Source organism: Macaca nemestrina, chromosome 14 (assembly GCF_043159975.1).
Source record: "Macaca nemestrina isolate mMacNem1 chromosome 14, mMacNem.hap1, whole genome shotgun sequence".
Taxonomy (NCBI): Eukaryota; Metazoa; Chordata; class Mammalia; order Primates; family Cercopithecidae; genus Macaca; species Macaca nemestrina.
Window position 1 is genome coordinate 12,294,357 of NC_092138.1, and position 288,358 is coordinate 12,582,714.

Below are 288,358 nucleotides of genomic sequence, written 5' to 3' on the forward strand. Positions count from 1 at the left end.
TAGGTGACCCACCCACCTCGGCCTCCCAAAGTGCTGGGTTTACAGGCGTGAGCCACCGCGCCTGGTCAAAGTGAGATAATGTCTTGTTGGTAGATTCCTTGAAGCAAGGGATCTTGTCTGTTGTGACTCATCAGTATATGTTTCACACCTGTTCTGCCTAGTACAGGGGTTGGAAATTTTTTCTGTAAAGGTCCAGGTGGTAAATATCTAGGATTTGTTAGCTATATGGTCTCTGCTGCAACAATTCAATTCTGCTGTTACAGTGCAAAAGCAAAGACAATAGGTAAATGAATGGGCATGGTAAATTTCCAATTAAACTTTACAGACACTGACATTTGAATCTCATATATAATTTTCATGTGCCATGAAATATCATCCTTCCTTTGATTTTTTTTCTCCCAATCATTTCAAAATGTAAAGCCATTGATAGGCAGGATCTGAAGCTCACTCCAGACCCCATGCCTAATACATATCATAGTTGGTCAGTCAGGGCCAGTCACGGTGGCTTAGGCCTGTAATCCCAGCACTTTTGGTGGGCCGATCACTTGACCTCAAGAGTTCCAGACCAGCCTGACCAGCATGTTGAAACCTCATCTCTACTAAAAATATTTTTAAAAGGCTGGGCACGGTGACTCACACATGTAATCTCAGCACTTTGGGAGGCCAAGGTGAATGAATCATCTGAGGTCAGGTGTTCAAGACCAGCCTGGTCAGCACGGTGAAAGCCCGTCTCTACTAAAAGTACAAAAATTAGCCGGGCGTGGTGGCGGTGGCACATGCCTGTAATCCCAGCTACTTGGGAGGCTAAGGCAGGAGAATCGCTTGAACCCAGGAGGCGGAGGTTGCAGTGAGCCGCGATCGGGCCACTGCACTCCAGCCTGGGTGACAGAGACTCCATCTAAAAAATATATAAATATTAAAATAAAATCAACCAGGCGTGGTGGTGTGCACCTGTAATCCCAGCTACTCAGGAGGCTGAGGCAGGAGAATCACTTGAACCTGGGAGGCAGAGGTTGCTGTGAGCTGAGATCGCACCACTACACTCCAGGCTGGGCAACAGAGGGAGACTCAGTCTTAAAAAAAAAAAAAAAAAAGTTAGCTAGCCAGAAAGTTAAGCTCTTTAAATTGCCAGAAAAAGAAAAATAAATTAGCTGACTATGAAGAGACTGAATAGTAATGAGGACATTACTTTTTGAAGATCCTAAATCCAGACAGTAGGCTGGATTTAGCCTGCAGGTCATAGTTTGCTAACGCCCTGTCTTGTACAAGGTAAGTATTCACTAAACTCAAAAAGTATTTTGTGGTATGGAAATAGCATTAGTAGTATCACTATGTTTGTAGCAGCTCGAAGGTAAACGTTTTCAAGGTCATGTAATTTTGCTTCATAAATTTTAACTGTATATTTACAATGAGCTCCTTTAAAAACACCGAACCAACATCTTCCTATTCATAAACCATGTGTTACAATGACAGATCTTTGCAACCTTCACTTGCTAAAGAGTTAACAACATTGAAAAAACAGTGAAATCATTTTGTCTTTTCTAAAGTTTCTTTCCTAATTATGCTACTTTAGAAGTAAATTGTGATATAAAAAATTATTTAGTGAATTTGTATATTTTTAAGCGATCATTCATGAAACTGTTCCAACCATCTTTGTTCTATAGGGGGTTCTCTGGAGAGTCTAGTTAAAAACCTCAAAGAGAAAACAGTTGTTGCTATGTGGAAATATAACATACGTCTTTCTGACAGTATGTTTAGCTTCTTCTCCTCTAGGTTCTGTTCATAGTAGGAACATTCTGTATTGGAGGGACTGCCTGTACATTACCTTATTGCTCTTACCCTGCATAATAATGCTGAAGCTCTTTCTAGAACCAGGGCTACAATCCTAAAGTCAGAAGACAGTTTTTCCACAATTAATCTGAAGACAAAAAAGCAGCAGCATCTTAATTTGTTCTCAAACCCTGGTTCAAAGTCTTCCATTAGATGAAGCTCTGCAGAAAATAAATTCTATGCAAAGTAGGGCTGTTTTCAATGAACACAAATGTTTGGATTGTTGAAATGTCTTTTTAAAAATCCACTTGATTCTGAGCTTCTAGAGTCAAGCATTGGGCTTTGCCTTTTGTCATATCTCCTACAACACTAAGCAATCATTTTCCAAATTGTATGGACTACATCGTGGAAGTGAATTTAAAATTCCTATAAATTTAATTTAGCTATTGGAGAGGAACCAAGAAAGAACAGACGGACCTGAGTCAAATAACAGTTGGAAAGAAGCATTGATTATCCTACCTCTGGCACTACCTTCATTTCTCAGTGGGCTCGCCTCAATACATTTGCATGCACACCCCTATGCGATGACTTGGAGGCAAAAAAGCACAACTTTCCTAAGTCTTCATAATTTTCAGAAGAGGAGAATGTGCATCTTTTAGCATCACATCTCACTTGGGAATAGGTCCATACAGAGACTCAGTGGCACATTTTCCTCTGGAAGCTTTTTATACAATGCAATTGTCAATTGAAGAGGACTTCTGCAGACTGTGAAATTCTAGGTAAACGTAAGGATTAATATTCTTATTACCAAACAAAATGATTTATTTTGTTTTAAATTGCTTGGTGAAATGGTTTTAAATTAACAATAAAATGGAAGGACAAACTACTAAAATTTAAAAAATAGTTACCTATAGGGAGGAAGAGAAGAGCAGAGACAGAGAAAAGCTAATTTCTTCAAACACATTTTGTTTATATATTTGATTTTGGAAGCATATAAATTTTTAAAAAATAATCATAATATGGCTGGGCACGGTGGCTCACACCTGTAATTCCAGCACTTTGGGAGACCGAGGCAGGTGGATCACCTGAGGTCGGGAGTTTGAGACCAACTTGGGAGGCCCGCCTCTGCCTCCTCAGTTCAGCCTGACCAACATGGTGAAACCCCGTCTCTACTGAAAATACAAAATTAGCTGGGCATGGTGGCTCATGCCTATAATCCCAGCTATTCAGAAGGCTGAGGCAGAAGTATAGATTGAACCTGGGAGGCGGAGGTTGCAGTGAGCTGAGATCTTGCCATTGTACTCCAGCCTGGGCAAGAAGAGCAATACTCCATCTCAAAAAAAAAAAAAAAAAAAATCTTAATATAAAATTAAATGTAAAATTAAAATGCAAACAAATGAACTTAAAATAAGAGATCCAATTGATGGCATAACTACAGAGAGAGAGATTGTTATGAATGTCTTTAAATTACAGATGCTCCTTGGCCGGGAGCGGTGGCTCATGCCTGTAATCCCAGCACTTTGGGAGGCTGAGGTGGGTGGATCAACTGAGATTGGGAGTTCAAGACCAGCCTCACCAACATGGAGAAACCCCGTCTCTAAGTACAAAATTAGCCAGGGTGGTGGTGCATGCCTGTAGTCCCAGCTACTTGGGAGGCTGAGGCAGGAGAATCGCTTGAATCCGGGAGGTGGAGGTTTCGGTGAGCTGAGATCATGCCATTGCACTCCAGCCTGGGCAACAAGAGATAAACTACGTCTCAAAAAAAAAAAAAAAAAAAAAAAAACCAAACCAACCAAACAAACAAACAAAAAGCAGATGCTCCTCAACTTATGATGGGGTTTGATATAGTTTGGATTTTGTCCTCTCTAAATCTCATGCTGAGCTGTAATCTCCAGTGTTGAAGGTGGGGCCTGATGGGAGGTGCTTCAGTCATGGGGGTGCCTCCCCTATAGCGTGGTGCTGTCATCACTATTGTAAGTGAATTCTTACAAGATCAAATTGTTTAAAAGTGTGTGGCATCTCCCCCACTGTCTCTCTTGCACCTGCTTTTGCCACGTGACGTGGCTGCTCTCACTTTTCCTTCTGTCATTAGTAAAAAGCTCCCTGAGGCCTCCCCGGAAGCTGAGGAAATACTGGTGCCATGCTTGTATAGCCTGCAGCACTGTGAGCCAATTAAACTTATTTTCTGGTTTTTTTTTTATTTTGTTTTGTTTTGTTTTTTGTTTTTGTTTTTGAGACGGAGCCTCGCTCTGTCGCCCAGGCTGGAGTGCAATGGGCGCGATCTGGACTCACTGCAAGCTCCACCTCCCAGGTTCACGCCATTCTCCTGCCTCAGCCTCCCGAGTAGCTGGGACTACAGGCGCCCGCCGCCACGCCGGGTTAATTTTTTGTATTTTTAATAGAGATGGGGTTTCACCGTGTTAGCCAGGATGGTCTCGATCTCCTGACCTCGTGATCCGCCCGCCTCGGCCTCCCAAAATGCTGGGATTCAGGCGTGAGCCACCGCGCCCGGCCCACTTATTTTCTGTATAAATTACCCAGTCTCTGGTATTCCTTTATAGAATTGCCAGAACGGCCTAACACAAGGTTACATCTTGATCAACTTATCATAAGTTGAAAACATTGTAAGTTGAAATGCATTTACTACACCTAACCTACTGAGCATCATAGCTTAGCCTCATCTACCTTAAACGTGCTCAGCCGGGCGCGGTGGCTCACGCCTGTAATCCCAGCACTTTGGGAGGCGGAGGTGGGCGGATCACCAGGTCAGGAGATAGAGACCATCCTGACTAACATGGTGAAACCCTGTCTCTACTAAAAATACATAAATTAGCCGGGCGAGGTGGCGGGCGCCTGTAATCCCAGCTACTCGGGAGGCTGAGGCAGGAGAAGGGCGTGAACCCGGGAGGCGGAGCTTGCAGTGAGCAGAGATGGCGCCACTGCACTCCAGCCTGGGGGACAGAGTGAGACTCCGTCTCAAAAAAAAAAAAAAAGAAAGTGCTCAGAACACTTACATTATATATAATTGTGTAAAATTATCTAACATAAAGTATGCTTTACAATATTTAATATCTCATGTAATTTATTGAATACAGTACACTGCAGAGTGCAGAATTTGTTTACCCTCGTGATGGCATGGCTGACTGGAAGCTATGGCTCATGGCCACTGCCTAACATCTCCAGGGAATATTGTACTGCATATTGCTGGTTGGGAAAAGATCAAAATTCAAAATTTGGGGTGTAGTTTCTACTGAATGTGTATAGCTTTTGTACCATAGTAAAGTTGAAAATTGGTATGTTGAACCATCGAGTTGAGGATCATCTGTTCAATAGTTTGATTGCATGTACCTAGAGGCATTATGTACCATAAGGACAAAAAGATGTATAAAAATAATCCTGTTCTCGGGAACTGTATTTTGGAGACTGTGGTGGACATGGAAAAGTGCTGCTCAGATCCTCCTGCGGGGAAGAGCTTCTTGCTGCTGGGAGTGGACAGCCTCAGACTATTAGCTCCTCCAGGGTTGATATCATATGCAGAGTTGCCATGCGTGAAGTCATGAGCTTCCTGGTACAGCCCACATCTGGTGATCAAGTATGACAAGAATATAAAGTCTGAGCAGTTTGGCCCAACATGAGACATCTATGATGGGTATTCATCATTCCAGAATTCCCTGCTAGGTTGGCCAAAGATTTGAATGGCCTGATCACACGGTATCATGTTGATTTGTCTTCTGCTCAATTCTTCCTCATCCCCCCTTCTTTCTCATGTTGTACCCCAAATTCCATCTCAGTGTCTACTCCAGAAAATGCAACCTGTGACAGAGGTTGTATTAGTATTATCATTCTGAGACCTCTGTGTATGTAGATTGAGATAAAACAAATGAGTTATTCTGTTTATTTTGTTTACAATTGGAATTTTTAGAGTAGGAGAAAGAAGTTTCAGTGAAAGATCAATAAAGGGCTTAAAATAAACACCCTATAGATTTGGGTTTTAGTTTAAAGTGTTAATGTCAACACATATTTTATCTTTAAAATACATATTTTTTAGGAACGCTTTTACACTGTTGGTGGGAATGTAAATTAGTTCAATCATTGTGGAAGACAGTGTGGTGATTCCTCAAAGATTTAGAACAGGAAATACCATTTGACCCAGCAATCCAGAATATAAATCATTCTATGATAAAGATACATGCACGTGTATGTTCACTGCAGCACTATTCACAATAGCAAAGACATGGAATCAACTCAAATGCCCATCAATGACAGACTAGATAAAGAAAATGTGGTGCATACACACCATGGAATACTATGCAGCCATAAAAAAGAATGAGATCATGTCCTTTGCAGAGACATGAATGAAGCTAGAAGCCATTATCCTCAGCAAACTAATGCAGGAACAGGAAACCAAAGACAGTACCTTCTCACTTACAAGTGGGAGCTGAACAATGAGAACACATGGGCAGAGGGAGCAGAACAACATACACTGGAGTCTGCCAGGGGAGGGCAGGGAGTGGGGGTGAAGAGCATTAGGGAAAAGGGTTAATGCATGCTGGGCTTTACACATAGGTGATAGGTTGTTAGGTGCGTAAACCACCATGGCATAGGTTTACCTATGTAACAAACCTGCACGTCCTGTACATGTACCCCAGAACTTAAAAACAACAACAATAAAATAATTTAAATAAAGAAAAAATATTTTTATATCAGTCAGCTTTTGCTTTTTTGGGGTTTTACAAACCACCTCAAGGCTTAATGGCTTAAAACAAGAAACATTTTTATTTCTCATTATTCTGTGGGTCAGCTGGCTAGTTTATAGTTTTGGCTGGCTAGTTTGTGGACAGACTGTGTAGGATGGCATAATTCACATCTGTGCTACAGCTGGGACAATTAGGATGGCAGGTGCCTCTCTCCATGTGGTGTTTTAGTCTCTAGGAGCATAATCAAGGCTTGTTTCCAGCAGTGTGTTGAGCCAGCCCCATTGCACCTGTGTTTTTCTTTTTTTTTTTCTTTTTTTTGAGATGGAGTCTCGCTCTGCTGCCCAGGCTGGAGTGCAGTAGCCAGATCTCAGCTCACTGCAAGCTCCACCTCCCGGGTTCACGCCATTCTCCTGCCTCAGCCTCCCGAGTAGCTGGGACTACAGGCGCCCGCCACCTCACCCGGCTAGTTTTTTTTTTTTGGTTTTTTTTTTTTGTATTTTTTAGTAGAGACGGGGTTTCACCGGGTTAGCCAGGATGGTCTCGATCTCCTGACCTTGTGATCCGCCTGTCTCGGCCTTCCAAAGTGCTGGGATTACAGGCTTGAGCCACCGCGCCCAGCCACGTGTGTTTTTCAAGTCTCTGCTTTTGTTACCTTTGCTGTTTTCCATCAGCCAAATCAAATCACATGGCCAAGTGCAGATTCAAGGGGTAAAGAGACTCGACCTCTCAATGGTAGAAGTGTCAAAACCGCATTACGAAGAGACATGGGGTACGCAGGAGGGAGAGGAATTTGTGTCAATTTCTGCAACTTACCATCATTTTCTAGCACATTTTACAATGCCTAGAAGCAATGATTTACTGAAAAAATGCTATTTTAAGACCCCAATCTGGCCACTTCAGGTGTTCGTTGCTCTTCAGCTGGTCACTGTCTCTGGGTTTTTTCCTACTGACTAGGAAAGCGCACCACGACATCTTGGCAAAATGGTTGATTCCATGTTTGGGGCAGCGAAAGTAAAAGAGGAGGCTGGAATATCTTACAATACCAGACAACAATAAAGCTATCAAAGACTATTAGGGTTTCATTAAAGGAACCTGAAACCAACTTTAACAGACTTCCACTGGCCAAAGCAGGAGAAATTTTAACATGTATAATAATAGCTTCAAAGGATTGAAATACCTCAAATATTTCAATATTATTTAAAATATTCAAATATGTTTAAAATCCGTGAGTTCATAATGACGCTAAAGAAAAAAATACCATTGGTCATTTTTGGAGGATGTTAGGAAACTAACTCATTATGCTGAAAACTGGTAAAGGGAAAAGAATGAAGCATTTATTTTGTCTTTCTTATATTGCTGGTACCACAGGGTAACCAAGTAGTTGATGATGAGAAGTTTCTCTTTATAGTTATATTCCCTCTAATAAATAAAGAAGAATGGTAAAATTAGAGCATCACCATTTTTCAGTTCCCAATAAATTAATCAACATAGGCAGCTGTCATCATCAACTGCTAACACACACACACACACACACACACACACACACGCAACTAGACACAGTGCCTCCTGTGGGAAGAAGGTAGAGGTAGCACCACCTGTGAAACAGTCTTACCCCCCCTCAAAAAAAAAAAAAAAAAAAAAAAGGGAATCTGATCAAGACTTCAAATTAAACTCCAGTGAAAAGGTTAGAGGAATGTGTTAAATGACACCCTATGACTGGTGTGCGGTGGCTCACACCTGTAATCCCATCACTTTGGCAAGCTGAGGTAGAAGGGTTGCTTGAGGCCAGGAGTTTGAGACTAGTGTGGTCAACACAGTGAGACTCTGTCTCTACAAAAACTTTTAAAAAATTAGTCAGGTATGGTGGCATGTGCCTCTAATCCCAGGTACTCAGGAGGCTGCGGTAGGAGGATCCTTTGAGCCCAGGAGTTCAAGGCTGCAGTGAGCTATAATTGTGCCACTGTGCTCCAGCCTAGGTGACAGAGGAAAAACCCATCTCAAAACAACATCAGCAACAACAAAAAACCCTAGGGATGCAACCAGAAAATCTAGCCTGCGGAAGACAATCTTATTTTGTTTTTTGTTTTGTTTTGTTTTTGACCAAAAAAAGTTGAGTTGCAAGGCATATTAAAAAACAAGAAAAGAAAAAGGAAAAAAAAATAGAAGGGGGACATAAAGATTAAAAGATGTATCAACCAGTTAAAATATATGGACCTTGGCCAGGGACAGTGGTTCACACCTGTAATCCCAGCACTTTGGGAGGCCGAGGTAGGCGGATCACCTGAGGTCAGGAGTTTGAGACCAGCCTGGCCAACATGGTGAAACCCCATCTCTACTAAAAATACAAAAAAATTAGCTGGGCATGGTGGTGGGAGACTGTAATCCTAGCTACTTGGGAGGCTGAGGCAGGAGAATCGTTTGAACCCAGGAGGCAGAGGTTGCAGTAAGCCGAGATCATGCCACTGCACTCTAGCCTGGGCAACAAATATATATATAACTATATATATATACCTCATTGAGACTCTGATTCACAAAATAAAGTGTAAAAACAAATTCTGTAAGGAAATCAGGAACCTGTAAAAGCTGACTGCATATTTGATGATATTCAGCTGCTAAATATGGTTCACTTTTTTAAGGTTTGATAAAGATCTTATACCTGTGTTTTAAAGAGTTGTCATCTTTATTATATGTATGAAATATGTATGTATAAAGTCTGGAATTTGCTTTAAAATAATCTGAGTAGTGGGAAAGAGTCAAATTATAGAGAAGATTGGCCAAATGTTTTTAATTGTTGAAACTGGGTGGTGTAACGGGAGTTTATTATATGACTCTACTTTGATATGTGTTTGAAATCATCTATGACAGTTAAAACATTCATACTTAAAGAAAACGTTTAGAAATGAGGACAATAATAAGGCTCCAGGGGAAAAATAATGAATATACCTACTACAAGAAGAAAGACTAAGAGAGTGAAGGGTAACAGAATACTCTCTTTGAAGATTCCTGTCATACTTGACTTTTTCCTTCTTTTCTGTGGTCTATTTTCTTTATTCTTTCAAGGGAACACTCTTTTGTATCTCTGCTAGTTGTTTTCCATTTGACCATCCAAGATTCATTCTCTGCCATTCTTTGCCTTTCTCAACGTTCCTAGAAGCCAAGGATTGTGTTACCTATGTTCCCTTATCAGCTGACTGCTGGCCGGGTTTAGCCAGGGGAGTGTAGAGGAGACAGCGGTCAGAGTATTAATTCCACCATTGCCTCACTACTTGGGCTCTGTGTGTTTTTTTTTTTCTTATCTATAATTTCAACTTTTACTTTAGATTCCAGGTGTACATGTGCAGGTTTTTTACATGGGTATATTGTGTGATGCTGAGGTTTTGGGCACAAAATGATTCCGTCACCCGGGTAGTAAGAATAATATCCAATAAACACTTTTCAACACTTGCACCCCTTTCTGTCTCCTTTTTCTAGTAGTCCCCAGTGTTTACTGTTCCCCATCTTTATGTCCATGAGTACCACATATTTACCTCCCACTTATGAGAACATGCAGTTTTTGGTTTCCTGTTCGTGTGTGTGCTTTTTTTTTTTTTTTTTTAAATTTAGGATACTGGCCTCCAGCAGCATCCATGTTGCTGCAAAGGACATGAGCTCCTTTTTTTTTTTTTTCCTGAGACGGTGTCTTGCTCTGTCGCTCAGGCTGGAGTTCAGTGGCAAGATCTTGGCTCACTGCAACCTCTGTCTCCTGGGTTCAAGCTATTATCATGCCTCAGCCTCCTGAGTAGCTGGGATTACAGGTGTGAGTCACCACACTCAGCTAAATTTTTTAGTAGAGACAGGTTTCCACCATCTTGGCCAGGCTGGTCCCAAACTCCTGACCTCAGGTGATCCGCCTGCCTCAGCCTTCCAAAGTGCTAGGATTATAGGCGTGAGCCACTGTGCCTGGCCCAGCTCTTTTTTTTTTTTTTTGAAATGGGGTCTTTCCCTGTTGCCAAACTTGATGCAATGGCAAGATCTTGGCTCACTGCAACCTCCACCTTCCAGGTTCAAGCGATTCTCCAACCTCAGCCTCATGAGTAGCTGGGATTACAGGCACCCGCCATCATGCCCAGCTAATTTTTGTATTTTTTTGTAGAGACAGGGTTTCACCCTGTTGGCCAGGCTGGTCTTGAAGAGCTCATTCTTTTTTATGGCTGTGTAGTATTACACGGTGTATATGTACTACATTTTCTTTATCCAATCCACCATTGATGGACACCTAGGTTGATTCCAGGTCTTTGCTATTGTGAATGGTGCTGTGATGAACATACAAGTGCATGTGCCTTTTTGGTAGAATTATTCATTTTTCTGCAGGTATATACCCAGTAATGGGATTGCTGGGCCTAATGGTAGTTCTGTTCTAAGTTCTTTCACAAATCTCCAAACTGCTTTCCACCATGACTGAACTAATTTACACTCCCACTAACAGTGTAGAAGCATTCCCTGTTCTCCACAGAATATCACCAACATCTGTTATTTTCCAACTTTTTAATCATAACCATTTTGACTGGTTTGAGATGGTATCTCATTGTGGTTCTGATTTGCATTTTTCTGATTATTAGTGATGTTGCGCATTTTTTCATGTTTGTTGGCTGCTTGTATGTCTTCTTTTGAGAAGTGTCTGTTCATGTCCTTCACCCCCCCCCTTTTAATGGGGTTATTTTTTGTTTTGTTTTGTTTTGTTTTGTTTTTGTTTTCTGAGACAGAGTCTCACTCTGTCACCCAGGCTGCAGTGCAGTGGTGCGATCTCGGCTCACTGCAACCTCTGCCTCCTGAGTTCAAGTGATTCTCCTGCCTCAGCCTCCAGAGTAGCTGGGATTACGGGCATGCATCACCATGCCTGGCTAATTTTTGTATTTTTAGTAGAGACGGGGTTTCACCGTGTTGGCCAGGCTGGTCTTGAACTCCTAACCTCAAGTGATCTGCCCCCCCTCAGCCTCCCAAAGTGCTGGGATTACAGATGTGAGCCACTGCGCCCAGCTGGGTTATTTGTTTTGCTTGTTGATTTGTTTAAATTCCTTCTAGATTCTGGATACTAGAACTTTGTTGAATGGATAGTTTGCATATATTTTCTTCTATTCCATAGGCTGTTTACTCTATTGATAATTTCTTTTGCTGAGCAGAAGTTCTTTAGTTTAATTAGGTCCCACTTGTCAATTTTTGTTTTTGTTGCAGTTACTTTTGAGGACTTCCTCATGAATTCTTTCCCTAGGTTTTCTTTTAAGGTTTTTATAGTTTGGGGCCTTACATTTAAATCCTTAATCCAACTTGAGTTAATTTTTGTGTATAGTGAAAGGTAGGGATCCAATTTCATTCTTCTGCATATGACTAACCAATCCACCTCAGCACCATTTATTGAATAGGGAATCCTTTCTTCATTGCTTATTTTTGTTGACTTCGTTGAAGATCAGGTGGTTCTAAGTGTGTGGCTTTATTGCTGGGTTTTCTATTCTGTTCCATTGGTCTATGTGCTCTGTTTTTGTAGAAGTATCATGCTGTTTTGGTTACTGTAGCCTTATAATACGGTTTGGAATCAGGTAATGTGATACTTCTCACTTTGTTCTTTTTCCTTAGGATTGTGTTAACTATTTGGTCTCTTTTTAGGTTCTATATGACTTTTAGAATAGTTTTTTCTAGTTCTGTGAAAAGTTACACTGGTCAAGTTTTACAGAAATAGTGTTGAATCTGTAGACGGCTTTGGGCAGTATGGGCCAAAGCAATATGGCCATTTTAATGATATTGATTCTTCCAATCCATGAGCAGGGAATGTTTTTCCTTCTGTTTGTGTCATCTCTGATTTATTTCAGCAGGGTTTTGAAGTTCTTCTTGTGAAGATCCTTCACACCCTTGGTTAGATGTATTCCTATTTATTTGTGTCTGTGTGTGTGTGTGGCTATTGTAAAAGGGATTGTGTTCTTGATTTGACTCCCAGCTTGAATATTATTGGTGTATAGAAATGCTACTAATTTTCATACGTTGATTTTGAACCTGAAATTTTACGAGGACATTAATCTGTCGAGGAACATTTTGGTGGAGTCTTCAGGGTTTTCTAGGTAAAGAATCATATCATCAGCAAAGAGATAGTTTAACTCTTTATTTTTCTATTTGGATGCCATTTATTTCTTTCTCTTGCCTGACTGCTCTGGCTAGGACTTCTATTACGTTGAATAGGAATAGTGAGAGTGGGAGTCCTTGTGTTGTTCCAATTCTCAAGGGGAACGCTTCCAGCTTTTGTCCATTCAGTATGATGCTGGTTGTGGGTTTGTCATAGATGGCTCTTATTATTTTGAGGTATGTTCCTTTGATGCCTAGTTTGTTGAGGGTTTTTATGATGAAGGGATACTGGATTTTATCAAAAGTTTTTTCTGTGTCTATTGACATGATTGTATGGTTTTGTTTTAATTCTGTTTGTGTGAAGAATCACATGTATTGATTTGCATATGTTGAACTAAGCTTATTCGCCAGGAATACCTTGATTGTGGTGCATTAACTTTTTAATGTGCTGCTAGATTCAATTTGCTAGTATTTCGTTGAGGATTTTTGGGTCTATGTTCATCAGGGATATTGGCCTGCAGTTTTCTTTTTTCATTGTGTCTTTGTTGTATTTTGGTATCAGGCTGATACTGGTTTTGTAGAATGAGTTAAGGAGGAATTGCTCCTCTTCAATTCTTTTGAAAAGTGTCAGTAGAATAGGTAGAACCTCTTCTTTGTAAATCGGTTAGAATTTAGCCATGAATCTCTCTGGTCCAGGGCTACTTTTGTTTGGTAAATTTTTTATTACTGATTAAATTTCAGAACTCAATATTGGTCTGTTCAGGGTTTCAATTTCTTCTTGATTCAATCTTGGGAGGCTGTGTGTTTCCAGGAATTTATCCATTTCTTCTAGATTTTCTTGTTTATGTGCATAGAGGTGTTCGTATTAGTCTCTGAGGATATTTTGTATTTCTCTGGGATTGGTTGTAATGCCACCTTTGTAATTTCTGATTGTGCTTATTTCTATCTTCTCTCCTTTTTTCTTTGTTAATCTAGCTAGCAGTCTATCCATCTTGCTTATCTTTTCAAATAACCAATATTTGGTTTTGTTGATCCTTTGTGTGAATTTTGGGGTCTCAATTTCATTCAGTTCTGCTCTGATTTTAGTTATTTATTTTCTTTGGATAGCTTTGAGGTTAGTTTGTTCTCATTTTTCTAGTTCCTCTAGATGTGATGTTAGATTATTAATTTGAGATCTAACTTCTTGATGTAGGTGTTTAGAATTATAAATTTCCTCTTATCACTGCTTTTACTAACAAAGAAATTCTAGACTTAAACTGAACATTTGACCAATTGGACATAATAGATATTTAGAAAATACTCCACCCATCAACCACAGGATATACATTATTTTCTTCACATGGGACATACTCAAAGATTGACCATGTGCTCAGCCATAATGCAAGTCTCAATACATTTTTGAAAAATCGAAATTGTACCAACCATACTCTTGGACCACAGTGGAAAATAGAAATGCCAAGAAGATCTCTCAAAACCACATAATTACATGGAAATTAAGCCAACTTGCTCCTGAATGACTTTAGGGTAAACAGTGAAATTAAGGCAGAAATAAAAAAATTATTTGAAATAAATGAAAACAAAGACACAACATACCAAAATCTCTGGGATGCAGCAAAAGCAATGTTAAGAGGGCTCTGTGGTTTTGACAGTGGCAGCTTCATTGCACAGCTGTAGCTCTTGCAAGATGGCCCATCCTCTCCAGCTCTGCACTCTCTGCGTTCTGGTAACACTATTTCCTGCCCTTGCATCTTCAGCCTTAGAAATGGTAATGGAGCCCCACTGTTGCAAGCTCTAGGTGGCTCAACGTTCTTTGCTTGGTCCTTTCATGAAGGAGCTCTTTAAGCAGTTCCCTCATTAAAGACTCATCATTTGAAATATTTGAGCCTCCTGCCTGTAATCCCAGCACTTTGGAGGCCAAGGCAGGTGGATCACCTGAGGTCAGGAGTTCGAGACCAGCCTGGCCAACATGGTGAAACCCTGCCTCTACTGAAAATAAAAAAAAATTAGATGTGCATGGTGGCGTGAATCTGTGATTTCAGCTACTCAGGAGGCTGAGGCAGGAGAATTGCTTGCACCCGGGAGGCGGAGGTTGCAGTTAACTGAGATTGTGCCACTACACTCCAGCCTGGGCAACAAAGCAAGACCTTGTCTGACAAAAAAAGAAAAAAGAAAAAAAAAAAGAGAACTATTTGAGCCTAATTTTATTTGTTGCCTGGACCTCAATAAATACAGCTTGCCTTATTTATATTCTATTTTCAACATTAATATTGTCTTTCTTAGTGTATTTTACACTATTATACTTAAAGATGGAATGGAATTAATTAAGTCAACAAATATTAATTGAGCGCTTACTGTGTGCTAGGTACTATGTGGCTATTTCAACATAGTGGTTATACAGTGGTAATTGAGACAATAAGGGCTCTGCCCTCATGGGGCATGTTTTGTCACTTTGGGCTGCTGAAACGAAGTACTATAGACTGTGTGTCCTTGATCAAGAGGCCCTCAGAGTCTAGTGGAGGCAACAGACATACATAAATGGCCAGCTGAGGACATATCAAGGGAACTGTGTGGTTACAGCCATAATTCTAGGTGCCCAAAGACACTGAGTATAGGTCATTCATTCGTTCATTCATTCACCATCTACTAAACCTCATACCTTCTACCAGATCTTTAGGAGGAACTATCTCTTTATTATTATTGTGATTCGAGTGTAAAATAATTAATGCAACCCCAAAAGCCAAATCTTCGGACAGCTACCTGCCAATTCTCTACCTTTGCTATAAGCATCTTTTCTGCCTTTTCTGAGACTCTCCAAAGAGAGCTCCCCATTTGTTTTTTCCGTGACCTCCCACACATATCATCTGAGGGTTATGAAACCTCTCCCTCTAGAAAATGCGAATGATACTCTTACAGATTAACAGAATGTTAGCTCTGAAAGAGATGTTATTGTGTCTCATAAAAGCTAGTATTTGTCTGCATATCACGAAAAATGAATAGGGTAGTTTGTAGTTAGAAATAGCAGGCTCAGGACCTCCAGCTGTCATGAGTGCTGAGGGCTCAATACCTCCGCATATCTATAGCCAGAGCAAATACATTACTAACAACTTTTACTGCACAGGCACCTACCAATCAGAATGAGCATTGACACTGATGCCAGACAGGGGCATCCAGATGACTGGCAGCTTGCCCGTAAGTCTTTCCTGTCACATTAATGTTTATTGGCCCATCTGCTTAAAAATACTACCTTAGAAGCCTGGGCACAGTGGCTCATGCCTGTAATCCCAGCACTTTGGAAGGCCGAGGTGGGCGGATCACCTGAGGTCAGGAGTTCGAGATCAGCCTGGCCAACATGGAGAAACCCCGTCTTTACTAAAAACACAAAATTAGCCAGGTGTGGTGGCCCATGTCTGTAATCCCAGCTAGTTGGGAGGCTAAGGCAGGAGAATCGCTTGAACCCGGGAGGTGGAGGTTACAGTGAGCTGAGATCGCGCCATTGCACTCCAGCCTGGGCAACAAGAGTGAGACTCCATCTGAAACAAAAACAAAAACAAACAAACAAACAAACAAACAAAAAACTACCTTAGGGATTGTTTAGCCCAGCCCTTCTGTTTGTTTATTTTTCAGATCTTTTGTTTTACAGAAGAGAGATCTAAAGTCTTAGAAGTGACAAGACTTAGCTGGGCGCGGTGGCTCATGCCTGTAATCCCAGCACGTTGGGAGGCCGAGGCAGGTGGATCACCTGAGGTTGGGAGTTCAAGACCAGCCTGACCAACATGGAGAAATCCCGTCTCTACTAAAAATACAAAATTAGCCGGGGTGGTGGCACATGCCTGTAATCCCAGCTACTTGGGAGGCTGAGGCAGGAGAATTGCTTGAACCCGGGAGGCGGAGATTGCGGTGAGCTGAGATCATGCCATTGCACTCCAGCCTGGGCAAAAAGAGCAAAACTCTGTCTCAAAAAAAACCAAACAAACAAAAAAAAGAAGTGACAAGACTTACCCAAGGACATATACAGAATCTGGGTTTCTCCTCACATCTAGAGATGGCACCTCTTTATTACTGTAAAGTCCTTCAGAAAGCTCTTAGTCCCAACTCTGATCCTTTGTTCATTTTCTTCCTTTTGGCTGCTAAGCCCTCCATTCCATTTTCCCACTCCCATTTCCTTCTTCCCTCTTCGTAACTTCCTATTCTTCCTTCAAAGCCCTCAGTTCTAACTAATTAGCATACTGAAGCTGAAGCAGCAGCGTATTTTGGGGTGACATTCGAAAGCCAGAATTGACCTTAGGTTTCTCATTCTAAGAAAATGTATGTAAATTGTTCAGCACAGTTTCAGCAAATGGTAATAAATAATAACAATTATTACTGTTGTTCTTTTTAGCTCTGTGACTGTGAGTACGTGACTTAACATCTCTGAGTCTAGTTTCTTCATATGTAAAATGAGAAATTTCCAAGATGTTGTCCACAATGCTGACACACACTATGAGGGTCATCTAGCAGTCACGTAGGGAGTTGGTGGGGGATGCTCTTCCAGTTGTCAATTAAACCGTGGAGGGTAGAATTTGAGAGTTGTTGGGAGTGATGTGCTAGGCCAATGCAGGGAGAGGAGTGCTTAGGGAGGAATGCAAAAGACAGACTAGAGGCCAGGCGTGGTGGCTCACGCCTGTAATCCCAGCACTTTGGGAGGCCGAGGTGGATGGATCATGGGGTCAGGAGTTTGAGACCAGCCTGGCCAAGATGGTGAAATCTCGTCTCTACTAAAAATACAAAAATTAGCTGGGCATGGTTGCGGGTGCCTGTAATCCCAGCTACTCGGGAAGCTGAGGCAGGAGAATCGCTTGAACCTGGGAGGCAGAGATTGCAGTGAGCCAAGATTGTGCCATACCACTCTAGCCTGGGTGACAGAGCAAGACTCCATTTCAAAAAAAAAAAAAAACACACACACAGAAGGATTAGATTGTGTCTGTGAAATAAGGATGTGAAGTAGACAGGCAGTAGGAAGCTGGGGAGGAAGGGATACGGGGGGCAGCAGTGAAGTGAACCCAAAGGTACGTGCAGAAACACAAGGTGCGGGGCACAGCATTCTTTTGAGTTTCAGGAAGCTTATTCAGGATGGGCTTAGGTGCTGAAGCAAGGGAATTATGATAAATCTCCCAAAATTAATCTGGTTTGGAGCTCAGGATACCTAGCCAGCCTCAAGGTTTCACATGCCCTTTTCCTGCAGCCCTTTGCTAATCAAATTAAACCCGTCCTGGCTATAAGGGAGTTTTCTGGAGCGCTAACTGGACATACTATGATTTGGCTTTCCAGTTGCTTCAGGCTGCATGCCTCAGGTCAAATTTCTTTTTCATTTTGCTACTATCTCCTTTCATCTTCTGTAATCATTGGTGATACCTGATCCAATTACATACGGATGACTTTCCAGGAGTACTCTGTTGACTCATACTCCTGATTGCTGCTGATTCATAGAAGAAAAGGCTCTGGACTGGACTGGTAGGTTTTCACAGTGGTTCCATCCACTTTTCAGTTTCAGCTGCTATAGCAATGGAAATGAAACCACTTTAGTTAGAAAAGAGAACACTATGCTTTATTTTCCAGAATCACGTATGTGCTAGAACCAAAGCCAGCAGTAGGAAAAAAGTCACAGAATTAAAATCTGTCTTCCACTCCTTCACCTCCCATTACTGCTTCTGATACTTTCGAAGCTCATTGCCTCTCTGTGCCTCATTTGGCCCAGAGCCCGAACATATTGTTCTTTCAAACTCTAAACCATTCATTCATGATAATCTATCTTTTGTGGCTTATTTCCTTTTCATTGAATTCATAAATATCTGAAAATTGTGTTTTTAGCTGCAAAGGTATTTCCCTCATAGGTTAAATATTTCATAGCTATAAAATCTCCCGGAGAACTGTAATTTACCTCAAACAAGAGACTGCTAGGCTGAGGATTTTAGGCAACTTGATATAACTGTAGTGAAGATATTTTGGGAGGCAGTTAAGGTTTTTTTTTTTTTTTTTTTTAAAGCATATCAGCCACTAGTGCTAGCTAGTATTGCCTAGAAGATAAGTAGAAATGTTTTACAATGTCTGTGATTCTGCACAAAATGTGAATTGATCTTACACAACTCTTCAAAAAACTGAACCAGGAGCTGCTTTATTATTGAAAGCAGAAGTGGTCGTCCCGGTCTTCAGTATAAACTAGGGCACTGAATGAAAAACAGTAAAACTAGACTAACCCAGTTATTTGTCCAGGTCCAGCTCTTCCAGAGCCATGTGGACAAAACATTTATTAAAAATTGTCAGCCAGGTGCGGTGGCTCACACCTGTAATCCTAGCACTTTGGGAGGGTTGAGGTGGGCATATCACCTGAGGTCAGGAGTTTGAGACCAGCCTGGCCAACATGGTGAAACTCCCGTCTCTACTAAAAATACAAAAATTAGCCGGGCATGGTGGTGCGTGCCTGTAATTCCAGCTACCTGGGAGGCTGAAGCAGTAGAATTTTTGGAACCTGGGAGGAGGAGGCTTCAGTGACCCAAGATCGCCCTTCCTGCCTGGGGGACAGAGTGAGACTATCTCAAAAAAAAAAAAAAAAAAAAAAAAAAAGTCCATCTGGCTTCCAGGAAGAAACAGCAGCATGATTCATAAGGGAAGAAAAGACATTTAGGTATGAAATAATCACAATGCTGGAGGGATGTCTATAATTTGTAAGAAATCACTGCTGTCAATAAATAATGGGGCTTTCATTATCTGGCTGCTCTCTGAACAAAGCCGGTAACAATTAACACATGACAAATCAATTTGCCTTTTACAGAAACCATCCAGAGATGGTTTGTAGATATGTGATTGCTAGAGTTTCAGGAAACTCCTAAATCCTATAAAGTTGATCCAGATTTATTACCGTGGCAAGTACATCCCCAAAGAAAGCTGTAGCCTGATAAGCAATGTTATAACCCAAGTGTATGAAGAAATAAAGAAGAAACAGCAGGTTGGGTTCTGTGTGGAGGACAGATATAATAAGAGTTGGTTAGGGGTTTTCTGCCAGTGTGTGCTAGAGTCAGCTAGTAGGGGTTTACAAGAACTGATAAATATTCGGGAATTTTGCAAGCCATTGTTAAATTCTGTTGATAGACCACTATGGGAGTGTTTATACCACAGAAAAGGCCAAATTGCTGTAGACCAGGGATTTTTGGGTTATTTTGTTTGTTTTCAGCAAGCTGGTTTACTAGCCCACTATTGTTTAGCACTGTTGAAGGCAGAGTGATTCTTTCTATCAGGAATGTATATTCCTATCTCTCAGAGAGGCATGCACTGTTGTGGAACTGGAAAAACTCATCAGCCATCTCCCAGAATCTGGATTTTAGTATTCCTCTAATTTTGTTTGCTTCAGGTCTATGTTCACCAAACAACCTTCTGCTTATCCATTTGGTATCATCAGATGAGCTGGTGTTAAACTTCATTCTTTGAAGTCTTGGGGATTCTGAGGAGCCCTCTTAGGGAACATCTTGGGGAAGGGAAAGGAAGGAGAACTTGAGACTGGGCAGGTCTTTCGTCTGTCTTCAATCAGAGCAGCTTCATTTTCTGTTATATATTGGTTGTCCATAAAAACAAAACAAAACACAGTTGCTTGAAGAAAGCATACCGCTGCTAAATAAATAAAGCAACAACAAATAACTTTTGAAGATGGGCCAGAGCTGTTTGTTCACCAGAAAAGCACATCCCTTATTTTAATACGTTATTAACCTGGGTATAATTCAGCCATTCATGAGTTCAGTTAACATCAATTAGTTTTCAATCAACTGATAATGTTCAGATGCACCTACTGAAAAAAGCCAAATTTATTGTCTAACCATATTGAAGACAAGAAGAATTGCTCGTCTGGGATTTTTATTAGTGTAATCAGCAAGCCAAACTCTCTGGTTGCTTTTTGTTTTTGTTTTTGTTTTCAGACGGAGTCTAGCTCTGTCGCCCAGCTTGGAGTGCAGTGGAATAATCTCAGCTCACTGCAAGCTCCGCCTCCCCGGTTCACTCCATTCTCCCACCTCAGTCTCCCTAGCAGCTGGGATTACAGGCACCCGCCACCACGTCCGACTAATTGTGTTTTTGTATTTTTAGTAGAGATGGGGTTTCACCGTCTTAGCCAGGATGGTTTCTATCTCCTGACCTTGTGATCCGCCCGCCTTGGCCTCCCAAAGTGCTGGAATTACAGGCGTGAGCCACCGCGCCCGGCCAGCTCTCTCTTAACTGTAGCAGCTGGAAACATTCTTTTTGCTGCAAGGAAATGGGAAAATAAATCAATCAGGACAGCTGGGCTTAACTCATGGGAAGATTTCATCTTTTAAATTGGCTTCCCTTCTAATTACAAAAGTGACCTATGTTCCTTATAAAAATTTAGAAAATTAAGAAAGTAAAAGGGAGAAAATAAAAAATCGCTTATCCACATTCAGAGATAGTTGTTATTATTTTTGGTATATATGCTAGCTGTTTATTCAAATATATATATTCATACATATACACATGACTTCTTTTTTTTTTTGAGACGAAGTTTCGCTCTTGTTGCCCAGGCTGGAGTGCAATGTCATGATCTCGGCTCACTGCAACCTCCGCCTCCCAGGTTCAAGTGATTCTCCTGCCTCAGCCTCCCAAGTAGCTGGGGTTACAGACGCCTGCCACCACACCCAGCTAATTTTTTGTATTTTCAGTAGAGACGAGGTTTCACTATGTTGGCCAGGCTGGTCTTGAACTCCTGACCTCAGGTGACCCGCCCACCTTCGCTTCCCAAAGTGCTGGGATTACAGGTATGAGCCACTGTGCCTGGCCTACGCATGACTTTTTCAAAAGGAATTTCTGTTTTTAACTTGAGTGCACAATGTAATGCCACTCTTGACGGTTTTTAACAGTTTCCTCATCTGTGTACATGTGTTATTAGTCCATTCTCACGCTACTATAAAGATACTACCTGAGACTGGGTAATTCAGAAAGGAAAGAGGTTTAATTGATTCACAGTTCTGCATGACTGGGAGATCTCAGGAAACTTACAATCATGGCAGAAGATGAAGGGGAAGCAAAGCACATCTTACATGATGGCCTGAGAGAGAAAAGAGAGAGCATGCAGGAAAAAATTCCCACTTACAGAAACCATCAGATCTCCTGAGAACTCACTCACTGTCAGAAGAACACTATGGGGGAAACCACCCCCATGATCCAAGCACCTCCCACCAGGTCCCTCAAGTGACATGCGGGGATTACGGGGGTTACAATTTGAGATGAGATTTGGGTGGGGACACAGAGCCAAACCATATGAAATGACTGTGGATTAATCTATACATGAAAAGCTTTTCCCCTATATAAAATGCTGAATAAAAGCTAAATCATGGCCAGGCACGGTGGCTCACACCTGTAATCCCATCACTTTTGGGAGGCTGAGGCGGGTGGATCACCTGAGGTTGGGAGCTCAAAACCAGCCTGACCAACATGGAGAAACCCCGTCTCTACTAAAAATACAAAAAAATTAGCTGGGCATGGTGGCCCATGCTTGTAATCCCAGCTACTCAGGAGGCTGAGGCAGGAAAATCGTTTGAACCCGGAGGTGGAAGTTGCAGTGAGTGGAGATCACGCCGTTGCACTCCAGCCTGGGCAGCAAGAGTGAAACTCCATCTCAAAAAAAAAAAAAAAAAAAAAAAAAAAAGCTAAACTAAAAGTTTCAAATTTAAATATAATCAAGTAAATTTTTAAAAAGTCAAGCAGGTACTATGTACACATGACATAATCTAAAGTCATGATATAGTATTCAATAAACATAAGTCTCCCTCTCACCTTCACCAGATAGCCTACCAGTTCTCTTCAGAGGCAGCCACTATATCAGTTCCTTATTTAGCTTTCAATGATATTCTGTGCATATCCAAGCATGCATATGAATTGCAGTGATGGATAAGAAAAGATTTCTGGTTTATATGTAGAAGTAGGACTCAAGTATTTTCTTCCTTTCTTTCTTATTTATTTGTTTATTTATTTATTTGGTTGAGACAGGGTCTCATTCCACTGGCCAGGTTGGAGTGCAGTGGTGATCATAACTCACTGCAGCCTCAAACTCCTGGGCTCAAGGGACCCTCCTGCCTAATCTTCTTGATTAGCTGGGACTACAGGTGCATGCCACCACACCCAGCTATTTTTTAAAAAAAATTTGTAGAGACAGGGTATTGCTATGTTGCCTAGGCTGGTCTCAGACTCCTGGACTCAAGGGATCATCCTGTCTTAGCCTCCAAAGTGCTAGGATTAGAGGCGTGAGCCACTGAATTCAGACACATTTTCTCTTTCTGCCTCCCTCCCTCCATTTCTCCATCCCTCTTTCTTTCCTTTTCTTTCTTTCTCTCTCTCTTTTTCTCTTTCTTTGTCTTTCTCTTTCTCTCCCTCCCCCTCCCCTTCCCGCCGCCCCCCAACTCCCTTCCTTCCTTCCTTTTCATTTCAGTAGGTTTTTGGGGAACTGGTGGTGTTTGGTTACATGGATAAGTTCTTTAGTGGTGATTTATGAGATTTTGGTGCACCCATCATCACCCTAGCAGTGTATGCTGTACCCACTTATAAGTGAGAATACATGGTTTGGTTTTCCACTCCTGAGTTACTTCACTTAGCATAATAGTCTCCAACTACATCCAGGTTGCTGCTTATGGCTGAGTAGTATTCCACGGTATATATATACCACACTTCCTTTATCCACTCACTGGTTGATGGGCGTTTGGACTGGTTCCATGTTTTTGCAACTGTGAATTGTGCTGCTATAAACATGCATGTGTAATGTGTAAGTGTCTTTTTCATATAATGACTTATTTTCCTCTGGTAGATACCCAGTAGTGAGACTGCTGGATCAAATGGTATATCTACTTTTAGTTCTTTAAGGAATCTCCATACTCTTTTCCATAGTGGTTATACTAACTTCTATTGCCAACAGCAGTGTAAAAGTGTTCCCTTTTCACCACATCCACACCAACATCTATTATTTTTTGATTTTTAAAATTACAGACATTCTTGCAGGAGTAAGGTGATATTACATTGTGGTTTTGATTTGCATTTCCCTGATAATTAGTGATGTTGAGCATTTTCCCACATGTTTGTTGGTCATTTGTATATCTTCTTTTGAGAATTGTCTATTCATGTCCTTAGCCCATTTTTTGATGGGATTATTTGTTTTTTTCTTGCTGATTTGTTTGAGCTCTCTGTAGATTCTAGATATTAGTCTTTTGTTGGAGGTATAGATTGTGAAGATTTTCTCCCGCTCTGGGTTGTCTGTTTACTCTGCTGATTGTTTCTTTCTCCGTGCAGAAGCTTTTTGGTGTAATTAAGTCCCATCTATTTATTTTTCTTTGTTTTTTATTGCATTTGCTTTCGGGTTCTTGTAATGAAAGTTTTTGCCTAACTCAATGTCTAAAAGAATTTTTCCAATGTTATCTTCTGGAATTTTTATGGTTTCAGATCTTAGTTTTAAGTCTTTGATCCATCTTGAGTTGATTTTTGCATAACATGAGAGATGAGGATCCAGTTTCATTCTCCTATACATGGCTTGCCAATTATCCCAGCACCATTTGTTGAATAGGTTGTCCTTTCCCCACTGTATGTTTTCGTATGCTTTGTTGAAGATCCATTGGCTGTAAGTATTTGGCTTTATTTCTGGGTTCTCTATGCTGTTCCATTGGTCTATGTGCCTATTTTTATACCAATATCATGCTGTTTTGGTGACTATAGCTTTGTAGTACGGTTTGAAGTTGGGTAATATGATGCCACTTGGATACATTCTTTAGGATAAATTCCTGTAAGAGAATCAAAGGGTATGCCAAATTTTAAAGCTTTAGATTTGGCAGGAATATTTAAGTTCCACTTCACAAATGAAGAATGTGAGGGTGGCCAGGCACAATGGCTCACACCTGTAATCCCAGCACTTTGGTAGGCTGAGGTGGGTGGATAACCTGAGGTCGGGAGTTCGAGACCAACCTGGCCAACATGGTGAAACCCCATCTATGTTAAGAATACAAAATTAGTTGGACGTGGTGGTGCATGCCTGGTAATCCCAGCTACTTGGGAGGCTGAGGCAGGATAATGCTTGGACCTGGGAGGCGGAGGTTGCAGTGAGCCGAGATCGTACCATTGCACTCCAGCCTGGGCAACAAGAGTGAAACTTCATCTGACAAAACAAAAAGAAAAAAAGAAGAATGTGAGTGAGGGTGTAGTGGTTTATACGTATGGATCTTTAAACTCAATTTTGCTTCTCTCTCTCTCTCCCTCTCTTTCTTTTTGTTAGAGGCATAATCTTGCTCTGTTGCCTAGGCTGGTGTGCAGTGGTGTGCAGTGATTACAGTTTACTGTAGCCTGGAACTCTTGGGCTCAAGCTATCCTCCTGCCTCAGCCTCCCAAGTAGTTAGGACTACAGGCATGCACCACCACACCCAGTTAATTTTAATTTTTATTTTTTGTAGAGTTGGGGGGTCTCGCTATGTTGTCCAGGGTGGTCTTGAACTCCTGGTTCCAATAATATGCCTATACTGTCTGGGGTATATACCCTGGGGTTCGTTGTTGTGCGCCAAGAAAGAATTCAGGACACAGACACGTGTGGGTGGGTTAAGTAGTGGAAAGTTTGATAGACAGAAGAAAGGAGAGAGGAGAGCAGCTTCTTGGGAAAGAGGGATGTCTGAAGAGGGGGTGAGGAGGTGGCTCGCAGTAGATTTTATAGGCATCAGGTTGGAGAAGGCAGTATCTGATTTACATAGGGCTCACACATTGGTTCCATCAGGTATGACGTCTACATACTGTGTGAGGGTGGGGGAAAAGGAAGGCTTGTCTCCCCACCGTAATCTTATTCTGCAAATGGGCTTTCCTGTTGATCTGCACCATGTTGTCTGCTTCTTACTGTACACGTGGCTGACAAAGAGAAGGGAGGGTGGGGCTGCCATCTTGAACATGTCTATCCCCGAGTTTCTGCTGGCATTCAGCAGTGCAAGCTCCCAGCTTGCTTGTCTATGTCTGCAGCTCGACCTTACAGGCTGCTCTTTGTTAGAAAATGATTTGGGGCTGCTTTTCATTAAAGAGAAAAGCCTTACCAAGGGCTCCCATACTCTCATTATCTGCCTAAATGATTTCTTCTTAACTCCTATATCACCAAGTGATCCTCCTGCTTTGGCCTCCCAAAATGCTGGGATTACAGGCATGAGCCACCACGCCTGGCCTTTAAGTTCAATTTTTCTGACCCTGAATTACATATCATTCACAGTTTACCATGGAAACCATTTGCCACTGTAAAAGATTTTGCATCAGAACCATTCATTGTGTGAAATCCCAGATTGCTTCCCTCTATTTCCCAGTTTTGCTGCATTCATTTAGATTCAGCTCTGGTTGTTGGTATTACATTCTGTTCTGTGGTCTATTTGTGGTAAACCTTTTAGTTTGACACAAGGCAGTGGTTAGGTCTTTTGTTGAGCATTATCATTTGCTTAATTCCTCAGAAGATCTCAAGAGGACTGTCTGGTACATAAGAGGTGCTCAATAAATGGTTGATTGTTCAATAGTTACAACAATCAATCCTCTAACTCCAGAGGACCAGCTATGTTTCAGAAACCTCATGATCAATCATGCTCTCCTAATATTTATGTTCTAGATGGAAATTGCTGTAGACTTTTTGAGAGGTCCATGACTGTTCTAAGCCTTATGACTACAGAGTTTTGTAATACAGTGTGTTGCATTTTCTATGTTACCTTATGAAAGGCATGGAGATAAGGAAATCGGCAGAAGAGGAGAAAGAGATAGCTGGGCTCCAGTGTTCACCTCTCTCTCCCCATGATTAGTCCAAAAATGAAACAGGCAAACATTTATTGAGTACCTACAAGGCTAGACTGAATAGAGGAATCCAAGTTAAATGAATTCCATTATATAGCCCAATTCTGATTATATCAGCTATTCACATTTAGTTTTATGTATCATGATAAGGTTTATTGAAGACGCTGTGGAAAGAGTGATCAATAGAAATTAGCTCTGTGTTCTGTATGGTTCAAAGTAGGGAGATAAAAGTATGATTTCCTGAATTACATTGAAAGGAGTCAGCCAGCTTGCTTTAGGCAGACAGTAAGGGAAGGGTCCCCAGAGAACCTCCCATCTGTGTTTCGTACAGATAAGGGAACTTACACAGGCGTCTTGCCTAAACATGCCTACAGTGGACTAAGGGCCCGCATGCACTCTGGGGGAATGGGGTGGAGCCACCAGGAATTTGCGCCTTATACAAATAGGGAACCCAGCCCCATGAGCTTGCATGTAAAAGCCCTTGTATTCAACTGTGAAGCGGGCAACTGGGAACCTGCTTTCAGGACCCTTTTCTTTGCTGAGAGCTTTCCTTTTGCTTAATAAATTCTACTCCACTCACTCTTCAAATGGCTGCGTACCCAATTTTTCCTGGTCTTGAGACAAGAACCTTGATCTAGCTGAGCTAAGGAGAAAAAAATCCTACGTCAACATGGTTTATTGCCATATGAAGATAATTTGTTTTCTTAGGTTCACAATGTATAGAGGCAGAGAATTAAGGGAATAATTTCACAGGGAATACACTCCATAGATGATGTATATTAACTACATAGTGAGTTCCAAAACTATTAAAATCTAGTTGTTCAATTAAGTTTGAAGCAGACCTCTGTGGAAAGTAAAGTCTAATTAAAGATTGAGGTGGGTGTGGTATTAATGCCTGTAATCCCAGCATTTTGGGAGGCTAAGGCAGGAGGACTGCTGAGCCCAGGAGTTTGAGAACAGCCTGGGCAACTTAGGGAGACCCCGACTCTACAAAAACAATTTAAAAAGTTAGTCAGATGTGGTGACATGTGCCTGTAGTCCCAGCTACTCAGTGGCAGGCTGAGGTAGGAGGATTCATTAAGCCTGGGAGGTCAAGACTGCAGTGAGCCATGATTGCACTTCTGTATTACAGCCTTGGCAACAGAGTGAGACTCTTGTCTTGAAAAGAAAAAAAAAAAGAAAAGAAAAACAATTGAGGTGTACCTTTACCTTTTGGAGGTTGAGGTTCTTGGGAGAGATGGTGTCCAACATATAGGAGATCTGTGAGGATATGCAAAGTCCCACGATGCTACAGGGTGGTGCCAGTGTTGGTGGACAGGCTTCAAAGCTTAAAGGCTAACAGGATGTGGCCCTGTTGCAGCCTGAGCCGGTAGTGTTTAGGGAAGTGGCGGACAGAGCTTACAATCTGCCACCCGCTGAGCTCTCAAAGCATCTCGCAAATTCTTGAGTTTATATGTATTTTGAAATCCTGTAGTTGAAGTCAGTAACTTATATATGGTGTTTGATAAGGTGTAATGTCACATTAGCTAGGGGAGGTGAAGTTTATTTCAACTTCATACATGTGGGATCTGATGAAGAGTGATGTCACATTCCCAGGAGGTGGGGGAGTAGCTCTAAGTTCTTAATTACCACAAAATATAAATCACTCACTCTTGTGGCAAACTATGTGATCGGAATCATTTCAAAGCAACGTAACACTGCTGTTTATCTTGTGTCGGTTAATCTCCTGGGTCTGTGTCCTGGTCATCAAACTATGCTAACAGTGCTTGTGAAAGTGGGATTCAAATTCCACAAACACACACATCCACATAATACCTTCCTATATTGCAAGTTGACTCATTTAGAAACATGTTCTTTAAGAAAAGTTTCAGGTATATTACATGTATTTTTAGCATTATTGTAAAATTATTACATTATTATTGGGTATTTTCAGATAATACCTTTCCGATTGGGTGGTTTGGGGTGGTGGTTGTTTTTAAATTATTTTAAATACCGTAACCTATCTTTTAGTGCTCACGATGAAGGAAACTACGATATTTACAAAATGGCAGTTTCTTGTTCATCTGAATAAAGACATCTACCAAGGGTAAACTGTAAGAAGCATTGCGGTGTACCTTGGGTTACTTTTTGAATTGCTTTCACACCTGCTTAATTTTATTGGAACAAGATCATAAAACAAAACAAAAATCCCACAGTTCTCAATGCATTCCCTTATCTAGTAGTAATATTACATTCCTTACCATAAACAGTAGCAAACATGATCTCGTGCATCTTGAAAAAGTAAATGATGTCAGTATTTATTTGCAATACATTACAGTACACTTAAATACAGTCAAAACAGAAGGGGGTGTATTAGTAATTTCTCTGACACATTACTCTGGCTCAGATAAAACATTCCGCCTTTGCCTTCAGTATCCAACTTAGCATTACCGTTTTGATTATATGCAGGCACCTTTTCAAAAAACAGTAAATCAGCATGCTATTTTGTTCGCTGCAGCACCAGGCATCCAATTTACTGAGGTTTGGCCACAAGGTGCAATCCTGTTGTTTTCTGGGAGCCCGACTGTAGTAACAGAATGTCCCTTCCAGCCTCTTATTACGGACCCTCCTTGAGGTCAGGAAAGGTGTAAGTTTTACCGCAGTCCCCAGCGTTTGATGCGACCCCGGGATCAGGTGGGGAGCGTTAAGAACCCTTCCTAAGAGTGACTGATTGATGGCGGGGGAAGGGGTGGGCGCGGGCTTAGTTCCGGGAAAAGGCTGGGGCCCTCGTTGGGAGTGTACAGAAAGGTGACTTGAAGAACGTGGGGAGTCGCTCGCAGTTCGGTACGGTGGGGCGGTGCCCGGGGCTGCTGGGGACAAGGCGCCGGCAGCCCGCGGAACACCCGCCCCTAATTCCCGCTCCCGTTCACGCTCCGCCCCCACGCGCGCGCTCCCCCCCGTCGGGCGCGCAGAGGGGCGGGGCGGAGCGCGCACGGGGGTAACAGGGGACGCGCCGGGAAGGGGGCGTGCGCTGCGCCCCGCCCCTTTCCTGGCCTCGTACGCCCCGCCCCCACTCCCTGCGCGTGCTGGGAGCCGGCTGGCAAGGCGTGCGGTGGGCGGGGCGCCGCGCTGACGTTGCCCGGGATGCGGGCAGGTTCCGCCGCCTCCAGCGCCGCCGCCGCAGCTGCCGCCGCCGCCGCCTCCGCCTCGCCTGCCACCGGGGTTTGTATGAAAACACCGGGCGGCGGGCGGCGAGGGATCCGCCGTGATCCAGGTGCCGAGCCGGGCTGCGGCTCTTCGCGGTCCCCGCCAGCGCCCCATCCTGAGCCGGTGAGCGCCTCGCTGCCGTCCGCGCGTCCCGGCCGTCCGTCCCTCTGCTGTCCCCGGGCCGCGGGAGATGCAGGCGGCGGCGCCCGGGGGTAGGAGGGGTGACCCCGGATCCCTGCGCCCCTTACCTGACGGGTTGTGTAACGCATGTCTTTCACGGGGCGTGAGGGGAAAGCACTCGGTCTTGAGGGAAAGCCCTGACGGGCTGGGGCTTTGGCTGGGTCTGGAAAACGCCTTCCCCAGTCCCTGGACCCTCGGTGGACCCCCGTCCCAGTCGTTGCGGAGGGTATTGGGCGCGGTCTCTGGGCGGAGGCCGCCCCTTCTGCTCTGCCCTTTCTCTCGGGCCCGAGCTCGCGGCGCCGCGGGGAGTCTAACCGAGGGGCTGCAGGGCCGGGGCAGGCGCGCCCAGCCCCGCGCCCCTCTTCCGCGGTGGTGGCCGGCCGCCGGGTCGCGGGCCCCTGTGCTTCGGCAATCCTAGGGTTCCCGGCTGAGCGCCAGCAAGGTGGGATTTGCTGTGACATCGGCGATGGGCAGGTTTGCTTCCTCTCCCTGGGTGGTTTGAGCTGAAGTGTGTCTTCTGTTTACAACTTGTCGCCTTGAGCATTTGGTTTGAACCTGAATCGGATCACCCTCGATGACAGTGCAGAGTTTCCTTAGTGTCTTCCTTCCTGAATTGCGGGTTCTCAATTGCAAGTGTTCAAGGACTCCTGTAACCCAAAGGCTTGCTCGACTCTACCGTAATTTTACCCCTTGTGCCGTATAAACCTCTTATGAGCACCAGGGCAATTGGAGTTGGTTGGGTTCCTTTCCTGGGCGTTTACTCATTGTAGAATGGAGTTTTCATGCATCATAGTGTAATCGATGTGAATGTTGATAATTTAAAGCCCATTTCCCGTTTTAACATAGCTCACTCAAGTGCCTGAAAGTAGCGGAAATTTTCTTTGGCAGTATTAATTCTAGCTGGGTTTTTTCCTTCAGGTGTTTAAAATTGTAGTTGTGTTTAATTACAATTCATGACAATTTGTGGTTAGAAAGGACCTTAACAGTCTTCTTAATCACTCATTTTCACTTACCTTTTATGTCCGTTTTTTAAGCTTTATGTAAATCAAATTATCCTTTGTGAACCTCTGAATTATTCTTATAAACTGGTTGTCTGGGAAAACCAGAAAGTTATTTTTGTAATTGTATTGTGGAATGTTTTTAGTTCAGTAGGCCAAAAAAGAAGTGATTTATTTAAGGAACTTTAAATGGTGCTTATTTTAAAACATGTGCCAAATGTCAGAACCAAACAAAACTCTAAAAGATCTGTAAGTATTTCCTATGTAGAATTACTGCGAGATAATAAGTCGTGCCATACCCGCTCTTTCTCATCCTGCAGGCAGAGTTCTAATATGACTTGTTCATTTTCCCATTCCACTTCTCTTGAGTTAAATTCTATGGTGAAGTTATAGGTTCATTTTTAATGATCACGAAACTCTGCCTTGAATTGATTCATCACATAATTACAACTGCAGACTCATTCTGAACTTGGAAATGAAGTGGATAGGCTTAACACTACCCTCGTATTTGGCCAACATAGCAAAACATTTGAATCTATTAATGTAATTTAAACTTTTGTAGAAGCAATTTTTATAAAGCTTTTCCAATTGACTTGAATTGAGGCATTGTTCTCTTTAGAAAAGTGTAGCTAGGCTGCTATATAATAATGGTTTTACTTCCATTAGCAGAAGTAAAAGAGGTCCAAGAGTTATGAAATTTTGTAATTTGTATTCTACTTTTTTTTTTTTTTTTTGAGACGGAGTCTCACTGTGTCACCCAGGCTGGAGTGCGGTGGTGCGATCTTGGCTCACTGCAGCCTGCCCCTACCGGGTTCAAGCGATTCTCCCGCCTCAGCTTCTTGATTGTAGGCGCGCGCCACCACGCCCAGCTAATTTTTGTGTTTTTAGTAGAGACAGGATTTCACCATGTTGGCCAGGCTGGTGTCGAACTCCCAACCTCAGGTGATCCACTGGCCTCAGCCTCCTAAAATGCAGGGATTACAGGCATGAGTCACCGCACCTGGCCTGAATTTTTTTTTTTTTTTTTTTTTGAGACGGAGTTTTGCTCTTGTTGCTCAGACTGGAGTGCAGTGGCCTGATCTTGGCTCACTACAACCTCTGCCTCCTGGGTTCAAGCGATTCTCCTGCCTCAGCCTGCCGAGTAGCTGGGATTACAGGTGCACACCACCACGCCTGGCTCTAATTTTTTGTATTTTTAGTAGAGACGGGGTTTCACCATGTTACTTAAGCTGGTCTTGAACTCCTGACCTCAGGTGATCTGCCCACCTCGGCCTCCCAAAGTGCTAGGATTACAGGCGTGAGCCACCGCGCCCGGCCTGACCTTAGTTTTTTTAAACCTCATCCAAAGTATTCATCTTCCCAAATCTGCTTTTCTTGCTTGAAGTCCTCCACTATCTGAAAATTGAACAGTGCGTGAATAGCAATTGATGCACCTGTCAGAGGGCCGTCTGCAAGATGGGAGCTTTCCTTAGGCAATGGGTTTCAGTATAAACAACCGAAATTGTGTAGGGTGGGCCCTGAATTTTAAACTTCAGATATTATCGTTGATTACTATGCCTGTGTACTATAGTGTAGTGGCTAAGCGGTTGGGCCCCAGAGCCAGATGGCTCGGTTTGGGTCCTGGCTTTACTTTAAGCAAGTTATTTTTATTTACTTATTTTTTTAAAGCAAGTTATTTGTCCTTTTCGTGCTCCAAAAATGACATAAAAATAGTATGTACTCTTAAGATATTCTCAAATATTAAGTGATTAATATATGTACAGTGCTTAGCCCACAGTGCCTGGCATTTAGTAACTGGTGCCTAGGAAATGTTGCTATTATTACCGTTGCTCTTCCTCAGTCTTCAAAGGGATCTAGTAAGCGGAAAAAGGACTTTTGGCGGATGGAGCAGTATTAGTGCAGATTAATTCCACTATGACCCATTTGCTCCTTTGGGGTTAAATGAGAGCTTAGTCTCACCGTCCTGCCTTGGAAACATGTAAGTCAGTTTTAAATAGAACAGCTAGACCCTGAGCGGGGTGCCCTGGGATGCTACTGGAGAGCTGCTGATATATCCCTGTTTGTCCCTTCTGACAGAACTTTGGATTGTGTCCCTCCTGTTAGTGATGGCTGCTATTTTAATATTTTAATCATCTGTTTCTGAGTTTGTGATTGGGTGTTTCTTTGACCATAATGTGCCGTTATCAAAAATGTAATCTGTCAAAATATTGGTAGGTACATACGTGTTTATTTGATCAGAATATTGTATGTTGTTTCCAGGGCACACAAAATCAGTTTTATCTAAGTATTCTTTATTTTCTTTTTTATTGATATTATATAGAGTGAGGTCAGTTTTGATTTGACATTGTGTTCATTTTCAGCTTTCATATAATTTTCCTAGGAACTTTTTTTTCCCCCTCCAGTATGATTTTACATACTTGTTCTTGGTTTGCAGAGGTCTAATATTAAAACTCTAAATGCTTTCAAACGTTTGGTCTCAGAACCCTTTTACACTGTTAAAAGTTGTTGAGGATCCCCAAAAAGCTTTTGTGAATTTATCTATGTTTACTGTATTGTAAATGAAAAGAGAAATATAAATTGTTTTGTCAGTTCACTTAAAATGACAATTATAAACTCTTTACATGTTAATATAAACACCATATTTTTAATGGAAACAACTTTTTTTTTAAACAAAAAATAAGGTAGTGAGAAAAGTGGCATTGTTTTACTTTTTTTGTAAATCTGTCTGGTTTAAGGGAAACAGCTGGATTATCATATCTGCTCCTGCATCGAGTCTATTGCAGTATGTTGTTTGGGTTGAAGTACATATAGAGAAAATCCAGTGTCACACAGGTAATGGCTGAACAGGGTGGAGAGGCCAGGGGAGGGAGCATTTTAATAGCCTTTTCAGATAATTGTGGATATTCTTGTTTGGTATTATATCAAAACTCAGTAAGTGGCAATTTCTTAAAGGTTAGATGCAGTGGGAAATCATGTAAGTGGATTTTTGCATGCTCTGGTAAAACCCATTGGCTTGAACTTTGAATGGATCTTATACCCATTCCTGAGATTGTAACATCATTCCTTGGTCATTTGTAAATATTGGTTCAGTGTTATGCAGATCTTCCAAATGTTGACATCTTTCATCATGCAATGTCAAAGAAAGTTATGGTTGTTAATATCACCACCCATTTTGTTAGAGACAAATTATTGGGAAGCTGTTTAGGTCTTGACATGACGATGGTGGATATGAATTTTCCAGAATTCGGATTTTTGCTTCAAAGCTCAAATTTTATCATTGGCAACAAATGTGACTTGTTTACTTAAAGTGACAAGCAAGCTCAGTTTATTCATTTCTGAGAAAACCTCTGCCAAAATATTCCAATTTGAATAACCATAGTCTGTCAATCATTCTTTCAGTCACTTTCATTAAAAAAGAGGCTAGTTCAAGCTGTCAGTTCAGTTACAAAAGCACTTTACTTTGAGACAACCATCAGTTATTATAATTCAGTATGTAGCAGAAATGGTTCGTGCAAACTTCCCATTTTGTCACATAAAAAGGTGTGTAAAAATTAATAATTTTTACTGTTTCAAGGACATTCTTAAGTGACATTGACTTTTTCTTGTCTTTTTTTTTTTTTTTTTTGAGGTGGAGTCTTGCTGTGTTGCCCAGGCTGGAGTGCAGTGGTGCAATCTCAGCTCACTACAAGCTCTGCCTCCTGGGTTCATGCCATTCTCCTGCCTCAGCCTCCCGAGTAGCTGGGACTACAGGTGCCCACCACCATGCCTGGCTAATTTTTTGTGGTTTTAGTAGAGATGGGGTTTCACTGCGTTAGCCAGGATGGTCTCGATCTCCTGACCTTGTGATCCACCCGCATACACCTCCCAAAGTACTGGGATTACAGGCGTGAGCCACGGCTGGCTTTTTCTTGTTTTATAATTGTTGGTGGTTGATGGTGACTTTAATTCAGTCCAAGATGACAGTAATTTTAATATTTTAAATTTTAGTATTATACAAATAGTGTTACAGAAATAGGGGACCACACATCTTGTGGGTCCCCTAAAAGAGTGTCAGGACCCCAGGGGCCCATGCACCATGCTTTTAGAACTTTTGGATTTAAATCTTAAAGAGGATTTCTCACAAACCTTTGATTAAGAAGTGAAGTGGTAGTGACAATCTCTGGTTTGTTTTTGTTTTAGGCTTTGGGACCTGGTAAAGGCCGTATTAAAAAAAAAAGTATTCTAGCTAGATAGTAGGAATAAGCTCTACAGTGTTCTCTAGCACTATCGGATGGCTGTAATTGATAATATATACTTTCGAATAGCCAGGAGGATATCAAATGCTCTGAACACAAAGAAATGGTAAATGTTTGAGGTGATGGATTTGCTAATTACCCTGATCTGATTGCTATACATTACATATATCAAAAGATCACTGTGTACCTCATAAATACATATGATTATTGTGTGAATTAAAAAATTTAAAGAAGAATATTTTAACATACAAAATGAAGTACAGTAAAGGTTATTCACAGAAAGTTTCTTAATGGTTTTAGTCAGGTGCCGATGCAATGGAATTATAGTATTAGTAATCTTAATACCATCTAAAAACAAAAGTCAGACTTGTACATTTCTGTGTAAATGTTCAAATTTAACATTTTGGGAATGTAAATATTAAACAGTGAAGGCACAATGTGAAAAGCTCCACTAATATCTAACTCATAAGCTTAAAAAAAGTGACCTGGTTTCCCTTCTTAAACTCTGCTCATTTCTCACTTAATTCATGCTGAGGATGAGCTGCCCTGTGGAGAAATGCCAGGTACTTGCTGTCTTTGCCTTACATTTTTCCTTATGGGGAAAATGATTTAAAATTATGAAGATTATCAGGATATTGGTTATAGAGGGATTAAAAACAATAATAAAGTCAGCCAGGGGGATTTATGGTCAGATAATGTTAATAAAAATCTGAACACTGTCTACATATAATAGAATTTAGTGAATTAAAAAATATTTTTACAAGAACTCTTTAGATTTATTAATTTATGGTCAACGCACTTTCTAGACTCCTTTTTGGTGCATGGTGAAAACTAATCTCTCACCTTTTAATTTAATCTCATTAATTTTAACTTTTATTTACATTTGAAACAACTTTTTTCCCCAGTTTTTAACACAAGATTCATATTTCTGTCTTTACAAAAATATTCATTTTAAAAAATGATGGTAAAACATATATAACATAAACTTTACCATTTAAATCATTTTGAAGTGTGTAGTTTAGTGGTATCAAGTATATTCACATTGTTGTGCAGCCGTCATCACCGTACATCTACAGAACTTTTTTTATCTTCTCAAATTGAAACTCTATGTATTAAACAATTACTCTCCCCTCCCGCATAGTCCATTCTTTGGCAGGCACTGTTCTATTTTCTGTTGCTATGAATTTGACAACTCTGAGTATGTCACATGAGTGGAGTCAATCATACAGCGTTTATCTTTTTGTGACTGGCTTATTTCATTTAGCACAATGTCTTCAAGCTTTGTTCATGTTGTACTGTGTGTCAGGACTTTCTTTTTAAGGCTGGATAATCTGTTGTGTACATATGCCAGATTTTGTTTATGCATTCATCCATTGATGGATGGACACTTGAGTTGCTTGTGAATAATGCTGCTTTGAATCTAGGTATGTCAACATCTCTTCAAGACCTTGCTTTTTTTTTTTTTGAAATGGAGTCTCGCTGTGCCGCCCAGGCTGGAGTGCAGTGGTGCAATCTCGGCTCATTGCAACCTTCGCCTCTGGGTTCAGGTGAATCTCCTGCCTCAGCCTCCCAAGTAGCTGGGACTACAGGTGTGTGCCACCACGCCTGGCTAATTTTTTTTTGTATTTTTAGTAAAGATGGGGTTCTACCATGTTAGCCAGGATGGTCCCTGTCTCCTGACTTTGTGATCCACTTGCCTTGGCCTCCCAAAGAAGACCTTGCTTTCAGTTCTTTTGAGTATATACCTGGAAGTGGAATTGCTGAATTATATGATAATTCTATTTTTAATTTTTCAAGGAACCTTCATACTGTTTTCCATAATGGCTGCACCATTTTATATTCCTATCAATAGTGCACAAAGATTCTAATCTATCCACATCAGCACTTACTATCTTCTGTTTTTGTTTTGTTTTTGGTAGCAGCCATCCTAATGGCTGCGAAGTGGTATCTTGTAGTTTTGATTTGCCTTCACATTGCTGTATTTGGTTTGCTAGTATTTTGTTGAAGAGTTTTGCATTAATGGTCATAAAGAGTATTGGTCTGTCATTTTCTTGTAGCATCTGTCTGACTTTGGTATCAGGGCAATGCTGGCCTTATAGAATGAGGTAGTAAGTGTTCCTTCTTCACTTTTCTGGAAGAGTTTGAAAAGAACTGATCTTTTTTTTTTTTTTTAATGTTTTATAGAATTTACCAGTGAAGCCATCAGGTTTAGGGCTTTGCTTTGTAAGGAGGTTTTTTTGTTTGTTTGTTTTAGATGGAGTCTCTCTTTGTCTCCAGGCTGGAGTGCAGTGGTGCGATCTTGGCTCATTGCAACCTCTGCCTCATGGGTTCGAGTGATTCTTCTGCCTCAGCCTGCTGAGTAGCTGGGATTACAGGCACGTGCCACCACGCCCAGCTAATTTTTGTATTTTTAGTAGAGACAGGGTTTCACCATGTTGGCCAGGCTGGTCTCGATCTCTTGAACTTGTGATCCACCAACCTTGGCCTCCCAAAGTGCTGGGATTACAGGCGTGAGCCACCGCGCCCAGCCTGTAAGGAGGTTTTTAATTACTGATTAAATCTCCTCAATAGTTATGGGTATTTAGATTTTCTATTCCTTTGTGGTTCAGGCTTGGTAGGTTTTGTGTTTCTAGGAATTTATCTCATCTACGTTACCCAATTGGTGTACTGTTGTTCACAGTACTCTGTTATAATCCTTTTTGCCTTTGTAGAATTGGTCATGATGTCTCCCCTTTCATTTCTGATTTTAGTAATTTGAGTCTTCTCTCTCTCTTTTAAATCTTGCTAAAGGTTTGTCAGTTTTGTTAATTTTTCAAAGCACCAACTTTTGGTTTTGTTGATTTTCTTTATTGTTTTTCTAGTCTCTATTTTAATTATTTCTGCTCTGGTCTTTTTTATTTTCTTCCTTCTGCTCACTTTGGGTTTAGTTCTTCTTTTTCTCATTCCTTAGTTATAAAGATAGGTTGTTTTGAGAGCTGTCTTCCTTTTTAATGTGTTTATGTCTGTAAATTTTCTCCTTAGCATTGATTTTGCTATATCCTATAAGTTGTGGTTTGTTGTGTCTTTGCTTTCTTTTGTCTCTGTTTTCTGATTAACCCAGTGATTTCTTCTTTGATTCATTGGTTGAGAGTGTGTTGTTTAATTTCCATAAATTTGTGAATTTTCCAGTTTTCTTTCTCAGATTGATTTTTTTTTTTTTTTTTTTTTTGAGACGGAGTCTCGCTCTGTTGCCCAGGCTGGAGTGCAGTGGCCAGATCTCAGCTCACTGCAAGCTCCACCTCCTGGGTTCACGCCATTCTCCTGCCTCACTCAGCCTCCTGAGTAGCTGGGACTACAGGTGCCCGCCACCACGCCCGGCTAATTTTTTGTATTTTTTAGTAGAGATGGGGTTTCACCGTGTTAGCCAGCATGGTCTCGATCTCCTGACCTCGTGATCCGCCCATCTCGGCCTCCCAAAGTGCTGGGATTACAGGCTTGAGCCACCGTGCCCGGCCTCTCAGATTGATTTCTAACTTATTCCTGTTGTGAGGTTGGAGAGCATACTTTGTATGATAAATATCTTTTGAAATCAATTGAGACTTAATTTGTATCCTAATGGCCTGTTTTGGAGAATGTTCTATGTGCACTTGAGAGGAATTCATATTCTGTTGTTGAGTACCTTGTTCTAAATATATGTTAGATCTAGTTGATTCATTTTATTGTTCAAATCGCCTCTCTCTTCTTTCCGGTTATTTTTTTCCTTATTGAGAATGGTGTATTAAGCCTCCACCTTTTATTATAGAAGTATTTCTCCCCTTAATTATGTTACTTTTTGCCTCATATTTTGATGATTTGTAACTACTTCATATATTTTGTTGGTGTGTAAATGTTTATAATTGTTTTATCTTCTTGCTCTGTTGAACTTTTATTAAAATATAATATACTTTTTCTCTTGTAAACTTTTTTGATTCAGTCTGTTTTGTCTGATACTAGTATAGCCCTTCCTGCTCTCTTTTGGTTACTATTTGCATGGAATATCTTTTTCCATTCTTTCACGTTCCATGTATTTGTGCCGTGGGATCTAAAGTAAGTCTTCTGCAGACAACATACAGTTGGATCATTTAAAAAAAATCTATTCTGCCAATCTTTATGTTTTGGTTGGCAAATTTAATCCCTTTACTAGGGGCTTATTTCTGTTCTTTGTTTTTTGTATGCCATATAGCTGTTTTTATTCCTCATATTTTGTATATTTTGATTTATATTGGGATATTAGCTGGAGCTGACTTTGGGTTATAATGGTTTCTTTATAAAAATGGGTCACAGTCATAGGTTAGAGGCAGAGAAAAATGTGTGTTTCAAGGTAAGATTTTAAATCTCATTTATCACCTATATAGACTTAGAAATTTTGGCTTTAAGTCTGAAAATAGTTGAAATCTGAGTTGGAGGAATAGTTTTTTAAACAAATCATTTAATAATTGAAGGGTAATGGGATTCTGCTCTTCAAATCTACCTCATTTTTCGATAGTAAAATGGAAATGTCACAAAGCAAAACTAATTAGACCTTTTATAAGTGTCTGAACATCTTTTGTGGAGTAGTGTGTGAACCTTACAGATTTGTTTGGTTTTGATAAGAATGCATGTTCAGGAAAGATATATAAGCTTTTTGTAGGTTTACTCTTACTCATACTCTTTGATAAAATTAATGACAATAAAATAGGTGAAATCAATTTGCCTGTTTGCAGATTGTACTAAAATATAACATAATCATTGGACTGGACTTGGTGGCTCACACCTGTAATCTCAGTACTTTGGGAGGCTGAGGTGGGAGAATTGCTTGAGCCCATGAATTTGAGACCAGCCTGGGCAATATGGCAAGACCTCTTCTCTGCAAAGAATGAAAAAAACAATTAGGTGGGTGGTGGTAGGCACCTGTGGTCCCAGCTGAGGCAGAAGGATTGCTTGAGCCCAGGAGGTTGAGGCTGCAGTGAGCCATGTTTGTGCCACTGTACTGCAGCCTGAGTGACAGAGCAAGACCCTGTCTCAAAAACAAACACACACACACAGAACCCAAAACAACCCCCCCCCCCAAAAAAAACCCTGCTAAACTACTTCCAAAGTAATCGCACCATTTTACATCCCTGTCAGCAATGTGTGAGGGTTCCAGTTTCCCACATCCTTGCTAACACTTGCTATTATCTGTCTTTTTAAAGTTTAGCCATTATTGGTTGTGAAGTGTATCTCATTGTAGGCTAAGTTTCAAAATAGCAGTTAGGCATAACAGGAATGGTAGTACTCTAAGATGAAGTTAATATTCCAATTAAAAGTATTGAATAGGCTGACCTAGGAATGATTCTTGACCCTGGCTATACATGATTAGTATCACTTCCTAATTTAAAAAAGTTGATGTTACAACTTCATTTCATTTCTGAGGATATTGTATTATTCTCTTCCCACTCCACAGCCCAAATCCTTCGTTTAAAAATAAAACAGTGAAGACACACTTGTAGAGAAAGAACCACTCTCCCTTAAGCAAAGAGAGGGTTTACCATAGGCTGCTAAATAGTTTAAAGAATTGTTGGAACGTATCAGTATGGGGTCAATCAGGAGACAGAAACCACATAGTAATTTAGCAGGGAAAGAATAATATAAGGAATTATTGACTATAACAGGGGATTGGAGTAATAAGATATTTACCAGTGAGAAGTAAAGATAATGCTAAAGAATATAGGAATAGCAGATATAAGGAGCAATGACTATCCCAAGACTAAGATAGAGTGCGTTTCCATCTTCCAGATGAACCTAGATCTTATTGGAAAGGGCATGGTCCAGGCTCTGTCAAAGGGCAAGTTCAAGCTATGGTACAGCACTAGTGGAATTTGCTGGAAATCTGCCCCTTAGGGTACCAGGGAATGCTGTTTATGAAGAGGTATCTCATCAGAGACCTCTACTACAAAACTACCTAGGCTCTTGTTGGAAAAAGAGCACATACTGAGGAGCCTGGTGGTGGGGAAACCATCCTTGTTGAAGGAGTAGGGCCCTGGAAAAGTCTTGCCTACTGGAGCCAAGTGAATGCCCTGGAACCAGGAAGCACAATTCTTTTCCCTTGCAATGCCTTTCCGGTGCCCTCTACTGACAGAGCTTAATGTCATGTCAGCTGGCAGATAAAAAAATATTTAAAGGGCACATATCCATTTTCACAGAGCAGACAAAAAGGGTGAATTGGGAGATGAGGGGCAATAAATCATCTGGCATAGGCATTAAGTGGCTTACGTAGGAGGAATTAAGTTGGGAGATCTGAAGAAAGAGACAGTAGGTTGAGCTTTAAGGAACAACTCTCACATCTTAGCACAGAACTGGGAAACCAAGAGAGTTATCTCTTTTGTGATTAGGAAACTTCCGGTCTAATTGTGAAATTGCTTCTAGAGCTTCATTTCTGGAACCACACTGCTGTTTCAGAATCTGGAAACAGTTGAGGTTAGGACGCTGTGGTGATCAGGAACCTCGGACTATGCTTACTAGCTGTAGAACCATGTTGGACCCGTTCTGGTGTGCACCAGCTGCCTGCTAGTGACTGCCCCAACTTTTCTAAATCTTTGTATCTTGGAGGAACTGTGAAATAACTTTTAGGTCTCTTGTCTTTTTGATAATAGCCATCCTAACAGGTGTGAGGCGATGATATTTCATTGTGGTCTTGAATTTCATTTCTCTGATAAGTGATGTGGAGCACCTTTTTATATACCTGTTGGCCATTTTAATACCTTCTTTGGAAGAGTATCTATTCATGTCTTTTGCTGATTTTTAAATTGGGTTATCCATTTTTTTTTTTTTTTTGCTACTGAGTTGTGTTTCTTATATATTTAAGATATTAACCTCTTATATCTTGAGATAAGCCATATGTCTAGATGTATGGCTGGCACAATATTTTCTGCCAACCTATAGGCTGTCTTTCATTTTGTTATTTCCTTTGGTGTGCAGAACTTTTTAGTTTGACCTAGTCCCATTTGTTTTTGTTTTTGTTGCCTATACTTTAGATCCTATACAAAAAATTGCCTAGACCAGTGCTACGGAACTTGTTCACTGTGTTTTCTTCTAAGAGTTTTACGGTTCAGGTGTTACAGTTAGGCCTTTAATTCACTTAGTGTAATGTTTTCAGGTTCATTTATGTTGTAGCATATGTTGAACTTCATTGCTTTTTATGGCTGAATAGTATTCCATTGTATGTTGATACTACATATTGTTCATTTATCTATTGGTGGGCACTTGGGTAGTTTTTATCTTCTGACTGTTGTGAATAATGCTGCAATGAACATTGGCATAAAGTATCTGTTCAAGTCTTTGTGTTTAGTTCGTTTGGGTATATACCTAAGAGTGGAATTGCTGGGTCATATCGTAATTCTACGTTTAGCTTTTTGAGGAACTATCAAACTGTTTTTCACAATAGTTGTATTTTCTTACACACCCACCAGCAACATACCTAGGTTCCAGTTTCTCTACATCCTAACACTTGTTTTTTTCCCCATTTTTATGATAATGTCCTTTGATATACAAAAGTTGTTAGTTTTGATGAAGTCCAATTTATTTATTTTTTATTGTTGTTCATGCCTTTGTTGTCCTAACTAAGAATTCATTGCCAAATCCAAGGCATGCAGATTTACCCCCATATATTCGTCTAAGAGTTTTAATTTATATTTAGGTTGCTGATCCCTTTTGAGTAAATTTTTGTATGTTATGTGACATAGGGGTCCAACTTTATTCTTTGGCCAGCACCATTTGTTGAAGAGACTGTTTTTTCCAATTGAATGGACTTGACACCCATGTCAAAAATCGATTGGCCATAGATATATGAATTTATTTCTGAACTTTCATTCCATTGGTCTGTATGTCTGTCTGTATGCTACTACTAGCTGTTTTTAATTAATGTTATTTATTTAGGTTGGTGCAAAAGTAATCTCAGTTTCTACCATTACTTTTAATTAAAAGTACAATTAACATTAAAAGTGATGGCAATAACTGTGATTACTTTTGCACCTAATACACCATGAAAATTATTGATAATATCAAATAGCAAAGCTATTAAAAACCGTAAGCCAAAATGATACTAATAAAAATATAGTCCAAGTCATAATTTATGTAAGATTTTGAAATAAGCCAACTTTTTTTTTCTGATTGGCATGGTAAGGCTGAAATGTAGGTCCATAAGTTAACAAAATATTTGTATGTGTGTTGATTTTTTTTCATCTTTTAAGGCTTTAACATATATAATAAAATTGCCTTTTAAAACTGAAAGAATGAAGTTCATCTTGTTCACATGAAACCTATTTTTGTTTTGTTTAGTTTGAAATAAGCATTCACAGTGTTGATTTTTATCTGACATGAGACAGTTCCTCCTTGCTGTAGGTGCTTGTTAAATAAGAAAAAACTTAAGAAGTTGAAAACTTGCAGCTAAATGTTCATTACTTTCCTATGATTGGCAGGACATTGCTGGTTCAGGGAAATCCATAACATTTTTATGATCAGTAAATCTCATCGTGAGTGTATAATCAAGAGCATAAATCTCATCTTGAGTGTATCATCAGTGAGGAGGAAGAGCAGATTCCTCCTCCTCAAAGTTAAGTTCTCAGCCTGAGCACAAGATTCAGAGAAAGGGTTCCTTCCTCAGTCTTACACTTATTTGAAAAGAAAAGGGAAATACTGTTTACTTTTCCTTTTTAATATTTTTCTCCTATATCAGCAAAACTTGAGATTTGCAGATAAACATTCTTACTCTCAAGCCCAAGAAACAATGGAAACATTTCAAGATTTCCTTTTTTTGATCACAGGATTTTTTTCCCCAAGAATCTTGTCACTTGAAGTAAACATATATAATATGTAAAATATATATTACATATTATATATATATATATATATATATATATATATATATAAAATGTGTATTTTGAGACACGGTCTTGCTGGAGTATAGTGATACAGTCATAGCTCACTGCAACCTTGAACTCCTGGGCTCAGGGATTCCTCTTGCTTCAACCTCCCAAGTAGCTGGGATTACAGCCATATGCTACCATGCCCAGCTGATTTTTTAAATTTTTTTTTGTTTTTTGTAGAGATGGAGGTATCACTGTGTTACCCAGGCTGGTACAGAACTCCTGGCCTCAAGTGATCCTCTTGCCTTGGTCTTCCCAAAGCACTTGGGATTACAAGTGTGAACCACCACAACTGGCCTTAAAAATATTTTCTCTAAGGTCTCGCGGAGAGTTGTTCAGTTACTTCATGTGATAACAAATGTTTGCAGATTGGGCCATTCTTCATTCTCAAAATACTTGGCAAAATCTGGCCCGCTGTGTTTGCGAAAGTACTCCTGGAATTCATCTTTCAGCTTAGACACCTGTTGAGAATTCTTCTGCTAAGCCACTGTATTTCTGTATATAGTAGATTTATGTGCTCTTCATCCATATTTTTACACAGTTCTTTAAACATTTTTGAATGAATAGGTTTTTATATAAGTTAATACTTTTCTGGAACTTCAATTAGAACTTTAAAAATTTCCTTTCCTAGGGCTTTTGACACCAGCATCTCTCTGTGAAGAAAACACTGTGTTGTGAAGTGGGGTTTGCTTTTATTTTTTTGAGACGAAGTCCCCCTCTGTTGCCCAGACTGGGGTGCAGTGGTGCAATCTCGGCTCATTTCAACCTCCACCTCCTGCGTTCAAGCGATTCTCCTGCCTCAGCCTCCTGAGTAGCTGGGATTACAGGTGCGTGCCACCACGCCCAGCTAATTTTTGTATTTTTGGTAGAGATGGAGTTTGACCATATTGGCCAGGCTGGTTTCGAACTCCTGACCTCAGGTTATCTGACTGCCTCATCCTGCTGGAGTGCTGGGATTACAGGCGTGAGCCACCACACCTGGCCGAATTTTGGAGCACTTTGGATTTCAGATTTTCAGATTTGGGATGTTCAACATGTACTGTAGAACTTTTTTCAGTTTCTTTTCTGTATCTCATATAAACATTTTACTGATCTTTTACTCAGTGTAATTTTACATTTTTTATTATAATTATAGTAGATTCTCACCACCAATTGTGTGACTTTCCCATTGCTGGGCAATACATTCTACTACTATGTAACTTGCTGCCTCAGCCTTTTCACTGATTTTTGTTTTTTAAACAAAATATTCAGTGTGTTTTGAGATTCCATTACATTTGACATTTAACTTGTCAAATGAATGTAATTTGTATTTAAGTGTCTGTTGAACTTTGCTGAAACTATTGCTGTATTTGTAAAGTTGTTTTCCACAGGCACCACAAAATGGTATGGGAAAACTTAGTGCAGCCCTGTGTACATCCATTGATACGTAGTTTGCATTGTAAAGAGGGACTTGTTTCATGTGTTTCTTGATGTACTAGTGCCATGAAATGACTCACTAGATACCGTTCTTTACCAACCTTGCTGGAATTTTCCGTTGGCCCTATTCTCACACTTCATCCTCAGAAATTACCTCGTTGGATTATCGGGCATTTGCAAAATGCAGATGTTAATGCATAAGACACAGACCGTAACAAAAAACTATTTGAGAAAAATCACAAAACTAAATTTTCATGATATAATTCCATTATAATTTTGTCCATGTTTTACAAAGCTTGTACCAAATAGCAAAACATTGGGGGTAACTGAGTTGCAAGGTGTAAACTTTTTTTTTTTTTTTTTTTGAGACAGAGTCTTGTTCTGTTACTCAGACTGGAGTGTGGTGGCGTGAATACGACTCACTGTAGCCTCAACCTTCCAGGCTCAAGTGATCCTTCTACCTCAACCTCCCATGCAGCTGGGACTGTAGGTGCATGCCACCACACTGGCTAATTTTTTTCTTTTTCTTTTTTTTTTTTTGAGACAGACTCTTGCTGTGTCTCCCAGGCTGGAGTGCAAGTAGCATGATCTTGGCTCACTGCAACCTCTGCCTCCTGGGCTCAAGCAATTCTCCTGCCTCAGCCTCCCGAGTAGCGGGGATTACAGGCATGTGCCACCATTCCTGGCTAATTTTTTTTTTTGTATTTTTAGTAGAGACAGGATTTCGCCATGTTGGCCAGGCTAGTCTCGAACTCCTGACTTCAGGTGATTCGCCCGCCTTGGCCTCCCAAAGTGCTAGGAATACAGGTGTGAGCCACTGCTCCTGGCCTAATTTTTTAATTTTTTGTAGAAACGGGATCTTACTATATTGTGCAGGCTAGTTTCGAACTCCTGGGCTCAAGCAGCCCTCCCACCTTGGCCTCCCAAAGTGCTGGAATTACAGGTGTAAGCCACTGTGGCTGGCCTTTTCATCAGAATCAAAATTTCTCTCCAGTTTTCCATTACACTTGTAGAACTTTTTTGCTCATATCAGGCAGTTGGCAGTGCCTAGAGGGAGGTTTAGGGAGGTAATTCGAGAGGGAGAGGCTGATGTTCATTAGCCCCCTACCATCCTCCCCCTATGCGTAGCAACCTCCAGTTATCAAGGACAACTGTATCCCAATAAACATGGTCTTACTGTGCACTACCACATATGGCTAATTTCTAACACAGTTGTTAATGAGGTTGTTCATTTACTGTCAATACTTTCATTGCTTGATGCACAAAAGTTAAAAAATTAAAAAAAATTTTTTTTGTTCAATTTCTGATTTCTCAAAGAACTCAAGCGGTATCTTCAATATCTTGTGGACTCCAGGTTGAGAATCCCTGCCTTGTACTCTGGGACCTCTTGGAATACATTGTCGTAGAAAAACTGAACATGCCTGTGTCTGTGCTTTCCTCTATAATCAGGCAGCTTTTGCTCATCTTCTACATCTCTCACAAGTGACGAATTTGGTAGACTTCAGTTACATCTGGAAGTGTAGCTGCAGGGTGCAGGGGAGTCTGGGAAATGCTTTTTAGTTTTTAAACTTTCAAGTTCCTGTGGTATAGGAAGGCATAGTAGAGGGAAATTGGGATAGATACTCTGTGCCAGTATACCATATCTGCCATATTACTGGATTTTTAAAAAGGAAGACTTTCTTGCTTGTTTGTGTAGTAAAATTTTTTTCAAAAGGAAACTTAAAAGCATTCATTAATTAAAAATTTTATTTAGCACCTGCAGTGTGCTGGCATTCTTCTAGACACTTGGGCGGCATTTAGTGAGCAAAACAAAGATCCATGTCCTCATGGAGCTTTAATTCCAGTGGAAAGAGATAAGATAATAGACATAACACATTGTTAAATAAGTTTTCTGTGTTATTGTGTGAATAAAAAGAGTCAAGTAGTGGCCAGTGAAATCTTAGATATTATACCATGTGAGTATTTATGCGGCTATGTCAAGAACCTTGGACTTTTACCACATTTTCCCCACAACCTTGAGGAAATAATCTATTTTGGTTGCTTTTGCAGTAAACAATGGTGATTAATGGATAAGGGTCTGGGATAAAGTAGATCGTGGCGTTAATGTATGTGTTATGATGTGGCATATGTTGAGCATTTGTAAGTTTATAAAAATAAACTGTTCTCTCAAAAATTGGTTTTGACACAGGTTCATGTATCACTGGTTATTCATTAATGACAATTTTCAAAGTTGTCTTAGTCTGCAGTACTATAACAAAATACCATAGAGTAGGTAGCTTATAAAGAATAGATGTTTATTTCTTTTTTTTCCTTTTCTTTTTTTTTTGAGACAAAGTCTCACTGTGTTGATGGTGTGATCTCGGCTCACTGCAACTTCTGCCTCCCAGGTTCAAATAATTCTTCTGCCTGCCAGGTTCAAATAATTCTTTTGCCTCAGCCTCCTGAGTAGCTGGGATTACAAGTGCCCACCACCACACCCGGCTAATTTTTGTATTTATAGTAGAGTTCAGGTTTCTCCATCTTGGCCAGGCTGGTCTTGAACTTCTGACCTCAGGTGATCCACCTGCCTTAGCCTCCCAAAGTGCTGGCATTACAGGTGTGAGCCACCGTACCTGGCCAGATGTGTATTTCTAACAGTTCTGGTGGCTGGGAAGTTTAAGATGAAGGCGCTGGCAGGTTCATATCTGGTGAGGATCTGTTTCATGGTTCATAGATGGTGCCTTTTCACTGTGTGCTCACATGATGGGAGGGAAGAGCTTATTCTCTAGGGTTTCTTTTAGAAGGACACTCAACCCAGAGGAAGCTTCCAAAATGGCCAAATAGGAACAGCTCTGGTCTGCAGCTCCCAGTGAGATTGACGCAGAAGACGGGTGATTTCTGCATTTCCAACTGAGGTATCTGGTTCATCTCAATGGGACTGGTTGGATGGTGGGTGCAGCCCATAGAGGGTGAGCCAAAGCAGGACGGGGCGTCGCCTCACCCGGGAAGCACAAGGGGTTGGGAGATTTCCCTTTTCTAGCCAAGGGAATCCATGACAGTCTGTACCTGGAGAAACGGTACACTCCTGCCCAATTACTGCATTTTTCCCATAGTCTTTGGAACCGGCAGACCAGGAAATTCCCTCCTGTACCTGGCTCGGTGGGTCCCCCACCCATGGAGGCTTGCTCACTGCTAGCGCAGCAGTCTGAGATCGACCTGCGATGCTGCAGCTTGGCAGGGGGAGGGGCATCCACCATTGCTGAGGCTTGAATAGGTGATTTTGTGCTCACAGTGTAAATAAAGAGGCCAGGAAGCTTGAACTGGGCAGAGCCCACCGCAGCTCAGCAAGCCCTACTGCCTCTCTAGATTCCACCTCTTTGGGCAGTGCATACCAGAACAAAAGGCAGCAGACAGCTTCAGCAGACCTAAACATCCCTGTCTAACAGCTCTGAAGAGAGCAGTGGTTCTCCCAGCATGGCATTTGAGCTCTGACAACGAACAGACTGCCTTCTCAAGTGGGTCCCAAGCCCCCATGTAGCCTGACTGGGAGACACCTCCCAGTAGGGGCTGACAGACACCTCATCCAGGCGAGTGCCCCTCTGGGATGAAGTTTCCAGAGGAAGGATCAAGCAGCAATATTTGCTGTTCTGCAGCCTCTGCTGGTGATACCTAGGCAAACAGGGTCTGGAGTGGACCTCCAGCAAACTCCAACAGACCTGCAGCTGAGGGGCCTGACTGTTAGAAGGAAAACTAACAAACAGAAAGGAATAGCATCAACATCAACAAAAAGCACATCCACATGAAAACTCCACCTGTAGGTCACCAACATCAAAGACCAAAGGTAGATAAAAACCACAAAGATAGGGAGAAACCAGAGCAGAAAAACTGAAAATTCCAAAAACCAGAGTGCCTCTTCTCCTCCAAAGGATTGCAGTTCCTTGCCAGCAAAGGAACAAAACTGGATTGAGAATGAGTTTGATGAGTTGACAGAAGTAGGCTTCAGAAAGGTTGGTAATAACAAACTTCTCTGAGCTGAAGAAGCATGTTCTAACCTATCTCAAGGAAGTTAAAAACCTTGAAAAAAGGTTAGATGAATGGCCAACTAGAATAAACAGTATAAAGAAGACCTTCAATGACCTCATAGAGCTGAAAACCACAGTACGAGAACTTCATGATGCATGCACAAACTTCAATAGCAGATTCGATCAAGTGGAAGGAAGGACATTAGTGTTTGAAGATCAAATTAATGAAATAAAGCAAGAAGACAAGATTAGAGAAAAAAGAGTGAAAAGAAATGAAGAGAGCCTCCAAGAAATATGTGACTATGTGAAAAGACCAAGTCTGCGTTTGACTGGTGTTCCTGAAAGTGACGGGGAGAATGGATCCAAGTTAAAAAACAATCTTCAGGATATTATCCAGGAGAACTTCCCCAACCTAGCAAGGCAGGCCAACATTCAAATTCAGGAAATACAGAGAACAACACAAAGATACTCTTCGAGAAGAGCAACCCCAGGACACATAATTGTCAGATTCACCAAGGTTTGAAATGAAGGAAAAAATATTAAGGGCAGCCAGAGAGAAAGGTCGGGTTACCCACAAAGGGAAGCCCATCAGACTAACAGCAGTTCTCTCGCAGAAACACTACAAGCCAGAAGAGAGTGGGGACTAACATTCAACATTCTTAAAGAAAAGAATTTGCAACCCAGAATTTCTCATCTAGCCAAACTAAACATTGTAAGTGAAGGAGAAATAAAATCCTTTACAGACAAGCAAATGCTGAGAGATTTTGTCACCGGAAGGCCTGCCTTACAGGAGCTCCTGAAGGAAGCGCTAAACATGGAAAGGAACAACCGGTACCAGCCACTGCAAAAAACATGCCAAATTGTAAAGACCATCGACACTATGAAGAAACTGCATGAATTAATGGGCAAAATAACCAACTAATATCATAAAGACAGGATCAAATTCATATATAACAATATTAACCTTAAATGTAAATGGGCTAAATGCCCCAATTAAAAGACACAGACTGGAAAATAGGATAAAGAGTCAAGACCCATCAGTGTGCTGTATTCAGGAGACCCATCTCACATGCAAAGACACACATAGGCTAAAAATAAAGGGAGGGAGGAAGATTTACCAAGCAAATGGAAAGCAAAAAAAGCAGGGATTGCAATTGTAGACTCTGATAAAACAGACTTTAAACGAACAAAGATCAAAAGGGACCAAGAAGGCCATTACATAATGGCAAAGGGATCAATTCAACAAGAAGAGCTAATTATCCTAAATATATATGCACTGAATGCAGGAGCACCCAAATTCATAAAGCAAGTCCTTAGAGACCAACAAAGAGACTTAGACTCCCACACAATAATAATGGGAGACTTTAACACCCCACTGTGAATATTAGATCAACAAGACAGAAGGTTAACAAGGATATTCAGGACTTCAACTCAGCTCTGGATCAAGTAGATCTAATAGATGTCTACAGAACTCTCCACTGCAAATCAACAGAATATACATGCTTTTCAGCACCTCATTGCACTTATTTTAAAATGACCACATAATTGGAAGTCAAACACTCCTCAGCAAATACAAAAGAACAGAAATCACAACAAACGGTTTTTCAGACCACAGTGCAATCAAATTAGAACTCAGGATTAAGAAACTCACTCAAAACTGCACAACTACATGGAAAGTGAACAACGTGCTCCTAAATGACTACTGGGTAAATAACGAAATGAAGGCAGAGATAAAGACGTTCCTTAAACCAATGAGAACAAAGACACAACGTACCAGAATCTCTGGGAAACATTTAAAGCAGTGTGTAGAGGGAAATTTACATCTCTAAATGCCCACAAGAGAAAGCAGGAAAGATCTAAAGTCGACACCCCAACATCACAATTAAAAGGACTAGAGAAGCAAGAGCAAACAAATTGAAAAGCTAGCAGAAGGCAAGAAATAACTGAAGGAGATAGAGACACCAAAAAAATCCCTTAAAAAAAAATCAGTGAATCCAGGAGCTGGTTTTTTGAAAAAATCAACAAAATAGACCATTAGCAAGACTAATAAAGAAGAAATGAGAAAAGAATCAAATAGACATAATAAAAAATGATAAAGGGGATATCACCACTGATCCCACAGAAATACAAACTACTATCAGAGAATACTATAAATACCTCTATGCAAATAAACTAGAAAATCTAGAAGAAATGGGTAAATTTCTGGACATATACACCCTCCCAAGACTAAACCAGTAAGAAGTTGAATCTCTGAATAGACCAATAACAGGTTCTGAATTGAGGCAATAACTTGCACACGTATGTTTATTGTGACATTATTCATAATAGCAAAGACTTGGAGCCAATCCACATATCCATCAGTGATAGACTGGATTAAGGAAATATGGCACATATATACTGTGGAATACTATGCAGCCATAGAAAGGGATGAGTTCATGTCCTTTGTAGCAACATGGATGAAGCTGGATACCATCATTCTCAGCAAACTATCATAAGGACAGAAAACCAAACACTGTATCTTCTCACTCATAAGTGGGAGTTGAACAATGAGAACACATGGACACAGGGCGGGGAACATCACAAACCATGGCCTGTCGGGGGTGGGGGGCTGTGGGAGGGATAGCATTAGGAGAAATACCTAATGTAAATGATGAGTCGATGGGTGTGGCAAACCAACATGGCAATGTATACCTATGGAACAAACCTGCACGTTGTGCACATGTACCCTAGAACTTAAAGTATATTAAAAAAAAAAAAAAAAAAAGGACACTCAACCCATTCATGAAGCCTCCACCCTTATGACCTAATTATCTCCCAAAGGCCCCAACTTCTCATATTGTCACTTGGGGGTTAGCATTTCAACATATGGATATTGGGAGGCACATGAACATTCAGACCATAGCAAAAATGTTCAGTTATTTTTATTTTATTTATTTTTTGAGACAGGGTCTTTCTCTGTCTGCCAGGCTGAAGTGCAGTGGTGTGAACACAACTCACCGCACCATTAACCTCCCGTGCTCAAGTGGTCCTCACACCTCAGTTTCTTGAGTAGCTGGGACTACGGGTGTATGCCGCCATGCCTGGTTATTTTTTTATTTTTGTAGAAAAGGGCTCTTGCTATGTTGCACAGGCTGGTCTTGAACTCCTGGGCTCAAGCAGTCCTCCCACCTTGGCCTCCGAAAGTGCTGGGATTGCAGATGTGAGTCACTGCACCCAGCCTGTTCAGTTATTTTTGAATCATCGTGTTTTAGAAGGCAGTAAGTGCTTTGGAAGAAGACAAAGTAGATTCCAGCAAGGGCAATGGGTATGCTAGGGTCTGGAGGTAGTTTGCAATATTAAATAGGATGGTTGGGATGGGTTGTATTGAAAAGGTGTTACTTCAGCAAAGGAAGTGATGGAGTTCGTTATTGAGATATCTGGCAGAAGCACATTCCAGGCAAAAGAAACGGCTTATACAAAGGCACTAAAGTGAGATCCTGGCATGTTGGAGGAAAGCAAGGAGGCCCACTCAGTGCAGTGTGTCCAGAGCAGAGTGAGTGAGAAGACTTGTAGGTAGGATATGAAGACAGGGAGGTAGGGACTGGGGGTATTCCCCTAGGGTCCTTTATGTCATTGAAATGGGTAGCCGCACAGGGCTTTGAGCAGAGTGGTGACAAAAATCTACCTAAGGTGTTTTTTCCTTCTTCTATCCCCCAGTGTATTTAAAGGATCACTAAGCATGTTGTGTTGAGAATAAACTGTAGGGGGCGTCAGAGGTAGAAGGGAGACTAGTGACGTTGTTTACTTGACCATGGTAGATGTGGTAAAGTGATCAGATTCTGGATATATTTTGAAAGTAGAATTATCAAGACTTCCCGTTGTATTGGATGTGAGATAAGAGACAAGGATGAAGCTAAGTTGGATTGAGCAACTGGAGACATAGAATTGTTTTTAACTTAGATGGGAAAGCCAGGATAGAGCACACTTGGAAGGGAAGGTCAGATCCGTTTTGTATGTGTTGAGTTGGTAATATTATTAGAGATTGAAGTGGAAATGTTGAGTAATTACAAGACTAGATGAGATCACCAAGGAAGTGACTGTAGTTAGGCGAGGACAGGGAAAGGACTAAGCCCTGGGCATTCCATTAAAGTGAACTTAGAAGTGGTCAGTGAGGTTGGGAGGAAACAAAGTATATAGCCAAATGAAGAAAGCATTTCCAAGAAGAGGATGTGGCCAGCTTTATCAAATGCTGTTGATAGGACAAATAAGATGAGGACTGAGAATTGACAATTGGGTTTAGTAACATGGAGATCATTGGTTATTGAGAAGAATGGTGTTGGTGGAGTGGGGTGGGGAAAGTCTGATTGGAATGTGTTTCAGAGAGGATTGGAAGAGAGGCTTGTTGACAGCGTGCATAAACAAGTCTTTGCTTTCAGAAGGAGAGAAATGGGACAGTAGTTGGATTGGGGGAATAGGAGTGAGAAAGTTTTTTTCCTAAGACACAGAAATATCTTGAAAATGATTCAATAAAGAGGAAAGAGGAGATTATACCTAAATTCCGAGCTCTGTTTTTATAATCACTTTTTTTCGTACATTCTCAGTTCCTCTGCCCCTCTCTTGCTTTATCACTCTTGCTTGGCAAAGCCACAAACTTGGTGAAATGCAACACTTCTGCTTCTAGGTGCCTGCACTTTCTATTACACCATATTGTAATCAGCACAAGCTTTCGCAAGATTTTTCATTTATTCTGAAGTGTTCTGGCTTCAGGCTTCGGTAATAAAAAGTGAACTGTAAGGGATACACTGGCCTGCCTTAGGATAATAGGGTTGAGAGCTGACCTTTTTCACAGGGGACTCTTAAGCCTAGAAAGCAGAATTCTTTGAAGTTGTCTGTTTCTTTAGTGAAGATTATTTGCCAGGGGTTAGATGCTTGTTACTGCTGAGCATGTTCCACAGTGGTAGGGCATGGAAGATATGGAAGAGGTAAGAAGTTACTATTTGCAGTTCCAAAGTTTTAGTTAGCCCCGTTTTGTAGTCTTCCTCTGTCGTCCTTGTTTCCGAGTGCTAGGTTACTAGTTTCCTGGGTTCCTCTTAGCAGAATACCTGTTCCTTCTTCCCCCTTAGTTTTCTTTTCTGTCGCTGTAGGCTTAAACATAACCAACCTTCCTTCCTTCCTCTCTCCCTTCTTCAGAATTCTTGTTGCTTTATTTTCATTTTTCTTTTTTTTTTTGAGACAGAGTCTCGCTCTGTCACCCAGGCTGGAGTGCAATGGTGCGATCTTGGCTCACAGCAACCTCCGCCTCCCAGTTCAAGTGATTCTCCTGCCTCAGCCTCCTGAGTAGCTGGGATTACAGGCTTGCACCACCAGGCCAAGCTAATTTTTGTATTTTTGGTAGAGATGGAGTTTCACCATGTTGACTAGGCTGGTCTTGAACTCCCAACCTCAGGTCGCCCGCCTTGGCCTCCCAAAGTGCTGGGATTACAGGTGTGAGCTACTGCACCAGGCCCCTTATTTTTGATAAACTGCTATAATAAGCTCCTGTTAGAAGTTTTTTTAAGACATTACACCATGTTGTCTTGATATTCTGATCATATATGCACACATATATATGCATTTTTTCAAGAGATGTCTAACAGATATATACCATATATTGAATATTTGCCATCAAATATTCTTAAATGTTATCTTGCAGTATATCACTTTCAAGTTAAAATGCCAGAAACAACACCAATATCTACAGTTATTTTAAGGAATGTTATATAATGACACATTAAGGTATAGATTCTTTTGACTTGTAATTCTTAGAATGATAATAGCAAAAATGATGCAAAAAGTCTTCAGTGTGAGATTATGATGAAGCTACATTTTACCATTGTCTTTTTCAGCCATAATGAAAATGGTCTCGGTGTCTAGCTGCAGGCAGATTTACTCCTTCTAGAGCTGCAGGCAGATTTACTCCTTCTAGCTCATTAGACACAGGATACATGACTGCATAGAAGGGCATATAAAACATGGAAATGGCCTCAGCTTCATTCTTCATCTCTTCCATTGTCATCTCATTCAAATACCAACTACAGTAGAAAAAGCAGTGCTAAAATGCACTTCATTCACTGCAGTATTCTCCTTTTTTGCATGATAAAAGAATAAGGCACAAAACACAGGCAACTGAGGCACTGACTTCACTTCCCACCTATGGACCCCCTTCAGGGTCTGTTCACTTTGGTAACGCCAGAAGGACTTGAGAGGAACCAACTTTATTTCTTTACTTTTACTGTAATCTAGTCCCAAGAGGAAGAGGAGAGAAATGCCTGTGGTTTATTTTACTGTGAACTGCAAGTTCAAATCATTTCTTATCTGTTGAAATAGAGTTGGCTGTGATAATAGTGCTCACCATTATTCTTTTCAACTCTATCACCTCTAATAAAATCCACAGGGAACTTCTCATGAGATGTGCTGTTAGTGTATTCATAGTGTCTTCTGTTTGTGGCAGCAACAGTGCTTTTGAAATCACATAAGATTTTTTTCTCCCTGTGGATATATAGTGATTTTTACTTAATTTAGAAATAGAAAAAAGTTACTTTGATTTTGTAGGTGTGTCTTAAAAAAGAGTAAAAAAAAATTACAATTTAGAATTTCTCATTGACTTTAAAAACAATTGATGTATTTTTTGTACACAATTCTAAATATTTCCTTTTTTTAGTTAAGAAAATGAAAAAAAAATTATGTATGTCTTGTTGAAAAGTTCTGTTATTGAAGAAAAACATCCAGAATATTTTCTACTTTATCAGAGTATCTTCTAAATGTATTAAGTTAAACAATTTGAAGTTTACCCTTTTTGTGTGTGTGTTGTCTCTTTAAATATGACATTACTAAATATTTCATAAGTATGTGATTAACTGTTTTTTTTTTTTTTTTTTTTTGAGATAGAGTTTTGTTCTTGTCGCCCCGGCTGGAGTACAATGGCATGATCTTGGCTCACTGCAACCTCCACCTCCTGGGTTCAAGTGATTCTCCTGCCTCAGCCTCCTGAGTAGCTGGGATTACAGGCACCTGCCACCATACCCAGATAATTTTTGTAGTTTTAGTAGAGATGGGGTTTCACCATGTTGGCCAGGCTGGTCTCGAACTCCTGTCCTCAGGTGATCCACCCGCCTTGGTCCCCCACATTGCTGGGATAACAGGCGGGAGCCACCACGCCCAGCTGTGATTAACTTTTTGAATTCACAGTAGTTATTCTACTTTTTAGTGATGCCAAAAAATTCTGCTTCAGTAAGCATTGGTATTTAAAAGATATTTAGAGTATTTTTGGGTTAATAGTTGCAAAATAAACTTGAAGATTTATGAAAATTGTGTGAATTGAGATTTAAGGTTGTTTTAACATGTATGATGTCTAAAAATGAAACCTATTGTTTGAGGGAAGATGTGCATAGAAGCTTTTACTAATTTGAAAATATTCTTATATGGAAATACCACATATTTACTAGTATTTGACTACTGTGTGAATGGTGTACAGTAAGTACACTAATCACAGGATGCTGTGATTGGTTTATGTATTTTAAGGAAGAGTATTAGAACAGGAAGGATAATTTGAACTGTCTCAAAAGATCTTAACATTAGGTTGCAAATGACATTATGTTAGGTTTCTGTGTTTTTGTAGCAGAAACCTACAGTTTCTGTGTTTTGTAGCAGAAACTGTTATCAAAATCAATAAAAAAAAAATTGATTTTATTAACAGTTTCCTGGCTGATTTTAGGTATTTGATAACAGTTTCCTGGCTGATGATAGGTATTTTAATAGTCATACATTGCATTCTTAAGTGACCCAGCAGAAGTGCATAGAACTCAAATGTTCTCTTTTTGTTTCTGGTGTTATCTTGTGTTGCCCATAATGAAAACTTTCCATTGTATGGCTTCTGTGATATCTAATGTATAGAAAAAAGAGTTATAAGTTTTTAATGTCATTAACATTTTTCTTTTAGATTATCTGCAATTATGAAATGAAATAACTCAAGATGAGCAAGTTAAAAGTGATACCAGAGAAAAGGTACTGTAATTCTAAATATCAGTATGCATAAGTTACAGAAATAATGTATGACAGAATTATTTGAAACTCAATACTTGACAAAGTATTATTTGTGTTTAAGTAGATAGTACATTTATGTAATTAAAAATATTTATTAATGTTTAACTTTTCAGTTAAAATAGGAGTCAGCAAACTATGACCACCTCCTGTTTTTGTATGGCCTGTGAGCTCAGAATGGTTTTTACATTTTTTTTTTTTGAGACAGAGTTTCATTCTTGTTGCCCAGGCTAGAGTGCAGTGGCACAGTCTCAGCTTACTACAACCTTTGCCTCCCGGGTTCAAGTGATTCTGCTGCCTCAGCCTCCTGAGTAGCTGGGGTTATAGGCACCCAACACCACACCCAACTAATTTTTTGTACTTTTAGTAGAGACAGGGTTTCACCATGTTCTCCAGGCTGGTCTCGAACTCCTAACCTCGGGTGATCCACCTGCCTCAGCCTCCCAAAGTGCTGGGATTACAGGTGTGAGCCTCCGTGCCAGGCCAGTCTTTACATTTTTAAATGGTTAAAGAAAATAGTATTTTGTGATACATGAACATTATATACAATTTGCATTTCAGCATCTATAAATAAAGTGTTTTTTGGAACACAGCCATGCTAATTCATTTACATATTGTCTGTGGCCACTTTTTCATTAAAATGGTAAATTTGAGTAGTTATGACCAGGACTGGATAGCCCACAGTGCCTAAAATATATACTACTTGGCCCTTTACAGGGAAAGTTTAGGCCGGGTGCGGTGGCTCACGCCTGTAATCCCAGCACTTTGGGAGGCTGAGGCGGGTGGGTCATCTGAGGTCAGGAGTTCGAGACCAGTCTGGCCAACATGGAGAAACCCTGTCTCTATAAAGAATATAAGAATTAGCCGGGTGTGGAGGTGGGCACCTGTAATCCCGGCTACCTGGGAGGCTGAGGCTAGAGTATCGCTTGAACCCGAGAGTCAGAGGTTGCAGTGAGCCCGGATCTCGCCACTGCACTCCAGCCTGGGCAACACAGCAAGACTCTCAAACAAAAAAAAAAAAAAAAAAAGAAAAGAAAAAGGAAAAAGTTTAACTGATTCCTGAGTTAAAGCACACTGTATCATCTCTGTTAAAGTTCTTAAATATCAAGAAATTGTCTTAATGTTGGTTTTATTTCTTTCAGTTGAAAGACAATTCTGATTGATTGTATTTGAAATTGTCTTGGCTATACAGCCATGAGCAAAATGTGTAACTTTGTGAAGCCTCAGTTTTCTCATCTGTACAGTTATTTTAATGATAATGCTATTATCATAAGGCTGTGAAGATTAGATGGTATTTGGCTCGGTATAATTAACAGTGTATTAATATTGGTAGTGAAAGTTTCTGCTTTGTCGCAATGTTCTTATGGTTACGTGTATACAACTTTACATTCATAGGTATGCTTTATATTTGTTTTATAATGAATAGTATACACACTGTTTAGGTTAGATTTATTCCTTAAATTGCTAGGTTTTGCAGTTATTAACTATGTAATACATCATACCAAATTTCATTTTAGTCACATACTTGTGTAATTTCTATAGGAAAGGAATTAGGCATTATTTGTATTTTTAAAAGGATCTTTTTAAAAAATGCCTTACTTTTTGCATCAGGTCAAACAAATAATGCTATTTCTATTGATTAGCTAAACTATCTAAAGTTACTAGATCGTTGTGCACAAAAATGTGAAATTACTTTTAGTTTGAAAGCCTCTGGCTCCTAAGGTCATTTAAAATTTTTTTCTCCTGAAGTATATTTTATTGGATATTTTTTGTTTTGTTTTGTTTTTGTTTTTGTTGTAGGGTAACTAATTTGGAATCACTGCAAATAGTCTTTGTCTAAAGGCAATTATAATTTCTAGTAAAACTTGTCATATTGCTGTGTGAAGAAAGCTGAATGCAATAAGGCAAACTGACATAGATAGAAAAGGGTCAAAGCTCCCTTCCCATAGTATGGCATATTGAGACTGTGTCAGAGAACTTACAAGAATGTCTTCTAAGGGTCTGAAAAACGGGGAGAAATAATACTTCCAGGTTTTGTTTTGAATTTTTTTCTTCAAATTTGATGAGAGCTCACCAATTTTCACAGAAAATCTTTTGTGTACTTTCATGTCATCTTTTGTGTACTTTCATGTCTCTAGAGGCTTCTGTAGATACTCTTTGATTTCTTTTTTTTTCCTTTGCCTCTTTTTGATTTATTTCTCAATTATGAGAAATTTTATGTACCTAGCTTGGTACTAAATCTGTGATAGTAGAAAAAAAACATGAATATAACACAATACAGTGTATTGAAGAAAATGAGTGTTTAATATGTTCTAAAAAAAAAAAAAAGCCCTATTCTCTTTTTACGCAAAGCCTGTAAGCTGATAAAGAATATCTGAACAAATGCAGTATGGTGACTTAACCAGTGTGTAGTGAAGTGTTAAATTTTGAGGTGTATAGAATTTGAAAATAAGGTACTCATAAACAGGTGTTTATTGTGTGATAGGGGCTTGAAGAAGCAAGGGTAGCTTGAGGGTTAGTGGAATATTCAGAGTTGCTGAATTTAAACAAATATTCTAATTAGTTAGATTAGATTGGCAGATTTAAAGACCATGGCAGATGGCAGTAAGTGGCGATTTAAATCAAAGAAGCACATCTAGTGAAATATAAGCAGCAGAAATATTCTCTACACTTCACTCTCTACCATTGTGGTCATGCCCTAAATCTTATCATTAGAAAAACTCTCATTTCAAAATACTAATTTATTCTTTTCATTCTCCAACTATAATCTGTTATCTTTCTAGCTCACTTGCTCAAATATCTGTTCTCTAAGAGTTCTACCTCACCCAGAGCTCTACTCTGTTCACTTTTATTTTCTCTCATTCATCTCTTCCTCCTCCTCTTTTATTAGTATAGAATCTGTTGTCCATTATTACACATTCTTGCTGATACCTGAGATGTCTTTACCTCACTTTAAATTTTTCTATCACATCCAAGAGACGAAGTCCTTACCCTGGATAACCTTTATTGAACAGCTGAATGACATTGGAGGATGAACTCATTTAGTAGGTATCACTAAAAAAATGGTGACAGTGCATATCCTTATCTTGTTTTCTGATCATTGGAGAAAAGCATTCTTTTACCTTTAAGCATTTTGTTAACCAAGTTTCTGTAGATGCTTTTTATCAGGTTGAAAAAATTCTCTTATATTCTAGTATGCTGAGAATTTTTTTATCCAGTATGAATGTCTGATTTTGTGAAATACTTCTTCTGTCTGTTGAGATGGCTACAAGGTTTTTCTTTTAGATTATTAATAGGTGAATTATATTGAATGATATTCAAATATTAAACCAACCTTGCATTCCTGTGATTGATCTTACTTCATCATGATATATTGTTATTATCCTTTTCATATATTATTGAATTTGATTTGCTAAAGTGTTGTTTAGAACTTCTGCATCTATGTTCATGAAGCATATTGGGCTGCTTTTTCCTTTTCTTGTAATGTTTTTATCTGGTTTTGGTATTAGGTACTAGCCACAGAATTTTGGAATCAGGAAGCATTTCCTCCTTTTCAGTTTTTTTGGAAGAGTTTGTATATAATTGGTATTATTTCTTTGTATGTTTGGTAATATTCATCAGTTAAGGCACCTTGACTTGGAATTTTCTTTGTGGCAAGTTTTTAAAGTATAAATTCATGGCCGGGCACGGTGGCTCATGCCTGTAATCCCAGCACTTTGGGAGGCTGAGGCGGGCAGATCACCTGAGGTCAGGAGTTCAAGACCAGCCTGGCCAACATGGTAAAACCCCGTCTCTACTAAAAGTATAAAAACTAGCCAGGCGTGGTGGTGGATGCCTGTAATCCCAGCTACTTGAGAGGCTGAGTCGGGAGAATTATTTGAACCCAGGAGACGGAAGTTGCAGTGAGCCGACACAGTGCCACTGCGCTCCAGCTTCTGCGACAGAGTGAGACTCTGTCTCAAAAAACAAACAAACAAACAATAAAGTATAAATTCACTTTCTTTAATAGATAGAGATAGCACTATTAAGGTTTTTCTATTTCTTATTGAGTGAGTTTTGGTAATTTGTGTCTATGATAGTCTGAATAATGGTCCCTTAGGAGATGTCCATGCCTTAATCCCTGGATCCAGTGAATGTGTTACATTACTTGATAAAAGGGACTTTGTAGATATAAATAAATTGGGCTTCTTGATATGGAGAGATGATCCTAGATTATCTGTGTGGGCCCAGTGTAATCATAAGGGTCTTTATTAAGGGGAAGGCAAGAGGATCAGAGTCAGTAGTAGGAGATGTGAGGATGGAAGCAAAAGATTAGGGTGATGTAAAAAAGAGGCCATGAGCCAAGGAATACAGGTGATCTCTAGAAACTAGAAAAGGCAAGGAAATGGATTCTCCCTTACAGCCTCTAGAAAAACCATTTCTTCTTCTTCTTTTTAAAAAATTATTATTTTTTTAAAATTATACTTTGAGTTTTGCATTACATGTGTAGAACGTGCAGTTTTGTTACATAAGTATACATGTGCCATGGTGGTTTGCTGCACCCATCAACTCATCACCTACATTAGGTATTTCTCCTAATGTTATCCCACCCCTACCCCCCCACACCCCAACAGGCCCCAGTGTGTGATGTTTCCCTCCTTGTATCCATGTGTTCTTATTGTTCAACTCCCACTTATGAGTGAGAACATGTTACAAACCATTTCTTCTTACACCTTGGTTTTAGCCCAGTGAAACTGGTTTTGGATTTTTGATCTCTAGCCTGTAATACAATAATAAGTGCATGTTGTTTTTAAGCAGTGAGGTTAGTGGTAATTGGTTACAGCAGTAGTAGGAAACAAATACTTTCATATGAAAGTATTAGGAAGCTAATGTCTTTCAAGGAATTTGTTCATTTCTTCTATGTTGTCCAATTTAGTAGGCATAAAGTTGTTGAAGTATTTTTTTATCTTTTTACTGCCTAGCATTTATAGTGATGTTACTTTTCCATTCCTAATATTGGGAATTAGTGTTTTGTCTTTTTTCTTGATCAGCCTGGTTGGAAGTTTATCAGTTCTACTGATATTCTCAAAGAAGAAGCTTTTGGTTTCGTTGATTTTCCTATGGTTTTGCATGTTTCTTTGATTTCTATTTTAATTTTTATTATTTCCTGACTTGTGCTTACTTTTGAGTTTCATGTGCTCTTTTTTTCTTATTTTTTACATTGAAAGCTAAGGTCATTGATTTTAGACATTTCTGTTCTACTGTGGACATTTATTACTGTAAATTTCCCCCTAAATACTGTTTTGGTGATATCCTGCTAATTCTGATATACTGTATTTTCATTCAGTTCGAAATAACTTCTGATTTCCCTTTTGATTTTTCTTCGATCCATGGGTTATTTAGAAGCTTGTTATTTACTTTCCAAATATTTGAGGGGTTTCTAAAGGTTTTTACTGACATTAGTTCCATAGTTGACTTGGTTAGTTATTAGCATGATGTATTTTTTCTGTTCTTTTACTTTTAGCCTATTTCTATCTTTATATTTAAAGTGCATTTCTTGTAGGCAAGGTGTATGTGTCTGCTTTTTTTTTTTTTTTAATATACAGTCTACCCTTCTCTGTCTTTTAATTGAGGATTTTAGATCCTATTTATTTATTTATTTATTTATTTTTGAGACAGAGTCTTGCTCTGTCACCCAGGCTGGAGTGTAGTGGGGCGATCTTGGCTCACTGCAAACTCTGCCTCCCGGGTTCACGCCGTTCTCGTGTCTCAGCCTCTTGAGTAGCTGGGATTGCAGGCGCCTGCCACCACACCCAGCTAATATTTTTTTTGTATTTTTAGTAGAGACGGTGTTTCACTGTGTTAGCCAGGATGGTCTCGATCTCCTCACCTCGTGATCCGCCCGCCTCAGCCTCCCAAAGTGCTGGGATTACAGGCGTGAGCCACAGTGCCTGGCCCTGGATCCTCTATATTTAATGTGTTAAAAAATATCATCTTACTATTTCTTTTCTTTTCTTTTTTGTTTTTTGGAGACAGAGTCTTGCCATGTAACCCAGGCTGGAGTGCAGTGGTGCAATGTTGGCTTACTGCAACCTCCGCTTACCGGGTTCAAGCAATTCTCTGCCTCAGCTTCCCGAGTAGCTGGGATTATAGGTGCCTGCCACGACGCCTGGCTAATTTTTTGTATTTTTAGTAGAGACGGGGTTTCGCCATCTTGGCCAGGCTGGTCTTGAACTCCTGACTTTGTGATCCACCCTCCTTGGTTCCCAGAGTGCTGGGATTACAGGTGTGAGCCATCGTGCCTGGCCTATTTATTTTCTATGTATTTCATTTCTTATTCTCTTCTTCCTCCTTTTCTTCCTTTTCTTAGATTAATGAGTATTTCTTCCTGTTTCCATTTCATCTTCTGGTTGGCTTAGCTCCTTATTAGCTAGAACTCCGTTTTGTTTTAGTGACTTTTATAGGGTTTATACTATACATCTAGTATACTTATCATAGTCCATCTTTTAGTGATACATCACTTCCTACATAGGATAAAAACCTTCCATAGGCTGGGCGCGGTGGCTCACGCCTGTAATCCCAGCACTTTGGGAGGCCGACGCGGGCGGATCACGAGGTCGGGAGACAGAGACCATCCTGGCTAACATGGTGAAACCCCATCTCTACTAAAAATACAAAAAATTAGCCGGGCGTGGTGGCAGGCACCTGTAGTCCCAGCTACTCGGGAGGCTGAGGCAGGAGAATGGCGTGAACCCGGCGGAGCTTGCAGTGAGCCGAGACCGCGCCTCTGCACTCCAGCCTGGGCGACAGAGTGTTTGTGCTGTTTGTCCTACGCTTACTATTACATATGTTATGGACTCAGCACAGTACTTCGTTTTAGTTTAAATAATTATCTTTTAGAGAAATTTAAATAATATATAGTATTGTTGTCTTATCACTCATTTTCTACTTCTTTTTTTTCTTTTTTAAAGAACAGAGATAGGGTCTTGCTATGTTGCCCAGGCTGGTCTGGAACTACTGGTTTCAAGCTGCCCTCTTGCCTCAGCCTCCCAAAGTGCTGGGATTACAGGTCTGAGCCACTGCTCCTGGCTTCCTGGCTGCTTGCTTTTTTTCTGGAGATAATTCTGTTGTCATACTTATCTTTGTTCTTCTGTGTATAACCTGTCTTTTGCTGTGTGGCTGCTTTTCCCGTTTTCTTTTAAAAATCACTGATTTTGGAAGGTTTGATTATGATGTCCCTCAATATAAGTTTTTTTTTTTTTTTTTTTAATGTTTCTTGTGCCTTTAGTTTATCGAGCTTCTTGGGTATGTAGCTTATCAAAACTGGAAAAATTTTGGCCATAATTTTATTACATATTTCTGTTCTTTTCTGTCTCTCTTCAGGAACTTCAGTTAAATGTATATATCTTTCCTTGAAGTCGGTCCACAGATCACTGCCCTGTCAAATTTTTTCTCTTAATTCTTTTTTCTCTCTCTTTTATTTTGGATACTTTTTATTGCTGTATCCTCAAGTTCACTCATCTTTTTTTCTGACACATAAAATTTGCTGTTTTTCTCATACAAAGTATATTTCATTTCAGACATTGTAGTCTGATTTGGGTCTTTTTAATATTTTTTAAGTGACTAGTTTTGCACACATGTAATATAGTTACAACACTTATTTTGATATTCTTATTATAATGTTTGTATCTATTCTTTGTTCATTTTGATTGTTCACATTATAGATTGTACTTATCTGTTTCTGTGCATGCCTGGTAACTTTTGATTGGTGAATTTTACCTTCTGCTGTCCTGGACATTTTTGTATTCTTTAAATATTCTTGAGCCTTATTCTGGGATGCAGTTAAGTTACTTCAAAAAAGTGTGAATCTTTTGAGTCTTTGTTTTAATGTTTGTTAGATGGGACTGGAGCTATTCTCAGTCCATCTGACTAAATTATTCCTTACTACTGAGGTTAGACCCCTGTGTGTACTCTATCCAGTGCTCTGCTAATCATGAGATTTTAAAATTTTGATTGGTGGAAACAGACACAATTCCCTGTCCTGTGATCACCTAGCAGTATTACTTTGAATCCTTTCTGATGATTTTTTTTCCTAGTCTTGGGTAGTTTCCTCACACTCCTGCACTGATCTATATTCAGCTGTATATTTGAGGGAGGCTTTCTGCAGGTCTCTGGAGTTTTTTCTGTGCAGCTGTCTCTCCTCTGGTCGTCTCTCTTTGGAATTCTAGCCACGATGGTTTTCCTGGCCTCTTAGCGTTACCTCCTTAACTAAAGAAGTCTGTTGGGCTGTCTGGGTTCTGCCTTCTTACATTGCCTGAAACTGTCAAGGCTGTAAGCTGGGGCAAGTACTTGGTTTACCTCATTTATTTCCTGTCTTTCCATATTGGTAGGATATGGAAGCCCAAGGCCACCTTTAGTTTTCAGGTGGTAAGTTAGTGGATTTGTTTTATTTTATTTTTGCTTCTGTCTTATTTAACTTCTAATCAGAAATTGACATTTCTTTTAGATGTTGTCCCTCCTATTTGAAACGTATTTCAGTTGGTTTCCGTGGTACCATTGTCTCTTGTTTTTCTTCCCACTTCATTCGCCACTGCTTCTTAACCTACTTATGGGACTTTTTACTCTGTAGGACCTCTAAATAGTCCTCAGGACTCATCCTAAACTTTTTGTCCTTTTAACCTATACAGTGTCCTTAGACAATCTTATTTGAGTCCTGTTGATTTAGATGTCATCTATAGTGGAGACCAGTCCCTCTGTATCTCCATGCCTGTTAAGTATTGCCACCTGGGAGTTTAATAGTTGTCTCCCACATAATGTGTTCCCCCAAATTGAGCCTCTGCAGATCTTTTCATCCTCTAGTGTTACTCTTGACTCGGTGAAATGACATTCTAACCATGCACAAGTGTAAGCCGTAAATCTAGGAGTCATCCTTGACAATCTTTTCGTTTAGGACTCATCATCCAGGCTATCATGAATACTATGTTTTGTATCTGTCACTAAAAGTAAATCACTTGTCTATGTACTTCTCCATGCCCATTGTTGCTACCTTGACTAGGCTTTTATCATCCCTTTCTAAGACCACTGTAATAGTCTCCTTCTCTGCCTCTACTCTTGATTCCTTTATGTAATCCATTCACTTCACAAGAGCCAGGAGGCCTTTAAGAATTGTATATCTAAACTTCCAGTTTGAATATCATTGAATAATTCTATCTTCCCCATCTTTTCCTGGAAATTATTTAAAATACTCAGAAAACTAGGAGGACTAAACAGCCTGATTCTTTGAAAATTCAGTTTTTGGCAAGATTAGGAAACATTAGCTGCAGACTCAGCAATACATGTAAAGGCTGCCAAATGCAACTGGGACATTGGGCAGAAGCCACTTGGGAGGAAGTGAAGATAAGTACATGTAGGGACCAGAGGGCTCAGAATAGCAGATCTCAGAAAGCTCCAGCAAAAATATACTTGTTGAAGGCTTAGGGTGGACCCTAAATTGTTTTGCAGCAATTTGACAACTCACTGTATCTGGGTTGTGCAGAGATGGGAGAACAGTATTTCATGGATGGGACTGGTTCAGAGAAGCAGATCAGACAGGCTATTCAACAATTATGTAAACCAACAGCATGTACCCAAAGCAGTCTGTCTCTGTGGCAGCGAAGGAGAGAGCCATTCAACTGTGAGACCTAATTAATTTGAAATGCTACCCTGGTCTTCCTTCACCTCCCATCTTTTTATAGGAACTTACACAAGTTACCGATCAAGGAAAATTCAGCTCATTCCATGAGTAATTAAAAGGTACTGTTTAAAAAAAAAAAAAAAAGGGAGAAACAGAGAGTTGTTACCAGAAATAACATTTTTAGGAAGCAGGTGAAAATTCTTATGAAATATTTCACTACAAATTAAAAAATAACAAAACTGATGATGCAGTAACCTCTGTGAAGATCATAAAACAGAAACAGATACATTGAGAGAGGATATTGTGAGTCAGCAGGAAGAGATGAAATGTGAACTGGCAATACTTAAAACAGAAGAGAAAATATCACAGAAAGGACAATTAAATTAGCAGCAGTACGAAAGTAGATAGATGCTATAAAAGCACAGTAAAACACACGAAGAATAGTAATGGAAAAAGTGAACACAATTTAATAGATGTCAACAAAATGATTAAAGGGATTAGAGATAAAAGGTTAGATGTGGAAGACTGGCAAAAGAAGTCCAGTATACTTGTAACTGTAATTTCCAAGGAAGGAACGGAAACAGTGGAATAGAATGTGTTATTTAAAAGTTATGTTTTTAGAAATGTATCAAGAAAACTTCTGGTTGAGTGCTGGGAGGGAGAAGGAAGAATGATGACTTAAAACACACAGGCTGTGTCAGAGAAAACTGCGCAGAGTAGGACATATGCTAGATAGCAGAACATATTCTAGAGAAGTTTTGGACCTTAAAGGTAGTCTTTTGGGTAGCTAGGTAAACAGATAAAATTATATGGGGCAAAAAGAATCAGGCTGCTTCTAACAACAAAGCCTGTTCACCTTGAATTTAAAACTCTCTTGAACAACCCGAGTCAAAGAGGAAATAAAAACAGACATTTGAGAATATCTGGAATACAGTCATGAAAGCAGACGCTAACCTTTGGAAACAGGTGAAGCAGTTCCTGTAAAGGAATTCACATTTTTTCCTTTCCTAATTGACCTATTGGTAAAGACAGGTAAAAGGTAGTATATGTAAGTTGATCGCGTAGAAGTAGAGAGTGGAATAGTGGTTATGGGGACTTGGAGAGGTTGTTTTCCCTATTTATAAAGCAATCTGTCAGAGTCTGTTTTTGTCCTGTGTTACGGTGTTTTTACATTGTGTTGTGTTCATGGTGTTCCTGATGTGGACTGTTTGATCACCCCTACAATATAGCAATTGATGTAATTCTTTATAAACATATATTTTGGTTCAGATAAAAAGTTGGCTGGACGCAGTGGCTCATGCCTGTAATCCCAGCACTTTGGGAGGCCGAGGTGGGTGAATTACCTGAGGTCAGGAGTTTAAGACCAGCCTGGCTAACATGGTGAAACCCTGTCTCTACTAAAAATACAAAAATTAGCTGGGCATAGTGGTGGGCGCCTGTAATCCCAGCTACTCGGGAGGCTGAGGCAGGAGAATCTCTTGAACCAGGGAGGCGGAGGTTGCAGTGAGCCGAGATCGCACCACTGTCCTCCAGCCTGGGTGACAGAGCAAGACTCCATCTCAAAACAAAAAACAAAAAACAAAAAACAAGCCACGCGTGGTGGCTTGTGCCTGTAATCCCAGCACTTTGGGAGGCCAAGGCGGGTGGATCACTTGAGGCCAGGAGTTCAAGACGAGCCTGGCCAACATGGTAAAACCCCATCTCTAATACAAAACTTAACTTGGCATGGTGGCACATGCCTGTAATCCCAGCTACCCTGGAGGCCGAGGCACGAGAATCCCTTGAACCTGGGAGGTAGAGGTTGCAGTGAGCTGAGACTGTGCCACTGAACTCCAGCCTGGGCGACAGAACAAGACCTTGTCTCAAAAAAGAAAAAAAAAATATAGTGTGCTTAATATATATAGCAATGTATTAGTTTACATATAGGCTAAGCTGATGTAATAGATACCTCAGAATACAAGAATACAATGGCTAAATAGTCAAGCTTATTTCTATTTTATTAACCTAGAGGTGGTTGTTCAAGGGTGGCAGAATGGCTCTGCTTTTCCTGATTATGTGACTTCTGTCTCTGGGTCCCAGGTGTTTTCTCTTGGTCTCACTCTATCATAGCCAGTGGGAATGCAGAAAGGATGCACATCTTATTCTTAAAAGCAAAACTTGCAAAGTGGCTTACATCTTATCTGCCTATATGTCACTTGCCAGGACTTGGATACACGGCTATGCCTAGTGTGGTAGTCACAAGGGCTGGTCACATATATTTTAGTTCTCCTTTTGGGCACCTGGCAGGGTTGTATTGTATTGTTTTTGAGGTTAATCTGTGGCTGTGTGACTTGCTTTAGCCAGTGAAACGAACCGAAGTGATATTTGTCATTTCCAGGTGAGAGCTTTAAGAGCTAGTGCACTATTTGCCACATCTTTCTCTCTTTTTTTTTCCCTCTTGGTTTTGCGAATATGAAAACATCTCTGGCAGCCTACGTCGTTGAATGAGTCTCCTGCTGACTTGCGCTATACGTGTGATGTGAGCAGGAATTACACTTTCGTTGTGTTGAATAAGCCAAGGGGATTGTGGAGTTGTTCGTTTTGGCAGTATAACCTAGCCCAGAAGTTCTCAAGGTGTTAGCTGTGGACCTTAGAGGAATGCGGTCACAACCGTTTTAATAGTAGTACTGAGAGATGATTTGCTTTATTCGCGCTCATTTTCTCATGAGTATAATGCTGTTTTCCAGAGGCCTCATGATGTGTGATACTGTAACAGATTGAATGCAGAAGTAGGTATGAGACTGTGTCTTCTACTGAGCCAGACATTAAAAGAGATTTGTAGTAATGTAAAACACTGCCGCTCTTCTCTCTAAATTTTTTCTTTTTTGGTAAAATACAGATACCATTTATAAAAATGTTATGTAACCGATTTATTATTTTAAGTGATTTAATGATGAATGAGTACTTTAACATTTGTTCAGTTTTAATTTGTATTATGGTAAAAAAAAATCTATTCCACATAAAGTAGAGGAAAACAAAGTTATGTGTTTAATATTTGGAGAGAAACGTAAAAATGTGATTAAAGCCAGAGTAATAGTTATAATTGAGCAGAAATTTCTGAAAGATAAGGTGCATTTTGAAAATAAAGCCATATTGTTTGAAATTGTTTTACTACCATGCATCCTGCGTAATTCTAAAAGTTTTGTATATTTTTATGGGTTTTTTTTTTTGCTGCTTTTTTAAAACTGTATTTATGAGGAAGTCTTTATTACCTGCATTTGATTTACATTGTAAGGTGAAAAAGGTAGTGCAATTTATTTATAATGTGAATATAGGTTTTATATCCCTTGCCCTTACTTAAGAAATTATTTGTTGCAGAGACAATATCTGCTTATCATTAAGACTTTTGCAATATTCAAGAAAATTCATATTTTTAGGAAAATAGCTCCAAGATTGAATATAAACTCAAAGAATCAAAAGCAGCATGAGACCAATACAATGAAGCAAGTACTTGAGTGATAATGTCCTTAAAATATTTATTTGGGCTGGGTGTGGTGGCATGTGCCTATGGTTTCAACTCTTTGGGAGGCTGATGTGGGAGGATTGCTTCAGCCCAGAAGTTTGACCATCCTGGGCAGCATATAGTGAGACCCTGTCTCTTAAAAATAAATAAATGAAATTATTTTAAAAAATATGCATTTGAAGTTAACTTGATTTGATGTGTTTCACATTGATCATTTTTTCAATTCCATAATTTTCTCACTGTTACATACATAACATTAACAATTACAAATGGAACCTCCCAAAGTTGGTCTCAGCCTTACTTTGATGCATCTAAAAATAGGGTTAGGTGTGTAATCCCAGCACTTTGGGAGACCGAGGTGGGGGATCCAGGAGGTCAGGAGATCAAGACCATCCTGGCTAACACGGTGAAACCCCATCTCTACTAAGAATACAAAGAAATGAGCTGGGCGTGGTTGCGGGCGCCTGTAGTCCCAGCTACTCAGGAGGCTGAGGCAGGAGAATGGCGTGAATCCGGAAGGCGGAGCTTGCAGTGAGCAGAGATCGCGCCGCGGCGCTCCAGTCTGGGCGACAGAGCCAGAGTCAGTCTCAAAAAAAAAAAAAAAAAAAAAAAGAAAGGGTTAGGTGGGGAAGATACATTTCCCCCGCTAAGTGTCTTTATTTAACATTCTTCTGCTTTGCAGTGTAGTATCTTAAATTGCTCATTAGTAGCTTTCTTTCATTTGCATCCCACCACCCTCAGATTTTCTAAACCCAAAATGTAGTCAAATGGCAGAGCTGCCCTCTGGTGTTCACCCTCTGACTCTCAACGTTAGTGTCAACCAACAGTCTTACAAATTTTAGAACTGAGTTGGGAAGTAGCTTAGAATATAATTTTGTTCCACTTTCCTTCCGTAGATAAAAATAAAAATAAATTGATTTAACTGTTTATTTCCATTTATTTGCCTTTAAAAAATTTATCCATCATTTGGAAAAGCATGATTTTCACAGAGGAATCACTAAGATGCAAGTCGTTTTTTTTATAGTGGTAAATTTATTTTAATTGGTGTAATTAATTTTAACTGGTCAGGGTTACTGGCAAAGCAAGCTCTTAATTTTAGGACCTGTATTCTAATCAGTGTGTTTTGTAAGTTTGTGAATTCTTTTATGTTGAATTTTTTTAAATAGACGTTTTATTAACTGCTGAAAAAAATAACATGATCTTTTAAAAGAAAAATAATGAAAAACAAAATGGTCAGTTATTAAATTTTACAATGTTGGTTTCTGTGAATGCGAATTTCTCTCAAATCTGGGTTACAGAAATTTTTAAGAAGGTGTGTTTGCTCTCTAGTACACAGATTGTGGTGACTTGTATACCGTTTCTCACCAAAAAGAACCAGATCAGGATCGCTGAATGTACAAGATAAGCCTAAGAGAGCAGTTCTCAAACTTTTTGGCTTTAGACCCTTTTTCTATTATAAATTAATGATACTCCAAAAAACTTTTGTTCATGCGGATTATTTTATCTGTTGATAGTTATCATATAACAAATTAAAACCCATAATTTATCATATTACAAATATTTATCAATTCATTTAAAAATAATAAACCCATTGCATAACATATAATGTTTTTGCATTAAAAATAACTGTGGTTTCCTAAACAAAATAGATTTGGTAAGAAGAGTGGCATATTTTATTACATTTTTGCAGACCTTATTAATGTATGACTTAATAGAAAACAGATTCTCTTATCTGCTTCTGAGTTTACATGTTATATGTAAATATATATACATGTACATATTTTTTGTGTGTATTGTATTGTTGAAGGATACGAAGAAACATGTCTGGGTTCACACAGAAATATATAGTAAAGGAAGGAGTACTTTTGTGGCCTTTTTAGATTGTTGTCCTTCGATTTATGGTGGAGAAAAATAAAATTGTGTGTTAACTATTTGGAGAAAAGCAGTAAAAATGTGATCAAAGCAAAAATAATAGTTAAAATGCAGAACAAACAGTTTTAAATGAAAATGTGCTTTGGAAATAAAGCCATATTATTTGAAATTCAAATTGAAATTGATATTCCTTGATATTACACTAAAACTTGGTAAGTGGTAGTGTCTGAAATGTTAGTTACGATGTGGAATCTGAAACCATATTAGTGAACTTTTGTACTCTGTTACATTAAAATCCGTTGGTCTATCTTGCACTTAAAATAGTTCTTTTACCCATGTCTGATTTTGTAACACCATGCATTGGTCATTTTCGGTACTGATTTAGTTATGCAAATCTCGTAAATGTTGATTGATACTTTTTTTTTTTTTTTTTTTTTTTGAGACGGAGTCTTGCTCTATCACCCAGGCTGGAGTCCAGTGGCACAATCTCAGCTCACTGTAGCCTACATCTCCTGAGTTCAAGCGATTCTCCTGCCTCAGCCTCCCAAGTAGCTGGGATTACAAATGTGTGCCTCCACGCCTGGCTAAGTTTGGTATTTTTAGTAGAGACAGGGTTTCACTGTGTTGACCAGGGTGGTCTCGAACTCTTGACCTCCAGCGATCTGCCTACCTCGGCCTCCCAAAAGTGTTGGAATTACAGGCATGAGCCACTGTGCCGAACTGGGTTGACACATTTTTTTACACAATATTAAAAAATTATATTTGTTAATATCACCATTGATTTTATGAGAAAATTCTTTAAATATTGAGACACTGTCAAGGTCATTATGGTAGATCAGTGTTTTCCAAAATTCCAATTTTTGCTTGAAAGCTCAAATTTTATCATCAGCAACAAATCTATTAGTTGTTTCCTTTGAAGTGACAGGCTCACTTTGCTTATCTCCATGAAAAGAAAATGGCAAAGGCCAGGCATGGTGGCTCATGCTTGTAATCCCAGCACTTTGGGAGGCCAAGGTGGGTGGATCACTTGAGGTCACAAGTTGGAGACCAGCCTGGCAAACGTGGTGAAACCCCTTCTCTACTAAAAATACAAAAATTAGCTGGGTGTAATGGCTCATGCCTGTAATCCCAGCTACTCGGGAGGCTGAGGCAGGAGAATCGCTTGAACTTGGGAGGCGGAGGTTTCAGTGAGCCGAGATTGCACTACTGCACTCTAACCTGGGTGACAGAGTGAGACTCTGTCTCAAAAAAAAAAAAAAAAAAAAAAAGAAAAAGAAAATGTCTGGCAAAATATCCCAGTCTGAATAATCATTGTTTGTCCATCGTGTTTTTGAAGTAAAAATGATGTTCTGTGGAAAAAAGTGGCTGGTTTAGCTTGTCATTGAGACAGTTGCATGTATTTTCTTCCAAGATAACCGTCATATTTCAATATGCAGCAGAAATGTTTTTATGCACACAGAATATTAAGATGATGTACACTCATGGGTGAAGCTGGCATTCTCTTTAAACTACAAATTCATGGTGAATTTGTGAAAATAGTCAGTGAAAACTTTGGTCAGTGAAAAATGCACTATTAGAACAGTTTGGTGTCACTGCCTTCATTTTGCTGCAATGCCAACTCTTTACCCATCATTGCCTTTGGACCATCGGTGCAAATGTCAACACAATGTCAAAGGTAAATAATATGTTAGTATTTTAATGAAAATTGTCTTTGGCCTTGCACATTTTCTGAAAGGGTTTCAGGTACCCTTAGTGTTTTTTTTTTTTTTTTTTTTTTTGTATCTCTGTTTTATTTTCTGTGGTAACAAACATTTAAGAATCAGATAAAACAAGGGGCTCCTGAGCACCCAAGGGCCAGTACAGGCTGCCCATGAGGCCCTCACAGGAAAGCAACTGTGTCAGTTTTCCTGGTTTTGATATTGTCCTATAGTTATGTGATATGTAACCATTGGGGAAACTGAGTGAAGGTTACAAAGGACCAGTCTACTATTTTTGCAACTTCCTGTGAATCTATAATTACTTCAAAATAAAAAGTTAAAAAAATTACTGTGTGGAAATGGATTATTGGGCACAAGAAGGTAAGCAGACTAGTCACAAGATTGTGAGAGATGATGATTGCTTGAATGTGGGTAGTAATAGTAGAAATGGAGAGAAGTGAATGGATTTGAGGTGTTTTAGAGATAGTGCTTGTATTACGTTGCAGTGTGGAAAAGGGAGTCTAGATATTTATGTTGAGCAACTGAATTCATGTGAATTTGAGAAGGTTAGGATTGGAGGAGGAGTAGGTTGAGAGGAGGAACAGAAGTTTTACATTGGGCTCGTTAGGTTGGTGAAGCTATCATAGGTTGAGGCTGCTGTTGAACGTAGGAGCCAAGCAGCATACAGATAATAATTAGAGCTGTGGGATTAGATGGGATCACTCAAGGCAAAAGTGTAGTGAGTAAAGAGAAGTGGCCTGGGACAGAGCTGCTGGGGGAGACGTCAGTGTCTAGAGGTGTGTCAGAGGGGATCTCAAAGAAGGGGCAAGAGGAGGAAAATCAGGCGAGTATAGAGTCATTGAATCCCAAAGAAGAAAGTGTGTTAAGAAAAGAGGAGATAACTGGTTTGTGTGGTGCAGAGATGTGAATATGTTGGGATTAGAAGTGACCACAGGAGGCTTTGGGAGATCTCAAGAGTTCAGAAGGCAACCTGGTGGTTTGAAAAGTGAACAGTATGTGGGGAAACGGAGAGAGCAGTACATACTTCTCTTTGGAGGAATATCAGAGAAACCGCTGGTAGGAGCTCCTAGATCATACTTGTGTACCTACAAATCTGATTAATTGAAGGGGAAAGATAGATGAGGGATCAGAGAAAGTATAATTGAAAGACAAAGCAAGTACTTTGAGAATGAAAGGGACTGGGAGCAAGTGTATGAGTGGATTGTTCTTTGAATCTCAATGTACCAGCCAAATAGAGCCCGTTAAAAGTGAGAACATGTAACTCTTCTGCTCAGAAATTTCCCATCTCACTCATTGTACAAGCCAAAGCCCTTAAAATGGCCTACAAGCCTCTAAGCAATCTGCTATTTTTCTCTGTTCTCTCCCATGCCTACCCCCAGCTCTGACCTTGTTCCTTACTGTCTCCTCCAGCCGCACTGGCCACCTCATTGTTCATAGAACTTAGCAGGTTTGCTCCTGCCTGGGGATCCTGGAGCTCGCGCCTCCGTTTTTCTGGACAGCTCCTTTTGCCGGTATCTGCATGGCTTACTCACTCACTTCTTTCAGGCCTTTTCTTAAATGGTACTTTTTCAGTGGTCTTCTCTGACCATGCTGTCTAAAACTGTCTCTCTCTCCCTGCACTTTTTATTCCCCCAATGTGCTTTTTCTCCATAGTACTTCCCATCACCTGACATATAAAATGTACATATTTACTTATTTGACTTGTTTCTCACCATAAGAATGTACACTGTATGCGGGGTAGGAATTTTTGCTTGTTTTGTTTACACTATATTGACAATACCAAGATCAGTACCATATGTACAGTTTTTTTTTTTTTTTTTTTTTTTTGAGATGAAGTCTTGCTCTGTCGTCCAGGCTGGAGTGCAATGGCACAATCTCAGCTCACTGCAACCTCCGCCTCTTGGATTCAAGCAATTCTCCAGTCTCAGCCTCCCAAGTAACTGGGATGACAGGCATGTGCCACACGCCTGGCTAATTTTTTTGTATTTTTAGTAGAGATGGGGTTTCACCATGTTGGCCAGGCTGGTCTCGAACTGACCTCAAGTGATCCACCCGTCTCGGCCTCCCAAAGTGCTGGGATTACAGGTGTGAGCCACGGCACCCGGCCTATGTACAAATATTTGTGTGATAAATAGAAACAGGGAAGAAAGAACATAGGTGGAGGATAGGTAGGCTTAAGGATTTGGTGACAGGAAAGTGAGTGTATTCTTGCTAGATTTATACCAGTTATGAAGCAGGGCACTAATTGAGAATGGAGTGGGATGGGAAGAAGGATTATCAGAGTTTTGAGGAGAGCAGAATAAGTGTAAAAAGTCTTTGAGAGTGGAAAGGTGAACTTTCCAGGTGTGATGTAAGGTTACTGAACAGGGTTGAAGGGATATTTGTGATTTGTGATTTTCTGAAATAGAATGTGTTTCTCACTTAAGTCAGTAGAATTTTAACAATATTAAAGTATAGAACAGAGTAAGGAAGTGCAACGTGTAAATGCTTACTGTTTTTAAAAGAATAGAATTATTTTTTAAACAGTGATCATTATAGTATTGAATTTACATCATTGATTTAGAATGTGCCCTAACACCCTATATTCTTTTTAGCCTTACCAATAATTCTAGGATCGTGGGACTCCTGGCTCAGCTGGAGAAGATCAATGCTGAACCTTCAGAATCAGACACTGCCCGATATGTTACATCAAAAATTCTTCATCTGGCTCAGAGTCAAGGTAAACATTGATCTCTTCTTTGTTTTTGAAATGTTATTTTAATTCTTTAAAAGTGGATGCTAAAAATGTTCAAACTTCTAATGAATGGTTGATTTTCCACAAAAATTGAACTTTCAGGCTGGACCCCGTGGCTCACACCTGTAATCCCAGCACTTTGGGAGGCCGAGGTGGGCAGATCACGAAGTCAGTAGTTCGAGACCAGCCTGGCCAATGTGGTGAAACCCCATCTGTACTGAAAAATACAAAAAGTAGCTGGGTGTGGTGGCATGCGCTTACAGTCCCAGCTACTCGGGAGACTGAGGCAGGAGAAACGCTGGAACCTGGGAGGCGGAGGTCTCAGCAGTAAACTGAGACCAGCCTGGGTGACAGAGCGAGACTCCGTCTCAAAAAAAAAAAAAAAAAGAATCAAACTTTCTCAAATTGACTCAAGAATGGAAAACTGAATAACTCTGGAGGAAATTGATCTTCAAAGCATTGTTTCTAATAATGATTACAATTTTACTTGTATATGATTGCCACCCTCCAATTTACAGACAGTACCGAATTCCAGTGCTACTTGATATAGATTTTTGGCAAACAGATATCAAGTAGCATAGAATATTGGTTATTTTGTGCTCCTCACTTTGAAATTCAAGCTCTACCATTTAGTGGTTGGGTACCTTAGCGAAGTTATTGAATTTCTAGGATGTATAGTAGCTATACCATCTCTGAAGTAGAGGTCACAAATATCATGGGATTGTCATGAGATTTACATGAGAAGCATATAAAAAGAATGTTTAAAATGTTCTATAAACATCCTCTGTAATTAGACATTATTTTTATATTTTATGATGGTAATAGTACTAAATGGATTTCAAAAACCTGACGGAGTACACAAATAGTATTGACTTTGTACTTAGGAACATAATGTGAAAAGGCTCAAATAAAACATTAGGGAATTAAGTCTATACATGGAAATATGAATATCATTGTTAAAGAACACATTTCGCTGGGCGCGGTGGCTCAAGCCTGTAATCTCAGCACTTTGGGGGGCCGAGGTGGGTGGATCATGAGGTCAGGAGATTGAGACCATCCTGACTAACACTGTGAAACCCCATCTCTACTAAAAAATAGAAAAAATTAGCCAGGCATGGTGACGGGCGCCTGTAGTCCCAGCTACTCGGGAGGCTGAGGCAGGAGAATGGTGTGAACCCGGAAGGCGGAGCTTGCAGTGAGCCAAGATCGCCCCACTGCATTCCAGCCTGGGCGACAGAGCAAGACTCCATCTAAAATAAAAAATAAAAAATAAAAAGAACACATTTCAGTAATGCAAGATGGTTTAATATCAGGAAATGTGTCAGTATAACATTATCTGAACAGGTCAAATAAAATCCATGTAATTATCTTAATAGATAGTAAAAAGGACTTTGGTAAGACTAAAAACTGTGCATGATTTAAATAAGAGAAAACCAGCAGCTACTTTAATATTTAACAGTGCACATAAAAGGTATTTCTGTTAGAATTAAGGTTCAATAATTATAATCTTTATTTAATTTTTAAAAACTTAATTATTCTGGAGGCTTAGGTCATCCATGTAAGATGTTTGGCAGGCATTTACTGTTTCAAGGGCTCGGTATCTATTAACCCTTCTTCTTGTTCATAGACACTTATATATATTTTGATCACTTCCTCCCATGTAGCCCATGCATTTGGGGGATAGTTGACACCACCCCATTGTTTCTCACGTAATTTAAAATACTTGTACCTTTGAATTAAGAAAGCCACTGTATTGGATTCCAGGCTCTGGAAATATTGTACTTATTAACTAAGGCAACTAATGAACAAGGATGTTCATTGTATCAGTGTAAAATTAAATGTGCCAGGTATATTCACTACATTGTCATGTGAAATACCTCCTTCTCAAAAAAACCAAACAAAAAACCCAACAAAAACAAAAGAAAATGAATCCTTCAGACCTATAGATAAACACTTTTGTCCATTGCTCCTACCACTGTAGACTCTCCTTTGTGTCACAACCTAGAAACCCCTACTCCAGCATTACCACTGAAAATACTCCTAACCATACCTCTGTCAGAGAATGACCCTCTTCCCACCTTTTCAGCCACCACTGGAGTCTGACTCCTGAATACTGTCCCTTGGGGTGTGTAATCTCGTGACTCTGTTTATGGTGCCTAGAATTAGCCAACCAACACAGTATAAGTTGGTAGTGAAAGATTGTCCCAACCTTTATAGGATAATCCAGTTAGCTACCCATTTGGGAGAAAAAGTTTGGAATTTGTAGTTGAAAAAAGAAATGCAAACAACCAAGAAATGTACAGAAATTTTCTTTACTCCCTTACAGTTCAGGAACTGCTAATGAAAACAACCAAGATATCTTTCACTAGTCAGATTGACAGAAATTAGAATGACATCTGGTGCTGTTGAAGGCACAGGGAGAGGGTACTCTCATATACTGTTGGAGGTGTAGTAATTATTACAAACTTGGAGAAAATAATTTGGCAATGTGTGCTAAAACAAATTGCACCCGGTGTTTGACCCAGCACCTGGTATTTGATTTTTACTTTAAGAAATATATATATATATATATATATATATATATATATATATATATATATATATATATATATATGTATGTATGTATAATTTTTATTTTTATTTATTTAATTTATTTTTGAGACAGTCTCTCTCACTCTGTTGCCCGGACTGGATTGCAGTGGTGCAGTCTCGACTCACTGCAACCTCCACCTCCCTGGTTCAAGGCATTCTTCTGTCTCAGTCCCCTGAGTAGGTGGGATTACGCCAGCTAGGCGTATGCCACAACACCTGGCTAATTTTTTATATTTTTGGTAGAGATGGAATTTCACCGTGTTGGCAAGGCTGGTCTCCAACTCTTAACCTCAGGTGATCTGCCCACCTCGGCCTCCCAAAGTGCTGGGATTACAGGTGTGAGCCACCGTGCCCGGCCAAGAAATATATTTTAACTGAAATAAAAATGCTAGTTAGAGAGAGTATAGAGATATTCATTGTGGCATTATTTGTAATGTCAAAGGTCAAGAAACAACTTAAATGTTTATCATTAAGAGAATGTGTGAATAATTTTTGATATAGCCAAACTGGAAATTTATAGTCATATTATGCAGCTATTATGAATAATACATTAGTTACGATGGGGACTCTTGTAACCCCCACACCCAGACTTACCCCAAACTAATTAAATCTTATTGTTAAAGCTTTTCAGATGGTTCTAAAATTGAGAGCTACTGCTGTAGACAGGGAATGGCTAGTGTTTTCTGGGAAGGGCCAGATAGACATATTTTAGGCTTTGTGGGCCATACAGTCTCTGCCCTGTAGCACAAAAACAGCCACAGATGATACATAAAGAAACAGGCATGGCTGAGTTCCTATGAACTTTATTGTAGACACTGAAAAAAAAATTATAATTGAAACATACAGTTCAAATGTGTAACTATATGCACTCTCTTGGAGGCTTAAATTTAGTATATTACGTACAGCAAGATTCTTTAGTTCATATGACTGTAAATGTATATAGTCTCATTTTTGTATAAAATATGTGTAGTCTCATTTTTTGTATAAAATAAACCATTATATTTGTATGTAATATTTGTATGAGCCAGGCCAAAAGATAAAAGGAAGGATGCATATCAAATTGTTAGCAGTAGCTATATTGATGGGATAGGAATGGAGGAGAATAAGGTAAGCTAATTTTGTTTCAAACACTTTTAAATTGTTGCAACAAGCATATACTACTTATGTATTTAAATGATATAAAAAACCAACCCCTACAACACATTTTATTCACACTATGAACTTACACATTTCCATAATTTGCCTCTCGTTAACTATTTATGTACAGTGAACATGGTTATCTCTTGCAATTTTCCTTTAGCTTTTTTTTAGAAACATTTATATTATCTATTTTCATGCAAATGGTTAATTTGTTGGCCCATGGTTGTTGCTAATCTTTCCTTATAATCCTTTTAGTTTCTATAGAGTAGGGAATGTCATTCCTGATTTTGGTGGTGCCCTCTCTTTTTTCTCGGTCAGCTCATTAGTTCTCAACCAGGAGTGATTGCGTTTGCCCCACTTTTCCCCCCAGGGGCATTGGCAATGTTTGGTGACATTTTTAGTTGTAAATTTTTTTTTAGTGGGGCTTACTGGAATCTGTTGGATAGAAGCCAGAGATGTTGCTGAACATTCTGTAATATATAGATCAACCCCCCACAAGAAAGAATTATCTGTCCCAAAATGTCAAGAGTGCTGAGGTTAGGAAACCCTAGGCTAGCTAAAAGTTGATCAATTTTGTTGATATTGTTAAAGAACCAACTTCTGGTTTAATTGATTTTCCCTTTTGTTTCATTGATTTCCTTCTTTTGTTTATTGCTTTCTTCCTTCTACTTGTTTTGAGTTTAATTTGCTCTTTCCTCGCCTTTTTTTTTTTTTTTTTTAAATTTTGAGACTGTTTCATTCTTGTTGCCCAGACTGGAGTGCAATGGTAAGATCTCGGCTCACTGCAACCTCTGTCTCCTGGGTTCAAGTGATTTTCCTGCCTCAGCACCCCCGAGTAGCTGGGATTACGGGCACCTCTCACCACACCTGGCTAATTTTTTGTATTTTTAGTAGAGACGGGGTTTCAACATGTTGGCCAGGCTGGTCTTGAACTCCTGACCTCAGGTGATCCACCCACCTCAGCCTTCCAGAGTGCTGGAATTACAGGCATGAGCCACCGCGCCTGGACGCCATTTTCTTACAGTGGATGTCTAGATTATTTATTTTGAGACCTTTTTTTCCACTGGAGGCATTCAAAGCCATAGATTTTCCTGTAAACACTGCCTTAGCTACATTCTACAAATTTTGATATATTGTATTTTTGTTTTAATTCAGTTGACAATATGTTCTGATTTTCTTTGTGATTTTTTTCTTTAACCCATAGGTTTTTTAGAAGTGTGTTGTTTAATTTCCCAATATTTCAGGAATTCTTAAATTTCCTTCTGTTGATTTCTAATTTAATTCTGTTGTGGCCAGAGAATATACTTTGAATTATTTCAATTCTTGGAATTGCTTGAGACTTGTTTTATGACCTAGTTTATGGTTTCTCCTGAAAAATGTTCTGTGCCTACTTGAAAAGAATGTATATTCTGCTGTTGTTGGGCGAAGTGTTCTATACATATCAATTAGGTCAGGTTAGTTGATAGTGTTGTTCAGATCTCTTATACACTGTTGATCTTTCTATTCAGGTGCTCTGTTAATTATTAAGAGGTGTTAAAATGTTATTAAATTGTGTATTATTTTTTTAATTTTGGCAGGTTTTGGTTAATGTATTTTGAGGCCCTGTTGTTAGCTGTGTGTACATTTATAGTTGTTTCATTTTCCTGATAGTTTGCCTCTTCCATCATTGTGAAATATTGCTTTTTGTCTCATTATAGTTCTAGACTTAAAGTTCATTTTGTCTAATGGTAATATCACCACTCCAGCTGCCTAATGATTACTCATTGCGTATCGTACCTTTTTTCGTTCCTTTTACTTTGAACCTGTTTGTACCTTCAAATCTAAAGTGTGTTTCTTGAAGATAACATATTGTTGGATCTTGCTTCTTAACTAGTCTGAGTGTTTTAGTGCTTCCAATTTAATGCATTTATTAATATGATTGGATTTACAGCTGCCATTTTGCTATTTGTTTTGTTTCATGTGTTTTCCATTCTTCTCATTCTTTCACTGCTTTTGTGTTATCTAACTTTAAGACATTGTAGGTCTTTTCTTAGTGGTTCCTGTAAGGATTAAAATGTGCATCTTTTTACAGTGTACTGTGGTGCTCTTAATTCCAGTCAGTATCAAAACTCCCCATATAGCTTCATTTCCTTCTCACTCCTTATGCTGTTATTGATTTACATGTTATGTTTATACATACTAGAATCCCAGCAATACAGTGTTATAATTATTGCTTACACATCTTATGCTTTATAAAGAAGTTCTGAATGAAGAGCAGGATTAAGAGCCAACATATTGATAGTTAAAGTAACGGGTGGAATTAAGTTTCCTTAGAAGGAGATGTAGAGTGAAAAAGCTGAGGCTTGTGTCCTGGGAACTGTGCACATTTAGATAGGGCTCTAAGGGGGTCTTGTGAAGATAATCAAGTGCGTTCACATGATTTTATGTCTTTGATGTTTTACCCCTTTATCATTGTGGAAAGTTTCTCTTTATCTCTGGTAGTGTTCTTTGTCTGAAGTTTATTTTGTCTGATATTAGTATAACCCTTCAAGCTTTCCTGCGGTTGTTGTTTTGCATGATACAGTCTTTTCCATTCTTTTACTCCCAACCTTTTTGTGTCATTGAATCCAAAGTATGATTTCTGTAGACAGCATATAGTTGGATCTTTTTTAAAAAAATACTTAACCAGTTTGACAGTCTGAGTGTTTCATTTGAGCATTTGGTCTGTTAACATTGAATGTAGTTGTTGATTGGATTTAGGTCTGCAATTTTATTTTCTCTTTGTCTTTTATGTTTTTTATTCCTTTTCTTCCTGTCCTACCCTATTTTGGATTATTTGTTTTTTTTTAGAATTTTGTTTTAATTTACCTATTGGCTTTTTAGTTATACCTCTTTTCATTTTTAAGAAGTAATTTCTTTGAAGATTACAGTAAATGTCATTAACTTTTCACAGTTTGCTTAGAATTATTATTGTTACTTCATGTAAATTTAGAATCTTAAATTTTTTCTGCCGTTCTTCAGCTGTAATTGTCATATATATCTACATCTATATACATTACAACACAATTTTTGCTTTATCCAGTCATGTATGTTTTAAAGACATTAAGAAGAAAAAAGGTAGAATTTACATTTGCAGAGATATTTACCATTTTGAAAGCTCTTTATTATTTTCTAAGATGTGCGTTTGGTCTGGTGCCATTTCTCTTTAGCCTACAGAATTTTGTCATTTCCGGTAGTTCAGATTGGCTGTGGAAGATTTTTTTTTTTTTTCTTAATCTGACAGTGAATTTTTTTCACCATTTTTGAAGGATATTTTTACTGGATATAGAATTCTGGGTTGGCAGTTTCATCATTGTCATCATCTTTTAGCATTTTAAAGTGTGCTTAAAATTGTGTTTCCACCATTTTATGGCCTCCATAATTTCAAATGAGAACTCTGTTGTCATTTGAATCTTTGTTTTCCTGAATGTTATATGTGATTTTTTTCTAGCTGATTTCAGGATTTTTTTTTTTTTTTTTTTTGGTTTTGCTTTTCAAGTTTGACTGGCTGTAGTTTTCTTCATAGTTATCCTGCTTGTAATTCACTGATATTCTTGAATCTGTAAATTTCTATCTTTAGCCAAATTTGGGACATTTTTGGTTGCTCAATTTTTTTCTCCCTTATTTTCTCTATTTGTCTTGTGGAAGTATGATTATACATATATTAGATTTTTGGTATTTTTTTCAGCTATTGTTGAGGCTTGCATCTTTTAAGTTTAATTCTCTGTTATTGGGGTTGGATAATTTCTGTTGTTCTCTTGTCAGTTTCACTGCCTCTTTCCTATGCATTCTTCCAGTTAGCTGTCTGATAATTTATTTCGGGTGTTATTTTCTTTATTCTCAAGGGTGCACTTGGTTCTTTTGCTTTTGTAGTTTCTATTTCTCTGCAGTGTTTTCCCGTCTTTTCATTCATTGTGTACTTCTTTAATGTCATTTATTATAATAGCTGCTTTAAAATTCTTGTCTGTAAATCTAAATCTAACATTCAGATAATTGAAGCTGTTGAAGAAAGAATACAGCATTATAATAACTGGGAAGGATTATATTTAAAGAAGCCAAAGGAAGATGCAGTAGTCAACAGTACTAAGTGTTAGGAAGGTTAGTTAAAGTTCTTTTTGGTTGGATTATTAACAAATTATTGATCACAACAAAAGCACTTTTCAAGTGATAGGATTAGATGGAAGATTACAGTATGTTATAATGTGAGTGGCAAATGAAATAATCACAGGGAATATAGAGTACTTGTTTGAGGAGCTTCATTGAGAAAGAAAAGAGGGAAATAGAGGGGGAGGCAGGGTAAAATAAGATTTGGTAAGCATGTGGAATAATAAAAAGTGTATTTATTGGTTGAGGAGGAACAACCGATAGTTGGTAGAGGTTGAAGATAAAGGTTCATAAGAACATAGAAAGGATGGAATTCAGAACATAGATGAAGGGACATTTCTTCCTAACCTCCACTTCCCTGCTCCTCTCTGCCATTTATTGGCAGAAGGAATGCAAGACTGTCAAGGATTTTGGTACAGGAGCATATACAGTTTGGTTGTTATTAGTAAAATGTTTTGTTAACTATTACTTTGCTTCATTTTAATGAGGAAAAATTTAGGTTCTGAGAAGTCCAGAGAATGAGAGGAAAGATTGAGGGCTACTATAAATGTTGGAATAGCTATAGGCTATGGCAGGGCCCATGGTGATGGATGTGAGCTAAGATAAGTGAAAGGAGCAGTTTTGTGTTCCCAAGTGAGGTTGGAATTCATTAATTTTATGGTATTAACAGTCTTAAATTGTGGTGTTATTTTAACTCTGATGTAGGAGTAGGGAACTTAGCTTTTTGGGATTCACTTCTGTATCAGGGTTTGTGGTGGGAAAGTTGGTGGGGGTGGATGTGCTTGGAATCCAAGTTAAGCATGGAGGGGACTGATACTGTGGGAAAACAGTGCTACCTCGCACTGGATAAGAAGTTTCAACAAAGATGACAGTGAGGTTTATATAGTCTTTATAAAGGAAAGATGAATAGAAATGTTAGGAGGTTATGGTCCATAATTAAAAGATTAGAGGTTAAGATATCAGAGGCAGAGCAGTTTGAGGTCCTGAGAATGGCCATCCAGAATGTTGATGAATTGGAGCACAGAGGGAAGGATTTTGTTATGAGGTCAAGAAACTATGGAACTAGGTATTTGAATGAATTTTCTACATTGGCATTGAAGTCTCCCAAGATCATGGCAGAATTTGGAGTAGAGTAGAAAACTGTTAGTATGAACACCTAATTCTCATTTAGTGTGAGGCGTAAACAAAACAGTGGTGAATGTTAACAAGGGGAGGCTGCATTATACTGTCTTCAAAGGAAGAGAGTTTTTTTACCCTTCATGGAGGTGAAAATGTAATGGCTTGTTAGTGGTGATGTTAATATTGAAAAATAATTTGGCTTTAATATTAAATCGGGGGCCTTTAAAATACTATATCAAGGATACATTAGATATTTGAAACAGTGTTTTATTTTACAACTCAATATTTTTTGGTGGAGGCAGCAGGGCTGCCTTGAACAATGAGATCACTTGGACACAGGAAGGGGATCATCACACACTGGGTCCTATTGTGGGAAGGCGGGGGGTGAGGGATAGCATTAGGAGATATACCTAAAATAAATGACGAGTTAATGGGTGCAGCACACCAACATGGCACATGTATAGATATGTAACAAACCTGCACGTTGTGCACATGTACCCTAGAACTTAAAGTATAATTAAAAAAAAATACAAAAGTTAGCCGGACGTGGTGACACACACCTGTAATCCCAGCTGCTCAGGAGGCTGAGGCAGGAGAATTGCTTAAACCTTGGAGGTGGAGGTGGTTGTGAGTGGAGATTGCGCCATTGCACTCCAGCCTGGGTGACAGAGTGAGACTCCATCTCCAAAAAAAAAAAAGGTATTAATGCGATCAAAACATTGGAAAATGGTAGTAGGTTTTTATTTTCACCCATTTTGATGAACAGTTTTCTAGTTCTACTCATGAAGATGAGGCAAGACTCCTACCTTCCCTAGTTCTGGCACCTCTACTATATTATTGATTTTAAGATTCTAAATGAATGAATAGGGATCACCTAATTCATGACAGGAGCTGTGATGAAATGTGAAGAATGCTGTGTTAACTGAAATCTCGAAGTCCACATGCGGTAGAATTAGCAACATCACAGGGAAGAATGTCTGTGAACCAAGTCAGAGTGTTTACTGTACCAGTGGAGGCTTGTTGAATTTTTATTAGCTATATGCAACCAAACTATACATACTGTTAAAAATGTATATTTGAGAAAAAAATTGTTTGCTACTTTTCAGAAAAAACAAGGAGAGAAATGACAGCCAAAGGTTCTACAGGAATGGAAATTCTGCTGTCAACATTAGAGGTAAATCAGTGACACACTTTAATTATGTAACTACTAATGCCAAGCGATACTGAAGAAGAAAAAGCCTATGTGTGTGTATAAATACACACAGAAACACATACACACGTACATATATACACATACACATACATATACACACGTGTGTGTATATATATATGTAACAATTTTTATTTTAGAGGTAAAGCCAGTGAATGAAAGTTTGTTTTAGGTTTTTAAAATACTATTTGGAATGGTGGTATAAATATTCTAATATGTGTTAGGTGACTGTTGAAGTATATTTCCCTTTTACAATTATAATGATAACTAAATTGTCATCCTAACATGCCATTCTAGTTGGTAATAGAAAATAAAGCATTAGCTGGAAATAAATCTTTAGCTTAAAACAAATGGTTGACATTGAAAATTATCGTTTATTGTTTTAGCTGATATACATTTGTGATTTTACTACACATATTGGTTAACTATATTATATTGATGATAATTGAATTTCTATGCCAGTGTAAAGTTTTGGGTGAACCAACAGGATGTATTCAGAATCAGGATTCTGTATTTTGTTCAGTTGCAATGTTAAGAACAATAAATGAATTCATGTTCTTCAATAGGAGATCTTAGCATCATGAAGATGTCATTTCTCCCTAGACTGATCTGTTACTTCAGAGCAATCTCAATAAAAGTTACCAACATGTTTTTTCTTTCTTTTACCAAATTTTTTAACCAAAATTTTACCAAATTTTTTTTCTTTTCTTTTTTTTTGAGATGGTGTCTCACTCTGTCGCCCAAGCTGGAGTGCAGTGGCGTGATCTCGACTCAATGCAACCTCCGCCTCCCAGGTTCGAGTGATTCTCCTGCCTCAGCATCCCAAGTAGCTGGGATTATAGGTGCACACCACCATGCCTGGCTGATTTTTGTAGTTTTAGGAGAGATGGGGTTTCACCATGTTGATCAGGCTGGTCTTGAACTCCTGACCTCAGGTGATGATCCGCCTGCCTTGGCCTCCCAAAGTGCTGGGATTACAGGTGTGAGCCACTGTGCCCGGCCTAACCGTTTTGTTTTTAAAGTCCAAATGGGGAGACATAGTCAGCAAAATATAAAGCACATTTCTGAGAATGAAGATAAATGAGAAAGGACTATCCCCATTAAATATCAAAGAACATTAGAAGTCTTCAGTAATTAAAATAGTTTGGAAATTATGCATGAGTAATAGATAGACTACTACTATAATGTAACAGAATAGAAAATCCAAAAACAAAATGCATATGGGAATTTAGTATTATTTATTAAAGGTAGCATTTCAGATCAGTGAGGAATAGAGTGGTAACTATCTGGAACAATGTAACATTGAATCCTGATTTCCTGCATTCCACACCCAAATAAATTCCATATGAAGCAAATATTTAAGCATGGAAAATGGAATAATAATACTAGAGAAAGAGAGAGGAACTTTAAAATAATCTTACAACAAAGAAGGCTTTTTTAAGTATGAAAAAATAGAAACTATAAAAGATTGATAGATTCAACTATATTAACAAAAGGATGTAGAAAAAAACACCATGGATACTTGGAAAACTGAGGAAAAGTATTTTGGCTTATATAATTTCTTTGACATGTAAAGAACTTCTTCAGTTAAAGGCCGGGTGTGGTGGCTCACGCCTGTAATGCCAGCACTTTGGGAGGCCGAGACGGGTGGATCACAAGGTCAGGAGATTGAGACCATCCTGACCGGTAAAACCCGCTCTACTAAAACCCCGTCTCTACCAAAAAAAAAAAAAAAAATTAGCCGGGCGTGGTGGCGGGCGCCTGTAGTCCCAGTTACTCAGAAGGCCGAGGCAGGAGAATGGCCTGAACTCGGGAGGCGGAGCTTTCAGTGAGCCGAGATCGGGTCACTGCACTCCAGCCTGGGCGACAGAGTGAGACTCCATCTAAAAAAAAAAAAAAAAAAAAAAAAAAAAGAACTTCTTCATTTAGGAAGGAAAAAAAAAACAAAACAAAACCCTCAAAAACCATGTAAAGGCTATGCACAGTTCTCAGAAAAAGAAACACAGATGTCACTTGAGATTGAGCATTACTTTTAATAAGATAAATAAAACCGAAGTACAATGTTTAAACATTTTCACTTATGAGATCGGTTGTCCAAACTTGGAGAAATAGCCCCTCCTCTGCATTGCTGATGGTAGTATAAATTATTTCCTAGAGAGCAGCTTGGTAATATCTATTAAAATAAAGGCCCATATTCTTTGAACTTGAAATTGTAGGCATTTACCTTACTGTACAGATGTACTTTACCACGTGAAAATATATATCCTTAGTTAAATTTGAAACTTTTAATAGCAAAATATTAAAAGCAACCTAAATATTTCATGGGTAGATGACTGGTTAAATAAACAATGGTGATATAGACATATAATGGAATATATCCTGTAGCCCTCAAGAAGAAGAAGCTCTTTATCTATTGATATGTAAAATATCAAGGTGCAAAATAGTACCTATAGAGCAATACTATTTGGAGAAATAAACCTGTATGCACATGTATATTTACATGGATTTCTTTTATATGTGCATATTATCTTTGGCAGAATGCAAAAGAAATTAATAACATGATCATCTTCTGGGAGGGCAGCTAGGTGATTAAGTAGTCACCAGACATACATTGTAGTGCCATTTAAATTTTGATTCATTTACTTTTTATTATCTGTTTGGTAGAAAGATGAGGAATTCAGATGACAGAATGATTCTTCTTGGAGTAATGTCAATATTAAGCAAGTAATATAATAACTAAAAATGATTTGTAAAAATTCTTAAAGGCAGAAGGAAACAGACTGAAATGATGAAAGAATAGTGAAAACCTGAATACATTTGTTCCTAGAGAAATTGGAAAGGTTATTTGTAAAATATGGGTAGTTCCCAGTGGATTCAAAAGTTTGGGAATCAAAAGTTTACAATGTTTTAATAAAACAAACTATTTATTTCAGAACACAAAAGATCTTCAAACTACACTTAATATCTTAAGCATTCTTGTTGAGCTGGTGTCAGCTGGTAAGTTTTTGTTTCTTTGGTCTAATTTCTGTTTCTAAACAGTGATCAACAATGTATCATATTCACTTTATTTGGAATTTTCTGATACTCTTATAGAGGCTATTCTGAATATTGGAATTTAGAAACTGAAATTTCATACTTTGTTGTCGTTGCTTTGTTTTTGGTATCTTTTCAGGTATCCCTCAGACTACCCCATAGCCATGTATTTCACAGCCTTGAACCTAGAATTTCAGCATGATTTGTGTTTACCCTTTGTGTTCTATTTTCTAAATAAATGAGATTAAACAAAATATGTTGACGGTATTTGTTTGATTTTATTGATTGATTGCTTGAGATGGAGTTTTGCTTTTGTCGCCCAGGCTTGACTGCAGTGGTGTGATCTCTGCCCACTGCCATCTCTGCCTCCTTGGTTCAAGAGATTCTCCTGCTTCAAACTCCCAAGTAGCTGGGATTATAGGTGTGTGCCACGATGCCTGGCTAATTTTTGTATTTTTAGCTGAGATGGGGTTTCACCATGTTGGCTAGGCTGGTCTTGAACTCCTGACCTCAGGTGAATCCGCCTGCCTCGGCCTCCCTAAGTGCTGTGATTACAGGAGTGAGCTACTGCGCCCGGCCGTATTTGTTTGATTTTAGAAGTCATCAGTTTTAACCATTTCTTGAATGCTAACAAGTTATGATACCTAATATGGGAGGATTTGTTGTTTCAATTTCTTTTTTATTGTTAGGTGGAGGTAGAAGAGTGAGTTTCTTAGTCACCAAAGGTGGTTCTCAAATACTGTTGCAGTTACTTATGAATGCCAGCAAAGAATCTCCCCCACATGAGGACTTAATGGTACAGATTCATTCTATTCTTGCAAAGATTGGACCGAAAGGTAAGGGATTTCATTTGTATGATTGTTGAATCTAGAACTATTTTTGTAACATGATTCTCTCACCTTGTAACTACTCAGTTTTTAAAAATGTTATTTTAAATTTCTATGGATACATAGTAATTGTATATGTTTATGGGGGTACATGTGATATTTTGATACAAATGTATCTGTAATGATCAAATCTGGGTACATGGGGTATCCATCACCTCAAACATTCATTATTTCTTTGTGTTGGGATCATTCCAAATCTTCTTTTATAGCTATTTTGAAGTATATAGTAAATTATTATTAGCTATAGTTGCCTTACTATGTTACCACTGGATGTTATTCCTTCTATTGAAATGTATTTTTGTATCCATTAACAAACTCGTCTTTATCTCCCGCTCCCCATTACCCTTGGCAGCCTCTGATAACCACTATTCACTCCTTTTATGAGATCAATTTTTTTAGCTTCCCCGTATGAAAGAGAATATTGATATTTATCTTTCTGTGCCTGTCTTGTTTCACTTGCATAATGTCCTCCAGTTCCATTCATGTTGCCGCAAATGACAGGATTTCATTCTTTTTTATGGTTGAATAATATTCCATTGTGTAAATAAACCACATTTTCTTTATATATTCATTCATTGATGGACGCCTAGGTTGATTCCATACCTTGGCTTTTGTGAATAGTGCAGCAGTAAACATGGGAATGCAGATAGTCTTCAGTATACTTATTTCCTTCCATTTGGATATATACCCAACAGTAGGATTGCTAGATCATCTGGTAATTCTATTTTCAGTTTTTTGGGGAACCCCCATACTGTTTTCCATAGTGGCTGTACTAACTTAGATTCTTGCAAACCGTGTATGAGTGTTCCCCTTGCCCCTTATCCTCACCAGCATTTATTATTTTCTGTCTTCTTGGTAACAGCTGTTTTAACTGGGATAAGACGATCTCTCATTATGGTTTTGATTTGCATTTCCCTAATGATTAGTAATGTTGAGCGTTTTTATCTATACCCATTGCCCATTTATATGTTTTCTTTTGAGAATATTTATTCAGATCTTTTGCCCGTTTAAAAAATCCTTTCTCTTTTTTTTCTTTTTTGCTGTTATTTGAGCTCCTTATATATTCTGGTTATTGATCTAGTGTCAGATGAGTAGTCTGTATTTCCTCCCATTCTGTAAGTTATCTCTTCACTTTGTTGATTGTTTCCTTTGCTGTTCAGAAGCTTTTTAGCTTGATGTAATCTCATTTGTCAATTTTCGCTTTGGTTACCTATGCTTTCCAGGTCTTACTAAATAAATTTTTACCCAGACTAATGTCCAGAAGCATTCTCCAATGTTTTCTTATGGAGAGTACTTAATTTTTAAAATCTAAAATGCTACAGCTTTTTCTTAGATTTAGTAATGAAATGCTTTTTTTTTTTTTTTTTTTTTTTTTTTGACAGAGTCTCATTGTATTGCCAGGCTGGAGTGCAGTGGTGTGATCTGGGCTCACTGCAACCTCCGCCTCCTGGGTTCAAACGATTCTCCTGCCTCAGCCTCCCGAGTAGCTGAGACTACAGGCGCGTGCCACCATGCCCATCTCATTTTTTGTGTTTTTAGTAGAGACGGGGTTTCACCATGTTGGCCTGGATGGTCTCAAATTCCAGACCCCATGATCCGCCCACCTTGGCCTCCCAAAGTGTTGGGATTACAGGCGTGAGCCACCGCACCTGGCCGAAATGCTTTTTTATAGTCAACTAGTGACCTGCAAGAACTGAGAATCCAAAATTTATGAGGAATTCTATTGCATGTGGTAGAAAAAAGAAAAATGTTTGGGTCACAAATGTCTCTTGGAGTGTGTATGTGCCCTCTCAATGTGTTTCTAAAGGATACATGCAATATGGGTATTGTTGAGGCTAGAAGGAAGGAGTATGGATGGGAATGTTTTGAAGAACATGGAGGTAAAATATGTCACTGTTTTCTTTAATAGTCATATTTGTGTTGCATAGTGTGAATGCTCAGGAAACGTACAATCTTACTTAAGAAGAGAAAAATAAGGGCTGGGCGCGGTGGCTCAAGCCTGTAATCCCAGCACTTTGGGAGGCCGAGATGGGTGGATCACGAGGTCAGGAGATCGAGACCATCCTGGCTAACATGGTGAAACCCCCTCTCTACTAAAAAATACAAAAAACTAGCCAGGCGAGGTGGCGGGCGCCTGTAGTCCCAGTTACTCGGGAGGCTGAGGCAGGAGAATGGCGTGAACCCGGGAGGCGGAGCTTGCAGTGAGCTGAGATCCGGCCACTGCACTCCAGCCTGGGCGACAGAGCGAGACTCTGTCTCAAAACAACAACAACAAAAAAAAAAAAAACAAAAAAACTAAAACAACAACAACAAAAAAAACACCCCATGAAGAAGAGAAAAATAGAAAAATTATGAGACCAGTTATTACAACTGTAAGACGTGAAATATTAAAAAATGCAAATTGAGAAAAATAGGATATAGAACAAAGGAAGAAGTTGATTGAGTTTAGGTTAACTAGGGAAGGCACCCTTTGACTAGAACTTAAGTTCAGTTGTCTCCTTGCACAAAGATTAAAGTAATTCCTTAAATTATTAGAATTGTGCCTTTGGCCGGGCGCAGTGGCTCATGCCTGTAATCCCAGCACTTTGAGAGGCCAAGGCGGGTGGATCACGAGATCAGGAGTTTGAGACCAGCCTGGTCAGCATGCTGAAACCCCATCTCTACTAAAAATACAAAAAATTATCCGGGCATGGTGGCGCGCACCTGTAGTCCCAGCTACTCAGGAAGCTGAGGCAGGAGAATTGCTTGAACCTGGGAGGTGGAGGTTGCAGTGAGCTGAGATTGTGCCACTGCACTCCAGCCTGGGTGACAGAGTGAGACTGTGTCTCAAAAAGAAAAAAAAGAGTTTTGCCTTTGCCTGTGGCATACATGTGAGTTTTAAACTTTGAGTATTTGGCTAAAATGCTTATTGGAAAAAATAAGGATGCATGTGTACATAGTTTGTGTATTTATTAACATACATATTTCTAGCCTGTCTTTATGTATTGTATAAGTAATTAGTAGCTTTTATAGGTGTTGTTTTAAAGAAAGGAACCCTGAGGTGACTTTAATTTTCCAAGTGTATTAGAAGCTTTAAGACTTAAAGATGTATTTAGTTTATTTAAGGAATATGTTAGCTATCTCTTATTTTTCTTTAGCTCTTGTATTTAAGATCTAAAGACTCCCTTTTGAGATTTTTGTGGAAAATGAAAAAATAAGAAAACCATAATTTGGCAGAAAATTGTTAAAACGCCCTGATTTATTGATGAGTATTGTTGTGCTTTCTCTTCTAATCAGAACTGAGTTTTCTTCTACTTTTCATGAAATTAAGATATTGATTTTTAAAATAGTTCTTTAATATCCCTTTTAAGTTTTAGTTCATCTTTATTTTCTTTTATATATTCTTTTAAATTTGGGCTATTTCCTTTATGGTTTGCCCTAGTTTCCCATGTTTATGTCATTCAAGGACATTATATGGTAATTTTTTGAGTGTTTCTTCTATTCTTTTTATTTTTCTAGTGAGATAAGATAATTTTCCCTCATGAATATTGAGTTATTTTGATTTAAAATTCTTTGTTTGCTGGTCCTATTTACTTTAAGTCTTTTTTTTTTTTTTTTTGAGACGGAGTCTTGCTCAGTCACCCGGGCTGGAGTGCAGTGGCGCGATCTTGGCTCACTGCAAGCTCTGCCTCCTGGGTTCACACCATTCTGCCTCAGCCTCCCGAGTAGCTGGGACTGCCGGTGCCCGCCGCCACGCCTGGCTAATATTTTTTGTATTTTTAGTACAGACAGGATTTCACTATGTTAGCCAGGATGGTCTCGATCTCCTGACCTCGTGATCCGCCCGCCTTGGCCTCCCAAAGTGCTGGGATTACAGGCGTGAGCCACTGCACCCAATCTTAAGTCTTTTTTAAAATTCATTTTTATTTGTATTTTTATATAGTGAAGGAGTACAAGCGCAGATTTCTTACATGCGTGTACTGTGTAGTGGGGAAGTCTGGGCATTTAATGTGTACCCATAACCTGAATAGTGAACATTGTAGCTAACAGGTGATTTTTCAACCTTCACCCCTGACCCACCCTGCCACCGTTTGTATCTCCAATGTCTACTATAAATCTTAACATTCTTAAGTTTTTCTTATTTAAATTTTTTTTTACTGTTTTAATCTCTTCATAAGAATAAAAATTAAGAACATCTTTTCTTCCCTTTCTGTGTTAAGAATTATTTCCCTTTAGAAATTTATTTGGTAATGTTTGCCAGATTATTTTCTGTATAAGCTGTTCATTTTTTAAATTAATTTTTATTTTTTTACAAGTCAGAAAGGAATATGGTTCATATTAAGTAAGTACTGCTGTAATGGACATTTAGATTTTGTTCCTCTTGACTCTCTGATGGTGTTCTGGGAAATGTGTTGAACTGGACAAATGTATACGTGTAGTAGAGCAGTTCAGTTTTTTTTTTATGACAGTCTAAGTGTTGGGCTACTCTGGCCTCCATCCTCCTGCCCTATCCCCCTGTCTGTTTCTTGGTATGTTCTTTCAACTAATGTTTTAAAATAAAAGGGATGTTTTATTTTAAAAATAATACAAATAAGGATTATAATTTTATTATTTTCAGGCCAACTTTATATTTCATAATATTAATTCACAATATAAATTTAAAATTTACATCACTGATTTATAATATCATCGTTTCATTCAAAACTTACATGTGGGCCAGGCACAGTGGCTCATGCCTGTAATCTCAGCACTTTGGGAGGCCAAGGCAGGTGGATCACTTGAGGTCAGGAGTTTGAGACCAGCCTAGCCAACGTGACAAAAGCCCGTCTCTACTAAAAATCCAAAAATTAACCTGGTGTGGTGGTGGGTGCCTGTAATCCCAGCTACTCAGGAGGCAGAGGCAGGAGAATCGCTTCAACCTGGGAAGCAGAGGTTGCAGTGAGCTGAGATGGAGCCACTGCACTCTAGCCTGGATGACAGAGCAAGACTCTGTCTCAAAAAAAAAAAAAAAAAAAAAAAAAAAGAAAAGAAAAGTTATACGTGAATTAATTGTCTTTTTTTTTTTTAAACAGATAAAAAATTTGGAGTAAAGGCTAGAATTAATGGGGCTCTGAATATAACCCTGAATTTGGTCAAGCAGAATTTGCAGAATCATCGCTTGGTTCTACCTTGCCTTCAGCTTTTACGAGTATATTCTGCCAACTGTGAGTATTTAAGTGGCTTTTAGTTGACTCAGTGTTGGAAAGTTACACAAAAAGAATTTTAAAGTATTATGATTCTGTAAACCTCTGAAATTTGTGAAAAAGGAAAGAGAAGATTTAATATGGCTCATTTTAACTCTTGACTCCAACCACAACAAAAGTGATGTGGGGTAAGCTTAAGTTGGGCTGTGCATGGTGGCTCATGCCTGTAATCCTAGCACTTTGGGAGGCCAAGGCGGGCGAATCACCTGAGGTCAGGAGTTCAAGACCAGCATGGCGAAACCCCGTCTCTACTAAAATTACAAAAATTAGCCGGGCACGGTGGTGGGCACCTATAATCCTGACTATTCGGGAAGCTGAGGTAGGGGAATCGTTTGAACCTGGGAAGCGGAGGTTGCAATGAGTCGAGATTGTGCCATTGCACTCCAGCCTGGGTGACAGAGCAAGATTCCATTTCAACAACAACAACAACAACAACAACAACAACAAAAGAAGAAGATTAAGTTGATAAAACCTTGAACATTCTAACTAATTTCCCCAGTTTATAAAGGATAGGAGTGAGGAGGATGGGTAGGCAGCCTGTATGTGGAAGAATATGAGGGTATTGGCCACTGGAAAAGCTCCTGTGCCTCTTTGGACTGTCACAGATGAGAGGAAAGCAGAAAAGGAAGGGATGCAGTAGCACGGTCACCTGGAGCTAATTCTCTTCAGCAATCAACAGGGAAGTAGCAGAACTGAAAATAACTAGTATGGGAACCTCTGAGGAAGTTAGAGAGAAGAGGGATCACAGAGAGACAGACTCAGATAAAATGTCTTCCAGAACACACACTCTCACTAACACGAGGTTCCACACCATGAGGTGTGGATTTTTTTTCTATTCTCTGATTGCAGAATTGAAGTGGTTAATGAAAGAACCTAAGATTGAATTGCAGAATATATGTTACTGTAGAATATTATTGTAAAATAATGATAGAGTGCTAGATATGTGTGTATATTGCATATATACATATATGTAATATATAACATATGTAAGCTTACGTATATGTCTCTGTCTGTGTATATCAGTACCTTTAAAATATGGCTAAAGGTGTGCTCTGTGGAAAACAGCTTAGAACACTTAAATAACACTTATGTAATTAAAAAGAACATAAGGAAATAAATGAATTAGATACCTAACCAATGAAGTTAAGAACAGAGAAATAAACACCGGGAAAGTCAAGAAATGAAATAATAAAGGGAAAATGAAAAATATGCATTAGAAAATAAAAAAGCAGTTGATTAAAAAAAAAAAACAACTGTATTGGATTAAAAATAAAATAGGCTGGTACAGTGGCACATGGCTGTAATCCCAGCACTTTGGAAGCTAGGCAGAAGGACCACTGAAGGCCAGGAGTTTGCAACCAGCCCAGGCAACATAGTGAGGTGCCATTTCTACAAAAAATGGAAAAAATTGGCTGGTTGTGGTGATGTGTGCCTGCAGTCTCCGCTACTCAGGAGGCTAAGGTGGGAGGATTTCTTGAGCCCAGGAGGTTGAGGCTGCAGTGAGCCAAGACTGCACCACTGCACTCCAGCTTGGGCAACACAGCAAGACACTATCTCAAAAAAAAAAATTGCAACAAAAACCCCAAAATGTAAAAAGTAAAACAACTAAACTACCAAATACTCCAGTCAAGGTAAAAGGAATACAGTATAGACATGAAATTAGAAGGGATAATGGAGTAATAAACAGATATGAGAAAATTAAGATCATCCTACGAAATATTAGGAGCTACATTTTTGGTGGCATTTTATTGGATTAACCAGTAGAAGGCTAGCAAACGGCTTATCTATAATTTAAAAATTGTTTATTAAACAATTTTCTTTTAGAGACAGGGTCTTGCTATATGTCTCAGACTGGCTTTGAACTCCTGGCCTTAAGCAGTCCTCCTGCTTCAGCCTCCCAAGCAGCTGGGACTACAGGCACATGCCACTGTGCCTGGTTCTACAATATATTTAATAACATTTGTTCAGAATTAAAAATGTTAAGCACAGTTTTCTGATTAGGTAATTATTTGCATATTCCATATTAAACACTGAAATTGTTTCATCTTTTTCCTTGCTACTCTTGCTTTAATTAAAGTCCTCATTACCTGTTACCTAGACCATAGCCTCCTAATGTGTCTTTCAAAACCAGCTTCCCCAGAGTTCTTTGAATTCTGACCTGTTTATTTAAAATGCACATCTGATTTGTTGTTCCTTTTGGGTGATTCCACATAGTCAAAAGAGTTAACAACTTCTAGGGCCTTTCATAATTTGTTTCTCAACTTCTTTTTCCACCTCATCTTCCTATTTCTGTATCTTTGTTTGATACTCTGTGTTTAACAATATGTAACTGCTCCCATGGTGATGTTCATTGTCTTCGTTCTGTTGTTTGTATCATTCCTGTGTCCAGAGCCACATCTACTGCTTTACCTCAACTCCTGTCCTAGCTAATGCCTACTCACTTTTAAAGACTGAGCCTAGGCATCATTTTCTCCAGAAATGTCTGTGTCTCACTCTGAATTAGGAACTTCTCAGTGGTGTAATCCAAATAGTCTACAATTCTTAATCAATTTTGAAAGTAATTTAGTAATTATTTGTTTCATTCTCTCTGCACTTTGTTCTTTGAGGTCAGAGGCTATTCTTGTTTTGGAATTCCCATAACCTGGTGTTCAGTGAGGTTCACTAAATTTATTAGAGAAGTATGGAGTAACTGAAGAATTTTTTTTATAATAGTTTTTTTTTTTTTTTTTTTTTTTTTTGCATATAACTTGTTTCAGAATTTCCCTGCACTTTCCATAACAAAGCAAAAACAAAAAACAGTATTTCTTCATGTGGTTAGCTTAGATGGACTTTAAGAGTGGCTTGAGTTGACATTTACTCAACAATTTGTATATGTTTTTGGCTATGTATCACTAAGTGTACACATTTTTGGTTGTCAAAGCTTAAAATAATTTCGCATCTCTTTCTCCCTCTCTCAGCTGTGAATTCAGTATCCTTAGGGAAAAATGGAGTTGTGGAACTGATGTTTAAAATCATTGGACCATTTAGTAAGAAGAATTCCAGTCTTATAAAGTGAGTAAATGTTTTGAATATAAACATAGGCATAGCCTTTGTTACTCTGGGCCTCATTATCTTGAGATGTACAATGAGCAGGTTGAATTAAATTGTCTCCAGGGTTATTTCATTTCTTAGTTCTTAAATAATGATTTTATCATGATAAAGATTTTCTTTAGTATAAAATTTAATCTTCACAAATATATCAAAACTGGACAGTTTTGAATTCATTGAATATAATGTTTATAGTAACTGAGACTGAACATTTCTAGATACGGTAAAAGGAAAAAAGATTATCTATAGAGTATTCATTCAGAAACATTTATTGAGTGCCTACTATATTTCTCACCCAATTTTACAATCTTGTAATGACTTCTTCATTCTTATGAATACCTGAACAATCTTAAATTGATATATTTCTATTTTGTCAAAATCACATCATTCTTTTTCCCCATCCATTATGTGTGTGTATATATACACATATGTATGTATGTATGTATGTATTTTTATTCATTCCTAGGCCTTTCAGCCTCAGAAAATGAAAGTCATGTCTCATTTATTGGTTACAGTTTAATATTTTCTTAAACCGTTTTAGAGTTCTTTCTTTAAAATTTTTTTTTATTGTGGAATTTTAAAAATATACATAAAATAGAGTTTATATTATATTAAACTAATTATATTGAGTTATATTAATTACTTATTGTGTTTAACAATTCTGAACATTCCACCATTTTTGTTTCATTTATTTCCACTCCACACTTTTGTTTGTTTGTTTTTCCTGGGGTACTTTTAAGAAATCTCAGGTGTTTTATATGTACATAAATGTGTGTGTATTTCTATAAGCAGATCCTAGATATTTTCTCTTGGATTATTTTCTTTGAATATTGTTTATTTTCTAAATACCTCAGTATATAATTCTACTAAATAAGGACTTAACAATAAGCAGAATACTACAATCATAGCCAATAAAATTATTAATTTCTTTTTTTTTGAGATGCAGTTTGGCTATGTATCACTAAGTGTACACATTTTTGGTTGTCAAAGCTTAAAATAATTTCGCATCTCTTTCTCCCTCTCTCAGCTGTGAATTCAGTATCCTTAGGGAAAAATGGAGTTGTTGCCCAGGCTGGAGTGCAGTGGCATGATCATGGCTCACTGTGGCCTCAAATTCCTAGGCTCAAGTGATCCTCCACCTCTCTCTCCTGATACTTTCTTAATACAATCTAAAATCTAGTCTGTGTTTGGTTTTCTTCAGTTGTTTCAAAATAGCCCTTTTTTAGTTGGTTTGTTTGACTCAGAATCCAAACAAGATACATGCATTAGTCTTCATTATATTTAGGAAATTTCCACACCTACACAGATGTAGAGAGGATAATATAATGAACTCTGTTGTATCTGTTACCCAGTTTTACTGTCAAAAATCTGTCATTTTAATTTCATTTTCCTTTTCTGTTTTTCTTTTTTCCAAGCGTATTTTAAAGCAAGTATCAGCCATTGTATCTGATATTTTCTGATTATGTAGGAAATGCCTTTTTTTTTTTTTTTTTTGCAGTTGGCTTGCTTGTTCAGGGTCTCAATTAAGTCTCTACATTATATTTGATTGTTATGTCTCATAATCTTGTGAAATCAAAAAAAGTCTTCCTATGTTTTGGTTTTGTTTTATGTGATGAAGGACTTGAGTGATAGGTCTTTTAAAATGTCCCATGTTCTGGCTTACATTGACTATATCCTGGAATAACTTAACATATGAGTTACGTTTTCTATATACCCTTACGTTTTCTATATACTGATAAAACTGTGGCTTGATTAGATTTGGGATTTTGGTTTGTTTTTTTTTGGTCAAAAATATTTCATAGGTGGAGCTGGCAACTTTGTTTTATGTCACTTAAGATCATTGAGTTGAGGTGATCTATCCGTTAGAAATGTCCCCATCCACTTTTCAGTCAGTGATTTAGCAGTCATTCATGACATTGCCTATATCTGTTATTTCATTAGTGGTTGGAAAATAATAACTTATCTAATTTTATTTCTGTCCTGTGTTTATTAGCTGTGAATCTTTTGTAATGCAGAACTTGTCCACATGAACTATTTGATTAGATTTTACTCTTAAACAAATAGGCTTCAGGACATTTCCAGTGTTTTCACCCCTTCTTAATAACGGTCAAATATTTTAAAATATTTTGGGAACTTACTTGCACATATAATTATTTATTAAATATCATTTGGTGGGATGACAGCATAGTTACAGCTGCGTAAGAATTATACACAATCCCAGACTATCTGATGAAATGTAACAAAGCAAACAAAATGTTTGTATCACAATCGGTAACACAGAATATTAGCATCTTATGGTGGTTTAGAGTGGGCTCTGCAGGCAGACAGACTTGGATTTGCATGTTAGCTCTATCATTTACTGGCCCTAGGATGTAAGTAAGTTACTTAATTTATTATGCCCCAGTTTCCTGTCTGTAAAATGGTAATAGTATTAGCACCTCTATTATAAGATTGTAATGAAATGATTCCTATAATTAGCACAATGCCTGTATTAATGTAATACAGTTTAGGTAAGCAATGCAGTAGTGTGTGTATGAATGATTCCTAGGTAACACTAAAAGTACATTCTTTATGCTTTCATTTATATGCTGTTTTCCCCCTTAATCGGTACGGCATTTTAAAATTTATTTTTTGTATAATGTCCATGATCTCCTACTTAAGATGTACTTCATGCTCTATTAAAACCAAGTTATCAAATCTAATACAAAATGTTCCCAGGGGAAATGAAATGGAGCATTTCAAAAGGATCTTTATAATACACCACATGGGGTATATCCAAAACCTTATAGAAATCAGTGGATCTAAAACATCAGAGAAAAGATGAATTATTCATTATTTTTCTATTTCTACTTTAAAAAGAAAAAGCAATCTTTTATTTTTACTTTAAAAAGAACAAGCCGTTCATTGACCAAACTTGCTATATCTTGATCTCTTATCATTTTTAGTAATCTGAGGGTCTCTCCTCTAATTAACTAAAAACCTCAGACATCTAGAGCTTTCTGTTGTATTTCTTCCTCCCTTTAAACAATGCTCCACATTTAATGGGAAGAAGATTGAGATTGAGAAAGAGGTATATTTGAAGGCTTATGCTTCCTTTCCTTTTAAATTTTAGGTTTTGGATTTAAAACTGTTAATCTAGAAGGAAGCAACTCAGGAGGTTATTTTAACTGTATCTTTTTGAGTTTCCCCATAGGTTTGGAAGTCATTGCAAGGACTGCCCTACAACTGAAAGTAGATGTCACTTCACTAGTACCTGGGGACTTAAGCTTTTTTCCTTCACATCTCCTAAATCTAAGCCACAGACTACTTTTTGAATTATCGTTGCTTGTAGTATTCTTTGTGGAAATATGAAGACTGGAAAAATACATGAGGAAGTATAAATTATTTATACTGAGAAATTTTAATTAATTAACATAATACAAACTATGCATTTCAATAAGTCTAATATTTTACAATTCTTTTGGAACATTAATTTACTCTGACTTATGAATGTTATAGAATTTCAGTGATTTCTTTGTGGTAAAGTTCTAAAAATAACTCTTAAATAACATTTGGTAAAAATGTACAGATGACTTTGCACCAAACTTGACTATATGTTTGAATCTACTGGAAATAAGAAACTGCCATCCGAAAGAACTGGGTTCATATCCCAGCTTTCCAGTGTTGAAAAATAAACATCAACAGGAAAAAGATGTTCTATTTCAGGATTAGAAACTGTCAGAAGCACTTTCATTTGGTTTAAACAGTTGTAGCAACTGCCAGTAGGGAGAGTTTCTGAAAGCACTCTAAGATTTTTACAATTTTGAGTAAAGAATCAGCTGTAGAAAGGAAAGTCTTGTGAGTTCATGGTAAGTGATTGCATGTAAGTTATTGTATTAGTCTTCTAGGGCTCTTACAACAAAGTCCACACACTGAGTGGCTCAAAACAACAGACTTTTATTGTTTTATAGTTCCAGAGGCCAGAAGTCCAAAATCAACTTGTCAGCAGGGCCGTGCTCCCTCTGAAACCTGTAAGGGAGCATCCTTCCTTGCTTCTTCCTAGCTTCTGGTGGTTTGCTGGCAATCTTTGGTGTTCCTAGGCTTGCAGCCGTAGCATTTCGCTTTTTGCCTCCATCATCACGTGGCACTCTCCTCTTTTGTGTCTGTCTTTGCATTGTCTTCTCTCTCCTTGTAACACCACCAGTCTGTTGTATTAAGGGTCCACCTACTCCAGTATGATCTTGCCTTAACTAGTTACATTTGCAATGACGATGTTTTCCAATAAGGTCATATTTGGAGTATTGGGGATTGGGACTTCAACATATCTCTTTGGATACAATTCACCCCATAACAGTGATTTAACTGCATGTACTTAGCAGTAAGCACAATTTGTGATCTTTCACTGTGTTCTATGTTAGCTGTGTCTTAACTTTGCATAGTTTGCATAGTCTTTCACAAAACTTGACTTCTATATATATATGTAGAAGTTAATGTTTTTGATGGATCATGGTAGTCTCTAATAAAAGCTGACAAAGAAGCCTTCTTAGTAATGGTAAGAAACATACTACATTGAATGGTAAGTGGAGTCTGCTACTTACTGTAGATAATACATGTAATGCGGTGAGTCTTGAGACCTTCTTAACATGATTAATCAGCAGATTGTTTAGTGCCTTGGGGAGGAAATATTTTGTCTCAGCTTTCTTAATCACTTTTTAAATAGAAGAGATTTATAACATGTAGAAATTAAACAGTAACCATAGGAAGAGGGGTTTACTTAGTTTCTCTTATATTACATTGACTTGTTTTTAAAAATACATTTCTGAGATGTAGTTGACATGATAAAATCTGTACATTCAAAGTGTACAGTTTGATGAGAATGAACATATAGGCTGGGCTAAAGCCTTTAGGCTTGGTAGGCACAGTACTTCTAGGGTCCCATAAAAATGTTTTAATTTCTTTAAAAATCATATAAAAAATGAACTTTTAGGCTGAAGAAAGTGTTTTCATTTGTGATATTAGTGCATTCATCTTTATACCAACACCAACATGGTTGTAAAATGCTATATGAATTTTAAATACTTTTTTGAAGGAAGGGGCCTATGAAGGCAAAGAAGTCGTCTGGAGCCCATGAAAATCATAATGTGATCCTGGATATATGGCTAAAGCTGTGAAAAACTGTCACCACATCAAGCTAGCATCTCCATCACCCCCAGAGCTTTATTGTGCCCCTTGGTAGTTCTTCCCTTGCGTCTCTCCTTTGGCCCTAGAGGTCATGGCTGTGCCTTCTATTACTGTAGATTTGGTTACATGTAAGTTCAGGAATTTTATATAAATGGAATCGTAGTGTGTGTACTCTTTTTCGTGGTGGGGTGGATCTGGCTTCTTCCATGTATCATGATTATAGATTCACTTATGTTGCACGTATCAAAAATTTATTCCTTTTTATTGTTGAGTAGTAGTCACAATTATATGGCTGTATTGTAATTTGTTTATCCATTCACCTATTAATGGACATTTGAGTTGTTTTTAGTTTTTGACTGTTACAAATATATATAAAGCTGCTGTGAATGTTTATTGGGATATATAAGCATTCACAGACTTTTTATGGTCATATATTTTTTATTTCTGCTGAATAGATATCTAGGAGTGGAATGGCTGGATCAATTGGTAGCTTTTCAGAAAAACTGCCTTTCTGCAGTATGTTAAATCTTTCCTCTGCTTGAACACATGGAGTACTATTGTGATAAGTGTTTTAATGTTTTCTAATGTTTATGTCAGATCTAGGTCTGTTTCAATTTTTTTTTTTTTTTTATAATCGTGGGTCTTTTTTTCCCTGCTTTTTGCATGCTTGATAATTTTTGAGTGCCAGTCATTGTGAATTTCACCTTGTTGAGTGCTGGATATTTTCGTATTTCTATATTCTTGAGGTTTGTTTGGGATGTGGTTAAGTTAGTTGGAAATAGTTTGATCTGTAAATGTCTTTTCACATTTGTTAGAAGGAATCAAAGCACCGTTTAGGACTGATTATTCCCCACTACTGAGGCAGAATCCTTAGGAGCACTCTACCCAATGAATTACGAGGATTTCCAGTGCAATTGGTGGGAACAGGCACAGTTCTCAGCCCTGTGTGAATACTGAATGTGGTTCTCCAGTCCTTTTGGATGGCTTTTCCCTATCCTTAGTAGTTACTTCACACACATGTGCTGATCACTACTTTGCTGAATATTCCAACACAACTCGCTGAAAATCCCTGAGCATTCTTTTTGTACAGCTCTCATTTTCTGGTATTCTGCCCTGTGAACTCTAATTGACTTGACCTCCCTGGACCCTCTGTGTCCTCAGTCAGGGAGTTCATCTGCTCAACTTTTGGGATCTGCCAGACTCTACCTAGGTTCCATCTCCCTGTGCTGTGGGTTGGTCTCTTTCTCAAGGTGTAGTAAGCTGGGGCAGTTGTAGGGCCCATCTCATTTTTGCCATTTCTGTGGATCTCTCTCTTTCATTGCTTGATATCCAGTATCTTAAACAGCCATTCCATTTTGTCCATAAAAATAATTTACATCAAATGAGAGGGTACATCCGGTTTCTGTTACTCCATCTTGTCTGGAAGTGAAAGTTCAGATAGCCTTCTCAAAGGGAGACTGACATTTCTGATTTCATAATTTCCTTTCTTAACAAGAGAATTACATTCTTCATTTTCTGTTGCATTGAGATTTTATGTGGCCCTAGGCCTGTTATATTTCAGTTCTGTGGAACAAAATTGTTTTAAGAAGGAAACTAGAAAACATATATAAAGCACCTGTAACAGTGTCTGGCATTTGTCAGGTCTTGCTGAAGTAGTTTTCCTTTCCATTTTAGTTTTTATAAATCGCAGTCTCATATGGAACATTCATTTAGTTTTGTGTTTAATTTTGAACAATTTAAAAGCCATCCTTGTTCTCATAGTTTTATATTCTCCTGTACATTTTATTGCATAAGTGTAAAAGTATGGAAAGTTTCTTACTGATAATTCAATGCAATGAAAATGTAATACAAAATTTTATAATGTTTACTTTTAACTCACCAACACTTCACATTGTTTTGAGGAAGTTACAGGTATGAATTTATTTATTATTTTACAAACATTATTATAAAGATTTACATGGTTGCTTTATTTTTGTCAGTCAATGAAAGTGTAGCCGGCCGGGCGCGGTGGCTCAAGCCTGTAATCCCAGCACTTTGGGAGGCTGAGACGGGCGGATCACAAGGTCAGGAGATCGAGACCATCCTGGCTAACACGGCGAAACCCCGTCTCTACTAAAAACACAAATTAGCCGGGCGAGGTGGCGGCGCCTGTGGTCCCAGCTACTCGGGAGGCTGAGGCAGGAGAATGGCGTGAACCTGGGAGGCGGAGCTTGCAGTGAGCTGAGATCTGGCCACTGCACTCCAGCCTGGGCGACAGAGCGAGACTCCGTCTCAAAAAAAAAAAAAAAAAAAAAAAGAAAGTGTAGCCATTAAGAACTTCCTCTTACTGGGCATTTGTTAAGCACTTACCGTGTGCCTAGTCCTGGATTATTGTTTCAAATTTTGCTATGAACTTTACCTACCCATCTTAAGTCTTGTAATCTGTTATGCTCTTTACCTTTACTTACACCTAGTCATGCTACTTCCCTTTTACTGCTGATGTATGCAACTTTTACTTTATTACTTCCTTTTTGTTTTTAATTTCTTGAGCAGTTTTTTCATAGGTGTGCTCTTTTATTACATTATGTAGATTGTAAAATTATCTGTGGAAGAGATAAGTTTGTTTTCTAATTTTATAACCATGAAGAACTTGCTACTGTGGTTATCAAGTAGGCATTCAACAAATGCTTAATGGTGAGTGAAATGATTGTTTCATAATATACACAATTTTAATGCAAATTAATTGTAATTGTTGCTGTATTACCAAGAGGTACCATAATACGTGCCTTACATTTTAAAAATTATTGAAATTAAGTGCCATTTCTTCAGTAACTGATTAAAAATAAGCGATTTGAATTACAGGTTTTCCATGGTGATATTATGTGTATTTTTACAGCTGATTAATGGCAGTTGATTTCACTGTGTGTGACTATTTGTGTTCAAATACAATTTAAATACTTTCGATTTTGGGGGTGATTGCTTTGTCCTCTAAGGGACAGTAAGAGTTTTTGAGATATTACTTAGGCTTCTTACTCATCTTGGTGCGTCATAGCTGAAAAATGGTAAGGGCTCATACTTCTCCCCAACCTTCAAGTTCCAAAATATTTTTCCTTTGTTATGGCCTTAAATAGGAGGATATATACCTCGATAGAACGGAAATAACTTTCAAATCAGAAAGTTACAATATCTATAGAATTTTGTTGTTATGAATTCGTGTTAAGATTTGTTTTTAATTCCTTTGCAAGTCACGGCGTATGATTTTTAATAGCGTGGTTCCTTTGTTAACTCTCAGGTCAGATACAGAGGCTGATGAATGATTCCGTTCATCTAACTTCTGGCAAAAACTTAGACATTGTTAATTTCCTTCTTTTTCTTTCTCAAAACATTTTTTTGTTCCCATCTATTGATATTTCAATCTTTTTCATATCCAATATTAAGCTGAAGAGAGAGATGCATACAGAGAAATACCATGTATAATTAACTTAAAAAAGAATAAACTTTGGAATAGATAATAGAATAATGACTTATTGAAAAAGATTGTATGAATTTACTATTGTAGATTAATTTTACTAGTTTTGTTGTTGTTTGTGTTTTCTTGTTGTGTTGACAGGGTTGCTTTAGACACTCTTGCTGCATTGCTAAAATCAAGTAAGTTTTTAAATACTAGAAATACTAGATACTATTTTTCTGAGAATTCTATTTACTATGTTAAAGAAACTGGAAATGTAGATTTAGACTGTAGTAATAAAACTGGTTTATAATATTCTAATGTCAAAATTGATTTTTCCTTTTAGCGTAGTTGCTATGCATCATAACTAATCCATATTATGTTTTTGAGCTATAATTTAGTACATTTGTATAATTTAGTCAAGCACATTGATTTCTTATTTCTAAGTAATTTAGATAACATTACGATCCATTGGTAGAGGAAAATATATAAGTATCATGTTTTGAAAGTAAAGCTAACATGGTATTGAACTTTTACTATAAGAAATATCTTTAACAACTACTATCTCTGATTTTGTGAGTAACTTAGAACCCTACAAATTTTATTTCTACCATAAATGTAAGTTTACATAACATTTAGAAAATGTGACAATATACATTTACAGCCTAATTCATTTACAAAAGAAAGCACTGTTTTCCTTATCAGAAGTGAAGTATTGGAGTAGATATGTCTTATGCTTTTGGAGAGTAATCGTCTGTACTTATATATATTGTTTCTCTCCAAGATACTGAGTATCTTTATTTTAAATATTTTTTTATTGGGCTTCAGGGGTCTATTGGTTGATTAAATAAACATTTTGTTTAATCACAGTAACATTTGGTCTTAACAATCTGTGTTGGTGGCTGGGTGACTTTTGTATGTCCCCACCACATTCCACCCTCCACAAGGGAAACATAATTAATAGCATCAAGAACTGTCTGTCAGGGGTGAGACCAACTTGCCCTTACATTTGAATTACCAGAATTCTTTTTTTTTAAAATAATAGCAAATAATGAAATGATCAAAAATCTAATATTTGGTAATGATTTATTAAATTTTAAAAATCACCTTAGGTATTAGTAGTAAATAATATAATTCTCATTTAACAACTTTATTTTTCAAATGAAGTATATGACACTCAATTAGATTAGCTGTGTAGCTCTATTTTCATATATGATGTGGTAAGCTTTAGACCAAGATCACATGTGGATTAATTTTAGAAGATATTTTTAGCTTTGCTTTGATGGGTCTTGAGTTTGTGGTTTAAACTGTATAAAGATTAATTCTTAATATGGGCAAATACTTCTGATTTGGAGTAGATTAGAATAGCTGTTAAAACTAAAGTTTTATTAAAGCTTACTAATTTTCAGGATCACTGATAGCAAAGTCATTAATTCTAAGTTAGTAAAAGCTAAAATTCTCATAAGTTGCAAGTATTTTATAGAAATCAATTAATTCATGATGACTGTAATTTAATATTTTCAGTTTTTAGTAGTCTCCTTTTTACTCCCTGCTTTTTCAAACGAGGGTGGTGGGCAAACATACCTGTTTATTCCATCAGAATAAGAAATGTAACTGACAAGTAGAATGACTTCAGTTTATATTTAATATATTTTCAGATGACACATAGCCCTAAATAGGATGAAAATTGAATGATGCAAAATAAAATTTAGTAGTGTACTGCATATTTTTAAACAAATCATGGCATTTTGGAGCATTCTCATTTATTTTTCAAATTTTTTTTTGGTTTTGGCGGGGAGGAGCAATCATTTTCTTTAAAAGGATAAATTAGATTTTAGAGAGGGAAGAAGAGACATAGGCTAATTGTGAGTTTGGTACACTGAATACATGAATAAAGTTCCCTTTACTAATGTTTTAATTGTGCTCAGCACAGATTGCATGTAGCTCAGTTCACTTCCTTTAAGGGGCACTCAGCACCTGTGTTTGAATTATGGGCAAGTTTCTTTCTTGATCTTTCATGAAGAATTTTAATATTTCTCATAAATACCATTTAGGCTATTGGGAATCATGGTGGAAACACACAAGGTTTGTAATAGGAATTAGAATGATCATAATGGCTTTTAACAAAATCACATTCACAGCTAGTAAACTAAAGGCTTATTTCCAACTGGTATAAACAAAGCGTATATTCGTGTAAAATGTATGAAGCTTTTCTTGGTCAAAACAATGGAAGTGATTTTGTAAACAGCCACAGCCTTAGCACACTAGCTATTGTAGACACAATAGAGGGTTTAAAGCCTTCACTTAAGAAATCTTTTCTCTAGCTCTAGTAAATGTCTTCTGCCTAATGTCAGAACATAGTTCTGAAAGGGAATTAATAAGTTCATCTCAGTGTTGTGTTTTAGGTTTGTACTAGCACATTTAGAAACTGTAATAATTCAGGCAACTAAAATCATAGGAGCCTTACTATTGCATTATCTTAGTGTCCATACTGTGAACCTAGTGGTTATTTTATAGGTATATTTGAGATTAAGAAGAGATTAGTATTTCCTTGTAATTAAACCACCTCAGATGGGTATTGCACATGATCTTGCGCTCCTTGTAATTAACCCGCCAGAGTAGCATTGGGTGAGTTGGTATGTTGCTCTGATGTGATTCCCTTGCCACTATCTGAGTAAAATACACCCTATGGTTAATAATTTTAAATACTATACTTTTAAAAATAATAAAATTAGGTCAAACGTGGATTTATTTGTTAATTCTACTCCAATAAAATTGAGTATTTACAAAAACCTTTAGTGTAGTTCTTACTGCAGTAAAAATCTAATGACTAGAAAGCCACAAATCACTATTCTCTAATCATGTAATGCTCCTTAAATTTCATTTACTAAAAAAGTTATGTAAGTATTTTTAAATGAGCATTGTTTTAGTATGAATATTTATATAATTGTGGAGTAATTAGAGCAATTAATTTTAGTGGAAACAAAGTTTGCAATAGAAGCTACAATTCAATAGGGTTTATTTCAGTGGGAACATAAAGTTTGTAATATAAATTACAAAAATCATAGCGGATCTTCTAAAAATCACATTCACAACTAGCAAGTAGAAAGCTTATACATTTCATTTGGTGTAACAAAAATCAGTATATTCATAAATTTTAAAATACATGAAGCTTTTGTTAGTAAACAAAAGCATTTAAAAAGATGTTCCTCTAATTTTAGTAAAGAGATTTTGATATTTATAAATTGTGAAACAGTTTACAGGCAGATTTTGGAAGAGGTTGTAATTTGCTCTCTGGAACTTCATATTTGTTTTGTTAGAAAAAATTTAAATATGTGGTTGTCATTTGTTTTGGAAAAAAAATTATAAGTATCCATCATACTATTGAGGTAATATTTTAAATTTGATTTATTCTACCACTCTCTCTCGTCATTTAAAAAATATTCTTTCTCAATTTTCTTTTGTTAAAGAAACAAATGCCAGGAGAGCTGTAGACAGAGGATATGTCCAAGTGCTTTTAACAATTTATGTAGATTGGCACCGCCATGATAACCGGCATAGAAACATGCTCATTCGGAAAGGAATTTTACAGAGTTTAAAAAGTGTTACAAACATCAAGTTGGGAAGAAAAGCATTTATTGATGCCAATGGGATGAAAATTCTGTATAACACTTCACAAGTGAGTTATTTTCTTCTTCTTATCCTGATTATGTACTAATGATATGATTTGGTTGTTAAGAAAACTGAATTAGTGTACAAATACTCAGAAACATATACACATGATAAATGCATTTTTCGAAAATCTTAAAAGTAAAAGACACGTGAAAATAAAAGTAAAAGACACGTGAAAATCTTAAAAGATACATGTGAAAATCTTAAAAGTAAAAGACACATGTGAAAATCTTAAAAGTGAAAGACATACATTATTTCTCACATGTGGCCTCAGGCTGAGTTGGAGGAAATGGTCAGTGCACAGCTCTGCAATGTGAAATTTTCTTCGAAAGGCAAAAGAAAGAAGTAGAAATTCATCCACTTAGCAAGAGGGGATTCCATGAAGCCATGTTTTCTAGGATGTGTAGTTGGCTGTACTCAGTGTTGTATGCTCCTCTCATGAGGTATCTGTGGATCCTTTATAGCCTGTAGAGCAGCTTTGTTGTCTGTGAGTGTTGTGCATGTTTTCCTGCTGGATAGAGGCTTTTTTGAATAGAGAAGGTATAAAAATGAAACCTGGAACTGGGAATGCTAGATCTGCCAGCCATTTTAAGCATAAACATTTTTGACAATATATTTAGTGAGATCTTTTCCAGCATCTGTGTTGACTGTCAGCTATGGGGAATGAGGATGTTGCAATGCAACCCCACCCCTGTTTTTTTAAAAGAAAGCTATAATTATTAGAAAGAAAGCTGTCTTTTTGAAAATATCAGTCAGTTATATTGATTGTGCCCTCCTGGTCTTATACATGACAAACACAACCTATTTTTATATGACCAGAGTTAAGATATCTGAACACATATTTTATGTTTACCTTAGTTTTTTCTTTTCTAGGTCAATCATATGCACTTGTTTATACTATTCCTAGTATAGACATTGATGGATATTTTATATATGAGGAAGAGTTAGGTGACTTGGTTTATGCCACTTAACATTTCTGATCTTAATTTCTCATTTGTTTTGACAGGTCAGATGTGAAAGTGTATATGGAAACTTTTACAGTGTATCAGAGTACCATCTAAATGTCAATTGTCACTAATAATACTATTGTTATGTGACAGTTTCATATCCCATGTCCCTTAACCCTTCTCCAGATCAGATACCAGGACGGCAAGTCAGACTCTTAAAACCTTATATTGTGGGCTAGGTGTGGTGGCTCACGCCTGTAATCCCAGCACTTTGGGAGGCCGAGGCGGGTGGATCACGAGGTCAGAATATTGAGACCATCCTGACTAACACAGTGAAACCCCTTTCTACTAAAAATACAAAAAATTAGCTGGGCGTGGTGGCAGGCGCCTGTAGTCCCAGCTACTCCAGAGGCTGAGGCAGGAGAATGGTATGAACCCAGAAGGCAGAGCTTGCAGTGAGCCGAGATTGCGCTACTGCACTCCAGCCTGGGTGACAGAGTGAGACTCTGTCTCAAAAAAAAAACCAAAAAACCTTTATATTATGAAATTCAGGCTATCCTTTTATAAGGTGAACAGCCAACTTGTGAGAGGTATTATTGCATACTAACTGATACAGTTCTGAGGAAGGTTTAGTCAAGTGCATGTTTTGTTGTTGTTGTTGTTGTTGTTTTTTAATTTCTTACACCTTTTAAATTTTCTTGCTTAATCTTTTTTCCCCCTTTTCCCTTAAATTGTCTTTTTTATTTTATGCCCTAGGCTTGCTAAGTGTCCCCCCAAGTCACTCCAAAGATGGTACTGATTTCTGCTTAGTGAAATATTTAAGGAAAAGTTCTTCTCAATTTGCCACATGGGGTTCTTATTTACAGATAGATAATTCTGAATAGTAAAGCTATTTTGTAATTATTCTGTGTTAAAATACTGGTTTTTGAGATATTTGTTTCTAGAAAATTAATGTATTACTTTTTGAAGTAAAGTAAAATTGGTTCAGTTATTCATCAAAACCATTCTTTTTCTTTTTCTTTTTTTTTAAAAAACAGGAATGTCTGGCAGTCAGGACTCTGGATCCTCTTGTCAATACCTCCAGTCTGATAATGAGGAAGTGTTTCCCAAAAAATCGACTGCCACTCCCAACAATTAAAAGTTCTTTTCATTTCCAGTTGCCTGTTATTCCTGTGACTGGTCCTGTGGCTCAGCTCTACAGCTTACCCCCTGAAGGTAGGATCACAGGGTTACTGCTGCTTTTTGTGGATTCTTAGAATTATGTGACCCTGTCATTTTTTTTTTTTTTTTAATTTATGTCTAACTCCTCAGCAAAGGAAGGCCTTAATGAACATGATAAACATTCACATTTTATTTTATTTAAGCATTTCTTTAAATATAAGAAATTGGAGGCAATAATTAAGCGAAATGGTGTGGAATGTGTTGTATATATGCAAATGTGAATTGTGAAATAATTAAGCTTCACATAGGAACATTATTTGATAGCTTACATACTTTTTTTTGTTTTTTGTTTTTTTTGAGACAGAGTCTCGCTCTGTTGCCCAGGGTGGAGTGCAGTGGTGCAATCTCGGCTCACTGCAACCTCTGCCTCCCGGGTTCAAGCAATTCTTCTGCCTCAGCCTCCTGAGTAGCCAGGATCACAGGCATGTGCCACCACTCCTGGGTAATTTCTGTGTTTTTAGTAGAGACGGGTTTTTGCCATGTTGGCCAGGCTGTTCTCAAACTCCTGACCTCAAGTGATCTGTCTGCCTTGGCCTGCCAAAGTGCTGGGATTGCAGGCATGAGCCACCACACCCGGCCCAACTTATGTATGTTTTTAAAGTGTAAAAATATAAACATTAAATGTTTAGGTAATTGTGTTTGGGTTTACATTTGTAGCTTTTCAGTGAATTTTTTTTTCTTAAGTTAAAAAAAAATTAATCACCAAAATTACTATGGTTTTATGCTTAACAAAAACTTGCACATGACTGACTTGGATGAAAATATGAAATTATCTGAGGCAGACTGTTTGTCATTTTCCATATTATACTGTAGGTATACAGTAGAGGAAGTAAGAGTTTAAGTTTATTTATGTGGGGAAGAAGAATTTCTTTGATAACATCTACCAAAGTGAAAAAGAGAAAGTAGTCCCAGCTTTTAATAGAATTTCTATAGTATTTTCTTATCAGTTGATTACTTTTTTGAAAAAAAAATTTGAAGATTCTTTATATATAAAAATTCTTATTTGAAGCAAGTGTTTTAAAAGAATTTTCAAGGAATTATATTAGTTTCATTATCCTTGATATAAATTTATTAATGGTACATGTCATAGGGTACTATTATGTTTTTATTTTTAAAATATGTAATTATCAAAACACAGTTTGACACAAAATATCAAAATGGATTATTTAGAAACCTCCTTTAAAATGTTGAAAAGTCTAAGACTAAGTCTAGGACTTATGAGTAAGAAAGCTAAGTAAAACAATGGTCCAATACCCTTCTTCCATTCCATCTGAAATTACCGACAGCCTTTTACAGGAGAAAATCTGTACCAAATCTGAAAACTAGGTAAAAGGGGCATGGAACAAATACTGAACATGCAAGAAATGTGGTGGAGCTGTGAATAAATGCAGGAGCAGCATCAGACTTATAGGAATGCATTATCTTCTGCTAAAGTTGAGGTGCCGTCAGCACCAATTTGGAGGGACAATCAGGAAGCAGTTGGAATCCCTTTCTTTCCTATATCAGCGTAGGATCATGGGGGTTAAAGTGGTGGTTCTCACTGGTGGAAAGCTGGTGAGGCTTCCCTGTGCTGCGGCCAGTAGTAACACTAGGAAGGAGGTAGGATATGCCCCCGCAAATTCTTTATTTAGTGTCTGGATTGATGGATAGAGGAAGCTGACCTCTAGTGCAGCAAATTCACCAAACATGGGAACAAATGTGAAGTTATATTTTTCTTTTGGTTCCTTTTATGCCTACTTCTCAGACCAATGAGTCACTGGACTAGAAATGCATATTTACCTTGACTGACAAGCCTTCATGATTCAGATGGGAGAGGAGGGTTCTAATAGCAAGTGTATAGATACTAGGAAAATACCCTCATTCTATTTCCATTATTCCTTCCTCCTTTTCTTCCTTCCTTCCCCTGTGTTTCCCAGGCTGATCTTGAAGTCCTGAGCTCAAGAGATCCCCCCACCTCATCCTCCCAAGTAGCTGGGACTACGCACCCTTGCCACTGCTTTGTATTTCATTATTTTCTCACGTCAGGCTTCATTATATGTTTCACAGTCTTTATTATTATTTACCTTCCTCAGCTAGAATGTGAGTCCACAAGGGTAGGTCTGAGCTCTTTTACTCGCAGCATTTCTGACCCCAAATATGTGTCTTTTGTCCTCCCACCAACCAATTCTCCATATCTTCACACCCCAGCTGGGTGTTCTGCAATTCAGTTCAGTTCTGACACTGAACACCTGGAGTAAGTACAGACCCACAGGTTAAGGGTTTAGTCCCATAGGACTGCCACCACTTTAGATAACAATTTCAAGTCTGGACTACCTGTATGTCTGACCTATTGGCAATAAAGTTGATGGGGGTGGGTTTTCACAACCTGTTCCTCAAGTGTGGTAATTTGCTAGAATGGCTCATAGAACTCAGGAACACTCTACTTATGATTATGGGTTTATTATAAAGGATACAACTCGAGAGTAGGCAAATGGAAGTGATGCATAGAGCCCGGTATAAGAGAAGGGGTGTGGGGCTTCCGTGCCCTCTCCAGGCACACCACCCTCCCAGCACCATGATGTGTTCACCAACTCAGAAACTCTGAGTGGTATGTTGTTTTTTCCTTTTTTTGAGATGGAGTCTCGCTCTGTCTTCAGGCTGGAGTGCAGTGGCATGATCTCAGCTCACTGCAACCTCTGCTTCCTGGGTTCAGGTGATTCTTCTGTCTCAGCCACCCAAGTAGCTGGGACTACAGGCACACGCCACCATGCCCAGCTAATTTTTATATATTTTTTAGTAGAGACGGGATTTCACCATGTTGGCTAGGCTCATCTCAATCTCTTGACCTCGTAATCTGCCCGCTTCAGCCTCCCAAAGTGCTGGAATTACAGGCATGAGCCACTGCCCCCGGCCAAAACTCTGAGCTTTTATACCATCGTTTAGGGTTTTCAAGGAGGTTCCATTACGTGGTATGATTGCTTGGGGCTATTTTTGATAAAATCAGTCCCCAGCTCCTCTCTCCTCAGAGGTTGAGGAGTGGGGCTGAAGTTCCAACTGTCTAATCACACCTTGATCTTTCTAGTGACCAGCCTCTATCCTGAAGTTATCAAGGGGCCCACCAAGAGTCATATCATTAGAACAAAAGACGCTCCTCTACCTAGGAAATTCTAAGGGATTTAGCAGCTGTGTGCCAGGAACCTGGGACAAAGATCAAATATATATCACAATAGGGCTGTTGTTTTTTTCATTTTGTCTTCAGCATCCTTTAGATTGTGTGGGACATAATAAATACATTTAATGTTTGTTGAATGAATGAATCAAGCCGATGTTGATACTTACTCTTCTGAATGTTAAATGCTGCATCTGTGGAGATTCGAAGGAAAGGGTTTTGACTCAAGATTTCTGGACCTTTATGAGTTGTCACCATATGTGAAGGTGACATATTCTTCCTGAAGTATGACATGCCCTTCCTGAAGTAATTATGTGAAATATTACTCCAGCCAGTCAAATGATGAGTTACAGATGTCAAGAATGTAGACATTACCTAAGAGTATTTGTATTAAACATTATAATCTGTTAACTATATAATACTAAATAGTTGTTATGGTATTATTATGGAGCATGTTAACTAATTGTTGGCAAAAGATACATAATACAATTATTATAAAGTGGGTGTTTACATAAATGAGCTAAAATTGGTATTGACAGATTTCCTAATATTATATTATTCTTGCATTTCTAAAATGAAAATTATATGAATAGTCTAAATATATATTCTCCAAATGTAGAAGTAACAATTGGAACAGAGATCCTTAAACAGGAGTCCATTGACCCATAGAAATACATGGGTGGTCTTTGGAGACGATGGACACTTTGAAAATTGATGCGGAATTATAGGGGTCCATCATTGCTGTGTAAAAGCAAGTAAATTTCAAAGGTGCACAACATCCTGAGAGCACTAAATGCTAAGCAAGTACAAGCAGATCAGTTTCAGTAATAAGTCTAAATGGATGAAATACTCCTATTAAAGGAAAGAGACTCCCAGATTGGGTTAAAAAACAAAATCCGACTAGCTGGTACATGTGAAGTCCCTTAAGACAGCAGGATAGAAAGCTTTAAAGTAAACAGATTAGCAAATAATATGTGTTATTTCCTAGCCCAAAAGAGGTGAGAAGGAGAGTATTACTGTTAATACAAAACACGAATACAGAATAAAAAATGTTTAAAACGAGGCAGTGAAGATTATTTTATGCAAGCTAGATAACACATGTGCCAAATACTAAAAGTGGATAAAACTATAATCATTTGAATAACAGAAAGACATTGGTAGAAACAGTGTTGGTGGTTGTTTTTAATATACCTCTACCTTGGTGGCAAAGTAAATAGAGGTGGTTAAATCAGTCCAAGTAGATGTTAAAGGCAACTCCTGCGAATACATTTGAATACACACTTGACCCTAAAACAACTTGGGGACTAGCAGTATCGACTCTGTGCAGTTGAAAATCTGCATAGAACTTTTGACTCCTCCAAAACTTAACTACTAGTAACCTGTTGACCAGAAACCTTACTGATAACATAAACAGTTAATACATATTTTTTATGTTACATGTGTTATATTCTATACAACAAAGTAAGCTAGACAAAAGAAAATGTTATTGAAAAAGTCATGAGGAAGGGAAAACATATTTACTATTCATTAAGTGGAGATGGTTTTCATAAAGGTTTACATGCTTGTCGTCTACACGTTGAATAGACCGAGGAAGAGGAGGAAAAGGAGGGGTTGGTTTTGCTGTCTGAGGAGTGACAGAGGCAGAAGCAAATCTGTGTATTAATAGACCTGCACAGTTCAAACTTAGATTGTTCAAGGGTCACTGTGTGATTGAAATGGACAATATTTTAGGAAAATATGAGTAACTAATATTGACTTAAATAGTAAAAAACTTGAAATTGAATATGCAATCAAGCTTCTTTAGTGAAGACACCAGTTGGTGATGACTTCATAGATTAGTTCTCCCAAACTTTCAAGAAATTTTCCTATGCTTTATTTTCCAGAGCAAAAAAAAAAAAAAAAAAAAAAAAAAAAGGAAAGTTTTTGAGATGGAGTCTCGCTCTGTCTTCAGGCTGGAGTGCAGTGGCATGATCTCAGCTAGCATGATGCTGAAAACATAATCTGCTAAGATTAATCTGAAACAACCTACAGAAGATCACTGTCACTCATGAAAATAAATATTAAAATCCTAAAGTATTAGCAAATTTAGTTGAGCAGTATTGTTTACGTGTGGGACACCTTGCCCAAGTAAAGATGATTTTTAAGGAAGTAAGTTTTTTGTAATAGTAAGACTTTAATTAGTAAAATGTATTATCAGTAGATCAAAGGGACAAAAATGATCATCTCAGTAAATACCTTGAAAAGATTTCATAAAAATCGTATCAGTCTAGAAAAATTTCTTAAGGAAACCAGGAATATTTCCTGACCAATCCAAGTATTATCTAACTCAAATCAATAGCCAATATCATAAATAGTAATGAAATGTTAGAGGATGCCTCTCTCAACCATTATTATTTACCATAGTTTTGAAAACTCTAGCTAAGTCAGTAAAATAGGGAAAAGAAAGTCTTAACCATTAAAAGAGTGAGATAAATTTATCAGTGTCTGTGGAGGATATTACTATCTATATAGAAAATCCAAGCAAATCAATCGTAAAAACATGGCTTACACAAAAGAACAGTAAAGTACTATTTACAAGAAAAATGAATAAAATTCAATAGCCTTCCTCTGTGTGTGTATATATGCATCAACAAAAACCACTTAGAAAACATAAAGGGAAAGTAGATCACATTTATAGGCACAATAGCAACAACAAAATAAACTTCCCGTAATGTACTTTCCCAATCCTTATAGAATGTGCAGACTGTTCTAATGACTACATCATATAGTCATAGTATAATTTAACTGGTTTCCTACTGATAGACATTTGTTTTCTATATTTCTGTTTTTACTATAAATAAGCCAAGGACATTTTGAAAACCAGTAAGAATTTTGATTTATATTCCTTGGTTTTAATTTGATCAGTTACAATAATTAATATTGTTAATTATTGGTACTGGTATAATGAATGGATCTTTGAAATAGCAGAGAAGGTCTCAGATATTCTAAGCTATATGGCATTTCACATCTGGAGTATAAACCCAAAGGAAAACATCATACAAAGGAAAATATTTGAAAGGCTTGACTAAAAATTGAAAACATATTTTCTCTCTGATGCTGAACTCCATTTTCTCCTCTCCCTTTCTTTCCAAGCAGTCATTTTTCCTATTTGCAGTAGGATTTTCTTAATGCAATCCCTTTCTTTTTTCCTAGGAGTTATTTTCTTCCTTCTCTTCTTCCAAATGTCAGTTCTTCCCTTGTTTATCCATGACCAACTGTTGTTAGGGCATAAGTATAAATCAACCCAGGTTACCATGTGAAATATGAATATTTATGTTTTGCTATCTGTTTCTAAGAATTTGAGGTGGTTTGTTTTTTGTATTTGTACTTGTATTAGTTAGGGTTGACTAAACTGCTGTTACAAAGAGACCCAGTAGCACAGTCCCTCAAGCAGCAACAGTAATAAACATTTGTGTAACACATACTCTTTGCCTGGCACTTTACATATATTAACTCCTGTAATGCTCACAAAGATACTATGAGTAGATATCTCCATTTTATAGACAAAGAAACGAAGACAAATAATTGATATAACTTGCTCAAGGTCAGATAGCTAGTAAGCTGGGGAGCTAGGATTTGAATTCAAGTATTTTGTTTCCAGAACCCCTGTGCTATCCTGCTACAACATAGAATTTTTCTCCCTCCACATATCCGTCCAGAAGATAGACAGGTGGTCCTAGGCAGTAGACCTCTACTGGGTTATCAAAGAAAACAGGTTGTTTTTATTGTGTTTTTAACCTTCTCCTATGTGGTTTCCTCATGTGGAAGATGCGAATGGAAAAAATGGAGAAGACAATTTTCTTTTTAAAGCATGTGACCTAGAATTTGTATTTATCACTTTGCCTCCTATACCATTGGCCAAAAATTGGTCATATATATGGCTATGACTGCTGCAAGGGAGGCTGGAGTCTCCATAGCTAAAACTCAGGGGCTCAATTACTAAAAGGAATGGGAGGTGAACAAATACTAAGGGGGCCAGTTAATCACTGCTGTAAGTCGCATTGGAAGTGGAAGTGAAAAAGAGTTTGGAAAAATAGCTTTTAAAAATATATTCTACTTTGTTTAGAAGCTGTTTTTTACATGAGAATCCTCCAAGTACTCTCCCTCTTCTTCCCTTGTCTCCCCCACATCCATGGTCCCATGTCCTTTTACATTCTACTCCCTGAGATATTCTTGTTTCATTCCTGTTACTGCTATAATGGTCTGGACAGTGTTGTTTTTTTTTTCTTTTCCTATTTGTTGGTCACCCTCCACCCATATGCTCTCTCTCACCTCTTAACATTGAATTAAGCCATTCTTGTCTTGAAAATTCTCAGTGCCTATCTTCTTAATATTGAAAGCCAAAACCACTTGGCCTACTATGTAACATCCTTCATTTTTTAATTCTTTATTTTCCTTTCATTACTTTCATAAGCATACTCTTCATCCTAGTTATACTTTTTGTTATTTTCTAAAGATACCATTTCACTTCCTTATTTTAGTAGTATTATTTCCTCTTCTTAAAAGCCAAAATCACCCACCATTACATTCACGTGGAAATCTGTTGTACTTTCTATAAGATACTGCTTAAATATCATCTGTTCTGTGAAGCGGTCAGCATCAAGCCCCTTGGCGCCAAGCATTACAGTTAGTTACTGCATGCCTCATTTTCCCATAGCATTTTGGAGTTTATGGCTTCGTTAGTGTTTATCTTTGGTACTATAATTACATGTTTACTCCTTTCTGCTCTTTAACCTCATGAGCTACCTGAGGGAAGCAACTATATTTACACCAAGCTTTTCCAACACGCGCCCATGGGCCACATACAACCCAGAGTGACTTTGAGTGTGGCCCAACAGAGATTCATAAACTTTCTTAAAACAATATGAGATTTTTTGTGTGTCATTTTTTTTTTTTTTAAGCATACCACCTATCGTTGGTATTAGTGTATTTTATGTGTAGCCCAGGACAATTCTTCCTCTTCCAGTGTGGCCCAGGGGAACGAGAAGATTAGACAACCCCGATTTACACATCTTTGGAAAAAATTCCCGGCACATAGCACAGTATGTGGCACATGACCATCATTGAAACAAATAGAGAGGGGTTCAATTATAAAGGGATGAAGTGAGTCATTGAAATTTATAATAAATAGAAAAGATGTTTCATTCAGGCTGTTGCAACGTAAGACATTATTTTTAAAAACCGAGAACATTAGCAAAATTCATCTTTACTGTGCTTTCCAAATTTTAAAGCACTTTCTCATATTGTCTCATTGGTTTGTCAATAGCTGGGACAGCCTTAGAGACATTTTAAATAAATCTCATTTTCTTTTTCTTTGGTGATTGAAATACTTTATATAAGTCACATTCTACCGTTGGCTATGCATGTTGTAGAATGCTTACCTCTGACCTACTTATAGCACATTTTGTATCATAGTGGATGACGTAGTAGATGAAAGTGATGACAACGATGATATTGATGTAGAAGCTGAAAACGAAACTGAGAATGAAGATGACCTAGATCAAAATTTTAAGGTTAGTATAAATTTCTGTAATTAGTTAGCTGTATAAATGATATACTACAGTTGTAAAACAAAAATTGGGTAAATAAATATATATGTAATTGTAGGTTTTACTTTGTCCACATCTTTTTACCATGGATGACTATGCAGTTAAAGGGGTAGATGATATTGGTTTAAATCCACTGGTCTGAAAAGGACCTTAAAGTAACTTGTTTTCACTCTCTCTGACCAGAAAGGTTTTATCGAACCTTTCTGCCTTAGATTTTGAAATCTACAAAATTAAAGGAAAGTGATCTGAAACTCTATTGTGACAAGTTATTTCAAAATGCATTATTACCCTTTGTCAGCAATCTTTTGGGGATACAAAAACAGTAGGAAAGTAGTCTATAATGGATTTGTTTTTGTGAGAATTAGTGTTTGCATAATGCTTCTGAGGTTTCAGTTAATTGAACAAGGAAGTGAAAAAATGTTATTGAGAAAATATAAAATTATTGTCATATTACATAAGATGTTAAGTAAAGGAGGCAGGTAAGTTTTCGGAGTTTCATTGTACCTCTGGAAGCCTAGAAAGTCTATATTTTGCTTTATTTATTGAGAGAGGACCACTCTAGCATCTGTAGAAAAGTGGTCTCTTTTGCTAGCTGTTTAGCTTATTGCTGTTTTTTTTTTTTTTTTTTTTTGTGGGGAAGGAGGGATTAATTTGACTTTTGCCTGTTTGGACCATTTTTGTCTTGCAAAACTGTATCAAAATTGGGGTACACTGAGTATTTGATTCGCTTTGGAGATAGAAGTTAAGATATTGGAAGATTTCTGTCTTAATAGATACAGAACCAATTTTGTAACCAGCAAATGTGATCACCAAGGCAAGCTTTGGCGAAACTGTCAAGTTAGCCAATCTAAACTACATCTGTGTCCTGGCATCAGGTACTGCACTTAATTATCTGGTCTCTTTAGTCTCCTTTAATCTGGAACGTTTCTGCAGATTTCTTTGTCTTATACCATTGACATCTTTGGAAAATGTAGTTGTGAGCTTGTATTATTCACTGGGCTATCAGTGATTGCTCACATTTTCCCTACTTTATCTTAACCCAGAAGTTACAGTAATAAGAACAAAATACATTTTATTATTGAACACTTAACTGTGCTAGTCCAAACTCTTTACATATACATAGTAACCATTAGATCCTCATAGCAACCCTATGAGGTAAGTACAGGTTGTATAAGCACATAGAAAACGGAGTAAGAGAGAGCTTCTCAGTCTAGTTTGTAAGAGGTGGAGCCAGGATTCAGAAAGCAGTCTAGTGGAATGTCCACTCTCTTTACCACTATACTGTACTAAAAGATAATTTTTCTTCAAGAACTAAAGAATTGTTGGCTTTTTGAGACTGCTGAGCTTTATTATCTTCTTTATCTTTCCTACTGCTGCCCTGCCTCTTATTCTCATTGACTTTACATTTAGACGTTACTCAATTTTTCCTCTTTTTATCTGAATCCTATTCCTTCATCCTTCAGGTGAACTGCTACATTGTAGTAGGAATATTATTTATTTGTGTTCTCTTATGGTAGTAACTTTTTTTACTGTGATTCCATTTTCTTTGCCCTGGATTTTTCAGAGTTTGGAGCCTTTATAGAAACTGGTAGCTTCTAGAAGATTCATCTCCAGATAGCCACAACTTGACCGTACATAAGTTCCAGTGCACTCTTTGTTCCTTCCTTAACTAGCAGAACTTTTAAGGAGTGGTAGCAGGTTGTTTTGTTTTTTTTCTGATGAGTCTGTAAGTAGTTCTTCACTACTGTTTCTTCTTAAACCAAGACACAAAATTCCCTGCTGTTGAGCTTTTGGAGTGTTATAGTTTTCTTTCCTCATTATGCCTGTTTTACAGGTAAAGTCTGTTTTTTTTTTTCCCCCAAATAAAGAGCCACCTGTGTAAGACCATATTTTCACAAAACGATATCAAATAATTGAACTAGTAAGTTTAGAGAAAAGAATACCTTTGTAAATTATTTTTTATTTTAGAAACATTATGTATTCTATTAGATGTTAAACAGGAAAATTATTACATTATTGGTTCATAAATGTGTAATTTAAAGAGATTAAATTACATATTCATGTAATAATTATACAATGATACAGTGATTAATATGATAATATTTAAATAAAATCAATGTTATGCATAGCAATGAGGAAAATCTTTTTCACTATGTAAATAATAGCTAAATTCCTGAATATGAAATAATAAGAAATACCTAGTATGTTTTTTCTTTTAAACTAGTAGTTAATATGTGTTAAGTATGGTCAGATACATGTATATAAAGTTTTTTGAGGATTGAAGTATAGTAAAATAAATTTGTAAATTAGGCTGAAAAATAAGTAGCTTACACTGGTAGTAAGTAAATACAAAATTAAAAATAGTGTCAATTGAAAATTAATAAATGGTATTATTATCTCTCTTTAGCCATAACAAAGATAATAATTAGTTTGTGTGAGGCCAGAGTCATTGAGGATCCTAGAAAATAGCTTGGGTAGTAGATAAGCTGACATTTGCCCTCTTATCATGGAATTCATTAGCTCTTCTCTGAAGAGCGTATAGAACACAATGATCCTGGGTACATATCTTGTTTCTCTGAGGACATAGTTTTCCTTTACATCACCTGCTTTTCTTCCTAGAGAGACATGGAAATCATTTCTGGCTCTTGTTCCACTCCTAACTTTTCCCCTCGCTGAAAACGGAGTGAATAGTGACACCGAGCTTTTCTAAAGGAACTTTATTTCCCATGCACTCTAAGAGTGTGTGGTCATCATTAATCTGTATTGGGGCGGTGTGTCATGCTGGCTGACAGTGTGGTGCTTCAGAATCACTCTAACTGGTTTTTATCCTGACTCCTTTCTTTGCAAGATGTGTAATTTTCAGCAAATGACTTAACTTCTCCATAGCTCATTTTCCTCTTCAGTTAAATGGGGGTAATTTCATAATGTTCTTATGCAGAATAGATTAAATAATATATGTAAAATGCTTAGCATAGTGCTTCATTTATTTTCAGTGCTTAATAAATGTTAGCTGTTTTATTATCACCATCATCATATATATGTATGTTTTCCAATTTAATCTTCTTAAGTTTTACTGCCCTTTAATATCAACAAAATGATGGCAGTAAGGGAGAACGGGGAGGATGTACTGGAGTCTTGATCTTTGCACAAGTTTTTCTGTTTTCAGTAGCCCAAATACTCTGTTGTATTAGAGTAACCACAACAAAAACAAAACAAAAGTACCCGACAATAACACAACAACCCCAAAGCAATAAGGAAATTTGAATTTAAGATAAAATTAATGCAGCATTTATTCAGTAATTATTCTTTAATTACATGTAATTAATAACTTGGAACATTTCAAATCTAAAATGTATTCTGTAATTTTTAAAAATTTTGTTTTACCTGGTAACATACTCTTTTTATCATTTCAGAATGATGATATTGAAACAGATATTAACAAACTAAAACCCCAGCAAGAACCGGGACGAACAATAGAAGATCTAAAAATGTATGAACACCTTTTCCCTGAGCTTGTTGATGATTTTCAGGTATAAATATAGAAAATTCAGCATCTTAACTGATTTTAATAAAAAGTTATTTTTTCTCGCTTAGGTCGATAATCACTGTTTTTATTCTCTTTCCATTTCTAAAAAGTGAAACTAGCATTGCTTTTCTGAGTGACATTGAATAATTACGTCAACATCCTGAGTTGCAGTTAAGCAATTGTAAAATGAGGGGAGATGGGCCAGGCGCAGTGCCTCATGCCTGTAATCCCAGCACTTTGGGAGTTCAAGGTGGGTGGATCACGAGGTCAGGAAATCGAGACTGTCCTGGCCAACAGGATGAAACCCCGTCTCTACTAAAATACAAACAAAATTAGCCGGGCGTGGTGGCACGTTCCTGTAGTCCCAGCTACTCGGGAGGCTAAGGCAGGGGAATAGCTTAAACCTGGGAGGTGGAGGTTGCAGTGAGCCGAGATTGTGCCACTGCACTCTAGCCTAGAGAAAGAGCAAGACTCCATCTCCAAAAAGAAAAAGATAAAAAAGGAAGGTGGACTATTACATTTTTTGTCACTTTAGTTTTTTTTTCATCACTTTAATGGACATAGTTTTTTTATTCAGCCTGGATTATAGGGCAAGTCAAGTTGATCGAATTGTTGGCATTTAACTGGCTTTTGTGATGATTCCTTGGATAAATCTATGAAATCGCCCAGGATCTTAAAATGTCAAAGAGTTTGAACTAGATAATCTTAAAGATTTGTTTAGCCCTTCCTTTGCTCCCCAAATTTTGTACACTTAATTTCTAGTTGCTTAAAGAAAAATACTTTCTTGTGAGGTTATAGTTGTGAGGTTATAGATGAGAAATAAAAAAGAAATACTCTTTGCCAGGTGTGGTGGCTGATGCCTGTAAGCCCAGCACTTTGGGAGGCCAAGATGGGTAGATCATTTGAGGTCAGGAGTTCGAGACCAACCTGACCAATATGGCGAAACCCCGTTTCTACTAAAAATAAGAAAAGTAGCTGGGCGTGATGACACGCACCTGTAGTTGCAGCCACTCGAATTCTGAGGCAGGAGAATCTCTTGAACCTGGGAGGTGGAGGTTGCAGTGAGTTGAGATTGCACCACTGCATTCCAGCAGCCTGGCAACAGAGCGAGACTTTGTCTTAAAAAAAAAAAAAAAAAGAAGAAGAAATATTTATCACCTAGAGTTTACATTTCATGGTTCTAATCATTCAGGTTTCACCTTGGGAACTTAGAAGCCTTAGATGCCGTAAAAGATGCAACAACTATCCACCTTCTGCAGCCCTGCCTGCCACTCCCTGCTCTGGTATCTTGTTATTCCCCCTAGATTTGAGGTACCTGAGAAGGTACTTTGAAATCAGGGGTAATAGAAGCAAGGCAGGAATGAAGGAGAAGGTATTTGTCAAAAGAAAATAAAAAAAGAAGACAGGAAGAGGCATTTGGGAAAGAGTGTAGGTTGATTCTCTTCCATTCAACCTACAGCAGTTATCTGTTAGCTCTCGTGACACATTTGTGCCTAGCTAAGCACCACTTGAAAATACCAGCAGTAACAAATACTACTAAATCAAGGCAGAATACTGTGGAAAAGGTTTGAGGAGGAAATCAATTATTGTATGAAGAAATCGCCTATTTCTTCTGTATATTCTACTTTTTCTGTACATGTAAGAAATATATACAGTAGGCCCCCCTTATCCATGGGAGATAGGTTCCAAGACCCCCAGTGGATGCCTGAAACCAAACCCTTTATATACTATGTTTTTTCTGATCTGATAACAGATGGCTACTGAGCAACTAACAGGTTGGTAGCATAGGTATTGTGGATACACTGGACAAAGGATGAGTCATGTCCTGGGTGGGATGGAGCATGATGGTGTGAGATTATATCATGCTAGTCGGAATGGAGCACTCTTTAAAACTTACCAATTGTTTATTTCTGTACTTTTCCGTTTAATACTTCAGACTGTGATTAACCTCCAGTAACTGAAACCATGGAAATCCAAACCTTAGTTAAGGGGACACTACTCTCATGTGATTACACATAGTAGTTTTGATTTGGGAATAGAAAAAAGTAACCTATTTTTGAGTATTAAGCCCAGGACTTTGATTCTCATTCTCTTACAAGTGAGTTTTCTTTCTTTTAGGTTGCGATGAATTATTCTTGCTTTCTATGTTTAGAGTCCTTGTTTTCTAATTATAGTTTGTCACCCAGAATAGGCTAACCTTGATGATTTCCTACATGGCACTTTATGAACAGCCTGCCAACTTGTCCATTAGTTTGGCTTCTCCAGTGTCAGATTGTAAAGACAGGTCTGAGTGAAAGAGCTTGTCACTAAGTTACTCCTTTTTATTTTCTTTAAGCAAAAGATGGTACTTCAGATATTTCAAGTAGTACACATTTATTAATTTATTGTTTATTCTGCTGTAAAGTTTTATATAGAGTAGCTCTATTTCTGTAGCATATGTAATGGGAAATAGCATATTGTCTTTTATTGACATAATCAAAAAATTATTTCTAAGGTAATTGTGTTGCCACTTGATTATCTTTGCCATTTTTAAGTTTCAAAGGAATGCATTATTTGATACTTCAGGCTCTGTTTTTTGAGGTGTGTATTTGAATTTTAGCAGTGATATGTAAGACATGCTTTCAAGGATTAAAAAGATTGGTTAGTTCCAGGTAGGACGTGTTTGAAAGAAATTTCTTCACCTATCTTTGTATCCATTTCTTGTAGATCATAAGATAATAAACATAAATGAAGTTAATTTCAATTATGACTTTTTCCACTTTCATTTGTATATTATTTTCAGCATCAACCATTAATGCTTAAGATTACTTTATGTGTTTGTTTCAATCTTGAATGCTGCCCACTTTGTTTCCAGATGTGTTAAGGCCACTATTCAGTGGCCAGATGGAAAATGAATACTATTGGAAGGCAACGTATGGTATTATTAAAGTAATTATCAACATCCTTACCATGCTTTCAAAGCTATGTTTATTTACTCATAGTGACAATTATAGATTTATTTTCTTTTGTTTCTTGATGGCAGAATATTGAAAGTATCAAAATTCTGCACTTTCACAGTTCTTTTATTCATACATCTGTAGTAGTATGGTGACATTTACTATGTGGACTTTTGTTATATTTTGTTTTTCTTTCTTGTTTTCCTCTTGTTAAATTTGGTTTTCAATTTTCGTCAAAGTTATTCATGGAAAAAGTTTAAAGCGTCAAATAGTTTTACATAGGTAATCCTTTCCCACATGCTAAATCCTGAAATTACTTTTTGTATGTTTTTGAGTTAATCCTCATATCTCTAAATAGTATGTTTAAAGTGCTGTGTCTTGACTTTTGCTGCCTTCATTCTTTTTTATTTTCTTTTTTTGCATTATCATCTAAGGTAGACATCCAGTAATTTTCAGCCTTATTCTTTATGTGTGTGTGTGTGCACGCACGCGTGCATGCACATGGGTGTGTATGTATGCATGCATAGATAGGCTATTAATTTCCCTATAATTACTGTTTTTGCTGCATCTTAAAAGCAGTAATTTTGATGTTTAATGTTTTTATTATCTTTACTCTGAATCTTATGCGTTTTTTTTGATTCATTGGTTTTTTAAAAAAGATAATTTTTAAAATTGACTTTCTAAAAAAGATAAAAAATTTTACATCTTTTTGATTGATTTCTAGCATGTAGTTGTACAATAAGAGGACAAATTATTTCTAATCATAACCTTTTAAAATTTTTGAGGCTTGTTTTATGGCCTTGGATATGATCAACTTTTGTTACTATTTCTTATGTGTTTGAAAATTATTCTGCACTTGTTAGTCACAGTTGTCTATTTGCCTATTAGGAGAAGGATTGTTAATTGTGTTGAGAAGTTAAGTTGTCTTTTATCCTTATGGGTCTTTATTCTTATTCTGTTAATCACTGTGAAAAGTATTTAAAAAATTTCTCACAATGGAAAAATTTCTCACTGTGATTATGAGTATGTTTCTCTTCGCAGGTCTGTCGGTTTTTTGTATATATTTGTTGAGGGTTATTATTTATTGTATATACATGTAGATTGAGTTTTCTTCCTTTTTTGAATTGGACTTTTTATCATTATGAAGTTACTGTCTTTACCTCTAAGATTCTAAGACAAAAAGCACTTTAAAAAATATTAATGTACTTATATTAACTTTTAACTTTTCAGTATCCTTCGATGTGTATTTTTTGAACAGCGTATAGTTGGATTTTAAAAATACCAAATCTGAGTTTTGTCATTTAACTGAAGCATTTAGATAATTTACATGTAATTACTTCTGTATTTGGATTTATATTTATGAAATCTTATTTTTAATAGTTTTATCTCTTTATGTTTATCTCTTTTTCTTGCCTTCATTTGGATTATCTTTCTCTCACTCCACCTTTACCTATTACTAGTTTGAAAACTGTACATATAGTCTTTTTATTTTTTATTTTAATCAACTTTTTTGAGGTATAATTTACATAAACTGTATCCATTTAAAGTATTAGTTTGATTATTGACAAATAAGCAAAAATTCTAGTTACTCTAGATTTTCCAACATCTTTATCAAAGTCTAAAGTAAATCAGGACCTTTCCTCTTTCCCACAGTGATAAATGGAAACTTCGAGTATTCTAACTACCGTGACTTCCCAAATCAACTTTTATATGCATATATTTATATACATATACTTTTTTTACTAAACGTAAAAAGCAAAGCAGTAACGTCAGATAGGTTTTTTATGTATCTTAACTCTAGCTTTTAAAAAACCCACTTGGAGCCAGGCGCAGTGGCTCAAGCCTGTAATCCCAGCACTTTGGGAGGCCGAGACGGGCGGATCACAAGGTCAGGAGATCGAGACCATCCTAGCTAACATGGTGAAACCCCATCTCTACTAAAAAATACAAAAAATTAGCCGGGCGCGGTGGTGGGCCCCTGTAGTCCCAGCTACTTGGGAGGCTGAGGCAAGAGAATGGCATAAACCCGGGAGGCGGAGCTTGCAGTGAGCTGAGATCCAGCCACTGCACTCCAGCCTGGGCGACAGAGCGAGACTCCATCTCAAAAAAAAAATAAAAATGAAAATAAAACAACCACCCGCTTGTTGTAACTGCTTTGCTTTTTTTACTAAATGTAAAACATTTAGTGTAGACTTACCCACATTTTTACCACTTTAAAAATTTTCATTGCCTTTTGTGTCTCAGACCTTCTGTTGGGATCCTGCCATTTAGTGGCGTGAACTTGATATGCACTTGTGCACATGCTCTCTTGCCCTCTCTCCCTGAAAGTGTCTTTATTTTGTAAACATTCTTTATTTTGTAAACATTCCTAAAACATTCTTAAAATTAATCTCTTCCTCTGGCTACTTTTTAAAAATCAACTTTATTGAGTTATAATTTACATACAGTAAGTTTCACTTAAGTTCAGTGAGTTTTGACAAATTTATCCACCTATGTGACTACCACCCATTGAGACAGAATTATTTCTTGTCATTCCAGAAAGTCTCCTTGGGCCCCTTGAAGTCCCTTTCTCTCCTGTGCAGGTGACTGCTGATCTGCTGTCTGTCACTGTGTCTAGTCTTGACTGTTTTAGAACTTCTTATAAATGGAATCATACAGCGTTTCCTTTTTAGGGTCAGGCTTCTTTTGCTGAGCATGTGTTTTTGAGGTTTATCCATGTTGCTGCACGTGCCAGTGGTTCTTTCTTTGATTGCTTGGCAGTATTTTATTGTGGAAATATACCACAATTTCTTTGTGGATGAGTGTTGGAATGTCTGAAGTTTTAGACTTCATTGGACTTTAATATGAGTAAAGTTGATAACATTTTGTGCACAAATTTTTTGGGGTGGCTGGGTGTGGTGGCTCACGACTGTAATCCCAGCACTTTGGGAGGCTGAAGCGGGTGGATCACCTGAGGTCAGGAGTTCAAGACCATTCTCGCCGCCAACATGGTGAAACCCCGTCTCTACTGAAAAACCAAAAATTAGCTGGGCATGGTGGCAGGCACCTGTAATCCCAGCTACTTGGGAGACTGAGGCAGGAGAATCGCTTGAACCCGGGAGCTGGAGGTTGCAGTGAGCTGAGATCGCGCCACTGCACTCCAGCCTGGGCAACAAGAGCGAAACTCTGTCTCAAAAAAAAAAAACAAAAATCTTTTTGGGGAGATATGCTTTCATTTCTCTTGGGTAAATACCTATCAGTGAAATTGATAGGTGGTATGTATGGTAATTGTATGTTTTTATTTTATAAGAAACTATTTTTGGTGGCTTTTAACATATACTGTTTTTGCTTTAACGCTACAGTTTCCTAGTAATGTTGACTAAGTGCGGATTTTCTTTTTTAAAATCCTGTTTGGGATTTATTGTATTTGGATTCTGTGAGTTGTTTTCTCGTAAGATTTGGAAAAACTGCATTCTCTACTTCAGGTACTGCATTTTGTTTTCGCCCTCTCTCTTTTGCAATTCGAATTGAATGTAGACCTTTTTACTCCCCTCCATGTCTTTTAACCTCTTTTTTCTGTTTTCCTTTTCTTTGCCTCTCTATGCTGCCTTCAGGTTATTTCATTAGAACTATCTGCCAGTTTACTAATTCTCTTTTTGGCTTTGTCTCATCTGTCATTAGGAATGTCTACTAGGGGCTGAGCACGGTGGCTCAGGCCTATAATCCTGGCACTTTGGGAGGCTGAGGCGGGTGGATTAGAAAGTCAGGAAATTGAGATCACGAGGTCAGGAGATCGAGACTATGGCCAATATGATGAAACCCCATCTCTACTAAAAATACAAAAAGTAGCTGGGTGTGGTGGTGCATGCCTGTAATCCTAGCTACTCGGGAGGCTAAGGCAGAGAAAATTGCTTGAACCAGGGAGTAGGAGGTTGCGGTGAGCCGAGATTGCGCCACTGCATTCCAGCCTGGAGACAGAGCGAGACTCCCTCTCCAAAAAAAAAAAAAAAAAAAAAAAAAAAGCTTACAAAATGCATTTAATAAGTCTTTAATTCTTGTTTTCTATATTTTATTTCTTTGAACATACTAAATATGGTCATTTCTTAGTCTGAGATTCTTGTAGGTCTTTTTCAATATCTGATGTTTCTTTTGGTTCTTTTTCCTTCTACCTTGCTGAATTGTATGTTTAGGATTCTTTCCTTCTTTATAATTTTGTATGTGGAAACTCCAGAAGCTGTTGCTTTTGAGAGTCACCATTATAGATTGAATCCTCAAGGGCTTTTGGACCACCAAGGTGATGTGAATTCAGGCTACGAATCCGTGTGATTTGATGGCCGACTTTTAATACCAGTTTGTGAATAGTGATACTTTTCACTGTGTTAGAGCTATGGTTTAAAATTTAAGACAGTTGGCTTTTCTTTTTATGTTTTTTTTTTTTTCCCCCTTTTGTGGTGGGAGTATTTCTAGGACCTATATATTGAAGATGTAGTTCTGGAGTTTAATCTTTTTGAGAGGAAAATTACCTTATGCCAGTTCAGGGTTTTTCTCCTGTCCTTCATTGTCTTTGAGATGGGAAAATCCGTACCCAAGGTCACCTGGTTTATCACATGTTTTCAAAGTGAAAGCTAGCTTCAGTCTTCAGCTTATCACATAGGGATCCCTTCTTCATTCGAAACTTTGCCTTTATCCTTGCTTTCTTATCCACTTAATGACATACTTAAAATATTTTAATATATGTAACAATTGTAAATGATTCTGTGGGGTGGATACTTAGCCTACCATGTTTCCTACAAAATGTGTTTTTTAATGCAAACTTACCACCCCTTTAGCCCTTTTAATGCAGAACTACCTATTCCCTCCTTAGTGCTTCCACTGTCTTCTTGGCTTAGCTATAGTACAGGGGGTCCTGTGAATCATCTTTGAATCCTTGCTTTGTATACAGTGGACATTCAAGGAATAAATCACAATGAAAGATTCATTTTGACTCCATGATGTATATAAGGAAATTAACCCAAATTAAAAGATCAATTGCAAATCCAGAAAAATAATTTTCAAAAAATGGGTTAGCTGGAGGATTTGTATATGTATGTGTATACAAATTTTTTAACATGAAAATTTATACCATAAAATAAGAAAACCCTGTATCCAGGAACAAAAAAGTTACCTAAGAATTGCAGCTGATTAACAGATGTATAGAAAAGTGTTTGCTTCCTAGTAGTCAAAGAAATGCAAAGTAAAATAGCAGCAAGATAATATTTCTTATCTACCACGTTAGAAAATGTTTTTTTAAAAACTATGGTATCGAATGTTGGCAAAGAAGACAGCAGTTGAAAGAGATACTCTTATGTATAGTTACCGGGAATATACATTAATACAAGTGTTTTTGGAGAGTTTAGTGTTCTGGTCAGTTTGCATTATTAAAATTGATTATAATATCTGATTCTGCACTTCTATTTCAGTGCTTAGGAAATCATTATAAATAAAGCAAAAACTCTTTGCAAAAAGATTTTTATTGCAGTTTTGTATAATAGCCAAATTTTGGAAATGACTTAAATATACACCTTATTTATCTGTTTAAATCATCCAAAAAATAATGATCTGGCCCAAAGTGTTGGCTGCTGTCATTCAGAAACCCTGCACTAGGATCTTATCTTTCAAAAATATCTCATGTCATGGCATTCTTCCCTGTCATGGCTTCCAATCTCATTCAGAGTAAAAACCCAAATTCTTATAGTTGGTAAGGCTCTCCAGCACTTGGCATTCATCGTGGCATTCATCGTGCCCATTCTTTCCCAGCCACCCCATCCTTGCTGTTCTTTGAACACCTCAGGCATTCTTCCACTCTGGGAGCTATGTGCTGTAGTCCTCTCTGCCTGGAATGGCCCCTTGTGTGGTACCCTCACCTTCTTAAAGTCTTTGCTTCTATTTCATCTGCTCGTGAGACTCCCTAACCAATGACATTTAGAGTTGCCACTTACCTCTGCTCTCTTGGTACTCCCAATCCACATTACGTCCTGCCTGTCCTGCCCTCCTTTTTTTTTTTTTTTTTTAAGACAGAATCTCACTTTGTCACTCAGGCTAGAGTGCAGTGACATGATCTCGGCTCACTGCAACCTCCACCTCCTGGGTTCAAGCGATTCTCATGCCTCAGCCTCCTGAGTAGCTGGGATTACAGGTGTCCACCACCATGCTCGGCTAATTTTTGTGTTTTTAGTAGAGACGGGATTTTACCATGTTGGCCAGGCTGGTCTTGAACTCCCGATCTCAGGTGATCCGCCTGCCTCAGCCTCCCAAAGTGCTAGGCTTACAGGTGTGAGCCACCGGGCCCAGCCTTGCCCTCCCTCCTCCTTTTTTTTTTTTTCTGTAGTGCTTTACCCTTCTAACGTTCTATATATAAATATATATATTGTATTTATTACTTGTTGTATTGACAGTCCTCTCTTCTACCCCTATAAAGATGTAAGCTACAAAAGGGAAGAGTTGTTTTTTAAGTGTCTTAAGTGCTTGAAACAAGGCTTGGCACAAAATAGACACTTCATGAATATTGCACAAAACAGACACTGTAATGTTATTGAATTAATGAATAACAATTTAGTTGTTGTCCCTAATAGGATTTTGGAGTCTTTATGTTTTTCTACTTAGAATTCTAAGATTTCCCACATTTCTGTGACATGTAGGCATTATTTTTATAATAGAAAAAGTAAAGTAGGTGTTATGAATTTGTTATGGTTAAAAATTTTGTCTTTTTAGTGAAATGAAAACAAACCCTGTTTTATCTATCTTTAAAATTTTCAAAAATGTCTGAAACAATATACAACATGAATGTATTAGTTTTGTTAATATGTTTTAATATTTATAGTTAAAAGATTAAACATATTTTTTATTTTCAAAGGACTATGATTTAATCTCCAAAGAACCAAAGCCTTTTGTATTTGAGGGAAAAGTACGTGGTCCTATTGTTGTTCCTACGGCAGGAGAGGAAACATCTGGGAATTCTGGCAATTTAAGAAAAGTTGTAATGAAGGAAAACATATCTTCTAAAGAAGATGAAGGTGAAAAGAAGTCTACCTTTATGGATCTAGCAAAAGAAGATACTAAAGATAATGATAGAACATTACAACAGCAGCCAGGTGATCAAAATAGAACTATTTCATCAGTCCATGGTTTAAACAATGATATTGTAAAGGCCTTGGACCGAATTACATTGCAGAATATTCCTTCTCAAACAGCCCCAGGTTTTACTGCAGAAGTGAAGAAGGACTGCAGTCTTCCTCTTACTGTCCTTACATGTGCTAAAGCGTGTCCACACATGGCTACTTGTGGAAATGTTCTGTTTGAGGGAAGAACAGTTCAGCTAGGGAAGCTTTGCTGCACTGGAGTTGAAACTGAAGATGATGAAGATACAGAGTCAAATTCATCAGTAGAACAAGCATCGGTTGAAGTACCTGATGGACCAACACTCCATGACCCAGACCTCTATATTGAGATTGTGAAAAATACAAAATCTGTCCCGGAATATTCAGAGGTGGCTTATCCCGATTATTTTGGTCACGTTCCGCCTCCATTCAAAGAGCCTATTTTAGAAAGGCCTTACGGTGTACAGAGGTGAGTTGCATATTTTCCCCTCTTCTAAATAAGGCTATTGTCAAGATATGAGGCAGTCTTAAAAAAATTACTTCGGGCATTTAGGAAGATAATTACTGTGAGCTATAAGTTATTGTATTTTTAAATTCTGCTTTGGAAATTTTGCATTGTTTTGAAATTGTCCTTGTTGGTTTACTTTATTTCTTGAGCTTATTACTTATTCAGATGAAGCCAGAATGATAAACCTGACCATTAGATAGTTTAGAAATTTTCTGTTAATACTGAATCTCAAAATATAACAACAGATTATTTAATAATCTTTGAATAAATATTACCTTAGCAATATTTGTTAACTTAGTGATTTTTCATTTGAACTTGATTTAAGTATATGATTTAAAAATAGGCTATAAATCACAATAGGGTAACTACAATCAACAGTAATTTATTGTGCATTTAAAAAATAAAAGAGTATAATTGGAAGAAAGGATAAATGCTTGAAGTGAGGGATACCCCTTTTACCCTGATGTGATTATTATACATTGTATGCCTGTATCAAAATATCTCATTTACCCCATAAATATATATATGTGTACCTACGATGTACTAACAAAAATTAAAAATTGAAAAAATAAAAATAGACTATAAATGAAGCAATATAGACAGTATTATTTTGTTGTAAAGTTTAAAATTTTAATTGGAAATATATAAGATAAAAATACGGGATTCATAAAAGCAGTAGCTAAGGTTATTAAATATTACCGAGTGAGGTTAGATATTACAAATAATATTAAATATTGCCAACGAGTGAATATTTGTCTATAAAAATACCTTTTTTGTTGCATCGGGACTGGTTTTGGTGATTATGGTGAAGATTTTATGATAATGGCTTATATCAGTATCTGAAAAAAAATAGTATACCCTTGTAACAAGCGTAGTATGTAATGAACAAGGAAGAACTTGCTGTATTTGATTCTCTTTAGACTATAAGTTCCTTTGAGAAAATAACTGTGTCTTATTTTTTTTTTTTTACCTGTAGCATCTTATATAATTCATTATTTTTACTTGGCAATTTAGTGTATGTTTAGTGCCACTGGTTGGCCCCTTGATTCACAGATGTGTCATCCCACACATCATAGCATCAAGAATGGGGGACTTACTTCCCTGGGAAATATGTATGGGAGTGGGTCTGTGCCAGGGCATCTACCATGTTACAGTTGGCACCATCCAGAGGCAGCTGGCCTCATGGAGTGCTACAGTGGCCTTCAAAAGGCCCATGCAAAGCTCTAACTCAGGAAATCCTCTGCATGGTTGGGTTGCCATCTTGCAGCATGCAGTACATACACTAAATTAGAAATGTTTGCATAGTTCCGTAGAAAGAATACACAAGCCTGGGAACCAGGAGGTGGGAACAGAAGTGGCCCTATTTAGTGTAGCATCCAGTATCCACCCAGGGACTTTTTGTTTTCTGTCCCTCCACCTCTGGGCTCTGCAGGGTTAGAAGTCCTTGCTCCCAAAGTGGGCTCAGTCTTACCACAGGGTACAATGTAACAAGATTTGGTTGCCAGTGGGGTACTCTGGACTCCTTGTGTCTAAGACCAGCAGGTGAGGGGAAAAACATACCATCTTGACACAAGTGATTGACCCAGATCAGCTAATGGAGATAGGGTTGTGTTTACACAGTGGCGATGGGTTGACTATGTGTGGAACACAGGCAATCCAGTGATTAGCCTGTTGCCTACTCCCTTCCTCAATTTTAACTGTGAATGGACACATTACAGCCACCTTGGAATGAGAATGATTCCCAGGGGGCCACACTGCTTAGGAATGAGAGTTTGGATTGCTTAATCAGATAGGTTATCAAGACCTGCAGAGGTGATAGCTGAGGGTGAGAGGGATTTAAAGAAATCCTGGGGCCTGGGTGTGGTGGCTGACCCCTCTAATCCCAGCACTTTGGGAGGCCAAGGTGGGTGGATCACTTGAGGTCAGGAGTTTGAGACCAGTCTGGCCAATATGGTGAAACCCTGTCTCTACTAAAAACACATAAATTAGCCGGGTGTGGTGGCACACACCTGTAGTCCAAACTATTCAGGAGGCTGAGGGAGGAGCATTGCTTGAACCCAAGAGGCAGAGGCTGCAGTGAGCTGTGATCGTGCCACTGTACTCCAGCCTGGGTGACAGAGCAAGACTCTGTCTCAATAAGTAAGTAAGTAAGTAAGTAAGTAAGTAAGTAAATCGATTGTGAGGGATAGAGATGAGGGGTTGTAACCCTGAGAACAATTACAGTGATTGAGGATGAACTCTGTCTCACTGGTTCTCTTCCAAGTTTCCCCTTAGGAGAGGCCCACAGGAGCATATCTCATTGTGCCTTGGCATCTGCTTTTTGAAGAATCTGAAGGACACACCTGGAGTGGGTCAGAGTCAGGCAGCAACTTGGTATTTCTTCTTTTCAGCATCATCTCTTAGGCCTGATGTCTTTATCTCTCCAAAGTCGAAGATGTCATTTTGACTACAGAAGGCACTTCCTGAATTTTAAGTGCTCTTTAAGGCCTGAAAGCAAATTTTGTTATTAAATTGCCTCAAACTGAAAGTATTTTCTCTTACTAGCCTGTAATATTTGAGGTAAGGTTAGAAGGAAGAAGGATTTTAGAAAAGAGGCACAATTTTGTATAAGCCTCTGATTCTCAGCCTTAATTTTAACTACCAACAAACCCTCTTATTTCCTCTCCTGGACTTTATATTGTGAAAGCTTTCGTCGGTCAAGACACTTATTTAGATATTTTACCTGTTTATGTTAGCAAGGGACATATATCCCTGCCAAGCAGTGCTTCTGAGCAACATTCGATAACCAGTGCTAAACTCTGTTTACTTGATTGTATATATCAATATGTAAAGAAACTTAATGTTTTAATTAAGTGTAGATGTATTGCAGGTAAATGCATGATGGCTTTGACTAGCTGTCATATCTCTGTGAATGTCTGTATGCAGATTGAGGACTGCCACCCTCAGCTCTGGTGACCTCTGTCCTCTTTGAGCTGCTATTTCTGATACTGGGTTTTGTCTTAACCCAGTCATTGCCTGGCTTGCTTGACCTTTCAGGTAATATTGTTCTATCCATGGTTCCCAGCTTCACTTCCTCTCTCTCCCTGAGCGAGCCTATCCTGATGATGGAGGAATTTATACATGTTGGGAGTTACTGTGACTCTTCTCCAACCTTCTGTGTCTTAATATTTATGATTAGTTTTCTCACCTTGTTTCTGAAACATGGACCTCAGAATTGTCCTGCAAATGTACAGATTAGAGTCCAGCTTCTTCCATATATTAGGCCATCTGTAGGACTTTTTCCTGAAGTAACTGACATTCGTACTGCCTGTGTACAGTGTAATATACTACTGAGTCCAAAACAAAGCTTTAAGATACATTTTTGATAGTGTGAGGTAAGTAGATGATAAGAAATCAAAAGGTGGATGACAGTTGGTACAGGTGCTTTAGACATAGATATGTTGGTGTGCAAGTTAAAGTGCAAAGGAGATGGAACTCAAGGAAACAAACACAAAAAACCTGGAAATTTAAAAAACTGTTGTTGGCCGGGCGCGGTGGCTCACGCTTGTAATCCCAGCACTTTGGGAGGCCGAGGCAGGTGGATCACGAGGTCAGGAGATTGAGACCATCCTGGCTAACACAGTAAAACCCTGTCTCTACTAAAAATACAGAAAATTAGCCGGGTGTCGTGGCGTGTGCCTGTAGTCCCAGCTACTTGGGCACTTATAGTTCCAGCTACTCACTTGAACGCGGGAGGCAGAGGTTGCAGTGAGCCGAGATCGCGCCACTGCACTCCAGCTTGGGCAACAGAGCAAGACTCGGTCTCAAAACAAACAAACAAACAAACAAAAAACACCAAACAAAATCAACTCCGTTGTTACCTGTATTTGCTCCTAGAAAATTTGCAATGAGAAAAGCAGGACTGGCTCCAAAACGCCTTTGAGAATCAAGTGATCCACGTCTCTCCAGAAGTTTCAAAGATTTCTTTCCCTATGGAGATGTTTTCCCCTTGATTTTCATGACCTTGATGGAGATGTGTTCTGATTTATTGCTGCAGAAATAAGTCATAAATTCTGAAGCAATCTAAAACCTTTGTCTGCTAGTCTCATCATCATATAATTGTTTGGCGGTGACTCTTACCAAGTTTGACTGCTTTGTATACCCTGTGTTTCAAAGAACACCTTTCATCATATTTGTCCCTCCATTTTCATGCCATATTTGCCAGCATTTCTGTGGGTATTAAGATAGTTGACATGCAGCGGGAGTATAACCATATTTCACTACGAAGTTGTAGTCCTGAGAATGATTGCATTATTGGGGCTGAAGATTTCATATTTCAACAAAGCAATGTGATTCTATTTATGTGACTTAGATGTATAGGACTTCCCCAATAATGTTAATCACCTTAGCCATGACTACTACAAAACGTAAAGTGTTTTTATTTAAAAATGATTACAGATTGTATAATAGACAATATTACTTTGGTATTTGAAAGTTATTGCCTTTCCCCTCCTAATTTTACGTATTCTTTGCAAATACAGTCAACCCTTGAACAGTGCAGAGGTTGGGGCAGCAGCCGCTGTGCAGTCGAAAATTCAAGTATAACTTTTGATTCCCTCAAAACTTTACTACTAATAGCTTACTATTGGCCGGAAGCATTACCAGTAATGTAAACAGTGCACACTTACTTTGTATGTTATATGTATTATATACTGTGTTCTTACAATAAAGTAAGTTAAAGAAAATGTTATTAAGAAAATCGTAAGGAACAGAAAATGTGTTTACTAATCATTCAGTGGAGATGGATCACCACAGAGGTCTTCCTCCTTGTCCTCTTCCTGTTAAGTAACTGGCTGAGGAGCAGGAAGATGAGGATGGGTAGGTCTTACTGTTTCAGCAGGGGCAAAGGGGAAGGAAAATCCAGAAATAAGTGGACCTGTGCAGTTCAAACCAGCATTGTTCAGGGGTCAACTGAGTTTTTCAAGTGTTTATTTGGGAGTTATGGTGAGCAGTGCAGTGTGGATCTTAATAGGTGCATATTCCAAAGCCTTCACTCTCCCTTTTCACCTTTTTACCCATTATTTTTGAATAATGGGTAGGAAACTCTTCGAAATTATTTGTTCCTCCAAGTAACACTAATGTGAGACTGGAAGAACATATGTGTATAGTGGAAATGCTTGGATAATTGGGTTAGACTTGATGAGAGGGGTGAGACCATATGCGTGGTGAGACATCTTGTCAGGGCAGGGCAGGATGCTCTCTGAAAAGCAAGTTTTAGACTTAACTCTCCCACTCTGTGTGTGTGTGTGTGTGTGTGTGTGTGTGTGTGTGTGTGCGCGCAAATAACTTTATCTCTCTAGATACCAATTTTCTCAACTTTTTAAAAGCAAAGATTAGATCAGTGTTTGTCAGATTTGGATTGATGCTCATTAGGAACCAATATTAACGCAACAGTGTGTCACATGTAGTACAGCTACGTATTGTTTCATAATTCTTTTGATTCACCTCTCTGTTTCTCTTTTGTAGGCTTGTGATCTTTAAAATGTGTTTCTTGTTGGTCACAGTAAAAAAAGTTTGGTGGTCATTCGCCTAGGTTAGGGTTGGCATACTGTGGTCCGTGTGCCAAATCCATCCCAACTCTAACAGATCTGCCTGGTTATGTGCAGCCCATGAGCTAAAAGTGGTTTTCACATGTTTAAATGGTTAAAACAATTGAGAGGAAAATAAAGCTTTGTGGCACATGAAAATGATATGAAATTCATATTTGTGTCCACAAATAACATTTTGTTGGAATGCAGCCATGCCTTGTTTTTTAATGCATTATCTATGACTGTTTTTGTGCTACCATTGCAGAGTTGAATGGCTGTGACAGAGACCATGTGGCCTGAAAAGCCTATCCGGCTCTTTGTAGGAGAAGTTTGCTGACCCCTGTAGCCACTCTGAAGGCTTTATGGTTCTGTATTTGTGATAAAATGTCAAATATAGTTTAGGTCAAAGGTATTTCCAAAGTACTCAGAAATGCTTATTTTAAAAAATACGTTGAGGATGGTAATTCTTGTTTGCTTATTTGTCTAGTCTTCTGCATCTTATTTTTTGAGCAAATGATGACATTTTGTGAATTATTTGCCAACTTATCACAGTCCCTTCCTGAATGCATTGTAAATGAATGATGTCAAAATTAATGAAGAATTACTGTTTTATCACTTTCAGAAAAAGGAAGCATTAGACTCCTTTAAATTATTTCAGTGAAAATATCCTGATTGTTATTTTGAATTTCTACTGTACAGTTTTCTTATGTGCAATCACTGTTTTAAAGAAAGTTCAGTATAAAATGAATAAAACTTGGTTAAAAATCTCTTTACCTCCAAATGGAAGAGAAACAGTCCATTATAAGTAAGATTCATATCTCAATGTACGTAGCACACTGACATTTAAAAAATTGTATTGTGAACACATACTGATGATTACTTAAGCCTATATTTTTGGTTTAAGTTGGATTTAAAATTAAATTCATCTCTTATTTTAAAGTATGCTTAGCATTTTTTCCTGCTTTTATAGTCTGTAACATTAGAGAGTAAGAAGAAATCACTTTTTGTCCCATCCTGCAGAGATAACCATTATTAACATTTTGATTTATTTTCTTTCCATTGTTTTTTCATATATCATTGAGACAGGGTCTTGCTCTGTCGCCCAGGCTGGAGTGCAGTAGCACGATCTTGGCTCACTGCAACCTTTGCCTCCCAGTTCAAGTGATTCTCTTGCCTCAGCCTCCTGAGTAGCTGGGATTACAGGCGCGTGCCATCACGTCCAGCTAATTTTTTGTATTTTTAGTAGAGATGGGGTTTCACCGTGTTAGTCAGGATGGTCTCGATCTCCCACCCTTGTGATCCACCCACTTCGGCCTCCCATAGTGCTGGGATTACAGGTGTGAGCCACCGTGCCCGGCAAAAAAAACAAAAACAAAAAAAAACCAAAACTGTATTTAAAAAAAAAGTTTTATTATAAATTTATTATAATTTTATATAATATGTATTGCCTGTTTTAAAAAACATTCAAGGTACTAAAAATTTACGCTTATGAAAATAAAATGAAAAATAAGGGAAAGGAAACAGTGACAAGCACAAAAGCATGATTAACTTCGCTCCAAATGAGAGAAATGTAAATTAAGATGTACTGAGATATCATTTTCCACGTATCAAATTGGCTAAAATCTAATTGAACATCACATTCTATTGATGAGGTTATGGAAAAACAGCCTCTCTCGTACATTAAGGGTGGGAATGTCAGTTGAGAATACCACTGGTAGAGGACGATCTGACAGATTCTATCAAGATTAACATGCATGTTTCCGTTGACATGTCAGTCCCACATCTGGGAATTTGTGAGATCTGTTTATCTCGAATCTCACATGTCTGTGTGCACACATAGTTTGTGTATGTGTGAAGTGGCATCCAAAGTTTTTCACTGCAGAATTGGTTTGAGATTGGATACAACTCAAGTGCCTATCTGTCAGGGACTTGTTAAATAAATTATGGTATAACCTTTTTATGAATAATGTGCACTGGTTGGACAAAAAGCTGCCTGTACCCTGATAGAGCTGTAAGGTGTATTATGAAATGAAATAAACAAGGTGCTTGTTTTATGACACTTTAGATTTTGTATCAGAGAGAGGGAAAAGCAATCTACATTTATGTTTTCATCAAGTAAAATCTGGAAGAAAAGTAGTTCCCTGATTATGTGGATGGAAGATACGGGTTGTGTTAATAAGTGAGACTTGTCATTTTATGCTTTTATGTCATACTTGATTTTGTGTAATGCCAGCATATTACCTTTTCAGAAATTTTAAATTAAAAAGTAGATAAAGAATTGTGGCAAAGGCAAAATGAGGAAAACAAAACCGTAGATTTCTTACATGAAGTTCAGAATGGCTTGGAAAACACAAGTACTTCTGGAATTGAGGCAGTACTGGAAGAAGTATTGATAGGAGCAAAAACAGCAGATAGCTTTTATTAAAGGCATTTTGTGGGCCAGACACACAATTCAGTAACAAACATTTTATATGCAGTGTATATATGCATATAAAGTGTGCCATTTAATACTATAACAGCTCTATGAGGAAGGTGCTCTTATTTCTCTTATTTTACAGAAGAGTAGGTTGAAGCTCAAGGTTGTTGAGTTATGCTGCTGGTAAATGGCAGAGCCAAGAGCCAAACCCTGGTCTATATCTTGAGCCTATCCTGTTGATCATATATATGTACTGATCACATATATATGTTATACTCTCTGTAAAGAAGATGCTCTTGAATCTTCTTTCTAGCAGATACAGATGATAATATGGAACCTCAGAGCATACTGTTATGTGATGAACATTTCCCATAATGTTCTTACAATAAACATAGCAATGAGATTTACTAAATTATTTCTTGTAGTGTTGCTCTGTGGTTGAAAACCTAACAACGTACAATTTTGCTGGTGGCCACGTATCACATATTTTTTTCAGTATGGACTGAATAGGCTGTATATTTTCCAGACAGTCCTGCATAAATTATTCCTTTCCGTGCCCAGTCTTTGGTAAGTGTTGAATGGCAGTAAGTTTGAGGTGATAGTCCCTGAGAGTACCTAGAATATTTGTTGTTTTGACTGGAAAGCCATGTATTTCAATAGGAGGCTAGGGTAAAGGAAGAAGGAGTTGTCATTCTTTTATAAAAGTTGATCTGCTTAACAGAAATACATGTCTGAAAAGCTGTTTCCCCTCCTTTTTTTTTTTGAGATGGAGTCTCTGTCTTCCAGGCTGGAGTGCAGTGGCACAGTCTCAGCTCGCTGCAACCTCTGCATTCCAGGTTCAAGCAATTCTCCTGCCTCAGCCTCCTGAGTAGCTGGGATTAGAGGTGCCCACCACCACACACAGCTAATTTTTGTATTTTCAGTAGACATGGGGTTTCACCACATTGGCCAGGCTGGTCTCAAACTCCTGACCTCGTGATCCTCCTGCCTTGGCCTCCCAGAGTGCTGAGATTACAGGCGTGAGCCACCATGCCCCGCCTTTCCTCTTTATTAAAGAGGGCTTAGGGCAGGGCAAAGATTTCCCTCAAGTATTTTAGATCTAGTCTAATATAAATGGGCAATTATATCCCCCAAAATACAGTGTTAGAGGTTTACAAACAGGTATCTAGGCTATTTTCAACTTGCACATGATTTGGCCTAACTTGCAGAGGGGCTTTTTTTTTTTTTTTTTTACCCATTGCCAGCCTTTAAAATTTGGGAGATTTCCACATCTCCCAAACAAGTCCAAGTTTCTGGTGTTTCTTGAAGGTTGTCAACAACCTTCACCTCTGTTTCCTGCCTAGCAGCAGTCAGCTTGTTTTTAGACCGAGGCTGTGGTCCTTGGTTTTCCACAGTTCCTGCCTGTCAGCCTCATTCATTTCTCATACCTACTGGCCCCTGTAGGACCCAAGCTCTTTGACCCTGTTTTGCGTTATGGAACATCACTGTGCAACTGAGCTGTTAAAACTAGCCTTCTGATAATATTTTGCTAAAAAATAAAAAACCAAACCTTTGTGAATTTTTTACATATTTGTGGCATATGTCAACCTTATTTATTAATTAAATAAATTATTCTGACAAATAGATATATTTAGTCATTCACCCATTCTTGACCACTTAAATTTTCATGTGGTATATTTGAGTATGTGAAAGTGCCATATTGTTCACTGTTGACCGTCTGGTTAATGTAAATTCTGAATTTATTTATGTGTTACTGTAATTGAGAGCTTTTAAAAAAGCTTGTTTCTTTATAATTGGCATTTTAAAGTTATGACATTAAACTTACATCAAGAATGTGCAGCTTGATTTTTTGATACTACATCTTTTTTTCCTGATAGACTACTGTGTCGGTAATGAGTTATTTTTTATAGAATAAAATTAAAAGTAAATTATTCTTAACTGTTTAGTAGATTAAGATTAGTTTTAGCACTTTACCTTTTTTTTTGTTTGTTTGTTTGTTTTTTTTAAGACGCAGTCTTGCTCTGTCACCAGGCTGGAGTGCAGTGGCTCCATCTCGGCTCACTGCAACCTCCACCTCCCGGGTTCAAATGATTTTCCTGCCTCAGCCTCCTGAGTAGCTGGGACTACAGGCATGTGCCACCACGCCCAGCTAATTTTTGTATTTTTAGTAGAGACGGGATTTCATCACGTTGGCCGGGATGGTCTCGATCTTTTGTCCTCGTGATCCGCCCGTCTCGGCCTCCCAAAGTGCTGGGATTACAGGCGTGAGCCACCATGCCCAGCTGTATTGTACTTATTTTTTTAATATCCCTTTTTTTTATATGTTTAACTATCATACCTTCTGATATTTTCCTGGTAATTTTTAATTTTTCAATTAGCGTAGGTTCTTGGCTTATTTTAAATTTAAGGTTATACTGTAATATTGTTACATATATTTCTAAATTATATGAGAGTTAATATCCTTTAATCATGGAAAAGTATCTTTGTGCAGGAGACTAGTTTCAGATTTGCCTGAAGTTTAAGACTGTCAGTGTTTAATGGATTCTTGAGATTTTGTTATAAACTATTTTGGTACACTTTCTCACCCTGCTCTCAATAAATCTATAAGCCACAGTTCTAATCTGCATTACTTATCTTCAGTTGAAGCAAACAAACTCGAAATTTAAATCAGTGCATATAATCACCTTCCTCTTTAAGAATAAGTTTTACATGAGAAGTAGCCATGTATTAACACTAGCGGGACTTTGTGGCCAGTCTACCCGGAGTTCCAGACAGTCTGGCTTTAGGAACCAAATCTGTTCTGTTTTGGCTATATTTTGGTGTCACCTGTTTTGTCACAGTTTGGTGATCATTGTCTTCATTTGCTTAAATATTGATGGGGTAAAGATTGTGGGTTCTATGGGTGACACTGTCTATTAGGACGGTGGCAGGGATTATAGGAATTTTCTAGTTAGTGAATGTTTATTTTGTTGGCGTGATTCAGGGAGAGATCCAGTCTAGAGAATTTTGCGTGCTCAGGGAATCATCATCTGCTCCCTCAAACAGATGTTTCCCTTCCCTCTACCTTTCCTTTCCTACCACAAAAGAGAGGAGAGATTCTACAGAACATGCAGGCTGACTGCCAATTGCATTTTAGCTAAATTCCAGACAGGTGGGTTTTAAAAAAATTATTCTTATATAATCTCTGGCTTTTCAGATCTTTATACCTTCTAGTAATGCTGCTATTATGTATATAAAATTATTTGCCCAAGGGTTAGATACTGAAACCACACCATTTCTATGAGGAAAGGCATAAATAGACGTTCAAGGTTTTTTTTTTTTTTTTAATGATTGGACTTGTGGCTGTATTCTATGTGGTTACTTTCTAGAACTCAGATTCTGATACTGATTTTTGTCTTGTTATGTATTGCTAATTTTTTTGTATGCAAAATATGTAGGTAGAGGAATTTATCATTTTTATTTTAAGAATTTTTATCATACACTTTTTTCATTCAAAATTTATTTTGGAGAAAGTTGTACATTAGTGTATAATAATACATTTTGGTTAAACCTTTATGATTTCAGGACAAAAATTGCTCAAGATATTGAAAGGCTAATACATCAGAGTGATATCATAGATCGTGTGGTATATGACTTAGATAACCCAAAGTAAGTCTTGATTTTAATAAACTTTTATTCGTTTTAAGTTTTTCTATACAATTTTAGTATTATTTCTAAAAGGTAAAAAAATATTCTGTGAAAAATGTTGGTAGTTTTTAAAATAATAAAAAAATAGTTAATTTATAACTAGTTGCGACTTAATTAGGTTTTCATCCTTTGGGATGTAATGGTAATGGTAAGTCATGTTTACCTCCTTAACTCTATCACGAGATTTTGTTTGTTTTTAGGTAGATTTTTAATGGGCTTAAGGTAATGGTTACACAGTGATGTTGTATTTTTAAAGAACCGAAATTACTTTCACTAGGAGAGTGGATATTTTACATGAAATGCTGGCTTGTCCTGCAATACTGAGCCTTTGTTTCATTGGGATAACAAGTTACCATCCCTTTAGAAGGAGCATCTGCTTGATCCTTCTCCACAGTCCTCCCCATACCCTGTTGTCTCTCGCTGCTTATAATTGGCTCATTTAGGTTGCCTGCTCAATCTTTGGAATGCATTTTTTTTTTTTTTTGTGATCCTTGATGTGTTAGTCATTTACTATTTAAGATTGTCACTGATATCATCACATTTTAGGATTTAAATATAAGAAAATAAATGAAAATTACAAATACTGAGTTTGACTCTTATTTAGTCAGCTGCCTTCTCGTATGAGAAATTCAATTAGCCCTCAGTGGCTTTCTTCTCTCCCTCAACATACTAATATTTTTGGAAAATTTCACATCTTGCCAATCGTATTTGGAGGAAAAAAGCACTTTTTCTTTTTGAGATGGAGTCTCATTCACTCTGTCGCCCAGGCTGGAGTGCTGTGGTGCAGACTCAGCTCACTGCAATCTCTGCCTCTTAGGCTTAAGTGATCCTCCTGCTTCAGCCTCCCGAGTAGCTGGGACTACAGACAAGTGCCACCACACCTGGCTAATATTTTTGTATTTTTAGTAGAGACGGAGTTTTGCCATGTTGGCCAGGATGGTCTCGAACTCCTGACCTCAGGTGATCTGACCGCCTTGGCCTCCCAAAGTGCCAGGATTACAAGCATGAACCACCGTGCCTGGCTAAAACACTTTTTTTTTTTTTTTTAAAGTTTTGTAAGATAAAAGTATAAGCTGTAGCAAAGCTAATGACTACATTTGAAATAATACTGTTATAGAAGAGAAGAAACATATACCTTATTTATTTAATTATTTCGACATTGAGAATTCTTTGTCAGATAAGACAGGCAGAGTGGTAGAAGCAGAAACTCAGGAACCCTGAGTGTGGCATACCTGTGCTATTGGACAGAATTATTGAGCATCTTAGAGTCCTAGTCTTCTCTTATTAGAGTGTAGGCTCCAGAAGAGCAAGAGTTTGCGTTCAGTGAGGGAACCAAGCGGACACGTGTCTCAAACAGGATCTGGCACCTAGTAGATACATGGTAAATGCTTGTTTAATAATCAGTATGTAAAATGAGGATTAATACGTGTGCTTCTTCATGCTAATGAAATAACGTAATAGGTAATTTAGCTCTTCGATTTGAAAATAATATTTTTACCTGAGAACCGTATGGTTTATGAGAATTATGGCTGCTCAGTACAGGTCACAGCGGTTTTAAAAATGTTCTTTTTTGTATAAAAATAAGTATTTTAGAAATGGCATGCATTCAGTGAGGCAAAAGTTCTTACTATATCAGTATACACATAAGAACAAGTCTCTAATGATAAGTTTGTCCATAAATGTTATCCACATTTAATGTATTGATTGTGCTTGTTTTGTGCTTCAGCTTAAAAATAATGAGGAAGGTGATATGGCAGTAGTGATGTATTTTTAATTATAATTTTATTTAATTTTTGCTCATCTATTTAAATGCAATGTATTTTAATATATTTACTTTAAAAATTTTATTTAGTTACACCATTCCAGAAGAGGGAGATATTTTGAAATTTAACTCCAAATTTGAATCTGGGAATCTGCGCAAAGTAATTCAAATTAGAAAGTAAGTCACTTAAGATTTTCTCATTTTGTATGTGCACAGATATTTTCCTAATTTTCATCAGATTTCTTTGTCTTCTATTTTCAGAAATGAATATGATCTTATTCTGAACTCAGATATAAACAGCAATCATTATCATCAGTGGTTTTACTTTGAAGTCAGTGGAATGCGGCCAGGTGTTGCTTACAGGTTTAACATCATTAACTGTGAAAAGTCCAACAGTCAGTTTAATTATGGTAAGACAATTATCCTTCCCAATTGAGATGGCATGCAGGCATCTTAACTGTGGAAAAGGGAAGTTTTTTTAACAAAATTATCAACTTTTAAAAAATGTTTCAGTGTCTTGTTTTCTCTAGTTCCCAAAATTCAGATATTATGCAACATTTGAAATAGGTCAAGCTTTTGTTGGTGAAAAAGAGTTACTCTTGTATAGGCAAGTCCTTTAAAGTGTAATGATTGATTTCATCCAAATTGAATGGAACTAAAGGTTTATTATGTATACTCCGATGGTGACATCTGATTATGTAATTTTTCTTCTTTAGCCTGTTAATATGGTATATTATGTTGATTGATTTTTGAATGTTGAATGAGCCTTTTTTATTTGGAATAAACCCAACTTGGGATAAACAAATCCCAAGTGGGATTTATTTATTCCAAAAAAAAAAAAAAAAAAATGGAATAAACCCTACTTGGTCATTGTGTATAAATTGCTAATATTTTGTTAATATTTTTTTCATTTCTACTAATGAGGGATATTGGTCTATAGTTGTCTTTCTTTCTTTTTTTTTTTTTGTTTGTTTGTTTGGTTTGGTACTGTATCTGCTTTTGGTATCATGGTATTACCTCATGAAATGAGTTGGGAAGTGTTCCCTCCTCTTATTTGCTGGAAGCACTTGTGTAGCATTGGTGTTAATTCTTAAACTTTGGTGGAATTCTGCAATGAAACCATCTGAATCTGGAGAGTTCCTTTCTTGATAGTCTTTTAAACTAGAAATGTAACTTTTTTTTTTTTTTGGAGATGGAGTCTTGTTCTGTCACCCAAACTGGAGTGCAGTGGTGTGTCTGTGGCCAACTGCAACCTCCACCTCTCAGGTTCACGTGATTCTCCTGCCTCAGACCCCCAAGTGGCTGGTACTATAAGTGCGTGCTACCACGCAGCTAATTTTTGTATTTTTAGTAGAGATGGGGTTTCACCATGTTGGCCAGGCTGGTCTCGAACTCCTGACCTCAAGTGATCTGCCTGCCTTGGCCTCCCAAAGTGCTGGGATTACAGGTGTGACCCAGCACGCCCAGCTAGAAATGTAATTTCTTGAATAGTTTTAGGGGTATTCAAATTATCACTTTTATCTTGAGTGAGTTGTGGTAGTTTGTGCTTTTTAGGAATTGGTGCTTTTTAGGAATGGAACAATGTGCAGGGTTGTTTGTAGTGTTCTCTTACTATCCTTTTGATTTCTGCAGGGTCTGTAGTGATAGCCCCTAATTAATTCCTGCTAATGATAATTTCTTCTCTTTTTTTCTTTGTCAGTCTAACTCTAGAGGTTTATCAGTTTTATTGACTGTTTCGAAGAACTAGTGTTTCATTTCATTGGTTTTCCCTACTGTTTGTCTCATGAGACCGTTTTAAAAAAACTCTGAGTTGTACCCACAAATATCTTTAAAATATAGCCTCATTCAAGGTTTTTGTGTTTAGTACTTTAATATATACAAAACTAAGGATTATTTGTAAGACACCTGGTAGTCAAACATTATGCCTGTGGAAAATAACGTACTTGTATGAACTTAATATCAGCATTTTAAAATTGAAACATCAAGTTTCAAGTATTAATGTTGTAATGACAATCTTTTTGTGTAAAAGAAAAGATTTTTTTTTTTTTCTGGCATACAAGAAAACTTACACTGGGGCTTGAGAAGAAACATATGTATGACAAGTTACAAAATCTCCAAGGTCTCAACCATTTGTTGGAAAGATTGAAAAGCTTTTAATGACTGAGACATGAAATATTTTATCATCCATTTCATATAAATCCTCTAAGTTGTTAAAAGCACGAATATGATCATGCTCTTTAAGGGGACATTTCTGAAAATTAAAGCTTTCAACAGTTGAAGAGGTTGTTCCCAATTGTCATTATTTATGTGGAAAATAGGATATTGTATACTCTAGAATTACTTCACATGTATGAAAAAAGCTTTAATCAGGTTCATTTATTTAATGAAATAATTGTAGGAAGACTTGGTAGCATAATACCTGGTTTAGTTATAAACACTTTTCTAAGATTTTTAAATGGTTTAAGTAATTAATGTTTAAATGTTTATTCTTTTAAATATGTATATTTTGACTAAAAGTTCAGCGAGTATATGGATTTATGTGAATAATGATAGGAATATTCTTGATGCAGTCTATTTCACATTCTTTTGTGATTTTAAACTACTAACTATGGAATGTGATATTTCTCAGGAATATTTGTTAACCTTAAACTTTCAATTAACTTTAAAAATTACCTTAATTGAAACCCATTCAAAGTATTATCAAAATAAGTAAAGAAACCTAGTGATTTCTCTATTTAACTTGTAATGATGCTATATAATATTTTTAGAGAAGAAAAGAACAATTAATTAAATTAATTTTGTTGGTATGTTGGGTGCTCCTTATGAGTTAAATATAAAGGCATATTTATTCCTGACATAATAGTCAATATAATTTTCAGAAGTGCTACAACTAGATTGCATTTTTACTAACTATATTCACTTAAAAATAGAACTCTTAGCACTTTAAACTTTATTAAAAAAATAATATTTTAAATTAAAAATACACGTTTTGGAGCAATGCTTCTCTGTTTCTTAAAAAAACCTATACCTTTATGTGATAGATAAAATAATTCCTCTAGTGTCATTTGAAATTTTAAAATGAATAAAATTCTGTAATTAAAACTAATTCAAAGCAGTGGGACAGATGGCTGCTTTATTTTTAAATTTCCTCTCCTTCTTCCCCCTTCTCCTTTGGATATTCTTGTATGTATATCACACTTTCCAAACTCACTATGTAGTGAATTTGGAAAACAGAATGGTGTTAAGAAAAAAATAAAACCATTGACAATACATCATCCAGAGATAATCACTTTAACATTTGTTGCTTCTTACCAGCCTTTTTTATAATGCAATGTATGATTTCTGCTTACATATAGTTATGCATTTATTTTTAAAAAAGAAGTCTCATAACCCATGTAATTTCATATTCTGTATTTTAATCAAAATTTATGTTATCAGCATTTTTTTTCTGGTTATTAAATATTCCTGTGAAACATTGTTTTAGGAGACATCCAATAGAAGTATTGTAATTTATCCAAACCTTTCTTTGTAAGACAGTTGTTTCTGATTACTTTCTATTTTAAATATTGCTAAGATAAACATTATTATACATAGATATTTGTGTTTATAATTCAGAGAAGTATCTGTATGCCAGGTACACATGCATGTTTTTCTGATGATAAAACAGTAGATATTAATATGGGAAAGTAAGCAAATTAAAACCAGTTTAACGGAAAATCTTTGGAAAAGGAGCATCCAAAAGAACCATTGTTTAACATTTCGTTATCTGTTCTTAAACTTATTCACATTCACATATATAATTTTAAAATTACATTTTACTCTTTTACAGATTTGGGATTATAGTATGAAAGCTCGTGTGTAACACTACATTTTTTTAAACTATACAATAATTTGTGAAAAAAATTTCCTCATGCCCATTAAATATTATTTGGCAGCATCGTTAGTAATGTCTGTGTAATGTTCTATTGAGTAAGGTACAATAAATGACTTGAATGATAACAGATTGAAGATTTAAATCTTTCTCCACATTTCAAAATTATAAGCTGTCTTGCAGTAGATACCCTTAATTATTTGTTTTCATATATGTGTCTGATTATTGTCATGAATTCCTAGAAGTTGCATTTCTCAAAGAGAATGAACATATGTTGCTGAAGACTAGGGAAAATGGGTGCTACAGTGCTGGTGAAGTATTAAATTAGTTCAGCCTTTTTGAAGTGCATTTGATAGTATGTTTTCAGTGTTTATATTTAACAGCATCCATCCAGATTTATTTTGGTATTTTCTGTGAATTGGGATTTAACTTAATCCTATTCTTAGTGGTTAAGTAGCTACAACTAAATTCATTCTTTCTCCAAAGAGTTTTAAAGTGTCGTCAATGAATTTATTGAATTGTTAGACATTTCACATTTACGACTGCATACCTGGTCCACTAATGAAAGGTACAAAATATCATTCAGAAGCCATTAAACATTGTTACTTTGTTTTGGCTGTTACAATGGTCAGGTTAGTAAAAACAGATTAGAACCTGATTGATAAAATGTCACCATAACTTGCTTATAATTCCTCACTTTTTGAATGTGAATTCAATTATTTTGACCTCTTACACATGTGTCCCCATTGGTTTGAAACACCACAGTTCTCATAATCTGTGGTCCTACATACTAGTTATGTTTGGGGGTTTCTTGTGGCTCTAGTACCACTGTGTTTCTAATTTATTTTGACTTTAAAATATAGTCTAACATCCTGTAGTTCTTTTCAAAAACAATTTACAGACTTTTCTACCTATTTTTTCTGAATAGTTGATTCTGAAGAATATGATTCACAATAATTTTATCAAATACCAAAAATTTCCATTGGATTAAATTTGTAGAATAGTTTGGGAGAGACAGAATTTTTTATATCCAGTCTTACTACTAAGGCACATGATGTTTTGTTTTGTTGATTCAAGTTTTTTTATGCCTTCACCTATGTTTTTTAGTTTTCTTTTTGTAAGTTTTATATTTCTGTTTACCTTTGTTTCTGTCATGAAGAGTTTTGTGAAAGAGTACTCCTATTTTCAAACATTACTTCTATTAAGAAAGCTATTGATTTTTATATATTTACTTGAAAATCAACCTTCTTGCTGAACTTTTTATTAGTTCTTATAGTTTCTGAGTTGGTACTTTGGATTTTCTTGATAAATACCTAGAATTCTGTGATTCATAGCTATATTGTGTATCTTTCACTGTTTTTGAATAGAATTTTGACAATATTTAAAATAAAAGGGATACAGTGGGCATCCTTGTATTTTATTTTAACTTTAATGGGCATGTTGCTAGTATTTACATTAAGCGTATTCTTGTTTTGAGATACATATTTTTCTGTTGCTCAAAATAGAAATGAAGAATTTCTATTTTTTTAAAAATCAGATTTAAAAAATTTTTTGCATTTATCAATAAATGTAATGTGACCATATTAGTCTATAACCTTTGAATGTGTTGTATTGTGTTAATAATATTCCTCTTATTAAGCCATCCTTGGATTTTAGAAATAAGTCAGCTTGGCTGTGTGAATTGATCTTTTATGATGCAGCTATTTTTTGTTTGTTAAAATTGTGTTTTAAGGTTTTACATTATAAGCTAGACAAGTCAGTTTCCTTTTTGGAAACTATCTTTGTCTAGTTTTGGAAGGAGGCTGATCTGACTTTGAACACTTAAATGTAAAGGCCTTTATTTCTCCACCCTATGTTCTGGAGCAGTTGAAATAACATATGTTTTAATGAAATTTGCAAAAAATATGCCTCTAAAACTCTAATTTTGTACCCTTTAATTGGGTGAAAGGGGGTGCTTTTGAACTTTTTCAGAGTTTTCTATAACTTAGTCTAGACTAGTTTTTTATTTTTTGTTGAGGGAGTCTTGATAATTTGTATTATATATTTTTATGTAAGTGACATTTAGATTTTAAAAATTCAGTAGCAGAAATTTGTGTGCTATCTGCAATATGTATATTTGCTTATTTTCTGGCTTAGTTTTTTCCAAGTTTTTGATACTTAAAATTTAAATTTGTTGTTTTACAATTTTAAAAAGCTGGTGTATTCATTATTTCTATTGGATTTTTTTTTTTTTTTTTTTTTTTGGAGATGGAGTCTCGATCTGTCGCCCAGGCTGGAGTGCAGTGGTGTGATCTTGCTGCAAGCTCTGCCTCCCGGGTGCAAGGAATTATCCTGCCTCGGCCTCCCGAGTAGCTGGGACTACAGGCGCACATTGCCATGCCCAGCTAATTTTTTGTGTTTTAGTAGAGATGGGGTTTCACCATGTTGCCCAGGCTCTTCTCAAACTCCTGAACTCAGGCAATCCACCCGCCTCAGCCTCCCAAAGTGCTAGGATTACAGGCGTGAGTCACCATGCCCGGCCTGGAATTTTTTATACTTATTAATTTATCCCTTTACCTCTCTGCAGGTTGATTTTTTTCTTTTTCTAACTTCTGGTAGGTTTACCTAAATTTATTTTTGTCAGTTGATCAAAGTAAGTTTCAAATTTTCTCTTGATTACAACTTCTGTATTCCCCTCCCAAATTTTAATAATAAGATCTCCTTGTTATTTTTTGTATTACTTGTATGCAATGTTGGTTTAGATTAGAATTATTTAGGCATGAGTTTATATTTTAATTGGTTGTATTATTTTTGTGAAGACTTTTTTCATTCTTTCAAATTTTAATCCATTTTGTTCACTGGCATGGAATTTTTGATTTGCAGTAATTTTTTGTGGCTTAATATCTGGTCAGTTTTTGTGTTCATGGGCACTTAGAAAATAATATTCATTCTTTGTAGGCAACATAATGTAACATGTATTATTTAGTGAGGAGAAAAAAAATGTTTTTCTTTTTACTACTCACACCACTTCCAACACTTTTGTGCCCAATGTGTGGGGATTTTCTCCACACATTCCAGTTCTCCTACTCTCCACACACCAACTGGTGTCCTTCCTACAATTCAGTTATGATACAAACTACCTGGAGTTAGTGCAGACCTCAAGGATTAAGGACTCAGTCTCCCACAACTGCCCCTCACTTCAGATGCCCATCAAAAGTAGTGGGTCCCCAGGTTACCATACTTCTCTCTGACTTAGTTACAAATAGGGGTTCCCATAACCCTCCTCACTTTGATAATTTGCTATGGCAGCTCACAGGACTCAGGGAAACACTGAATTACGATTCCCCGTTTATTATAAAGGATATGATTTAAGGATTCAGATGAACCGCCTGATGAACGGGTAGGTCCAGAAGAGTCCTGGGTACAGGAGCTTTCTTCGCCATGGAGTTGGAGTGCACCACCCTTCTGGCCTGTGGATGCATTCACCACTCAGAAGCTCTCTGAATCCCGTGCTTTGGAGATTTTTATGGAGGCTTCATCATGTTGATATGATTAACTGTTTCTAGCTCCTTTCCTTTCCCTTGAGGATGGAGTTTGGCTGAAAGTTCCAAGCTTCTTATCATGGCTTGTTCTTTTTGATGACCAGTCCCCATCAAGGAGTACACCAAGAGCTGCCTCATTAGAATAGAAGTTGTTTCTATCACCCAGGAAGTTCTAAGAGATTTAGATGCTCTCTGTCAGGGAGTGGGGTCAAAGACCAAATATTAGAACAAAAGATGTTCCTGGCACCTGCATTGCTTAGGAACTGACAAGGGTTTTAGGAGCTCTGTGCCAGGAACTGGGGGGTAGAGACCAATATGTATAGAGAGATTTCTTATTATTTCATATTTGGCTGGGCACGGTGGCTTATGCCTGTAATCCCAGCACTTTGGGAGGCTGAGGTGGGTGGATCACAAAGTCAGGAGTTCGAGATCAGCCTGACCAACATGGTGAAACCCCATCTCTACTAAAAATACAAAATATTAGCCGGGCTTGGTGGCGCGTACCTTGTAATCCCAGCTACTCAGGAGGCTGAGGCAGGGGAATTGCTTGAACCCGGGAGGTGGAGGTTCCAGTGAGCTGAGATTGTGCCGTTGCACTCCAGCCTGGGTGTCATAGTGAGACTCTGTCCCCGAAAAATATATTATTTCATATTTTTTATTATATATCTATTCAACTTTCTATATGTTTATTTTTTGTCTTTTCTATCTGCCTAAGACTTAAAAATACTTAACAGTCTCAGTTATGTTGTGTTTCTGTCAAGCCTTCATTTAAAAAATATTTTTTTCTATTTTAATGTGGGGTTACTTGGCACATAGAATTTTGTAAGTTTTCCATGTTCCTTTTGCATATCCCTTTAATAGTATAAAATTATCACATTTATCTCATTCAGCATTTTTTGCCTTGAATTCTGTTTTTATATTGGTTTGAATTTGCTTGATGTATATTTGCCTTTTTTTCCATAAATAAGATGTTGAATTTTGTTGTTTGACCATTTGTCTTTTAATAGACAAGTTTGACCTATTTAAAATTCTTATGGTTGAGGTGTTTGGGTGTTTATGCTTTCTGTTTTTGTGCTTCTTTATTGTTTATTTTTTATTTAGTGTGACACTTATTTTAGCTGTGGAATCCAAAATGTAAAATGCAAAAAAAAAAAAAAAAAAATTTAAAAAGCCCCTAAACCTCAAGATACAGATCACGAGGCATATTCTGCATTGGATTTTTCAGTCTTGCTCCATCTGCCTTAAGTTTAATAGAGATTCCTTCCAGATTCTGAGAAGTTGTCTATTGTGAGTTTTCTTTTTATTTCCATGTGTTCATAAGTATTTAGGAAGATAGTAGAAGCTATGGAGCTGTTTAGGTAGATGTAATATTTTATTAAACTTATCTTTAGATTTGTTAGGTCAGTACAACATAAAGCAAATCTTGGTTTGTCTTAACATTAACAGAATTAAAAGAAAGGGACCAAAATATTTTGGTAAACTATAATTTAACATTGTAAGCAATTATAACTAGCAATAATTCATTGTAAGGGTGGGGGCTGTGACCAAAGAAAGTATGTGCAGTGGAAACGTCTTCATCTGGAAGTATTTGTTTAATTGTCATACGTGATTGAAATGAGGAAGTAGTATCAATTAGGAGAGTAGCTTATTGTCTGTAAAAAAATTTTTTTTTATTGGGGCGTGCTGATTGGGGGACTATTTGAGTGCTGGATTCTAGAAAATGTGCCCAATAGAGGTCTTGTTCTTTGGCAGTGTCTCCAGAAAGGAACAGGCTGGCAGTTGCTTCTCTTTCAAGTTGCCCTTTTCTTTGAGCTTTTAAAAAGTGATTCTATTGAATACTTAGTGTTTCTCGTAAGTGAATGATCCTAAAGTTAAGCAGTTTAAAAATATTTATGTTTTGTACTGTATTTTTAATTGTAAAGAGAATACCGCCTTTGAAATACTGAATTTGAGAATGTATGTCAATAAATAGTAGTGCTATCTGTTTCAATCCATCACCCCCGTCTTACCCCCCATTACTTGGAAGGGATTTGCTGAAATTACCACTAGATGGCAGTCTTGCATTTTAGTACCAAGCTTCTCTTTCACTTTCTCTCCATCTTTGTTTTTCTCAGATATTTGAGGATTTTCAACTGCCTTCTTAAATAAATTCAACATGTTTGGAACCAGGCAATAAAGTAGAATTTTGAAGTCTAGCCTGTAACATTCTCAACCCTTTGCCCGTGTTAGTTAATTCAAGACTTCTCTGCCTCCCTAGAGTGGATTAGTCCCCCTGACAAATGTTCCTCATACATTTTTACCTTTTGGGGTGCTCTTTACAGTTTAATATTATTTAGCTGTGTGACTTTCCTACATTTCCTTTTTCTCTTTGTAATTAGTATTTTACATTGAGGTACTTTGAGACTATCTAAATATCTTGTTCCTTCTCAAGATTTTAATTTATTCATATCAGTATAGACTTGGTTTCCTATTTGACTCGAGTTATAATTTGCTGCTATCATTATTTATTTTGATATTCAAATTGTCCATGGTTTGGCCAGTGGGATACCATTCATGCTGGTGTGTGTGCCCTTTTGAGATATCCCTATCTTTCCTTATGGGTGCCCTTGCTTTTTGGCACAACAAGATGCTTAAGGCCTATCTTGCTTTTCCCTGCCCCTGAATGAAATCTGCCATTTCTCCCAAGAGTGCCGTTTTGCTTTAGTAGTGAATGGTGTTTAAAACCTAAGATCTGGCTGGGCGCAGTGGCTCACGCCTGTAATCCCAGCACTTTGGGAGGCCAAGGTGGGCGAATCACCAGCTCAGGAGTTCAAGACTAGCCTGGTCACATGGTGAAACCCCATCTCTACTAAAAATACAAAAATTAGCTGGACATGGTGGCGGGCGCCTGTAATCCCAGCTACTAGGGAGGCTGAGGCAGGAGAATCGCTTGAACCCAGTAGGTAAAGGTTGCAGTGAGCCGAGATCGCGCCACTGCACTCCAGCCTGGGCAACAAGAGTGAAACTCTGTCTCAGAAAAAAAAAAAAAAAGAAATTCTCTTGAAAACCAAGATCTGTACATGTGGTATAAACATTGCTATTGGGTTATTACCAAACTATCTCAATGAACAATTAGAGAGTATATTTAGTACCTACATAATATTTAAACAGAAATTCACCTTTGTAGTGGTTTCCATATTTGAATGTACATGTTTATATTTGTGTGTATATAATCACACAAACACACATACACGCCATGAGGTTATACTTATACCTTAACTTTCAAGCAAATAACACAGGCTTTATTCTTGTTTTCTTTCCATATTTACAACTTTCTTCTCCAAGATAGATAATTTTGGGCCCCATTATCCATGTAACTTATGAGATCAATTCCAGTTTATGTAACAGTCTCCGTATTGTCTATTTGGACAGATGCCTTCCTCCACCTTATTGAGGGTCTGATATCCCAAATCAGTCTTGTTTCCATCCTCCTGCATGGGTTCCCTCCCTATTTGTTTTTTCATTTTGTTTGTAATTTCTAGTCTTAGTACACTGTGATCAGAGAGTTTGTAATATTTCTATTTTGTGAAATTTGCTGTTGTTTTCCTTGTGATGTAATACAGTATCAGTTTTTATGAATGTATTGTGCTATTGAGAAGATATATTCTTTATATCTTATATCTTAATATATCATCATCAAATTCCAAGCAAAGAAGTTATCTTTGCTTAAAATTTGCTGATAATATGTTGTCATATATATTATCAATTTTTATGAATGTATCATGTGCTATTGAGAAGAAGATATAAAGAATATATCTTCACATAAGAAGATATATTTTTCGTCTGTATCAGGATGAGACATTTGACATTTAGATGTAAAAATTGCCATATTGATTATGTTATTGGGTTTTCTATGTTTTGTTTTCTTGTTCAATTGATCCGTCTTTTTCTGAGAGTGGTGCTTTGAAGACTATTATCAATAGTATGTCACTGTCAATTTCTCTTTGTATCTCCTGTAGTTTCTGCTTTATGTAGGAGGTTGATCTTATCGGATGCATTGATATTAAGTATTATATTTTCATTATGAATTGTGACTTTGTCATTATAAAGTTCCTCCTTTTTCTCATTAAATATTTTTTGTTCTAAAATCTACTTTAAGGATTTCAACCCCGATTTTATTGTTCCATCTGCCCTCTATATCTTCGCTCATTTTACTATTTATAAACAATTTAAAGTTTGTTATATTCTGACTTCTAGTAATGCTGAAGGCCTGGGCCATGTGTGGTTTTGTTTGTGCTACTTATTGAGTTTATTTATTTCTTCTTTGGTTGGGATGAAAAACCAAATTCTGAGACTGGAGGATAATGGCAGCCACCTGAATCTGAATCTGAAATTGCAGCTGTAATGCTAGATATGTTAGAAGCATGTATTTTTTTCTACATAGAGTCACTGAGTGCAGATAACATGCAGCTTACGATAAGTGCCTTCAGGTTGATTAGAGCTCCACTTTAAACTTTCCTTGTTCTCCTCATCTGTTAAATGAGGGTGTTAACATCAACTCCAACATTTTACAAATCTGTGATTTATAGTACATTAATGATTAGGACCTAAAACACCTCATCTTTCTTTGTATTTGCACATAATATTGACCATGTCCTCAATAAAAATTTGGCCTTTACTTGGATATTATTAGGGGCTAGTGCCATTGGATGTTACTCTGGCAATTTAATATTTTGATTATCTATATTTGAGGCAAAAAATGGACAATTTTAAGCACACTTGTTTCATGTATATGAAGGTTTATCCTTTGGCTAATGAATAAATCTTGTTCAGATATAGGCTTTGTATTACTGTATCAGGTTGAATAGACTGGTTTATTTAGTCTGAGTTTGTTTCATTTGATTGATTCTTGCTGGGGCAACTTACTTTGTCCAAATGGTTTCTGTTACAGTCAGAATATCCAAATATAGCTAACTTCACTGTGACCAAAATTTCATATGATCGCTTTAAATGTAATATAAGAATAATTGTTTTTTATAACATTAGAACACATGAGACAAATCTAAAGTGCCCTTTGACTTCAACTTGAACCTTTCACTTCTTTATATAGTTAACTTTTAAAAATTGATACATAATATTTGCACATATCTATGGGGTATGTGTGATATTTTGTTACATGTATAGAATGTGTAACAATCAAGTCGGGGTATTTAGGATATCCATCACCTTGATAATTTATCATTTCTCTATGTTAGGAATATTTTAAGTCCTCTCATACAATATATTGTTTCTGATCGTCACCGACTCTGCTATCGAACATTACAACTTAATTCTTTTCTTGAACTATATGCTTGCACTCATTAACCAACCTGTCTTCATCCCCCCATCCCTGCCCCACACCCTTCTCAGTTTTTGTATCTATTATTTTACTTTCTACTTCCATGAGATCAACTTTTTTACCTCCCACACATGAGTGAGAACATGAAGATTTGTCTTTCTATGCCTGGCTTATTTCACTTGACATAATGACTTCCAGTTCCATCCATGTTGCTGCAAAGGACATGATTTCATTTTTTATGGCCACGTAGTATTTCATTGTGTATATATATCATTTTCTATATTCATTCATCCATTGATGGATGCTGAGGTTGATTCATGTCTTTGCTATTGTGAATAGTGCTACAGTAAACATGGGCTGGGTGTAGGTATCCCTTCAGTATACTGATTTCCTTTACTTTGGATAAATACCCAGTAGTGGGATTGCTGGACCTTATGTTATTTTATTTTTAGCTTTTTGAGGAATTTCTGTACTGTTTTACATAGTGACTACACTAATTTATGTTCCCAACAGTGTGGAAGAGTTCTCTTTTCTCCACATCCTCACTAGCATCTGTTACTTTTTTTCCCTCTTTTTAATAATAGCCATTTTAACTGGGGTAAGATGGTATCTCATTGTAGTTTGATTTGCATTTCCCTGATGATTGGTGATGTAGAACATTTTTTTCATATGCCTGTTGGCCATTTGTATATCTTCTTTTGAGAAAAGTCTATGTCCTTTGCATACTTTTAAATGAGATTGTTTTGATTTTTTTTTTTACTATTGAGTTTTTTGAGTTCCTTGTATATTTTGGATACTAATCCCTTGTCGGATAAATAGTTTGTAAATATTTTCTCCCATTTGACAGGTTGTTTCTTTACCCTGTTAATCGATTGTTTCCTTTGATGGGAGAGTTTGGTCAAGTTACATTCATTGTTATTGATAGGTAAGGACTTACTCCTGCCATTTTGTTGTTTCCTAATTGTTTTGTAGTCCTCTCTTCTTTCCCTCTTTCTTTCCTATCTTCCCTTTTGTGAAGGTGATTTTCTCAGGTGATATTTTTAAATTTCTGTTTTGATTTTTTGTATATCGTAGGTTTTTTGAGATTACTGTGAGGCTTGCAGATAACATCTTGTAACCCATTATTTTAAACTGATGACAACTTAACATGGATTGCAAAAACGAACAAATTAACAAACAAGCAAAAATGAAACTAATAAAGGCTCTATACCTTTAACTTCTTCCCCCTCACTTTTTGACGTTTTGTTGTTTCTATTTATATCTTATTATTCTATGTCTTGAAAAGTTGTAATATTATTTTTGATAGGTTCATCTTTTTGTATTTCTACTCAACATATGAGTAGTTTACTCACCACAATTACAGTATTATATTATTCTGTGTAGTTATTATTACCATTGAATTTTGTATTTTCTGATGATTGCTTATTGCTCATTAATGTCCTTTTCTTTCAGAATGAAGAACTCACTTTAGCATCTCCTGTAGGACAGGTCTGATGTTGATGAATTCCCTCAGCTTTTATTTGTCTGGGGAAGTCTTTATTTCTCCTTCATGTTTGAACGACATTTTCAATGGATGTGCTTACCATTCTAGGATCAAAGCTTTTTTTCCTTCAGTGCTTTAAATGTGGCATGCCACTTTCTCCTGACCTGTAAGGTTTATACTGAGAAGTCTGCTACCAGATATATTGGAGTTCCTTTGCATGTTATTTGTTTCTTTTGTCTTGCTGCTTTTAGGATCCTTTTTTTAATCCTTGACCTTTAGTAGTTTGATTATTAAATGGCTGGAAGTAGTCTCGGAGTTAAATCTGCGTGGTGTTCTATAGCCTTCTTGTACTTGAATGTTGATATCTTTCTCTAGGTTTGGAAAGTTCTCTGGTATTATCCCTTTGAATAAACCTTTTTTTTTTTTTTTAAGACGGAGTCTTGCTCTGTGGCCCAGGCTGGAGTGCAGTGGCCGGATCTCAGCTCACTGCAAGCTGTGCCTCCTGGGTTTACGCCATTCTCCTGCCTCAGCCTCCCGAGTAGCTGGGACTACAGGCGCCCGCCATCTCACCTGGCTAGTTTTTTGTATTTTTTTAGTAGAGATGGGGTTTCACCAGGTTAGCCAGGATGGTCTTGATCTCCTGACCTCGTGATCCACCCGTCTCGGCCTCCCAAAGTGCTGGGATTACAGGCTTGAGTCACTGAGCCCGGCCTGAATAAACTTTTTACCTTATCTCTTTCTCTACCTCCTCTTTAAGGCCAATAACTCTTAAATTTGTCCTTTTGAGGAAACTGAAGTATGCTTAGATATTTTAGGCATACTTCATTTTATTCTTTTTTTTTCTTTTGTCTTCTCTGTGTATTTGCAAATAGCCTGTCTTCAGGTTCACTAATTCTTTCTTCTACTTGATCAGTTCTGCTGCCAGGAGACTATAATGTATAATGCATTCTTCAGTATGTCAGTTGAATTTTTCAGTTCCATAATTTCTGCTTGATTTTAAAAAATTATTTCAATCTCTTGGTTAAATGCATCTCATGGGATTCTGAATTCCTTCTCTGTGTTATCTTCAGTTTCACTGAGCTTCCTCAAAACATCTATTTTGAATTCTCTGTCTGAAAGATCACATATCTCTGTTTCTCCAGGATTGGTCCCTGGTGCCTTAGTTCATTTGGTGAGGTCATGTTTTCCTGGATGGTCCTGATGCTTGCAGATGTTCGTTGGTGTTTGGGCATTGAAGAGCTAGGTATTTATTGTAGTCTTCAGAGCCTGGGCTTATTTGTACCCATCTTTCTTGGGAAGGGTTTCCAAATATTCAAAGGGAATTGCATGTTGTGGTCTAAATCTTTGGTCACTGCAGCCATATCTGCACTAGGGGGATCCAAGCCTGGTAACACTGTGACCCTTGCAGACTTGTAGAGATACCACCTTTGTGGCCTTCAGTGAGGTACAAGAGAATTTCTTGGATTATCAGGCAGAGGCTCTTGTTCTCTTCACTTACTTTCTCCCAAACACACGGTCTGTCTCTTTGTGCTGAGCTGCCTGGAGCCGGACGAGAGATGATACCAGCAACCCTGTGGCCGCCACCACTGGTACTATACTAGGTCAGATGCAAAGCCAGCATAGCACTGGGTTCTGCCCAAGGCCCGTGGCAACCACTGCCTAGCTACTGCTGATGTGTTCACTCAAGGCCCAAGGGCTTTATAGCCAGACTTGTGTCCTACCCTTCAGGGCAATGAACTTCCCCCAGCCCAGGGCAGGTTCCAGAATGCTATACAGGAGTCGGGGCCTAGAGTCGGGAATGTTAGGAATCTACTTGGTGTTCTATTCTACTGCAGCTAAGCTGGCATCCAAACTGCAAGACAAAGTTCTTCCCACTCTTCTGTCTCTTTTCTTCATGTAGAAGTCTTTTCCCATATCCGTCACCATCCCAGGCCTGCGTTGACCACTGCCTGGCTCCTGCTGACGTTCCCTCAAAGCACAAGGTCTCTTCAGTCAGCTTGTGGTGAATGCTGTCAGGCCTGGGTCTCTCCCTTCAGGGTAGCAAGCTCCTCTGTGGCCCAGGACAGGTCCAGAAATGCTGTCCAGAAGCCAAGACCTGAAATCGTGGACCCGAGGAGCCTTCTTGGAACTGTTGTCAAGCTGGTGACCAAGCTGCAAGACAAAGTCCCCTTTACTGTTCTCTCTCCTTTCCTTGAGCAAAAGTAGTACCTCCCTGTGGCCACCCCCTGAAGCCAGCATGGCTCTGGGTCTCACCCAAGTCTTGCAGTGAGAACTGCCTGGGTACCACTGATGTTTATTCAAGGCCCAAGGGCTCTTTAGCCAGCAGATAATGAATCCTGCCAGGACTGGCCTCTTCCTTTCAAGGCAGTGGGTTCCCTTCTGGCCCAGGGTGTGTTTAGAAATGTCAGCTGGGGCCTAGGGCCTGTCATGGTGGCCTCAGGACTCTGCCTGGTACCCAGTTTTACTGTGACTGAGTTGGTATCCAAGTTATAAGACAAAGACCTTTTTGTTCTCCTCTCTCCGCTCTCAAGTGGAAAGGAGCCTCTCCTGGAACTAGGAGCCGTGCTTCCTGGGGTTGGGGGAAGGGTGGTATGAGTACTCCCTTGGCTGCTCTGGTTGGTGTCCCACTGGGCCGCATGCATACCACATTCACTGGCTCAGAGCCCAGCACAGCACCAGGACTTGTCCAGAATTTCAACCCTTGTGACCTAGACTGCCTTTCAAATTTATTTAGGACGCCAGAGTGCCTTAGCTTGCGGTGGTGAGGCTAACCAGAACTCAGGTTCTGACAGCTGGGATGGGCATTTCCCATCTGGCTAGGTCAGTCTGAATACTCCCTTCGTGGACACTGGCTGAGTTCTGCCTGGTGTTGCTTTCTGCTGTGACATAGGCAGCACTGAGTTCCAATGCAAAGTCCCACAGTCACTGCATGTTCTCTCCCTGAAGCACACAGATTCTCTGCTGCATGTGGCCACTGCTGCTGGACTGTGGGGGTGGTGTGAGCAATTCCAGATTGTCTTTCCTGCCCTCTTCAGTGCATTTCCTTGGTATGATCGCTCACCTGATTTTTGGTTCTTAAAAAGGTGCTTTCTTGCATGGATAGTTGTTCAATTCGGTGTTCCTATTGTGGGGCATGGAGTTGGGGGCGGTAATCACTGGAGGCTTCTATTTGGCCACCTTGTTCTGCCTCTCAGCTATTTATTTTGTTAAATAGGTTTACTTTCTCTCACATCTTCTCTTTGCTTCCTGGAACACCAAAAAATTGAATATGTGTTTGCTTTATGGTGTGCCATATGTCATGCAGGCTTTGTTCATTCTTCTTTATTCCTTTTTTCTTTATTTGTGTCTGACTGGGTTATTTGAAAACACCTGTCTTTAAGTTCTGAAATTCTGTCCTCTGCTTTAGTCTATTGTCAAAGATCTCTAATATATATTTTTTCTGTCATTCAGTGAATATTCTTCAGTTCCTGTGTTTGTTTGGCTTTAAAAAAAAATGATATCTATTTTGTTAAACTTCTCACTTACCTTCTGAATTGCTTTTCTGATTTCTTTGTATTATTTATCTGTGTTCTCTTGTATCTCACTGAGCTTCTTTGATATCATTATTTTGAATTATTTTTCCAGCATTTCATGTATTTCTGTCTCATTGGAATCTGTTGCTGGAGAATTATTGGTTGCTTTGGAGGTGTCGTATTTTCTTGTTTTTTTTTTTTTTTTTTTTTTTTTTTCGTGTTTCTTGTGTCCTTATGTTATTATTGGCACGTCTGGTATAACAGTCGCATCTTCCAATTTTTTAAATTTACTTTCATGGGGAGGACTTTTTTCTGAAGGCCTGTCTATGATATTGGCTGGGTAGGGCACTGTGGCTTTGATTCTGGGTGGATGCAGTAATGTACATCCTGTATGATGTCTTTGGTTGTAAACAGTGTCAGTGGTTTCTGTAATTGCTTCAGTGGCTTAGGAGGTGGTTGTTGATGGCGGCTGCGGTGAAATTTTGCTGGGAATGAGGGTGCCAGGTCGGCCATTCCTTGAGCACCAGGCGTGGCAACAGCAGGCCAGATTCCTGTCCTTAGGACCCACCATGACTGGTGTTAGTGGGTCTAAGTGGGCCAGTTCTTGGGCCCCCATGCAGCCTTCTCAGATGCTGGCAGTGCAGCTTTGGGCCAGATAGGTGGGTGGGTCCTTTGGCTCCTGAGCAGAAGGCATAGCATGAGCAATGGCAGGACCATTGGTGGGACAACCCTCTGCTTCCTAAGCAGTGTGTGCTAGTGTCGGTGGTGGCTGTGACAGGCTGGGTGGTCCAGTCCCCAGACCCGCAGGTGGTGTGTGAGGGTGTGCCAGCTGCAGAGGTAGTGGCAGGCGAGGTGGCCCATCCTCAGACCCCTGGGAGGAATGCTCAGGTGCCAGCAATGGGTGACATGGCTGAGCGATCCCTAGGCTCCCAGGTATGCTCTGGTGTTGGGGATGGTGGGGAAGCCAGGCCAGGCAGGCCTGTCCTCAAACCCCTCACGTGATTTATAGGGGCTCTGGCTGTAACGAGGATGGCTGGGGTGATCCCTAGACTCCCCTTAGAGTGTTTGAGTGGGGGCAGCAGCAGAGCTGGTGGGTTGGGGAAGGCTGCCCTCAGGGAGCTTGCAAATGTACCCCAGCCCTGCTGCTAGGGATTGCTAAGCTGCTATCAGTGGCAGGCTGGGGAGTGTATGCCTCAGCCCCAGGCGACAGCTGGGGACCCGGGAGCCTGTTTGCAGGGCGTGTGTTAATGTAGGGTGACCACACTGCCAAGGGCAATGGAGTTGCTGCCAGGGCCTTGTGCTTTGGCCCCAGTGGCAGCGGTCAGCAGTGGTGGTGGCTGCGGGTAGAGGAGCCTGTCCTCTGGGCACCTGCAAATGCATGACAGCTTGCTGCTGGGAGGTGGGGTCTCTGCCAGTGACTTTTGCTTAGGTTTCAGTGGCAGCAGCCTGTGGCATTGGTGGCTGTGGGTTGGGGAGGCAGGGGGCAGGATGCAGTTGAGTGGGGGTTGGGTTCTCAAAACTGTGCCAGTACTGCTGCTGCTTAGGTCACACCCCGTGTGAACTCACTCTCTGGAGCAATGCCTTCGTGCAGTCTCAAGGCAGCTCCCTGTGTTAGTCTCAGGACCTGCGAGGATGGAGGGGCTGCCCCCTGGCTAGGACTGGAGGAGTCTGTAGTATGGATGTGGACCACTGAGAATCTCACTTACCCTTTTCCTGTACTGGGAAGCCTCCCTGGCTCCCGGCCAAGTAGCCTGCCCGCCTTCCCTCTCCTTCATTGTGTTAGGTGTTCTGGTTAGTTTTCGGTTGAGTTTCAGTGTTCTGTCTTAGATGATCTATTTCAAGTGTGATTATCTACTCACTGTTTTGCTGCTGCTTTGTGGAGGAGGTAAGTGCCGGATGCCTCTAGTCAGCCATCTTGAAGCCCCTCCTCTGTCTCCTGTGGTCACTATTGAAACTATTATAATGAGTTTTGTGTTACAGTGAGTTTTATGTGGGTGGAAGGAGTCAAAACTTCAGATTGAAGTGCACTGCTCGCTGCGTCCCAGGAAGGGATCAGGAAGGCAGACTTATTTTATATGTACCAGTGACACTTCTGAGTTTCAAGTATAAAGAGAAAATTTTAACATGCTTCCACTTTAAAAGAATAGGTTACTTAAAAGGAAATAATGATAATAATAATACCAGCAGCTAACATTCATTGATTATTTGCCACATGCCAGACCTTGTTCCAAGTGCTAACACATGTAATCCACACAACAAACAACCCAGTGAGGTTGTCACCCTCATTTTACAGAAAAGAAAATGGGGGCATAGAGTGGTTAATAGTCTGGCCAGGATCATGCGTCTGGTATGTGGTGAAGCTGGAATTCAAACCCAGGAAGTTTGGTTGTGGATTGCATGCTCTTAATCACTGTATTTTTCTGCATATTTAAAAAATTAAACTAGTGTTGGACTGCTCGTCTGTGGCACTGGAAGCCAGTGGACATCCAAATGTCTTTTGAAGAATCTGTAAATTGTTTGTCACTGCCAGCAAACTGCATGTCAGTGTTTATAAGAATTGAGAAAATATACAGAGTGAAGATCTGTCTCAAAAACAGTAATTCAGAGATATGCTATCTGATCTCTCTCTGAACAACATGAGTAAAAGGTCTCAAGGTAGAAGTATTGGAACTTATAAAATGTATTAACCAAAAATATTCTAAGGGGGGTAATATAGGAGAAGTGAAAATTAACTTGTCTCAGTGGGATGGCTTAGTTATTTAATATAGTGTTAGAAAAATATCAATCATGACTATGAAGGTGGAAAAGTAGAACTGAAAAGCATGATAGAAAGCTTCCAGATTAAGGAAGAAAAGAAAATGTGGAGCAATGTAACCAAACCAATAAAAATAAAATGGTAAGAAAAAAAAAGCATTTGTTGATATCAGAAGTAGAAAATAAGATGTAGGGAATACAATGAAATGTATATCCATCATCATCAACTATGAATAAACTGTGAAGTACCCTCAAAAGGTCAGATATTAAAAGTAACACAGTTTAGTGTGGTCTCTCTCTCTATTTCTCTCTCCCTCTATCCCTCTGTTCTTCTGTCTCTCTCCCTCTCTCCTCTGCTCCCCACCGTGTGTGTGTGTGTGTGTGTGTGTGTGTGTGTGTGTGTGTGTGTGTGTGTATTCAGTGACAAGGTTGAAAATGAATGGGCAAAGATAAAATAGGCAAATGAAATTAAAATAAAGCAAAAGTGGTTAATATTCGTGTCAGTCAGCCGGGTGCAGTGGCTCACACCTGTAATCTCAGGACTCTGGGAGGCTGAGGCGGGCAGATCACCTGAGGTCAGGAGTTTGAGACCAGCCATGGCAACACGGTGAAACCCCGTCTCCACCCAAAAATACAAAAATTAGCTGGGCACGGTGGCATGCGGAAGGCTGAGGCAGGAGAATCACTTGAACCCGGGAGGTGGAAGTTGCAGTGAGCCGAGATTGCACCATTGCACTCCAGCCTGGGCAACAGAGCGAGACTCCATCTCGGAAAATAAATAAATAATAATGTCAGACTAAAATGTCAAGGTCAAAAATACTGATTTGCATAAAGACAGATAATTTGTATTTGCAAGTTGCAGTCCTTGAAGATGCTGTAAACCTTTATACAGCACGACAACCCTAGCCACATGGCTCCTACATAAGCAGGACAAAAAGTTCCCGGAAATACAGCTTGATTAGAAAACATTTATGAGAATTTAAAGTACTTCTTTCAGAATTTGACATATCAAGAAGACAAAAATAAGTAAGGCTATAGAGAATTTGAATAATATAATCAACAAGTTTGATTTTTTGATTCACTAGGATCCCATTTGAAACCCGAGACGGAGGTGTGAGATACAAGAAAAAGTGGTACTAATCTGGGAGTCCAGTGAAAAGAAGTAACAGGATGAAATCCGAGATTTCCTAGAAGGCAACTCATCCAAATTAGAATTAAAAGTTAGTTGTATCCTGGACATACACTTTAAAAAAAGTGGACTGAATTCTAAGAAATGATATAACGTGATAAAAAAACCAAAAACTTAGGGACATCAGGGGAGAGAGAGAGAGAGAAAGAGAGAGAGCGTGAGAAATACCAAAAGCGATTAGCAAAAAGGGAGATTCTTAAGAGGCTATAGCTGTTGAAAGGAAATTTTAAAAAGTATGTTTATTAATAAGTCACCATATTGACATGGAATTCCAGCTGAATTATATTTATCCTTTAAAAAATAGATGGTGCTTTTATTATTTATTCTTCGGAAGTTTTAAAAGTTAGTTTTCTGAAGCTCATATAACCTTTACCATACTTGGTAAAAGTAAATTGAAATAAGAAAGATCATCTTAAGAATTTAGATGGAAACATTCTAAATATTAGTTAGCTTAGTCACATAGTGTTAAAAGAGTAGCATTTTCTTAGAACGCAAAGATAGTTCAACAATAGGAAGCCTACCAACATAATTTATTGAATCAACAGTTTAAAGGAGAAAAGCCATTTGATTCTATTATTAGATGTTGAAAAGGCATTTGGTAAAGTAATTAAAACTCTGAAGTATAATAAAAATTATAGTGAAACTACTCAAGTTAGGGTACTAATAATAGCATTTACCATCTAAAAGTGGTTGTGAGGATTTAACTACTTAATACAGGTAAAAACCATTAGAGCAGTGTCTCACATACAGAAATTATTCATTGTTAGCTATTTTTATTACTTAAACATGACAAAGTTGATTTGCAAAAAAGGGGCAAATATTTCATGGAATGGAAAACATTCTGGTTCAAGTCATGAAAAAGAATTGTTTGTTCTTACCGCTATATTCAGCATAATTTTTTTGAGGTTTACTTTATCTAAATGTAGTAAGAGTAGAAAATGAAATAAATGATACAAATACTAGAAGAGGAGATAAAATATTTTAATTATATTACTAGAAAATTCATGAGACTACTAAAAACCTGTTAAAATTAGTTTATTTGATAACGTGAATATTAAGATAAATATAAAAAATAAATGAATAGTGCTTCATTGTGGGAATAACGAATCAGAAATGGAAAGGGAAAAAAGAATCTTATAAAAATACTCACAGGTAAGTTTTATAAAATTATTCTGTACCAGGAAAAGAAAATGACTCTATCCTTAAGTTAGAATTTAAGACAAGTCAAACCAGATCTCAATAAAAGTTGTCAGCCTTTCTATAATTAACATGAATTTAATTCAGTTCAATCTGGAAACCTAGTATATCATTTAGAAATTAGGTAAGATGATTTTAAAGTTCATGTGGAAAACATATTTGTAAGAATACCCAAGAAAATATACTTTATATTTTTGAGTCCCTCTTCCTTTTCTGTCCTACGAACACATACCTCATGGAGAAGAGTGGGGAAGAAAGCAAACATGCCATTTTGGTGGCGTTTTCCCATTAATTTCAGTGTAGGTGGAAATCCACGGAGAGTTAGAGGGATGATTGTACATTATGTCTTTACGTACGTTTTGACTGTTTCAATTTTTATAAGGAATATGTTATCTTTAATTGATTTCATGTAGAAAATTTAATAGAAAAGAGTTTAATGACTTTTCACTCTAAAGTTGCAATCCTGTATTATTAAACTAAAAAATAAAAGCATATAATTGATTGACTTGGGATGTTTAAGAAATGCATCAGATTTTTAAAATACATACTAAAACACTGAAATGTAATTTATTTCTGCTTTCCTGAATGTTTGGTGCTTTCTACAAAGTCAAGATTAATTTTTAATTCAAAAATTCTGAAAATAATTTTCTGTCTTTTTTCTGTCTTTCAAAGGTATGCAACCACTCATGTATTCGGTTCAGGAAGCATTAAATGCCAGACCATGGTGGATTCGTATGGGGACTGACATTTGTTACTATAAGTAAGGATTTTAAGAATATTAATAGAACGTCAGCTTACAGAAGGCAGTATTAAGTACATCCTGTTTCAGTGTAAAAGGAAACAGTAATTATTGCATACTTTGAATTGTGGTGCTATGCTTTAGTAATTCTAAAAAATCCTTTTGAACTTGAGATCCACTTACAGAGTGTATATAGTAGAAATAAAATGTGTTGTATAGGCAGATAAACTTAGGTCCAGGCCATGTCTCCACCGCTTAGAGAGTTATGTGTCCTCAGCTTTTCCAGCTTTAAAACTCTGGAAACTTTATTGAATAAAACTGAAATTAGGAATTACGAGTAGTAATTTGCAGTGGCTTTTTGTTGTTCCTATGATATCAAGTATAACTCTTAGTTTTTCCCTTTTTATATTAACACACAATATTTACTTCATTGTAATTTCCAAAATGTTAACTGGAGATGTGTTCCAAATACAGTACATCAGCTTACACTGTTCATCTTTGACTGTAAATATGTGATCTACTTATAGCAAGTTAGAAATAAGTGCTAGAGGCTGAGTATGGTGGCTCACGCCTGTAATCTCAGCACTTTGGGAGGCAGAGGTGGGCAGATCACCTGAGGTCAGGAGTTCAAGACCAGCCTGGCCAACATGGTGAAACCCCGTCTTTACCAAAAATACAAAAATTAACCGGGCATTGTAGTGTGTGCTTGTAATCCCAGCTACTCGGGAGGCTGAGGGAAGAGAATCGCTTGAACCTGGGAGGTGGAGGTTGCAGTGAGCCGAGATCGCACCACTGCACTCCAGCCTGGGTGACAGAGCGAGACTCCATCTCAAAATAAATAAATAAATAAATAAAATAAAATAAAATAAATAAAATATAAAATAAAAATAAAATAAAATACAAAGAATTAAGTGCTAGAAATCATTTCCTACTTCTGTGGAACAGTTTGGTTATTCTTCAGCTCCACCTCTAAGTACTCGAGGATTCTCATGTATCTTGCTTCTCATTTTTACTCTGTGTCTGCAAATGTTTCCAGGTAATGTTCATTGCTGGTTCCACTTGGCACCCCTGTTTCTGCTCTAAGTTCAATCCTGACATTTCTGTATGGGGAATTTTGACTTTTTAGATTGTGCTTAACTGGCACTAATGCCCCTCTTTTTTAGTTTTATCAATTAGAAGAAGGCTTCTAAAATTAAACTGTTTTGACATGGCTTTGGGAAAAACTTGGTCTTAAGTACTCTTATTTTCTGCGAAAGAAAATCTTCCTTGGGATTCATCTTAGTAAGATTTCTTCCTTACTCTTATTACCAAAATGAATAGCGAATAAATGAGAAACAGAAGTAAAGGTAATATGTAATTCATCTGCACCATAATACATCTTGTACTTCTTTTAATGGTAGACTAACATAAAAATAGTCTTTGATCACTTGTCTGTTTCTCATAAAGTTGAGTGAAGCTACCTGAGCAGTGCTTGGCTAGATTTTAGCAGAATTATTTAGACTATTAAAGAATGAAACAATGTTTTTCAAAATGCATTCTTTATTTCACGCTTCTTTATGTTGTCACATTAGAAATTGTTAATCAAGGAATGCTTTTTCACATTGCAAAATGAATGATCGTAGCAGGACAAGTTGTTCTATTCTATGTAAGGGGTGATGGCAAGGATTTTTATATTTTTAGTTTAAGTTCTGTCTTTTCTTTTGGCTACTACTTCCTGATCTGTAAGTGGAGTTCAATTCAACAAACATTTATTAACCACTTTCTGTGTAAGACTCTATTCTAGTTGTTTTCCTGAAGCCTGAGATAGGTTTATTTATTTTAATTTTAATTTTTTTTTTTTGAAACACAGTCTTGCCCTATCGCCCAGGCTGGAAAGCAGTGGTGCGATCCGGCTCACTGCAGCCTCAAGAGCATATCATCATTCCCAGGCTCAAGTGATCCTCCCACCTCAGCTTCCCCAGTAGCTGGGACTACAGTTGTGAACCGGCTAATTTTGTCTTTTTTGTAGAGACTGGGTTTTCACCATGTTGCGTTCCATCTGCTTCAGCCTCCCAAAGTGCTGGGATTACAGGCATGAACAAAAGTGCCCGGCCTGAAATTTAGATGATAAGGATTAAAATCTGTTTTTGCATTGTGCCGTAACTTTTCATGTCAGCTAAGTCCATTTAGATGATAAGGATTAAAATCTGTTTTTGCATTGTGCCGTAACTTTTCATGTCAGCTAAGTCCTGTGATGCTTGTTTGTCTTATCTATAAAATGGAATAAAACTGCTTTTCACCATTACATGAGATAATATATGTTTCACTGGTTTATAAGCTAGAAACTGCCATATAGCTATAATGTGGTAGTATAAATACCTCTCCAATTAAATGTTAAACTTTTGAGGGAAAAGAGTTGGCAAGGACTAGTTTTTGAACTTGTTTTGCATTTTTGTTAATCCTTAGCACTCTGTCATTGGGTATCTATTCAAGATACTGTGCATAAGTTAATGAAGACTATATCAATTTGAAAATACTTTGAACATTTATGTGCATGAAAAAATAACCTATAGGCCCTGGTTTTTCTTCATTTCATGACTTAAATGATACAAGATGATTCAGAATTTTAGAAATTAAGTTGTTAGAGCATCTTTAAGTCAGCATATGTCAGCAGTATTTAGAGTCTGGAAAGTAATGTATAGTTTTAAAAACTTTATTATGGAAATCTTCAAACATTTACAAAAACAGAGAATAAGATAATGAGGCCCCTTTTATTCATCACCCATTTTCAACAATTATCAACACATGGTGAAGCTTGATCAACTTCAGGTTTGATTTTTGGCAGTAACTTCTGACCTCAGGTGATCTGCCCACCTCAGCCTCCCAAAGTGCTGGGATTACAGGCGTGAGCCACTGCACCCGACCTCTAGCACTTACTTCTAACTTGCTATACGTAGATCACATATTTACAGTCAAAGATGAACGGTGTAAGCTGATGTTCTGTATTTGGAACACATCTCCAGTTGACATTTTGGAAATTAAAACTTTTACTCATACTTCCACAATGAATTTTTAAGGCCATTTTCAGATATTGTATTTTATCCATATATACTTACATAAGTATTTCTAAAAGACAAAGGCTGTTTAAGACAATCTAACCACAATGCCATTATCACAACACAGAAAGATTAGGAAAATTTCTTACTGTGATGAAATATCCAACGTTGAAACTTCCCCAATTGCCTCTAAGTGGTGTTTTATAGTTTTATTTAATCATAATCCAGCTAAGGATCACACATTACATTTGATTTTTGTTGACATGTCCCTTAAGTCTGTTAATTTATAGGCTTCCCTTTTTTTTTACATTTCTCATTTTGCTAAAGAAGCTGGATTGTCATGTAGGGTTTTTCACATTTGGATTTTACTGGATTGCATCCCTGTGGTGTTAACAAGTACTTCTGTTTCACCAGTTTCCTATAAACTGTTAGTTAGATCTAGAAGCTTAATCAACTTCAGGTTTGACTTTTGGCAAGAATACTTAATAGGTGGTGCAATGAATTCCCATTGCATCATGTCAGGAAACATCATCATCTCTGATTGTTTCTCTTTTTGTAATCTTAAGATTGATTAGTGAACCCAGGTCTTGTAGCCTGATCCATCCACGTAAAGGTGTCCATCAGCCTTTCCTCTCTTGATTGTAGCAGCCACTGATGATCATTTTCTAGATTCAATAATGTGTATGGATGTCAAAGAATGGGGTTCTAAAAATTTTTTTTGACGTGAAGAGTATTAGCTCATTTAATTAGTAAATTCAGAAGTGAAAAGTTATGTAGTGTCATCGGCTGATAACAGTTAACTGCTTTATGAGTACTAAGTTTTTTTTTAATAGGGTATTTAAGTTACACTTTTTACAGACTCGGGTTTTTCTTTTTTCCCTGAAGTTCTATTTAATAAAAGTAACAAGGAAAATCAGTTTTTGTGTGGATGAAATGAACATGTTTTATGCTTTTTTATTGTAGAAATCATTTCTCAAGAAGTTCAGTTGCTGCAGGTGGGCAAAAGGGAAAATCCTACTATACAATTACATTTACTGTCAGTTTTCCACATAAAGATGATGTTTGCTACTTTGCTTATCACTATCCATATACGTATTCAACTTTACAGGTAAGAACTCTAAATTCAATTGCATTATATTGGATATGTGTAAGATAATGGAAGAAAATTGAGTTTAGTTAAATATTCTAACATAAGGAAAATGAAGTTTAGTTAAATATCATAACATAAGAAAAGGGTTTAGTGTTGAAGATTTTGGAAAATACTACAATATTTCTTGAGGAGTAAAATGGGAATGTGATTTTTTTTTAAATAGAAATATTAAGGAACTTTGACATGATTTTTACTTCCCATCTTTTGTTGAAATCCACAGTTCTCTGAGCTAAGATTCCATAATTGACAAATTTTAACCAGGTGAGATTTCTGCATGTTTAACCAGAATCTCATAGAAAATAGAGTATTAGGAAAATGTGGATGCAATTTGAGTTTTTTAAAAGGAAAAATTGAGATCTTTTTCTGAAGGAAATGGTTTTATTATGGAGACCTAGATCCAAATTTTTAAGAATCTGGGGTATAAGAGTTGTTTTGTGTGAGACCTTTTGAGGTTTTGAATATTGGCAAAACGAAACTAAAAAAACTAAACAAACAAGTCTAGTAATTAAATATCAACTGTGGTTGATATTTATTCTCAGAACAGAATTATCTATTCTAATGGTCAAGGATCATGAAGATGTGATCAATTTACCAATAAAGAAATTGGAACACTATAATTAGAAACAAGCTCCCAAATTATTAGAGAGGAGAAAATGAAAGAAAAACGTAGTCTATAGAGCAGAAGAGAGATCAAACCTAAGAAGACTAAATGAGGCTGACAGCCTTAAATGAGACTTACTGTACTTTAATAAAGGTTACAACCTACCATAAAGGTACGATGTTCATGTATCTTTCTGTGCTCAGTAGTTCTACTTTTGAGTAATTTATCCTAGGAAAACAAATAAGAATGCACATAAAAATATATTTTCACTGTTTTTATTTGCCTGGTTTTATGTTATTGTTCTTTACTGATTGTGCCTTTTAATATGTTTTGAATTCTCCTGCTTTCTTTCAGTCCCCCTACCATGATGTTTTCCAGGCATGACCATTGTTTCTCACCTGGGCTTCTGCCAGCCTCTTTGTAACTGGTGTCCTAGGATTCAGTTTTGCCCGCTTTGCTCTTCATTAGTTACCCCACCCGCTCCGACAAACCCCAGACTGTAGCCAAAGGGTTCTTTTATAGCTAATCTTATCACAAAATGCCCTGCTTAAAACTCTTCAGTGATTTCCCTTGCCCTTTGTATGAAGTCTAAAATTCTTACCATGATTCACCCTGTCCTTTTTCTAATAATCCCCCCTTTTTTTTTTTTTTGCCATATCCACATACTATTTGAAGTATTATTTATCTTTAAATAGACTTTAAAATAGATTACTCTTTGAAGTGTATCCTTGTCCTCAATTAATATCCATGAAATCATTTAAATTATATCCTCATCCTCAGTTAATATCTGTGACATCCATGAAAGATTTAATGTGCTAGACTTGTTTCTAATTCACATAAAATATATACCTATTAAACTTCTAAAATATCACTTAGTTGTCTCGATTACCAGTGGTATGTATACTATGCTTTGGGAAAGACCAGTCTACCAGGCCCTTCATTCTGTGTCAGATTCTTTGTTTCTTACCTTTGTAGCTATAATGAATCTTACTGAATTCTTTGAAAAGCCCTGTTCTGTCTTGTGGTCTTCCTAATATTTTTCCTTCTGCCTGCAGTATTCTGCCCTCTTCACTCGTCCTTTGGAGTTTAGTTTAAATGTAGTTTTCTCTAGAAGACCTTCCCTGACTGCCCAGACTTGGCTAAGGTCCCCTCCCCTTATTACAGGCTCCCACAGCACTCTCTATTTTCCCTAGGGTAGGGTTCATTTATTCATTGTCATATCCCCAATGCCCTGTAGTTTCTGGAAAATAGTGACCACTCAGTCAATAGTGATTATGTGAAAGAACATAGGCAAAAGTTTAAAAACCAACTGAATATCTAAAAATAGGGAATTGAACAATTTATTTTTGGTATAACCACATCATAAGACCATTAAAACTTGTATTTTCAAAAAATACACATTTAACGTGTTTAATGATGTGGTATCGTATTCATAATTATGAATATATATGTGTTTGTGTGTATGTATAAATTTTTAAGTGATAAAATCAGATTATAAAAGTCTTTGTGTAATCATGGTTTTGCTTACATACCTTGTGTTAGTGGTAATCTAGGCGGTGCAATTGTGGATGTTTTAAATTTTTAAAACATTAAAAAAATTTTTTCTTTGTTTTTTTTTCACTGTCAGACATTTTACAATAAACCCATATTAATCTTGAAATCAGGAAAATAAATTGTTAAAATTTGTGCTACATAATTTTTATTTTTCAAATTTTAGATTGTTGCTGTTACAGGTCTGTTATCACTCACAATTTCAAAATTCAGAAGGCTTTGAAAACCAAAAGGTTTTTTGGAACTCATTTGGAGGCAAAGCCTGACCTGAATTTATTTAGAATATTGATTCCACTTAGGGTGATTCTTCATATGTTTTGCTGCACAAATAATGTGTGTATTACAGATTGCTACCCCTGACCCTGTTGGTGGGGCTGCATAATTAATGATTTAAACAATGTATTGCCTTTTTCAAGTTTCCCAAACACTGATGTTTAGATTACATCTGGCCCTGAGGGTTTTGGATAAGGGGTTAAGAATCTGGTTCACTTCTAGTTATGTGGAGATCTGGATGCATTATTTCTGTATATCATGGGGACTTTTTAAGTGATTGTATACTTTGTTTTAAAATTTTTATCAAGATGCATCTTCAAAAATTGGAATCAGCACACAATCCTCAGCAAATCTATTTTCGGAAAGATGTGTTATGTGAAACCCTGTCCGGAAACAGCTGCCCCTTGGTGACTATAACAGCAATGCCAGAGTCTAATTATTATGAACATATCTGTCATTTCAGTAAGTTTGTCTTCCCAGCTCACAAGAGCAGTCATTCTCACCCACTTTGATTTGCTTCATCTGTATTTTATAATGGAAATGATAATAGGAACAGATACCAGAAGACTTGAGCTCTAGTCTTGGCCTTGCTATTGTTTAGCTAGCCATGGGCCCACCTCTGGGCTTCAGTTTCCTTATCCTGAAAATAAGGGGCTACATGAGATGTTCTCTGAGGTCTCTTTTGCTACTACTGTTGTTAGTTCTATCCTTAGAAATTATATTCAAAGTAGAATACAACAAATTATTTTAAGAGGTCATGTAATAATATTATCAATTTAGAAATGAACCGATTTTACTTGTAAATAAAACAACCAGAAACCTATCAATTGTTTTGATAGCTGGCACTGAATAGCTACTCACTTTTCCCTGCCATTTATATTTTTTTAAATTGCCTCGAATGTACAGCTGTAGTAATAAAAATAAAACTGTTTCAGTTTGATAAGAAGGCAAAGTATTTTCAGGAAACAGAGCTCATTGTGTATGAAAATATGAGTGATGAGCTGAATGATTATTTTGTAGATTTGTGTATCTAAATGTATATAGTGAAATTTTGGAGGCTAAATCTCTGAGCAGATAAACTTTTTTCTCTATCAGAGCAACTGTAAGACAGGGCTGAAATTATATTTTCTTTCTTTTCCCCATGATTTTATGAAAAAATAGTTTTATATTTTAAACTTCCCCCAAGTACTTGTTCTTTATAAAATTAACATTATACTAAATAACTAATTTTACATGTTAAATTAGTCATTGGGAAGTAAATAAGTGGATCAAATACTACTTACTGTTTTATGTCCTGTTATGAGCTCCTTCGGGATATGGTTTTATCGGTGTTTATATTTGTTTATTTTATAGGGCCTAGTGCAGTGCTTGTAGGATGCACCATTGGGTTCTATTAATTTATATCAGAATTCACAATTGAGTTAGAGACATTTTCTAAAGCCCCGGAATAAAATATACAAACTTTTAGTAGCTGTTCATTTTAATTTGAGATTTTATGTGTACTTTAGGAAATCGCCCTTACGTTTTCTTGTCTGCTCGGGTACATCCTGGAGAAACTAATGCAAGTTGGGTTATGAAAGGAACGTTGGAATATCTCATGAGCAATAACCCCACTGCTCAGAGCTTACGAGAATCTTATATTTTTAAAATTGTCCCTATGTTAAATCCAGATGGTGTCATCAATGGAAAGTAAGTTAAGCAATAGTTATAGAATATATTCTAGACCATTTCGGTTGTCCTGTATAAACTTGTTGAAATAACAGTGTCCAGGTTAACAAATTTAGTGATTTTTCTAGAATAAAGAAAATTTTGGTGGGAAATTAAGATAAACTTTTAAATGAAAATATATTTTGGATACTAGTAGCGGTATGAAATTATGAGAAATTCTGTATCCATGGGAATATGCTTTCATAAAATGCTTGAATTGTTTTAGAAAAATCACAATGTCAGGTTGTAAGAAAGATTAACTCATACCTCTCATATTCCTTTATTTTTTTTGTTAGTGGCATGAGCCTAGATTATTCTAAGATTAAGATCCTTCTGGGATCTCTTGGAATGTTAGCCCCATCTGCTAACCTCTTCCTGATATGAGGCGTAGTTTCTGACAGGAGTTCTTTAGCGGGGATAGTGGAAGATAGTTACTGTGTAAGAGGTGGCTGCATGCAGTTAGTATAGTACATTTATTCTGGTAATTTGACAAGGTCTCTGTAGTGCCAACTCTGAAAGATGGGATTTAGTCTGGTTGTCATGAGTATCTCCAAAGATGAGGATAACATGTCTTACTTGAATAAAAGTAGCATGACTATTTCTCATATTTTAGGAAATTACTGAATTTTTTAAATATAGAATTTCTTCTTAATATGTTACGGTTATGGAACTAAAATGATGTCTCTTTTTAATTGAGAAATATATTGACCAGTTAGAATTCTATTTATATTTGTCATCCCTTTATGATTATTTGCTTATTTGCATGATAGCTCTACTACTTAAAACCCATAAATAAACAAAAAGGTATTTGATTTTTTACAACAATGTATACTTTTCATATACTTGTCTTTCTCAGAAGAAGCACCTAGATAGCACTTTAATTGATGAAGTCAAGATATAGCATGCTAACATAAATTATTATGTAGTCAGAATGGAAAATGTGATTATTAATACATTTTTATAAAATATGGAAGAAAACCCTGGAATTAAGAATTAATTTTTTCTATATTTTCAAAATTTTGATTATGAATCTGAAAACTTACCACGGTTAAATGCATGTGACACAAAAGCTTGCACATAGCAAACACTCAATAAATGTTTACATAATGAATATAGTATGCATTTGGTTGAGCTTACCATCTATACCTATTTGAAATGCTTAGTGGAATAGAATCATAAAGTTAAACCAGAAATGTATATAAGGGTTTAAGAAGTGTATATAAGGGTTTATTGGTACCAGTGTTTTTCTGTCTTTGTGTGTATGTACATGTAGTCATCGCTGTTCTTTAAGTGGAGAGGATTTGAATAGGCAGTGGCAAAGTCCAAATCCGGATTTACATCCTACAATTTACCATGCTAAGGGGCTGTTGCAATACTTGGCTGCAGTGAAGCGTTTACCCTTGGTAAGTAGCAATACTTGTTTTTACTTGGTATAGTTAAAGATAAAATGTCATTTTTTATTATCAAGCACTTGTGTGATAATCATGAGGTCAAATTAATCCATTATGTTAGTAGTCTTAATTTTATAAGGTTGAATGTTTCTAATTCTCATAAGCCTTCTTTTTTTTCCTTTTTGGTTATGAATATTGGTAACTCTTGGTTGTAAGTTTTAGATATTTAACTTCACTGTTTGAACAACGCTAAGGTAACAATATGTATCTTCTAGATTCTCAAACTAGAAACTTATTTCTGAGTTTTCTAGTCAGCTCTGAAGCTGTTAAGTCTCTACTACACACATGGGAAATGTAGTCCAGGCATGACTGGACTGGACTATATACATATGCTCCTCCTGTTCTTACCAGCTTTTGATTAGAATGTTCCTGTTAGTGTGTATATTATTTAATCTTTCTTTAGGAAAGATAGAAAAACTTTGCAGAGGAGTAAAATTGACATGCCCTTTATTTTTAATTTTTTTTAAAATGATGCACTTAAAAATTAAATTAAAACCATACCCTTCTTAATGGTGTTTTCGTATAGGAGCATTTTCTTGTTTTTTGTTGTTGCTTGTTTTTATTTATTTTTTATTTTTATTTATTTTCTTTTGAGACGGAGTTTTGCTCTTGTTGCCCAGGCTGGAGTGCAGTGGCATGATTTCGGCTCACTACAACCTCTGCCTCCCAGGTTCAAGAAATTCTCTTGCCTTAGCCTCCCAAGTAGCTGGAATTACAGGTGCCCACAGCCACGCCCAGCTAATTTTTGTATTTTTAGTAGAGACGGGGTTTTACCATGTTGGTCAGACTGACGTCAAACTCCTGACCTCCAGTGATCCGCCCGCCTTGGCCTCCCAAAGTGCTGGGATTACAGGCATGAGCCATTGCTCCAGGCCAGATTAGGTAAATGTTTTCACAGCCATTTGGGGCAGCAATCACCACAACTGTAGATTGGAACTATAATGGAATGTATTGTTTTTTAAACCGTGAATAGTAAACACAAAGGTGATATAGGACCTTTAAAGGATTTGGCAATTCTAGAATTAATTATAGATCCTTTCCCAAACTAGGTGTTATTACTTTCATTGGTTCTAATTGTTAAATGGTGGTTCTTTTACAATAAAAAAGACCAAGGGACACAGACCTACATGTTTATTGGCTTGATATTAACTACCTTTACTTGGCAACATATGAACTTGGAGCCTTTTAATTTTTAAAATACGTATTTTCAAGGTTTATTGTGATTATCATGGCCATTCCCGAAAGAAGAACGTATTTATGTATGGTTGCAGCATCAAAGAGACAGTGTGGCATACCAATGATAATGCAACTTCATGTGATGTTGTGGAAGATACGGGATACAGGGTAATTATTACAAATGAGTCATGAGTTTTTGAATTTCAAGCATGCGTAAAAGTACAGAGAACAACATATATGAACTACTCAAATTCAATAAATACTGACATTTTGCCATTTTTGTTTCAGATTTTTCATTTTTAAAAGTTTTTTTGTGTTTATATTTTTTGTCTGTTTGGAATTAATGTTTGTGTGAGATGTGGGGATCCATTTCTGTTTTCTCTGTGAATACCAGTTGGCTTGCACCATGAACTAGCTCGTACCTCCTTCCTCTGTACCTCCTTCCTCTGTCGGTTTGATGACGCCATCTGTTACATACCTTATTTCGTAAATATGGATGTATTGCGAGGCTATTATTATGGCCATTCTTGTTTCATTCTTTGCATACAATGTTGCTTTCATTACTATAGGCTTGTAATTAATATTGATATCATGTAGGGCAAATTTTCCTTTCTTATTCTTTTAAAAATTGCTTTGACTTTTTTTCTCTGTACTTGTGAATTTTAGGATCCATTTGGGATAAACTTTGTTCGAATCTGCATTAGAGCTGCCTTGAATTTAAAGTTGGAGAGAATTATTATAATAATATGTAATATTGCTATCTGTGACCATTGCCTATGTGTCTATTTAGTCAAGTCTTATATTCGATAAAGTATGCAATTTTTTCACGTAGGTGTGAAATGTTTGTTAGATTTATTCCCAAATACTTTATGAATTTTGTTGCAGGTGGGACTGGATTTTTTCCCCACATATCTTCCTCCCCTCAATTGATCATTGATGGTACATAGGAAAGCTATTGATTTTTTTGTGTGTTTTCGGAAAAAATGTCTGCAAATTTTTCACATCCTTCTACAAAGGATTACATGTAAGCATGGCATCACATTTCACAGTAGCAACACTGGAAGCAAAACTTGGTGGAGGAAAGCCTTCATAATTTTCAACTAGATTTCCAACCTGTAATTTTCATACCCCGTTCTAACCATCAGCAAGTGTGAAAATAAAAAAGGATGTTCTCAGACACTAAAGTCTCAAAAATTTACCTCACAAATAGCCTTTCTCTGGAAGCTGCTGGACAACATTCTTGCCAAAATAAAGGAATATATGAAAGAGGAAGGCATACAGAAATTAAGTTCAAGAGAGAGACAAAGCCCAGGATAAAGGTGGAGGGAGAACCCAAGAATGTATGTAAAATGCCCAACATGTCAACAGTCAACAAATATTTCTGCCACACGACCTTCAGAAAATAGAGTTTTATTAGGTTAGACCGCATTAAATAAAGGAAACCAAGTAGATTAGCAGACCTCAGTGATAGAGAAAAGGGGAATATTTAGTTGAGACCCAGATAAAAAAAAAAGTAAGAAAATGAGACTAGTGAGAGGCCCAGAGAATGGGAGAAAGCTAGATGAAGAGCACGTGCACAGAGCCTTCCCTAGGCTGCGCTCTGGAACAGCACCATCACTGCCACCATTGCCTCACCCAGTCGTTTTGCTTGGATCATACTTCACTTCTCAGGGAATTCTCACTTAGTCCCCAAAACGAAATCAGATCAGACATCTATAGGATTCTGTCTCCTTCATAACACTTAAGAATTATAATGGTAAGGTTTTCTGTTATTTGATTAATAGGTTTCTCAGTAAGCGCCACATGCCTAGCAAATATGTCTGATTTGCTCATTTTGTCAACATTGCCACTATATAGCACAATACCTTATTCATAATAAGTACTCAATAAGTATTTGTTGTTAGGTGAGTTGTTGGATGAATGGCAGACAGACATGTGGGAAGGTAAATGCAAAAGAGTTTTTCCATTGTAAGAGATAAAATTGGCCAGGCGCAGTGGCTTACGTCTGTAATCCCAGCATTTTGGGAGGCTGAGGCGGGCGGATCATGAGGTCAGGAGATCAAGACCACGGTGAAACCCTGTCTCTACTAAAAATACAAAAAATTAGCTGGGTGCCGTGGCGGGCGCCTGTAGCCCTAGCTACTCGGGAGGCTAAGGCAGGAGAATGGCATTAACCCAGGAGGTGGAGCTTGCAGTGAGCCGAGATCTCACCACTATACTCCAGCCTGGGGGGGAGTGAGACTCTGTCTCAAAAAAAAGAGAAAAAGAGAAAATTAACTCTCTTTGGTCTCAGTTTTTTTCATTAAAATTATCTCGTCCCAAATTTCTTTGATTAATTTTTTGAATTTTGTTGTGAAAGGAAACATAAGATGATGCTGTAATTAGAGTAAATAGTGCACTTTTCTCCCAAATTTCATTTCTCAAGATGTTAACAGGTGTTTCATACACACCTCCTCTCACCAGTAGTTGTGTAATTAGTTACATCAGGTAATTGCACTAGACACAGCCAACTTTGTTTCTTTTCTTTAGGAAACGTAAGAAGCTTACATTGTGGGGCAGGTGTGTATGTGGGTGTGTGTGCACATGTGTGAAAGTGGAGTATTTCCCATCATTTTATCATCATATTAGTTCCTATTGCTGTTATAGCAAACTACCACAAACACAGCAAAACAAATTGACTTACAGTTCTGCAGGTCAGAAGTCGAATGCAAGGCTCACTGGGTTAAAATCAAAGTGTCATCAACTACATTAATTTTTGAGGCCCTGTGGTAGAAGTGTTTCCTTGTTCTCCTCCACACCCCTAACAAGTCTGTGTTCCTTGCGTCATGGTCCCTTTCAACCAGGAATCAAATCTGACCTCTGCTTCCATTGCTACATCTCCTTCTCTCCTGCTGCTGCCTTCCCCTTTCCCTTATGAGAGCCCTTGGGATGGCAAGGACCACTAAGATAATCCAGGATAATCTTACTATCTCAGATTCTTAACTGAATCACATATGGACAGCCCCTTTTGCCATGTAAAGTAACATTCCTAGATTCTGGTGATTAAGACATTTTTGATGGCAACTACCATACCATGGAACCTTTTTTTTTTTTTTTTTTTTTTTGCAGATGGGTCGGGAAAGGATGGACTAATACACATAAATGCTATGTGCTATGTTTCTGATGATAGATCATAGTACTGCTTTGTCCTTTTAGTGCAAGTGTTTATGTTTTTTGGGAAAATACAAAAAACTATGACATATAAATGGAGTGTCTTTTTTTTCTTGAGATGGAGTCTCACTCTGTCACCCAGGCCAGAGTATAGTGGTACGATCTCAGCTCACTGCAGCCTCGGTCTCCCGGGTTCAAGTGATTGTCCTGCTTCAGCCTCCCGAGTAGCTGGGATTACAGGTGCCCACCACCACTCCTAGCTAATTTTTTTTTTGGTATTTTTAGTAGATATGGGGTTTCACCATGTTGGCCAGGCTGGTCTCGAACTCCTGACATCAAATGATCTGCCTGCCTTGGCCTCCCAAAGTACTGGGATTACAGGTGTGAGCTGCCACGCCCAGCCTGAATTGAGTGTCATTTGAAAAAATAACTAATCAATACTCTTCAAAAGTGTGAGGATTATTAAAGTTATAAGACTGAGGAACTGTTACAGACTGCAGGAGGCTAAAGACGAACAGTAACTAAATGCAATGTGAGATTCTGGATAGGATCCTGAAACGCGGCATTAGAAAAACTGATGAAGTTTGAATAAGGTCTATCAATAGTATTGTATCAATTCTAATTCTTTGGTTCTGATACTGAACTATAGTCAAGATATTAACGTTAAGGGTGACAGAAAAATGAAAATTCTACTGTTTTTGCACCTTTTCTCTAAGTTTAAAATTAGCTTAAAATAAAAGGTTTACAAAACAAATATTTATTATTATAGGTTAAGTGTCCCTTATCTAAAATGCTTGGGACTAGAAGTGTTTGATTTCAGATTTTTTTTTGTTTCTTGGAATATTTGTATTATACTTGCTAGTTTGAGCATTCCTAATCCCAAAATCTGAAATCCAAAATGCTCCAACGAGCATTTCCTTTGAGCATCATGTTGACATTAAAAAAAATTTGGAATTTGGAACATAGTGGATTTTTTAATTGAAGTTAAATCATATATTTGCTTCCAATAAGGGGGACATCATAGCATCCTTCCAATAAGGTGAACGTCATAGCATGTGATGCTATGGAAATATGTAATTTAGCTTCAACAAAACTATTAGCTTTTTAGGGATGTTTTAATATTGCTAAATATTATGGATAGTAGATCATCATTCCTGAATGAGATGACTAACAATAATGTAAATTAGGACTTTTGTTTATTTGGTTGACTGAGTATCCCTGATTCTTAGTAGGCATTAAGTAAATATTTGTTGAATGGATGGATGAATTAATTATACCTATAGACCAACATGTAACAATTATATTACCGTATTGGTATTGTGCTTACAGCTTTTAGTGTTGTGCTTATAGCTTTCATATGAATTTTCTGTGCCAGCCTCACAATGCTCTGTGATGTAGGTAGGGATCATCATTCCTTCTACACAAATAAGTCCACTAAGACATCTGAGTCAGTTGACATGCTTGAGGCCTTGGCCAAAATATGGTGTGCCTAGGACTGAAATGAGCTGTGTTGCTTTAAGTCCTGTGTGCTTTCCATTCTGTTACAGTGCCTCTCTTCCTACAGTTATGCCTAAACCAGCGCCCTAGGTTATTTTCCAAAAAACATTTTCGGTAACCTACTGCAGCTCTTAGCAGAACTTCAAAGCACATTTTCTTTTTGGGTGCCCTCTCTCTTCTTCCCCTCTCCTAAATAAATAAAATGATTAGAATTATATAAAAAATGGGGAAACACTCCAGATTTATATAAAGAAGTGAGTGAAAGTTATCTTTTCCTAGTCATTCTCTTAACACTAGGCAGTTTTACCATGTATATTGTGAGACTTGCCACTGAGCACATCCATATAGATATGCAAGTAGCGTATGCAGTTTTTGTCTTTTTATGTATTTTAAACACTACCTAGTAACTTTTTCCCATGATAGTATTTATTGGTCATCTTTCCAGATCATCATGTCTGAATCTGTCTCAGTCTTTTAAACAGTCAGATAAGATTTCCATTGGGCATTTTTGTTACTTTTGTAAACTGTACCCAAATTTATTTACTTAGTGGTCTCTGTTGATAGTCATTTAATAAGTATTGCTAAATTGTCCTCCATAAAGAATGTACAAATTGATACTACCAAATACCATGAACGATAGTACTGTTTTTCCACACCCTTATTACATTGTACTATCATCTTTGTCAGGTGAAAATAATACCTGATTGTTAACTAGCATACCTATAATTATAAATAAGGTTGAGTTTTCCTATGTTTTGGCCAATTATGATCTGTGTCTTTTAAAATAGTCTTTTCTTATATTTTCTGCTTACTTTTGTTCAGGTCATGTAATTGTTATTGTTTTTTAAATAAGAACTCTATAGGCCAGGAGTGGTGGCTCACGCCTGTAATCTCAGCACTTTGGGAGGCCGAGACGGGCAGATCACCTGAGGTCGGAAGTTCGAGACCAGCCTGACCAACATGGAGAAACCCCGTCTCTACTAAAAATGCAAAATTAGCCGGGTGTGGTGGCGCATGCCTGTAATTCTAGCTACTTGGGAGGCTGAGGCAGGAGAATTGCTTGAACCTGGGAGGCAGAGGATGTAGTGAGCCGAGATTGCGCCATTGCACTCCAGCATGGGCAACAAGAGTGAAACTGTATCTCAAAAAAACAAACAAAAAAACAAAAACAGCAAAAACAAAAAACCTCTTTATATATTACAAGTATATTTTTTAATTTTTTGTTTATGATGTGTAGTAATTTAAAATTTTATCATATTTGTTAATTTCATAAATTGTTTTTTGGAGTTTTGAGGCTTAGAAAGATTTTTTTCATTCTAAGCATTTTTTTGTTTGTTTTTGAGATGGAGTCTTGCACTTTGCCCGGACTAGAGTGCAATGGTGTGATCTCAGCTCACCGCAACCTTTGCCTCCCGGGTTTGAGCGATTCTCTTGCCTCAGCCGCCCAAGTAACTGAGATTACAGGTGCCTGCCGCCACGCCTGGCTAATTTTTTGTATTTTTAGTAAAGACAGAGTTTCACTACGTTGGCCAAGCTGGTCTTGAACTCCTGACCTCATGATCCACTTGCCTTGGACTCCCAAAGTGCTGAGATTACAGGCGTGAGCCACCACGCCTGACCCATTCTGAAGTTTTAAAAGTACAGTTCCATGTTTACTATTTGTAGTTTCATTTAAAAATATTTATTAATTTTAAGTTTATATTCTCAATCCACCTAGAACTTAATTTAATGAAGAGTGACTTTAGATTGTTTTTCTTAATGGCTATCCAGTAGTGCCAGTATTTAATGAATAATCCATCTTTTCTCTACTAATAATAAGTTTAATACATTTGGTTCTAATTCTGAACTCTCTTTCTTTCTAGAGATGCATGTGTTCCTGTGTCAGTATCACAATTTAACTTAGTTTAGGTCTCTAAGCTAGTTTGATATGTTGGATTATTTCTCTAGTTACAGCCTTCCCCCCGACCCTACAGTTTCTCAGGGTATACTTCTATATTTATGCTTTCAGATGAAATTGAGAATAATTTCAGTTGCAGAAAACTTCGGCAGTAGTTTTGATTGTGATTGTCTTAGCTTTATTAATTAAGTTAGGGATGATTGGCATTTACAGTGTTAAACATCTCAATTAGTCTTTTATGACTAAATTTCACATTTTAAACATTTTTTTCATATTTTTAGACATGGTTTTCTCAAATAATTTTATTTTGCTTACTGGTTATACTGTGAATGTGATTCTCCCATTGTTTTCTAACTGGATACTGTATTTGTTTAGAAAAGTAGAAAATTTGAAATTAGTTAAGAGGATTGTTTTGCTGTTTGAATGGCAAGGGATATATAATAGAACATCCACATGGCTTTGCTCTGATTACTGTGTTTTCATCAAAAACTTCTTAAAAATAAAAACATTTAAAATTAAAAACTACCTCTTGGTTTATTTTATCATCATCATTCTTGTTTTTAACAGACATTGCCTAAGATACTGAGCCATATTGCCCCAGCATTTTGCATGAGCAGCTGTAGCTTCGTAGTGGAAAAATCTAAAGAATCCACAGCACGTGTTGTAGTTTGGAGGGAAATAGGAGTACAAAGAAGTTATACCATGGAGAGTACTTTATGTGGCTGTGATCAGGGAAAATACAAGGTAAAACATCTTAGGTTTTCTAACCACGAAAGATATTTGAAGACTTTCCTTTCATATATGTCTTGTGATTTTTAAGTATATATTAAATGATGTTTGTTTTATTGAGTTACATGTAATTTGTAATAATGGAATCATATACAGTCTTAAGAATAGGTTTTAATTTTTTGTTTTGTTGGTTCATTTACTTCTCTGAACTAAATAGCTTGCTTGGATCCTTAAATTCTTGGTTGAGTCTGTTTATATTCATAATTTTTAAGCAAGCATATTAGAGTACACATTTACTCATTAGTAATTTATATTAACCTGTGTAAGTGGTACGTTAAAAATTTTCTATTGTTTTAATTTATTGGGTGTAAATATATTTTTATGCATTTAAAATAAACACATCATATTTATTTAAAAAGCAGCAGGTTTGTTATATTTAGGTTTTTGTATGTGTAGCTATTGTTTATGTGTTTGTTTGTTTATATTTTGAAAAATAAAAATAGAGACAGGTCTCACCATATTGCCCAAACCGGTCTCAAACTCCTGGCCTCAAGCACTCCTCCTACCTTGGCCTCTCAAAGTGCCAGGATTACAGGCATGAGATACCACATCTGGCCTTATGTGTGACTTTTAAATACATATCCCATTAGTAAACGTTTTTCTTCATTAAGACTACTCATTCGTGGTACTATAGGCTTTTACTGGAGATAATTAGAATTTAAACTGTACTTTTGAAATTAAATACTAGTAAAATGTTAGGTGATTTTGGATTTATTAATTTTAGAAATTGAAGACTTAATGTGCAATGAGTTGGACTTTAGATAAGCAATGAGCAAAACTGGGCATTTCTATGTCTCGCCTTGGCACAGAAAGATTTTCAGGTGTCATGCTAATTATTCCACTCATTCCATTTTGTTCATTTCTTTTGTTATGGGGAAAGAGGGTACTGAATCTGAGAATGATTTTTATATACCTCAACATAAAGGTGGTTATAACTTCGTGTTTGAAAAGAAACATCTAACTGGTTAGCATTTAAAATGTAAACATATTATGGTTGATGTGAAATATTTTAGGAGAGCTTAAATAATGACTTTTTCAGTCTGTAACACACTGGAAGAAAATTACATTGATTTTGCAAGGGATGTTTAAGTAAAGTAGAACTTAAATAAGTATAGTTGTAGTAAAGTAGAACTTAAATAAGAAGAGTAGTAGTAAAGTAGAACTTACTGAAATTCCAGTTCTTTCTGTTCAGTGACTCTTCCCTGAATTTTAGGTTGATCACAATGTGATCTTCCAAAGTGTAATATGAGATCTCCCTGAATATTGTAAAAACAGTGACTTCTAGTCAGTGTAGTTTTACCAAGGGCATGATGGTGGTGAGAGAGAAAATGTAGCTTTAGTACCACTCCAGCTTGCAGCCCCTGCACCTGATCATTGCTTCAGTGGACAACTGTTGTTAAGGGTCTCACTCAATAAGTGTGTGGGATGGGGAAGAAACTTGAGAATCACTTTTTATAAGAATATAGGTGATTTCTAGGGAAAAACCTTGGGCTATATGATTTATGGAAACACTGTTAATTCTTAAAGAGTTGACTTATGCAGTTGGGCTCAGAAGGTGACTTAAAGCATCACTGTCTCTGAAACAAGCTTCTGGGCAGTGGAGAAAGAAGCTGTCAGGACACCTGACTTGGATACCCCTGAAATCATCCATAGTATACAATAGTAGTGCTTTGTCACTCTATTTGGATTCTACTGATAGACTTTCATTGAATTTAAAAATGTTTTTTGATTTCTATTTTGATAAATTTGGTCATTTTAAAAACACAGATTTTTAGAAAGCTAAGATATATTTTGAAATGTAAAATGTGAAATCATTTTTTCAAGTCATTTTTGTTTTTAATGTATAAATATATAAACTTTTACAAACAAAATGGATACCTAATAAATACTCATTTTTCTTTGATATTGTTTAGTAAATAATGTATACATTGATTTAAAACTCTCACTGAGAGAAGAGTCTTCCTAAGCCAGGGCTTTCCTTTAATGTCTAAAATGCAAGATTTTGATCATAACATATACTTTTAAAAAAGTTAATAGACTTTATTTTTTAGAGCAATTTTAGGTTCACAGCAAAATTGAGTGGAAAGTACACAGAGCTCCCATACATTCCCAACCTCTCCACACACACTTAACATCTCTTAAACTTGTTAGCTGATAAGTATGTGAGTCTCATAATATTTTAGGTAACAGTCTTTTTCACCCTCAACAATATTTTTATCTTACTGAGTTTTAGGATGTAAGTATTCTTTATTTTTATTGTCTATGAACTAATTCAGAAACACGTATAACCTTTCTAAAAGTTACAAATCAAAAAGTCAAATGAATGTTCTAATGAAGTCAGTTAGGTCTTATTTCCTAGAATATTTGGGAGTTGGCCAAACTATTTAAACCAAAGAGTTGAAAAGTTAAAAAATTACTGTAAAGTCATGTGCTTCCTGTAGAGTAAGTAACAGTTGTTACAGTTCATTTTCTTCAGTTACTGTGTGCCATAGGAACTCACTTAGTCTGGTCACTGAAAAGCTGTTTTAAAATACTTTCTCTCTAATTGATATCAGCTGTCATCTACAGCTACAACTTTTATAGGTGCAAGAATTTTGCCTTTTTTAGGGATTTGTTTATATCTGAAAAAAAATGATGAGTATATTAATTTGCAGGCCATTTTTATGGTTTTATGTGATAACATTTAACTTTTGGTAAACCTTATGTTACTTATTGGGAAACCATTTTTTAAAAAAGATAGGGAGGTTAAGATAAAATACTCTTTTTGCTTTAGTAGGCAAAATTTGAAATGAACATTCTGAATTGACATGGATCATAGGAATTTATTTTACCACTACTTCATTGGCTTAGATTTGATTCTTTTTTTTTTGACAGTTACCTTTATTTGCTTTTTACTGATCAATTTCTCTTATCATACAAAAGCATCTATAAAGTACTGTTCAAGTATACATATTGGAGCCTTGATTTTAATACTATAATATTTCAACATTAGCATACAAAGTAGTGGATTACAAGAAATACTAACAAGCTCTTGTTAAAATATAGTGTCTCACATGAATTCTACAAGTAACATTAATCACAAAGTGTTACTGTATTTTTCCCCCTAGTGTGATGGTGAAAATAGTTTGCATCATAGTGAAAGAGAATAGACGTTTTAGAAATTGTCTTTTAGGACAGTTTCATTTGTGACTTAGAATAATCTTGTATTGTTAAGATGTTAAACGTATTGAGTCCTACTTCCATACAAAGTACCAGCCTTTTAATTTTATTAATATAAATTCCTTTTATATAATTTCATTGAGATGTATCCAGAAGATAGCAAACTTTGTAATTATATGCATAATATTCTTTATTTCAAGGGTTTACAGATTGGTACCCGAGAACTGGAAGAGATGGGAGCAAAATTTTGTGTTGGTCTTTTACGTTTGAAAAGACTGACCTCTCCACTGGAGTATAATCTGCCTTCCAGCCTGCTTGACTTTGAAAATGATTTAATTGAATCAAGCTGCAAAGTAACTAGGTAGGACAAAATTGTTTATTCTTTTATTATATTGTAGTATGTTATTAGACGTCATTAAAATAACTTAGCATAGAAAAGGCATGGAAATTTTGACAGGCGAGAACATGTTTAGAATTAATATAATTAAGTTAATACATCTAATATTCATTCCAAATTATTATACTGCTGATTCTTTTAATGTTGATATTTGGATGAGATTTTAATAAAAATATATTTCAAATATTTTTAGTGGTTGTGCTGGTTTACTTTTAACCCCAAAATGAACAATGTGAGAAATATTGTACTTAGCTAATATCTAAGTTAAGAGGGCTTAGACAGCTGAGTGCAGTGGCTCATGCCTGTAATCTCAGCACTACTTGGGAGGCTGAGTCAGGAGAATCACTTGAACCTGGGAGGTGGAGGTTGCAGTGAGCTGAGATTTCACCACTGCACTCTAGCCTGGGCAATAGAGGGAGACTCTATCTCAAAAAAAAAACAAAAAAGGAGAAAGAGGGCTTAGAGTCAGGAATATTTCAGAAGATTTTGTTGATGTCTACACACATCAGATGGCTGTCCAGTATCCTTCTAGTTATATATAGTAGAAACAGCTAATTTAGCATTCCTTTGAAAATTTAACAGCATCTGCCAAATATACTTCTAAATAGGTAGTCTTTTTCTCCTAAAATTTAGTATATACAAATTTGATAAGTTACAGGCTCAGATAATTTCATATCATAATTCTTAATCATAATGCCAGAGATTAGCATTTTATAGTTTTGTGTATATGGGTAAGAATAGTCTCATTTTATAGAACCTTCATGATTTTTGTTGTTAGGTATTAACTTGTCATCAAATTTGTTAATTTATTGCTCTGCACTGTTATGTCAGTATAGTAGTTTTAGGTGTGACAAACATTACTTGGAACTCAATTCTTCATAAATGTGATAATTTAGACAAATAATCACCTGCATTCTCTACCCTTCAAAGTACCTCCTAAACAAGAATAGAAATGAATATAATGATTGTCAGTTCTCACTGATACTTAAGCCTCCTTTCAAGTTTTAATTCATGTATTCTTAACATAGTCAACAGACATGTTACCGGTGCTTTAGATATATTTATACTTACTAATACTTCACAACTATGGTTATGATTAGACCCTCCACTGGTCTTATTGTTTTAAGGGGAGTATATATATTTTGAAAAGCACATATTTTAAAGAAATCACATATACTGCTATATCACAAATGTTTTAACATTTTGATAATTGTATTTCTATATAATTGATTTCCTTTGTAATCATATTTATTTTGTTTTATATATTTAAAAGTATTATGAGAAGGAGTTTATAGGCCTCATCAGACTCTTTTTTAAAATTTCTTTTTATTATTATACTTGAAGTTCTATGGTACATGTGCACAACGTGCAGGTTTGTTACATATGTATACATGTATCATGTTGGTGTGCTGCACCTGTTAATTCGTCATTTACATTAGGTATATCTACTAATGCTATCCCTCCCCACTCCCCTGACCCCACAACAGGCCCCGGTGTGTGACATTCCCCACCCTGTGTCCAAGTGTTCTTAAGTTCAATTCCTACCTATGAGTGAGAACATGCAGTATTTGGTTTTCTTTCCTTGTGATAGTTTGCTTAGAATGATGGTTTCCAGCTTCATCCATGTCCCTACAAAGGACATGAACTCATCCTTTTTTATGGCTGCATAGTATTCCATGGTGTATATGTGCTACATTTTCTTTATCCAGTCTATCACTGATGGACATTTGGGTTGGTTCCAAGTCTTTGCTATTGTGAACAGTGCTGCAGTAACCATACGTGTGCATGTGTCTTTATAGCAGCATGATTTATAGTCCTTTGGGTATATGCCCAGTAATGGGATGGCTGGGTCAAATGGTATTTCTAGTTCTAGATCCTTGAGGAATTGCCACACTGTCTTCCACAATGGTTGAACTAGTTTACAGTCCCACCAACAGTGTAAAAGCATTCCCATTTCTCCACATCCTCTCCAGCACCTGTTGTTTCCTGACTTTTTAATGATCGCCATTCTAACTGGTGTGAGATGGTATCTCATTGTGGTTTTGATTTGCATTTCTCTGATGGCCAGTGATGATGAGCATTTTTTCATGTGTCTGTTGGCTGCATAAATGTCTTCTTTTGAGAAGTGTCTGTTCATATCCTTTGCCCACTTTTTGATGGGGTTGTTTGATTTTTTTCTTGTAAATTTGTTTATGTTCTTTGTAGATTCTAGATATTAGCCCTTTGTCAGATGGATAGATTGTAAAAATTTTCTCCCATTCTGTAGGTTGCCTGTTCACTCTGATGGTAGTTTCTTTTGCTGTGCAGAAGCTCTTTAGTTTAATGAGATCTCATTTGTCAATTTTGGCTTTTGTTGCCATTGCTTTTGGTGTTTTAGTCATGAAGTCCTTGCCCATGCCTATGTCCTGAATGGTATTGCCTAGGTTTTCTTCTAGGGTTTTTATGGTTTTAGGTCTAACATTTAAGTCTTTAATCCATCTTGAATTAATTTTTGTACAAGGTGTAAGGAAGGGATCCAGTTTCAGCTTTCTGCATATGGCTAGCCAGTTTTCCCAACACCATTTATTAAATAGGGAATCCTTTCCTCATTTCATGTTTTTGTCAGGTTTGTCAAAGATCAGATGGTTGTAGATGTGTGGTGTTATTTCCGAGGGCTCTATTCTGTTCCATTGGTCTATATCTCTGTTTTGGTACCAGTACCATGCTGTTTTGGTTACTGTAGCCTTGCAGTATAGTTTCAAGTCAGGTAGTGTGATGCCTCCAGCTTTGTTCTTTTGGCTTAGGAGTGTCTTGGCAGTGCGGGCTCTTTTTTGGTTCCATAAGAACTTTAGTTTTTTTCCAATTCTGTGAAGAAAGTCATTGGTAGCTTGATGGGGATGGCATTGAATCTATAAATTACCTTGGGCAGTATGGCCATTTTCACAGTATTGATTCTTCCTATCCATGAGCATGGAATGTTCTTCCATTTGTTTGTATCCTCTTTTATTTCATTGAGCAGTGGTTTGTAGTTCTCTTTGAAGAGGTCCTTCACATCCCTTGTGAGTTGTATTCCTAAGTATTTTATTCTCTTTGAAGCAATTGTGAATGGAAGTTCACTCATGATTTGGCTCTCTGTTTGTCTGTAATTGGTGAATAGGAATGTTTGTGATTTTTGCATGTTGATTTTGTATCCTGAGACTTTGCTAAAGTAGCTTATCAGCTTAAGGAGATTTGGGGCTGAGACAATGGGGTTTTCTAAATATACAATCATGTCATCTGCAAACAGGGACAATTTGACTTCCTTTTTCTGTAATTGAATATCCTATATTTCTTTCTCTTGCCTGATTGCCCTGGCCAGAACTTCCAACACTATGTTGAATAGGAGTGATGAGAGAGGGCATCCCTGTCTTGTGCCAGTTTTCAAAGGGGATGCTTCCAGTTTTTGCCCATTCAGTATGATATTAGCCGTGAGTTTGTCATAAGTAGCTCTTATGATTTTGAGATATGTCCCACCAATACCGAATTTATTGAGAGTTTTTAGCATGAAGGCTGTTGAATTTTGTGAAAGGCCTTTTCTGCATCTTTTGGGATAATCATGTGGTTTTTGTCTTTGGTTCTGTTTACATGATGGATTATGTTTATTGATTTGCCTATGTTGAACCAGCCTTGCATCCTGGGGATGAAGCCATCTTGATCGTGGTGGAAAAGCTTTTTGATGTGCTGCTGGATTCGGTTTGCCAGTATTTTATTGAGGATTTTTGCATCGATGTTCTTCAGGTATATTTTTTTTTTGTTGTGTCTCTGCCAGGCTTTGGTATCAGGATGATGTTGGCCTCATAAAATGAGTTAGGGAGGATTCCCTCTTTTTCTATTGATTGGAATAGTTTCAGAAGGAATGGTACCAGCTCCTGTTTGTACCTCTGGTAGAATTAGGCTGTGAATCTGCTGGTCCTGGACTTTTTTTTGGTTGGTAGGCTATTAATCATTGCCTCAATTTCAGAGCCTGTTATTGGTCTATTCAGGGATTCAACTTCTTCCTGGTTTAATCTTGGGAGGATATATGTGTCCAATAATTTATCCATTTCTTCTAGATTTTCTAGTTTATTTACGTAGAGGTGTTTATAGTATTCTCTGATGGTAGTTTGTGTTTCTGTGGGATCAGTGGTGATATCCCCTTTATCATTTTTTTATTGCATCTATTTGATTCTTCTCTCTTTTCTTCTTTATTAGTCTTGCTAGCAGTCTATCAATTTTGTTGATCTTTTCAAAAAATCAGGTCCTGGATTCATCATTTTTTTTGAAGGGTTTTTTGTGTCTCTCTCTCCTTCAGTTCTGCTCTAATCTTAGTTATTTTTTTGCTTTCTGCTGGCTTTTGAATGTGTTTGCTCTTGCTTCTCTATTTCTTTTAATTGTGTTGTTAGGGTGTCAATTTTAGATCTTTCCTGCTTTCTGTTGTGGGCATTTAGTGCTATAAATTTCCCTCTACACACTGCTTTAAATGTGTCCCAGAGATTCTGGTATGTTGTGTCTTTGTTCTCATTGGTTTCAGAGAACATCTTTATTTCTGCCTTCATTTCGTTATGTACCCAGTAGTCATTCAGGAGCAGTTTGTTCAGTTTCCACGTAGTTGAGAAGTTTTGAGTGAGTTTCTTAGTCTTGAGTTCTAGTTTGATTGCACTGTGGTCTGAGAGATAGTTTGTTTTAATTTCTGTTCTTGTACATTTGCTGAGGAGTGCTTTACTTCCAACTATGTGGTCAATTTTGGAGTAAGTGTGATGTGGTGCTGAGAAGAATGTATATTCTGTTGATTTGGGGTGGAGAGTTCTGTAGATGTCTCTTAAGTCTGCTTGGTGCAGAGCTGAGTTCAATTCCTGGATATCCTTGCTAACTTTCTGTCTAGTTGATCTGTCTAATGTTGACAATGGGGTGTTGAAGTCTACCATTATTATTGTGTGGGAGTCTAAGTCTCTTTGTAGGTCTCTAAGGACTTGCCTTATGAATCTGGGTGCTTCTGTATTGAGTGCATACATATTTAAGATAGTTCTTCTTGTTGAATTGACCCCTTTACCATTATGTAATGGCCTTTTTTGTCTCTTCTGATCTTTGTTGGTTTAAAGTCTGTTTTATCAGGGACTAGGATTGCAACCCCTGCCTTTTTTTTTTTTTTTTTTTTTTTTTGCTTTCCATTTGCTTGGTAGATCTTCCTCCATCCCTTTATTTTGAGCCTTTGTGTGTCTCTGCACATGAGATGGGTCTCCTGAATACAGCACACGGATGGGTCTTGACTCTTTATCCAATTTGCCAGTCTGTGTCTTTTAATTGGAGCATTTAGCCCATTTACATTTAAGGTTAATACTGTTATGTGTGAATTTGATCTGTCTTTATGATGTTAGCTGGTTATTTTGCTCGTTAGTTGATGCAGTTTCTTCCTAGCATCGGTGGTCTTTACAATTTGGGATGTTTTTGCAGTGGCTGGCACCCAGTAGTTCCTTTTCATGTTTAGTGCTTTCTTCAGGACCTCTTGTAAGGCAGGCCTGGTGGTGACAAAATCTCTCAGCATTTGTTTGTCTATAAAGGATTTTATTTCTCCTTCACTTATGAAGCTTAATTTGGCTGGATATGAAATTCTGGGTTGAAAATTCTTTTAAGAATGTTGAATATTTGTCCCCAGTCTCTTCTGGCTTGTAAAGTTTCTGCCAAGAGATCCACTGTTAGTCTGATGGGCTTCCCTTTGTGGGTAACCCAACCTTTCTCTCTGGCTGCCATTAACACTTTTTCCTTCATTTCAACTTTAGTGAATCTGACAGTTATGTGTGTTGGAGTTGCTCTTCTCAAGGAGTATCTTTGTGGTGTTCTCTGTATTTCCTGAGTTTGAATGTTGGCCTGCCTTGCTAGGTTGGGGAAGTTCTCCTGGAAAATATCCTGAAGAGTGTTTTCCAACTTGGTTCCATTCTCCCTGTCAGGTATATATTGTCAGGTATACCAATGAGATGTAGATTTGGTCTTTTCACATAGTCCCATATTTCTTGGAGACTTTGTTCATTTCTTTTTACTCTTTTTTCTCTAAGCTTCTCTTCTTGCTTCGTTTCATTCATTTGACCTTTGGTCACTGATACCGTTTCTTCCACTTGATCAAATCGGCTACTGAAGCTTCTGCATACATCACGTAGTTCTCGTGCCATGGTTTTCAGCTCCATCACGTCATTTAAAGACTTCTCTAAAGTTATTCTAGTTAGCCATTCGTCTAATCATTTTTCAAGGTTTTTAGCTTCTTTGCAATGGGTTCGAACATCCTCCTTCAGCTTGGAGAAGTTTGTTATTACCGATTGTCTGAAGGCTTCTTCTCTCAACTCATCAAAGTCATTCTCCGTCCAGCTTTGTTCCATTGCTAGTGAGGAGCTGCGTTCCTTTGGAGGAGAAGAAGCACTCTGATTTTTAGAATTTTCAGCTTTTCTGCTCTGGTTTCTCCCCATCTTTGTGGTTTTATTTACCTTTGGTCTTTGATGATGGTGACGTACCGATGGGTTTTTGGTGTGGATGGCCTGTCGGTTCTCAGATCTCAAACTCGGTGCTGGGAGAACCACTACTCTCTTCAAAGCTGTCAGACAGGGACACTTAAGTCTGCAGAAGTTTCTGCTGCCTTTTCTTCAGCTATGCCCTGCCCCCAGAAGTGAAGTCTACAGAGGCAGGCAGGCCTCCTTGAGCTGTGGTGGGCTCCACCCAGTTTGAGCTTCCCAGCTGCTTTGTTTACCTACTCAAGCCTCAGCAATGGTGGGCACCCCTCCACTAGCCTCGCTGCTGCCTCAGAATTTGATCTCAGACTGATGTGCTAGCAGTGAGTAAGGCTCCATGGGCGAGGCCTCACCATACTCTTTAAGGGAACTGTGGCATAAAAACGGTTAAGAGCTCCTCATCCTTATCATTGCATATATAAAAAAATACAAACCAAGCCAGGCACGGTGGCTCACACCTGTAATCCCAGCACTTTGCAAGGCCAAGGTGGGCGGGTCACTTGAGGTCAGGTCAGGAGTTCCAGACCAGCTTGGCCAACATGGCAAAACCCCATCTCTACTAAAAATACGAAAATTAGCCAAGCATGGTGGTGTGTGCCTGTAGTCCTAGCTACTCAGGAGGCTGAGGCAGGAGAATCGCTTGAACCCAGGAGGCAGAGGTTGTAGTGAGCTGAGATCCTGCCACTGCACTCCAGTCTGGGTGACAGAGTGAAACCGTGCCTCAAAAAATAAAATAAAATAAAATAACGACAACAACAACTAATAATGGCCAATTACAAATTCAGTTTTCTTTTGAGATTTTACTGTAGCTCTTTCTCCTGTTTATTGATGTAGGAAACTAGTCACTTTTTCCTCCATGCTATCATTCCTCTTTGTCTATCTCAGATGAATTTTTTACATACTTCTGACTTTTCCTTGACTTCTGTATCCTGACACTTTTGAGGATTAAAGGTTCTCAATCTGCATTTGTCTGTGTTGCATGATTATATTCAGATTATGCATCTTTGGCGAGACTATCACGGATACTGTGCGCTTCTCATTGCATCTTATCATAGAACGCAGTTTTAATTTATTCCATTACTCAAGATGTTCCCTTTGATCATTTAATTAAGATGGTATCTGCCAAACTTCTCCATTATGAAGTTAGTTTTTTCCTCTTTTATAATTAATAAATATTTTTATGGGCACGTACTTTGAAACTGTCAGTATTCCATTTTATCATCCTACTTTTAATTTATTCATCTTATATTTGTATGTATTGAGTTTATGATTTATAATTTTAATTCAGTGAGTTTTAATCTATTGCTGTCATTGTTTGTTTTGATGCTCAAAATTTTCCTGATTTGGCCCCTTCAAACTTCTGTATGTTTTTTATATGTCCCCATCAGTCTTTGAGGATTTCCTTGCTTTTTGGCAGAACAGGATTTCCCAGGCCGTCATTGCATGTTATTTATCTCAGTGTTGGAATCAGTCATTTCTTCAATGCTCCCTGATTCCTTTTGGTGGAAAACAGTATTTATATGTTAGCCTCGGTGCTAGTTGTTATTTATTGCTTTTGTGATGTTACTGCTCTGAAGTCCTCTCAGTGGACAGAGCTATAGGATATATTTAAGTATTTACATACATGAATTTATATGTATGTGCACACATGCATATACATGCGTGCTCAAATAAAGACAGACATAACCTGAAAATTCTGAGTTCACAGTGATATGTTCAATTCTGATTCTACACCTAAGGGTTAAGTCTAGTTTTAAAATTTTAAATGTCTAATTCCCTTCCTTAACAGTGAGAAACCTGGCTGTCATTATCTTGAATATTTTTTACTTATTTGATCAACCTGCCTGTGTGTAACTAATCTTCTATCTCACTGCTCTCTCGGATGCCTTCCTCACCCTGCTTAGGCTCCAACAATCCAAAGGGAGGGAGCTTTTTAAAAATTATTTTTGTAATCTCAGTATCTGTCATGTAGTAGCTATTCATTGACCAATTATGTTCTATTAATGAGTCGTTATGTTTAGATGTTTATTGCAAACCTATTATGGGCAGTGTTGAGCTAGAATCTCTGCAAAAGTAGGAGAAATGGGAAATGAGAGCTCATGTCCTGAGGGGATCCAGTAGTATAATGGAGAAAGCACAGTTTATGTTTGTGAAGTGGCATGATGGTGTTATAAAAGAGTACAGAAATAACAGTTAAAAATTACATAGACATTTGGAGAAAAAGAGTGACTGAGTGAAGTCTGGGTTTATCTGAGAGAGTTTTTCCCAAGTCATTAGGTTTTAGAGTAGGGCTTGAAAGATAATAGTAGATGAGGTTTGGTAAAAAAAAATAGCAGCTGAACGTGAAGGAAACAAAGTTAGCAATGGAAAATACAGTAGCCCCCTTATCCTTGGTTTCACTTTCCATGGTTTCATTTACCTGTGGTCAAACGCAGTCCAAAAACATTAAATGGAAAATTCCCGAAATAAACAATTCATAAATTGTAAATCGCATGTTGTTCTCAGTAACGTGGTGACGTCTCCTGCCATCCCACTCCATTCCACCTGGGACATGAGTCATTGTTTTTGTCCAGCGTAGCCACACTATAGACACACTCTACCCACCCCCTGCACCCCTTAGTCACTTAGTAGCTGTCTCAGTTATCAGATGGAAAAAACCAGATATATGGGGTTGGTACCGTCCACAGTTTCAGGCATGAACAGAGGGGTCTTGATCTTGTCCTCTGCAGGTAATAGGGGACTACTCTAGACTAGGTAAGGTGGAAAGACTTATCTGGAGCTTAGAAAAGTTAAGACTGAAGAAAACATCAGAGGAGCAAGTGTTCAGTTCTTTACTAATGAGTATAGATTTTACAGAAGAGGAAATAGTAATTGTGTGTGTCTTTAAGTAGGGAATGATAAATGATCCATCCTATATGAAAAACGTATTAATTCAAAACATTTAGAAGCTTATAGTAGCCTGGTACTTCTGTGACGTAAGCACCAGCTAATGTGGTACTCTGAGGAGAGTGGCGGCTGCAGAGCGATCTGGAGTTGTTTTTTGAGGTGGATACTTCCGGTGTGATATGACACATTACTAGCGTACTGCTATTCAGTTTACGCTGCTTCTTAAATGTAAATTTGTTGTTGTTATTGTTTTGTTTTTCATGTAATACAGATAGAGTAAATAAGGGGGATGAGGAGGTTCTGACTATGGGATGAAGATGAAACTAGCCAGCTTTATAATTTCAGATCAGATCTTTGGTATATACTTGTTGCTTTTAAGCCTGCTTTCCCCCACCCAATACAGGTTGGCAAAGCTTTTTTCCTTAGTTACTGCTATTTATTATTTTAATATCTTATTTTATAGTACTTGCTTATTCATTCAGCTGTTCTTTTTCTTGCTCTTGGAAACTTCTCAGGAATAAGTGCAAATTCTTGTCATTATTTACATTATTGGTAATGTGATGTGGGGGATGTTGTACATATTTCTTATCCTTACCTCCTTCTCTTAGCTGTTGATATTCATCCTTTAGTCGTACTCTGCATCAGTGATCACTAATAAAACTTACTTTGGTAACAACAGCCATAGTTAATTAACACAGGTCACTTGGGTTTATTTGTTGAGCGGGAAACAGGGGTGGTGTGTTCATAAACTTTCCTTTGAACATTTTTTCCTTCATCTTCTTTTGCTTTTTCTCCTCCTCCACATCTCAACTTACCTGCTTTCTGTGGGTGATATTCATTCCTGTGACTTCACATTCTACCTGTATGTTGACAACTCCAAAATAGTTACAATCTCCCAGACCTGTGGATCCATCTTCCAACTTGCTTATGTACACTTGGACACAAAATTAACTGGTCTAGAACTCAGCTTGTGACTGCTGCTCCCAGAACAAACCTGTTCATTCTTAGCCATCCCTGTCCACCCAGATGCTCATGTCTTATTCTTGGCATTTTCCTCTTTCTCTCTTACCCTTAACCCAATCCATCACCCAGAACTTTTCGATTTATCTTCTAAGATATTTCTCAGAGCATTCATTTCTCTCCATCTCCTTTACCATTACAGTAGTCCAGGCTGCCATTACCCTTTGCCTGGATGACTCCAGTAACCTTCTGACTGGTCTTGCCCCATGTACTTTACTTCTGGTATCCTCCACCTTCTTTGCATGCACTGGTCACTCTCATGCTTAGAAACCATTATCAGTGTCCCAGGTGTGTAATGGAATATATCCATTGTCAGAGTCTCTGAGGTCCAGCATAAGCCACCTACACCTTCCTCTTCTCTTTCAGCTTGTCCTACTCTCACTTTGTATCCTTATCATTCTAACTGCACTGACCACCCTTGAATTTTCAGAACAGTGCTTCTAAACCAGCTATGGCAAAGGACCATTCTGTTTTACAACTTTTTCTGTACTGATACTTGAGTAAAAATGCGATGAGAATGAAATACTATGAAAATGGAAGAGAGGACCCCAAAGAATACAAATATGAGCTCTAATTTCTTATTATTAGATTCACCATACCTATAATTTCTGTGTCAAATTGTTATAAGGGTTTCTGAACACTTCATTTCAGTTTCTGTACTTTTGTCACCATGGGCCAGTAACAAAGAGTTTGTAGACCATACTGGTCAGTGGACCACACCTTGAGTAGCCTTATTTTAGAACAGATCAATCTCTTTGTCACTCTAGGGTCTTTGCATTTTTGGTTTTCTCTACCAAAATGTCTGTCTCTCCACTTCTTTAAGATTGTATTATTATCCTCAGTCTGGTTCAGTGTCAGTACATTGTGTTTAGGAGTAGACTTATTTTTAATATATCTTGCTTGACACTTAATAAGTACTTTTAATTTGAGGACTCTTGACTCCAGTTTTGAAGTTCTCAACCACTTTCTCTTTGAAAATTGCTTTTTTATCATTCCCTTTATTCTGTTCTTTTAGAATTCCTGTACTGGAATTTCTCAGTCTGTTCTCCATGCATATCTCTTAACCACTTTTTCATGTTTCCTTTTCCTGCTACAGTCTAGGTAAATTCTTCAGTAGCATTTTATAATTCACCAACTAGTTCCAGAATTTATCTCCTGGGAGATTTTTATTTTAATGACTATGTATTTCACATCTAATTTGCTCTGTTTTGTTTCTGCATTTATTTCACATTTTCTTTCTTCTTTTTTTTTGAGACAGGGTCTCATCCTGTCACCCAGACTGGAATACAGTGGCACAATCTCGACTCACTGCAACCTCCACCTCCCAGGCTCAAACGATTCTTCTGCTTCAGCCTCCTGAGTAGCTGGAATTACAGGCAGGTGCCACCGCCTGACTAACTTTTGTATTTTTAGTAGAGACGGGGCTTCACCGTGTAGGCCAGGCTGGTCTTGAACTCCTGACTTCAAATGATTCACCTGCCTCAGCCTCCCAGAGTGCTGGGATTACAGGCCTGAGCCAGCACCCCAGCCCTTGCATTTTCTTGTTTATCTTATGACCGTTATTCTTTCCTTCTTTGAGGACCCTAAGCACTTTCAAAGTCATTTGTAGATTGTGCTGTTTATTTTTATTGTGTTGGTAAATTCATCCATTATTTCTCATGATCCTATAGTTTGCAGGCTCACTTTGAGTAAGAGTCCCCCACTCCCAGGCCTTTCAAGCCTCTCCCCGTAACCTTTTAATGATTTTGTGATTCCTTCTACCTGGCCCTCTCAGGGCTCTGGCACAAGTTTATGGTAGCATGATACTGACATTTCAGACTTCCCATCCTTTAGTGATTGGGGATTTTCCAGGACAAGTCACTGAGTTCATGAAAGTTCTGGCTGTGATTCCCTGTCTGTCTTTCTGATTTTATAATTGCAATGCTATAAAGGCTTTAGCTTTAGGCAGAAGTCTCAGCCTTATTTTCTCAGCCTCCTTTCTAAAGTGGGAAGCCTAACTCCAGCTGCTGCATTCACAAGTCTGAATTTAGCTCCCTGCCTGTAGGGCACTTTCTCAGCCTCTCTGTTGCCTTGAAGGAGCTACTGCTGCCTGCTTTTGGACCTGGTGGCACACCCATGACCTGACTTCATGATTCTGTTCTTTTTCCAGTCCAAGGAGATGTATATCTTATTTCTATATGCATATGTGTCATTTTTGTCATCCTGTTTTGTATTTTACCTAATCATTGCTCTGTCTTTGGGACGGGGATAACAGGAACCTGAAAGCATGTACTTTTCTATACCAGTTTTTTTTTTCTTTTTTTTTTGAGACAAGGTCTTGCTCTGTTGCCCATGCTGGAATGCAGTGGCATGATCATAGTTCACTGCAGCCTCAACCTCCTGGGCTCAAGCAGTCCTCCCATCTCAGCCTCCTGAGTAGCTGGGACTATAGACACATGCTAATTTTTTTTTTTTTTTTTTTTTTTTTTTTTTTGTGGAGAGGGAGCCCCTCCCTATGTTGCCCAGGCTGGTTTTGAACTCCTGGGCTCAAGCAGTCTTCCCACCTCGGCCTCCCAGAGTGCTGGGATTACAGGCATGAGCCACTGTGCCTGGCTTTAATACCAACTTTTAAGAGAAGCCTTTTGCTCACACTTTGCCTGGCTAACTCTTAGTTAACCCCAGAGACTGTATCTGCGCTCTTGAGTACTGCATAATGTGCCATTCCTGGTACCTTGCAATGTGTGCCAGTCACATATTGAGTTATTTGAATAAGAGGTAGGTAGCTATGTAAGATTTAAAAATTCAATGGAATTAGATTTCTGGGAATAGCACTGTCTTATATGCCCTAATTAATCATGTAAGCACATTAGACTTTATCCTTTAGTCATTTGGGAGTTTTAAAGCCACTGACAAAGTATGCCATTTTACCTGAAAGAAGTGTATGCATTTTTTTGAAACTGGCAAGGTGGAGGCAAGAAAATTCTTAAGGAAAGTGTTTGGAATTATTTATATTTGAGAGGAGGATGAGTGCTTCAATAAGAATAGTGAGGATACTGATGGACATTTGGGTTGATTCCAAGTCTTTGCTATTGTGAATAGTGCCGCAATAAACATACGTGTGCATGTGTCTTTATAGCAGCATGATTTATAATCCTTTGGGTATATACCCAGTAGTGGGATGGCTGGGTCATATGGTACATCTAGTTCTAGATCCTTGAGGAATCGCCATACTGTTTTCCATAATGGTTGAACTAGTTTACAATCCCACCAACAGTGTAAAAGTGTTCCTATTTCTCCACACCCTCTCCAGCACCTGTTGTTTCCTGACTTTTTAATGATTGCCATTCTAACTGGTGTGAGACGGTATCTCATTGTGGTTTTGATTTGTATTTCTCTGATGGCCAGTGATGATGAGCATTTTTTCATGTGTCTGTTGGCTGTATGAATGTCTTCTTTTGAGAAGTGTCTGTTCATATCCTTTGCCCACTTTTTGATGGGGTTGTTTGATTTTTTTCTTGTAAATTTGTTTGAGTTCTTTGTAGGTTCTGGATATTAGCCCTTTGTCAGATGAGTAGATTGCAAAAATTTTCTCCCATTCTGTAGGTTTCCTGTTCACTCTGATAGTAGTTTCTTTTGCTGTGCAGAAGCTCTTTAGTTTAATTAGATCCCATTTGTCAATTTTGGCTTTTGCTGCCATTGCTTTTGGTGTTTTAGACATGAAGTCTTTGCCCATGCCTATGTCCTGAATGGTACTACCTAGATTTTCTTCTAGGGTTTTTATGGTATTAGGTCTAACATTTAAGTCTCTAATCCATCTTGAATTAATTTTCGTATAAGGAGTAAGGAAAGGATCCAGTTTCAGCTTTCTACTTATGGCTAGCCAATTTTCCCAGCACCATTTATTAAATAGGGAATCCTTTCCCCATTTCTTGTTTTTGTCATGTTTGTCAAAGATCAGATGGCTGTAGATGTGTGGTGTTATTTCTGAGGACTCTGTTTTGTTCCATTGGTCTATATCTCTGTTTTGGTACCAGTACTATGCTGTTTTGGTTATTGTAGCCTTGCAGTATAGTTTGAAGTCAGGTAGCGTGATGCCTCCAGCTTTGTTCTTTTGACTTAGGATTATCTTGGAGATGCAGGCTCTTTTTTGGTTCCATATGAACTTTAAAGCAGTTTTTTCCAATTCTGTGAAGAAACTCATTGGTAGCTTGATGGGGATGGCATTGAATCTATAAATAACCTTGGGCAGTATGGCCATTTTCACGATATTGATTCTTCCTATCCATGAGCATGGTATGTTCTTCCATTTGTTTGTGTCCTCTTTTATTTCACTGAGCAGTGGTTTGTAGTTCTCCTTGAAGATGTCCTTTACATCCCTTGTAAGTTGGATTCCTAGACAGACTGGATTAAGAAAATGTGGCACATATACACCATGGAATACTATGCAGCTATAAAAAAAGGATGAGTTTGTGTCCTTTGTAGGGACATGGATGCAGCTGGAAAGCATCATTCTTAGCAAACTATCACAAGAACAGAAAACCAAACACCGCATGTTCTCACTCATAGGTGGGAACTGAACGATGAAATCACTTGGACTCGGGAAGGGGGACATCACACACCGGGGCCTATCATGGGGAGGGGGCAGGGGGGAGGGATTGCATTGGGAGTTATACCTGATGTAAATGACGAGTTGATGGGTGCTGACGAGTTGATGGGTGCAGCACAGTAACATGGCACAGGTATACATATGTAACAAGCCTGCACGTTATGCACATGTACCCTAGAACTTAAAGTATAATAATAATAAAAAATAAATTTAAAAAAAAAGACACAATCTTCATGAAATAATTATGTTTGGTAAAGAGTAAAGCAATTTAAAACAAACAAACAAAAAAAAAAGCAAAACAAAACAAAAAAAAGAATAGTGAGGATAAGGGGCAATGATTGCTTGAAGAGGTAGTATTAGGTAGCATTGGAGGGTCGTAATGAGGAATATGGAATCAGAGTAGGGGAAGCCACATTTCCAAGTGTAAGTGAAAAGGGTAAATGACAGTATTAGAGATGGAACTAGGAGACCACTTAACTTTTACTAAGATCACCCTCCTGTCCTTTTCTCTTTATTGTCTGTGCTCTTCTGGATCCCTTCTTTGTCCTTATAATTTTTAATCTATTTCGTGGTCCTAATGTGAAACTGAGGTATCAAGTTAATGAATACAAGTTCCCCCAACTTTTTTTTTAGTTGAGTTCACCCTTTTATAATCTTTCAAATCCATCTTTCCCTGCCAGAATTTTGCTTTATTCAACCTGTATGCAGTGTGGATCGTGTTATTCCACAAATTAGCCCTCAATTCAGTTTTATCCTTCTTGGTTTTAACTATTTCCCGAGATACTGTATCTGTTATAAATTAATTTATTTTCATTTATAGGCAATGTATATCAAATACGCTTGATCATTGCAGCAATAAGAATAAATGTTTACATTAAATGTCTTTTTCAACATAAGTAGTAACTCATTGACAGATGTTATCCTAGTCCGCTCAGACTGCTATAATGAAGTACAATAGGCTGGATGGCTTATAAATGACAGAAATTCATGTCTCACAGTTCTGGAGGTGGTGAAGTCCAAGAGCAAGGCAACAGCAGATTTGGTGTTTGGTGAGGGCCTGCTTCCTCATAGGTGGCCTTCTTCTCACTGTAACCTCACGTGACATAAACATTCAGTTCATTACCTTTCATCTCTGTTCTTATCCCAAAATTCATGTCCTTCTCACAAGCAAAATACGTCATTTCCATCTCAATAGCCCCAAAGCGTTCGCTTATTCCAACATTAACTCAAAAGTTTAAAGTCCAAAGACTCATGTGAGTACAGTCATGAATCATTTAACAATAGGAATACATTCTGAGAAATGTGTTGTTAGGTGATTTCACCATCGTATGACTATCATATAGTGTATTTGCAGTAACCTAGATGGTATAGCCCATCACACACCTCGACTATATGGTCTAGCCTATTGCTCCTAGGCTACAAGCCTGTACAGCATGGGACCGTATGGAATACTATATATAATTGTAACACAATTGGAAGTATTTCTGAATTTGAACATATTTGAATATAGAAAAAGCACAGTAAAAATATGGTATTATAATTGGGACCACTGTCATGTATGCATGACATTGTTGACTGAAACATCATTGGAGCATATAACTGTGTCATCTAAATCAGATATGGGTGAGATTCAAGATATAATTTGTCCTGAGGCAAATTTTCCTTTAGCTGTGAGCCTGTGGAATCAACCAAGTTAGGTGCTTCTAAAATACAATGGGAGGACAAGAACAGGACAGACATTTTTATTCCAAAAAGAAAAAGGAGTGACAATTCTTGAGCATGTCCAAAACCTGAAGGTTTGAAAATGATCTTTAGCTGCATTCTCTGCTCTTCAGGCCCACTGGGGCTGCCGTTCCACCTTCTGGACACGCTCGAGTGGGGGCTCCATCCCTATAGTTTTGCTGGCCAGTGGTTGGATCCCTAAGCCTCCAGGCAGTCCTGTCCCCACGGCTTTGCTGGGCCTTGCCCTGGTAGCAGCTCTTTGCAGTGGCCTTGCCCTTGTGGTTCCTTGCCTGGGTTGTGTGCCTATGGCTCCATCCTTTGCTATCTAGGTGGAGGTAGCCATGCTCCCCAGGCTGGTGAATTCTGGGGCTCAGCAGAGACAGCACACATGAATGCTGCCAAATGCCTGTGCCCTCTGCAGTGACCACTGCGTGTGTACCACACCTGGACCTTCCAGAGCCTCACCTTGTGCTGCTGAGGAGCAGGGTGCCAGACTGCAGGGAGTGGAGTATGTGAGCCTACAGGCACAGGTAACTCCTCTTTTGAAACCACTCTAATGATCTCTGAATTGCCTGTTGGGGAGGGTGGTCATTCTTTTCTTGTCTTGGACAGTAGCTCCTGGCACTGTTTATTTGACTGACTTTATGCCTTATCAGTTGGTCCTTTGGCTACACTCTTGGTATTCTCTCCCAAACTCTCTTTCTCGTTTGTTACAATATAGACAGGGTGAGAGTTTTCCAAATTTTTAAGTTCTGCTTCCTCTCTCATGAACAATTCCATCTTTAATTTCTCTAGTCTTGCATTTTACTATAAGCAATCAAGAGAAGCCAAGCCATACCTTCAACAGTTTGCTTAGAAATTTCCTTGGCCAAATATCCTCATTTTCATCTGAGACCTCACCAGAATGGCCTTTACTGTCACATTTCTACCAACATTCTATCAGGATTATTAAGTATTCTTTAAGAAGTCTGAAGCTTTCTCTGTAGCTTTCCTGTTTTCTTTCTGAGCCTCATCAGAATCACTCTTTATGGGCATTCACAGCCATGTATCCCTTTTGTAGCATGCACCTCCATACTCTTACAGCATTTACTCACTACCCACTTCCAAAACTGCTTCCACATTTTTACATGTTTGTTACAATAGCACCCCCAATTCTTGGTGTCAATTTCTGCCTTGGTTTGTTTGAGCTCCTGTGACAAAATACCATATACTGGGTACCTTATGAAGAACGGAAATCTATTTCTCACAGTTCTGGAGACAGAGAATTTCAGGATCAGGGCACCAGCAGATTCAGTGTCTGGGGAGGGCCTGCTTCTTTGATGGACAGTGGTCATCTCACTGTAACCTCATATGGCAGAAGGGGTGAGGGATCTTTATGGGGTCTCTTTCATAAGGGCACTAATCCCATTCAAGAGGGCTCTGCTGTCGTGACCTAATCACCCCCCAAAGGCCCACCTCCTAACACCATCACCTTGGGAATTAGGGTTTCAACATATGAATTGGGGTGGGAAGGGGGATGTAAATTTTTGCCCAATTTCAGATATTATGTAATTATTCTTTACAACACTGAACCATCAGGTTTTTGGCATGTAACATTTAAGTTTGTTTAAATAAACTAAGAAAAAGGTAACAGACTTATTCAAAGTGAATCTGTGATAATTATGAAAAATAAGTCACCAGTCATTCCATTTAGTTTCTACACCATTGCTTTATTTGGTGAAAGATAAGTTTAGTCTTTTAAATAACAATGGAGATTTAAAAATTAGGTGTAAATTAAACAGAGCTTAAAACTACTAATCTGTAAAATTATTTTAATTGGAAAAGCTTGAAACTTCTGAGTGTGTGAGTTAACAAAGTTGACAGAATCTTAACCCTGCTAGTGTTACTATGTGTGTAAGCTATCTTTTTATTATTTGTTTTTAGCCTTTTGTGTCTTTAAATTTAAATGTGTCTTGTAAGCAGAATATAGTTATTCTTTATCAATCGGAGCATTTCGTTCACTTACATTTATTTTAATTATTGACATATTTAGGTTTAAATCTACCAGATTATTATTTGCTTTCTATTTGTTCCATCTGTCCTATTTTTTTTTCTTTCTTTTAGATTGGTTGATTTTAGATTTATATCGGTTTTATTTTCTTAACTGATTTTAATGGACACTTGGCATTACTTCATGCAGTCTCACTTTATCAAACTCTTAACATAAAATTGTAGTTTTGGGAGGCCGAGGCGGGTGGATCAGGAGGTCAGGAGTTCAAGAGCAGCCTGGCCAAGATGGTGAAACCCCGTCTCTACTAAAAATATGAAAATTAGCTGGGCGTGGTGGCAGGTGCCACCTAGCTACTTGGGAGGCTGAGGCAGAGAATTGCTTGAACCCGGGAGGCTGAGGTTGCAGTGAGCTGAGATTGCACCATTACACTCCAGCTTGGGTGACAGAGCGAGAACTCCTTCTCAAAGAAAAAAAATGTACTTTTATCTTTTTTTAGACAATACAGGATTCTTAGAGCATGTTAAGTCCATTGAACCCCCCTCAACATACCTGTTGCTGTTGTTAGATACTTTCAGGTACTGTGAGTATTTTTAACTTTATAGATATTGTTGTTTAATGTAGTCATTAGCTCTCACTACACATTCCACCCCCTGATCTTTTTTCTCTTCATTTTTTCCCTACATTTCGGGTTTTATCTGAGATCATTTTTCTTTTTCCCAAAGAACACTGTTATCTCTTCACCTTTACTTGTGAGGGATATTTTCACTGGCTGGAGAATCTAGGTGACATTTACTCTCTTTCAATACATCAAAGATATGATTCTGTTGTCTTCCATCTCCACTGTTGGGATGTCCAGTTAGCTGTTCGTCTTATTGTTGCCCTTTTGAAAATGGTCTTTTTTTTTTTGAGATGGAGCCTTGCTCTGTCGCCAGACTGGAGTACAGTGGCACGATCTTGGCTCACTACAATCTCTGCCTCCTGGGTTCAAGCAATTCTTCTGCCTCAGCCTCCCAAGTAGCTGGGACTGCAGGCGCACACCACCACACCTGGCTAGTTTTTGTATTTTTAGTAGAGATTGGGTTTCACCATGTTAGCCAGGTTGGTCTTGAACTCCTGACCTCGTGATCTGCCCGCCCCTACCTCTGAAAGTGCTGGGCGTGAGTCACCATGCCTGGCTGAAAATGGTCTGTCTTTTAAGGCTAAGTTGCTTTTATGAATTTCTCTTAGTCTTTCATATTTAGGAGCTTTATACATAGATAGGATTTTCTTTTTATTTTTGCTTGAGGTTCCCGAAGTTTCTTAAATTTGGAGCTTCATGTCTTCTATCAGTTTTGGGAAATTCTTAGCTATATTCTCTTCAAACATTGTTCCTGCCTTCATTACCTCTCCTTCTGGGACTCCACTTATGTTTACATTAGATCTTTTCACTATATCCTCTGTCTTTTATTCTCTTATGAATAAATTTCTGTCCTTTCTATTTATAGAAAATAGATTTCTATCTCTTTGTGCTTTCTTCTGGATGTTTTTCCTAACCCACCTTCTGATTTACCCATTCTTTGTTTAGCTGGGTGTTAGCTGACATTAAATTTATCTTTTTAATACTTGATGTAATTAATTAAGGGGTGGGAGTTAGGAAAAACGTCTATCTACAAAGACTCCCTAGGGGAATTTTTTTTTTTTTTTTGAGAAATATTGCCTTTGGGGCATAAGCCAGCATTTGGGGAGCTCGATAGGTTTTACTTTCGAGCAGACTTTGACTTGCACTCCCCACTTGCACCCCCATTTTCTGGATTGTACTTCTGCTACTTCTCCCTTTTGGCCCTATGTGCGTAGCCTCTCTGAAGCATCTTTTGAAAGCCAACTTCCCATCTTAGTGAAATAGGAGATGGGCTGATGAAGGGAATTTGAAGGTCTAACTCCTCTTTATAAATCTTTTAGGTGGTTCTTGTTTTCAATTCCACCCTAAAACCCATTTGTTAAAAATAACCACCGTCTCCAATTGCTGAACTTTTCTAGGGCTTTGTAATGTAAGTCAGCATTTTTTCCCCTTGATTTCTCTCCCTACTGTAGGTACTTAGCAAAGTGAAGGAAGTTGGAACTCAAGACCATTAGTTTCATCCATCTGCCTCCACCTGCCTCCATCTTCCAACATTTTGTTGATATCTCTTGTTTGCTTTTGATACTGGTATGCTGGAGGGGGTCTCCAAATGCTGATGGGACCTTGACCCCAGCCAGTGTCTGTGTCCAGGCTGTTGACACCAGCATGCCAAGGAATTGAAGGATGAGTCAGAAAATAGTGAAAATACAGAGATGTATTGCAAAACAAAAGTATACATTCAAGAAAGGGGACTGTAGGCATACTCAAGAGACAGTCCCACAGTGGGGTCTGGGATTTTTATCTTTTATCTTTACGGTTTCTTTAATCAAAAGGTGGAATATTTGTGAAGATAACTGGAAAAAGGTGGAGATTTCTCAGAACTGCTGTGCCACCCACTTTTACACCAAATATGGGTGTACCTGGAACTGTCATGACACTGGTGGGTGTGTGACTTAGTATGTTAATGAGCATATGATGGGGTCCTAGGTAAAACCTAGGTCAATTCCAGTGCTGTGTTGGGTCCAGTTGGTCTTAGCTAGGTCCACACCCTGGTTTTTCAGGGTCTTATCAGTCCCTAGTTTCTGCAGCCATTTCAGCAGTTTCTTTTTGCTAGTCATGTGAAACTGCTGCCTGGAATTTTCTATTCTTTTGTGACCACCCTGTATTATTCCTGTCTCATTCTAACAATGAGACAGGAATAGAATATAGAAAATAGAAAATGTATTTTCTCCCTATGAATTTATCCTTTAAAAAAAAAGTTATTTATTTTTTACTGTCATCATAGTAGTAATTAAGAAGGGATCAGAAATAAATGCTTATGTTAGATCCTCTGTGTTTACCAAAAGTTATAGAACTTTCTTTTCAATAATGTTCATTGTTGAATATTCATTACGTTATATATTCCCAGGGCATTTATTGGTAATTACCAAACAAAAGTCATTTTAATTTTACCCATTTGTGTTGTATAATAAAAATTCCATCTGATGCAACACTAAGTCTGCATTACGTTTTTCCTGGGGTAGGTGTTTCTCTTTCAGGTCAAAGCTGGAAATACTGGTAGGACTCATAAAAGCAAATAGCTATAGTATTTTTGTGCTTAGCAAAAGGAATTTTTATTTTATCTGTTATCTGAACGATTAAACAGATGTAAATAGCTTTCAAATTAGTGATTGTTAGTCTGTAAGACTTAGCTGTATAAGGAATTTGATGATTGTAAAGATTTATGGATATTTATATTTTTGGTAGCCTCTTGGAAGAAGAAGTTATTTCTCTCACAATAAGTAAGACTTCAAAATAAGAATATACCAGCATAAGGAAGAATACATAGTGTTATTCATATTAGAAAATAATGTATATTCTTTGTTGCTGATTGTAGCATTCTATATATTCCTGATAAGATCAAGTTTTTAAATCTGTGGTTCAGATTTTTCACATTGTAATGGTTTTTGGGTCTGTTTGTTCTATTAGGTATTAAGAGAGATGTTTTCAAGTTTCCCCTATCACTGTGAATGTGTCCACTTTTCCTTTTAGTTCTGTCAATTTTTGCTTTATGTATTATTATAGTAGATGTGTAGAACTTTTGAATCATTACATCATTCTGGTGGATTGATCCCTTTATCATGAAACGTCTCTTCTTTGGTAATGCTTCTTGCTTAAAAGCCTGCTTTGGTTTGCATTAGTGTAGCTGTCCTAGTTTTGGTTGGTTAGTTTTTGCATAATATATCTTTTCCATCCTTTTAGTCCCAGTTTTCTCTTTATATTTAAGATAGGAATCTTGTATGTATCATGTAATTGTATTTTATAATCCAGTTAGTCATCTTTGTCTTTTAATTGAAATATTTACTCCATTTCCATTTAATGAATTACTAATACAATTAAGCTTGTAAGTTACTATATTTGTTTTCTATTGGTTTCACTTGTTTTATGTTTTTTTTCTCACCTTCTTTGAGATTAATTCAAAACATTTTATTGTTATTCCAGTTTTGTCTCTCTATAAGCTTGTTCCATTCTCTTTTACTATTCTTTTACTGGTGCTCTAGAGATGACAACATGGATATTTGGTTTATTAGCGTATAATAAAAAGTACTCTTCTTGCCTCTTCACAGACAATGCTAGGACCTTGGGATGTATTCTACTCACCTTTTCACCATTTGTGTTATTGTCATATATTTTAATTGAACTCTATATTTTATTTTATTATTTTTTATTAGTATTTTTTAAACTTTTAGGTTCAGCGGTACATATGCAGGCTTGTTACATAGGTAAATCCATGTCACGGGGGTTTGTTGTACAGATTATTTCCTCACCCGGGTACTAAGACTAATAGTTATTTTTTTCTGATGCTTTCTGTTCTCCCACTTTCCACGCTAAAGTATGCCCTAGGGTTTGTTAAACTGAACTCCATATATTTTAAATCTAATTACACATTATTAATGTTTTAGTTAGTCATATTCACTTATATTTACTTTTCCGTTGTTCTTCATTTCTTCCTCTATTTCTGTGTTTTGGTTTAAGATTATTTTTCTTTTAGTGCATGTCTGCTTACAACAAATTATTTCCATTTTTATTTATTTGAAAATGTTCTTATTATTTCACCTTCACTTTTGAAGACTGTATCTCTAGTATAGAATTCTAAGTGGGTCTTCCCCCTAGTGCCACCTCGCCCCCCTCACTGGCACTTTAAAGAGACCACTGCATTGAATTTGAGCTTCCATTGTTTATGCTGAGAAATCAACTGTCTTTTTTTGAGATGGAGCCTTGCTCTGTCGCCAGGCTGGAGTGCAGTGGCACGATCTCGGCTCACTGCAATCTCTGCCTCCCAGGTTCAAGTGATTCTCCTGCCTCAGCCTCCCGAGTAGCTGGGATTACAGGCACGTGCCAGCACAACCAGCTAATTGCTGTATTTTTAGTAGAGATGGGGTTTCACCATGTTGTACAGGATGGTCTCGATTTCCTGACCTCAAGATCTGCCCGCCTCAGCCTCCCAAAGTGCTGGGATTACAGTCGGGAGCCACTGCGCCTGGCCTACTGTCTTATTTTTTACTCCTTTGAAGGTAATGAGTCTTGTCTGGATGCTTTTAGGTTTTTCTGTCTCTGGTTTTTAGCAATTTTGCTATGAGTGCTGAGAGTTGGTTTTCTTTATATTTATCCTACTTGGGATTTGTAGCCCCTCCTAAATGTGTGATTTGAGTCTGTCATTGTTTTTGGAAAATTCCCAGCCCTTAGTTCTTCAAATGTTACATCTGCCACATTCAGTTCTCCTCAGCAGGTTTAATTTATGTGGAGATTTAAGTTTTCTATCCTTTTTTGCTTTCTTCCCTTCAGTTTGGACATTTTCTACTTACCTATCTCTTCTTCACTAATTCTCTTTGCAGCTCTGTCCAAAAAAATTGAGTTCTTAATTTCAGTTAAATATTTTTCACTTCTAGGCTTTCCATTTGATTCGCTTTAAATAGATAATAGATGGTGAAATTCTTCATTTCATCATCTGTTTGGACATATTAATTACAGTTATCATTTAAAGTTCCTGCCTGAGAAACCCCATACTGAACTACCTTTGGGTCTGTTTCTGTTGAAATACTTTTCCTGTTTCTGTTTCTTAATATGTCTGGTAATATTAGGTCAAATGCCAGGTATTATGTATAAAAACTTCAGAGGCTCTGGATATCTTCCCTCACGGAAGATTCATTTTATCTTCTGGTAGGCTTTTAGAGTAGGGCAGATTGCCTCAGTCCAGAGAGCCACTGAGTTGCCTTAAGGTAGGGTTGCAAAATGTGTGAAACCTCTTTTAACTCTTGGTTCACTCTTGAAAGCTGTAGCCCTCCAGAGGTCACAACTGAAGGTCTAGGCTCCTCCTCTCCCCAGCACCACAGGACTACCAGAAATTTCTGTTGCTCACTTTTTTATTTTTTGTTTTAGTTGTTTTGCTGCTTTATGCATTGGTTTTTAGCCTCTTCTGCTATGTAATTTAAAAATTTGTCAAATGTCTTTAAGGGAAAACTGTCAAGTGTTGAGGTCACATGTCTGCACCTCCCTTCTTTCAGGAACCTTGGCAGCTCTGAACTTCAGTTTTTGCCTCCAATCCTTTGAAATTGCTGAAAGCTCTGATGACTTCTCTGCCTCTAACAGCTGCCCTTGCTTGGCCTGGGTTCCACTGGACTTTGCCCCACGCACCTTTTTTTCTTTGCTGATTTTGCTTTGTATCCTTTCACTGTAATAAGTCATAACTGAATTTGACTGTGTGCTGAGTCCTGTGAGTCGTCCTAGCAAATCACTAACCCTAAGGTGGTCTTGGGACCCCTGATGAGCATGTTCATTCTCCATTTCTGTAAAGGTTGGTTATCCCAGAGGTTCTGATGTTCTACTGAGAATGATCAGAGACAGATGGTTTTGTGATCTTTTTATGGATGTGTGCAGCTGAGGCTCAGAGAAGGAAATTTACCTGAGGCCATCCATCTAGAAATTCCTGTCAGAATTAGGAATTGGATTGAGGTCTAACTCTAAAATTCATGTTCCTTTATTGTATCTTCTGTCCCCCAAGTGTATAACCAAAATTACTAGAATATAATGGTTTCAATTTTTGAAATACTGTTGTATAATTTGGATAATTTAATCATTTAACACTTTCATTATGTGTAAGTAATGTTTTTAATCAATGGCAAAATAAGTTGGAGCTTAGTGACATAGTTAATTGCCGCTTCCCAAAGCCAGTTTAGTGATACAGCTGCTCCTTGACTTACAGTGGGATTATGTCCCGATAAACTCATCGTAAGTTGAAAATACCGGAAGTTAAAAGACCATTTCCTACACCTAACTACCAAACGTCATAGCTTAGCCTAGCCTACATTAAACATACTCAGAACACTTAAACAGGAGCCTGCAGTCAGGCAAAATTATCTAAGGCAAAGCCTGTTTTATAATAAACTGTTGGATATCTCAAGTAATTTATTGAGTATTATACAGAAAGTAAAAAAACAATGATTTCGCAACATTGTAAAGTCAAAAAAAATTAAGTTGAACTACTACAAGTCAGGGACTGTATTGTTCTTTTCAACAAAAGTACAAATGAATTAGCAAATTTTTTTTTCAAATAGACATACTCTCTCATTGGATATTCGGTACGCTAGTTCTGTGTGTATGCATGTGTGTCTATATGCTGTAGCTATTTAAGCCTGACAGAAATTGTTACTTGCATTTTCTATGGATAACTTTGTTTACTTTGTGATATTTTTAGGAGATGCTGTATTTATCTTTCACAAGATAGGAATAAAATTTTATAAATTCTATAAATGAAACATCCTCTGGTATTTGTGCAAATAGAAAGATTTTCTTTCACACTAAATCTGACATTTCAATACAAGAAAATCAGACATACTCAGCAAGTCACAAATGCTGATAATTTAGGCAATGGCATAGTTTTCTGCTTGTGCATCATTTTCAAGAATTTTCCCCCGTGATATTTTATTATGCTATCTTAAAACAGGTGGGTTATGCTCAAGAGTTCAGAGTGCAGAGTTCTGAGGTGCAAAGGTAGATGGAGTATTTTTCATCCTGTTGGCTTGAGACAGGCCATTGTCTGGGTTCTTTAGGAATTGAGAAAGGTTGATTTATTGTTTTCTTGAACAAGATAGGTTTTATTATTGTCATACTATGAACACAGCAACTTTGTAAGATGGGTAGGACTGATATTGTTATCTCTGCTTTACACTGAGAAACCTGTGCTCGGAGAAGGGAAATGGCTTGCTTGGGGTCACACAACTGGTAAATACAGTAGAGGCACAACCCAGAATTTCCAACTCCATGGGCAGTGTTTTGCTTTCGCTGTGCCTGTTGTAGGTGATGGAGCTGAGGGTCTACATTCTGGTGTCTTTCATGTCAAATCAGCTCTCGTGGAAGGAGATGGCGTATATTTGAGGGAGATGGTGAATTTTTTAGGTTTAGTTTTGTGTTACACTTAATAGCTTAATGTGAGGGTAGCCAGAAAAATTTCTGAATCTGCATGAAGTAAAATTTTTTTCTGTTCTCTTTAGAAATCAGTTGAAATTATAAACCTTTTCTGCATCATAATGACACCATACAGCGGAGAATTTCAATGCATTCATCCTGTGAGGAAGGCTCTTTGGGTGAAAGTTACGATGTTTTTCTTGAAGCAGCATGACAGTATTTGGTTTTGGACTAAAATGCTGTTTTCCTTAAGATGAAATATTTCTTAATTGCTTTTGGCTTAGTCTATTCAGAGTAGAAGGATGGATATTAAGGCAGGTGTACACAGGGCAGCTGTCAGAGAATGAAGCAGAACAAGCCAAAAGGAGTAAACTTATGTGAAGAAAATGGGGGACGCAAGGAAATGGTGCCGTTAAAACAAAGTAATCATGATGAGAAATAATTAAGTACTGGTTAGACTTTTTTTTTCTTATGATTGTAAGAATTTTTGGACTCGTATCTGCTTATTTAAGCGATTATTTTATAAACATAGGGCAAGTGACCTTGAAGTCTTTTTCTTAAGTGAAGGTTTTGTGAGAATCATAGGAAATAATGTCTATGAAAGCATTTCCTATGTGCTCAAAACATACGTTGAAATTATTAATAAAAGCAAAGATGAATTGCTGTGATTGGTCTTGTGCCTTGAAGTTTGTTCACTAAATAAAATCTGTGGGATTAAAACTGAGGATCTTGTCAACCTCAAGGCTTTTCATAAAGAGTTTAGCAGACATTTATTGAGGTGCCTGCAATGTGTCATGCCCTTCTGGAAGCTGACAGGAGGTACTCAGATGGGTAAGTCACAGTTCTTGATCTTACAGGTGCTTGTGATTTAACACTGAGAAGATAGGCACACAAATGAGTGGTTTCAATTGCATACATAAAGTGATCAGATAGAATGTGCAAGGTACAAAGGGGATACACGAAAAGGACACATATCCCAAGATGAACTTAAAGGATGAACATCTGAAGATGAGACTGAGCTGTGTTTTGAAAAAATAAGAGTATTTAGGGGAAGAAAGATGTGAAGTATACCTGGATTTGTCCATTATAAAGATATTCCTTTGTAGCAACTGGGTACTTACAAACTGAGACTGGGTAATTAATGAAGAAAAGAGGTTTAATTGACTCATGGTTCTGCAGGCTGTACTGGAAGCATGGTGCCACAGTATGCTTGGCTTTTGGGAAGGCCTCAAGGAGCTTTTACTCATGGTGGAAGGCAAAGCAGGGGCAGACATGTCACATGGTGAGAGGGGGAAGTGCCACACTCTTTTAAATAACCAGATCTTGCATGAACACAGAGTGAGAACTCATTACCATGAGAGGCACCAAGCCACTCATGACCCAAGCACCTCCCACCAGGCCCCACCTCTGACACTGGGCATTACATTTCAACATGAGATTTGGAGGGGACACACATCCAAACCCTATCAATACCTTATGCAGAGGAAACAGTGCTGGTGAAGGCTTGCAATATGAAATGTGAGGCATGGAGTGGTCAGGATATTGAGTGGCAAGACTTGCTTATAGTAAACTGGTTTGCATGACTCTCAGAGTGACTGATACCAAGCATACTGGAAGAGGATTGGGCTTGGGGAGAACAGTGAGTTCTCCAGATGCTACATTTGAGGTGCACGTGAGACAGTCATGCAACTGGCAAGTCTATGCATCTACAGAAATTCAGTGGAGAAGTTGGGGCTAGAAATTTGGATTTGGAAGTAATCAGAATACAGATTAAAATAGATGAACTTGTTCAAAGACGGGATACTTATAAGAGCTGTTGGTTAAGAAAGCATTTTTATAAATACAGTGCCTAGGTTTGAGGAATACATAGAGGATGAGGAGCACGTGATCACCATTGAGAAGGGACAGAAAGGAATTAAGCAAACTAGAATAGAAGGGTATCAGAATTTTCACCACCATGAAGCACAGTGGAAAGAGCTAGTAAAAATGGACTGGAAAATGGTGATTGGAATAGCAGTCTGAATGCTGGTTTTAGTGAAATGTTGGGGGTTATAATCTTCTGTTTTTCTCTTTCCCCTGTCTCAGTATTTATTTCCCTAGCTCCTTCGAGATCCCCCGATCTCTCTCTCTCTCTCTCTCTCCCCCTCTCACACATACTCACTCTTACACACACTTGTGCATACCTCTTTCCACCATGAACTTCCTCCTCTTTGCACACTCAGCCTGACTGATGTGCCTGAGCTAGCACTGGTCGGCCCATCACAATAACTCGACGTGTGCTGTATACTTCAGCTCTAATGTAGACCTTAATGAAGCTGTGGCTAGGAACATTATTTTATTAGCACCTGGAGAAACAAGAGTCAAATGTTAGGGCCATTGTGGGTTATAGGAGTGGAATCAGAGGAATGGACCAGTTCCATACCCTTACGAGAATGGGTGATTTCAATAAATGAATAGAGTCCTTCTCATAGTCAACATGATGGATGAGCCAAGATCAAGAACTGACAGGATCAGATTATTTTCCTGAGCATTTCTTGTGAAGATGCTTCTTTTAATTTTCCAGGTGCTTGCCTTCCAGGTTGTGCTACTTTGTCTTAAAAGTGCACATCAACATCTGATACAAACATTGCTGTAAGATTCCATACTGTCAAGGAGCTTATTTAGCTCCATCCTGGACATCCTTCTTGCTCCTAAATCATACTTCTGTCATTCTGTTTCCTCACTGACTTCAGCTTATAAGAGTAGGCCTTTTCTGTAAATGCTTTCCTTTTGTTCGAATTGATTAACTCTCTAATATTCAGTTTCCCATGGAGAACGAGATCCTTACTCTGATTCCAGTGCAGTGGCTGGGCTCCCAGCAGCCAGTTTCACTTATGCCAAGTCTGTTTTCAGATGGGAAAGGTAGGCTGGAATTCCGCTGTCCATAGATCTCTTGAACAGTGCGTGCTTCCCTGCCCACCTACCCAACACGTGGGTTTTGTGTTCTTCCCACCTGTGGGGAGACGCTGGCCACTCTTGTCTATCTGGAAGCAGCCTCTGTAGTTCTGGGTGCCCCCAGCCCCTGTGCTGGCACAGTGCATAACTTTTTAGTATGTGTCTCTTCCTCACATTTCCATTATCATTTCTTCTTGTTATGACTGTCTCCAGGAAGAAAATAAGTATGTGGCAAGAGAAGCTTTGTCTTTTCTCCCTTCCCTCTTTTCCCCTTCTTTGCTTCAGTTAGTTTTCCATTTATTCTAAGAATCACCTGGGACTCCTCTGAGAATTTGAAATACAAACTCAAGGAGGAAGAATGAATTATTGTATTTCAAAAGAAACATGGTAAGTCATTTTAAAAGGCCAAATAAGGTCAGGCGCGGTGGCTCACACCTGTAATCCCAGCACTTTGGGAGGCCAAGGCAGGCAGATCACTTGAGGTCAGGAGTTCGAGACCAGCCTGACCAACATGGTGAAACCTCATCTCTACTAAAAATACAAAAATTAGCCAGGTGTGGTGGCGGGAGCCTTTAGTCCCAGCTACTCAGGAGGCTGAGGCGGGAGAATTGCTTGAACCCAGAGGCAGATGTTGCAGTGTGTCGAGATCACACCACTGCACTCCAGCCTGGGCAACAGAGAAAGACTCCATCTCAAAAAAAACAAAACAAAAACAAAAAACACAAATAATCATTTCTTTTAACCTAACTTGTTTCTCTAAAGACCTAACAGATTCATACTAAATATTTTAGTTGCAAATTAAAAACTAAAATTGTTCTTGTGAGGGTTAGGTATGTTGTTGAGTCTCACACAATCCTCCAAGCCACTCAGCCTGATTTATTTGGACTACTCTATCATATTGCAAGCTCTGAACTTTTAAGAGGAAGTTTGCTACATTAAATCAAGGTGGTTTTGCAATGTATTTTTCTCTTTAATGAGCAAGATTAAAGCCAGTATAGGAAAAAAGGTACTCTTGCCAGATAAAGTCTTGCAAACTTCTCCGAAAATTAGAACCATGTAATCTATTAACTTTCCCATCCCACCTTAACTTCCAGATATCTGGACTGAATTTCATACTCAGTTGCATGAATTCTCTCATTTTAGGTGCCTAATGACATCTGCTTCTCTCTTATTTTAACAGATTATTGTTCCCTTTTCATTGTCTGATTTTATAGGTTTTAAATGCATCAGTTATAGGAAATCCTTTTTGGAAACAGGTGGGAAATAAATAAACATACATCTATATGAAATTAAGGTAGTTTTAGGCACTACTTTAGAGATTTTGAAATGTTTCTGTAGTGTTTCTTTGATATTGTGTGTGGGGGGGTGTATCTCACAAATAGGGAGATATCAGAATGATGTGATAATTTTCTAGGAAAGAATACGTTACAGAACCTAGTAGAAAAGTTGTCTCAGTCCCAAACGACTTACTTCATGAAATATTTAGAAGCACTTAGTGCTTTTAAGCAAATGTCTTATTCTGTGTCCTTAGGGAAAGTATTAATCTGGGTATAGAGTGTTCACTTGTTTTTCATTTTTATTCTTGACCTACAGAAACTCGGGGGGTGGGTACATGGGCTGTTTTTATGGCAGCTAATCACTTTATAGACTTAGAGTGAGTGGTTTTAGTGCATTGCTCGAGAAGCCAATTAAATGCTCACAGTTTCTTGTAAGGACTGTTGCAATTATTTTTGCCTGATTTACAGTGACTAAAGTAGAATTTAAAAATAAATCTTAGCTTGCAAATTGGTGAAGTCTTTCAAAGAAATAACCTGATGAGAGAGTTCACTGTTTTTTTAAGCTATCTAATGTTAGGATATATGTCGATACTCTTGTAATATAATTAATAATTCACATTTCACTGCTTATTGTCAATACAAGGAACTTTCACCTATTATAAATCTCAACTTGTTCATTTGGATAAGATTTTTAAAGTTAATGCAGCTTATATCATGTTGGAATCAAAGAGTTAGTCCAGTATGGTGAAATAATCTTACATTAGGACCTTAAGACCTAACAAAGTCTTGTATGGTCTGTGTGTTTTGGCTGCAGCCCTACCACTTACGTTTTGGATGAAGATGAACCTCGATTCCTTGAAGAAGTTGATTACAGTGCAGAAAGTAATGATGAGTTAGATATTGAGTTGGCTGAAAATGTAGGAGATTATGAACCTTCTGCTCAAGAAGAAGTGCTTTCTGACTCTGAATTATCAAGAACATACCTACCTTGAGCCCGCTACCATCTCCTGTTAACCGCAAAGAAGAAATGGAATATCTTGGTTTTTATTTCACAGGAAACTTGAGAGAAATGAGTTTATACAGAGCTGACTCAAAAAGACAAAAAGTAACTTGGGCCAGTTTGGTTTCAAGACAATAAATATGTTATTAATTAATGATAAAATTGGCACTTGTTTTATTTTAGATATTCAGTGCACTTTATGTAGCATTGAATGATCAAATATTGGATTTACCTTTAAAAAAACCTGAGTATCATTGCATGAATTTTTATCTCCCTATGGTTATATCCTGCATCAAATGGATAATTTTGAAGTGTGTTCAGAATATAAAATTGAAATTTTAGAGTTGTTGAAAATCCTGAGTTGTTGAAAACTAATATATATGTACATGGATTTCTATAGATGTGTTTGTTTAGAAGTGGGTAGATATTGAAGATAAGACTGTTCTTCAGAATCATGTTAACTATTGGGTTGTGACTGAAGTAATCCAGGGTTTGCCTTGAAACCATTACATTCTACATTTACCAAATTAAGCAAATAAAACTGTATTAAATGTTGCATTCATTTTGTCATCTTCTTTAACCAGCTCAGATTATTTGATGTATAGAACTTTGTGAGAATGTGATAAAAACCCAGAATTGGACACAATGATAAAAAGTTGCTTTTAAGAAAGTTGGCTGGGCATGGTGGCTCATGCCTGTAATCCCAGCACTTTGGAAGGCTGAGGTGAGTGGGTCACTTGAGGTCAGGAGTTTGAGCCTGGTCAACATGGTGAAACCCTGTCTACTAAAAATACAAAAATTAGCCAGGAGTGGTGGCACGTGCCTGTAATCCCAGCTACTCAGGAGGCTGAGGCAGGAGAATCACTTGAACCCAGGAGATAGCGCCACTGCACTCCAGCCTGGGCGACAGAGTGAGACTGTCTCATTAAAAGGGAAAAAAAAAAAGCTGAATATGCTAGTCTTAAATTTTGTTATGATAGAGGTATACCCACACCTATCATAAGAGATATATCTGAAAGCCCATTTCTCTAATACTTTGCCTCATGGATATACCTAAAGTGTATCACTGCAGTTGAACAGTTTGTTAAGAAGCTTGCAAAATGCAGTGAGGAGATGATCTGATGTTAAATGTGCATTTGTCTGTTGAGCTTATTCAGCATCTCGTGAGCTGTGCTGTGTTATTAGACTTACTGAAGTGAATTGATTTAGGGCGTGCTGATGCTGGTATCAGAATCCTAGATGACTGCAGTACATTTAAATCCTTTCTTTTTTTGTTTTTGTTTTTGTTTTTGTTTTGTTTTGAGACAGAGTCTCACTGTGTCACCCAGGCTGGAGTGCAATGGCATGATCTCGGCTCACTGCAACCTCTGCCTCCCGGGTTCAAGCAATTCTCCTGCCTCAGCCTCCCAAGTAGCTGGGATTATGGGCGCCCGTCACCACGCCCAGCTTATTTTTGTATTTTTGGTAGAGACAGGGTTTCACCATGTTGGCCAGGATTGTCTTGATCTCTTGAGCTCATGATCCGCCCGCCTTGGCCTCCCAAAGTGCTGGGATTACAGGCGTGCGCCACCATGCCTGGCTAAACCCTTTCTTGTAGTGATACCTACCTGGGTTTTAGCCTTCTTACTGCAGGAATGACTTTATTTTTAAATAAAATAAAGCAAATCCATTGACTTTGGCTAAGTGTTTTAAGAACTAAGTTTCTGATATAATAAAACAACCTCCAAAAGATACCTCATTGCAGATTTTCGCCAGGATTCAGGTGCTTAGGTTTTGGCACATATCCTCCTCACTTTTTCCGAAAGTGTTTTTAACCTGTTACAATTGAAAAGAAATGATAGAGATGGATTTCAGAGTTTTGCGTTTTCCAAATCAATGATTTTTCTTTGTAATATTTAAAATATTTCATTAACAGTGTCAATTCTTTTTGATGTTTGGGGAGCCATGTTTAAAAACGTAGTATGGAGCAATTGAAAAGGGGTCTTTTTCACTAGCCTAATTCTTCCTAATCTCAGAAAACAAAGATCAAATAGACTGTGAAGTAGACCTAGTCCTCTTCGTGTGGTAACCAAATTTAGGAAAGATCAGGATAACTTAGCAAGGAAAGTATTTAATCATTTATTTAATTATTTATAATTATAAAATTATAAACTATTATTTTTTGTTTTGTATATTTTATGTATAAAACAATTACATATTTTATTATAGTTACACTTCTTCAGAGAGTAGATTATGGAGCCATACAGTAGATTATGTCCATACAGTTAGTTGTTCCTTGGTATTCTTGGATTGGTTCCAGGACTCTGCACAGATACCCAAATCCACAGATGCTGTGATCTCTGGTATAAAATGGGGTAGTATTTGCATTTAACCTGTAGACATCCTCCTGTATACTTGAAATCATCTCTAGATTACTTATAATACCTAATACAATATAAATATAAATGCTGTGTAAACAGTTATACTATATAGTGTATGTGTTTGTGTGTGTGTTCTAGGAGATGAGGACTCACAATGGGACACTTTGACCAGGCTGGTCTCGAACTCCTGGGCTTACACGGTCCTCCCACTTCAGCATCCCAAGTAGCTAGGACTACAGGTACTCACCACTGTGCCTGGCAGTTTTTTAAATTTGCCTTTTTAAAAATTGTTCATTATTTACTGCATATTTTCTACCTGAGATTGGCTTACTCTGTGGATATGGAACCTATAGATATAGAGGACTGGCTGTATATGAATTTGTTTTTGGCTTTTACAAAATTAGAAATTAAACGCCAAAATAGTCATGTGTAAAAAGTAACTACAGTTACTATAATGTGCCGAATGACTCAAATGTTTCAATTTATTATGTTAGCAGTGTAAAAATTCCTAACCACATATTATTATATTTTATATTAATGAAGTACTTTAGCATACATTATGAGCCTGAATAAAACTTTTTATTAAATATTCACAAGATTGAAGGAGAAATTCTTTATAGTTAGGAAATGATTTTTTCATAAACAATAAATAGCTTTGAAAATATAAAAAAATATATATATATTTTTTTTGAGACGGAGTCTCGCTCTGTCACCCAGGCTGGAGTGCAGTGGCCAGATCTCAGCTCACTGCAAGCTCCGCCTCCCGGGTTCACGCCAATAATTTAGGGCTGGGTGCGGAGGCTCACCCCTGCAATCCCAGCACTCTGAGAGGCTGAGGTGGGTGGATCACTTGAGGTCAGAAGTTCGAGATCCGCGTGGCCAACATGGCGAAGCTCCACCTCCACGAAAAAATACAAAAATTAGCCAGGCATGGTGGCATGCACCTGTAATCCTAGCTACTTGGGTGGCTGTGGCATAAGACTCACTTGAACCTGGGAGGCAAAGGTTGCCGCAGTGAGCCAAGATCCGAGCCACTGCACTCCAGCTGGGGCAACAAAGCAAGCCTGTCTCAAAAAAGAATAAATAAAATCAAAATCCTAACATGCCTAGTTAGAAATATAATTAAGTTTTGTTGACTATTAATAGCTAAAAATGCCCTTATTTTTACTTCTGTGGCCTCATTTCTTTCTCAGATTATTCAGTATTTAAATTGTGGTTTAGATGTCTTCAATGCCATAGTCCTGAAAATTAATTATCTGCGTTGTGCAGCAGTGAGGGGATCTGATAAACTGAGTCTGATGATGGAGTTTAGATTTATTTCCTTTACCTTGCATTTGGAACTTTGAATCTCTTAAATGTAGTTTTGGTCTAGTCCACTGGTTCTCACGTTGTGATGTGCATCAGAATCTTCTGCAAATCTTCTGAAGACACAGATTGCTGATTATGTAGATCGGGGTGGAGGTCCAAGAATCTGCATTCCTTGCAAATTCCCAGGTGGTGATGCTGCAGAGCCACACTTTGAGAATCACTAGTATAATCCAATATGCTCTTCCAGCCTCACACCTTCCTGAGAACCATAGGACTTGTGAACTGCAGATTAGCATTGGGGAGAATTTAGATCAAACTAATTTGTAGAATCAAGGAGGTCAAGTAAAGTCACAGGGGCACTTGGGTTGAGCCAGGGTTTTAGCCCAGGTCTCCTGACAACTGCCTTATGTCCTTACCGCAGAGGAGCTGCTAACCTTTGCCTTTCCCCAAAGAGTGAGAACTGCTTAAAGCTCAAGGATCTTTCTTGAATTTATGAAATTTGTTCAGGCAAGGTAGAAAGCAAAATCCTATGGTTCACATTGACTTTTTGTAGCGATCATTGTCTTTTGAAGACAGGAAGTAGAATCAGTCTCTGCCACTTGTGCTAGTTTTTGTGTGGTGTTTAGAAATGGCAGATAGTGCACTAACAGCAATGAATCTATTCTAAATTTCAAATATCCAAATTAAAATGACTATATTAGTATAAGTACTGAAATGGATAATATAATATATGTATTAATGGAATTGTTTTGTGCATGATACAGTAATAAATGATAGTAATGGAACTATAAGTGTATCCTTATAAATCCTTGTTTTCCTATACATACTTTCCAAATGTTCATTGAAAACTGGTGAATTTTTCTCTTGTGTTGGTGAAGGTTTAGCTGTAAGTAAACTCTAGTTCTTTCCATTAGGAAAAACCCATTGAAGCAATGTTTTAATTAGAATGCTACTCTACTTTTACAATAGGATGTTAATATTAAGTATTTCTGCGATTAAACTGTATTCAAATTCCTGTGACATGAAGAAAAGGAAATCTAGAAGAAAGTTTACTTTTCTTTATGAAAATTAGTATTTTGAAGGTTTAATCCTCGAACATCACATGAGTTGTTTTCCACTATTAATAATATTTACAGAGCATTTTTACTTACCTATATTGGGTTGATACAGGGCAGATGGGAGTCTTTTATTTATACTCCGCTTTCTAGTACGTGAACAATGACGTGGCCTTTGGCCACTCCTTCTTCCCACTCTGCTTCACAAGCCTTGTTTACAACTCTTCGAATCTCGGTGCCCTCTATCAAATCCTACCATTTCTTCCAGCTTGGCTGGTTATTGGGAGGCATTGAATAATCACACATTTTCTCAGTTTGAGTTCGCTAACTTTGTAGTGCCAAAATTCATGTGAATGGCCCTTTTACAGTGGAATACAGACCTCACACAGGCCAGTCAGGGTAATATTTGGAGTCCAAGATGCGGTTGACACTCGAGTCCTACAGCATTCTTCATGTGTGTGCATTTGCATGCATACTTAGATCCCTGTGAAGTGGAAATGGATTTGTGGTATTCTTCTATTTGCAAACCCAGATAACCTTAAAGGGCTAAAGAGATTTTGCTCTGATTATTTAGAAAGATTGACCTTTATAATACCCAGTGTAGGACTGTCTCTCTCAAAGACATCATTGAGAAGAGTGGGGCAGGCAATAGCAAACATCTGGTCAGTTATGAAGATGCATGATCTCCCGAATGTTCGTGATGTGCTTTTAAACCACATACAGATCTTTGTTAAATGGCAAATGTGAAGAGATTGTAAAAGGCAAAAACGTTTGTTACTGAAAATTAGAAAAGACTAGTGTTTAATAAATTAATGTCTGTACCTTTGAAAGTAGCTTGATTCTCTGTAGATTTTTCTCTAGCTGAAAGTGTAATCAAGTAGAGGGTTTTATGACTAGAAACTTGTTTTCATGTTCAACGGTAAATATTTACTAAAGTCAGATTACATACACATTTACAGTGTCATGACTTAAATTATTTATGCATTCCCATTTTTCCCTTATGTCATCTGTATGATTGTTCTTTCTCCTGTTTTCCTCATATTTCTAGAATTGTTTGACATTTCATCTACATTTTTTTCTGTCAGAATGTGGGGCGCTTGAAATAGAGTGGATGAGTTGTATAATTTCATGTAAGAAGATAAATTTCAAAATCTGAAAACATCCCCTTTAAAGGAGTCTAATTTTTATTTAATGCAGAGGGAAATGTCCATTTTACACCTACCTTTGCTAGTCTTCTCCCTCCGAAGTGCCATACGAAATGAAAAAATAGGAAAAACTAAACCACCGTCACGATTACAAGCCAAAATTAAAATATTTTGGCTAGGCAGAGTGGCTCACACCTGTAATCCTAGCACTTTGGGAGGCTGAGATGGGTGAATCACCTGAATTCAGGAGTTCAAGATCAACCTGGCCAATATAGTGAAACCCTGTCTCTACTAAAAATACAAAAAAACTTAGCTGGGCGTGGTGGCACATGCCTGTAATCCCAGCTACTTGGGAGACTGAGGCAGGAGAATGGCTTGAATCCGGGAGGCGAAAGTTGCAGTGAGCCAAGATCGTGCCACTGTGCTCCAGCCTGGATGACAGAGTGAGACTGTGTCTCAAACAAACTAAATAAATAATAAATAAATAAAAATTAAAGTATTTTACCTGACGGAGTGGACCCTTATGTGGTTGCCTACCAAATATCCATTCTCCCCTTTGTTTCACCGGTGTTTTAGATCTCTCATTAATTTCCCAGCAACTTCAGGGGTGAAGAACATGACCTGCTCTGAGCCATCTGGCACATTCCACTGCTGACTGCAGGGACTGAGCTGATGGCGATCCTACAATCCTCCTACAGCAAGCCATCCTCCTGCAGCCAGAAACCTGTAGTGTCCATTCCAGAGGCATGGCTCCACCCAGAGCTAATGTCCTCAGAAACATTAAAACGAAGAGATGAGTTCTTAAGGGACACCGGGCAGGCAAAAACAGCAAATGTCCACTCCAGCATGTCAGCCAGTCCAGTCCACGCAGAGTGAGCATCAGGACAATGCTAGAGCAAGCCCCTTCCTTCGGTAAGGAAGGATCCGGCTACTGACAGCCACCAGGCAAGTGTGAAAGGAGAGATTCCTGAGGCAGGCCAACACTGAAAGAATGGAGCCAAGGCATTGAGAGAAACTGGGTCTTTATCATTTCAGCCCGGTATTGAACTGTACATGAAACCCTAAACTGTGTCAGTTATATGGACCTATAAGCCACCTTCATTGTTTAAGTTACTTGAATGTTTTGTTACTAGTAAAGGTCTGTCTGTTCTACAGGTGTCTGACACCTATCTGAAAAGCCAGCAACCTGTAGTCTCCATTCTAGAAGGTGTGGCTCTACCCACAGCTAATGTCCCAAGAGAAGCCAAAGGGAAAAGATGCATTCCTTTACCCAAAAGGACCCTGAGCAGGCAAAAACAGCAGATGTCCGCTCACACATGTCCGACCGACTGATTTTTATCTTGTGTCTACCAGAAATCAATGTTGAGCCGGAAATGAGCCACATTTTTATCATCGATGCTCTAAACTCGGGGAATATTTCCTCCAGTGGTGAGACCTGTCATTGTTTTCTTCAGAGATAATATTGTCCTAGGAGCTGGCTTTTCAGCATCTTCAAAGTTCTCTCTAGTAGTAATGACGGACACAAATATTGTTGAATATTCATATTGAAATTGAGTACCTCTTTAATGGTGCATCATGATAACAAGATGGACCCGGAGAGCAAGCTGAGGAATAGCAGAGATCCCTTTGCTGGGCCATATCAATTAGACCAAGTATGCAATGACTGAGAGTAAAAGCTGGAAATTTCTAGCATGAACAAATATAATGGGATGAAGCCTTAGCATTATTCATCTATGCATTTCAAAGCTATTTCATCCACTCGCTGAGTGGATCTGCACCCCCCTGCCTTTTCATCACACAGGATTCATAAAGAGCATATGAACATCCCCTTCAAGTTTAGGAAGTGCTTTCCTAAAAGGTACCTCATTTCAGCATCACGAAAACACTATTGAACAGAGAGCATTAGCATTTCCACTTCACGTGCGAGGGAACTGGCGGTCGGAGAGGCATGTGTCTCACCCGGACCTGTGAGTGCAGAGCGGAGTGGGAACTCAGACCTGAGCCTTGCCGGGGCTGCCAACGACCCAGTGCTTCCTCCCACAGTCAGCTAGCCCGTGGCCGGGCCAGGCTGCGCAAGCGAGCCAGCCTAGTCAGCCTTGTATCAATAGCTTGATGACACTGGAGAAATACGGCAACTGTTTCAGCACTACAAGCCATAGTGTTCCTAAGGAGATTGGAGAGAGCTGAAACTGACAACATATCTAATGTGGGTTAAGCACTCTCCTGGGTGTCTTATGAAAACAATCTCAATGGAAACATTTTCTTTTTTAGCTCGTGGGAAGATTCTCATATTTTCCAAATCACTATTTTTATGGGTGATTGGGAAGAACGCGGTACATCCAGTTTGTATTTCTAACCATTTTGTATTTTTTTTTTTTCAAAGTAAAGAGACCCTTAGGTCTTTTTTACTTTATGTTTAACAAAATAGGTAATGGTTTAGTACAGGCCTTTCTTCGTCTTTCTGGTTTCTCTTTCTAAGATTGTGAGGGAAAAGAATATTGTTTAACCTACCTACCTAATTTTGTAAGGTACCATTTTGTCTAAAATAGTGTCATTTTAGAGGTCTGCGTAGGAAGACAAATGGGTAGAAACCAGATATAATAGACCAAGATTTTACCTTTAGTTCTTTAATATTTAAATAGCCCCCATTCCACATTAAAACTACCTGCCTGGGGATTTGTAAGGGACAGGTGTGACACCTAAAGGTGTAAATTCACTGTGGGTCTCTCAAATACTTGTTCTAGTCTCTAACCTCTCCGCTTATCAGCACCACCCATGTGTTCTCCAGCGTCCACAGCACGTTTATTTTATTGCCCCAGCAGGAGGAATCATGGAATCTTATGAAATGTGGACTCTTTGAATTTATCTAACTGTTCAAAGGGACAGAGCATGCTTTTTCACAGGCCTACTTTCTAGTGTGGGATTGCTTTGCATTGGGTAGAGCACTCAATGTCCATTTAATCAAATCACCAAATATTACAGTCCCAGCCTATAAGGTTATTGAGACCTCAGCGAATAGCAGCAACCTATTGGCTACTGGAAAATGGTACAACTCAGGAGTTTAGTCTGTTCTATTCCCACAATGTGCACTTATAACAAGGAGTGGAAGGAAAGCAAGAGATGTTCTACAGTATCTTGATGAAGGTTACCTAGGAATTACTCCTTCATTTTCGGTCAATAATGTCCCTAAAACTTCATCGAAAGCAGAGACATTTTAGTCAATGAGCCACCAGAAAGGCAACCTCACCAGACCCCTGGGGACTCATTCAGCCTTTGAGTCTCTGTCAGTCCCATGTCCTCACTTGGTGATCTTCACTGGTGAAACTGGGTTGTAATATGCTTGAGAAAATGAGTGTGTCCCTTCATCAGGGAGATCACCAAGAGGGGCACAGGGCCTGGCGTGGCCTTGGAGTCACACTGTTGTGTAAGTGGAGCCTATGGGAGCAACCTTTTGAAAAGGAAAAGTTGCAACAATGTTGTAACAGGAGTGCAATATGTGAGACTTTTGCATAATGAACACTTCAGTGCCTTACAAAACAACACAAAACAAAAAAGGGAGTTGCACTTAGTTGAAAGAGCTTAGGTGTTGGATTTAGCAGACCTGAGTTCATCTCCCACTGCCCTGTTACTTAGCCAGCTGGGTGACCTTGGGCAAGACACTGCATCTCCCTGTGCCTGAATTTCCACACCTGTGAATCATGGTGCTGTTTTTGTATTGTGTGTGGATTTAATTACAACTGTAGGATGTCAGGCACAAAGCTCGGCACAAAATAACAGCTCAAATAGTGTGTCTTTGTGGCTGGTGGCCCATTTGGCTGTCTCCTTTATTCTACTTAATATTTATGGCTGGGCGCTGTGGCTCACGCCTGTAATCCCGGTACTTTGAGGTGCTGAGGCGGGTGGATCACCTAAGGTCAAGAGTTCGAGACCAGCCTGGCCAACACGGTGAAACCCCGTCTCTACTAAAAAAAAATACAAAAATTAGCCAGGTGTGGTGGTTGTCTATAATTCCAGCTTGGGAGGCTCACACAGAAGAACCACATGAACCTGGGAGGTAAAGTTTGCAGTGAGCTGAGATCACACACTGTACTCCAGCCTGGGTGACAGAGCCAGACTCCATCTCTAAAAAACAAAGAAACAAACAAATGTAGAATTTTCCTGTTCCTCCCTAGAGACTTTCAGTGTGAAAGGACCCTCGGGGGTCATCACGTCCCACTGTCTTTGTTAGATGAAGAAATTCAGTCCAAGGAGGTTATGTGGCTTGCTCGAGGCCACTCAGCTTTCTGACCCTGCTCCTCGAACCCCCCATCAGTCCTTTTGGATGTGTCTGCTCCGCGGGCGCATTCTTCTAGGCCGAGCAGTGCTGACTCTATTTTCAGACTCGTTTCGTAGTCTGTTGGCAATTACATTGTCCATCATGCCGTTTAGAGCTCTGACTTTATAGCTTTAGGAAGCACCTTAAAATATAATTGCAAACACTCTGCCCATCCAAATGTGTACTCCCCACTCCTAATAATGAGGCTCTTAAGTGGTGGCACAGGAGAGCGGCAAGATGATAGCTCATGCGAAATGAGAAATTGGAGCAAATGGGATTTGGTAATGGACTTTGCAGTGACACGAGTTGTCTGATAGCAGATCTGTGGTTATCTTGGTACATTTTGTATTTTGAAAGGCACAAAATGTCAGGTCATTGCCCAAATACTGGTTAAGATTTTGATTATTTTGCAGAATTGTAGCACAGTACCTCAGGATTGACATTTTCCCCCCAAATTTTATGTTCAATGTTCCTGTCCTTTGTTTAGAAGTTACACTTTCTATTGTTTGTAGGTCTATCAAACAAACAAACAAACAAAAAACAAAAGAAAGTTTTTCTTTCCTGTTGCCTAAATGATTTGTTTAGTTCTTGGAGTAGAAACACCAGCTGCCCTTAGCCTGGGCCATAGAGAAAACCCGCCAGTTAGTGTGGCAGCTCTTCATTTAGGGCATTCATTCACTTATTCATTTTTCAAACTTTGATGGAGTACTGATGTGCAAGCCAGCAGAGAAGGGGAGAGGAATGCAAGAGTGAGTAAGATGTGGTCCTTATCCTCAAGGAATTCAGAGTCCCATGGGGGAGATAGGCCTGGTTTCCATAAACAATGATGCAAGACAGAACATGATGTGCCAGGAGGGACAGAGTGCCAAGGTAGGAACAAAGGAATGACTAGTCCCGAAATGGGCCTGTGGGAAAGGTGTCGTGATGCTGGGAGGCTGGGCTGGATCTTAAAGAAGGTGGGGATTATAACACACAGGGAAAAGGTGGCAGGCGGGGAGATGGGGGCAGAGAGAGAGTAGAAGGGCAGGGATTCCAGGCAAAGAAAACAAGTTGAGCAGAGGGTGGAGGCTGGTAGGCGAGGAGAGGTAAATAGGGTCCCTTCATGAAAGGACTTGGAAGCCACGCTATGGTGTTGTGTCCACAGGTCAGTGGGGGGCTATGGATGGGTCTTAAGCAAGTTAAGTAATGGGATTACAGTTATGTTGTAGAAAGACAGGGAATGGATTGGAGTGGTAGAAACCTCTGATTTCACTTCTGATTCCACAATCAGCTGAGTTTCTTAGGTTTGCCCCTCAACTCCCCTCCTTGGGGACGAGTTCATATGTGACCCCCATCTCCCTCTGGCTGATAGCTGCCCCCGGGCAACACATCCACCCCAAGCTCGCAGAAACAGGACCCCCCCCCCCCGCCTCTCGCGGGGCCGGAGCCTGTGGCAGCCTGTTCCCGAAGCCCAGAGGAAGGCAGACAGCTGTAATCATTTAGCAAACTAAGGTTACCACTTCTTCTAAGACATCACATTCTTGAATTTAACAAGCATATGCAAATGATAAATCTTGAAATTTCAACTAAGGATTCTAGGCTGGATCAGTATTGTCACAGAATCACCGTTTGGGGAGGGTAGTTAGGAGATCTTCTATACATTGACGATTCGTTTTCCTTCTCAACAGAACTGCAAACAAATTCCCAAATAATAAATTTGCTGAGTAGTTCCTCCCCGAGGAGAGTCAGTCTGGAGAGACACTCCGCTCTAGCTGAGGTCAGGCTAGATTGGTTGGACCTGAGTCGACCTGCAGACCCGCGAACATGGGCGTAAGTGTTCGCTGAGAGCCAAGGAGCTTTGGTGTGGTTTGTTACAAAGCTGTGTCCAGGCACTAGCTGACTGATTCCTGCCCTGACAGAAAACTGGAGCACCCGTCTCCTTATGTGGAAGCGAGGATTCATTGACGTATGAAGTATGTAAAGTGTGCCAAGCAGGACTTTGGCTTATTACTACAATAATTGTTACTATCATTAGTCCCACAGTGAACTCTACTCACTGTCTCTCTTAACCAAACCAAAGTTCTAGAAGCCTACTAGTGGGATGGGAAAGGAAATGTTGGATCAATGTACATGGATTGATTAGATGGGATCAATGAGGCCTTACAGTCTGTTTGAGGAGGGAAAGAGAGAGAGGAGAAGGAGAGAGGGAGGATAAGTCAGGTTCTAGGGGCTCCCATTGTTTGTATCTTAACAATCTACCATTTTCTTTTCAGGCCAGGGTCCACATCCTGCTCACCTTTGGGACATCTGTGAGGCAGGGTGCCTCCTCTCTGTCCCACCAAGAGGACAGTTGGGGGACTTGGCCTCTGGCCCCCTCGAGCTGGGTCAGCACCTGCTGGGCCTCCTCCTGGCTCATCGTGCACCGATGGGAGAGCACCTGGGTTCTGCCGAGGTGTGAAAACTTCTTCACCGAGGGGTTCAGAAAAGTGTGCTCGTGCCCTGTAGATCTGGATTCAAAGGGAGATGAGAAAAGTAGGAACTGAGCCCGTGGCTTGCCTCACCCACTTCCTGAGCCTGCGCAAGGGGCACGACCTTCCTGTGCGGCCTTCTCAGGGCAGCCCACAGGGAAGCGGCCTCCTTTTCTGTGTCTGTCTTGCCCGGTGCCCCCACTCTCCTGTCCTGGCCCCAGGCCACCCTTTGCCAGAGTGCAGAGACCCCAGACCCCCAATATTCTCTCATATCCTCAGAGTCTTCAGCTTCCATCCAAGGATGCTGGCTGAATCCCGAGTGGGGTAGTAGAAAGATCTAGTCCTGTGAATAGGGCGCTAGGAGGAAGACAGCGGCTTCAGCTGGGCTATCTACTCCCTGAGTCTAAAACACCTAAAGACAAACACAACTTGCCCCCACTAGGACGAATTTCTTGCTCCTGAGCACCTCACTGCATCTCCAGGGCCACGCGTATTCCTGCTATTTGGACACCTTCCTTGAGAAAAATTGCCTATTAAAAGAATTTCCTTATTTACCAAGTTATTTGAAACAAATGGCCATTTTTTTCTTATCTCAAAGCCTTTAGCTTATCTCCTGTTGTGTACATGAGTTTGTGTGTGTCTGTATCTGCGTGTGTATATGTATGTGTGTGCATATGTGTGTATGTGTGCATGTGTGAGTGTGTGTGTATGTGTGTGTGGTGTTTATATGCATGTGTGCATGCACATGTGGGAGTGTATGTGTGTATGTCTGTGCACGTGTGAATGTGTATGTATGTATGACTGCATGTGTGTGTGTGTATGTGTATGAGTATGTCTATGTGTATGAGTGTGTGGGTGTGTAGTGTGTGTGATTGTGTTTGAGTATGTGCATGTGTGAGTGTATCTGTGTGTGTGTAAGTGTGTATGAGTGTGTGCATGTGTGTATGAGTGTGTGCATGTGTATGAGTGTGTGTATGAGTGTGTATGTGTGAGTGTATGTGTGTGAGTGTATGTGTATATATATGTGTGCATGTGTATGAGTGTGTGCGTGTGTATGAGTATGTGCGTGTATATGAGTGTGTGTATGTGTGTGAGTGTGTGTATGTGAGACTGTGTGTGTGTGTGTGCTGATGAGGTTTGTTGAGTGGAGGTTAAGTAGATAGAGACTCAAATGCTCACCCCTGGCTGAGGTGGAGAAGCCCGTTTCTGTGTATTTGATGTTGGAAGTTCTTTACAGGACTTTGCCTTTCTCTTTGAAATAAGTTTGAGTTTCGCTGATTAGTGTGAGATACTATCCCTGCACAGCGTAGCACTTAGCTGGTGCAGCAGGAAACATTCTCTGCTCTCCTTACAGAATTCTGGTTTTATTTAGGGTGGCAATAAATCCTCGGAGAGATCGTAATGGATCCAAACCAAACACTGCCTCCTATTCCCCTTTACCAAATGCTTCCCCAGCCTTCCTTAGAGATAGAGGTAACCAAGGGACCAAGTTCTGGCCAATGGGCCACACCGGGAAGGTTTCTGCAGAGCTTCTGGGAAATATTTCTTCCTGATAAAAAGAAAAAGACACACAAAAGGGGCACCTTTTCAGCACCTGGCAACGCTATTACCTCCTTCCTTTGAAAGTGGTTGTGATGCCTGGCGTTGCAGCATCCATCTTGAGAACATGAGGACCAACAGGAAACAAGTTGAGAATGGTGCCACAGAAATAGTCTTGAGTCCCTGTTGCCACTGACACTGGTACCAAACCAGCTCTGGACTTCCTATTCTGTACTTTATTGCTTAGGCTACTGTTAGTGGGGATTTCTGTTACTTGTAGCCTAATGCACCCTAACATTTACATTGATTTACTTTTTCCTTAATTTTCACACGGTTCAAAGAAGCCCTGGGAGACATTTCCCATGTGTCTTTTCTGCTCCTGCATATCATGTAAGCAGAGGCACTTGCAGCTTCTGTTCCGGACTATTTTCTCAAGCAAACAGCTTCGGGAACATAAGAATAGTGTCTTCTTTTCAAACAGAGAGCCAATTTGTTTGCTGACCAGTAGAATAAAAACCACATCAATCTCTGAGGAAAAGTTCATGCAGTCTTGGTAAAGGACTGGAGTTTCCTAAGTTTGGGATTTGAGTGATCTTTTGGAGGTGAAAACAAGACTTGATTTGTGTATGGAGGCATAAGAAATAAAGAGAAATCAATCTTTATGCTCAGTTTTGGGGACTTGAAAGTGCAACCTTCAACTGAGGTGGGAAACATTGCGTAGCAGGTAGTAGGAAGGTTAAAAATAAATCTAAAAAAAAGAGATGTAGGTGGGATGTGTGTGATCAGCAAAGGGATACCCAGGAATACCCATCATGAGCTTTCTTCCCGGAGCAGATTCTGGTTTCCTTCGGGCTGCTTCAAAGCCCATGTCCTTGGCCTTTGATATTTGGCAGGGGCCCAGCACGCTGTCAGAGGTGGTTACTAATCAGATGACCTTAGAATAAATTGCCCTGGATTATCTGGGTGGGCCCAATGTACTGACAGGAACCCTTCAATGCGGAAGACTCAGCCAGAAAGATTTACAGAATGCAAGAGGAGTCCTCAAGCCACAGAAAGCAATTAGAAGTTGAGAATGACCCTGGGCAACAGCCAGCAAGGAAACAGGACTTCAGTCCTACATGGAAGGCAATTCTGCCAACAACTTGAATGAACTTGGAAGTGAGTTAATCCCCAGAGCCCCCAGAAAGGGGTGCCACCTTGACTCTAGCCTTATGAGACCACACAGAGAACCAGCAGAACCATGCTACGCCCAGACATCTGACTTACAGAAACTGCGAGATAGTACATTTATGGTGCTAGATTTGCTAAATCTGCTAAATTTATAGTCATTTTGGGGGCTCAAAAGAACACAAATACAGTGGAGAGGAACTGGAGGAAAAAGAAGAGAACAGAAAACAACCAAATGCCAGCCGCCATGCTATTGTGCGATGAGTTCTACATGTTGCTTATGAAACTGTGACGTGACTGCTTTCATGAGCAAAACTGACCACCCTTCATATTGCTTGAGTTGAACATTTGATGTTTGGCTTCAGCTTCAGGGTGATACTTTTTATATATTTTTTGCAAGTGTATGGAAAGTTTGTTTCAATTCCCCATTGAGTATGAGAATTAGGAAAATGAGAACAATATACCTTCCCCATTTAAAAAAGTCAAATTATTGAGAATGGGTTGAATTTTAAGGCTTTCCACGTGGCTGATATTCAGTGTGGAGTGATAGTTTGGTTTCAGTTTTGGAGAAAAAGAGATAAAATGTAATAAAATGAGATTGTTAAGCAGCCCAGTGCTGTCCTTGATGACTGCCAGGTGGTCTGGGAAGTTGCCTGACCCAAGGGGGACCACTTAGCTCAGCCAATTTTGGTGCCCATATTTACACGGAGCTATTCACAATATGTGGATGTTCTCACTTCATAGCACTCCCCGCCACATATTCTCCTTTTCCAACAGTTTTGAATCCACTACAAGGTGTCATTTTTTTTGGCATGATTTTGTCCATCTTCACTTTTGAATGTCAGAAAGGTGGAATTTTCAGGCTGTTTTCACCAATTGTGTTCTCACCTGCACCTTCAGCGGATATGGGATTACTGATGATCAAAATGCCGATGGGCCCTAAAGGAAAGGTGAGGCAGGCAGGAATGCAAGAGTTTCCCTGGGCCCAGGGAGGGCATCTTGTGGAAGGCAGCTGGGATTGAGATGGTTCTCCTGTGTCCCACTTGATTTGCTGCCCAGTGGATGGGCCAGTGCTCCTGCAAGGCCATGGGCTCCATGCAGGTGGCTCCAGCCGAGGGCACTAGAGGTGGGGGCTGGAGGTAGCACGGGAGGAGACAGCAGGCTGGTGGTGGTCTGTAGCCATGCTGCCTCTTGATTGATGGCCCCGGGGCCTGCCTGCGCATGAAGGTAGGGGTGGTGGGGGGGCTACACTCCTCCGGTTGGGTGTCCACTTGCCCTTGCACTAGAGTAAGGCAGGCTCATCTGCTGGTCACCACTTCCTGCTGGTCATGGGCCTGATGATGCTTAGAGGAAGTTGAACTAGCTGGTACATTGGGTCTGACCAAGGACGCTGACAGGGAGTGCAGGAGTGACTGCCACCCACAGGGTACACACCTTGAACACTTAGATTCACTTTTGTTGGAGACCTTTAGGCCACCCTGCTGCTGCTCTGGTGGGAGGGCCAGTCGTGACTCCACCCTTTCGGTCCTGCCGCCTCTCCTGTGGATACGGGGTAGCCATGGACATCCAGATGTGGGAAGGGCTTGGGTGTGGAGCCCTTGCTGGGGGCTGCTGACAGGTGACTATGAGACTTAGTCAAGTGGCTTCATGCCCTGGTGACTGTTGATCTGAAGATTTTGGGGGAGGGGTGGAGCAGCTGGTCTTGGCCAGAATGTTTCAGTCTAACTGAGAGGCTCATGGACACCGGTCTGTTTCCTTTCCCTGCACTCCCAAAAATATGCTGCACAGTGAGTGTCCTCACTTCCCCTCCAGCAACCAGCTCTCCATTTAAAGTGCTACTATAAGGGGGAGCCCTTGTCAAGGCCTCAAGACAGAGGAGGCCTACTCGCCTCACCTTTCCAGAGCCCAGAGAGGTCACCTGAGTGACACAGTCCACAGACGGGATGTGCTAAGTCCACCCAGACAGGAAAGCAGTTAGAAAATTTAAGATGGCAGCTTCTTACAATTCTGATCAGGCATCTTGCTGACCTACCTGCCTGGGCGAGAGAGAATGGGGGCCTCGTGCTGAGTGTGGGACGGTTGGACCCCGTAAGAGCAGCATCTGTGTGTGTTGTGTGTGTGTGTGTCTGCTCAGTGTAAGCCTAACAAGTGTACAGGTCCTGCTGTGTGTCAGTCAGGCCCCTGGAACAGCTTGTCAGCATGGCTCATGTCACAAAGTGTTTCTTCAAAGTGGTAAACACACACACAATCCACATTGTGTTTCAGGAAGACAATGGTTCAAAGGGTCTGCCGGGCTATTTTTATCACGGAAGTCTGGAAGGAAAATGGTGTCACGTGCCGAGAAAAGTGTCCAGCTATTCCAACAGACCACAGCTGAAAAATTCTTGTTTTTATTTGTTTCTCTCAGAATTGAGAGCATTCAAAAAAGGTGAGTTTAAAACCCTTTGTTCCAGAAAGCTCTGCAGCTCACACTGTGCCTAGAGTGTCTTTCTTTCCTGTGTTTTGTCAAACAGACATGAAAGCTTCTGCAAACTAGGTGCCTGGATCAACCTGGGTGAGCTTGTGATAGGGGAGGTGAGGCCTTCAGACAGCAGATGGACTTGGCAATGGAGAGAGCAGATGGCTGGCCGTGTTAAAGCGATAAAAAAGAAGAGTGATCATACTAGAGTTTTCTACCTCTGCTGTGGATCTTGGACAAATTTCTGAACCTCTCTGATTTTCATTCCTCTCATCTGTAAATTAGGGTCATACCCACCTCAGAAGATTGTGGGTAATGATAAGATAAAAACAGCTATTACAATACCGCAGATATACTAAGCGTTAAACAAATACTGATTCCCTTCTCTCCTTTCCTTTGACTCTGTTTTTCTATGACCATATTTTGTTTTTCCTTATTTTTTACTAGGGAAGAAATGTTACAAGTATTCCCTCAAACGAATTCTTCCCTACTGCTTTCAAGTAAGGAAAAAAACAAGGAAGAAAGAAAGAAAGAGGAATGTGTGGTCAAGAGGCAGAAAGAGTATAGTTGTGATTTTTTTTTCCTGTTCCCTTTGGGAATGGGAGTTCTTTCTCTTTAGAAAATGGTGGTGCTACTTCCAGATGAGTGAGACCCTGATGTAGTCCATGCACTGGCGGGGGACACTGGGGATTGGGTTTTTCACTTGGGGTTGTAAATTGTCTCAGAGGCAGGTCCAACCTTCTTTGGCCAAAAATACTCCCAGAATAACCCAGGCCTGCTTTTGGAATTTAGATTTTCAGACAAAAGGTACCTTTGTTTGTGCTGCTATAATAAAATACCACAGAATGGACAATTTATAAACAATAGAAATTTATTTCTCATGGTTCTGGAGGCTGGGAAGCCCAAAATCAAGTTCGGCCTGTGGGCTTCTGGTGAGGGCTATGCTCTGTGCCTAAGATGGCATCCCATTGCTGCGTCCTCTGGAAGGGACAAACGCTGTGTCCTCACACAACAGAAGGGACAGAAGGGCAAGAGAGGGCTCCCTCAAGCTCTTTTATAAGGGTGCTAATTCCATTCATGAGGGCAAAGCCCTCATAATTTAATATACCATGAAACTGGAGATGAAGTCTCAATAGGAATTTTGGAGTGGAAGCCATCATTCAAACCACTGCAACCTGGGAAGCTCTAGGGAGTCCACTGGGCTCTTGGTGAGAATTGTATTCTTTAACATCTTATTTCATGTTTGCTCCTTTATCTGTGTTTCTTCTTTATTTGTTTATGATAGGGAGGCTGGAGACAGTTGATTATCATTTTAAGATTTTAGGGGGAAAATGATACTTTCCCAGGAAGCTCCCAAGACAGAAGGAAGAGAGGAAGCACTGAGTGGGAGAGACAAGACACTGCTTCTAGAACATGGTGCAGGAAGCCACAGCTTCCCGTTCCAGGCAGAGGAAGCATTGGGTCAGCTTTGGGTTGGGGTGGGTGTGAAGGGGTGGATGGTAATTTCTCTATCATTGTAGAAAACCTGTAGATTGACCAGCTTGCTGCCCTCTTCTGTTTATTGTTGATGTAGAACTACCACCCTGGGACTTCTTTTTTTGAAAGAAAGAGTCTCAAAAATGGCCAATCCAGCGATCAAGGTGCTTGGGGACAGTTATTTCACAGAAGGTGCTGTGTGGGCATGGGAAGAGTGTCCACCTCTTGCAAGAATGAGATTCTTGCTTACTGCAGTGTTAGTATTCAGACCTGCTTGCTTCATCTGCTAGTCAAGATTTTGTCTGGGGTTATTGGTTTAGGGGCAAGGGGACAAGTACACTGGGAGACCTGGGCAAAGGGAGCTCAGAAGATGGGCATCTCACTTGGACTTGAGTGGCTAGGGAAGACTTTCTGGGGGAAGTTATGTCTGAATTTCATCCTCTGTAGCCAGAGAAGAGAATTCTGAGCAGTAGGAACAGAATGTGCTAAAGGCTAGAGAGTGACAGGCACAAATATTGGATGAGCTACAGATGTTCAGCCTGGTTAGTGCAGAATATGTAAAGGATAAACAAGAAGGCTAGAAAGGGGAGCAAGGCCTGGGCTGTGCTGGGCTTTTACTCAGATGTGGCTGTGCTTGCTGGATTGTAGACACTCTTTCTGTCAGCACCTGCATACAGAGGCTCCTGCTCAGGATAGGGGGGAGAAACTAGAAGAACATGGCACCTGCTGGAGGAGGCTTGTCTATATCTTCTTGCTCTTACCTCCTCGGTGCACATAGGCCAACTTTCAACACTGCCAGCACTTACATTGCTTCACTTGAAGGCTTTCTCTGTCTTCCAAACTGACTTTCTTGCTGCCAACACATCAGGCTGGAAATGCTAAAAAATTAGGAGCCACACTCAGCCGATGAGTCTCAGGATTTGATGAATAAAGACCCCAGCTCCCTTACCATGCTGGGTGGAGTAACTGGAGTGTGGGTTTGACACTGGCTTTCAGAGTTTCCCTTGTGAGATTAAACTCTATTTCTTCAAACTTGGACATTCAACTATGCTCAGCACTCAAAGCTCAGGTTTCTGGTGCCCTTTTAATCACCAGGAGCCAGAACACCTTCCAAATTTGATCCCTTAAAGATGATTATATTGGCAAGCAGATGGTTTGGTCGCTAAAGAACCACCAGTGCAGAAGTGATTGTGGTGCTATGATTTTAGGGACCCAAGACACTTCTATCTTGCTGCCTGGTGTATTAGTCAGGAAAGCCTAGCTATGCTGCAGAAACAAACAATCCTAAACATCTAAGTGGCTGAAAACAGCAAGGTTATTTCTCCCTGGTGCTAGCTGTCTATTGCAGATCAACAAAGGGGCATTGTCCTTTTCTGAGAGTCATGCTGAAGGAACTGCCACTCTCTGTAACATTTCTGGCAGCCACAGTACACGCCTTACATCAGCAATAGAATGTTGAGCCTGGAAGTGACACATGCAACTCAGTGGCCAGAAATCTTCCCGCAGGTGTTCGCACAGAGCAATGAGAACTGAACACGGCAAGCAGCACCCGTGGCTGTCACACTGTCATTTACAGCAGGCTCGCATCTTGTGGGTCTGCTAGGACCGTTCTGCCTCTGACTGGAACATCGGCATTTCAGCCAGCAGAAAAGGCAGAAGAGAGATGGAGGCTATACTGCTTCCCGTTAAGGTCCGGGTCCAGACATTGCACACATTACCTCAGTGCATCTCCTATTGGTCCGAATGTGGTGCATGAGCAGCTGGGAATTAGAGTTCTTATGCAAACAGCCATATGGCCAGATAAAACTTGTGGGAAAAATTGGAGGAGAGATTTTTGGATATCTTCAAGTCTCTGCCGCACAGATGATGAGGAAAGAAATTCTATTGCTTCGGGTTGACAGTGGAGTATCCGGGAAGGATGCGGTGAGGGCATCTTTTGGGGTAGTAGGCTTTCTAAGACAGCACTACCCATTCTATTCTGTTTCTGGCCTTAAAGTACAAACTTCCACAAGGGGAGACCTTCTTTATGGTGTATTTGGTAAAATACTCAAAATACAGAGGCTCGGCAAATACTTGTCACAGATAATTTGAGAATTTCCCCAGGATCTAGTTTTGAGTTGAGTGGCCACGGGAGGCTATGGCTGCTTTTATTTGTTATGAATGAATTTTGTATCTATATAGACAACCACATATCCCTATCACATTTGAAATAGGGAGGGATCTTATGAAGATCCCTATATTCGATGAAAATTCTATATTCGAAAAGTAGAATTCTATATTCGATGTGAAAAATTCTATATTTGATGAGTAGTCCCTAAAACAAAGCCTGGAATTTTGACCTAAAGGAGGGGTTTTCCCCTTCTAACTATGATAATATTTGTGTTTATAAGAAAAAAACTACTGTACACCTTTATCAACAATGATGGAGATTGCGGGGGTGGGGTAGGGGTGGATGGGGAGTAGGTATCAGCCCAGAATCTGCCATTAACAGTGTGAGTGACTATGGATTAGACCTTTCTGGGCCTCAGTTTCCTTATTTATGAAACAAAGTGTGGTAGACTGAAGATGGCCACAAGTTCCCATTGACCAGTGGCATCTAATTCCACGCCTCCTGAAACTGGGCTAGCCTAAGTAACTTGCTTAACCCATGTGATGTGGCTGGGACTTTGGCTGAGGCAAGCTCAGAAGCAGCCCTCCAGCTTCAGTGTGGGCCTCGTGGAACATTCTCTCTCATGACCCAGCCACCATGCTGTGAAAACCGCAAGCCACATGGGGAAGCAAACGGACACTTCAGTCTCCGGCCCTGGAGATTTCAGCTGCCAGTCAGCACCCATACCTGCCCTGGGAGGGAGCCATCTGGCACGTCGAGGCACCTGAGCCTTCAGACGATGCACCCCATCTGACCACCGCAACCTCGTGGGAGACTCCAGGTAAGGTGAGAACTTCCAGGTAAGGCCAGAAAACCCCTGAACCCTATACGAGAGAATAAGTGATTGTTTCAAGTTACCGGTTCTGGGTGGTTTGTTATGCAGCGGCAATTGACTGGATCACCAAGGACTGTACAGACTTCCTTTCTGGGGAGTTTGAGCTTACTAAGCATCAATTCTCAGGAAGTACAACCCGTCCCTCAGGGCAGGTCAGGAGCCTCGGGTCTGCCAAAGCCGAGCCCTGGCGGGCTGAGAGGCCGAGCTGGGGCGCCTGTCACTCCTGCGTGCACCGGGCGATCGCGCAGAGCGGGGGCGTTTTCCGCACACAGAAAGGGAGCGCTCTTGGGGGTAAAGGAAGCTCGCCGCGGGGCAGGGACGTCTTTCTAATGTCAGCAGAGAGAGGCCGATGCGGGGAGAGTTATCCACAGATGCGGGAAGGGAGAGGACGCAAGAGCGGGAACCGCCTTCTCCTGGCCTTGCGCAGACGGGGATCGCGGACCCACAGGGTTTACCCGCGGGAAGCCGCCACCCAGCGCCCGGGCCTGGCCGCGCAGGCGCCGAACGCGCTCTCTTGAGTCCTTTGCTGTAAGACAGTGAGAGAGGAAGGATGAAGTAGGGACAGAGGAGAACGGCGGCGGGCACTCCCACTTCCCTGCTCAACAGCCTGCCTGCCTGCCTTTCTTGCTGACAGGACCCTGGTTAATGTGCGTGTTTGTATGTGCGCGTGTGCAGTGTGTGTGCGCACGTGAGAGAGAGTGTGTGTGTGTGTGTGTGTGTGTGTGTGTGTGTCCGTCCAGAGCGCTGGTGAGATGCTAACAGGCCCAAGGCAAAAGCTCCATTCCCTAGTCTTTCCTGCAGTGTGTAGTGGCCATATGACACCATTCCGGCCAGAGACCTAAGTAGAGCTCACTGGATGAAACTTCTAGAAAGTGTGTAAACGGGTGTAAATTCACTTGACGTGAGCTCTTTGCCCTTTGCCCATCCCCCTTAAGCAGCTCTGGGGCTGAGCCTAAGCATTTTCATGTTTCCCAAGTTCCCTGACTGATGCTGATGCTGATATTCCGGGGACCACGCCTTGAGCACCACTGCTCTAGGACTCTGGGGCTATGAAAAGCAGTTGTCCAAAGGAATGAGTTGGCAAATCACATGTGAGTGGTTTAAAATTCTTTCCAGTCCACAAAACAACCTAAGGATGTCCAGGAGATGGGACAAGTCTGAAGCATTCGAGTAATGACTGGAAGCACAAAGGGAGCTGGACGCCACCACTAATTGTCACCCATGGAGTAAACAACACGTGCCTGCGTTCTTCGGGAATGGCGGGGATGCCACCAGAAAAGAGAGTTCTTGATGGCGCGTCCACACGCGGCTCCCACTCATCTCTCTCGGCCAGCCGCCCGCAGCCTGTTCTCCATCACTGTCCAGCCGTTCCCCACCTGCCTCGAGTCTGTGGCGTGGGCCGTGCAAGTGGTTCTCGATCACAGGCATGTTTTATCCATCATGACTTGGTTGTTACGATACACAGTGTTTATTTTTCTTCATAAAAAGATGCAAGCTGTGCGCCTCCAAATGCTGGCAGCTCAGAATATTCCATTTGTTTGTGAAGAGACAGACTGGATGGCACAATTTCAATCAAACTATGAAATGCAGGCTGGCATGCCTGGAGAGAAAGATCATAACAGTGTGTACTCTTCTTTCTGAGAAGCCGAGGACTGCACACGTGGTTAACTCATCAGCCCCTGGAAGGCACCCTGGTGGATGTGTTCCATCAGCCGTGGCTAAGCAGGAAGGGGACTCTGTCAAAGCTATCTGTCCTCTCCCTGGGGACAGGCGGGGCCACATGACACATGCTGTGCCACATTGATTCACTCTGGGTGGAAGGGGTTGTGTCCTTTGAATTCCCAAATGGAAATGGCTAGAGTTTTTTTTCTAATTACAAAAGTAATAAATGGTCATTTAAATGTTTTCCAGGAATAAAAACACTCAAGACTAAACAACACACCAAATAAAAAAGAACTCCATGAGGACTATAATTTCTTCTTGATTTTTATCTATCTGCCTGTCTGTAACTGACCTGCCTTTTGCAGCCATAGGGTTCTCTCCAAGTACACATATAGAGATCTATACCTTCATTTTTATGGCTGGATATTATTCCACCATGCAGTTGTATCAGCCCCCTATTGAGAGATGGTTGGTTACCGGTTGTTTTTTTCTTTAGAAACTATACTATGTTGAACATCCTCATGTGTATGTCTTACTCCCTTTGTTTTCCCATTTGTTTTGGGTAAACTTCTAGCAGTGGAATTGCTGGAGAAATGCATTCGATCAACATTCCTGAACTGCCCTCCCCAAAGTCTGTGTGAATGACGCCCACCCCTGCCACTGATGAAGCCGACCTCAGCTTCACACCCTCGTTATTACCTCAGGGCACAAATCTTTGTCACTTTCTGGAGTGATTTTCTCTTAGATTTCCCAATGATTAGCGTAACTTGACATGGAAAACCTTTATATAATAAAGTTTTTATTTTTTCTTATTAACATACATTGCGGTTATATGAAATATTTTATTGGTTGTCTGCTTTCTTATTTCAGCTTTCCGTTATGACAATGTTTAAATGTTGAAGAAAGTTGAAATACTAGTACAATAAACATCCATATATCCTCCATCTAGATCAATTATTTACTTTTGCTATATATAATTTAGCTATTCTTTCTAGGCATTTAAATTTTCAGTACTCTTACAACACTTTGATTGCACCTAACAGAATTTATCAACAATTATATAATGTCATCTAATGTCTAGTGCATAGTCAAACTGACCCAGTATATGTAGAGTAGTATTTCCACAGAACAGCTACTACAGAAGATGTGGAGATTCTATTCAGGGGTCTCCATCTTGGTTTATGCAACAGAACCATCTGGGACTATATTTTTAACAAGTGCTGGGGATTGAAATCAAAATTCTTCAAGGAAACCATTAAAGAAAAAGTTCTTCTGGTAGAGAGGTCATGGATCCCAGGCCCTAGTGGAGGTGGGAATTGGGATTTGGGGACCAGAGGATCAGTTTAATGGCAAAACTGGGCCAATGCAGACGCCATATAGATTCAGGGACTGATCATGTGGGGAAAGATGGATGAGGAGAGACTTTTGCCACGAGCATTTGTGTCATGGGACCCAGGGACAAGCCATGCATCTCAGAAGAGAGGGACAGTGAAGATCCTAGCCCTCCCTCTGATGCCCACTGTTTCCTAGGGTCAGAGGAGAGGAGCAGCATGGTGGGAGGGTGAGAGTTAGACGGCCCCTCCTGGGACTGAGAAACTTGCCATCCTGGCTCAGCCCAGCCGAGCTGGGAGTTGGGGGTAGGGGGGTGAAGAATGGTTTTGATGGGAAATTTTCCTGCAAGTTAGCAAACTTATCCAGTGACAGGCCCCTGGTACACGAGCAGTGGCAGGGCAGAAAGAAGACAGGACTGGTGACTTCCAGCACGGTGTTGTTGTTACAATTTGTCCAGCACAAGGAAAGTGAGCAGTAGTGAGCTAACAGCATTTCAGGAGATGTGATTTGGGTGTTGGGGGCTGGAGAGAGTGCGGTGGTGGTGCACGGGTCCTGCAGGCTCCTGATGAAGCCATCTTCTGAGTCCAAGATTGTTATGGATTTCCCTTGACCAGGGCCTGGGCATGCTGATCTTACTCCCTGTGCCCTGTCGCCGACGTTTCCAAGGCTTAGTCTTGTTTCTGATGCCCTGCGGATAAAACAATGGCAGTTTAGTCTGAAGTTACCCGGATCGTTCATTGCCAGCAGAGTTCACTTCATTTAGAACTTGGAACCACCATGGTTTTCAGTAGGACACTTAATGAACTGGGCCCTACGAAATAGGCAATAAACTTCTTGGCCTGCTTACCCGAGTATCGTCTCTCTTGTTCTGACTACAGTCATGTGTTTTATTTTCCCACTTTTTATTAGCTTCCAGCTAAAGACCAAGCTACATGAGCCCCCCGTGGCCTTCCTTTTGGGAATGGTGGAACTCGGCTGTACATTCACCTTCTGAGCTCCTCAAATGTCTTCCAACACTGTTCCAATGGTAGACAAAAAAATTATTGAAAATGAGATTTCCATTGTGGCAGTGGTTTGCTGTCTTCCATTTTAGAATGTAATCTTATTTTTTAAATATCTTTTTGGATTTATATTAATTTTGATTATGTAAGCTAGCAGAGTGTTTTTAATGAGGTTGGTGATGCCAAACCTAAAGGAGTTAAAATCCCCTTGTAATCACATATAACTCAGAGCAAGGTAGGGGATGCCCCACAGGGAGACTGGGGATGCGTTTGATTTTTGTTCTTTTCCAAAGTGTGGCTTCCTTTTGAAATATCTTTGCCTTCGGTTTGAAATCATCAGTCATTTGTTAATCAGTGGCTACAATTCAGTATTTGTAGCAGAGGGAAGAGAGAGGGAGAGAGAGAGGGGGGGGAAGAGAGAGGGAGAGAGAGGGGGGGAAAAGAGAGAGGGAGAGAGAGAGGGGGAAAAGAGAGAGGGAGAGAGAGGGGGGGAAAAGAGAGAGGGAGAGAGAGGGGGGAAAAGAGAGAGGGAGAGAGAGAGGGGGAAAAGAGAGAGGGAGAGAGAGAGGGGGAAAAGAGGGAGAGAGAGAGGGGGGAAAGAGAGAGGGAGAGAGAGAGGGGGGAAAGAGAGAGGGAGAGAGAGGGGGGAAAAGAGAGGGAGAAAGAGAGGGAGAACAGAGAGAGGGAGAGAGAGAGGGGGGGAAAAGAGAGAGGGAGAGAGAGGGGGGAAAAGAGAGAGGGAGAGAGAGAGGGGGAAAAGAGAGAGGGAGAGAGAGAGGGGGAAAAGAGAGAGGGAGAGAGAGAGGGGGAAAAGAGAGAGGGAGAGGGGGGGGAACAGAGAGAGGGAGAGAGAGAGGGGGAAAAGAGAGAGGGAGAGAGAGGGGGGGAACAGAGAGAGGTGAGGTAGGTGTTAGGCATCAGGGTCTTGGGGTTTCAGTCTCAATTTAGCTATTTCTGAAGCCACCCACTCTGAGGCTGGGTTCCCCCAAACGCTCTATTTTTTTCTGACCTTGGACATCTTGCTCCAGATCTGGGACTCCATCAGCACAAATGAGCTCTTCAAAACAGAATATTGCCTTTTTTATTGCATTTTCTGGGATGGTCAATGCAAATTCCATCCTCCCTCCCTAGAACTATAATATGAATTTTGTGTTTAACCCTAATTAGAAGAAAACATTGTGAATAAATGGCACCTGTAAAATACCTCTACCATAGCCAGGCTATGGGAGAAAACTCTTGTTATTTCTCAAGTTTGCCTGAGAATTGTCTTATGGACAAATCCCAATTCTCTCATATTTGGAATATGTGAAAAACTAAAGCACGGAAAATGGAAGTGCTTCAGTCACTTCTCTAGATGACCTGAAACTACTAGCATATGAGCTGTCTGTCCATCCATCCATCCATCCATCCATCCATCCATCCATCCATCCATCCCTCAATCCATCTGTCCATTTGGTCATTCTTTCTACTTCATTTGAATGGATGGATAGATGGATGGATGGGTGGACAGACAGTTCACATGCTACTGTAAGCATCTACTCTATTTTTTTTTTCTTTTTCTTTTTTAGAGATGGAGTCTCGCTCTGTCTCACAGGCTGGAGTGCAGTGGCACGACCTTGGCTCACTGCAACCTCTGCCTCCCAGGTTTGAGAGATTCTCCTGCCTCAGCCTCCCGAGTAGCTGGGACTACAGGCATGCGCCATCATGCCTGGCTAATTTTTGTATTTTTAGTGCAGACATGGTTTCACCATGTTGGCCAGGCTGGTCTTGAACTCCTGACCTCAGGTGATCTGCCTGCCTTGGCCTCCCAAAGCGCTAGGATTACTGACGTGAGTCACTGCGCCCAGCCAGCATCTACTGTATTAATCATACTTCCTGTTTCTGTAAACTTGATGCTTTCACATCTGCCCTGCATTCCTATGCAGTATACACCTTGCTCTGGACAACCCACTAATATGTCTGAGTCACCTTGCCTGGGTGACTCCTGCCCCTTCATTGCCTCCTCTGGGGAGTGTACTTTTAAAACACAAACTGGCCGATCTAGAATCCACACCTCCATCTACCTCCCTGATTGGGTTTTCACACTCAAAAGAGGAGGCGAGAGCTGGTACAGGTGAAAAATTTAGAGGCGGAGGGACTATTAGAACCAAATGTTTCTCTTTCCTCTGTGAATCAAGGGGCTAGTGGAGGCTGAAGGTATAAGACTGCAGTGCAGGGCGTGCTGAAGGCCCCATGAAGAGGGGAATACACAGCACATAGCCAAAGGCGTGTGTTTCATCTTATTGAGCATGTGCCGAGTTGCATTTTGTCCTCATGGAGCTGACAGTCTGGCCAGGAGGCAGGCAGACTATGAGAACAAAGCAGAATGCAGAATGTGCTCCGACAACTAACCGTGAGCATCGCAGTGGGGGACCAGGAGAAGTTTCCCGGAGGACATGGACTTTGAGTTGTCTTAACGGATGTAGGGAGGCCAACAGACTGAGAAAGAAAGGGGACCATCCTTTGGTTGCAAATCTGGCAAGCAGAAACGTCAGCCCCCCTCAGCAAAAAAAGAAAAGTAAATCCAAGGGATGCTGGTAGAGGGTGAGGATGGATTTAAAACGGTGCCTGCTGCTTTTTCTCCATCTTGGAGCATGGAGAGCCTCGGCAGCTTCTGAACAGCGATGAGCGTGTTTCTAATTATCACATCAAGCCTTTCATCTGCTTTAATTGTTTGTTTCCCCCTGCAAACGCAAATTTGACTCACTGGTGCTGTGTTTAGCCAGCTGCTCCGCTTGGAGGTGCTCGGCACTGGGCCATGTCTGTTTCCCAAATGAGACACAAATGCCCTGGCTTCGGTTCAGCCCTGCACAGATTGAGCTCCTACTATGCGCTTGGTGATGGGGAGTGCGGAAACTGATAGGGTCGCTGTCTGAGGTTGCCTTGCATGGTTCTGAGTCTCACTCTCTTTCCACCCTGCCCCACTCCCAGCCCCCAGGAGATTTTGGAAGAAGACAGAAGACAGTAGGATAAAATTCTGATCAAATCAGAACCCAATATACAGAAATATGAACATCTTGCAGGTGAGTCAAAACTGGAGACTGCCAATTTTTAAAATAAGTTTTCTGGGTAGGTCTTGTGGGATTTACAGTTTCAGCTCTGCATTTGAAGTGTCCGCATCTCTATTGTAAAACCTTCAGTAGTCATCAGATGCAGATGTATGTGGTTCACCTGATTGGCTTACTAAAGCAGGAGACAGTCATGCCAAAACAAAATGGTCTTCAAATACAGGCTTATGAATTGCAGAACTGAAAAATACTTTATTCAGGTATATTCTACATATCATATGCTTCTTTCATTTCAAGTGTATAGTTCAATGATTTTTTTTTTTTTCTTTTTTTTGAGATGGAGTTTTACTCTTGTTTCCCAGGCTGGAGTGCAATGGTGTGATCTCGGCTCACTGCAACCTCCGGCTCCCAGGTTCAAGCGATTCTCCTGCCTCAGTCTCCGAAGTAGCTGGGATTACAGGCACCTGCCACTACACCCAGCTAATTTTGTATTTTTAGTAGAGACAGAGTTTCACCACGTTGGCCAGGCTGGTCTCAAACTCCTGAGCTCAGGTGATCCGCCCGCCTCTGCCTCCCAAAGTGTTGGGATTACAGGTGTGATCCACCTCGCCGGGCATGGTGGTGTGTGCAGGTATGAGTATATGTTTATAACTCTGTGTGTGTTGTATGCATGAGTGTGTGTTTGTGTGTGTGTGTGTGGCAGGGAAGGCATCTGTGGCATAGAAATGATGCTGGGAAGCTCTGGCTGAGTCTTTGAATGCCATGGTGCTGTAGACTGAATTTCACGTGACCAGCAGGAATTTTTAAACAGGGTGACCAGGTCATTTACGCAATTCAGAGCTCATCGCTGAGCAGTGTGGAAGGTTGATGGGAGCAGGCAGGGGCTGCAGGGAGGCCCGAGAGGAGACAGTCATGGAGTTTCAGCCTTGGCCTCTCTGCAGGGAGCCAGCTGCAGTCTTGGAAGCAGTGACTAGAGGGGGTGGGGCCTTGAGTCCTAAGCCTGGCATTCAGGTTCCAGTCTGGCCTGTCCCATACAGCAGGAAGGATGAGCCATACAGCGGGGAGGGCAGCAGAAGCCCCGGACGGCCATGAGGCTGCTCACCACCCTGGCAGGGCTCTCCTGCCGCCATGACCTGCTGGAGGGATGACTGGGCAGGGTGGCAGTCTGTGGCCTGATACTGCTCTGAAGAGTAAGTGATGCTTTTGGCCTGGACCTACTGATTGGTGACTGGGGCCTAATCCTGCCTACTCCAGTGGTTTCTGGAAGTTTCCATAAATGACTTTTAGGATGCCATGGGAATAATACTTATCTATTTTGCTACTTCCTTATGGAAACCAAATGCGCGCATACACGTATCCATTAGCCACGTATAAGATTGGCTCCGTGGCAGGCAGATGACCACCCCGAGCGTCCCAGCTCTTGGAGTTTGTTGCCAAGAAACCTGATGCCCACGGATGAATTACTTCAGATAATCAGCGATTTTTTTTTTCAGATTATTTAAAACTTTATTTTCTTTGGAAGGATGACTGAGAGTGAATTCGCAGGGAATTATACATGGCTAGTGGGTACAGCAGTAAGGAGGAGAACTGACATACAAATAAATCAGATTAAAAATTGGTTTCTGATGCCTGGGAGCCTGCCAGCTCTGACTCACCAATAGCGAATTGACTCCAACTAAAAAGATCCTTTAGGTCCTTCTGTCTCAACCCTTTTCTCATATCATATATCCCATAATACAGACGGGCATAATAGAATCGTGTCTAAATCCCTCATGGTTGCAGATGGGAAAACTGAGATCTACACAGGTCACGTACCTCTAAAGCTTACACAGTGTTTATGGCAAAGCAAAGGTTTGAGTCTGGTGGTTACCTACTCAGTCCCAGTATTTAAACCTTTTTATTTCGTTACCTCCTTATGCAAACCAGGTGCACATAGATATGTTTACGGGGCATATGTAAATTTGGCTCTGTAGATGAAGGCTGGTTTTGGTTTGAGGTAAGAAAGACAGAAAGCAGGAATATGGGATTGTCCTGCCAAATTTTGTATTTCAAAATAAGTAAATGTAAGTTCAATTTACAAGTACGCCTTCTTATTTTTTATTGCCTTGACAATGGAATAGAAAGGGGGAGAAATTTATATGAAGATAAATAAGGGTAAATTGAGTGAGACAGGATAAAGGGGAGAAACTAGGTCTATTCCCCAGGGGTTCTGTGAGAGAATGAGACTTCCTTTGCCGCATGTGCGATCATTGTTCATTTGTGCAAAGCCCTTATTTATCCTGTGCTCCAGTCACCATAGTAAGGGCCTCATATATCTCCTTTAACTACGTGAGGTTGGGGTTATTATCCCATTTAAAAAAAAAGACAACTGGGCTGGGTGCAGTGGCTCACACTTGTAATCCCAGCACTTTGAGAGGCAGGTGGATCGCTTGAGCCCAACCTGGGCAACAGGGCAAAACCCCATCTCTACAAAAAATACAAAAATTAGCCAGGCGTGGTGGTGCGTGGCTCCCAGCTACTTGGGAGGCTGAGGCAGGAGGATTGCTTGAGCCCAGGAGGTCGAGGCTGTAGTGAGCCATGATCACGCCACTGCACTCCAACCTGGGCAATGGAGGGAGACCCTGTCTCAAAAAATAAACAAATAAATAAAATAAAAAAACTAAGGCTCAGAAGATTTCAGTAATTTGCTCGAGTTTATGAAACTGGCAAGTGATAGATTCATTCTTGGAACTCATCATGTTGAAAGTCTTATGAATTAGAATTCTGTAAGCTTCTTTCCTTAAGGACAGGGCTACACACTGGTCACCTGAGAAGGAAAAGCGTCTGTCCATTCTGTGCTTGGGGTAGGGTCCACATTTCTTTCCTGCAGATGGGTGAGGATAGAGGTGTCCCTTTGCAGAGTCACCTAGAAGGTGGTTCACTGGGGGGAATGAGTTTACAGGTTCCCACCCGTCAAGGGTGTCAGCAGTGATCTGAGGTGAGAAAGGATCCCAGAGAGCAAAAACCTTGTATGGTGGCCCCGAATCTCATGCTGGGACCCAGCTTTTGGGCCAGCCAGTGACTGTGCCCCAGCCTAGCTAAGGGGAGGCTGCAGGGCTGTGAGCCTGGGGCAGTTCTTGTGGGCAGAGTGGAGGTGCACTTTCCTTACGGCAGCAGCGTGGCTCTCCGTGTGGAGATAAGGCCATTCCTGAGCTTCTTGATGTCCTCTCCCTTCTGTTTGTCTGGGTCTTCCTTGAATACAATACCAATCCCAGCTCTTAGTGGAGGCAGAAGAAAGGACCTTGCCCAGGAGGAGACTGGAGAAGCAGAGGCTGGGGTGGCCTGGTGGACCCAGGAGGATTCTTGCTTCCTTCTGGATGTGCCTTTGACCCATTGTAACATGGGCCTCTTTCTTGTGGTCTTCCTGGAGCTCTTTCCTCCCTTGCTTGTCTTCCTGGGCTGTCTCAGACTGAATGGGCAGGAGGTGGGACATGCCAATGGGGAAGGTCTTTCTTCCCTAAGCCCATCTCTGGACTGTGGAACAGTGAGGTCATTTACAAGTGTGTAGGGTGGGTGGGGGGGCAATCTTTTATGGGAGGGGCCAGATAGCAATGCTTTAGGCTTTGCAGGTGGTATGATTTGTCTGTCACACGACTGAGCTCTGCCATGGTAGAGTGAAAGCAGACATAGACAATACATAATGGATGGGCGAGGTTGTGTTCCAATCAAACTTTATCAAGACAGGCAGGGGGCTGGACTGGGTTCCCTGAACTGTAGTTTGTTGAACTGGGTCAAGAAGATGGAGCAGCCACATTTGGCAGGTGAATGCCGTTGCTCACAGGGAAAAGATGTCTCAACAGACCCTGGACTCCACAGGACCCCCAGGCAGAATTTGTACAGCCAAGAGCTGTGTGTGCCAGCCTGTCCGTCAGCCCCACACAGCCCCGCAGGCGACGTCTGTCTGGACTAGAAGGCTGAGGAACCTTGTTTTAGGGCATCATATTTAAGAAGCCACGCTGGAAATGTGGGCTTGGACAGTATTAGTGACGGTGTCAGCTCATCCTCCAGAGCTTGCCAGCTGGGGCTGGGCCAGGGCCCGGGGCCATGTTCAAAGGCTGATAAACCTTCCAGAGATGCATTTCACGGACAGAAACATCCCCAGCACGCGCTGTTCTGATTCTGCCGGCCTCTCATGGTGCGCTGAGAGAAAACGTGTGGGGTTTGAGTATATTATGTGCCAGGGCGGTTTGAAGACACAGTGGGGCCACAGGGAGGTTTGGGGCATGTGTCCTCGAGACTGGAAGGACCCAGGGCAGGCCAGATGCCCTAGGATGCAAGATGGAAGAGGGTAGGTGCCGGAAGGAGCAGCTGCAGTATGGTGAGTGGGCAGAGGAGGAAGAGCTTGCTTCTGGCTGGGATGCTGGCCTCCTGAAGAAGGTGGCAATTGTGGTGGGCCCTGAAGGATGGGTCACAGGTGGGTGTAATGAACATGGCCTAGGAGAGTGTGGGCACGCCTGGGTAGAGCCAGTGCTTTATTTGGCTTTGAGCTATGGGGCAGATTCTGTTTTCCAAAGATGATCCCAACAATGTCTCCCACGCCACACACTTTTCTCCCTGTCAAGAGGTGGAGTTGAATTCCCCTCCCTCTGAATCACGCAGCTGGTGACTTGTATGTTGCCAATGGAGTCCAGTGGAAGTGACGCTGTGGGACTTGCAAGGTGAGGGCAGTGAAGGAGTTGCAGTTTCCGCGTTGAGAGTGAGAATCCTCGCACAGAGCCCTGAGCCCCCACGTGAGAATCCCACCACCCTGCGCCGGCCACGCCCTAGGGAAGCCACACCGAGGAACAGCCACACCGAGGAACAGCCACACTGAGGAGCAGCCACACCGAGGAACAGCCACACTGAGGAACAGCCACACCGAGGAGCAGCCACACCGAGGAGCAGCCACACCGAGGAACAGCCACACCGAGGAACAGCCACACTGAGGAACAGCCACACTGAGGAGCAGCCACACCGAGGGGCTCTGGAGGGTAGTCCTAGTCCTAGTCATCCTCCCAGCCCAGGAGACTCCAGCAGCGGGAACCCACTAGAAGGTCTGCTGGAGGAAATGGCTTACTTCAGGCTGTGCTTTCAGAAGAGGAATCAGCAGCAAAATCCACCAACAAAGTGGCGGCTGGTGGCTGGAGGGTGGGACGGGGAGACTGATGAAGGGCATTTTGGGCTGCTTTCCATGAGAAGCGATCTCAGGTGAGCTGTGGCTGCAGGTACAGAAAGGAAGGGCCATTGCAAGAGGTGCTGCTGTGCAAGAACAGACAGGGCTCCCTCCTCACCTCTGCCGCTTCCAGCCCAAATCCCACATAACCCATATCACATGATGTTCTTTGAAACCTGGCTGGCACAGGCTGTAAAAAGCAGGGCTTTCAGCTTCATTTAAGCTGTAGTTCCTCATGGACCATTAGGTTATGCGTGTGTGAGTGGATGGAGCCCTCAGGAGCAGCTGAGTGGATAGTAAAGGTGGTCATCAGATATGTCAAATCAGACTTTGACATGTGAGGGACACAAGGACCAACTGCTGTGACACATCTGGGAGGACAGGCAGGCAGCAGTCTCCCTAAAAGCACTGAAGTAAGATGGGCTGCTTTATAGCCTACTCATGTGGGCTGCTACTGTGGAGTTATTTCAGGGGCAAAGACCTATCCCTGTTGTGGATGTGTCTTTTCATTGGGGCTTCTGTCTTTTTTCAACAGTCAGATACGAAGTTTACTCTTTAGATGCTTTAGGGTCTTGAATTTATACTATGGTGTAAATGACTGATACACGAGCCTTTCCTTTGTGAGAATTCTGAAGCCAAGAGGACTGGGCCACATGAAGGTTTTGGGTTGCTGAAAGAAATATAACAGGAGGGAGAGGAAAGGATACAGAGGTGGAGACTGGAAGCTGAAGTCCAGGCTCACTGACTGCAAGTCTGTGCTTAGGCCTGGGTTTACCCCCAGCTAGAGCTATTCGGTCCGTACAATCAGCAGAACTCATTGTTAATGGCCAGCATTGGTTCTGATTGGCTGAGGATCAGTTCTAACTTGTTGGGAATCTATTCTGATTGGTTGAATGTCCACTATAATTGGCTGGGCATTTGTTCTGATTGGCAGTTGTGAAGTGCATGTAAGGAGACTAGACTCCAGCTCCAGGAGTAATTTGTGGGCCCCAGGTGTGGAAGCAAACACTGGGTGGCCAATCCAGTCCTGTCACTTCCACGAAGTCCACAGAAGGCATGAGTCTTAGGTCTTAACAATCCTACTTGCAAAACCTGTGAGTTCATCATCACCCTTTCATTTTTGGAATTCTCCTCCTCTTTCTCATGGTCCTAGAAGGCATTTTCCCCATCCTTCTCTTAGCACAACCACTGTGGCAGAGACTATGGTGCTCCACCTATGCCTTCTCAATCCCTCATGCTTCCCAAGCCCATTGACTCAAAGTCCATTGACTGAAAGCCCACTGGAAGTCCACATCCACCTGCAAGACCATGTGGGCTCTTTGCCCTCCTCTGGCCACTGCAGCCCTCTGGCCTGCTCAGCCAGGCTGAAGGACAGGGCAGTCAATGTCCTGCCAGGAGCAATCTCAACAAATGCTATGTGGGATTTGATGGATAAATACCCCAGATTCTTTGCTTCTTGATTGGGATCACTCAGGGGCATCGTCTACACTGTCTCCCAGAGTTCCCAACAGGCTTGAGCCCCAGTTGCCCACATTGATAACTGGCTGTCTCCCTCCCTCTAGTGGGATCTTTCTTCGTCTTCCTTCACTTCCCTACCTGCCCCAGTGCTGGTCCTGACTTCACCTCCCAAATAAACTCTATGCACTGACGTCCTTGTCCAGGGGGCTGTTTTGGAGGTTCCCAAACTCAGAGACACCTCTTCAAGGATGCCATGTTTCAGGGACACAAGAAGCAAATGGCATGCAGGCAGCCCCTGCTGTCTGCCCTGTAACACAATCTTTCTCTAAAGTCAGGGACCAAGAAAAAGCTTGGCTGTTTTCCTGGTTCTCAGAGTGGGGAAATACAACGAAAACAGAACAAACTAATAATGCAGTCGACGGCCCTGTTCCATCTGTTATTTCAGAATCACTTATGAAAGGTTAAAGAAAATCTGCCCTTCCCCAGCTCTAACAACTTTCCCCTGTGGTCACCAATTTATCCCATCTTTCAAAACATTGCTTTCTCAGCTGCTAGTGTGAGGTTCTCAGTTCTTTGCATCCTTGGACAGAAACTCTTTCAAGCTCTGCTCCCTCTAAAGATCAGATGACATTAAAACAAGATCTAAGCATCTGCTGTAAACATACCTTGGCAGGTGCCGCTGCCCCCCAGTGTGGACCCCTCCCCAGTTGACAAGCCTTTAACTGCGAGGAAAACGGTAAAACACTGAAGGATCGACAGGCCCTGTGGGGAGTGCTGCTCCCTGCTTTGTGGCATCTGCTTTTGATGGAGACAAAGGAGCTTATCTTCCCTTCAGTTCACCTCCCTGGCCCTTTGAAGGCAGAACTAGAAGCAGCGAGGGTGGAAAAACTCCAAGGTCTGGAAAAACATGCAGATCACAACCACTTCCTCACTATTCATCTGGAAACTTTTTAAAAACTGAACCCAACCATTTAGTAGGAATCTAATAGGATTTCCTTCGGACGGTTCCCTTGAGGTGGTAACATGTCACATTGAGAATGTAGGTGCTGGTAACACAAAGGTTGTTCCTTGTTGGGAGTCAGAGGCTGCCCTGGAGGGATGACGGTGGGTGCGTGGCTCACTGGAGAGGCATCCCTGACAATGGTTCTAAGAAGTTTTCTCAAAGTTTTGCTCACTGTTGTATTCCTCTCACTCATTCATACGGGCAAGCTCCTTCCCAAATCCCAAGGTAAATTGAGATTGAATACTTCTCTTCTCACCTCCTCCTTTCTACTCTTATTTTTCTTTCCCACCTCTGCCTTCTTTCCTTTTCCATTTCCCTGTATGTTAGTTCCTGACGGCTGCCAGGACAAAGTACTGCAGACTTGAACAACAGAAATGACTTTTCTCACAGTTCTGGAGGCTGGAAGACCATAATCAAGGTGCCGCAAATTCAATTGCGGGTGAGGGCTCTCTTTCTGCCTTGCACACAGCGGCCATCTCACTGTGTCCTCACGTGGCCTTTCCACTACGCCTGTGTAGCTCTGGTGTCTCTCTGTCCAAATATCCTCTTCCTATGAGGACAACAGTCAAATTGTATTAGGGTCCACCCGTATGATCTCATTTCACTTAAATTACCTCTTCAAAGGTCCTCTCTATAAACACAGTCACATTCTAGGTACATGGGGTGGTGGTGGGGGGCTATAATATACACATTTTGGGAACAGGACACAGTTTAGCCATAATATTCTCTTCTGCATGCCTGTGCCCAGAAAGGGTCTTGTTGACTCAAGTTGCATGCGTTCAAATCTTGGTTTTTACCACTTATAAGCTAAATGACCTGGATCATTTGCTTTACCTCTTTGAGCTTCAGTTTTAGTAGTTGTAAAACAGGAATACTCACGCTTGATGGTGTTGTAAGGGTGATAGGGGATAATACATGTAGAGCCTGGTGCAGCAGTGTGTGAAACGTGCGTGTGAAATGTCAGTTCCTTCTGTTCTCCTCCTTCCCTCTTGATGCATCCTGCTATTGTACAATTTTGTATAAAAATTACTCCCCACACTCTTTAAATACTTGATTTACTCTTTACTCTTTCTAAGAATTAATGCACAGTTGCCATTATAATCTAAGTTTTATTGAATAAAAATACTTTCATTTTTATAATTTTAGTTTCAGTTTTCCAGATAATCTCCTAATCACCATTTACTGTGAAATCTTGATCTCTGTTTTAAATGGATTCACTTTAAGTGGTTTTTTTTTTCCAGTGCCAATTTTTCTTGGATAATGAGGACCTATTCTCTGAAGTATATTATTTAGAAGGATGATTGTAACCAACAGTTTAAAACAGAAACAATTGCAAGAGTGGACACCTCTGTGGAATGGGTAGAGGGAGGAAGACATGATAGTACTTTCACTGATTGATCGATTGATTGATTGGACAGGGTCTTGTTCTGTTCCCCAGGCTGGAGTGCAGTGGTGTGATCTCTGCTCACTGCAACCTCCACCTCCCAGGCTCAAGTGATCTTCACGCCTCAGCCTCTCAACTAGCTGGGACTGCAGACTTGTGCCACCACGCCTGGCTAATCTTTGTGGGGTTTTTTTGTATAGACGGGGTCTCACTTTGTTGCTCAGGCTGGTCTCAGACTCCTGGGCTCAAGTGATCCTTCCACCTCAGCCTCTCAAAGTGCTGGGATTATAGGCATGAGCCACTGTGCCCTGATTACACACATTTCTGTATTGTTTGAATTTACTTCATTGTATTTTATTTGCCGAGCATCCATGCTACATTCATATTTTGATTATTTGATAAAAATGTCTCAACGGTGTAATTGGTGAAAATAGCCATGATGTGAGGTCCAAGGTGGGTGCCCTGATATGAGTTTCCAGCACACGCTGTTGGGGCCTCATCTGGATCCCCTGAATACCCGCCATTCCTGCCCTTCTACTATGAGCATCTGTAACTCTCTGCCTGAACTTTCTCTGGCTGCTAGAACCATGCATGGAGCAGGCTCGATGTACAAGGCAGTCCGTGCCCTGGGAACAACCCTCAGCCATGATGGAGAGGGGCTGCAAGGCCAAGATCCCACTTCCACTCTACGGATGGGCCAACTCAGCGCTGTGCTCTACAGCAGCCCCCGGAAGCCCCCAGCCAGAGTGAGCCCCAGTGCTCACAGAGGCAATCTCCTCACTAGCACATCCTCTTGGCATCCTTCCCTTCCCGGTCTCACTTCACCGTTTCACGAGTGGTGTTTCACACTCATAGACTTGCTTGGAACAGGTGGCAATTCTTTCTCACTCACTGCCTGGAGGGGCTGGCACAGTGCACCGTTTCCCTCGCTTCTTTGTTGGAGGGGGCTAGTAAAATGACAGCACAAGAGAAAAGGGCCAGCAGTCAGTCCCTTTGCATTCTTTCCACTCCTGGGAGGGTTTAGAATCTACTACTGCTGGTTGCACCCAAACGCACAGAAGCGCATGCTGGGAGACCCTGGGTCGGGGTACAGTGCATGGGCATTTTGGCTTGTCCTCTAGAATGTGAATCTACAGCAAGACTGAGAATGGGTGACCAAACCTGCCTTCCACATCAGATGCTGTTCTGGGTGGAAAGTTATCACCTAGCTTCGAAATGTTGCCCTTGTTCTTTCAAAGCCCTTTTTAAATATGTGAAGAAAAGATAACATGTAAATTCAGCTACTCACACCCTGCCTTCCCAAGGAAGCATGGCTTTTAGACATGAATAGCTTGATCTTGCTTGTTACTATTTTGACCAACACAATGCAGTTGAATTAACTCTGTGCCAGTTTCTGAGTCCAGTCATTAAGAGACTGCAAGTTGATCCAGGCATGGTGGCACATGCCTTTAGTCCCAGCTACTCAGGAGGCTGAGGCAGGAGGATGACTTGAGCCCAGGAGTTTGAGGCTGTCGTGTGCTATGATTGTACCTGTGAATAACCACTGAACTCTGGTCTGGGCAACATGCAGAGATCCTGTCTCTCTTTAAAAAAAAGAAAAAAAGAAAAAGAATAAAGGCCGGGTGCGGTGGTTCATGCCTGTAATCCCAGTGCTTTGGGAGGTGGAGGCAGGTGGATCTCCTGAGGTCAGGAGTTTGAGAAAAGCCTGGCCAACATGACAAAACCCTGTCTCTACTAAAAATACAAAAATTAGCCAGGCATGGTGGTGGGCGCATGTAATCCCAGCTACTCAGGAGGCTGAAGCAGGAGAGTCACTTGAACCTGAGAGGTGGAGGTTGCAGTGAGCTGAGATCATGCCACTGCACTTCAGCCTGGGCGACAGAGCGAGACTCCATCTCAAAAAAAAAAAGACTGCATGTTCCCACATTCTCGCTCTTAGAGAACTCTCTAGTGCCTAGCTTAGTCCAGTCCAAATTCCTTACCCACAAAATTGTGAGATCTACTAAAATGGTTGTTTAAGCCACAAAGTTTTGAGACACTTTGCAATAGATAACTGAAATCTGTGTGTTGGATCAGAGCCATGACATTTAGAATCCACTTCTAATAATCTTCTTTAAATCCATGTTCTGTGTCACAAGACACCTATCTGGAACGATAATTTCCTTAAATGCAATTTTCATCATTATATTCCTCAGCTAAAAATCTAGAGGCTTCCCATCATTTAATGAATCTAAATCAAAATTCTTAATTCTTCATTAGCACATTGATGACCTTAGTGGTGCCAAATTTTTCATTTCTCTCAGGCTCCATGCCTCTTGGCGTTCTTCTCCCTTAATGACTCTGAACTTGGCCATAGGCTGTGGGCTGAACTGTGTCCTCCCTCCTCCAAATTTGTGTAGAAGTTCTAACTGCAGGTATCCCAGAGTGTGACTGAATTTGGAGATAGGGTCTTTAAAAAGGTAACCAAGTTAAAATGAGGTTATTAGGGTGGGTCCTAATCTAATATGACTGCTGTCCTTAGAAAGAGAAGTTAGGAGGCCGGGCGTGCTGGCTCACGCCTGTAATCCCAGCACTTTGGGAAGCTGAGGCAGGCAGATCACCTGAGGTCAGGAGTTCGAGACCAGCCTGACCAACATGGAGAAACCTTGTCTCTACTAAAAATACAAAAAAATTAGCTAGGCATGGTGGTGCAGGCCTGTAATCCCAGCTACTCGGGAGGCTGAGGTAGGAGAATCGCCTGAACCCAGCAGGCAGAGGTTGCAGTGAGCTGAGATTGCGCCATTGCACCCCAGCCTGGGCAACAAGAGTGAAACTCCGTCTCAAAAAAAAAAAAAAAAAAAAAAAAGAAAAAAAAGAAAGAGAAGTTAGGACACAGACAGATGGAGGAAAGGCCATCTGAAGACATAGGGAGAAGACAGCTATCTACAAGCCAAGGAGAGAGGCCTCAGAAGAAACCAATTCTGTCGACACCTTGATCTCAGACTTCCAGCCTCCAGAAGGGCGAGAAAATAAATGTCTGTTGTTTTAGCCACCATCTGTGGTACTTTGTTCTGACAGCTCTAGCAAACCAATACACTATGTGACTTACTTTTGCCAGTGAGAGTGTGGCAAACTTTATGCAAGAAAATTGAAAAAGTGCTTGTGAACTTCCGCTCTTCCCTTTCCATCCCTGCTACCACCAAGAGATCCAACCCAGGGTAGCCCATTAAAAGAACGTGAGAGAGACAGGGAAGAGAGCCACAGGCCTCCCAGCTGAGGCCAACCCAGACCAACCAGCCCACATGCTCCTAACCACAGATGTGTGTGCAGGCCCAGCCACACCGGTGTGTCGGCTCAGATCAGCGGAACCACCCAGCGGACCACTGGTTTGTGAGAAGTAATAGTGGTTGATGTGTGAAGCCACAGGTTTCAGGATGGTTTGTTACACAGCATTATTGTGGCTGTAGCTGATATTCCCCATTTAAGGCCTTGCACAGTCCACTCAGTATCACATCCTCCTCTTCTCCACTACCCTCTACCATCTGAACAAAAGACAAAGGAAAGCAGAGCCTCTGCGATGCTGCAGGATGTGCACCCTCTGTCTACTGCTTGCATGGTCCCCACGCCCAGGTGCTCCTGCCTGTCACCCCTGTGTTGGCCTCCTGAAACTTCCTGCTCAGTTTTCAAAGCCTAAATCTGATCTCTACCGGTAATCTCTTCCTAACCCGTGTGAGTTTCCTCTTGCTGCCATAGCAGTTCCTCAAAGTTTAGTGCTTAAACAACACAATTGTATTCTCTTCCAGTTCTGGAGGTCAGAGCATAACATGGAGGTGTTGGCAGGGCCAGTTTCTAGGCTCTAGGGGAGAATCATGTCCTTGCCTTTCCCAGCTTCTACAGTCCTCCTGCTTTCTTGGCTTGTGGTCCCTTCCTCCATCCTCAAAACACATCACTCCAACCTCTGCTTCCATCATCACATTTTGTTTTTCTGGCTTGTATCCTCTTGCCTCCTTCTTCTAGGACCCTTGTGATTGCCTTGGGTAATCCAGGATAACCTCCCTTTGTCAAGGTTCTTAATTTAATCCCATCTGCACAGTCTCTTTGCCACGCAAGATGACAGTCACAGGCTTTGGGATTGTGACATGGACATCTTTGGGGACCAGTATCCAGCCTCCTATACTTTCTGCCAGAAAGTGATGTTCTGTCTGTCCTCTGAAATTCTTCAAATCTGAGAAAATGCCTGTTGTTTTACTTGACAGGCAGGCTTAGATTGTCTAGAAGTCTGTGTCCACTACTAGCCAGCAAGCTCCACAATTTTCACATCCATAGCACTTAGCATAGACCTTGGCACACAGTAGGAGTTCTGAGAAGATTTGTACATGTGTACTATACATGCAACCTACAGCCTCCTTATGTGTAACTGTGTAGAAGTATATGTGTGTCTATGTAAATAGAGGTCCATAGATTCATGCAACATTATTTATAAGAATGTTTTTGAGGGAGTAGGAAACACTTGTTATTGTGTCGATGATACTGATTTATTTAATCATCAAGTGAGATCAAAGGAGCCTCTTTCCTAAAGCAAGGATTTCAGATTTTCTATACTTCCATTATTATATTTTCCATTTTAGAGTAACTCCGACCACACAGCCACACACAGTGGATTCTTACATACTCTTTCCACAACATCCTTAGGGAGGGAATGAATGCTTTCATCTTCTTCCCTGGAAAGATGGGAGATGAAGGCCAAGGCAGCTGAAAGGCTGGACAAGTTGTGGGGTGTGGGTGAAGTGCAGGTGGCTGGCCTTGGGCCGGCAGCATTTGCCCCCTGGGTGATAGTGAGGAGCGGTCAGCATTGCGTCCAGGGGACATCGTCATCACCCCCTCTTTATTTACATCATAGACTTGGGAGGGATTATTCCTTTGAAAATTTTCCATGTTTGTTCTGCATTCAAAAGGAGGGGAGAGATACAATTCAATGAAAAAATGTTTTCTGCTTTGCTGCTAGATGGAAGGATGGTTGTGTGTGTGTGTGTGTGTAACATGCAGAAAAGAAAAAAAGAATTTATCTTACTCATAGATAACAGAAGAACATCTGGGAATTACAAAGTGAAATCTTCCACATGTGAAATTCTGCATGAAGAAAAATGTGCCTGTACAGTTTGAGAAAAGGAGGCACTGGTGTTTCTCAAACTTCTCAGGCCAACTGCCCAAGGGTTTCATGAGCATCTCAACAACAGAGCGGGCTCTTCTGTGCTATGTATTTTGATGAAGGGGTGATGGGCTTCACAATAACAATGGGCAGGATGGGGAAGAAGACCAGGTATCATTTTTGGTTGTCTCAGCATCGTTGAAATGAGGCTAAGGCTTAGGAGAACCAGCCTGTCCTGGAGGTGGGGGTGGAAGCTTCAGCAACCTTTCCAGTGTCATTGGAGAGCTTTCCCACATCGGAAATTCCTCTCCAACCTCCTTACCTTTTAGAAGAAGGAATAGTGGGGTGGTGTTTGCAACTTAGAATCCTTGAAATTAGAACAGAGCTCTGCCCTCTCCTCAATGAATCCTAGTGGAGACCCTACATGGTAGACTAGGTGGGAATCATTGCTCTAACTTTCTAAATGAGGAGCCAGACTGTCTCTAGACCCTCTTCTCTTCTCTAGACTCATTTCCTAGTTAATCCAGTCCAACCCTGAACACTGCAAGGAACCAAAGGCTTCTAAGTTCAACTACCAACTTCTTATATTCATTTGGATATCTCACCAGCAGCTCAAACTTACCTCAGACAACATCAAATCCTTCCATCTGTTTCTCCTTTGGCCTCCTCACTTCAGTTAATGGCACTTTGTTGTTTAAGTAAACACACAAGAGCTCACTCATGATTTCTGTCTTTCCTTTATCCCTACCCTCATACTGATAGTCACATACCCAATTCATCAGCAAGGTGACTCAGAACCCCACTTTCCTGCATGCTCACCACTTCTGCCCATCACCGGGCCACCACTCCTGCCCATCACCGGGCCACCACTCTCTTGCTGCGGGAGTACAGCTGGAGTCCTGGAGCTGGACTTAATGCTTTCACTCCATTCTCCACGTTAAAGTCACGGGGGTCTTAAAAAAATATAAATCAGGTGGTGTCACTTCCCCTATGGCTTCCCCCACCATCCTTTAGAATACAGTCCCACCTGGGCCCATGCAGCCCTGACAGATGAGGACGCGTTGCTTACGTCCTGCGCCCCCTCACATCACTCCAGCAATTGTTCTGCTCCTTGATCCCCTCATTCACTCCTTGCCCACCCCAATACTCTTTGCTCTTATTTATTTATTTATTTATTTATTTATTTATTTATTTATTTATTATACTGCTCTCTTGCTCCCTCTCACCCTGTGAAGTGCCTGCTTCCCCTCCACTATCTTCCATGAGTAAAGACTTCCTTCTCACCAGAAGCTGAGGAGATGGTGGTGCCATGCTTATACAGCCTGCAGTAGCATAAGCCAAATAAACCTCTTTTCTTTATAAATTAAAACATTATTATTGTAAGAATATTTAACATGAGATCCATCCTCTTAACACATTTTTAAGAGTACAATACATTATTGTTGACTATAGGTACAGCGTTGCACTTGTTTTTGTTGCCTGTGCTGTTGGTTTCATATTCATAAAATCATTGCTAAGACCAATGTCATAAAGCTTCCCCCCTGTTTTTTTTATAGGAATTCTATGGTTTCAGTTCTTATGTCTTTAATCCATTTTGAATTGATATTTTTTTTTTCCTTGAATAAACAGTGTCTCTCTCTGTCACCCAGGCTAATGTGCAATGATGCAATCATAACTCACTGTAATCTCAACTTCTGGGCTCAAGCAATCCTCCCAACTCAGCCTCCTAAGTAGCTAGGGCTATAGGTGTGCATCATCATGCCTGGCTAAATTTTAAATATTTTGTAGAGACAGGGTCTTGCTATGCTGCCTAGGCTGGCCTCAAACTTCTTGGGCCCAAATGATCCTCCTGCCTTAGCCTCCCAAAGCTCTGAAATTACAGGCATGAACCATCATGCCTGCCCCAATCTTTGAACGTAAGGTCTTTGTGGATGGTACAATTTCATTTTTTTTTTTCCTTAGACATTCAGTTTTGTTGAAGAGACTATTCTTTTCCCATTTTCTAATCTTGGTACCCTTGTCAAAGGGTATTTACCCAAAGGTTAGTTGACCATATATGCATGGACTTATTTCTGGGCTTTATTCTGTTGTACTGGTTTATGTCTGTCTTATGGTAGTACCATGATGTTTTGATTACTATACCTTTGTAATACTGTTTGGGATCAGGAAGTGTGGTGCCTCCAATTTTGTTCTTCTTTCTCAAGATTAATTTGGCTATTTGTGGTCTTTCCTGGCTCCATACAAATTGTAAAATTGTTTTATCTATTTTTGTAAAAAAATGCCATTGAGATTTTGATAGGGATTTCATTGAATCTTTAAGTTGCTTTGGGTAGTATGGATATTTTGACAATAGTAAGTCTTCCAATCTATGAACACAAGATGTATTTCCATTTGTTTGTGTTTTCATTTCTTTCATCAATGTTTTATAGTTTCTAGTGTAAGTCTTCCATCTCTTTAAGTTTACTTCTAAGTATTTTTGTTCTTTTTGTTGATATTGTAAATTGGATTGTTTTCCTAATTTCCTTTTCAGGTAGTTTGTTAGTGTATAGAAATAGAACTGATTTTTGTATGTTGATTTTATATCCTGCAACTTTACTGAATTTATATATGAGTTCCAACAGTTTTTTATGAAGTCTTGAGGGTTTTCTATATATAAGATCCTGTAATCTGCAAACAGAGATAATTTTACTTCTTCCTTTCTGATTTGGAAGCCTTTTATTTCTTTTTCTTGCCTAATTGGTCTGGCTAGGACTTCCAGTATTATTTTGAATAGAAATAGTGGAGACTGGGCATTCTTGCTTTTTTCCTTATCTTAAAGGAAAAACTTTCAGTTTTTCACAAATTGAATGTGATATTAGCTGTGGAATTTTCAAATATGGCTTTTATTATGTTGATGTACCTTCTATTCTTAATTTGTTGAGAGATTTTATTGACTGTTGAATAATGTCAAATGCTTTTTCTGCATCTATTGAGATGATTATGCACATTTTGTCATTATTCTGTTAATGTGGTGTATCACATAATTGATTTTCATATGTTAAACCATCCTTGCATATCAGGGGAAATTTCCACTTGAGGTATGAACCTTTTAATGTGTTGCTGGATTTGGTTTGCTAGTATTTTGTTGAGGATTTTTGCATGTATGTTCTTCAGAGATATTGGTTTGTAGTTTTCTTGTGGTATCTTTGCTGGCTTTGATTTCAGGGTAATGCTGACTTCAAAAAATGAAATTGGAAGTGTTCCTTCCTCTTCAATTATTTGAAAGAGTTTGAGAAAAATTGGCATCAGTTCTTATTTAAATGTTTGGTAGAATTAACCAGTGAAAGCATCTGGTTTGGGTTTTTCTTTGTTGACAGGTTTTTGATTATTGATTCAATCTTCATATTAGATATAGTTCTGTTCACACTTTCTGTTCACTATTTCTTCATGGGGTATTCTTGGTAGGCAGTATGTTTTTAGGAATGTATTCATTTCTTCTAGGTTATCCAGTTTGTTGGTGTATATTTGTTCATAGTAGTCTCTTATTATTCTTCTTATTTCTGTTGTATTAGTTGTAATGTCTCCTCTTTCATTTCTAATTTTATTTACTCCTCTCTCTTTTTTCTGAATTAGTTTAGCTAAGGGTTTGTCAATTTTATTTTTTCAAAACTCAGTTTTGTTTATCTTTTCTATTTTTTGTTTTCTATTTTGTTTATTCTGATCTAATATTTTGTAATTTCTTGCCTTCTACTTGCTTTGAGCTTCGGTTCTTCTATTTATAGTTCTTTAAGATATAAAATTAGGTTGCTTATTTGAGATCTTCTCTTTTAATGTAGGCATTTATTGCAATAAACTTCCCACTTAGTACTGCTTTTGCTATATCCTAGGTATTTTGCATCTTTGTCTTCATTTTTCTCAATATATTTCCTAACTTCCTTTTTGATTTCTTCATTGACCCAATGGTTATTAAATAGTGACTTGTTTAATTTCTATGTATTTATCAATTTTTCAGTTTTTTTTCTGCCATTGATTTCTGGTTTCCTCCATTATGCTCAGTAAAGATACTTGGTATGACTTCAGTCTTCTCCTTCTCCTTCTTCTTCTCCTTCCTCCTCCTTCCTGTCTTCTTTTTCTTCTTCCTCCTCCTCTTCTTCTTCCTCTTCTTCTATCTTCATCTTCTTCATCTTCCCCCTCCCCCTTCTCCTCCTCCCCCTCCTCTCCCTCCCCTCCTCCTCCTCTCCTTCCCCTCCTCCTCCTCTCCTTCCCCTCCCCCTCCCCCTCCCCTCTCCCCCCTCCTCCTCCTCCTCCTCCTCCTTCTTCTTCTTCTTCTTCTTCTTCTTCTTCTTCCTCCTCCTCCTCCTCCTCCTCTTCTCCCTCATCTCCCTCGTCTCCCTCTTCTTCTTTCTTTTTGTAGTGAGGGGTTCTCACTACATTGTCCATGCTGGTCTCCAACTCCTGGCCTCAAGTGATTCTCCTGCCTTGGCCTCCCAGAGTGCTGGGATTGCTGAGATTACAGGCATGAGCCACCATGCCTCACCTCAATTTTCTTAAATTTGTGAAGATTTGTTTTGGATCTACCATGTCATCTATCCTGGAGAAACTTCTGCATGAGCTGGAAAAATGTATATTCTGCTGATTTTGGGTGGAATATTATGGATGTTTTTTAGGTCCATTTGGTCTGTAGTGTTCAGGTCTGCTGTTTTCTTATTGATATTCTGACTTGCTGTTCTATCAAAAATATCATTGAAAGTAGGATGTTTAAATCTTCTACTATTATTGTATCTATTTCTCCATTTAGTTCTGTCAGTGTTTGCTTTATATATTTATGTGTTCTGATGTTATATTGATCTTTTATCATTGTATCTTTATCTCTTGTGCCAATTTTTGACTTAAAGTCTCTTTGTTTGTCATAAATATAGCTACCCTGCTCTTTTTTGTTTATTTGCAGCATAGAATATCTATTTTTATCTCTTCACATTCAGCCTGTGTGTCCTTACATCCAAAGTGAATTTCTTGTAGACAACAAATAGTTGGGTCTTTAAAAAAATTCATTCAGCCACTGTATGTTTTGATTGGAGACTTTAATCCATTTAGATTTAAAGTAATTATTGATAAGGATGAATTTACTATTGCCATTTTGTGATTTGTTTACTGTCAGTCTTGTAGTTCTTTTGTCTTTCAATTAGCTTCTGGGTTTCTCATGAAGGGAACTTGTCTGTGAATTTTGTTGAATCAGTGTGTTAGCAGGGGGACGGAGGCTCCAGGGCTTCCTACTTCACAATCTTGATGTCATCCAATGCTCTTTTCTCTTTCTGCTTTCCTGCCTAGACCCTCCGACCCCCAACGCTGAGTTCTTTGCCGGGTTGGCACTACCAGGTCTTATTTCCAATATGATGTCCTTGGATCTTCTGGACAACCACTTCTTGTGCTTACCTCATTACATTCACTTATTCACCTCAAGCGGGCTTCTTAACTAAAACATAAGTCAATGTCATGAGCAGGGGTTTTGCTTGGTGACCTCTGCATTCCTAGACCCTATCATGGAGCCTGCACATTGAAGATGCTCAATGAATACCTGTTGAAAGATGAATGAAAAGAGTCCACTGCCCTTTCTGTGATGCCATACAGAGACATCTGTAGGCTCTACTTGATTTTGGTCAGAGAGTACTTGGGTCAGAGGTGGAGCCAGGAGTTCCCCTGGGGTAGCATGTTGGAAGAAAGACCATAGATGCTTCTTAGAGCCAGAAGATCTTGGTTTAAATGCTGGCTCTACCTCTGAGCCCTTGCACAAGCCACTTATTTTCTCTGAGCTGCAGTTTCTTTATCTATCCAGTGGAGTTAATAATGCTTTATTTTAGCCAGTTGTTGTGTAGATTAAGGAAAGTCACACATGGGACAGTTCTGGGTCCACAACAAATGGCCATGGTACATTTTCTGTATCCTGCTTAGCTTCTTTGGTCAGAACACACATCAAACCACATAAAAACATCATGAATTTAATGTCTGATAAGGTGATTGCAATTGGGTTCTTGGTCTCAGACTTACCCTGGTTACCATCCTTGTTTAAAAGCCATGTGGAAGTGCATTTTGCAAGATAACAGCTCTAAATAATAACATAGGTAACCATGGTATTAACCATGCTGTTGTTTGGATAGTGAACAAGATGGGGTTTTACCAGAGGAAAGAGAGAAATGGAAGTGGCATTTATTAAGCAACTGTAGCTTTCAGATGGCCTGAATACAGAATTTCAGCTGTCATACAGAGGTATCATTGTCCTCATTTTACAGATGAGAAGACTGAGGCTAAGGATGACTGCACCAAGAATATGCATGTCCTAAAGGCTTTTGCTATAACTGCATTACTTTTAAGAAAATTTGTTCTGACTGACATTACCATGAGCAGTGAATCTCACCACACTCTTGTAGAATTCATTTTTTTTTGTGTGTGTGTGTGTGGTGGGTGGGAGAGGTCAGGGCATGAAGGTCAGGGTTAATATCTGTTTTTAATTGGATATATATAAGTAATTTAGTAACCTCACAGACACAACCAAAAATAATGTTTAAGCTGACCACTTCATGGTCAATGACCATTCAAGTTGATGCATAAACTTAGCTGTCACAGTCAGGAAAACTGAGCAAGTATAACTCAGAGTCTTCTCAACTGGTCCTATGGCTTTGAGGGCATCTGTCCATTAGACAACTTTGGCCTGTGATTGGTCTTGAGTTGATTCTGGCTGTAGCCTGTTATCAGGCCCATTGGTGACTGTGCTGTAACACCACATACAGTTCATGTTGCTTTGCAGATAAAGAGCTTCCATTTTATTTTATTTTTAAAATTAAATTTAATTAATTACTTTTTTTTTTTTGAGGTAGAGTCTTGCTCTGTCACCTAAGTTGGAGAGCAGTGGCGTGATCTCGGCTCACTGCAGCCTCCGCCTCCCGGATTCAAGCGATTCTTCTGCCTCAGCCTCCCAAGTAGCTGGGACTACAGGCACCCTGCTAATTTTTTGTATTTTTAGTAGAGACAGGGTTTTACCATGTTAGCCAGGATGATCTCGGGCTCTTGACCTCGTGACCTGCTCGCCTCAGCTTCCCAAAGTGCTATGCTGGGATTATAGGCACGAGCCGTAGTGCCCAGCCATAGCTTTCATTTTAAATTGATGCAAGCAGCTACAAGGCTCAGTGGAGCTGACAGGCTTAGAATAGTCCTGTCCTTTCTTCCTCTCATCCTCTCATTTTAGCACAAGGAAGAACAGCTTGTCCTGGTACTATTCAGCCTTGGAGGACACCTTGAACTTTCCTTATTTGGTTCTACACAGGGCATTGCAGTTGATTTAATAATGCATTTGGTTGTTATTCTCTATCTTGAAGTCACAGGGGGTTTCTCTATGTCTCCACTGAGCCCAACAGAAAGTGGTTGCTACATGTGGTCCTTATTTGCTTGTCCATATTTGCCTTCTGTCCATATTTGCCTTCTTACTGGCCACAGAAGATATCTTTTCACAAGAGGGCTGGTTTTGCTGTCCTCAATTGAAGTCTTAGGACATCAGTGGCATTTCCCCGGGTTGGTAGCTTCTCAACCATCTTTGAATGGAGCGGTTGCTCTTCTTTTGACCTGCCGTGTTTTCCTCATCGGTTCCTGGGTTGTCTTTCCATTCTTAAATCATTTCTTTCACATTGGTTGATCTCGCCAAAGGAAGTGGATGGCCTGCTGGCCGTTGGGCACCGAGCAGTTCCTTAGCTGTGATTCTGGGAGCAGGATCCACTTTGATAAGTCATTTCAAAATGCTTTTAGTGCAATCACTTATAGAATCCCAAAGTGGATCTTCAAAATGTAGTTCTCTCTTTTTGTTAATTCAAAAATGTCTCTTCTGAACTTGCCATAAAGGGGGTTCCCACATAATGATATGTCCTTGTGACCTGATGGCCCCAATGTCACATTGCTGGCTATAGCTATGGGCATTGATAACTTCAGGGGTCGTGCAGACGGGAGCCCCACATGTGGTGCGCAGCATGGCTTCCTCCCTGCTAAGCCAAAATTACCTTTATGTTGAAGTTCAGTTTGTTGTTAGCATCAATAAAGCTGCTTTGAACCATTATGCTCTCCAGTTTCAGATTTCTATGTACTTTATTGTGAAGATACGCTACAGCAGATGTGAGGCTTAGGATGACCTACCTTGACTCATTCTCTGGATGTGCCCTCTCCTATTCAGAATTTCTTCAAATTCTCCCTGTTCACAAAGCCCCATCACAAGGTACATTCACTTAGGGGTCTCAAACACTTGCTCCAGATGTGTGATGTGTTCCATTTTTTAGCAAGTCCAACTCCTGTCCAAGTAACTTCATAGTGGAGCTTCCAGCCTTATCTTTTTTTTTTTTTTTGGTAGACGGAGTCTCGCTCTGTCGGCCAGGCTGGAGTGCAGTGGCGCGATCTCGGCTCACTGTAACCTCCGCCTCCTGGGTTCAAGCAATTCTCCTGCCTCAGTCTCCTGAGTGGCTGGGACTACAGATGCATGCCACCATGCCTGGCTAATTATTTTGTATTTTTAGTAGAGACAGGGTTTCACTGTGTTGCCCAGGCTGGTTTCGAACTCCTGAGTTCAGGCAATCCTCCCGCCCAGCCTCCCAAAGTGCTAGGATTACAGGCGTGAGCCACCGCGCCCGGCCCCAGCCTTATCTTTATTTGCCCACTGGTTTCTGTTTCCTTCTCTGCAGCCTTGGGTACCATTCAAATGTTCTTTGTCCCAGTGTTCTTCCAAAGGCACAGATTTCTGAAGAGCAGCTCCATTGTCCATCTAATTTTTTATAAGTAAATACAAATACATTTTTTTGTTTTTATATTTTGAAGAATATACAAACATACCATTTTGAAATATAGTATACATTGTTTTCAATGTTTTTTTTTTTTTGAGACAGGATCTTGCTCTGTTGCCCAAGCTGGAGTACAGTGGTGCGATCTCAGCTCACTGCAACCTCCACCTCCCGAGTTCAACTATTCTCCTGCCTCAGCCTCAGCTGGGATCCTCAGCTGGGATCACAGGTGCCCACCACTAAGCCTGGCTAATTTTTGTATTAGCCAGTTAGGCTGGCCTCTAACTCCTGACCTCAAGTGATCCACCCATCTTGGCCTCCCAAAGTGCTGGGATTATAGGCATAAGCCACCATGCCTGGCCTGTTCTCAATTTTTGAAATGGCTGTACTTTACTTTTTATGGCTAAAAAAAGTAGTATCAGTGAAAAGTGAATATACTATTTTCAAATTATCTTAACCCTAAATAGCTTAGAATTCAGAAGTATCTGACAAACACAACTATGATTCCAGTGGAGTTTCTCTGTATCTTTAAGTATATTTTCCCATAATATAGCATATGCTTGAAGTTCGAGTTTTATCTAGTAAAAAATATTACAAAGATCCTAATGAAAGTGGATTTGTTTCTTGCATAAACTTTTCCTCTGTAAACTTCCTCGAAAATCATTGTTGTTGAGATGTTTTTCTCCGTATTTGAGGTTTCTGAGGGCCCTTCTGTGAGGAAGAAGTGTTTCCTCTGGTTTTTGGGAGGGCAGCATATTAGCTGACAAAGTCCCACAGGATGCATGTGAGGTGAAGGATGGGATGTCAACTTGGGCCAAGACTAGAATCTTTGATATTTGCCAGATATTTCCCAGAGACAATATCTCTGCTAATATTTTTTTCTTTCTTTCTTTTTCTCTCTCTCTGGTGAAACTATAACTTCTGAGGCAGCAATACTTGATATATCTGGCCTTTCCACTCCTGAAATGGAAGAAAGACTTGCGTGTTTTTTTAAGACTTAGATTTCCCACATGCTTCCTGACCCCACATATGCACAGCTTCCCCCTTTATTAATGCCCCTCACCAGAGTGTACATTTGTTACAACTGATGAACCTACATTGATTCATCATTATCACCCAGAGTCCATAGATAACATTAGACTTCACTCTTGGTGCGGTGCATTCTACACGTTTGAATGCATGTGTAATGACATGTAGCCATCATTATAGTGAAAGGGTAAACGTTCCCTTGTCCCCCTCGCAGGGCATGTGATGGGGGTGTGGCTCACTTCTTCAGTTCCCCCCTGTTCAAACCTCTAAGGGGAGCATGCAGATGGGGAGGCTGTGGGGCTCCGACCCCATGGCAGTGTCTAGGGGTGAAGATGTAAACTCCCCATTCAGTTTACAGCTGAAGCCCCAGTGGGCATGTGCTACCGTGTGCTCTTTTAGTTTTTGCCATCTGTAGGCGGCTTGTGTTAATCGCCCAATTAGACCCTCTGCCTTATTGCAAGGACAGAAGGCTGTCTGTATCCCAGGGTTCTTGCCTTGGCGTACCGGAAAAAATCATATCCCAGGTGGGCTTGGAGAATGAGTGCAAGGTTTTACTGAATGGTGCAGGTAGCGCTCAGCAGATGGATGGGGAGCCAGGAGGAGGAGGGAGTGGGAAGGCAGTTTTTCCCTGGAGTCAGGCGGCTCAGCGGCTGGACTCTCCTCTGACCGCCCCCGCCAAATTCCCCTTGGTGCCCACGTCATTCCGCCCGTGGCGTCATTCCGCCCGTGGCGTCATTCCGCCCGTGGCGTCATTCCGCCCGTGGCGTCATTCCGCCCGTGGCGTCATTCCGCCCGTGGCGTCATTCCGCCCGTGGCGTCATTCCGCCCGTGGCGTCATTCCGCCCTGTCTTCCCGGGCCCGCGGATGTGTCCTTTCGCTGGTGTGTTCCTCTCCACGTCCAGCCGCTTGTGTGCGTGCCCGTGAGGGTCTCGGGGTTTTTACGGGCACAGGATGAGGGTGTGATGGGCCAGGGTGGTCTTAGAAAACGTAACACTGGGGTGCGAAAACAGAAAAGCCTGTCCTCACCTAAGTGCGTGGGCCCAGGCCCAAGGGTGGAACCGTCGCCAGGAACCCGCCCTTTTCTGCCCAGCATTTCCCTGTCGGACTCCTATGTTGTTAGTATCACACAGAGTGCTTTCACTGCCCTGAAAATCGTGTCATCGGCCTATTCACCCCTCCTTTTCCTCTCACCCCTGGGAACTACTGAACATTTTTACTGAGTACATAATTTTGCTGTTTGCATAATGTCATATGGTTGGAATTATAGAGTGTGTAACTTTATCATATTGGCTTCTTTCATTTAGTAATATGCATTTAAGTTTCCTTCATATCTTTTAATGACTTGATAGCTCATTTCTTTTTAGCACTGAATAATCATCCATTGTCTGGATGTACTGCGGTTTGTCAGAAACTCTTGTTTTGGCCGGGCGCGGTGGCTCAGGCCTGTAATCCCAGCACTTTGGGAGGTCAGGCTGGGCGGATTATCTGAGGTCAGGAGTTTGAGACCAGCCTGGTCAACATGGTGAAACCCGGTCTCTACTGAAAATACAAAAATTAGCTGGGTGTGCTGGTGCATGCTTGTAATCCTAGCTACTCAGGAGGCTGAGGCAGGAGAATCGTTTGAATGTGGGAGGCGGAGGCTGCAGTGAGTTGAGATTGCGCCATTGCACTCCAGCCTGGGCAACGGAGCAAGACTCTGTCTCAAAAACAAAAAACAAAAAAACAAAAAAACCCTCTTGTTTTATAAGAACATAAACCAAGCCCATTTTCATAAGCTTTAGTGACACTTGGGGCATTTTGTGAATCTTCTAACCAAGCCATTATCAGGCATCTGCTTAAGTCTGAGACAAATGCAGAAAAGAAAGGTTCAACCAGAGAAGCGGAAAAACTAGGCCATATACATGCACATGATTTGTTACTGGATCTGCCCTTATGCAGTGGTGGCTGCTGTTTAATCAGGCTTTGTAGGGTTGCTGTCTTTGCTTCTGATGCTGGGGCTTTGAGTCCAGCAGGTGGTTGGAAAGGAAAGATGACTGTGTAGTGGGGGAGACCAATGACAATCTGGAACGCCCCAGTACAAGTGGGAGCCCATGAGGACAGACAGGAGTCTGTGTTAGTTCCCTTTGCCTTTGATCTTAGTGGCATGGGCCCTTTGTCTTGAAGCTAAACACACACCCCTGGTCCAGGAGTCAGAGAAGCTGAAGGAGGGTCCAGAGGCAGATGGAGCAGTTGCAGGCCATAGAGGTTACCCAGCAGGTGAATGAGAGGCAGAGGAGCTGCAACATGGCGGCTGCTGCTTTTGGCCCTCCAAAGCTCCGTAAGTGTGTCACTTGTTGCCCACCCTAACCGGAAATACGGAAGGAAGGGAATCCTGGGATGTGTGGTCCAGCCAAGCCAAGTGGACGTATTGCAAAGCTACCACAGCTGGTGTGAATTTATTTCTTAGATTGTTGTGTGAACAGGCCTAAGGTTACAGAGTCTCAGGGAGAGACAGGTAGGTTTCCTTGTGGGTCCTTTTCGATTCTGGCCGATGTCCTGCCCATCCACCCTTTCAATGAATATGTAGCCACTTTGGGTATCCTGGCTTTCTTTTAGGGTCTCACAGCCCCCTCCCTCGTTTTCAGTGACTCAAGGCCCAGTATCTTATTGCCTAGGACATGGCCATTCATCCCAGAGGCTTGTGTTTGCTCTCACTCCAGTGTAGCCCAGCTTCCTGCCCTCATGGAGATTATAATCCACTATGGGATGAAGGGAGAAGAAAGCAATTGTTAGAAAAGGGAAATAATTTCTGATGGGATATGCATTATGAAGAAATTGAATAAGGGCTGAGTTAGCAAATCAGAGACACATAAATAGATAAAGATGTGTGGGAATATATACAAAGATACATAGCTGTAAATATATGTGCAATCCTTCCTTTACACAAACACACACACACATGCACATACACACATATAATCCTTTCTTCCTTCTAATGAGGGGATGGAGTAGAAAAAAGTAGCATACAAGAGAGGTAAAAGATGAAAACAGGAAGAATAGATTAGGTCACTTGTGCCTTAATACCTGTATTATAATGAGTCTGAGTCCTAACCTAGTGTGGCAGGGAGACCAATCTTTTCCTGAGGCCACTTCTACCCTGATATTCTCATAATCCCCCATCATATCCCCTGTCCCCTAATTTTCTAAGAGTCACATTTGCTAGTGGATCAGATACCCCAGCGTTCCTCTGGTGGCCTGGGGCTTGATGCTAGCTGTTAGGATGTTTGATGTGGCAGCCCTGACCGACTGGTGTAACAGAGGATCGGCAGGCCCAGAAGCATGGGATTAAACAGCTGTGGCTGCACCCCAGATCTGCTCTCACACAGTAAGAAGGATATGGTTCCTCCGGCAGTCCATTCAGTCTTTAAAAAGTATTGTAATGTGCTCCAAGGCAGAGTGGCCCAGGGCCTCACCATTCTGACATTCAGCTTATGCCTTCACCACCATGGCTCTGTGCTTAACTTGGGTTCCTGAGAGCCGGATTCTCTGCAGGCTCAGTCTTGCTGATGACATACATGTCTTTGTGACTGTGGTCGGGAGAATGAGAGGCTGGGCTCAGGGTGGGAGTTGCCGATGCCCTGGTAGTGCTGCTGGTTCCTCAGCCTCTCTTAGAAGACGCTGCTCTGTCCCCATTGCCGATGTCTAACCAGCCTTGGTTATTGCACAGAGCAACGGGAGAGCACTCCTTCCTTCTATGTTATGCTCAAGGGAAAGTGGTCCAGGTCCCCAGGATTTCAGCCCCATAGATTTAATATTGTTTTCTACAGATGCCACATGCTCATTATAAAAAACAACCTTTTTTTTTTGAGATGGGGTCTTGCTCTGTTGCCTAGGCTGGAGTGCAATGGAACGATCTCGGCTCACTGCAACCTCCTCCTCCTGGATTCAAGCGATTCTCCTGCCTCAGTCTCCCAAGTCTCTAGGATTACAAGTGCGTGCCACCACACCCAGCTAACTTTTGTATTTTTAGTAGAGAAGGAGTTTCACCATGTTGGCCAGGCTGACTTCAGGCGATCTGTCCACCTTGGCCTCCCACAGTGCTGGGATTACAGGAATGAGCCACCGTGCCCAGCCAACATGGTTTTTTTAAGGTACAAAAAGAAGGCAACAAACCACACTAAACCTAATTATCCTGAAAAACACCTGTGTTAATATTTTCTGAACATTAAAATAGGCACATTTCAGCATACATGTCCTTACAGAAATAACTTCAGAAGAAGAGGGTTATACCATACACAGAGCTTTTAAAAAACAAAATTTATGGAATTTAATATTATTTGAAATCATTGGAAAAGGAAGCTGAAGTGAAACTGAAGGAAATACTGGACTTCAGATAAATGTTTCTCTGCTACAAGGTATTGTTATAATTCTTAAAAAATTATTATAAAGTATTTTACACATTCAAGGAATAGAAAAAATGTAACAAAAACCATGTTTCTGCTACCAGGAACTTCCTTTCTAGGAAACTAGAAAGTTGAAAGTTACGGTTGTTTAATTCCACCCTCAGCTCCTGCTGCTGCGCTCCCTGGTTTGGGACACTTTCTCATGTCAGCGATTTGTGAACCTGGAGCCCATGTCCCCCCCGAAGTGTCCCCAGTGGGGTCCCAGAGCCCTCAGCTGTCACGGTGAGCTTCTTCTCTTGGCCAAGGCCATGGTGAGGCAGGTATGCCGGTAGTCTTCTGGGTTACAAGGCCCACCTGTCTATTATAACAGTCAGCTTTGGTGACCCCCAGCAACCACCCCAGGTTGCTGCCACATCAGAAGGACAATTTTAGAAATCAAAGCCAATTGTCAGCATGTAGCAACCTAAAGGCTCCTTCTCCAGGCCTTTGTTGCTGATGTGGGATTACTCAGAGGTTCTGAAGGACGAACCTCACAAGTTTTGGATATCCCTGTTGACTTAGGGTTGACGGGTTCCTTGAGTCTGTTGAGTTTGGCATCAGTTGCTCCCCTCTGTTTTATCTCCACATGGATCATTATCTTGTCTTCTGGTGGCACCCCCTGGCTGGTGGGAATTGCTATGAATTTGTTTTCATAATATGTATTTCTTTTATTTCATTAGGATGTGGTAGAAAGAAAAGGTAATTATTTGTATTCAGCTGGTGATCTCTAATGGCAAGTCTTGTCCTATTGTTACAGAGTATCTTCTGTATCTATGTAAAAATACATAGGTATTTTATACCTAAAATATATAGCAATGAGAAGAAAAGCAAGCAAGCAATATTTAAAGAGTAGTGGATGATTTTGAATTTTTATTGATGCTCCAGTTCCCATTCATGAATCATACTTCTGACGCTACATCTTAATTGCATTTACTAAATTGTTACCCATATCTTTATCTTATTAGATGATTTATTAAGGATATCAATTGGCATCTGATGATACAGGGCTAGGAAAAAAGAACATAGCAGCTGGGTAGGTCAGGAGGATGGTCCAATTTGGACTAAGAATTGGCTGCATCTGTTTTCTAATTATCTTGGGTCTACTGAGTTCATTTTGAAGTCGTTTTGGGGTCTTTAGGGAAGTGGATGTTGGTCTTGAGCCTTGGGCTCTGGGCTGGATGTTTTCTTTGCACTCTCATCTCTACTTTACCCTTCTCTTTACCCAGGGGCGATGGCTGAACCAAGCTAGGGGACATGGGCTTTCATGTCCTCTCACTTTCACTTGGCCTTAGCCAATGGGAAGGAGGGAGGAGAATGGGAAGGAGGGAGGAGAATGAGGCTGGGGTGTGTTTTCTCCTGGTCTTCTCCCTGCAGGCTTGTGTTGGACCACTGTACCCTCTGACAGATCACAGTGCCTCTCACATAACTTTCTCCCTCTGGTCTTAAGCACTCCTTCCTGTCCACCTGTGAGTCCCCAGTGTCTAGTGTCAATGACACTAGCCCCAGGGACCACACAATTTCTTGTGGTTTCCCCATGCAGTCTTAAAGGGTTCTTTTATTTATATTTCTTGAATTATCCTGAGTGTGTCGTCTCTTTCCTGCTGAAAGCCTGACTGGTACAGATTCTAAAAAATTATCATTAATTATGATATTAATATTTTTAATTCTAAGGACAAAGAAGGACAGATAATATATGGTGCATTTCTACATTTTAATGTATGCAGTCTGGATTTTCAGAATCAGAAGCTCTGATTTCTTACAAATCTTGTGTTCCTGAACAGTCACACACAGTCTCGACTGAAGCTGCAGAACAGAGAGATCAGCATTACATTTTCCAATGTGAGGTTGGAATGTCTTCTCTACATTATTCCTAAATCATCCCTAGTGTATAATGTAATTGCAGGTACTTCTAGGACACTTAAAAAATCCTCTTTCCTTTCACTCTGGCTGGTTAACAGAGAGCCAATGGGTCTTCTCAGGGAGGGGGACAGATTTCTGGTGTTCAATGATTTGGGCTAAATCTAATGCCACTCACATTTTCACATTGGCAGGTGAGTCTGAGAGAATCTCAGATCAGCAGGAATTTAGCTTAAGGGACTGACTTTCCCTTACCTGTTGGATAAACTAAGCTATAGCAGAAATGCATTGCACAACCTGGATTTCACTGGCAGATGGTGAGCTCCTTAGGGGCAAGGATTCTGGTTGATATTAGTACTCTTAATACCTCACGGGTGTCTGACAAACAGGGAAGCCCAATTAGTGCTTGTTGGATGAGTAGTGTAGAATCTTTTGGCTCTAGGGAGATCAGCAGGCTATATCTTCATTCTCCTGCCTTTAGCAGGCTTGCAACAAAGTAAAAACGTTCCTTAGTGTGAGTAAGGATGACCTTCCAAAGTTTATTCATCCATACATTTAAAATCTTTCACTAACTGTTATATAATTGTAGGTTAAACTAATTTTATTGGATATAAATTATGGCATGACCCTTTTAATAATCCTTTTGTATTTTAACACATTCCTACCTTCTTTAGCTTCTCTCTGGATTAAATTATCAGAATTCCTGAAAATTTTCCCAGGACTCAAACCCAACAGAATATGATGAAACTGGCTAAAGACATTTGAATTTATACTGCATTTGGTTTCAAAACAATGTTTCCTAGAGTGATTTTGTCTTATAGTTTAGCATGTGTAAGAATCAAAATGATTCAGAGGCTAGTCATTGACAGTGGGTTGCCTGCTTGAAAGCACCTCATTTCCCTCTAGTAGTGTTAGGGGAGGTGGACGGAAAGAAAAGGATTCATTGAAGATAAATCTTTTAATCCAGCCCCGGATTATGGGTTTTAGAAAGTAATCCAGAGAATTGGTGTATCGAACCATGCATGTAGGCAAAGGGGATCATATTCTCAAATCATAGACTGGTTTGTTCAATTTCCCACAAAGGGCAAAAGAGGAAAGAAGCACAGAGAGAATAAAGTATTGAAGTTTTTTTGTTTTGTTTTGTTTTCCTTTTCCAGATGTGTATCAGGCAATCTTTTGAGTAAATCAGAACAGGAAGGGGCAGAGGAAAAGTAGGCAAGGCTTCCCTTTTAATCAACTCAGCTGAATCAGGGGCTCTGAACCACCATCAGCAAAAGAAGCCCAGATTCCCTGGATGATGAAAGTACACCCCATGATTTTCTGGCACCTGGTTGAGTCAAGGGCTCGAACATGATCTTAATGGGCATGGCAAATATCAGCTCCAAGCAAGGAGAGTTCATTCCAGGTGGGGTGCTCGTGGTGGAGCCACAAGTCTCAGGGCGAGATTCTCTTTTGAGCACCCCTCAGGGTACCACTCACCTGTTGTATGGTGTAGGCCTTACACTAAAAGTCATGCCGAATTGT

At 39.1% G+C, this 288,358-nt stretch overlaps 1 protein-coding gene across 1 annotated transcript; it reads left to right on the plus strand.

Moving 5' to 3' along the window:
* Positions 1–29,480: 29,480 nt before the first annotated feature.
* Positions 29,481–232,831, plus strand: LOC105498760 (ATP/GTP binding carboxypeptidase 1). Its single transcript, XM_011771082.3, is given in 26 exon segments — positions 29,481–29,638; positions 29,640–29,681; positions 76,685–76,809; positions 86,904–86,971; positions 89,941–90,004; positions 90,730–90,876; positions 95,979–96,110; positions 99,107–99,200; positions 107,986–108,023; positions 111,294–111,502; positions 113,480–113,657; positions 122,266–122,363; positions 125,813–125,929; positions 135,733–136,445; positions 148,032–148,115; positions 150,007–150,093; positions 150,178–150,326; positions 173,433–173,520; positions 177,498–177,642; positions 180,418–180,571; positions 181,618–181,798; positions 183,090–183,219; positions 184,480–184,611; positions 191,555–191,731; positions 195,136–195,296; positions 227,093–232,831. Coding segments are annotated over 26 exon segments (3,834 nt in total). The 5' UTR covers positions 29,481–29,495; the 3' UTR covers positions 227,271–232,831.
* The last annotated feature ends 55,527 nt before the right edge of the window (positions 232,832–288,358 follow it).